The 288,358-nt window shown below is 36.9% G+C and overlaps 2 protein-coding genes across 6 annotated transcripts; both read left to right on the top strand.

Moving 5' to 3' along the window:
- The first annotated feature begins 81,486 nt into the window (after positions 1–81,486).
- On the top strand, positions 81,487–240,405 carry LOC102237426 (semaphorin-6D-like). 5 transcript variants are annotated; one of them, XM_023330702.1, is made up of 22 exons: positions 81,487–81,677; positions 98,877–98,959; positions 121,838–121,957; positions 145,819–145,987; positions 170,472–170,674; positions 174,078–174,192; positions 175,835–175,892; positions 179,062–179,118; positions 179,363–179,464; positions 189,082–189,172; positions 190,847–190,969; positions 192,983–193,071; positions 193,235–193,452; positions 195,140–195,271; positions 195,540–195,695; positions 197,941–198,117; positions 198,415–198,552; positions 208,128–208,205; positions 218,168–218,226; positions 218,921–218,971; positions 222,900–222,977; positions 236,162–240,405. In XM_023330702.1, exons 5-22 carry the CDS (start codon positions 170,533–170,535, stop codon positions 237,478–237,480), a joined length of 3,183 nt encoding a protein of 1,060 aa, XP_023186470.1. In that variant the 5' UTR covers positions 81,487–81,677; positions 98,877–98,959; positions 121,838–121,957; positions 145,819–145,987; positions 170,472–170,532; the 3' UTR covers positions 237,481–240,405. The 5 variants fall into 5 exon arrangements, with proteins under 5 accessions (XP_023186470.1, XP_023186468.1, XP_023186469.1 ...); XM_023330700.1 differs by having other exon boundaries at positions 222,900–223,055; XM_023330701.1 differs by lacking the exon at positions 145,819–145,987 and having other exon boundaries at positions 222,900–223,055.
- A 32,662-nt stretch (positions 240,406–273,067) lies between these two features.
- Positions 273,068–280,425, top strand: LOC102237165 (cortexin-3-like). Its single transcript, XM_005799439.2, has 2 exons — positions 273,068–273,400; positions 277,951–280,425. The coding sequence occupies exon 2, from the start codon at positions 278,029–278,031 to the stop codon at positions 278,278–278,280; it is 252 nt and encodes an 83-aa protein (XP_005799496.1). The 5' UTR covers positions 273,068–273,400; positions 277,951–278,028; the 3' UTR covers positions 278,281–280,425.
- The last annotated feature ends 7,933 nt before the right edge of the window (positions 280,426–288,358 follow it).

Here is a 288,358-nt window from a genome sequence, read left to right as displayed (position 1 = left end):
TCATTACTACAAAAAGAAACTAAAAGACAAGTTGCAAATATTGCTAGAGGAAAAGCATTTAATGCATGGAGCCCTCTGGGTGGCAACATGACAGAAGTACACTATGTAGAAAAACTGACACAACTAATTAGGACATAATCCAACAAATGTGTGGAACAATCTAACTCACAAAACAGACAAAAATGTCTGTTTTGTCTTCTTTTTGTAAATCCTAATTGCAAAGTTGGAGTGGTGTCCAATGGCTGGCGCTACACTCAGAAATTTGTACTGATCACATAAAAAACAGACTTCACAAAGTTGAAATCTGCTTTCTTCTGAGCTGCACTCTTAACCTTCCTGTGCAATTATTACCTTCTAGACTGGTGCTTAGTTTTGATTTGATTTAGTAGCTCATTTGATTACTTGCATAACACAACCCAACCACTCCAGTGTTTTTTTAATTAGGCTATATTTAACAATGTCATTGAGACATCATGAGGTTTTTTTTTGTTTGTTTTTTTTGTAAGTGTAACTGTCTGCTTAATTGAACTTTCTCAGTAATGGCTCAGACTGTAAAAAGTATTTCTGTATTTACCCATCAACAGTAGAGAAAATGTAGCTGAGGCTCCAGCTTTACCTGCATTGTTTTTTGTTTTTGCTTGTTTTTCTTCATGCATATAACAATGTGTACAAGCAGCTCAACATTATTTCTCTTTAGAGGCTCACTCCCAGAAAATAAAAATGACAACCAGACAAAGAGGGCCATCTATCTTTTTTGCATTGCTTGCCTTGTCTCCCACAGACCAGCACAACCTGGACCTTTGTGATAAAACGTGAGCCAGAGAAACTGGGAAGATGTTTGTTCCTCTTTGGATGAATGCAACCTTCATGGAAACACTCTGCACTGTAGCACAGTGAGAAGTGGTTACACAGACCAGACCGAGCATCTGACAGGCAGCGTTTAAATTCACACTTGTTTGGTTTTAGGGTGAGCGATGGTCATTGTTTATCACCCCCATCTGCACAGCTGATTCCTGAGACATAATGAGAAGTGCAAAGACAAAGTGTTGAGAGGCTTTGCTTGGCTGTATCATCGTTCCAACTTTGAAGGGTATTTCTAACATCCGCTACCTCCAGCTGGTGCTTCCATCCCCCTGGCACTGCCTCAGCTGCTGGTAGCGGTCTACGGCACAGGGTTATGGCCCCTGTCACTGGCATCACACAAAGGAAGCAAATGAGCCAAGCGCGCATAAACACGCTCACACAAGCACAGGACCGTACAGGCTTCCATAAATGTATGGAAACAGAGCCACAGACAAAAGGCTTCCTTATTTTCATTTCTGAAGCGTTTCTAATATCTTTGCTTGTGCTCATGCATTTACTTTAACATACATTTCAAGTCAGAAGTTTTGTTTCAGTCATTGTGGAATTTATATTAAGATTTTAATGATTTACCTAAGCTGTTCTTTTCCATCATACAATGATGACTCAGCATACAAAAGTGGAGTGCAAAGCTGCATTAAGGTGAAACCATGTGATCAAAATTGCTCATCTTAAGAAGGCAGGAAATTTGGTTAAGAAAAGAATCTGAAACAAAAACCACCAGAGAAGGACAATTGCACAAAGAGGGTGAAACAAACAATAACAGGATAACTTCTTATCTTTTCCAACTCCCTTCTAATCAACAATTATGGTTTTGATGCTTGTTTGGGATCATTGTCGTGTTGAAAATCCTTCCTGAATCCAACTTTCAGCTAGGTATTTTTAAGGGATCAAGCACGCTTTTATTCTGAAGGCAAAGTTTTTCCCTACTGCTTCCTGGAAACTGTGACCATAAAACAACTCTGCAGATCTACATAGTTGACGACCATGTTGGGAGCTAATCATGCTCCAACAACTAAGGTTAGTTTGAGTTCAACAGAAGTTTTGCCTAAAGAAAGTAACATGTTATTAGGTAAGCTTAGATTTCTTGGAGGACGCACACATGAAATGGAAATTACATTGTTTTGTTTGCAGTTTTGTAGTCCGGCTTTTAGTTTTACTCATACCTTAAAATATAAGATAAATCATAAACATGCATGTTAAGTTGATACAATTTCATCAACATTAGTGACTTACCCAACTAACTGTTGAAGTTTTTTTGTTTGGCAGTTCTTCCTTACCCTTTATTGAGAAATATATCTTTTAAAGATTTTTTTCCTCCTCAGACCATTTAGATATCCAATATATAAAGACTTAATAAATCACTGTTCAGGTAAATTCTCTATTTCATTCGTCATGTATTAGATCAGGAGCCCAGGAACAAATGTGAAGTCAGCACCATTGTCTTGTGTCTGTGATCATGCTTAGGGACATTCTGTGATGCCTGGTGATGCGTAGACAATAAATCTGAAGAGTCAGACAGTGATTGAAGAAGTGTGAACTACGATGACTGATCAGTCAGTCAAATCACATCTACTCTGTCAGCTCCTTTCAGACTGTGCTCTTTTATCTACAGAAAGCACCCAATTGCTGAGTACAGTGTCTCTTCTGTCAAAAGTAGAGCATATATGCTTTTTTTGTGCTCATTTGCAAAAAGTTTTAATCCTTCCTAGATTGGCTGCAATTTAAAGGAGCTTAAATGGAAGATGTTTAAAAAAAAACTCGTCCTTTCTTCCCTGAAACTCTGATGTTCAACATGTGAAGCAGTGGCACCTCTCACAATGAAACAGGTCAAAGCAAAGTGCAGAGCTAACACTTTTTGGAAAGACCAATTATAGCTGCCATAATCTACAGCGGTCTTAAATTAAAGCTTTAGCAGAACGGTGGGATGTTTTCCTGACAGTGGCTGGGGGTTTACGAATCGATGCATTGTACTTTTAATTACAGAGTCACACATTCCCATGAGTCACCACAGCATAATGATGCTTCATGTTCCACTTTTTATTGAAGTCTTTCTTTGTAGGTTATGTTGGGAAGCTTTCTGTTGTACTGTCCACATGGTTGGTGAAGGTTTTGACACTTTTTAAGTAAAACAGATTGTGACAAGTGGATAGAGAGCCATGTGAACAGATTTATCTCATCTCATTTGTATATTTTTGGTGTGATATTGTACAAAGTGCTTTCAAGATCAAACTGAGTACCTGCTCTCTGTTATTCATAAAACAATTGTATTTACCTTCCTTCAATAATTAATGCTTTCATTGCTTCCTGTCATACAAAAGTATGCTAGCAGCATTATGTAACTTTGAGTCCTACTTTTTCAATTCTTTTCAGTAAGCATATGCACATGATAATAACTCATGACATTCAGTGAAGTGAGTTATCCAATTATTTGAATAATGTGATGATAATATGATTTATTACAGGAGGAATGAGGTTATGTAACTCACCCTAGGGCAGCCAGACTGAAGGCCTCTCAGTTTGACATCAGTAAACAACCGATCCTTATATATGAAAATAAGAATTGTGGAGCTTTATAATGGGATTTATGAAGAAAAAAATTATAAGAACCTTGAATGCTATCATTCAAAAGGGTTCAGTCACACTGAAGGTCACATTTGTTGTAAACTTAAAAGCAGTGTATGTATAGAAATTTGGAACCACATTTGGAACAGCAATGTAACAAAAGTAAAAATCTAAACATGTCTAGATGCAAAGAAGTGAATCATATGCATGTGGAACTTTTGTTGCAGTCATGTGTGAATTACCTCACTTTCAATGCACTGTCATGTTGCACATTATGTTTATTTTAGGGTGAAAGGTGTAAAATGTATTGTTCTACATTATCAACAGATAATATCATTTCTGCCATGATGTCACCATGTCATTTATTTCCATAATTCTTACTGATTCAACTGCCTTTAATGGGAAGGCATCAAAGTTCAGAGGTGTATATGGTCTATAATGATGAGATCAGATGAGATGAATCCATATTGGTGCAGGAAAAAATAAGTAGTGTTATTATTGGTTCATTGAGTAGCACTTTCATCAGCTCAGTAGCAGCAGTCCATGTTTGAGTCCTATATGGCGTATAGTATGTCCTAAAATAAAATAAGATGAACTTTATTGTTCTAAGGACAAACACTAGGTGCTGCAATTTCCAAAACTATAGCCGTCATATTACATTCACACTTAAAATCACTTATATTTAAATAAAATCCATAATTACATCATTTTATAACATTATTCCCTCATCAAAACCATACCTGAAGTGTTAATCTCCACGGGAACCATTCAGGGTGCAAAATGCCTGGAAGGACCGAGGCGCAGCTTCTCCTCAGAGCTACAGTGTCCAAGCTACTGAGCTTCTGCCTCAAAGAGCAACCAAGCAAGGAGCTGTGACTCCTCCACACAGCTCCTTGAGACTAGCCAGCCGAAATTAGCAAACACCTGGTGGAATTGCACATCTGCTGAGGTCATTATTATCTACTTTTCAGTGCAACACTGGTTAAAACATTATCAAAGGGATGTTAAAGGGTTAAAAAAGGAGTGATATTATGATAACTTCCAGAAGGCAGAGATTCAGAAAGAGCAGAAGTTTTTAAAGAGACAGAAGCCCACTTTCAAGGTGTTAAAATATAAAGTCAAGTTGCGTTTAAGTCATATTTGATATATACAGCATTTTTATAACAACTGAAGGTAACATAGTAACATGGTTGGGCTATAAAATGCTACTACATGCCTGGAAAATACATAATGTACTGCCCCTTTAAAAATATCAGTAAATCTCAAATGGGTGATTAAGTCTTAAATGGGGTGGAAATGAAATATTTGTCACTACTGCTATTGCTAACTGGTACACAGCTGGATGGCTTCTGTTGAGAGAACATCCTTCTTACTCTGTCATTTTGTATACGCTGAGTAAAATCATTAGCTGAATGTTTGCAGTGTAAATTTATGGCATCTGCTCCCTGTTAGATTAGTAATGAGCCTCTCACTTATGCACTGCATGAGACCTGTGAATTATATCAGGCTGTCAGGCGTCTAACTGAGAAGCAAAACAACAGAAAGAAATTAGAAAAGTTCTTTTTCCTAATATAGTTTTCCAAGTGAGGGTCAAGCAGTACTTAATCAGGAGATTAAATGAGCACCAAGTTTGGGAGACTGTGGAGCAGGTTCCCATTAGATAGACTGACAGCGGTGGGAAATCATCTGCAATAACTGCAACCTCCCCTGCTCCCTGCAGATGTACAGTAATTAGCCCATCCGCTTATAATAGCTTAACGATTAGTGGCATGCCACCATTTGTTATTTGGGAGATTTGCTTTGTTGACTCATTTGGGAGGTAACTGATATGCGTTTTTTGATGCGATTACTCATCATTAAGGATTTTTGTCTGTTATTGTTGTTGACTCTTACTGAATGAAAACCTATTTAATATAGACTAGGGTGGAAATTATTTGAGTTGTTTCTTTTTAACAATATTTATTTTCATGGAGAAACAGGCTGAAGTTTTCACTAGAGGTTTTTTATCAGCTTGCAAAAAAGAATAGTGGAATGTAATATTGCTGTGGAGAGTTCAGTTTAACTGCATATCCATAATCTTACAATTAATAAAATGCAAGTGGCAGGGGAAAAAAGGTTTTTTCAGCATCCTTTGGTCATAAGAAATGTTTTCTGTATACACTAATTTGTTTTCAAAGGCATGTGTCAAACAGCAAACACAACAACTCCAAACATTAAGCTGCTTACACACAGATATGGTAATAATCCCGGAGTTGTTGGAACTGTAAGGTACCAATAGGACACTTCATTGAACTGGCTGTGAAGGTCGACCTTCATAGTGAGCTCAATGGCAATGTGAAAGATAATTCTGCTGGGCAAATCTGAGCCAGTTGTAAAAGTTACCATTAAGTTATACCAAGGTGATGCTTTCTCTCTCCTGCTGTTCTTAATTAATCTGTCTCCCCTCTGCCATTCCATAAAATTGTATCATAAAATTGCATTGAACTTGGCCAAGGTGATATAAATTTACATTTTAAAGGTTTAATGCACAATTTTCAAAGTGAGTACAATATTCTAATTTGATCTGATTTAGCCCTCAAATTTGTAGACAATGGACTGTCACTTGCATTGAGTCTTTAACTCTGCAGCAATCCTTCCCTCATGCTGAGCATGCATCTGTTGATAGCAAAAAGAAAACTCCCCTCTACCAGGAATTGTTTTGACAATTTGTTTTCAGTTTGTTGGATGGAAATATCTTGCCCATCTTAGATATATGCATTAGTTATATGCAAATTCTAGAGCAATATTGTAACATTTTGTCAGCCAGTTTTATGCAGTATGTTAAAGAAAAATCTTCAAACACAGTCGTGTTCTGCACTTTGCAGTAACTCTACCGCTATGTCTGAATAAAATGCTTAGTTTTAGTTAAAGTGTTGAATCATTTCAAGCTGATTTATAATGGACTTTAATTTCTTTATATGATAGCTCCTCTTTTTCTGATTGGTTTTCTCTAAAGGCTTAAAGATAAACCTTATGAAGGAACACTGCAAATGTTGGCCTCTGTGTCATTCACACTGCATGAACACACAATGTGTGCTTTAGTCACACCATGCACCCATTCAAACTCAACGACTGGAAATGAATAATTGTGAATTACAGCCAAAGAGCTGCAGTACTTAAAGGGTTTATGAACTAATTATTTTTCCTTTGGTGCCCATAGAGAACCACTCTGGAAAGAAACTGTGGCAGAGAACAAACTTAAATGACTTTCCCTCAGGACAGTATTTCAACAATCCTCACTCATACTTTTCCCCTGCTGTTCATCTGTGTTCACTGCCTTATACTAAATGAAGTTTCTGACTTTATCCCTCTCTTTGTCTCTCAAATGGCTGTTTGAGTCACCGGCTGTGGCAGTGAGCACACACTGCCACCAGAATGTTAATAAAGCATGTTGAATAATGTCATAAAATCATCGCTCATATTTTTATAACCCGCATTTCAGTGTTGCTGCAAATATTAAAAAGTCAGCCTGCAGGCAGACATATTGCCTGTGCTGCAGAGGAGGGGAATGATTCCTTATACAAATTTACTCTCCCAATGTCACCATCTGTTTGGACAAATAATCCGTTTCCCTGAGGATCATCACCAATGGCTTGAGATGTTGATGGAAGATAGAAACGCCATGCATAGCAATTATTGATTAAGCAGGCATGTGATCAATAAGCAGTGATCAGTGGAAGAAAAAGCTAGGTGAAGCACACAACGCCTTGTCCTCTCACTGACTGAGTAAACACATGCTGGGCTATTTTTACCTTTGCATACAAATAATCTGCAAGCATCCATCGAGGCACGCATGCAGCACTGCCGGCCATGAAAACTGCAAACAAAGGCAATTAATCCCACATAATTTGTCACACGTACTGCAGTCAGGTGGATGAACGAGATAAGAATCAATGTATAAACATAGGTGCAGCCTCTTTGGAGCAACTCTATCTTTCACAATGGAAGGGTGACCTTTAAGAAATGTTCCTCACAAACAGAAGCAAATGATCAATGGCTCCACGGGATGAAGAGGGAATACACGCACAGTACCTACTAATCAAATGAAAGTGCAGAAAAATTGTATTAGGTTGGAAAATAATTGGGTTAGAGCAGTTGAAGGACAGCAGCAACTCCAGCTGTTTCAGCTCAACACTGCATACAATATGACACAGGCCTTCTTCCATTTCAGCACACAAATAAAAATAATAGTACTTTCTCAAAGATGCTGAGGTAATAATTGTGGCCATTCCTCTTCTTCTTTGCAGCAGAATCCAAACAAGTAAACTATATATTTTGGGAATGTTGTGTAGTGGTGTGCACACTGTTGCCTTGCAGAAAAAGGATCCCGGGTTTGAATCCTGGGGTCTTCCTGCTTGAAGTGTGCATGTTTTCCCCATGCGTGAATAGGTTCTCTCCAGGTACTCCAGCTTCCTCCCATAGTCCAAAAATTTGATTGCTTCTCTAAATTGTCCACAGGTGTGTGTGTGGGGGGGGGGTGTTGTGTGTGTGTATGCTTTGTTGTTTTTCCTGTGTGTCTCTGTGTTACCAGTGGTTCATAACAGACCACTGGATATAAGCACCATCTTAACCACTGCACCAGCAGAAAGTTTGGCAGTTTCGATGCAGATCTCATTAATTTAAATTTGTTTCTCGTCTCTCCCCTGCTTGAACTTTCCCTCAGCTACTTCCACTTCTCCCTGATTAGCTCGTCTTATTCCTTGGCCACTTCTATATATCCCTCAGTATTTAAGTTCTACTGTCTGCATTGTTCTTCACTGGGTCCTCCATCCATTTTCCATATTTTCTTGTTTTCCTTGTCATTATTGCTCTGTTTCAAGCTCTATGTTATACCAGTTATCCCTACTGGTATAACAGTAGGGATAACTACTGTTATCCCTACTGTTATACCTCTCTCCTGGTCTTGGAGAGGGACTTACTGGTCCCTCTCCAAGACCAGTAAGTTATCTTTCTGTTCCACTGAAATCCAGCAAGTTTTAAGTCAGCTCTCCACTCTGGTTATTCCTTAAAAACACCAAAAATGACAATACAATATACTATAAGTTGGATTATATGTGCAAATATTTATGCAAAACCAAAATTCAACCTGATTAAAATCTGTGAGATGCTGAGATTGGCCAAGTCATAGAAAAGCTTTTTGTCTTGTTTGCAGTCATCAGTTTATCACTTTGTAACTCTCGTCACCCTGTCCTCTTGCCAACCCCTGTTCCGCCTCTCCTCTCCCTGTCTTTTTCACTCTCCTGTCTCTTTAATCTCTGTCTTGCTCTTCCTGGTGCTTTCGCTCAGCCGTCGTCTCTGGGATTCTAATGGCTTCTGTCATTCAGGAGGATGTGACAAGGGACTAAGAAAGGGTGGCAAAATTTCCTTAGGCAAAGATTTGACAAACATCCTAATTTTTTCTGGACTAAACAGGTGGGTTAATGTTTAGCCAGATCAATAAATGTTTTAAAATGTTAATAATTAAGTGCAGATTTTAAAGCATCTATACTATCTCCAACATGCATTTATTAAATTGTAGGTTTTATAATATATTTGTTTATACTACTCAGCCCAGTCATGGCCATAAATATGTTTTTGGCATTGAATTAATCACAACAGGAACCAGCCACTAACCTCTAACTTTTTATTCTTTAGAATTGGCTAAAGGCTACACAGCAGGAAGGGTATGCAATGAAATAAACAAGATCTTGGTGTAGTACAAAAGTAAATTAAACCTTGGATACTGATACATGATTTGACACTATAACCTCAGAAAATCTGTGCCTGGTTTTTAGTTCCTACAATCAAAACATGTGAGTAAAAGTCATCGTTTATTCAAAATGTAAGCAATGTGTACACTGTATTTTTTTGTGAATTTGACATAGAGTGGCTCTTAAAAGTGTGCATGTCCAGTTAAATTCTAATGTTTCTGATATTTGACAATTGTCCACCTTTAGTGTGATAATTTCTCCACAACCTTTAGAGACAATAATGTAAAAATAATTAAGTAAAGCTTCAACAACCTGGCTGCATAAGTTAAACATCATTAAACTACTTTGTTGAAACAAAGGTGACTTAATTTTAATGATCAGTCATCTTTCTTCACTGCTATCTCACGGTAAATAGGAATTAAGATCTGTAAATCCATCTCTTGTTCACAGTTGGTTTTTGGCTTTGCACAGATTTTTTCTAAGATTTGTTCTGGTCTATGGAAGACCATGTAAATACTTTTGTCATGTAAAGACATTCCTTTATGTATTTGTACTCACGGTGATGCTGAAAGATGAAAATGAGTTTGGTTCTAAACTGACCAGAATTTGGAACTGTTCAAAATGTTCTCCACCTTTCCGCAAACATCAGCTCTACCTCAAACTGCTGAAAAAAATGCGGCCATCACCATGTTGCTGTGGTAGTTAGTGCAACAATGTTTCTGTGCCAATCATATACAGTTTAATTATGTGTCCCCAATAGTGTGGTTCATTGAAAACACATTCTCTCACAAGGTATGAGGAGCCTGACCTCAATGTTTTATTTAGAAGGAAGAATCTTGTCAGCCTCCCCAAATGGTTTTCATTTATTTTCTGTGTAAATTCTGGGAAAACATTGGGTTTTTTTGTCACTGATTTAAAGAGATGTGTACACCTTGTAGAATCTACTTCCTAAATTGTGAATTCTTATGTTAAAAGAGATTGTAACAGTTTATTTAGGAGAACAGCTCTTCAATCACAAGTTGTTAAGGAGTTAAGCTCAGGAGCAGGACCAGGAGCTGTAACACACCTCAATTATCCTCTGTTCTGTTTATATCCGACTCATCCATACGCACTTGGATTTGTGCTCTTGACCCACCTCTACCCATTATCTATTTTTTTCTCAATATTTCTCTTGTATTAAATCTTTCTCTTATCCATTCATCCATTTATTCCATTGAACTAATTTATTTCTCCTTTTCGACCCCTTTCTTGCCCCACTACTTCCAGGGTTGTCAACTTTCACTCTTTGAGTATGACTAAACCTTTTCCAAAATTTTCCTCTCTTACTCAGTCTGCTTGAATCTCACTGAAAAAAAATAGAAAAACAAAATGGAAGAATACAAAACAAAGCACTTCCATCACCCCCACAGTGCTATTTGGGATCGTTCATTCGAAACTCTGGAATTTTTAGTGGCTATTTTTTTCTCCCCTCCAGGGGGTCTTCTTGTGGCTCTAGTGTCCCTTATATGAAAGTAGGCTGACAGGAAAGGGGGAAAGACATGCAGCAAATGTCGCCGGGTCCAGGAATCAAACCCATGACGGCCGCGTCGAGGACTCAAGGCCTCCAAACGTGGGTCGCGCTAACCCCTACGCCACCACAGCACCCCCTTAGTGGCTATTTCTAAAGGAAAAATAGCCACCAACATGAATTCATAGTCAATCACTACATCTGATAAAGAAAAAAAGCAGTTTGAATTTCATTGTGTTTCTGTTTTGATAACTTCTTTTTTGTTTATTTATTACAACGTTTTGTTATGTTAGTTAATTTATTCTCTTATTTCACCTCTTTTGCCGTGGAATTGTCATTCACTGGATATATGCTGTATTATTCCTCTGTCTCTGCTCTTAGTGTTTCATTTTCCTCTGCCGATCAGTTTGCTCGTCTTCCCAGCTGTTTTCCATGCTCTCCTGATTAGTCCTCCTTGTTGCTTTGTCAGTTGAACCTCTCCTTCAACATATAAGCTTGTCTGTTCTCACTGGCTTCTTCCAGTGCATAGCCTGTTTCCAGGTTTTTGTTTCATGTCTTGTATCTTCCCACATTGATGCTGTAAGTCACCCATTGTTTATTCCTATTAAAAGATTCTCCTCTGCAAGTTTCTCTCTGCTTGTGTCCTCTATATGTACAAATTATGACACTTACATGTATGTAGATTACTGCCATCGTGTCATGAATTTTTTTCTTTTTTTAAACTTTCCAGACAGTTTTTAACACTTACCCAAGCTATAATTTGACATGAAGATGAGCAGCGTGCATACTGGGATAATCTAGTCTTTCTTTTGCTTTACACATTTTCTTCCAAAGAGTATTTTATATAGCAAGGTTAACACTTTAAGCTGTCTTTAGCTGCTCCTGTTTTCATTTTAATAAAAAGAGATTCAAAGGCTCTCATGGCATGGTACAGTCAAAAGACCTTCTGAGAGGTTCTTTATTGTAAAGAAAGAAGCAAAAATTTATACTTTGTTGACGCTTCTCCTAAATGTCTTTGTAAAGCTTACCCTGATCTCAGTTAAAAGCAGAGTTTGAAAGCTGAGACACTCATTAAATAACATTATATTACAGAAAACAGTAGTTTTTATGTGGATTAAAAATTTACATTTGGTTATTTCTGGACACAGACTAGCTCCCTAAAAGCCTCTTCCAGTGATCAGAGAGCTGCATTAATGGTAAATGTAAAGCTTTGTGAAAAAGCAAAATACTGTACCGCTATAGCTTTGCATTTGTTAAATAAATGGACAGCTAATGCACAACAGGACCCGGTCTAAAAGGTACTTCAATAATGATGTGCATCAGTATACGCAGAGGGAGAGCTGGCAGTGCAAACTACTGTTAAGCTTGATATAAACACTTTGGGAAGCTTTTAGTTCACAGAATGCTCCATCACTTTCTCTACATGTACATTTGTTCAACAGACGTTTAAATAGTGACTCGAAAAAGTCAGATATTTTTTAGAAACCTTTTTTATTTAATACTTTTAATAGGAAATTGAATTGGTGAGGTGATAAAGTTGGTTTTGTATTTAATGCAACAACCTAACAGAAGTCTCTTCACAGGTAATCTGGTCATAATTTAATGTGCTGAATAATTTTTCACTACCTGATACTTTCAGTGTTTGATTCGTCTTATAGCTGTCATTTTTTAGTCATGTCTAAATCCAATTCATAGAAGTAATGATTCGATGAGGCTGGTATGCAGAGAATTCTTGCTGAAAAGTATTTGCTCTGTGTTCACCACATTCAGTTATGTTGGATATTATCCAAACTTGGGTCAGTGTTTTTAATGTCATTCCTCGATTAAAAATACCACTGGTTCATGTTCTCTCTGCTTGTACACAAAAATTTACTTGTAAATGTATAATGTTTAAACTGTGAGTCAATAAATTAATCTGACTCCTGCTAAAATAATGTAACTTAGTGGGATTACCGTGGCTCAGCTGATGAGTAAGTTGTATTGCAAGCGGAAAATTGTGAATTTGATTTCAATTTTGATTTACTGAGTATAGACTTAACAATTTTAGAACCTTTCATCATTTATATTGTAAAACACAGACTTAAGCAGAAAGTATAGTGAAGACCAAGGTAAAGAATACTGAATCAAAATGACCATGATGAATAACTGACCAGAGAAACTCATCAAATTCATTTTTAAGGGGGTTTTATTATGCAGAAATTACATTTTCCACATTTTTCTTCTTCCATTTGGTTTTCTACTGCTTCTAAAAACAGCTACAGCCCTTAAAAAACACCCATTTGGTTTTTGCCAATAAGTTATTGCTTTTGGTGTCTGGACAATTTAAAATTTCAGGTTTGGTCAGATGATCTATGCTGTAAATGCGCTGTACGGTGGCTGCCGGAAAGGCTTAGGTTTGTTGTTATTCCAACAAAAATACTTGCTGTCTTCTTGTTGGTTGTGCCAGAGGCTCTATTTCTACTTTTCAAAGATGTACGGTTGTTTGCAAATTGCTGTTTGCAGCCATTTTCACCTGCAAGTGTTAAAGGTTGAGTTGGGAGGCCTGGCCAGCAGCAACGTATTTGGATTTAAAGAACAAAAGGTCCTAAACATCTTGCTCTGAATAGACCACAAAATTGCCAGAACTGACTGAAGAATGAGCAAAATCAGTAAGATTAAGTCCTATCCTAACCTATTCTTCTCAAGAAGGCATAATAGGGCACCTTTAATGGTTGATAATGTAATTTGTGAGTCTCAATAGTTCTTCTCTAGGCTATTGTGATTACCAGAGAGCTTCATCGAGCTTTCCAAATGAGGGTGATGTATGAAACAGATTCTTCCAGAACTGTGACAATGAATGAATAGGATGACTTGTAAAAATGCTGAATGTCCATGCAAAACAGTTTTTCATTACATGCATTGAAGGACTCTGCATAACCTCAATGAAGAAAGAAAGATAAAATAAAGCATCCTACCTCATCAAAATCCTTCACAGAGGAACTTAAATCCACTACACACAGAATTAAGCAACATTTGGGAGATTTATTTTATCAAACTTATACATTTCAGATAAAACTGAGTATTATCAAACAATAGGTTATTAATATGCTTTTGATTTGTTAAAAGCAAATAATTCTGAAGTGGTAAGTAATTTATTTCACCTGATAATTGTGCAGCAAAAATACATCATCAAACTGGACAGATGCAAACCATAATGTTTTCATGACTTGGCATTCAAATATCTGTTTATTGCAAAGTGTATTTTTGAATATTCTCTTAGGCAAGGTTCCCTCTGAAGCCAAAGATGAATGCCAGCAGACACCCACTGATGGCATGTGAGACAGTTTGGTGTATATATTTTTATTAAACTTGATGTCTTTTAGCAAGACTTCATCTGCTGTTGTTGACAGGAACACTGACATTCAATTGAAGTAACTCCCAGTATTACATTTAGCAAATATATAAAACTCTGAAAGCAAGGCAAGAAAACTTCCAACTTCTAAGCCTCTGAGATTCTCTATAGGCTTGTTCAGGGTAAGGAAAGCGGATGGATAAATGATGGCACTCTTTGCTATGAGAAGCTATTTTTCCTGATTTGTAGGAACTTGATGAGTTTTCATTACTGGTCTGTCAGCTCTCCTCATCAGAGGTTCTCACAGTCACAAAGCTCCTCAGTCTTACTGCTGTCAGCACTCCGCAAATAGACTCCAACTCTGTTTACAGACCAGAGTCTGCGTTATTGTGGAATTAATCTTTTTTATTCATTCACTCCAAAATAGAACACTCACAAATTCAGCAACACAAACACACACATGTCTCACTCTTGGTGCAGATCATTAAGAGGCAGCTTTGAATTTCTTGTTTATTTCAAAGCTCCTTTACATCATCATTACTTTGTGTGATGGCGTGGGCTTAGGTCCTCGTCACATCCATGCCCATGTTGCCAATAAATGTGTCCAGCCTGGCATGCCATGAAGCTGGATTAGTTATCTTCTTCATTACCTATCTCCAGTCAGACCTTGGGAAATAACCTCCAACACCACACATGAATTTACATGCTTCCAGGTGATTAACTCCACTAATTGAGATGGACTGAGGTGCACCGGCACAGTGCAGTGTCCTTATCACACTCAGTTCAGTGCAGCATTGATTATTTTCCCACATTTCATGCATTTTCATCTGAGCAGGTGTCAGAGGGTTCTTTAGCATTCAGACCCCTGCTGTTTTTGTCATTTTGGCCACTTCATCAGATTAGCACCTGTGGCGTCGGGTGAATGCAACTGAAGAGCAAATTACCGGCTGATAAAACAGAACAACACAGGAAGTCAGTTCATCACTCACAGTTTAGATGAATCAATAATGCACCAAAGATTAATAATCATATTTAACTAGATTGATGTTTTGTATGCGTGGGAAGATGATATTTGCAATATTTGTAGTTAAAATACAGGTGCTCAGTTGTAACAGTCTGATCTGTATTCATTGTTTTATCTTTCTTTGCCCTTGTTTGCTTTGTCCTTGGGTTAGTTTGTGGTTTTATGCCTCAGCTAAATTCAATACCTTTGTTTCTGTTACTGTTACTGTGACTCTGGACTGTGTCTCAATTCTGAGCCCCATTTCTTAATTTAGTGACAAGATCAGAAAATTTCATTATAAAATGATTTGTCCCAGCCTGAAGTCCAGATGTGCTGCACCTTTACACGAACAAATAGAAATGCAACAGTGTTTGAGGTTGAAAAGAATGAGAGTCAGACTGAGCCTGTTGAAGAGAAATGTGCAACTGGGATTGAGGTCTATAAAAAGCCTTTTCCATCAAGGTGGGGTTTAGATTTAGGCCAAGATAATCCCAGATGGTTGGCGCTAAAACAGCAAAAAGTACTATAGCCCGGGATGTTCCGCTGGAGTGGGGGATCGATGCAAGGCTGAGATGAGGATATGAGTGGGCTAAAAGTGAAGAGGGGAACAAAGGCATCCGATCAGAGCAGAATGAGAAGAAGGTCATGCAGTGAGCTGCAGATGATCAACAGGATGTTGTAGCTTATCTCAAATTTACAATATGGCAAGGTGCCGATACAACAGCTGGGATGATATTGGATATCAGCTGCTTAAGTTAAGTTGATATTTGTTTTGAGTTTTTATTATAATCAATTGTTTAAGGATCTTGCTTTTCTAAAAGCTGGGAGAGGTTTTGAACGATGCTTAAAACTAATGGAAAATGTGGCAGAAGGAAGTGAGGCGATCTGGAAATATAAACAGCAGGCCTAAACACCTCCAGCTGCAAGCAGAAGTTTGAATGTAATGCTTAACAATTTTAGTATTAAACCAGAAAAATGTTTCCTGTTTCATAAAGCTAAAGATTAGTAAAATTCATTGCAAAAGTGCACAATAACAAAGTTCTTGTAGTCCTTTTCTCACCTTTAAGCTATACAAGACAATCCTAAAATGAGTTCACAATTTGTTTTCACATAAAAACATGATTATTAAGTTAATATCTCATTCAAAGCCAAATTAAATTAAAAACATTAAACCAGATAATAAAAACAATAATACTCCAAAAATGTAAAACCCAGAAATGTTCCTGAAATGAAATGAAATGAAATGAAATGAACAGAAGAAACTGACATCTTCTGTTGATGAAATTGACATCTTAAACATCTTAAAGAAAAACGATAGAACTATTCTCTGTGTGCGTATTGTGAGATGATAAAATAATGATAAATATTTTTTGTTCAAATTTCTCTGATTTTATATTTACAACTTAGCAGAAGGACAAAAGTAGATAGACATCCATCGAAATACAAAAAGATGTTAGAAAAATATTCTAGATTTCTGCTTCAGACAGATTTGATATATTTTAACAGATTGTTCAACAGATTATTTAAACAATCATTTTGTTACTGCACAGTCCTGTCTGCTCTTTTCTGCGTTCCTGCCTGTCCCCTTTTCTTCCTGCGACCCTACATGTGAGGTCTGATTGACTTAATAGCTCATTCACTTGAAGTGATTGCAGCTTTATCAACCTCCTGCAGGTGTATTACACGGTCATTTTGTGCTACAGTAAAGAGGCACATATTTGTAAAAATAGAATAAATTCTTGTTCAAATGTCTTTTTCTACCAACAGATTGTATATTTTTCTTAGAAGTACTTGGAGAGATGAGATTAATTTATCTCAGTTTTTCCAAAATACCATGAAGTAGGTAAGGACCAATTTAATAAGTTGTGTAAGAAAATATATCTGCTTGGAATTTAGAAACTTAGTAACTTGCAAAGGCTGCAGTTCTGGTAAAGATGCTTAAAAAGCTTTAAAATAAAAAATAAAATCAATCATTTAAGACATAATGTTTGAAAATGTTTTCTACTGTTCTTTGTAGATTGATTTACTGCCCTACCATCCTATTTACTGATTGTTGACAAACGTAGGTACTCGTCCATCCTTCTTGTCACATTTCCTATTCTGTTCAACTTTTAACTGATTACCCTGACTATAGTTTTGTTTTTTACTTGTAAAGTTACTCTTATATTTTCATTTAATAATTTTCTTTTATATCCAACAAGCTGCAGTCAAAGTGACCCAAATCACCACTATGAATACCCTCCTATCTCCAGTTCCAAAAAAATATTGCAAGACAATAACACACTCACTACCTTCCAATCTATATATTCCACATTTCTGAGTGGCTATATCTTTTTCTCCCATGTGTAGCTGCTTCTTCACAATAAATTTAGACAGAAAAAAAAAACATAGAGGATATTCAGAACTTTATCTCTACCTCTGCATAAAATTGCCTTATCACATATATTTATATTGGAAAAAAGCTTTAAGGGTGATGGGGGCAGAAAAATAGGCCACAGTAAAACGACAGGGGTCTTTGAGGAGTTTTATCACTATAAAAAGACGAGGATGTGTTTTCCATTTGACCGTGATTAGAAAGCTCAGAATGAGGATACTTCAAAAATTTGATAAAAAAAAGTTAAGGTGAAGTATATAGCAAATTCAAACTGTGTGGACTGCAGCACCTGTGACTTGTCAGTAAACACAATAAGATTAAAGTCACATTGAAGCACTGATTTGCAATTAACGGGATGCTAGAATACTGATGCTTTGACATAAAAAAACGTTTATGTATAAATAAGGCAAACAAAGAAAAAAACTTGTAACCATGGCAAGGAAAGGTAAAAACTCCCAGAACCTGTGGCCAGTGTGTAAGTTCCCCCTGCTGCGTTGTGCCCCATTTTATATATGATGTCATGCACTCATAAGTATGAGGCCATACTTGCTTTATTTGTTTTTAAACACTTTTCTTGGTCAGTTTTTCTGTTTCTATATTTGTGTATCTTTTATTCTCTTATCTTTAGTTTTGTTTTTTATTTGTTTGTTTTTGTAAATGACTGGTCAGCGTAGCTGTTTTTAAAAGTACTGCATGCATAAAGTATCCTTAATTTGTGAGAAATAAAAAAACATCATTGCACAAATATTGATTGAAATGGTTAGAATTGGAGTTAATAATGAGATACAAAAATGTTTTGGGGGAATTTTCTGGTTTCTGACACTATAGCATGATTAAACACTCCCCAGGTCAAATTGACCCGAGAACATTTTTGCTGTACCTCAGAAACAAACATAACAGGTGAGGGACAGGGATGCATGAAGTGGAGAGAAAAAAGACACCAGCGTACCCGGATATAATTAATGTTTTCTTATTCTAATACAATTAGAAGTTAGAATGGTTTTGCATGAAGCATATATTGTAATTTTACAACATAATATATTTGAACTTTTCTTTCAATTCTGCAGAATCTGTTATTCATTTAGAAATGCAGTTCTAATCCAATATGTCTGGTTAGACATATTGGTTAGTCTATCTTCTCATCTTCTGTTTGTGACTTAGCTGTGAACAGATGGAAAAGTAGGCGCAAATTGTTCATATTGTTGATCATTTGATCAGTTAATTTGTGACTCAATTGCTAAAATAAAGCACATGCAAACAGACCAAATGTGATGTTGTACTGCTTTGTGAATTTCCCCCTTAGGTTTTTATACACATGCTGTAGTTTGTGATGATCAGTTAATCAAGTTGGTTGAATTATGCTCTTGTCGCTTGCAGAAGCTTTAAGGGTATACTTGGTTTTTCATGCTGCTTTTGCTGCCAATCTTATCACCTGGAAGAAACAGTTCCCTCTTTCCGCTTAACAGCTTCTGCCTTCTTTAGTGAAAGCGCCACCTGATAACCTCTGAAGTACAAGAGAACATACAGAAAACCCACACCAGCATTTACTGAATTGATTACTTTGCTGGCAGTTTTATTCTCAAATACTTACATCTCCCTCGTTGGCAGTTCAGACACGGAAAGCTTTCACTGTTCCCTCTTTCAGGCAGAATGCTGAAACCAGTGTTAAATGGAATGGTCAAGGCTGTTAACACACTACCCTGCAAATAGGTATGCTAACACCACCTCCAGATGCTGAATCATAAAACAAGCCAAAAATAACCATGACTCCCCCAAAACATATCAGCTCTGTAAGACGGTAAGATTTTAGAGGCTTATGTTGAGAAGCAGTGCTTGTACTGTATATGGGAAGGATTTTATAGTGGCTGCACAGTGGAGCAATTGGCAACACTGCTGCCTTCCAGTAAGAAGGTTTATGGTTCAAATCCTGGCCTGGGGTCTTTCTCTCTGGGTGTTACAGCATTCCCACAACCCAACAATGTGAGTTTAAAGTTAATTGGTCTCTCTAATTTCCCCTTAGGTATGTGTGGGCATTCATGGTCGTTTGTCTTGTGTTGCCCCGTGATGAACTGGCAACATGTCCAGGGTGTTTCCTGCCTCTTGTACAATGACTGCTGATACAACAACTCTGCTGTGCATTAACTAGTACATAAGTATTTTATATATGACCCTCACAAATGAAAAATTCATAATGTATGCCTCTTAATTTTATGTAAAAAAGATCAAAATCTTGGCAAAAATGTTCAATTTTTGTCTTAAAATAAGTTCTAAAGTTGTATTAGAGAGATCAAAGCTAATAAATCCTCAATTGCAGGCTTGATTTTAACTGGGTTGTTAAAGCACCATCATTGTTTTCTTCTTTAGTTATTCTGTTTCAGGTTTGCAGCTGCATTTGAGATAATTCCTATATTGGTGACCCAGTTTTGGCAGCACTTCAGCTGTCTGATTGGTGGACTTAATTTTGATTCTATAGTTTTATAGTTCTTTAGCTTTAGGATTAGACTCAATGACTCCAAGATCACCTCTCCACACCATGCCTGACAGTTGTGAGGTGTTAGTGCTGATGTACCTCATATTTTATTTCTGGGTCTTGCTCCTGGTGGTGTTGAGGTAAACTTACAGGGAAATTCATGCCTGAGAAACAACTTTTCTAGACGTTCCACTAATGTGAATAACCGTTCTCACTCAACCTTAAATTGCTGCAAATACATTAATTAAATCTTTATTTTAAACATATGAACAACAAATTTCAGCAGAATTTTAAAAATAAAATTAAGAATAATATTACTTAGACTTAGACTGACTTTATTGTCATTTTGCATGCACAGGGTGTATACAGAACGAAATTTCGTTGCATACGGCTTAGGACAGTGTTTTGAGCTTTCAATGTTGTGAGGTTACTCCAGAATAAAATAAAATACAGTATAAAATATGAATATAAATATAAATATAGAATATAAAGTGCAGGACTGACAGTAAAAAGGAAGTTACTTATTAAACATAAAACAAAAGTTTCATATTTGTTTCAGACAGTAGCAGCAAGAAGCTAGTGCTTATTGAATACCCAGCTGACTCATCCAGAATATAAGTTATGCATTTCACACTACAGTATCTAAAACTTTACACATTATGAATGTTTATATTTATGATTTGTTCTCTGTGTCACAATTATCTAGTCTAAACTATCCACAAAAGTAAGTAGGTACATTTTACATTTATTGTTTTGCAGCATCTACTCATATCTTTACCATTTATTTACTAGATCTGTTATAAGGAAATCAATACAAGGACAGTAGGCTGAATAAAGATTATTGGGTGCATAAAATGTGTACTATCTCTCATAGATTATACTCAATCAAAATAAGTCGGATAGGTGTACTTCACAGAACCTTCACAGTTTTGTTTTTGTTGGTATTCTGGTTTTGTACAATTTAATTTAAACAATTTTACCACTTGAAACAACAGACAATTTTTTTATTGTCTTTGTCTATGCAAAACCCTTGAATTGAAAGAAATCTATATTCTAATAATCATAATTTTGACATCTATCTAACATCAAAATGACGCCTCTGAGGACAAGCTGCAATTATTTTGAACATGAAGGTATAATAGACTCCATCTTGTCTTGTCATCACATAAAAGACGATCTTTTCTCTGCTAAACTTCTGAACAAGTTCACTCCCACACTGCTTGTTTTATTTAAGCATTCATCCCTATAGATTTCTGCCTCCCGAAAAGAACAAGCTGAATTTCTATAGCGATGAACCTACTGAGCAGGAACCACCTCTAGGTTCACACACACACGCTTCAAACTGAACCATATGTTCTTCATTAAATCAAACTACTCACTGATGAGCCTGCAGCTATCCAGTAACCTCCTACATCACCTGCTGTTTAATAGGACTCAGTCTGTAGGTGAGAGTAAAAGAGGAGGGTTTTTGGGTTGAGATGAGGTGAGGGAGCTGAGGTAGGGGTAGATTAAGTCTCTCTGGGAGTCAACGCTGAATGTGTTGAGAATGAGCATCCACAGATTCACTACAGTTTTATTTTTATAATTTGCCACCTCATTTGGATTTCAGAGTACCTGCTGGTGAGGAGGAAATGTCGAGCTTTACTCATCTGGAGAAAAGCATACTGTCACGATTTGAGTGTTTGTGCTTTGTTTCTTATCAGGTAATTTAATGTTACTAGTCTCTTGATATTAGTTCCTTCTATTTCACTGAGTTTCTTTGGTTGTTCTTGCATTTTATTCTGTGCTTTTTGGTTTAGTCTCTTAGGTTAAAATTACTCCTTAGCTTTTGGTTAATTAGATCCTCTGTGTTTCCATTCAGTTTCCCCCACACCCATTATTCTGCCTCCCTTCTGTTCCCTGCATAGATTCTCATCCAGCTGCTCTGTGTTCTGTTAAATATACTCACCTGCTCTCCATGCCACATTCACACAGTATATAATCTCCTTGGTTTCTTTGACTCACTGCTGGTGTTCTACGGTTTCCCTGGTTCCTTGTTGTTCCCTCATGCTCTGAGTTCTTAGTTCATCATTAAATATAATCTCCATCATGTGTCTACCTCTGTGCTGCTGCTATTTGGTTCCACTCTCCAAATGTGACAGCATCAACAGTCCTCCTCCGTAAAATTTACTGTTAATTTAAACCTTCATTTAGAAAATCCATAAAGAGTCCTTGCACTGCAGCTTCGTATTCGTTTTTGTTAGTTTTATTGTACGTTTGAAATCTGCAGGTGTGCTTTAGCATTTCAAAACTGGTTCCAGGATTGCCTTAAATGTTCTTCTTGGATACAAATATTTGATGCTTGTACTGCGTGGTAATGTACCAAACATCAAAATTCATTATATGTGAACTCATTGAGCAGGGACAGATCAAATAGATATTGTAGATTATTTTTGTTAAATACAAAAACTAACAGGTTCATGTTGGGATCTGTGAATTAAATTTGTTGAATTGAGGGAAGTGAACTAAACTTTTAACTACTTAATGTGTACAATGAATTTATACAACATGACACATTAATACTGGGTGATATTGCCTAAAATCAGTTTTGCAATATAGTCTAGATTTATCTCAATATGTGATACACAAATCTTCCCAATAATCTTATGCAATGGTAAAAATGGATGCAGACTTTAAACTTTCTTCCAACAGTAGGAAAAAATATGTTTTTCCTTTGCACATATTTTAGCAGACATGATTAACCAGTTCCAAACCAAAAGTTAAGTGGTAATCTACTGTACGTAGCTGCTTACTTCAAAAAAACTACAATGGATTTGTGAACGTATCTATAAAATGAAACCATTACTTATGATTTGAGGCAAAACCAAATCCCTTTGTATACAAAAGTTAGGAAAAAACAGCTGATAATTTGGCATCAGAGGACCCTAGCATTAAAATATCAATTGCTTATTGTGTGACTAATGACTGGAAGAGCATCCTTTCAAACACAGTTGTTAGATACTATATCATGTAACCTTGGTTTATTGATAATTAAGGCATTATGAGGATATTATAAATAAATACTGCTTTCTTTAAAGCAGTATTTACAATAAACACTGTACCTACAGTGTGACCGAGTCTTCTAAATAAGTCATGTAACAAGTCCTTACAGTGAAGTCAAAGACTCGATAACAAACACAAAATGAGAAAAAAATAATTTTTACCCAGCTGAGCAAATTACCAAGTACTAAATTACCCACTCTTCAATGAATGGAGTAGTAATGAAGTTCATTATGCAGTCTGTTTTCCGTTAATAATTCCTTCTCTGTAAAACAAGGAAAAATGCTGTTTAATAACCCAGTTGTCTATTGATTTAACATCTACAATGCTGACAACTTGCAACCCTTGTTGCCTTGTCAATGTTTGTAATGGTGTCCTTATGCTTTTGATAGACATCAGAAGTGTCCAGCAAACCAAATACAAAAGGACAACCTGTGACATTGAAATGTATACTTGATAATCATAAATTGGCTTCATGGTGGAGCAGTATTAGCAGTGTTGTCTTGCAGCAGCAACATTCTGGGTTTGGTCTGAGCCTGGGTTCCTCAGGCATAGGGTTGACATTTTCTCCTTGTCCATCTGGTGGTTCTCTCTCTGTACTCTGGTTGTCTTTCACAGTTCAAAAACTTGAGTGTTTAGATAACTGGACTCTCTGAATTGCTCTTCGGAGTCAGTGTCTAAATGAATGGTTATATGTTCCATATGCCTCTACAGATGGTTGGTTGGTTGGTTTGTGGTAATATTATCATTATAGATCTCACACTTGAAACAAAGCACAATTATGCAGAATGTTGGTGATATATCACCCTGCCCTACTACAATTTATGTAAACTTTTGAGCCCTCTATCCAACCATCATTACTCTTTATTTCTTTCAACCATTGGTCTTGGAGTCTTCATCCTTGTTTAGTTTTCCACATTTTGATTGTGAAGTCAGCGCTCTGTCGGTTGTTAAACACACTTTTGTTTGGCGGGGTATTTTGATGTGTTACCTGCACACTTCCAAACAAACCTCTTTAGATCATCTAGCTTAATTATTTTGTGTAAACTCTATACTGTACATGTCCTTACAAACATTGTAGACCTCTAAGTTAGGCATATTACACCATGCAAAGACCAGATTTTCTTAGACTGGTGCCACAGAGAACATATTGTGTAGACAGCTGCTGTGTATTTATTTTTGCAATCTCACCCGTTTTAAACTGGAATTCCCTACTGGGATTTGAAGGTTGTTACCTCCAGTCAGCTAAGAGGCAAGAGGTCAAGCTGGAGTGTTTTTACTCTGTCAGCTTTGAGCTTAATTACCCCTCTGCCTCACAATCGTATCATCACATTTTGAGGCTGACTCACACGCATGATAAAAGACGTGTCATCTCAACCACTCTCCCTGTTTTTGATAATGATCAGCAGCATAAGGACCGCAAACACAAGTGTTAGGATTTGTTTTAATTATGTCCCCCTGTTTTGTTCTGATCATGTAGTTTAGTTTTGTGTAGGTGTGTAAACAAGTTAGAAGCAATATAGCTCAACAGTAAACTTAACTTATAATCACTTGTGCATGTGATTGGATAATAATGAAGTAAATACCTCTTTAAACCAAAGGACCTTTTCTGATTTAAGTGAAAATTGAACAATGTAAAGATGATCAGAAAAGCAGATGTGTTTTCTTTATTTTACCCTTTTTTTGTTTATTTTTCTTCGATGGTTAGCAGTAGGTATGAGGTTTCTAATCACATATTTATTCTTTGTTTCACACTGGACTCACTTCTCCTGTTTGCTGCCAAAAAGTTTGCTATCTTATTTATCGTACCTTAAACATTTGTGGGTGACCCACTTCCCCTGAGTTTTCTACCTGCATCCGTCAGACTTTTCTTCCTTGTTTTGTGACACTATCATTAAAACAATAGTATTCACAAAACCTTGGTGATGGAGTGAAACCTTTAAACGTTATGGACAGGTATGTTTGTCTGACATCTCTTGCTTGTTAAACAATGACCTTTGCATTATCTCAAGCCATTTTCTGTAAGAAACATGTCATTTCTCTAATAATTTTGGTGTCTCAAGACAAAAATTCTTGTTAACTTTGTTTTGCTTTTGCCATGCTTCCTTTCATCTGGTAATAACGCACTGTGCCTTTTAAGGTTGGAGAAGTTTTAGTAATTGAGTGATGGGATATGACCATGGAGAGAAGCTAAGCTGCTTGCAAATTAGATGCACAAAGGCAATGTAAAATGTAAACTCGGTCATCCACTTGCAGTGTTTTGGAAAGTTTCATTGTTCAGTTGCCAGTTTTAATCACCTCAGACCAGATTTTATGATGCAATAAGGACTGATAGGTTTGGATAAGCTACATAAACTGCATGTATGCAATTATTAAACTGAATTTGTGCTTTCATTGGATGGAAACTTTTCTCTCCTTGTCCATTTGCCAGTAAATAAAAGAAGATGGTGGTACTTTTGGAGTTCTTTCGAGATTTCTTCAAAAGCGGCTGACAAAGGTTTCTCCTTCAGCTGATGACAGCTTCCATTCAGTGACAGAAATGTTGACCACATGTTTTTGTGACCTGGAACTATCGATCACCTGTTGACTTTGTTATCACAGAAAAAATAAATCACTTTGTAATTTGAGTTTTAGATCATATAGCCTGTTGTGTTGTGGAACTACACCAACATCAGAAGCTACTGCCATCTGTTCAGAAAAAAAAAAGAAACGTGTCTATCACCACTGCATAAATCTGTTCTAATGGCTTGCATTGAATAAAATCAGTTGAGGTAATCCATTTAGGAACAGATAAAAAACTTTGCTGAGGTTTTACAGGTGTGGACAAGATGTGCTGTTCCAAACTCAAGGCAACATATTGAACCTCATTCATTTAAAACTGGAAACAATTGTCGTACTCTGTCTTATTTATGCTTTTAATAGAGAATTAGTTAGAGAATTAGTAACGCAGCTAAGTCGGTATATTTTGAAATGACAGCAACATTGCAGAGCATTTATGGAAAAGTAAAAGACACAAACAGAACATTAAATGCAACTTCTTATGCAAATGATGTCTCGACAATTGTTGTGTGTATTTTTGCTATTTCAATAAAATAGATCCAGAAAGTAAGTCAAATTTTAGAAGTTTTGTGTCCATGTGAAAGAAAGACCTTCAACTCATATTAGTTCATAACACTGCAGTGCAGAGCACCAAATTCAGGCTAAATGTACCAGACTGCTTACAGGTTCTGGTGTCCATAAAACTCAAAATGGAAAACACCTAAATAGTTTATGGCCAAGTTAGGAAACAATTTCCTCCTCTGTATAAATATACCCCAGAGATCCACAGTCACAGACATGTTGGCATCTTCTTGTGAAATTTAAGTTCTGAGCAAACAGTCAGCACTTAATCTTACACACAGTCCAGATTCCTACTGTTACTCTGTCTTAGGTACAGCAGCCACTCTCCTGAGAAACTTTAAGCTCAGTCACTGTTGTCTTAAAATACTTTACATTTTAGAAAACGTAAGTTTATTTTTTTCCACCCTACTTTTCTCCATCTTGTCAGATAAGTAGGCAACTGTATAAGTTTAATATTTTCTGTTGAAGCCTCTCATAATATTTAGACTACTGCAATGTCACAACTTTATGCGACCTATGCAACATTTATGCAGCCAGCCTCTCTGATCTACATAACAAATCAGTCAAGTCATTAATAAGAAATGTCCCCCAATAAACATAGCTTTATTTCCTATCTTGCACTGTAAGTCTGCACTTACAAAAATTTGCATTCATTATATGAGAGCTGTCGAGGTCTTTGATTGCACCCTACATTCAGATTCAAGTTAATGCATTCTGAAATGAAAGGGAAAATGACCCATTTTTCTGAAGAATCCCACATTTGATGAATTAGGGTCTTTGTCTTTTCAGAATATTGAAGGCTAATTATTATATCATATATAATGTTTACAAATTTGAGCAAGTTTTACAGTTGCTTACATTGGTTCTATGCTAGTGAATTTAATATGTTAATTGACATTATATACAATTAAATAGTTGTAAATTAATTGTAACATTGTCCTAGAAAGTCTTGCCACCTCCTGCTGTTCTCACATTTTACTTCATTTCCATCAAATTTTTACTGCTGTTTTACAATTTCTCATTTTTGTTTATTGTTTTTTTTTCTTCGGTTTTTCTTTATTTCAGTTTTGTCAGAAAGATGCCTTTCAAATAAAACTGAATCATCAGAGACACTAACAATTCAATGATTATTAGAACTATTCAGGCTCCTGCCTATAAACTTCAGCAATAAATTACTTTCCATTTTCCTGTGCTATCCATTGCTCTGACCCAATTTTAGAGCCAAAGTCTTGAAAGTTTCATGAAATCTGACAGTGTTTCCTAGTTTCTATTCCACATTCATTAATTCATTCCAAAAGTCTCACCACCATCTGCCCACGGCTCTAATTCTCTCAAACTGGGTGGCTCAGTCATGTCGTATATTACAGCATTTTAAGGAATCCTAATACACTTCACATTCCCCTCACAAACATGGCACAACACGGGCAATGGCGGAACAGGGCCAGAAGCAGAGATGCGCCGCTTAAAGAAGCTGTCACGCTGATTTGCCGCTCTGGAATCAAGCCAGCATGCTGCGTCACCACTTCTGTTATTAGAGAGCAGATTCTACAGCTGCCTCCCGGTGGGGAATAAGCTCCTTGAGTGCAATGAGGCGCAGAAACTTTTCGGCAAACTGATCGTGCTGACTGGTGCTTGTATGGACAGCCAAAGGGCAGCAACAGTGTTGATATAACAAAACAGAGGAAAACAGCTTGGACATATACAAGACAAAGTATTTATTTCTAAAATGTTGGCTGAACCACTAATATTAGTTCCTTAATTTAAAAATTTAATTGAAATTGGGCCTCTGTGTCTTTAAAAACTCCTGCTCTTTCTGAAACTTCTCCTCCAGGAAATCATCACAACGCCCTTCTATTACCCTTTTAGCAATGTTTTTAAAACATTGCACTGAGAAATAGTTTATTTAATGAACTCAGCAAATGTGCAGTTCCCCCAAGTGTTTGCTAATCTTTGCTCACTAGTCTGAAGGAGCTGAGTGAGGGAGTTGCAGGGCAAGGCTTCTCTGAGAGGCAGAAACTAGGAAGCTTTTAAAATTCCAGCTCAGATAAGGAGTTTCATCCTGATAGACTAACCTGGGTGTTTAGCACAGCTGAATGTACAAAACATTCAGGGGCTTTATAGAATTTTCAAACATGCATGAAAGAATCAAAGCAACACTCAATGTATGTTTTTGATGAGGGGAGAACATAATAACATGATGTAAAGCTCAGGAAAGTTGATTTTGCATAATGCTGCCCCTTTAAATATTGAGGTGAATGATTGGACAATATTAATTGTATCCAATGAAGCGTTTGTTTTGTTGTCTTTTTCCTAAAATAGAATGCTGATCCAATAGTTTGATAAGTTTGCAACTTGAAGACATCTGTGTGACAATTTGTCTTGTCTTTTCCCACCACTGGTTCAACAGCTCATGAGTTATCAGCTTCATCTACACTTCAGTGGGCAGAAAGGTGATTTATAGAGCTTATCCACCACTATAGGAGGGCATCCTGTTTCCCAAATGTCATTTTAGACACAATAAAAAACAGCTATAATTAACTTTGCTCTCAGATAGTTGTGTACATCAACTGAAAGTCAAGTTCATGGTTTTAATAGCTTTCATGGCAGACAAATTGTTCCAAGTGTTAATTATGAAAATGTTCTGGTTCCTGAGTCATGACATTTTTTACCCAACATAGATTTCAGGTTTTGTTTGCAGTAAATATGGGAGTGGTCATCCAATTGAGACTACATAGATGCATCTAAAAAGCACCCTATTTGTTTTAGTCATTTGAAATCCAAAAGTGCAACTCTTGAATTATGTAGATTTATTACCCAGCATGACAAGTTTTATGTATTTGTTCTAATAACTCTGATGATTGAGGCTTGGAAAAGATGAAACACCCCAAATTCAGTTTCTCAGAAATAGCTGACTTTTCTTTTTAAGTATTTTTAATGCAACAGTTGTCAATGCACTGCAGTACTAATTGAGTCAATACTTAGTTGGGGCTCCTTTTGTATGAATAACTGCATCATTGTGTTATGTCATGAAAGTAAAGCACAAGTCGCTGTGGTGACATCCTTCATCCTGCCTGTGATGTTGGCCTGGGTGGCTCATCTTCCTTTTGACCTTAAAGCAAATGTTCTGTTGTGTGTCTTTAGTTTGCTGGCCAATCAGGCAGTGGTATCATTATCATTTAAAGCAGGGGTGTCAAACTCCAGTCCTCGAGGGCCGCTGTCCTGCAGTTTTTAGATGTGCCACAGGTACGAAATGCTGGAAGGAAATGGCTTAATTACCTCCTCCTTGTGTAGATCAGTTCTCCACAGCCTTGCTAATGACCTAATTATTCTATTCAGGTGTGGTGCAGCAGAGGCACATCTAAAAGTTGCAGGACAGCGGCCCTTGAGGACTGGAGTTTGACACATGTGATTTAAAGCATTACACATCTTATCATTAAGCCTGCATTTATTGGTAAATAAATAAATAAGATGTTTTTTCTTATAGAGCTGATGTAATATTCTAATCGTAAATGCGTTTTCATGAGGTGTAAGCAGAAAACCAGTATAATTAACAAAGTAAGGCATGAAAACATCAGCTTGTGTGTAAACAAGTCACTGAAATGAATTAATTTTTCAATAATATTCCAATTTATTGCATATCACTACATAGCTGTGAGTAATGAATGTACATTATAGAGTGTATATGAGTTCCAGTTCTAGAGCTGAATTATTGAAGCAAATTAACTTGCAGATGTTGTGCAATGCTGCTAATTAAAATGAAACTACTATGCTGTGACTTGTATAAGGTCCAAAACCATAACACTTCAAAAACATTATTACAGAGCACATTTCAGACAGCAGCACTTTGGTGCAGTGGAGGTAAAGTTCAAGACACAATTGAAATGTGTTTGGGTCTGTTTTCTTGAAGAACCGATGCCCTGTCTATAATAAAGTGCACTGCAAGCAAAATCTTACTGGTCTATAAAATCTGGTCTAGTTTATGGTGCAAATATCTTACATTTGAAATAAGACAAAACTGACTTACAAGTAACTTTTCAGCAATATTGGAGCTGGGCTTAGGTAAACATTTCCTTAACATTGATGAAAAAGTACTAGTTCCCCATGGTTGATTTTTAGTTCCCCATGGTTGATTTGTTTCACTTATAACATAGGGCAAATGTCTGAATGTCTTCAGGGTGAGATTGTTTCAAGAGTATCTATGATGTCACGTCTTCGCAGTGCAGTTTGAGATGTGCTCTAAAACATCCAGGTTTAGCTCAATTGTTGTTGGTACCTTTCAGAACCTTATGAAGCTAGTGTCAGCTTTTAACAAATCTGAAAAAAATACTCATTCAGACATTTAGAAAAACAGAAATTTTGGTCATCTGAACAGACCTAATACTGGAAAAATTTTGTCTGACTTAATTGACGACTGAAAATAACGTCTTTATACACTGTAAATGTCAACTTTCAGCTGTATGTTAAATACAGAAGTGAAAATCTATAAGATTTATATTCTGACTTAACTCACTAAATCCATGTCAGCTTCACATTTCCTATGAAAACTGAAAACTGAAACGAGAAAAACTCAGTGTCCCAAAATTTGTTGAAGGTGATGAAATATTTTTGATATTTTTATATCACTTAACCATTAATTCCTGTACAAACCATGTCAGTGGTGCTATTCTGGTTTCCCTTCAATAACTACAGCCAAGGACTTCCAATATAAGAACCACAGGAGGCGATGGCATCGTTAGAAAGCTCCCCTTGCTCCATGGTGGTCCCAGCATGAGTCATTTAAGACCCAAATCAGGATATTTTTAATGCCCTTTTCTACATATAACACTTTATATAATCTAATTAAGAATCAGCAGCAGCACTGTCATAGTCAGCAAGCCTCAGGATAACCAGACGTTGGCTGCTCTTCAGAATGTTACAGAAGCTTTTTAAAAGAGCAGCAAAAGCTATTAAATGGCACAACAAAATGCCATTGTTACTCCTTACTCCTTGTAATTTATCCATGTTCATTTTTTGCATGTTCATTTGTTATTATTGGTGCATTTTGACTGTTTGATGTTGAGTCTTTAATGTTACAAACCATGAGAGGGGTTTAGAGGAATAACACATTTGTGATAAAGGGAGAGTCTAATGGAAGATGCAATGAAGTGACATTATGTAAATGCAGTATTGCTTTTTGAAGCTTTGAATAATGATCTGTAACAACCTTAACCCATTTAGACAGGAGGGTTTGTTTTAAAAGCATTCAGCAATTTAAAGTGTTTGTAAACCTTGCCAAAAAATGAATATAAAATCAGAACTTTTAAAGTTTGTTGCTGTTACAAGACTCCCATGCCATTTTGAAAAGCACACAAACAGTTTAGAAATATACCACTGTGCTTAAAGGAGTTGAATATACTTTCCTAAAGCCAGTAGTCACAATTCTATAAATATTTTATGTTACTAACATTGCCTCCAAGAAATTATTTAAACGTGTTTTCAGTTATCAAAATATTATTTTATTTTATTTTTATTTTTATTGGCAAATTTGAGCAAGATTCTTTGTACATCAATACAAGCATGAGTGAGAGATAAGATATGGAGTCAACAATGCTAGACAAGTTTATTGTAAATACTGGCAATCCTGTCCAGATTGTCAGTATCTGGAATATTTGTTGACAAATATTCCAGAAGGGTCTGGTGAAAAACAAAGGAGAAACAAGTAAAAGTATTCACTAAGTACAGTGAAAGACCCCTGATGCTGTGGTCTTATTTCTCAGTCAGATGCCCAGGGAGCCCTGTTACAGTAGAGTGCATGCTGTCATATACCAGGATATTTTAAATAAAAATCCAAGGGCATTTGCCATATTTGGTCCAAAACAATAGGGCAAATCAACAAAAATATTTCACCAAACACAGACTCAGTCCCTTTCCATCCTCATCTCAGTCCCAAGACTCAAATCTCCAAGATTTAAACATCCATATCACAACACCTGGTAAAATATTGGTTTCTGATTAAAAACTTCACAAAACTTTGAAATAAACTGAAGAATGAGTATTTTTAGAAAAAGCTAAACGTGTATGTCCATTTGAACCCACTTTTGATGATAGAAGATGCTTAGTTAGACTTCTACAACAACCAAATATTGTTCTGAAAAGCAATCAAAGCTCAATCTGAAGAGGTTTATCAATCGTCAACCTGTTGCTTTGAATTTTGTCTTATTTGAGTGGAGGGATATTTATTAGAAACCTTTCATAATCTTTGTTGAGGCCTTGGAAAAGGATCCATGGTAGGACTAGTTTTACTTGTACACCATATTCTGTATGTCAGTTGTTTGCTAAAAGATATTTAAGTGAAAATCCCACCTTGCAGTCTAATTTTATGCATCAGATTTGGGGGAAAAAAGTTTCTTGGGTCAAGAAGCAGTAGTTTTAAATTGTTACCAGGGGTGCATCGAACTGCAGTGAGATTTCACGGGAAGGTTGTCATTTCTTTGGTGCAGTGAGCGGTACGACTTTTAACTAGATAGTGTGGAAGTTTCCCACCAACACTCCACTCCCCTGCAGTGTCTTACATACATAAAGATGTGTTCAGAATGAGTATTTTTAGACTTTCCATCTGGAGGCACAACTCTGTCCTTCTGTATACGGTCATGAAAAGTTCAGTTAGAGAGGAAGAACTGGAGGCATTGCTGCAAAGAATTTGTTGTCCAAAGCAGCCAGGCCCTAACCAATGTGACACACTTCCTTCAAGCATTAGTTTTGGAAATGTTTTTTTTTAACTACATAAAATCAGTTTGTACTCCACTTCCATATCAGCTGATATCTTGTACTAATATTAAATTTCAAAGTAAGACAGGATAACTCAGAAACTTACAGTAAAATCTGCATGAGTTGCTTTATACCGTCACAATGATGTGACGGTATAAAGCATACACTTTACAAAAGCGTTGCTGTGTGTAGTACACTGATGTACCAACAGATTGTGTTATAAAAATTAGACAACTTCTTTTCAAGCCTCTCAAATATTGACCGTTCTTTGGGTTATAGATTAACTCCACAAATGTCCAGCATGTAGACTCGACTGTTTGATAGCAGGCACTTGAAACAAATCAACTTGTTACATTTTTTTCTCTCTTTATGCAATGTTAGTGAGTCAGAATGAAAATCTGCATAAATCAATACATAATCTAGCAGCTGCTGGTTGCTCAGTTTCAACTGAATTAAAATGAACAGAACTGAACACAACTCATTTATTGCCTAAAGAAAAATTGCTTGTTTTTGCAGTATTAACAAAAAATCATTAATGTCATTAACACTAATGATTTTAACAAATTACTCTTTGCTTCTGCATCTAGAGGTCCAGTTTGTGTAAAGTGCAAGGGGCACTTAACCAGCTTTGTAATCTTCCTTTTAAATTTTAAATTTATGAAAATTATGTCAACTACATGATCAACATTGAATAGCTTGGTTCAAAACTATTCATACACCTGGCAACGTTAGTTAAAATAATTGTCATTCAGTCAAGAATTTGTTAAAGAAAAGATGAAATATACAGCACTGATCATAGTTTGATTCATAAAAACTACAAAAGTGAAACATTGAAAAGGTTATAAATAATTTTTAGACTTCCTACCACTTTTAATTCGCTACTCAATTTATTTGTAAACTTTAAGCTTTGGCTCTAATATGATGTTCATCTCCTGTAAACAACCAACCACTAAAATGTTCATCTTGCAAGCTTTCAAATGATCTATGTATAGAAAAGAAGGAAATCTTTTTATGGCTATGCTGCTGTATACTAATTGTCCTTTGACACTGGATCAGGCTGGCTTAGTTCAGGGTCGTAGTTTGGGGAATTACACAGCCTTTACAATAATCTCTTGCTTTAAGCCAAAACACTTTAAATATCCCAGTGAATAAAACCAGCCTGCCTTGAAGTTGGTGATATGTGTGAAAATGTCAAAATATTCCACTCTGGCATTTGGCTTTGTTCTTTTCCCAAAGCCTCTCAGTTCATTTAAATCATAACAAAAACCTCAGGCTACCTCTGCAACCCAACCCTGGACCCACGCGTTACTTTGCATCATCCCACCACGCAACTTATTCCTGACATTTGCTTGAGTATAGTTATGGTTTTTGTTTTCAACACAAAAAGGAGCAATATTGTGGTGCCCATATGATATAGCATGATTACATAACTCTCCGATTGTTTTTTCTCTCATTTGACTTTACCAAGATTTTCCACTTTAATTTACTCTATTCAGACAAAGTCATTGAAAAAATGAAGCAGATGAAAGACTATATTTTTCACAGTAAATGATGCTATCCATCAAAGAAGAATAGGCAAAACAAATAATGAAGACAACTTGTCTTTGAAAGTTTGTTCCCCCTAGACTTTTTCACAATTGGTCTCATTACAATCAAGCATAAATTCAGGATTGTTTATCACAAAAAGGATTGTTGATGACAAAAAAGTATTGCATACAGTAAGTGTGAACCAGAAGAAGAAAAAATAACTATTTCCAAAGTGTTTTATAAATGCAATATCCAAAAGGGGTCTTATGTATCCCCCTTTACTCTTAAAGTCCTGCATAAAATCCATTGCAAAGAAATGCCCTCATACCCCATCTTACTCCATCTTATTTGTAAACTAATACATGCCTTATGAAATAGTAAGTATCCGATGTCTGAATGTGTGTATGAGTGAATGCAATAAATTAGCAAAAATCTTTTTCCACAAAGTCAGAATAGAGCTTTTGTCTTGAACTTTCAGAAAAGAGATTGACGTAGTACAATTACAATAGGGCTGTAACAACAAAATGTGGAAAAAGTGAAGTGGTGTGAATACTTTGAAAATGCACTGAACAACTTATCAGTAAACCAAAGTGAATTTGCAAACAACAGAGTCATAATTGACCACATGACTACATAACAATGTCTGAATCAGTCTGTTAATGCTTTATATTTTCCACCATTTAAAATAAACACACACAAAAAAGATGTGATTTACAGTTTATTGCCACCTAATTGTACGTGTAGACAATCGTGTCTCATGCTCTTTGAGTCTGCTTTTGTCCATTTTGCTTTGCTCACCTAGAAGTAGAAGCACCTGTTTAAATCATAAATAAGCAGAAGATGAAGGATATTTCTCCAACATCATATCCATTGCATTTCAGAGACATGCCATTGATTAGTCTGAGCTACTACAGTCATTTGAGATATTAAGGTAAATTGTGGTTGATGCAACCTTGTTTTCTATTTGTAAAGTAATACCTTTTTTTTATGAAATAGAAACAATGCTTCCAGTTATCGACTGTCACTTTTATGTGTTTACTTGTGATTGCTTTCTTTCCCTATGTTGCCTTAGACCTCTGTCATTGTCTATGTGCATTTCTTCCTGCTACCTCACTCATAAAAATCTATTTACGCCGTCCACATACATTACAACGTGATTTCCTCTGTCTCTTCTGCTTTCCTTCTCTCGTTCTCTTTCATGAGTGCTTGCAACACTATGTGTTCATCATGCTGACATGACATCAAAGCCTGAACAATAAAGGCATAAACACTTGATGCTTTTGAAAACAGCTGACTGTACATTGTTTTCTGCCCATAAAAAGAGACACTTCAGTTTGGCAGAACCTGCAGGTTAGGACATAAACAACACAGTGGAGGCAGAACATCATTTGTGAAATTGCAGCCAGTGTGTGGGTGGGCAAAAGCGACCACATCCATATGACATAAACACAGAAGATGTTTAGTGTATTTCAGAGTTTTATGCAAATCTGGGACAGTTCCTACCAAATGGATTTTTTTACATTTTATGTTGCTATTTGTTGCAAAGTCAACAGGGTGCATTGGATAATGACAAACTTCTTAGTTATTCATCAATTCAACAGTCTAAGTATGACATTAAGTTGGAACACTTGATGTTCTTTTACAAACTTCACAATTTATCATCAGCACTGTTGTGTAGTGAGACAGAGATGTCCCAAAATCTGATTAAAAATTGAAGAATAAATAAGGAACTGGGAAGTTTGATGGGCTTTTTAAATAAATATTTGACAGTAATAAACTAAAAAAAGTTGTTTTAATATATTTTTTGTTATTGAAGTTTTCCTTCTTGGTACAGTTACACTCAGGGGAAGAAAGAAAAATATGCTTGAATAATTAGAAGCATACAATGTCTTATTATTATTTTTTATTATACTATTATTATTAAATTAATTCAAACTGTTCCTGTTTCGGGGCAAAAAAATATTTCTGTTTCCAATGTGTAAAAATATTGGGCCATTTCAACATTTTTAAAATACTTTACGTTTACTGAAATTCTATTCATATTTGGTCAAATTGACATTTAACTTCTTTGAATTGTTAAAAGTTTTGGGTTTTCTTCCACAGAAGTGATTTAACTTAGTGATGTTTGTAAGCTAACTTTCTCACACCATTTTTAGCTCCGCCCCCAAAATTTCTATTGGACTGCAATATGTGGTTTGTAATCTCCACTCCAGAAAAAAAGGGAAAGAAACGGCTTTGTTGTCCTTGAATACCTTTGCATGGCAGTATGCTAAGGATCATTGTCCAAACCTATTTGTGCCTATTGGCTGATTTTACTATTTACTTTATTCTAAGTAAAAATATTTCTTATGTCGTTTACATGAAATTCTCTTCAAATATTAATAAAAACTCATCCAGGCTACTCTGCAAAAAAGAGAAAGGGAGGTATAAAATGCATGGAAAGTCATGACACCAGCTGAAATCTGTCAGTAATTAGGAAGCAATCCCACTACTTAGTCTGAATTGATATCAGCTGGTCCAGAACCAAAGCATTGGGTAACAAAAAGCTCTTTCACTACCAAGGTGTCACACAAAAAGCCTCTCACCAGACCTTTGCAGCATTATTGTTGGAATACACATTTATGACACTGGCTACAGAAGATCTCCCAAACTACTGAAGGCACTGTCAAGGCCATTTGTAGAAAGTGGAAAGAGTGAATAAACAAATGTACGCTCAATAAAAATCTGCTGCCATCTACCAGAAAGATTATGAAACCAGAGTGGAGGTGTGTCAGCAAAACAATGATCCCAAACATATAGCCACTCTTGGTTTCAGAAAAATTAAACAAAGCTGCTGGAATGTCCCAACCATTCCGGCAGCAAAGGAACATTGTAATGGGTTTTTATGTCATGGAAATTTTTTCTACAGTTAAGAACTCAATGTGTCTGCACTTGTTTGCATCCATTTGATATAGTGAAATGTGTGAGCTGCAAGAGCTTCACTTTAGTGTTCATGTGCCTTTTTTAGTTGTTTTGTTATAAGGTTGGATTTGCATGTTAAGGTTTTTACTTTGTTTTTGTTTTAATCAGAATTGCTTTTTATTGATTTAATGTGTTATGTGTTTATTTTGAAAGTTTTTGTTTTTATCTGTGCATGCAAATACACATAAGGTTAAGGAAATGACTTCACAGCTATCCCTCTTCTGGCCATAGCTTATCTAGCAGCGAAAAGGAATTGAACAGCAATGTCCAGGGCCACTTTGTGATTGCTCCCTTAAAGACTCGTGGTGGTCAATGGTAAACTATTTATCTGTTTCTGTACATTCTTACATATTTTTGCTTTAATAAATTGGATTGTTGCTTTTTTAAAAGTTATTTTGGGGTCAAACCTTTGGAGAGCAAATGGAGAGAAAGACATGCAGCAAAGGTCATCAAGCCAGGATTTGAACCTGCAACTTCTGTGTTGAGAATGAAGGCCTCAATACATGGGTTGTGTGCGCCACCACAGCGCACCTGATTTTTAACTTCATTTTCTTTGTTAGTTAAGACTATCCCTCCCAAAAAAAGAGTCCGGGTGAAAGTGGAAAGCCCTTGAGGACCCAAAGCCGGTCCTCAAGGGCCAGCATCCTGCATGTTTTAGTTCTCTCCCTGGTTTAACGCACCTGGATCCAATGATGGCTTGTTAGAAGGCCTAAGAAGTACACTGACATACTGAAAAGGTTGTTACTACCACCAGGGAGCGAACTAAAGCATGCAGGATGCCGGCCCTCGAAGACCGACTTTGGCCACCCCTGCAGCCTAATCTATTACATTTCTAGAGATGGACACGTTTCTGTTAATACACAAACAGAAGCACTGCCAGAACCTTTCTGTTGGAGTTGCCTGGAGTTGTTTTCCCCTGTGAAGGCTGCGTGCCGAAGTCTTTTTTCCACAACTTTAAAGAGAAATTCAAGGGCTAAAACCCAAAACAGCTGGAGTCAAGAGCTACAGCATCTGTCAATTTGTTACTGTGACGAGCACTGTGTTTTCCTAAATTCAACTGAACCATTGAAGTTACTAATTTAACAATGAGATTAATTAAAGGGAGATGAAATGTGTACTACAACTGTGAAAATTTGGTTTGGACTGGTTTTTAATCTAAGGTGAGCTTGATTTAATTCTATTCTATTTACATCTACTTTGAAATGAATAAACAGTACTGCTTTTTTTTTCATTTTGTTGTTGCTTTCTGACTACTAACTGCCAGGGCAATAGCTATTTAGGGCATCTTGTAAATATTTTAAGGATAGCTTTGACAAAGCTTCATTCATCATCTTTTTATGTGCCTGATTTTGAGCTTGTCTTCTCTTTTTTAATGCAAAGATGACAAATGGGAACTTATCGTGCAAAGCTTTAATGCATGTTCTAATGGTGTACGTATTTGTGCGTTCCTTCAAAGAAGGCCATCAGAACCCAGAGCAGATGTTTCTTTATTTACTGCCAAGCTAAAGAATAAATGTCAAGTTCAATATAATATGTCTCTTTTCTCTCTCATTCCTTCTGCAGATGTATTCGTCAGTAACATTTCCTGTCACCAGCTTATAATGGTTACATTTCACTGCTAAATAAATGAACAGCACCATAAAATCCTGGCTCTTGCCTATCACCTTTTGCAGATTTAAGAGGCTTAGCAGACTGTGTAGTGGTCTTTATTGTTGTGTAGCTGTTTTACGCAAGAGCCACGTTGTAGTGGATTAGTCACACAAGGCAAGCTACACACTTGATATATGAAGAACATGGATGGCCACTCATTTGGCAATCAAGAAATTCTAAGTGAAAATGTGGGTGCTAAGCACACCTACCAACTGCATTGGTTGGACTCCAAGTTTTGATTAGCGGTCAAATTGGTAGAGGTAGGGAACTGCATTTTTAAATGCATACAAAAGGGATGAGCATCTTTGAGTTTCCCTTGGGTATTATTCTTGAAACCCGCAGGTATTCATGGATACATTTAATCCATGACTTTCACTCATGGATTGCAATTGAAACACCTTCAACTCTTGAAAAGACTTTTTAAAATGGAGATTTTGACCATTCTTCCAAGAAGCTCATTTGTGAGATCAGACACTAATGTTGGATAGGAAGGCTTGATCACAAAGGTGTTGAGGTCAGGGCTCGGTGCAGATTAGTTAATTTAATTTTCACCAATCCATCATGTCCTTATTGCTCTCATTAAGGAGGCCAGTATGTTGGTGTTATTGACATATGTTGCTGTTAATAACACTAACACCAACATGACTTTTGTGCAGTCCTGTTGGAACATGAAGGGGTCATGTCCAAACTAGTCCCATCCTTTTGGACACAAAATTATCAAAAATATCTCGTTATGTGGAGGGTTTTTCACTTAAACTCAACTGATGAAAAAACAACTCACACTGTTATCCCTTTGCACCAAGGTTTACACTGAACAGTGTAATTGGGCAAGTGTCATTCTCCAGACTAGTGCTGAACTCAGAGGCATGATTTGCTGCACCATTAAACGTGGCATTGCCTTTGACCCAAGTACATCCAACGCTTTGCTTTGCATCAAGATGAAAGCTTGAATGCAGTTGCTCAGCCATGGAAACCCATAATAAGGAGATCTCAACACACTGTTTCTCAGCAAATCAGAGGGCAACTTTAAGCGATTGTAACACCTGAAATCAATTAACCCCATACTTTTGATGATATAGTAGTTTCGATGGAGTTTCTACAAATCTTTGCAAATTAATGTTTGATTCTTTTTGTATTTGAGCCCTGTCTCACTCATTTCAATAAGGCACTTCAAAGATTTTTCACAAGAGCTGAGAACAACTTTATACATTGTTGTTGCCTTGTTGATCAGCTATATTGTAACTTCCCAACGACTATTCAGCAGAATAAATATACAGTTTTCAGCAGTTAGTGTCGGAAATTATTCAAATAAGCTGAGTTCTAACTAATTATTTGGTGCTTCAAGGGCTGTTGTTGCTCTGGTGGCCGTTTGAACTTCCTCTCTCAGCGTTTTTTGGATTTGCTGTGGTTACGCATTAGACTTATCACACAAAAGTTTAACTTGCATTTAAGTTATTTAGTTTTATGAAAACTAAATAAATAACATGCTAAAGTGCATCAATTATGCCAAAACACAACTGCGGTGTGGATGCACGGCTGGACCTGAGCAATTGCATATCTTATGGACTGAGTAATGTGCATTCAATTACTTCTCCCAAGTTGAATAATTTACTGTACACTAGTTTTTTACAAAACTAAAAAAACACCTATGTGGATTAACATTTTGCAGTCAACTGTGTCAGAAACCAGGACAACATAAAACAGATTGCTTTCGGTCTGGGCTTCACCCCTGGAATGTTTGCAGCTGCTGTTTTACTGTCTTATTTATGTAACTGTGTTTGATGGCCAGATGCTCCAGCTCATTCTGCATTGTTTAAATTGAGACTTGCTGTGACTGATGGCAGAAATATTTAATATTTATTATTAAATAATCTACATATAATAACCTGGAATCATTTTTCAGATATTTGAGGATGAAAGACAACATTAAGATTGCAATATTTAGAGAATAAAGACAAAAAAACGATACATACACAGTGCAGTAATTCAGCTATTTTGCAGTAATGGGGCCCTTTTTGTAGAGCTCACAATAAATGGAAATCCTGATTGCTTCATTCTGTAGAAAGACCAATACAGCTAATTGATCTGACAGGATAGCTTTACCTTCAAATTTAAATTTCAAACCAAACAAAAGGTTCTCTGGCAAAGTTCTTGTTAAGTTTCTACTAAATTATTCACCAAAGTGGGCATATGATCTTGTTAGACGCACCAAATAAGCCCAAGAGCTGCAGATTCATTTGTCTTTTAAAAAAGCCAGGATCAGTTGTTCACTAACAGAGCTCATCGCACCCCATCATTCTCTCAACCTTTATGTCCATAGTTTTCAAAGATTAGCTTTTAATGGCAAAATATTGTTGTGAAAAAAAGAATAAAAGGTAAAAACATATATGTTAAATAAACACTATAAGTTGAAGTGAATGTCAAATATCAGTATCATCAAAAGAGAAACCAGTAGTGGATTACCTCTTGTAAAATACAAAACTATCCCAAGCACACATATTTAACATTTACTCGACTTTCTTAAAATGAAAAAGTGCAATTAATAATGTGGCTAATGTGTATATCAAGAAAAAGTGGAGGGAGATCTTTCAAACCTTTTCAGTTTGAAAACATAAAATAAAAAGAAAAAAACATTGATATTGGCTTGTGCTGGTAATAGTAGTTAGCATCACAAACAATTGCATATTTTTCATGTTATCTGTCTTTCAACCTTAACATGTGGAAGGAAAGATAATTTCATTTCAGGTACAAGGCAAATCAAAGTACTTTACGTAATTAGAAGTACAAATAAGCAAACAGATAAAAGCGAGCACATGATGTGGGTATGTTAAGGTCCTCAGTTTGTGCTCTGCTTAGGTATGACATCAAAAGACAAGGATTTGTGTGTACATGTATATTTCTGAATTAGAAAAAGGAGGCACAGTTTTTAATTATAGACTTACAGAAAGTTGGAGGCTTCAAGGTAAAATTGAAACAAAAAGATGCATATAGGTGACTATTGCAATTTAGGGTCAATGCATTCAACTATATTGTTCATTAACTATGTATCAATTTCCAAAAACAATGAACTGGGGACCAGTTTGCATAAGTATTAAAGGACATGTGTCTTTAAAAAAAAACATAATTCTTATATCATCACAAGATGTGTGAGAGTAACTGGAGGAAATACAAGCAGCCACATATTAACACCTGAGCAAATGAATCAGCTGTCACTCAGTGGAATAAATCTAATTATGACTTTTACTCTATTGCAATATATGCATTTACAACATTGAATCTGAGTGTTGTTTTTTCTACACATCGGAAAACTAAGTCAATCCTTGACAATATGAACACCTGAAAAAACTGAAATATCAGTTTTTAGATGTGACAGCATAGAGATGAGATTTTATGGTATGAGATCCTCCAGGGCACAGTAAGGCAGCTCTAACAAGCCAGTCTCAGTACATCTCTTTGACCTCCGCTCAATAAATGCTGGTCGATAGTGAGCAGGTGGCTGTTTTGCAAAAATGTATGCATACGAATATGAATAATGTGTTTAACTCTTTGGATCTGGCTTCAGCTTCATGCTGGACAGAGGAGACTGAGTGAGAGATAAAGGAAGGCAGAGTCTTCTTCCTGTCTACAGAAGGTCATGAAGACAGTCATAATAAATGCAAAGTGTGCCACTTATGCATTCTGTGTGACATGAATGCAGATCTGGAGCTCTGCAGTTTGACAGCATTAAGCCAATCATCACTGAGTCTGTTTTGTGTCAAGATGAGCTGGTTAAGTGGCAATTATTTTGTTAACATTTTACCAGAAATTAGGTTTAAATTTAAGTTCAACCCATCTATTGTATATCAGTCAGTTCCAAGCAAACTCTCTTTAGGTGTTGAACGAGGTTTGAATTTTCACGTCTGCCAAAACCAGCCCTGGAGTGTGAGACAGACAGCTGTATTATTTTGGCCAAGGCCAGCAGGTCATTATCTTGTTCTCAGGTTGTCTGTGGAGGATTTCCGGGCAACAGTGAAGTGCTCACACACAGATAGATACATGCAGACACACACACAAGTAATGAAGAGATGCACATAAAGACTAGAAGAGTCTCACAGCAAATCAGGCCTAGTAGTGAGAAAAACAAGTCTATTAATTGGTGTCCTCAAACGGGGTTAAGGTTTGTCAGAACTCTGTCTTTTCCTTAGGGCTTTTTTTAGTTTTGAAAATAAACCCAGCTTCACTTTAGACTTAAAAGCATCCCCAGCACCTCGTACTCCCACAACACCTTCCAGAAAACACATCAGGAAATACAGGTAAGCCTTCTCCAAATCCACAAAACACATGTGAACTGGCACCCAAACAGGCAAGAAAGACACATTTCTCCTCCTGAAGGAAAGATTCAACAATTACTTACCAACACCCCAGAGGAAGCTCTTCCAATGCAGATGAGAAGAGTGTCTCCTCAATATTTGGAAAACACGCCTAGGTATCCTTACTTTATTGTATTTAAAATGTTTGTCCCAGTCCTCCATGTGTCATTAAAAAGGTGTGTGAAGTCCAACAGTCAAACAACGTCCAGTCCCCATTTTCTCCTTCTAAGTTCACACAGTTTTCCAGAAGTTCCTTGAGACCAAATAAAAGTCCTTCAATTTAGCCTCTTTGGTTTCCTCCTGTCTTCACGTTGAGCCATCGAGTTGACCACCCATTAATATAGGCCAGTTTTTCCAGGATTCCCCAAAGCCAACCAAGTTCTGAAGTGTTTCTTTCCCAGTTCAAATCAGTATATTTTATTTCTAAACCAAGATAATATAAATGTCCATACGTTGGCAAGCTAAGATTTAGTTTCCATGATATGTTTAAAATGCTATTTTCTAAGGTTGAGTAATTATGCAACATACTTTGGTCAGTTTTCAAAAATTAAATTGGGTGTACAAGTTTGAGTATATAAATGGGTTCAAAATGAAAAGCAAACTCAACAAATATATACTCCCTTCACTTTTACCTCACTCCCATCAAGTTGCACCTCAACAAAAACTCTTGTAAAAAAACCCAAAAAAAACATTTACAAGCTTTAGATGGTGTGGAGCCTTGTTTTTTCTAATGAACATTTAACCAATTTCCTTTCTGAGGATGACAGACATGGGTCTTCTTTCAGACTTTGGCAAAGTGGACATACAATGTGAATAACTTCTGCTTCCAGTTGTCTAAAAATGGCTTCAAAACACTTTACCCTCTTCTTAAAAGTTGCCATTGTTCTTGTGGAAATACTAACAAGGAAATCTGGCAAAGCAAAGACTTGTACTTGAAGTCAGAAATGATAGCTAATGAGAAGTTAATAGACCTTTGTTTCATCACACAGGTGTCAAACTCCAGTCCTCAAGGGCTGGTGTCCTGCAGTTTTTAGATGTACCACAGGTACAAAACACTTTAATGAAATGGCTCAATTACCTCCTCCTTGTGTAGATAAGTTCTCCAGAGCCTTGCTAATTATTCTCTTCAGGTGTGGTGCAGCAGAGGCACACCGAAAAGGTGCAGGACACTGACCCTTGAGGACTGGAGTTTGACACCATTGTTTTATCAAGTAAATGACATTCAAGAACTGTTAGCATCCCTGGGTGGAAGAATTAGGAAAATGTATGTTTTTAAATATTCATGTATGATTTGACCAGTGTGAAAGGAAATTCCTTTCAAAATAACTTTAACATATTCAAAACCAATCATTCTGTTGGATGGCATAAAGTTGCCCCACCTAGAGTAAACTAGTTGTTAAAAAGCGCAAAGTTAATATGATACAATGCCCAAACGTTGATCTAAATCCCCCATCAGAACTGTATTGTGGCCAGAGGTGTCAAAGTTAATATTATTATGAAGTTGGCTTGCATGTTACATTAATCGTGATAGAAAATGTAACATGTACCCTTTCAATACAAGCTAATGTAAAATTGACTTTAATAATAATGGACAGTAAAACTAGTGTTCAGTCTCCAGTTTATGCCAAGGTGGTACAAACTGGCCAGGATGCCAGTGTAGAGATCTTTAAAATGATCTCTACATTTTAATGAAAATATAGAGATAATTTCTGATGAATTCATTTTCTTTTCTTTTCTTTTCATTCCGATGAATGCTGCAGGAAAAGGTTGTGAAGACAAAGACATCCCCTCCTGAGTAACGCCACCATTTTGATGTGTGGCTCTCTCACTTTTCTCCACTGCTGCACAAGAGATCCACATTTCAAATGCCAGCAGGCACGCAGGAGCTGTAGGGGGAACTGGCAGAGGGGAGATATTGTGGGAGGGCTGATTCGATCAAGCGGCAGGCAGCCCGACTTCTCCCCACCCCGCTCTTCGCCATCCATCTCTCTTCCATCGAGCGGGGGAATAAAAGTGACAGAGTGCAATCACTGTCTCTTATCTGCCAATGAGGAGAATAGGTAGGGATGAGATTGAGTGACCGGCTGACTGTGGCATGTCGGTTGTATCATCCTTATTGAATTATGACTCGGCAGGATGTGGGATGTCATGAACAGGGCTGGGCCATGGCTAGATATCACAGGCGTGGGTTTAGTATGAGTTGACAGGGCAGAAAAGCAGCTGTAATGAAACCAATCTGTATGGACCTTCATAATGTCTTTTATTAGGTAATAAAATCTGAAAAGTATTGGTCTCTCTATGTTGAAAAAGGTGAGATTCCGCAACAGATTGTACTGTAGAAATATTGAAAAAGTCCACAACTGCAACAACCAGAGCATAAGTTTTAACTTGTGATAATTTAATTGAATTTAAGCAAGACAAGGCAATTTTATTGCAAGGCTATGACACGTTTTCAGCAGCAAAGCAGTTGAAGTGTCTTTAATATACTGTGGTGCAGCAGGTCTGTGATTAATAAACAGAAGTATTTTAATGTCTAATCTCTGGGGGCGTGTTGTGGTGGCGCAGGGGGTTAGCATGCCCCACGTTTGGAGGCCTTAGTCCTCGACGCGGACGTTGTGGGTTCGACTCCTGGTCCCGAAAAAAAAAAAGTCTAATCTCTGAGCTACAGTGTAACGACTTTAGAAATGGGTTGATGTGTTTTATTTTCCTAGTTAAAGAGAGAACATGAGCAGCAGCATTCTGGACCAGGTGCAGCTGTCTGGCTGACTTTATAGCCAGATCTATGAAGACACTGTTGCAATAATCAATTTGACTAAAGAGAAATACACGGAGGAGTTTCTCAAGATGTTGTAGGGAGATCAGTCCTTTAAGCCTGAAAATATTTTTCAGGCGATAAAAAGCTTTCTTTATAATTTTCTTTATGAGTCTTGGAAAGTTTAGGTCTGAGTCCATCTCTACACAGTAAAAAATGCGGTGTTAATATTTCAGTGTTAACCTAATTTAATCTAAATAGAGTATTTATAACTATACAGAGTGTAAATCGGCTCTGACATCGGAGTTAAAAGTCAGAGTAAAATGCTACATTCACGCAGTGAAACTTTTGACTCTGTCAAGTGTCAATAACGCGCCAGGAACGATTTTTGGCAACCGCCAAGAGGAGGAGGAGGAAGAAAGAAGACGAAGCACCAGTTTTCTGAATTCTGAACGGAATAGACCCTTTTCACATGACGTCACACAACTTCCGTTTTGGCTCGAAGCTGTGTATCCTTAGTTCCGGTGTACATAGTAAGTAATGATAAAGTTGTCTATTTCATATATATATATATATATATATATATATATATATATATATATATATATATATATATATATAGAGAGAGAGAGAGAGAGAGAGAGAGAGAGAGAGAGAGATGTATAAATCTGACAGCATATGTTGATCAGACAGATCACCGGAGCATGGAGTTTACACAGTCTCTAAAACATTTGCCTAAAATAAGATTTGAAGATATATCACGATTTGCAAACCAGTTCTCTCTGACAAAAAAATCTAAATTAGACAAAGGCTACAAATTCTTCACCGAACAATACCTGTTTGACTATGAAGGTAGGTATTTTTGTTTTGCGTAACCGTTAGCTTAGCATTAGTGAATTTTGTTAGCTAGCTAACTACGTGACATAACTGTTCCTTAACCAGAACTTTTTACTGTTTTTGAACTATAACGTTTTAGGCTCTAATCTTGATCAGATTATTAAATTATAGACTGGAGTTGCCACTCATCCCATAAAATAGGGATTTGTTTGTTATAAGCAGAGATGTCCGGTGCCGCCGCTGCTTTGTAATGCCTTTAATCGGACCACTTTTTCGGTAACGAATAATCTAACGAGTTCGTATTTCAAATCCAGTAATCAGATTAAAGTTATTTATCCAAATCATTGCACATTAATATTTTCTTGTGTATTTATTTTTATTCCTTCTTTGCGTCTTTGGGAGAGACTCTGTGACAGTTAGCAGTGACAGAAACATGAACAGTGCATGGAGATGCGCATTTTGTTGCTGGAAAAACAGAAATATCGTCAAGCCCAACTGTTATTTGTGGCTTTTGTCTTGTTTTTATTTTCCATTAATACAGAAAATGAACCTCTAAACGTTACATCACTGACAGGCGGCGGTGTATATGTTTCCAAACTGTGGCTAAAGCTGCTGCTAGCTGGTTTACTCATGATCGGAAGCTGGTCCCTTTGAATACAGTTGGAGAATGGTAAATTGACAATGACTTATAACGGTTATCTAGCACGTAAACACTGTTTTATAAAACACAGAAAGTGAACCTCTAACGTTACAGCGCTGACAGAGAGTATATTTTTCCTAAATGTGGCTAAAGCTGCTGCTAGGTGGTTTACTCTCCGATCGGAGGCTGTTTATTTTATACACAGATAGAGAATGGTGAATTTACAATGATTAGTAACAGCTATCTAACACTTAAATGCTGTTATTATTAAACTTACCTTTTATTATATCCTTAAGATTATGAGAATGCGGGAAGTTTTCAGCTTGGTTCCCAAGGCAAAATCACACCGGAAGTAAAGATACCCAGTTTTGAGTTATGGCGGCCATTGTCTGACGTCACTGTGAAAAGGGTCTATTGTGCTACAGAAAAGGCAAGTAACTTTTAACAATCCGGTGTTGGTAACTTATTTTAATATTAATTGTGATGAAGAATTATATTATAGCTTCTGTTGTTATCCGTTAAATATGTTCGCAACTATTATGCGTGAATACTAGCGTAGCAAATGGTTTTGGCACCATGGTTTAGTTTGTTAGTGGTGAAAAAAACAAACCTTCATGTCTCCTCATTTTTGTATCCGTTTTATTCCGTTGTTATTTAGGGCAGCGGGAGAGAGTTGTATTGTGTTAGGGCGAGAACCGAGGGTTAGCCCTATGCTAGACAAGTTGTCCACCTCACAATATTTGCTGTTTTTTTCTGAAGGCTGTCAAGGTAAGAATACGTAACTGTTATAAATTGTAATAGTATTAATCACTGTGCCTTATGCCATAGGCCCAGATCCCGTGGGTACGTCGGGTCGTAGCACCCACCGAGTCACGTTAGCATGGTTAGCACCATGCTAACGTGACGCCATATTGCTTGTACAGATTATGTTCAAGTGTATCGGGAATATAAACTCAGTTTTCAAATGGCATTTACTTTGAAGCACATTTATTAACTATTAAAATGTCATGGTTGTTTATTTTCGTTCTTTTTTTAACAGACCATGCTACTGCGTGTTTTGTTTGGTGGGGAGCAGAAGTATGTGAAACTTTCTGATCTAACATTTGATGCATTCCTGAGAGAAGGTTAGTACGTTAGTAAAATAATCTCACTACTTTTTCTTGCATAAGAAACCCATCGTGCATTAAGTAATTTTTTTCTTTGCTTTAACATGTATTAAAATGTTGTACTGGATTGAACTCATTGGCATTTTATAAAATTAGTTGGGTTACTTACTTATTTCACCCTTTGTTTGTCAGCAGTAAATGTTTTAATTTTCCACTTCTTTAATATTTCTTTCTACTTTAGTGTGCCTGAAATTCAACATTCCAGAAGGCAGACAGCAAGATCTGAAGGTGTATGACCAGTCTGATACAGAAGTTGATGTAGATGTTTTTGAAGAAATAGTGAATCAGTCACCTGGAACCTTTCGAGTTATGTTGAGCAACAAAGATTATCCTGGTAATCACTAACAATTCACTGATGTATTTATAATTATTTTAGAAGCTGGTTTGGGAGCTTTAGAGTTCTCCTAAACAGGCTGTTGTTTTACTTTTTGCAGGTGCTGTTCTATCATCATCATCTTCATCTTCTGTCGCATCTGATGATACTATCATTCTGAATTTCACAATGTGTGACCCATCAGAAGAAGAAACCACTGCTGAAGGAAGTCAACCTAAAAGGCCACGTCACATCAATTATGAGGCGCAAGCGGTAAGTTATTACATTTAATTTAACATTATTTATGTACTTTCTAGGTTTAGTGGTTCAAGAGTTTTAAATTTTTTTTTTCTTTGAAATTGAAGTTGATTGAAAAAATCTTGACAACAAAGCCTGGTGGTGAGTGTATCATGCAAGAGTATGCAAGAACTAAATGCTTGACAGATGCAACCAGAAGACAGATGATAAATATCCTTACAGCTGCAATGACAGAAGCACATGGGTAAGAATCATACACTTAAACTATAAGGAAACATTTTGACTTTGAATTGTTTTTCATTATTTTTTCAAACATCAGTTTAGTGACTCATTGTTTGATCATATATTAGATCATCCCCTCCTAAAAGTGTCAGAGTGATGTATGCTCAGGGGATTGTTGCCCTATTTCCTTATCTGGAGGACCCGTTTTCAAAACATGGATATGTAAGTAAAAGGGTCTTAGCAACATTAAGCATATATATTTACCTTCAAAGATGTTTATGGAATGGTAAGTCTGCTTGTATTTATTGACATAGGAACATTACTATGATCCAGAGAGCGGTTCAGGATACCTTGCATGGCGTTTAAAGACCATTCAAAGAAAAACTGCAGAGGAAAGGGGTGCCTCAGGTAGCAAATCTTCCAAAAGTAAGTTTTCTCAATAGTGAGTATATGTAAAGTAATGTAAAATCTGTGGCTGGGAGTTAGAAACTTTTTTTTTTAAGGTGGTGGACCAGGCTATGGTCAATCCAGGGTTTTCACTGCTGACAAAGTGCTGTCAGATGAGGAAGTGGAAGCAGCTATTGCTGTTTTGAAACACTCTGCTGATGATGACACTGTCCGTGAGAAGATGAAGGCTACCTTCCATTACCGTCATTCAATGGTCAATGATGAAAAGAAAGCAGCAAATGTCTTCTCTGTCTTTCCACGGTTTCTGGACACACCAGGACTGGTAAGACAGCTTTATCTCTTACACTACTAAAATATTCAGTGGCAACAGTCATAGGAGTTTGTCCTGTAACCTGTGTATTACCAGTTTGAACCACAACTCTTTCTAAATTATGTCCTTGGGAAAGACACTTCACCTGCCTTGCCTGCTGGTGGTGTTCAGGAGGCCTGGTTGCACAAGCACCGGGCAGCATTGCTTATGTCAGTCTTCCCTTGTGCAACTGTGGCTACAATGTAGTTCACCAGCATCAGTGTGTGAATGACTAAATGTGGTGTAAATCACTTTGGGGTTCTCTGGACATCATAAAGCACTGTACAAGTACAGGCCATTTACCATCTTATCACTGTGTGAAATGCTTTTATTTATGCATTTTAGATAGAACAAGATTTCAGACTCCTGTTTGGCGAAGGCACTGCCAACAAATTTTTGGAGAAGTGGCCCACCAGTCTCAAATCCAAGGTTATAAAGGAAAGCCAAGGCCTGGTACCCACCACTGAGCTCTTGGATTTATTGCGGAATGCAGAGTTGGCTGCTGAAGCTGAGAATGGTATGTTGGTCCTCTAGATAATTGTGACAAATTCATATGTTAGTGGGATGATGGTAACCTGAAGCTGTTGGTCTGTAGGTTGGGATAGTGACATGTCTGCTATTTTGCTTCTGCTGCATCTGCTACCACCATCTGCACAAGGACGAAAGAGGCCGGGTAAGATGTCTGCATCTCAAGCAGTGGATCACCTCATCAGATTTCTAAAGGTACTGCTAAACAGTTGTTGATAGATAAAACAAAAGCATAATTCAGTCTCTTTATTTTTACATTTGAAAATGTTATTCTGTCTGATCTTCATTCAGAAATTTGTCAGTAAATACTTTTGTCATGTTTTTATTTATTTTTTTAATGTAGGTTGGAACCAGTGTACCGCTGCATCTTGACAAAATCACACAACGTACCCAGCCCTACCTCCTTGCCCAGGGATCCATCCAAAGCAGTATTCACACATTCTTCATTGTGATCAACAACTATGCTATTCCATGTAAGGCAACATGTTCAGTTGGAGCTCTTGATGAGCTCTTTAAGGCCCATTATGTGTTTGGTACGTCGTACAGTGCTCCCTTGACCAACTTCTTCACCTTTCTCCAAACAACTGTTTACAACATAGATGTTGGAGAAACAAAGGAAACTCCCAGAGTTGCAGAGTTGAGAGCAAGAATGCTCCATTAGTGTGACATCAAACAATGAAGTGTTTCATCTGCAAATGTGACAGTGATGCACCAAACAGCCTTGTTAAGCATACAAATGTCATATGGAGCAAATGACACTGCTCTTTTTGTTGTCCCATATTGCTATCTTTGGTGAACATTGTTTTGAAGATGGTTAAACTGACACTGTTACAGTAATTATGTCACTGGATCATAAAGTTGAATAAATGTTGTGACTGTGAACTTAAAACTTTGTGATTATTGTGATTGGTAGATTTTATAAAACCCATATAATGCTAAAATTTAGCATTATATGCTAAACAATGCTAAATTTTTAGCATTATTTAAAAAAAACTGGAGAAAGGAAGAAAAAAACAACACAATAAAGTGTACATTTTTAAGTAAATTCAGTGTAAAATTAACTCCATAAAAATAACAATATTACTCTGAAGAGTGTAAACAAACAATGGTGTTAAATAATTTGACTCATTAACTTGTTGATTTTGACACTAAAATGAGTAAAATTAACTCTGAAAATTTGACACTGGCTATAGAGTACATTTTACACTATTTTCGAGTGGGACCAAATATTATCTGAAACAGAGTTAAATTCAACTCTATAGGTGTTGAAATGACACTTCGTTTTTTACTGTGTACACTCAGATTTTTGGCCTGATAAAGACTTTCTAGCTGAAGCTATGTGCTGACTCTTGATTGTTCCTTGATAGGTCCAAAATAATTACTTCAGTCTTGTTTTTACTTAGCTGGTCAAAATTATAAATAATTTACCATATATTCACCCAAAGAATCCAAGATATAACCAAAGCAAACCAAAACCAAATAATTTTTGCAACCTCATCTAATTGTCAAGGGTAAAGGATCAACATTTTCACAAAGCCCTTATGGACTTAACTTAATAAGCTAAGCAGATGTTCTTTTCCTATTTGAGAACTTCACAATACTCTCAACTAACATCACTCTCTACAGTGGTCTGGTGCTGACTCATTGTTTAAGTTTTATGTCTTCTCTGTTGACTTGAACTATGATGTGCTCTTGTTCCTCAGCCAGGAGTTGTAATTTATCTTGAGCCCAAGACTCAAACGTTTCATCATTTAAGGGCAAAATTATTTTTGAAATAAGCAATGTCAGATGTCAAATCTCCGTCTTCGTCTGTTATATAAAACAAACCATCTTTCCTAGTTCTGCAAAGAAAGTAGGAAGGCATACTATGTCCTTATCTGTTTTGTGGAATAGTGATTATATGAATCCATTCAGCATTTTTATATTCAGAAAAGTATACATTTTAAGAGTCTACAGTTGCTTTCTGAGGCTTCTTATGCAATTCCATTTTAGATAAGGCTCAAAAGGCTGGTTTTGTGTCAAAAAGTTCATTTTAAAATTACTTGTCTGCTTCAAACATCATGGAAGTTGTATTTATATTTTAGTTTCTGTCTCCAAAGTGTCATGATACTTGTCCTTTAAATATTTGCATGTTTACTTTGCAAGTACTATGTATTTATCTATCTTAACCCCCAGTCATGTGCTTTTTTCTCACCTATGATTAGAGCTACACCAAAAGCAGTCACTTTTTTTTGTAGCATAAATGTATCTCTTTTTTTCAAAGTGGGTGACAGCTGTGTGATTCAGCAGCGTAGTCTTTTCATTGTACTGTGGAAAGTTAAGAGACAAGGGAAATGAAAAAAAATGGCTGAAAATCAACCTCAATGCGCCAACACATCAATGGGAAATGTTCTTTCTCCTCTTCCCGCGGCTGCTCCTGTTAAGGGTCACCACAGCGGATTATCCGTTTCCATCGCTTCCTGCCCACTGCATCTACTAACCTGCATGTCCTCCCTCACCACATCTATAAATCTTTTCCCTTTTCTTCCTGCCTGGCAGCTCCATCTTCTCCCAATACACCCAGCCTCTCCGCTCCATGTCTGAGCTCTCTCCCTGTGATATACTCATTCCTAATCCTGTCCATCCTCATCCCTCGCAAAGTAAATCTTAGTATCGTTGACTCAACTGCCTCTAACTCTTTCTCCTGTCTTTTCATCAGTGGCACAGTCTGCAACACACCTAACATAGCTGGCCTCACTCCCGATTTGTAAACCTTCTTTTTTGTCTTTCTGGTACCCTTCTATTTCAAATCACTCCAGGCATTCTCTACTCAGTGTACCAAGAACTTAAACTCATTAATTTTCTACTTCGAAGATCCTAAACATTCCAGTGTCCTTCCTATCTTTTTCAAGTGCAAATAATTCACACCATATCTTACTAAACTTTGAAGCACAAAACCTTGGCTATGAGTCATTTGTTCATCCATACATTATCTCAAAACATTTGTCCTTGAAGGGTCGCAAGATGGACCAGTGCATATCTTCAGCAATCATGGGTTGAGTGGCAGGTTACACCTTGGACAGGTTGCCAGTCCATCACAAGGCAACATAAAGACAGACGGGACAAATAACCATGCACACACACACTCACACATCTAAGGACAATTTAGAGAGATAAATGAACCTAACACTCGTCCTTTTGGACTGTGGGAAGCCGGAGTATGCTGCTTCATCCCACAGTCCAACAGAACTTACCAGGTTCTAAAGCAGATGAGCTCCTATAAATCGGAGTGATAAAAACACATCAACTTATGCATGGCTGCTGGAGATGCATTCCAACCCATTGCCACTAAGTATGTATGTATGGATGGATGGATGGAAAAGGGAAAATATGAATTGCATTTGGATTTGAAACAGATGTTTGTCACTGTTTTTTCCAAAACCAAATTTGGAGTCTTAAACCCCAAGTCGAAGGCTTAGATCTATAATGACTTAAATTAACATTTTCTAATGTCATACATACCTACTAGTATGTATGAGACACATCGGTCTAGGTTATGAACTGATATCATTACTCCTCACCATACAAGATAAAGATGAACATTCATCTTTATCTTAACAACATTCAGTTTAACATGTAAAAAATAGATATCAACCTCTGTGAGCTGTCAACAAAATTTCTAAAGTCTAATATGTACCCCACTAAAAATAGCTATGGCTTCATTATGAAAAAGTTTTATTTAACTAGCTAATACAGTATTACCTAACTAAATCAAATACAAGTTTTGTTTATTTTAAAGAGCCAGAAGTAACTTTGTATTGACACCAGCTCAATAGTGCGATAATAAGATGTCAAAGGTAAGATAAGTATATTTTGTTCTGAAACAACCTGCAATAATTTAATACAGTGCTGGATTTGAAAGATATTTATGTGGACATTATTATGTAGCTTAGACAAATATCAACAGGAAACATTAAAAGCCCACAGTTCGCAAAAGGCACTGACTAGTAAATAATAAACAGCTTTAATAGGAAGATATACACATCTCTGTCGAGGGTTTCAGTCTGTGACTTACTTAATGTAATGAATAAAAGTTTTCAACAAATAAAAATGGATAAACCTGAAAAAGCAGACGTTTACTTATTCCAGTGTAGCATACTTTTAACCATTCTAGAGAAGCTATACATAAGTGATTAAGTATTAAGGTTAACCACAGCATTTTTACAGATAATCCATAATTGAAGAGCAGTAGGAAAAAGTATTAGTGAGAAAGAGTGGTCAATGTATTTTCCTATAGCCAAATACTTTTGCAGCATAACTACAAAGACATGTAAGGATAACATAAGCCACACTATTTATAAACTTTATGGAAAAAAGAACGTTTTTAACATGATCATATAGACTGACAAAAACAAGTTCAACAGTAGAACTTTTTCTTTATTATTCTTGGCCGTTTGTTCATTTTAAGATCAAATTGCATGTTTTTTGTTGATTCTTAGCATGTGCTTTTCCAATGAAATGATTTAACCTTGATAATGTAGCTGCTTCATAAAAATGGCCATTTGGAATCACAGTTTGGTGTAATGCAACTGGTTAGTTTACTACACAAAGACTGTAAAGTCAAATCAGAAAAAGAGGATGAGAAAAAAAAAAGAAAGAAAATCAATAAAGTCAAAAGAAAGGAAAAAAGGACAAGAAATAAAGAAATGACATGCACTAGCTGTAACAAATGCACAATCAGAAGAAAACATTACAGAACAGTGGTTGTACTACACGGACCATAAAGAGGGACGGACAATGACGGAAGAATTACAAGACGCAGACAGAGTAACACAAAGCAAGAGGTTGTTTAGTGTCACATTTGGATAGAGATTCGCTCTTGGTGGTGGACCTGTACGGTGCAAACAAGCAGAGACAGCCGGTAAGGCAGAGACTGTATTATTGTGAGATCGCACTGCTGGATTGCTTTCATTCTGGATTAGCTTTAGCCTAGCCACCGGCTCGTTAACGCTTGTGTTGTCGGCTATAACTGAACTTAAATATTATGTAAAATCTAGCATAGTAATTGGTGATTTTGATGGTTGGAATGACTGTTGTATTGTGATTTTTAACTGATGGATTTTATGAAGTTAACTGTTAAACTATATATTAATTAAACATTAATTTAAACTAGGTAAAATAATAACTTAAAAGTCCCCATTTATATGTTTGTAAATAAACATTCATGATATATATATATATATATATATATATATATATATATATATATACCTATATATTTCAAATGTTTACTTTATTTATATATATATATATAAAAAGTAAACATTTGAAACGTAAATATTAATTTGAACTTTCAAATTAAAGGACTTAGGTTAGGTATGTTGTTCATTTGACTTAAGCACTTTGTGGGTTGTTTCACAGTGGTTTGCTCAGTATTATTTTATTTGCGGTCTGAGTAAAATTCATTTATCTAAGCTTAAATAATACAGGTTAGTAATATTTATTTTTTTTCTTTTTGGGGGCTTATTTAAAGGTTTTTACCTTTTTCTGTAGCAAATGTATGAGAAATGTCCTGACACACTGATAAATAAATGGAGGATAAATTAAGGACATTGGTTTGTCCTTTGAGTGGAATCCAGTTGATAAAAAAAATCTGCATACATGTATCCATCCCTTTTCAAGTGGGGAAACTGCAAAAATTAAAGGAGAACTTGACAAAGACCATTAGGTATATGTTTTTTTCTTAAATTTTTTTTGTGACGTTGGAAGGCCCATATTTAAGTTTCCTCTGAATTTTAGGGTGTCAACAACTCTAGCCTTTGTCATGTGTTCATAATCAAAGTTTTGCACCATTTAGCAATGCAATTTAAGCCGTTTGCTCTCATCTCCCTGAAGCAGTCAGTTTGTCAAAAGGATTACAGTGTCATATCCATCAAACTCAAGTAAACAAATACAGAAACAGCGCATGGGGAAACAACCCTGCATTGCCTGGAGATTCATTAATGACAAATAATGCTGCTCTCCTCTTAAGGTCATGCAGATAAAATGTCCTTGTGAGATTTGAAGCACTGTTTTCTTTTGTAAAATAAGTTAACATGTATGACAGTTGTGTCAGAGAGCTGTTAACTTATTCATTCATACACTGTCATTACTTGTCATTTACAAAAAAGCATTCTGCCGTAAGTATCAGTAGACAGTCATTACATTCATAATGCACCATAAGTGCATGATAGTAACAAACTTATTCTTTTGTGGGAGAATTGATCTGCTTATCTAAAAAGGCATAAGGTAAGACACGGATCCCAAGCCAAGCTGTGTCTCACATTGGACTGACCTTCCATTGCATCCTATCTCTGGAACTCCCCTCACTCAGTGGTCAGTGGTTGGCAGTTAAACAGGGAGGTAATGAGTTTGGTTACATTACTGGAGTCACCACAGTGGTAGCTTACACAGGTCCAATCACACAATTTATAACTTTCCATTGTGTTTGGATGATTAAATCTCTAAGCTTTGAAAGAGAGGCGATAAAATGTTAAACTGGTTGTGCCTGTCATAAATGTGGAAAGACATATGGTCCAAATCATCTTTAATTTATTTATTTAAACCCCAAAAATTACTCTTTATTTCCTTTCAACCTCAGTACATACTCAGTTAATTAATCAATTGCTAATTAACCAATTATTTAAATCGGCCAAAAAGATTTCTGTTTAAAGAAACCCAGATTGCATTGGGTGATTGACTTCCAGCACTACCAGTGTTTTATGAGATCTTAGCTATTTGTTTTAAGTTAAACTATTAAACAGTTTTATATTCTGTTTAAAATTTTATGTAATTTATGCAAATAGTGCTTTAGATAAATGACCATTGATATAAAATAAACCTTCACTGATTTACCGACCCTAATTAGATCAATATTTACCCAAATTGCATATAGTTTGCAAAAGAGCGTAAACGGACTCTGGTTTCACATCAAGGGAAACGGGAGAAGGTCTTTGTTCACTGCAGTGAGAGGTTGATTAGTAGCAAAGAAGATAGTGTTGACCCAGAGAATTTGTAATATCTACCTCTCCTCATTCTGTGTAAAGTCTGCTCCTCATTCTCTTATCTACGTGGGTCTCAAACTCATGCATACATGCATGTTTTAACACATAAAAAGGTGTCCGCAGCTCTAATTAGACTGCCAGGATGAAAGAGTTTGTCCTCTTTGGGTAAAGTGATACCAATTAATGAAACTTGCATGTGACTTTCTCTGCCCACCAACCCCCCCTTGTTTCCCTTCAGCCCACAGTCGCCCACTCACCCCACATTCACCTTGAGGTGACAGCCCCACTGTCACATCATGACAGCTTGACTCTTTCTTCAGGCTCTTGGTGAAGGAATAAAAGCAGCAAATAAACAAAACATCACAGGAAGGGAAGTGGCAGCAGAAGGATGATGTGGGTGAAACATATTACATGTTCTCAACAGGTTTTTTTTTTTTTCTTTTATTCGAGAAGACAGTGGTTGTGATATTAAAACTTATCTCGCTGATGACACTGGATGTGGTGAAAATGAGAATTCTTTATGAAGAGTTAATCTTTGACAGCGTGTTGATTTTTTTTGTCACTTTGTGTCCGTCTTTCTGTTTCCACAGATTAATACTTTTTTCTTTCCCTGCGAGAATCTCTGTCAGTCAAATGGAGTTTGCATCGTGTGCCGGCTTCTCACTTTGATTTGCAATTGACGTCCCTGCAGGTGGCACTCCTTTTTTCATGTAAGCATGGCAACTGTCATATCTAATGACCACACAGAACAGGCAAATATAATCTGAAACTGTTACTTTGTGGACATGAAAGACAAATAAAAAAGAAAACAAAACATGAGGCTGAGTTAGATAGGACTTTTTGTTACTCTTTATGTCTGCTGACTTTTAAACAAGGACATCGACCTCCAATCACGTAGCCCTGACAACAGGAAAACAGAAGTGAAACAAAAACCAAAGTGAGATTAATTCACCATGGTGCACGGAGTCAAAGGCAGAGTTTCCAGGGTCACAAAGGTTTTTTCATTTCTACCTAGAGCAAACACGCGGGCAGATTTTAATGAACAACTTGATCTGGAGAACGTTGATTTTTAGTTTAAACCAAAACAAAATATTTACCCTTTCACATTTTTGTTTTACTTATTATACCCAACATCACCTGCTCAATAGTAAACTAAGGATATGATATTTTATTTAAAAATATATATTTTTTGTTGTTATTTTTTGAAAGAAATTGATTTATAAATGATTGCAGACCAGGCTGCACAGTGGTGCAGTTGGTAGCACTGTTGCCTTGCAGCAAGAAGGTATGCATGGGTTCTCTTCGAGGACTCCGGCTTCCTCCCACAGTCCAAAGACATGACTGTCAGGTTAACTGGTCTCTCTAAATTCTCCTTAGGTGTGAGTGTGTGTGTGTGCGTGTGTGTGTGTGTGTGTGTGTGTGTGTGTGTGTGTGTGTGTGTGTGTGTGTGTGTGTGTGTGTGTGTGTGTGTGTGTGTGTGTGTGTGTGTGTGTGGGTGTGTGTGCGTGTGTGTGTGCATGGTTGTTTGTCCTGTCTGTTTCTGTGTTGCCCTGTGATGGACTGGCGACCCCGCCTAAATGTCTCGCTGGACATAGGCACCACGAGGGACAATGGTGTACAGAAAATGGATGGATGGATGATTGCAGATCCAAAACTTGAAAAGGATCATTCAACTCTGAAAGTTTAAGTTTAGTTGATTGAAAAACAGTCTATTTGCAGCAGTAAGAACAGGATTTCTTTAAATACACTTGCTTTATTTAATGAATAATATAAAAGCAGATTTGGGTGCACCAAAGTTTGCTTTTGAGTAAATGACACCAGATATTTACAAATAATTCCATTATAAGGAAATTTGACTTGTCCATAATAACTTACCGTCTGCATCAAATGTTTGTGCAAGAGGGCAAAATTCGTCATTCAAATATAGCAGGTGGGAGCTGCACAAAATCCATTCAGGGATCAAAAGTGGCACTTTGGACACTTTCTGATTTAGAAGAATCCCAAAATGCTCACTCCCCATATAGTTCTTCCAATATGTTCTGAGTCTGCCACTTGCGTTTCCTCAAGGTGGGAGACTCAGACCACCATAGCTGACTCCTTTTGTTGCAGAATGGCAGCGCTGGTCCATGTTTAGCCTGGATAACAGATCTCCTTATTGGAGATTGTTTGTGCTGTGGAAACTCATCTTAACCAATTGTTCCCTGGATCTTGTTCTTTTTATCATGTCCACTTTCTCACAAGCTTAAGTAGGGTAAAACCAGATACCCCAGTAATTCCAGAGCTACAGCTTCCTGTTTACCTCTTTTCACACCATAAAAGATAAAAAAAAACATCTGCAATGCTCCAGACAAGGTAACAGTTGGAACATCAATTTCCTTTCTGTGTAACCCTCAACCATATACTTGAACTCCACTCAAGGGAAAAGCTCACTTCTAAACCCAGTTGGAGCAGTTCGTCTTTTCCCGGTTCACAAGCGTGACATCAGACGTAGACGACCTGAATCTCATTCAAGCCACTTCTCAATATGCTGAAAACCGTTCATGTGGATGCTGGATGTGTCGGCATGCAAAGTGTTTCTTTTCAAGAACTCACATGTGCAGTCTGCTCTTTTTTCATAATCTATTTTGAAATTCAAAAAAGTGAAGTACCATCCAGACTGGGATCTATGATGCTTCACAGGAAAGGAAACTTAGAAAAGGTCATTGAAATCAGTAATTCTTTTCTTATTTACCAGTAATCATGGCAAAATACTGGATAACTGGAAACAGTGGATTTTTTTCTTTTACTGCAGCTGTTTGTTACTTTTAATCAGTGTGTGTTGTGATTTTGTGGCAGTGTTTTTAGTCATTGAGATGCATTGATAGATACAGAGCAGATTTATTCACATTAATACATGGCTTTAATACTGAAAACATAAAACCAAATGCATAATACAATAATTATAAAAACTATACTACAGAATTGTTTTAGTGTTTGTATTTTTGTCTGCTGGATCTGAACAGGACTGTTGAAAGAAAAAAGGAAAACATCAAGTGGACACACATGAAAAGTGCTTGAGTGGGAGCCGAAGAGTGTGGATAGAATGTTGACAACAAAATATTAAAGATCAAAGTACACTACTTTTTTGAGTAACAATCTCTCCGCAGACATATTTGACTCAAAACTATTCCTTATATCTCATTAGTTGTTGTCAGAACATTTCCTTTTGTTGTTCTCAGACATAATATCAAGATACTGATGGAATAGTGTAGCTTAAAACAATTACTGCTGACATTTTTGCGTGAAAGTGATGGGGGTTCTATATTTATTTGTAATTTATTCATATTTGTGCAGAGTTTTGACAGTTGTGGGAATAAGGTGTGATTTCCAACGGTGACAGCAGCTCCCTCTATGTTGCAGATACTTGTGATGGTTTTAAATGTCTTTATTAGACCAGACAGTAACTATCTGTGATTTGACACAGAGAATGATCAACAGAGAGGAGTGTCTCTTTCTCACTGGCTCCCTGTTATTTTGTTCCCTCGACTGCTGGCCTGTGTGCAGCTCTTGTGTTCAGAGCTCATTTTAAGGCAAGACATGTAGCATAGTTACAGGCCTGATGGTATCTCTTCCCTCATATAATACTTAAGCACTCATAATAAAGCCTTTGCCCTACTCACTGTGTACAACTGCAAAAACTGGGACTATTACATGTTTCTGTATAATTTTCTCCAAATCCCAAGCCTGAGCTGCAGAGCTGGATTCATTGTATTTTTGATAACTGCTGTCCTTGTATGGCACCTTGCTTAAATGAGGGTCAGCTGCTGAGATGGGGAAAATAAAGGGAGCATGAGATGGGAGGAAAAAGCACTTAAAAGGTGGTGAAAGTTTTAATAGAAAAGGGGAATTGATAAGAATGTTAAAAAAATTATAAAGACAAAGGTTAATTGGACTGCTACACACACATCTATAAAATATTAAATCAAGTTAAAGTTAAGGGAATAAAAATTCTGAAATTGGTGATGAAACAAAAAGTATGACGGGTAACACTTAAAAATGTATAGAGTATATTTTTTGATAATAAAAATATACTCTTAAAATAACTTAAGGGAGATGATAGACATGGTAATCTTGGATTAAATTGCATCTGATATTGACAATGATTTATTGAGATGCAATATAAAAAAAATGTACTTGAGATACAATGCTCTTTTAATTGACTAAATAATTTCATTATAATTTCAATAATTTTGTATATGTACAGATTGCAACCAGCTAAATGTAGTCAGATTAAGATTTGAATTTTGAAATTTTCTTTTATCTACCTGGGAATGTGTCAAATACTTGGGGAGAGGAATCCAACAGCAGACTCAGGGGCTAAAATTGGATTATGAAGGTTTAATGGAAGACAGAAGCAAAGTTGAAGTTGTGGGAACAATGGAGATGAAGGTTTGGGAGCTGACACAACCGAGTCTAAAGACAAAAAATTCAACATTTAGAATCACCGCACCAAGACTGAAGTTTTCTTAGCAAATTTAGAGGCCAGGACTAAAGATGTCACTGAATCGGAAAAAAACTGGAAATGAGTGGATGTTGAGCATGGGTATTTATGGAGGGTGGTGATTGGAAGCAGCTGCACCAAGGTCCCACCCCTCAGATGCTTTTGTAGCCAAGGAGGAGAATGCCCAGCGAGTTGGCCTCCTCTTGATACAGTGGGTTGAAACAAATATGAAAAGGTTTTCCTGGTGTGGATGTATTTCTGAAATAGGATGACGATGATGATGATAGAGAATATAGTAATAGATTCAACATACTGGAATTATTAATTGGTATATTTTGGCTATTATAATATTGTCTCTTACTTTGCTTTGTATATTACAAGTATCAAAATAAAAATCAGAAAACCTGGATTGTTCCACTAATTCCTAATAGAGTAAGTTACATTTGCAGAGATGTTTTAGTCTTTTTTTTCTGTTATCATAGAGCATCTGCTTACAACACAATGTTCACACTAGTTTTATCTATATTGAGAAATTAACTCAGTTCAGTTCTGTATTGTCCCACACGGGGGGAAACTAGTATCATTCATTCAATATGTTTTTGTGTTGATAAATAGTTGCAGTATTCAGTTGGGAACTTCGAAACCCGATTGCAAACCATCATCTTTAAATGGAATTTGATTCCATGTTTTTAAAATTACTTATCTCCTTTGAAATGTAATGGTGGATTGTAATGCCTATGTTTCATAATTTCAATATTCATTGTTTCTATGGCTGTAAAATATATTTGCTTCTTAAGGAACACCAGGTTATGTGGAGACAAAGGTTTATTGCTCAACATTTTAGTATTCAGCAAAATGTGCAGATGACACCCCTTGTTAAATGTAACACATTCTACTCATATGATACATGGTCCCATATTTATCATAAAATGCAACAAGAGCCACTTTATCTTAAAATAAAAAAGATTATTAAAATACAGTCAATTCTAAGTAAGGGAAGTGTCCTCATTTACAGCTTAATGAGCTGTTCAGTAGATCTTGACTTCTAATGGTAATTTATTAAACTTCTTAGTTCATTAACTTTGCTCACATTGCATGTATATAAATTATTTATCAGCTGTGAATTTTATTTTTACAAAAAAGAAGCAACATAACAAAAAGACACAATTTTGAGACCAGTTCCCTGAATTTCAACTCTTGAGCAGTGATTAAATTGTGCTTCTAAAGCGATCGCTCCAATCACACAATTTTGACAGGTTTTAATTGACTTTTACCTCACTTTCTGTCATTTGAAATCTTGGAGTGATGAGGACTGAATATTAAAAAAACATATACTTTCCTTCAGGAAATTCACTGAAATGTGGCAACTTTTTGGGGTGGAAAAGGAACTTAGGCTAAAGTTCATTTCCCACCAGTTCAACTTTTTCAAACATTTGCTGTTTTTGAGTGTCAGAATGTTTTTTTTTTTTCTTTGCGACAATAATTCCTCCAAGTAGTAATCCTAGGAGTCATGTAAACCACCAAGCAGATCACATACCTCACAGTATCTGAGGGAATGATTTAAAGACAGATGTCCTTCCATATAACACCTCAGCCTGCATACCAGGTTTCTGCTTAATGTGAATTGATGCTATTTTAGAGGCCATCTTGATAAATCTGCTGTGATAATCTCAGTGTAATCCTCTCCTCTTTAAACTTGGCCTTTCAACAGCCAAGATAATCATTTTCTGAAGTGTTGTTGAGAACATTCATTCATTTCCCATCTCAGCTTCATCTTCTGCCATACTGCTATTTGTTTCAGGTTTTCTTCTGTTTTTTTTTACAGTAACATATTTACTTTTTTGAACAGATTGTTACTGGATGCTGACTTTTCTATGAACTCCATTTCACGTGTTCCCCCCTTCTTTACTGTCTGCTGAAATTGAAGTGCTGCCAACAATTGTCAACAGAGTTTGAAACGCTGCGTGAGGTGACTGTTTGGAAGATTATGATTGCTCATAACAATCAGCATGCCTTCAGGCTGTGCTGTATCAACTGACGCCTCATCAAGTACAGAAGGGTGAGGAAGGCATTGGGAGGCGGATGTATGCTTTATTTTGAAACAATGATAATGATGGGATGGCACTAAGCATGTATCATGGGTGAGCTATAGGAGGCAGCCACTACAGTATATACATTGTATATAGTTTTTATAGCTTCCAGTGTAATAATATGTTAAAATGAAAGCAGTAAAACATACCCTCTGTTGGAGAACTGTTTGACAACAAAGCAGGTTTCCTTAAATAAATACTTGTATTGTATACTTACGTTTAAGACATTCAAAAGTAACATAAAGCTTCTTGAATTATTTAGTGGTTTTGAGCTTTGTCTAGTTTAAGAAAACTATATAGGCTAAAACTAATCCATCTTTTAAGATCAAATCAAAGGTCTAACGTACTTGTACGTACAACTCTTATTTAGAAATATGCTCCCAAATAAATCAACATCCTCTGACATTTTTTATTGGCATGCACCTTCATTCTTTGTCAGAATCAGCTTTAGAATCAAAATCGACTTTATTTGCCAAGTTCGTGCACACAAACAAAGAAGTTGACCTTGGTTACACTTTGCTTGTAATGGATACATTTACATATAAATATATACAGTGTTTTGTTTTTTGTTTTTCTTTTACTAAAGACTGATTTAGAGTCCACCTGCTAACTAACCAAGTTTGATAAAAGAAAAAAATTAAAATGGGCAAGTGATTGGTACCAAAAGAGTGGACATTCTTAAGCTAACAGTTTAAGCACCTTTAATTGGGTCTTCTGTTTACAGAAGGTTTAAATTTTGGTTTCATTAAACCACAAAACATTTTATCACAAGGTTTGGAAAGACTTTAGCGATATCTATGTGTTTGCTTTAGAAGAAAATGTGTGTCTTATACCCTACTTCTTATGCCTGAAGCAGGTAAAGTACAGGAGATTTTTTTTGTCACATATAAAACAAGTATTTGTCAGAAATCCCTGCAGCTCCTCTTCAGGGTTTGCTCTTAGAAACAGGTCAGTGAGCACTCTGAGCAGTTCCCATCTCGTTTGTTGGATCAATTTTAAAAAAAGCTGTCCTGGCTTAGTAATGTCACCATTAGTCTGTATTTTCTCCTGTTACTGGTAGCTGTCATCATTGTGTCATGGTGTGTATCCAATGTTGTATATTTCTGAATTCTTTTAAGACCAATATATTTGCTTAATTAGAGACTTTGTAACCTTTCTGCAAGGTATGACTTAAGCTAAAACATGCAAATGAGCATTGGATTTTGGTATGGATTAGGATGCCTTTCTTAGTTGGTATGTAAAGCGAATGACTTGCTTTGTTATCTCATAACCTTTTCAAAGTCAGAGAAAAATGAAAGAACTCCGTATTTTGTCAATAGTGAATAACAGATCAGACTGTTTGCCAAAAATCAAAGAGGTTGAGAGGAAGGACATGTCTTTATGTAGAGATGGACTCAGAGAGAATCAGAGGGTCTGACTTTTTTATTTTTTTACTGGTTTTACAAAATAAAGAGCCTTGGATGGATGAATCAGTGGATGGTTAATGTTTTGGGAGGTCTTGTACATTAAAAAGACTTTCAAAACAAGATTCATGAAAAAGTTAACATTCATCCAGTCTAAATAAGCTTCAGCTATTTTGAAATTAAAAATGTGCAAAAATGGTGTGTGTTGCAGCTGCCATTGCAGTTTTATGATGAATTGAGTAGAAGAGCATGATGAAGCAAATTCATATATTGTAGATGTGCATGTCATGACTAAATCTAAAAAATGTAATAAATAATTTGCAAGTTGTTTATATATTTGTCTGTTCCTTACACTGCTAAATTTCTACATATGGTTTCTATCTGTGTGTTTTTTGTCCAAATATATCTTGAACATTTGAGCAATTTTATCAACCCTTCAACTCTTCATTTCAAAAGATATTTAACGAACACTCACACTCAGCAGCATACAAACTAAAAGTCAGCTCTGGTACTTGGTCTGACGCAAGAACATAAAAGTGCAGGCAGAAAAAGAGAAATAATGCCTGGAGATCAAACTTGGCACAAATACAAAACATAAACAAAGCCCTAACAGAGAGGGCTTGAAGACTGCATGAAAAAAGTCCAACAGAAAACCATAAAGAGCATAATAAAATGAGAGCAAAGAACCCAAAGCAGGTTAAACACACATCAAATACACATCAGAGGTTATCAAAACAGGGGTAGAGGAAAAAGAGGCAATCACAGGGACAATGGGGAAAAAACAAGAGCTGTAATAAACACAGCGGTGGCTAACTGGGAACAAAATGAAGAACGGAGCTGTTTTCACACATGAACTTCAGTCCTGACACAGCAAGGATCCTCTTTGTCTATTCTCATTGCACTGTTGCAAAAACGTAGTGATTTCCACACTGTATTTTCTGCATAACGCCATGCCTCCTGCATATTCTGAATGTATGTTCTTCTCCTGAAACCTTTCTCTGGCATTTCCAGATTTCTGAGACAAATTAAATCTGTTGCCTATTTGGAAGATGACTACATGTTTACACTGATCTTTTTTGCATTGTCTTTCAGTTGGATTATATGCAAAAGATCCAGATGACAAAAAACATAGTCGCTGAAAGAAACAAACTGCAACTATTTCTTCATATTTCTTGTCAAGTAGAAAAACTTTTTTGTTTACATTTGCATGAAGCAAAATGTCTTCTTCTGTTAGAACACATACTCCTAACTGGAAATGACAGCGAGAGCACAGGAGGAAAAACATGAGGCAGAGTATGAAATGTTACATCTATAGCACACCGAGAAAGTCACGGGAGATTGTTGACTCCTTCAGTTTTACATTTATATCAGTGTTTTGTGTTCTTCAATCAAACTGTGCTGCTTTGAACTCTATAGAAAACAAGAAACAAGGAGAGCAAGCACAAAACAGCCCATCAGCTAGCATACTTGTTAGCAATGAATTAATGAAATGTACTTTGCTCAGTTTACATTTTTCCTTCTAACAATGCTTTAAATTAATATGCTTATATGGGATTATGTACAGAAATTAAACTGTGCAGTTTGGATGAAAAGAAATTAGTTTCTATGAAGACTAAAGCTAACAACATGTGAAGACAGCGCTGATTCCATAACAAATTTCTGGCATTTTGAAATAAGTACACTTTCAAAGATTTTGTTGAAATTCACACGAATGTTACTTATGAACTTTTAAATTACATTTGCATGTTATAGTTATTTACAAGCAAGTCTAATGTCCCTTTGCACTGAGAACCATGTTGGTCTACAAAATTTTAGCAATAATGTTCATCCTGAAACACATGGCTACCAAACTGTTATAAGCATATCTGTTGAATGAACTGCTTGAATGAAAACTATAAGGGAGCATAAAAATCAACGAAGAAGATAAAATGCTTCTTTCTCACACCAACTTACCTAAGAAAGGTATCTTGGCAAGTTGTGCTGAACTTGTACATTTTCCACTGAATGTTTTGAAAGGAAAATTACAGATAAGGCTCCAGTGCCCCAGTGTCCCTGTCTGTCTAATTGACCATTTAATGCAAACTTGACAGCAGTTCAGAGGTTTTTTTAAATGCCGCTTGACTGGAACCAACACTTTTGACCCTGGAGTTGTTTCAAGATGACATGTTTCAACATGGCACAATTAGACTAAGCTCCATTAGGTGTAAACTTGAATCCCTGAGAAAGGCTTCAGGTGCTTTCTGTATGACCTGAAGCCTACAATGGAAATACAATGGGAATAATATTACATCATGTGGGACCTGAAGTCCTACAGAAAGCAATCTTTCTGCAGATACATATACCTTGCGACAAATTGTGTGCCACAAAACAGTAAGTGCGCTTTCCTAGTTTTTTAAGGATTTTGATTGCCATTTGAATTTAATGCTGAAGTCCTGCTGTTTTGGTGCAGTTGAATTTAGCCACAACTTTCAGTGCAGTAGTTCTATTTATGCCGGTGCGTTAGACTGCAGAGTTTTAAAAAAAAAAAAAAGTAAACAGACTTAAATACCTTCAAGTAAAACAAAACAGAAATTATTTTATTTGGACAAATGAATAGATCTTTAATGTCTCATTGGCCCTTTATTTTCTTACTCTGACTTCTCTTTGTGCAATATTTGACAGTGCTTTTGTTCTAAGATCAGATTTAAAAACTACATTCAAGAGCAAAAACTCTACAGCACAGGTGTCAAACTCCAGTCCTCGAGGGCCAGTTTCCTGCAGTTTTTAGATGTGCCACAGGTACAAAACACTGGATAGAAATGGATTAATTACCTCCTACTTGTGTAGATCAGTTCTCCAGAGCCTTTCTAATGACCTAATTATTCTATTCAGGTGTGGTGCAGCAGAGGCACATCTTAAAGTTGCAGGACACCGGTCCTTGAGGACTGGAGTTTGACACCACTGTCCTACAGGGAAATCCCAAAACATTCAAAGGCCAGTCGAGTAAAATAGTTCATCCAGGGTATCCTGGGTCTTCCTCTGGGTCTCTTTCTAATGAAATGTGTCCAGAGCCCCTTTCCAGGAGGTGTCTTAACCTGAGCCCCCACCCCTCCATAGCCTGCCATCTCATTGTGGGGGAGGAGTTTGAGTGTCCCAATGATCTTAGGAGTTAAGTTGTCAGGGACATTATACCTTAAGGCAGTGTTTCTCAATTCCGGTCCTCAGGCCCCTCTGCCCTGCATGTTTTAGGTGTTTCCCTTCTGCCACACACCTGGATTGTATCTGTGGGTGATTATCAGGCCCAGGCTTCAGTTCTTGATGGTCATGCAATCATTTGAATCAGCTGTTTTGGAATAGAGGCACATCTAAAACATGCAGAGCAGGGGGGCCTGAGGACTGGAATCGAGAAGCACTGCCATTAGGTCATCCAGCAAACAGGTACAAGGTGAGGAATCAAACAAAGAGCAGCTTTATGATGAGAAATACCAATGGAAATAGTATTACTTCATGTGGGTCACCGGGTCCCTCCCCCTGGAAGAGGAAGCGTGAGTTGCCTTCACATAGACTCAATACATGTGAGAGGGGCCAAAGTACCTGGTTGCATTGTGGGATGGGCAGTTGCTGAAGGCAGGGTGCTTGGCAGTCTGATCCTCGGCTGCAGAAGCTGGCTCTCAGGACATACAGCTCGATCAATTATCAGCAAGTTGTGCCAAATGCTGGAGCTTAATCTCTGAGAAAAAAGAAACAGTCTTATCTTATCACAACAGTGTTGACCTCCTTGCACAGGTTCAAAGTCCATTTTGAAATTCAGTTTAAAGTTTTACAGCAAGTTTTTTGATAGTTTAAAAAGCATTGCACCAGCTTACCTACCTAAACTTCTACACTCTAACACTCCAATCACAGCACTGAGGTCCACAGATCAATTGCTTTTGGACATTCGTGGATCCAGACTAAAACCAGAAGAGACAGAACCTTTTTGGTGCCAGCCTCTACTTTGTGGAAATTAGAGTTGCTGCAGCACCATTGACATGCGGTGAGATCTGGGTTCAAGCAGGCGGTAGCTAACAGGGAATTCAATAAAATAATCAGGCATAAAATTATACTTTAATAAAATAAAACTTAACTGCATGCAGGACACATTATTTCTTGCTCTTGTTGAGACTCACGCAGTTATTGATTTCAAGAATGTGACACAAACATAACTTCTTTATTTTATTCAAATTATTGCCATCAAACAGAATTAATGTCTTTCCTTGGGTGAATCACCAAACAGTGGTACATCTTCAAATAATGTTTGAAAAAAATAAAATGAAAGAGGTGGAGAAAGCACATGAAAAAAAGCTATTTAACTTTTAGTTTGTTTCAAATTCATATAAATGTGTAACACATATTACTCCCAAGTGATGCTATCTGTGTGAATATGTTTGATTTCAACTTTAATGACCTGAGAACTTAGACCAGTACATAAAGTAACCATTTTCAACATACCCATGGCTTTTGGTTTATACAAAAAAGGAACATGTATTACACTAAATGTGAGAACTTTGTGAGAGTTGCTATGACACTAGAATTTGTCTTACTTTGTTAGAAAATAAAGAAGTTCATGACTCTGTCCTTTCACTCTTTCTCAACAGAACAACTTCCATCTGTGCCATGGTTATCCTCTTGCTGGATAGCTCACTTTTGGACAACTATAACATTAGAAAAGCATTGAAAGAGATGTATTTTAACCCTTGGTGCATACTCAAATTCATACCATTTAACAAAACAGGCAGAACAGAGGTGTGCGTACCAGCACTGTGACGTTAGTAAAAAAAAATGAATAAATAAATAAATAAGGCTTGTTTGGTTCTTCACCCAGCTTTCTGCCTTACCAGCAATGTTGAGTTATTAATCTCTGCTGATAGGGTTTCCCCAATACCTTAAGTGATTTAATTATTGGAATGTGTCCAGAATTAAACATATTCTGAGTTTTAAAAATAATTTTTTCAAACAACCATGCCACTGTTAAGCGATCATTATTAATCTTTGTTGAAAAGTCAATCATTTTTACTTGCTCTTAGTTTGAACAAAAAATACCAATTTTTATTTGGCATTAACTTTTAACCTCAATGTGATTAGATGTTAGTTTAATATTTTATTGACATTGATTTACTGAACATGCATCTTGCAAATGTGAAAAGTAAAGTTTGTTTCTTCACTTGTGAATGTTCCTAACATCTTGACATACTCGCACATCAAAAAATCTAAACTGCGATTTAGTATCTTTTAAAAAGTATTCCCGTCATAACTATCATATTCCTTTTCCATAATCTTCTTGTTTCCTTGTTTTCACATGGTCTCATCAGAAAGCTTTCATTTTGTCCTCTCAGCTTCTCTTTCTGTAATGTTGTAAGAACCTTTCATCATTCTGTCATAGCGGTGTTCCCAGGGCACTCTGCTTGCCACCCCTGACCTTCTTAGTGTTGGTTTCTGGTAATGATGGTGATCTACTGCTGGCAGTGAAGTTCATTTTGCCGTGAGCGTCAATAGAATTCATCAGCTAAAGGTCTGCATTGTTCATGAAAATAGATGACTGGAAAAAATGCATGGAAAAAATTAGGATATCAGACCATGTAATGTTTTGCTTAAAGATGATTACCAGAATATGCCGACAGATTTTTTTAAAGCATATAATAGGTTTTTCTAAGTGGCATTCATAGACATTATCTGTTCATCTAGGCTCATCAGAATGATGACATTTTTTAATTACTTCCTTCCTAAGCACTGAGAAAAACATGAATGTTACCTCAAGAAACAAGCCTCACAATACAATAGAGCAAACCCACTTCCTTCAGTCATGTAAAAACAGGTTGAATCCACAAATCATTTACCACACTTCTGATTTCCCCGTAGGCTGCTTCCCACAGGATCCACTGCCTCTGTCTGTTGAGTCTGGCATTCCTTTCTTTTTCCTCACAAGCATTCTTAGCCTTGAACTTGACTTGAGAAACAAAATGTTTTTTTCCAGTATTCTTGGACTGTCTAAAAATGTTGACATCTTTCCATTTGATAAACAGCTCATGTTATTCTGGAAGAGTTCATAATTTTTTTTTTTACATCATCAATCTTGCTGTACATATTTCTATATGTCAAAATCTGCTCAAATAAAACATGCATATTGCAGTAAAGTAATATCTGATCACTTGTAAGAACATATGTACTATTTTGTTTTACTTTCTTTGCAAGCTTGCTCCATTTTGTTCTAGCTTGAACCCAACATGGTAATCTAATATTCTCCTTAAAGCAGCAGTAATCAGTGTTTACTAATCTCATATTTCATATGCTTAGAATGATCCAGGATAATGCTGCCTTTACACAAAAGTAAGATTATCTTATACCGAAAAGCATATGTGTGATGTTAAAACCCAAGTCACACTGATCTACATTGAAGTTTTTGGCCTCAAATAGAGTACAACCCCCACTGTTGGGTCACTAATCACTCACACAGAAAAACCTACGATGTATCATTACATTTTCCAAAAGTGTTTATTTTCTGTCTTGTGAGAGACAAATGTAGATCAAATTCAAATTTACATATGTTTTATATCCAATCTATGTAAAAAGGTTGTGACATTTGTGTCATATCTATGGGTGTTTGGGTTTTGACTTTTGTTTATGTTCATTTTCTTTGTGGGTGATTTATATTCCACAGTTTCTGCTAGATGGATTCTCTCTTTCATGTCTAGTTTTTTCTTTTGTTCTGCTTCCTTTTATAGCTGGTCCCCAATCCCCAACCAGTGTTGGGGACCACTGCTGTGAGGTACATAGAGCAACCCATTTTGGATGCTCTGGCATAATTATTGTCAAATTATCTGTTAGCATTTCATTGAAAGTACTGAACTTGCATGTTATTTAACTAAGAATGTCCCATTAAGATACCATATCTCTTCTACCAGGGATCCCAGGGGCCTCATTCATAAATGAGTATGTAGCTTTACTGATTGTGGGAAGGAGAAATTCTGATACTTAAAAATCTGATTTATAAGCCCTTGTCACCACACATGTTGCCTTTATAAATCCAGATTTACGGTGAAATGGGCGCAGTTGCATATTTATTCCAAGCCTCTTAATCTCTGCCCCTAAATGCATGTGCAAATTAGTAGAAACACCCAGAAAGCTCCCACCACATGTCTAAAAAATACCTTTAGAAGCAATGGCCACTTCTAGATGTTGCACACCGAATAGTGCATTTTATTTGAAAGGTGTCTTTCGGTGCATTTTTATAATAAATAAAAGCAATAAAATTCAAATCAAAACATTTAAAATAAAACCCCAAAAAGGAACAATTTAAGAGTAAAATATTGGGACATGCTGGTCAAAGTGAAAGTTGAAGTGAGACAGACTGCCAGAGAGTCATGCTCCTCTTTCGCATGTGTTGGTTCTCTCCAGGTACTCTGGCTTCCTTCCACAGTTAAAAAATATGACTGTTAGATTGACTAATCTCTCTAAATTTCTCTTTTGTATGAGTGTGTGCATATATGGCTGTCTGTCCTGTGTGTCTCTGTGCCCTCCTGTGATGGACTGGAAACTTGTTCTTCCTCTTTACCAATGATTTCTGGTATACCCCTGCAATCTAGGACAACAGTCACTAGGTTTAGGCATCAGATGGATACTTTGTTCCACCAGATTAAGTGGTGTAGGCCAGAACATTCCTGTATTTTTGACTGTTTTGTTGTGGTAATAAATCCAATTATCCTTGTTGTTTTTTTGTGGTGCTACATGAAGATGAGACCATGTTGTTTTTCATAAAGGAATTACATAGGTAGATATTACTGCAGAATTTTTTTTTATCCAAAACTATCTATTATTTTTGCAAATGTAGAAATAGATTTTAAAAATACTTCATTTAATGTGACATTATTTGAATGACAGGTGTGAAAACAACTCCACAGAGCGCCTCACATATCCTTTACAATATTTACTTGGATTCACAAAAACAGAAGATCTAAATGACTCGATATATCAATACATTTTGACATACCATCATTCCAAGCTTGCTGATATGACACAGTCCCAGTAGACTTGCTTGAATAAATTTGCATCTAATGATGATAATTGGCAGGAAAGGGACAAGGCCAGTTTATAGACAGACAAAGGTAGTTTCTGTGGTTTACAAGAAATCCTCTGAGAAGCCAAGACTCGAAAGCTTACTGGAGCACTGTCACCATGCTATTCATAGTCAACATGTCTTCCTCCCTATTTCTCAAGCAGCTTTCAGTGAAAGAGACCCATGGGACTAAATATGAAGTATATAGCTTGTGCGTATTTTTCATAATTGCTTCTAAGGTGAGATAAGTCTTGGGAGTCTGTTTGTACAAACTCCAAAACAGGTTGCCAGCCTGGCCTCAGTACTGGCGTCTAGTAAATTACTACAGTTGGGCTGTCAGTCCCAACTTTATTTTTTTACTCTCATGGTTACCAGAACATCTTGTATTTGTTAAAATATTTGCAATTGAAAGCGTAGCCATTGTGATGGTGATGATGCAAACTTTTCAGTTTGGCAGAGCTTTCTGAGGTGACCGAATTCAAAAATATGTCTGTAGAGTCATAAAAATCTGTTTGCATGCTCTATATTTCATTTTGACCCTTCATGAGTTTAATTGGGGAAAGATTATTACCTCATAAGCTTCAGCAAGAACTAAAACAAAGTTGGCACCATCAAATTAACACAGCGCACATTACTACATTACAGTAAAAAGTGATGAATGCTTCCCGGAATTTCAGAAAATTTAAGCTTTTATTCAAAACAACAGATATTTTAATCACAATGAACACAAACATTTACTGTCAATGTTAATTTTCAACTGAATTCAGTTCAATTCAGTTTATTTATAAAGATTTAACAAATGTAACCTCACGGCACTTCATAAGGAACACAGGTCCAACTAAAATGAAATGCATACTAAGTGGATTTCATATGTATGTAATCTTATGCAATCATGTAAACAGATTAGATTCAAGGACTGCAATGAAAGTCTAAGTCAGATTACCATTTTATTCAGATGTGCCAAAGCAAGGATGCATCTAAAAGTTGCAAGACGACAGCTCTCAAGGACAGGACTTTGGTACCACTGCTAAGAAATCACACCAGAGAGATTCAAGTTTCAGAATTAATTATGTATCCATTCGTCTGTCCAGTCCTTCATTCTTAAGTCTAGCTCTTATTGGGAGAGAACAGCTTGGGCAATCAATCACAGTACAATACAGACAAAAACAACCAACAAATCACAAACACAATTTACCTGAAAAATTTATCTTTTTGTTGTTGTTTTGTTTTTTTTGTAGGGGGTTGGGACATTGGACTGTGGGGAAACCCATAGGAACCATACACAGGTAAAAGCTCTTAGTAGAAAGAACCCCAGGACCTTTTTGTGGCAAGGCAGTTCTAACAGCGCTAACACCTGTGTACTCTGCACCTCTTATGACTTCAAATATATATTTCCCAACATGTAAGGTTTAGAATACATTAACACACTTTCATTAGCCCATGTGTCTAATAAGAAAACAAACAAATAAGAAAATTTTGGAAAAACTGATTTCTGTAGCGCTTAATCTCTGTGGTCTTACTGCATTGTAGCTTTCATGATTTTAAATTTAGTTGTAACATTTTAATTAGGTTTTGCTTTTTTCCTTAAAATGCACTTATTATATTTCTATATATCTTCTTTATACCGTTATTTTTCAATTACAGCTAAATAACAAAAGTGTTCTTCAAACACTTGTAAACATAGACTCAATGCCCTCAACAAGTTGTATTCCTGGTGAAGATGTATAAAATGTACAAGCCTTAAAATCAAATGCTGGTATAAATATTTGGTGACAGTAAACACTGCTGCAGTTCAAACGCTGAACTTTGGTGAATTTTTTCACCTCCATGACCAACATCTTTTAATGTGTGTGATGTAGTCATCAAGGTACTTTATCAACAACAATGTTGGATAGGGTTTCCATTTTCAACAGACTTTAGACATAGCATTTGACTTAAAAAAGTAAGGTACTGAAAAATTGCTTAAGATTAATCTAATTTGCTAGACTTGTTACAGTGGTAAATATGTGACATTAGTGATGTACAATTGCGTAGAACTTTTTTTTAATGTTGATTTTTTTCCCCAAAAAACTGTAAATTAATTAAAGATTTCATTTTTTGCAATATTTTCAGCGTGCGATTATACTTCTGTAATAATAACATTTTAATCACAGCCTTGATTACCCTTCAGTTTTCTTTGTGGCTCCTCACAGGTTTTGCGGGATAAGCACATCAGCTCTTTTGTTCCCATGCAAACAGTCGTAAATGATGAAAGCCCAAAACACTGCTGCCCTTTTCAAATCATTCATTGTCTACAAATTTCACAACACATCTGCTGTTTTTGCCTGAAGTATGGTTCTGTGAGATATGAAAAAGCAGCACATCTGCCTTTGTACACTTGAAAGTCAGAAAACAGAAGTGACCTCGTTTAAAAAATAAAGTCTCATCAAATAGCAACGCCTGGTTACAGATAGTAAACAATATCTGCTCCCTGAAAACAATGATGTCTGTGCGAGAAACATAAAATATTCATCACTGATCTGCAGATTTGCTGGAAAGGTTTCCTCACCTTTAGATAATTCCTTGTAAGAAAAGCTTTAGCTTTTGAGCTTTGTGTTCTAAGATAACCGAAATAATTCTGGGCTTCACTTTGCTATTCAGATATATTAGGATTAGAGATAATATTGTAAACAACTTGCCTTGTAGGCCATTATTATCCCTTCTGCTGCCCTGAACAACTGAGACATGAAATCCACGAGACTCTTGAAGGAGTGCCAACAGTAGACCCTTTGTGTCTTATGAGTTTTAAGTTTGGGCCTCCATGGATGAGATTGGTTTGTTCAGCTCATTCAACAGATATCCAGATCTGTGAAATGAGGCATTTGTACCTTAATCTTGTTGTTAGTCTAAATTCTGATGATACATGTAGAACTGCCCAAACCATCACACTCCATCTGGTAACCTTTGTTTACTTTTCTCCTTTCTTTCTTTTTTTTTTTTTTTACCAGAAACAACATAAACTTTTTCAATAACCTGAGCTACTGTGTCTCATCTGTTGAATTGGACCACAAGTGCCAGCCTTTGCTCCCCACTTGAATCAATGAGCGTTGACCACCTGTGACCCTGAGGCAGGTTCATCACTGTTAGACACTAACTTCTGCAGACCAGGAACACCCAGTAAGAGCTGCAGTTTTGGAGATGGTCTGACCCAGTCATGGTGCTGTTTAAGCTCAATCAAGTACCATTTTATCCTGCTTCTGACACAACATTTTAGAGGGACAAAAAGTTCACTTGAAGCCTGAATAACCCACCCATAAAGAGGTGCCATGATGAAGAGATAATCAGTATGATTCACTTCACTTATTAATGGTTATAATGTTATGTCTGAGTGGCGTGAGAGTGCAATCAATGTTTCTTTCCAATATCTTGATCTCCACCTCTCCCAGTCTTTCAACACTGTATTTGTCTTTACTTTTAATCATAGTCATTTGAAAACACATAGCAGCTTAAGTTGCTAAATGGATATTTTCTGGTATATTTGCGCATCTAAATCACATGCAAATTTTTATGTTTTAGAGACTTTAAAAGGTTTTGAAAAATCAAAGTGATTTATTAATGCTTCAGAAAATTAGATTATGGAAAAAATATGACATCATAAACTGCCGAACACCTTACGGTTACAATTAAGTTGTGTGCTTAGAAAATGTAGCCTGGCCTTTGCCTCAAAATACAATTCTGCTTGATTCTCATTTCCCTTCAGTGCTCCGTCTGGGCTTTCTGACATGGAGCTTGATTTCTCTGCATGAATTTCAACCGGGACAATCAGCGAACAGAAAGAGATGTAAAAGATGTTGGTTTTCTGCTAAGCAGAATCATCTTTTGTATTTTGATTAGATTAGTTCACACCGTTTAGTGACCCCTGTGAATACTTTTTTGGAAATTCTTGTACATTTTAAACTTATTGTTAATAAAATTTAAATTAAAGATACACAAGTTAGTGGAGTAAAGATCTTTCTCTACCAAAGATTTATTTATTTTTTTAAATGATTTAGAATTGTGTCTCTTGGTTTGATTCTCTTAATTTAAATGTGCCTCAACATAGCAGGCAGCATTACACTGCCAAAGTGAATAGTACTAACTGATTCTTTTCTCCTCTTTTTGAGCCAAATGAAAAAATTTAATCAGTAAATAAAACACAGTAGTGAAGTTTCTCATCTATCTGGCTCCCAGCAAGGTGTTATTTCATATTCATTGCAGAGGGCACTTGAACTGTTGTGTTGTGGAAGCATTTTGACAGGGAAGACTGACTGCAACTGCAATGCAAAGGATGAAGGCGCAGGATGAATGAGTCAGTGAGGTCGAGTCCATCTATTAGATTATCATCAAACACAGATGCAGTCGGACCAAATGTCTCGGAGCTGCCATATCTGCACAGGTGTCTCATTAATGTTTCTGGCAGTGTCCTACACATCATCATTGCCAACTGATTAACTGCTGTCAGTATACTTTGTCCCTGCCTTTCAAATTTCATTCACCTGTTTCAATTTAGAGGACATGCTGAGTGCAAGCAAGTAGTTTCCCATCAACTTGTAGAAGAGGCGGTTTGCAATTAGATGTACATCATCTTACAAGGCACAAGTCAGGCTGCATGTGCTGTAACAGGACAGACAGAACTTCTTGCAAGTCATTCATTTTGTAAAAAAAAAAAACATAAGATGGTTTGCTCTATCTCTAAAGTTTTGGGGATTTGTAGCTTCAAAATGTTTTATATGAATATCAAGGAGTTTTTCTAATTTTACCATTGACTTTCAGAATGGTTTGTAAGCATCTGGCAGAATATGAAATCAATCAAGAAGCTTGACATGCATAAAATATAGAAGACTATCTAAACCACATGTTTGATCTGAAGTGGTGAGGATCAGCCTGAGCCAAGACAGAAAAAAACTCTTGATTGATTAAATTCAGACATATAGTTATGATCACATGGCCACTTTACATGGTATGGCTTCACTCAGTCAAACCATTGTCATGGAGGAACAATTTATATCCCTTCATCTCAACTTAACTTTATTAAGAGAGGCTGTCCCAATTGAATAAACAGAATAAGAATAAAAATCGTTAGCTTGTTATTGTCATTATTATATTGATCAACGTGAAATAAACCTGTTGATATGTAAAATGAAATACAACAAAATGCTATAAGTAAAAAAAAAAAATCTATATTAAAAAATGTCAATTCCAAAAGTCCAATCCTATTACCTTTTCTGTGTTCTTGCATTAGCAAGAGAGATTGCTGTGGGTAGGAAGGAGTTTCTATATATGTTACATCTAATAAGACGTATCCTCAGCCTGGAGCCAGAGGGCAGAAGCCAAAACTCTGAGTAAAGATGATTGGTTCAGTCATCTTCCCTATGACTCAACTGCTGAACAGCTCAGATGGAGAGTTCTGTTTTTTCATTCCAGTTATTTTATTCCATTTTTTCACAAGAGTTGGTTTCAGGCCTTAATTTTGGCAATTAAAAGGGAAAACAGGCTCAGCATAAGATGTATTCAGTCACATGGAAATCTTTGGCTTACCACCTTATGACAAGATTTTTGATAAGTGGAATACAATAGATTGATTAATGCTTTGAATTTGGTATTTTGCCTATATCAAGTTTGATCAAATGGCAACAATTTGGGTTTTTCTGGCCAGGTGTTCACAAAAAGTCTTTTAAAATACAGAACATATTATTTTGGTGAAAGTTTTCAATTGCTAAAATTATCACATATTTTAGTGTTTGAATAATTCAATAGGCAGAGTTAGAACATTCATAAATTGAACCAAATTTCTTTTAAATTTATCTTGTATTGGCCTGGAAAAAAAATGAAAAGTTGTCAATGTTGAAAAATCACAAGGGAATATTTTTCCATCACCTGAAATCAACATTCTCAAGAAAATATAAACAATGAGTTTAAATTTTTGGACAGTACAGTAGGAAATTTCATGCTACTACTACAAATATCTACAACACCTAAAAGCTTCTCAATTGAATTTCAAAAGCTAATCAATTTGTGAATAAAATACTTATTTACATGTCATGATTAAATTACATTAAGAGAAAATGAATTAATACTGAGATTACATTACATACAATTATATAATTAAATATGTCAATATTTTATTAAATTCATTTTTTTAAATTTTAGAGGCTTAAAGATGCACCATAATTGCTTTCGCACTAAGGAGGACAAAAATAGAGTATTTCCTAATTTCAAATTGTCTGGGATTTTAGTGAATGTCTCAAGTGAAGTAAAATACCTTGGCCATGTGTTGACAGACCGTCTGTCAGATGATGAGGACATTTACCGTCAGGTTCGAATGTTATACACTCAGGCAAACATCCTTGTCCGTAAGTTTGGATTCTGTTCTGATGAAGTGAAACTGAACTTGTTTAGATCATATTGTACATCACTGTATTCTGCACATTTGTGGTGCAGTTTTAAAAAAGCCAGTCTTCAAAGATTGAAGGTGGCCTATAATGATGCATTAAGACTTTTGTTAAATAAACCCAGATGGACCTGTGCCAGTGAACTGTTTGTATCTGCTCGCGTCAGCACTTTGATGGCTGTTTTAAGAAAGCTTATGTATAAATTTATTTGTCGGTTAAACGAGTCTAATAATAGAATTATAATACTGTTGACTAATATCAAATATAGTGCAGTAAAATACTCATCTGTACTCTGGAGACACCGGTATGATTCCCTTCTGAATAGCTAGGAGTCGTTTTTTTATTTTTTATTTTTATTGTACTTTTTTTTAAATTTTTTTATTTTTATTTTTATTTTTTTTTATTATTATTATTTTATTGTCTCTGTTCTCTTTTGTATGTAATCTGGACTCAGAGTCTGTAATAAAATCTATCTTTCAACATGACTTTGTCTGTTTTTGACTCTTATTTTGAAGAACATATGGATCTTTGTTACCTTTCTGTGTTCTAGTTTTTTAGCACTAACATTTTTCTTTTTGATAAGTAACATATCTGGAACAATGTCAAGCTATCGAAATATATGATTTCAAAGGAAATCATAATTTTGTTTTGAAGTTCAACTTCAAAAACATTTAAGATGATCCAGTCTGATTCTTCACTGAACAAAAATTCCTTAACGGAAAGATTACATGAGAGAAATACTGTATCTCTCATAATTAGATATATAATAATATATATATATATATATATATATATATATATATATATATATATATATATATATATATATATATATATATATATATATATATATATGATATTTACTATTGTCATGCATTTTTTATATCTATATTGTTTTAAACTGTGGCATTATTGGACATTCAAATTAGCTGTAGTATGTAATAGAAATAATGGAAGTTCAAGTTTATTGCAATTTATAATATCAATTACAAGAAATGCCTTTGACTTTTCTAGTGCTTTACTCACATCTAATTTCCTCCATGAGGTCAAACTGAGTTTGTTTACCCTCTGCTGCGCTCTGATTGGCTTTTCAAGTTTATAGTACCGATGTTAAGGCATTCAACATCTGGATGAAAAGTGAAGCTGTGCGGGGCGCCACTGGGGTTTTATGTTCGCTCATTCAACCAATCATAGCAGGGAGTCTTTGTCAATACGCTTTTTGATTGGTTGGAGCTCTTGTCTCATTGAAGTTAGGAGGCGTGGCTTCTGCGGCTGTCGAGGTGTTGTGATTTCCAGTCGGACTGGCTCCAGTCCTGTCACAGTAGTGTGGGGCGCCTTTTCTCTACGCTGGCGCTCTGGGAATACTAACTGTTTTCCGAAAACAGCCAGCTTGTACACTAACAACTCTTCGTTTTTTGTTTTTGTCTTGTCCCTGCGACCGAATAGAAAGACTGCTAGATACATTTTGCTACAGTGGAAGTGCCGTGGAAACAATAAGGTAAGAACTGCCTGCTTTTCTAGTTGCGGACTGAGCGGTGCTGTCTCAGCTGTGCTGACTTTGCTCATTAAGACTCTGAGGATGCTCTTAACTTTGCACAGAAGAGATGTTACAGCAGCAGCGTTAACTGCTAATGAACAACATAACAATTCTAAATTGTTTTTGAACTCTCGCCAAGTTATAGCCTTTCTTATTTTATTTTTCCCCCAGCGGTCCAGTCATTCTTTGCGCTCAGACTGAATTACAGAATTGATGCAAGCTTCTCATAACTGGAGTCGGGTGGACTTTTGTAATCTTCTTTAATAATTTTGTAAGAGATGGGTTTTTTTGTGTGTGTGTGTGTATGTGTGTGCATTTATTTTTCTTAGTCCACCATGTTATGGCAGCAGTAGTCTCTGCAAGTTATTGCCACCAGATCTCAGTGATTGACCTTTTGTCTGGGAAACAGTTTTCATCCAAACAGCCGCTTGTTCCCAAGAGAAAGCTTTAACTTGTGCAAACCAGTGCACTGACAATAAAAAAAGGTGAGGTAAACAAATCAGTCTGGCAGGACGCGCTCATTGCATAAGTGTTTTATATTGTATTGTAAGCGAACCTTTCCCTCCCACCTCGTCTATATTTTGCCTCTTAAATCATCCTTACTCCAGCTGCAGTTTAGTCTCGATGCCAGAATCTCTGGGGGAAGCGATGAGCTCATTGTTCTAATCTAACAGGTTTCTGCTTCTGCACGCAGAGTTTAACATCAACCTGTGTTGGATATCGCTAAAATACACACAGATTTAGAATATTTTTTTCACCCCTATTTTTTTTCCACCGCTAAGCGGCTGGTGGTTATTTACCTTGAAATAGATGCCTCGGAGTTGCTTCTCTGCAGAAATACGGGTATTTGTTTTGTCTCAGCCTGTTGTGCATTAGGTGTCTCATCTCCCTCTGTGGGTTTTTAGTTTCAGCTGAGGCTAAGAACAATTGAACAGTAAATATATCTCACCCTGCACAACAGGAACAATCGTCTTGACTACTTCCCCCCCCCTATTTGCCTCATTTTTCTGACTCAAACTAGTCCTCTCCTTGCAAAAGTTTTCCGAGAATAAAAAAAAAAAAGTCAGTTCAGCTTTGCCCTGATTTCGCTGGGTTATTTGCCGATTCTGAATGCTCCTTTGTTTTGATTATCTGGTCAGATGTTTAAGTGCTGTCCATGTGGTCAAATCTTGTGACTTTCTTTGGTTTAGCTTTGTCCCCATCCTCTCAGCTGCTGCAATGACTTTGCAGGATGGGGAAAGGGTGGTGGCACTTATGGCTTGCGGTTTTCTTACCACACTTGTACAATGACTTTGCACTCTTTGCTGCTTCCAGAGTATTGCAGTGTGGTTTCAGGTTATTCTATTTGACATGCAGCTGGTGTGCTGACAAGTAGGAGTGCTGCTTCCGTGCAGGGCGAGTGGGATGCTCCTGTGTGGCCCGATTCTCTACCAGCAGGTCTGTCTGTGCTCCCACTCGCACTATGAATAGTGCAGACACATCTACATTCAGCCCTCGTTTGAGGTAGTTGTCAAGACTCGGCATAAGGCGGCCCCTGTTTGTTTTTTCCGCTGCTTATACACATAATCATTAGGGAAAATTTGTTTCTGCTGACAAATGAGTTGGTCATAAATGTGAGAAAGTGCCAAGTGCCCAGCATTGCATTCATTCCTCATCACTGCTCAGAATTGCTTTCTCTTCATCCAGTCCTCGTTCCCCGAGCCCTGATAGGTTTGTCGCTTAGTTAGCGTGGTTAATGGTGCATTTAGCCCAGTGTGTAATTTTATTTCCGATTTCCATTTTATCGTTTGCTTTGAGTTTGAAATGACGGACCCTATATGTGCGGATGGCATCCTCCTAATGGTCCTCAGGGTAATGATGGTTGAAATAGGCTTCTAACCGGAGGCTGAGAGCTCCGGCCCTTGGGGGACATTCAGTTTGACTATTTTCATGTCAAGATGAAGTGTTCAGTAACCGTGTCTATGGATATAAAGCGAACACTCTAACTTATTTTGCAGCTTTGATCGGTCAAAAAGGAAAAAAAGCTATATTTCAGTGCAATGGATGAAGACACTTTACATTTTCTCCCCAGGCGCTCTTGAAGTTGCCGAATAGCTGCACTCATCCGCCATTTCCCCCATTCTGTGCTCAGAAGAACTTGAGGGCGTTGCATGATAGATTTCAGGCTGTTGTCGTGCCACCTTAACAACAGTGATTTGTCTGAAGTGTCTCATATCTCCGAGCACCATCTGTAACAGCTGATGTCTAAAGAATGGGTTGGTGCAATACCGTGCTTCAGGAAGCAACAGTTAACCCAGCCCCCCTTCCCATCCACAACATATGGGACTTTGTTTGGCCCTGCACCTGAGAGCGGCACTGGTCTGTGACACCTCATATTTCATTTTGATAATGGCTGGTTACCCGTGGCAACTGTGCTGCCAGGGAGAGTCTTGCTTCTTGAAGGGCATGGGAGGAATGAGAGAAAGTGGGTGGGTTATGGGGATGTGCACTTCAAGGTTTTTTTTATTTTTCTCCCTCTCAGCACCTCCACCCTTTCCTGGCTGGTTGTGTTGTAACCAGTGAAGGGTGTGGGACCCCTGGGGAGTGAATTATTACCTGTCAGCCCTGCAAGCTCCCTGCCATCCATAATCCCAGCCTGACACAGCACAGGCCAGTCCGGGCTATCTGCTGAGACCACCGGGCCTTGGCCTCAAGGTCTGGCCCTGTTGTGGCCACAGCTGGTAAGAAATCACATTAACATGTTGCATCAGGTGTAACAAATGCACAGTCTCATACCTTATGCAGCATGGCATGTGGCTCTTCCATCATTGCCCTTTCTGAATGTGTTTTTTTTGTGCTCCTGGATTGGAGAGGAAGAAACTTCTCTTCTTTGCCTTGGAGTTACATTTTCTGTTTCGCTGAGTTGGTGCTCTCAATCTCCCAGGTATATTGGTATGCCTGATTTTTAAAGTTCATTTATAGATTGCCTTTGGCACCGATGTCATAGATTGGTGCCAGTTTTGTTGCATCTGCTTCCCTGTTATTGGTTCAGACTGCTGGAAGTTAAAGTGAAAACAGTGCCAACAGTCATCCCTCCCTTTGGTGCGATCCAAAGCCTTGGCAGAATTGTAATTACACTTGATTCCAAAAACAGGCGTGTAGCTTTATCCCTCCTGTGGTCCTGGTGTGGGTTCCTCCTGCACTGGAAATTACAGTCGAGCTGATGAGCGTGTAAATTACGGTAGGGAAGCTTCAGAGTTCAGTGAAAGGCTAGAGGGGTGAGATAGAAAAAGAGGCGGGACGTGGTGGACCACAAAATGGACAAGTGACAGCCCCCGTCCGTTCATCCAGACTGGCTGTCTTTTTGTGGTTTCTCCAGCCTGTTCTTCTGAAACATTAACCCCTTGTCAAACATGGACTTGGGTTTTTCTTGCCAACCCACCAAGGCCACAAGCAGTGAGCAGAAACACTTCACAACTGTTTGGTTATGTGCTTAATGGAGCACAGTGGATGAAGTCCAGCTATTAGAGGGGAACATATAACCCAAAGCTCGCAAAATCAGCAGATTCCCCAAGATTTATATTTCTATGGCTGAGAGGGGCTCCTGGCCAATAAAATTTAAGAATTAAAAACTGCAATGCTGCATGAATTTTCAAAGTGGCTGTTCTCCTTTGTCTCACGTAAATGTTTAGACATGCCTGGTTTTGGCATGAAGTTAGAGCCAATCTTGACTCATGGCTTTGTCTTTAACACTCCCTAGTCAGTTGTCCCTGTTAAAGAGATTACCCACTCTTTCACACCCCTTGAATCATGTGCTTCAAAAGATGCACATGCTATGCACTAAGTAGCATTGAAAGAATCCACCAACTTGTTTGAACCACTTAATCCTTGCAGGCTTGATGAGGTGCTGTTTCCTATCTCGAGCAGTAAGCAAGAGTCAAGGTATACCCTTACCTACGGCGTGGCATTCTAATTTTGCCAGGTTTTGGAGCAAAAATGGAAATACAACGTGGACAAAAAATCCCCATGCAGAGGAAGAACATGCAAACACCACAAAAGAGTCAACAGCTGGGGCTGAGACCCAAGACTTTGGTTCTGCAAGGCAACCATGCTACAACTGTTCCTCCATACAGCTTGTACTTATTTGTATCTGAAAATCTTCCTCTGTGTAGCATAAATATAATCTTCTCATGTAAGGATAATTAAGAAATCACACCAGATTTAATTGCTCATTTAAAGTGCAAGAACAAAAAATCCCATTCCACTTCTTTGTTTAATGATGGGAAACATCTGAGCTCAGGAAAGGTGTGTTTATTAATAACCTTGATCCATGAATTCCTGCTAATGATCTGTTCTGTAGATATTCTCTGTTAATTAAAAATGCTTTTTGCAACCTGGTTGTGTATAAACAGCCAGTTTGTTCTTAATCACAGGTCATTTACTGTATAGCAAGTTGAATCACTGTTCCCTTCAGCTACTCTTATCAATGAGAATTACTGAGTAGTCTTACTCATGATGGAATCACAGCAGGGTTGTCTGTACACGTTGGAAGTTTAAGACATCTTATCTGCAGCTATTTGAGGAACTTCATGTTGTGTCATACCATATTTGGAAGGTTTTTGTTCATTGCTAAACATTCCATCACTGTTTCTGTAATATCATCTTTATCTGCAGATCAGAGCAAAGAATCCATGTTTTCTTTTTAGCTTGTGAAATCAATAAACAGAGAAAACCCAGATCGGAGCTCACATGTATGTCACATTTCCAATGCAAAAGTGGGATTTTTGCAAAGTGGGATATTTTTACACTTTGCCACATTAAAATAAAAAATGTCCATGTATTTTTGTTGAATTGTTTGTTTCAGAACAACACAAAGTAGCAAACGACATAATGTGTCTAAAGGACAAAACGTTTAGAGAATCGGTACTTTTGCATAACACTGAAGCACATATTTTTAATTACTAATAAATAACAATTAGACACTGTAAAGGCCCACATTGTCAACACTGAACTTTAGTCTTTTCCTATCTTTTGTCTTCTGTTCTGCATGCTATTTCCATCTTTTGTCTAATTTGTGAATTTGCTTTTTATGTACGCAGCACTGTATGAAAAAAAAACAGTATATTTCTAACAACTTTTTTTCACAGCATATTAGTTTCAGTGCATCATACTTTTTTTAGCGCTCATTTCCATCCTTATTGCTGAGTGTTTTTCTGCGCTTCATTTCACTGAGATTGGCTCTCAATCAAACAGTGTGGGCGGCACAGTAACGATCCTTTTTCTTGGATTTTCAATTTGTGAAGTTTTCTTTTCTGTTAGTGAAGTTATTTTCTTTGCCAGTTCAGCTGCTGTGGCTATCACAACTTTGTACTAACAGCCCTGTTACTCTCTTTCTTCCCCCCCCTTTAACAAACTGCTGTTTCTTCTGGAGGAAATGTAACCATCCATCTTTGTGCCAGAGGTTATTTTGCTGCAGAGACCTACCAGTCACCAGCAGGTCTTCACCATCTCTTTTATTAGGTGCATGCACTCTGTGTGAACATTTAGCTTAGCTTTTTTATGCTGCATGTCACAATGATTTGGAACATACTGATTATCGTTGGTGATGCACCAATCAAGCTGAGATTGATTTAAATGGTCAGTTTTTCTTGATCAGATTTATGAGATATTAAAAAAGGAATTTTCTTTCATGTTTATTAAATTGATTACACTGCAAACCAAAATCGCAGTTCAGTACAATTTTGGTTCTGCTTTTATTATTTTGGGATATTACCATTTTGAGGGAGAAGATGGATCTTCTAGTGGTCAGCACAGCTGGATTGAAATTTGATGGATCTTTAAAAGTTAATAAAATGGAACTTTAGGTAGGGAAAATAGAAGTGGACTATAGACGGATCCTTGGGGGTCTCCACACGTGAGAGGAGTAGTTTGTTTTAATATGGAAATCATGAAGTCAAACATCAAATAAAACCAGAAATATTGGCCAGAAATGCCTGATTGATACATCTGTAAGCGTCATCAATATTTTTTTTGTTTTATTTGCTCTCAGTTAGGTGTTAAAACTTTCTAGCCAGACTGTGAGATTTGTAGTTTCAAATTTAGAAGGTGGCTGCATGCCTGAACTGCTGCTTTGTGCAGCTTGGAGATAAGAAAATAGCTTCTATCTAAAGGGTTGTGTTCATGCAGATATTTTGGGAATCTTTGTCAGGAATCTGTTTCTTGGAACCAGGAGCATTAACTTCACCAATCAGGGACAAAATTAGGGCCTCTTCCTCTTTTTCTTCTTTCATCCTCAGCTTTTTAATTCCTGAAATATCAAAACATTATGACAGGAACTCAGTTCTGTCTTTTTGTGAGACAACTCCAAAAATCAAAATATTTCTTTTTCTTTCTATGATGATTGCTGCCTCCTTTGGTTTTATTCAGCTGATGACACAACACAGTTTTAAGGAGAATATTTTGATTCAAATAAAAATAAAAAATAAATAAAAACAACTGATTTTATAAAATCTTCCACTTTTTCTACATATTCTACCCACTGATTAGTGACAAAAGTAACAGTACATACAGACATTGATTACACCCTTTAAGAAAAACTTCATTAATTAGCTGTGTAAACGGAGAACAAAAAACAAATCATACGTGATGATTAGCATTTATTGTATTATGGTTTAAAACAAGTTCATTGTAGATTTTGATGTTGAAGTCGTTCACTGATAAGTAAATAATCCTTATACTTTTAGATACTTTTTAAGTTATTGGTAACTCAAATGAAGACACAACTACTGGAAAAAAATCAGGACTCAAGAATAAGACCATTCTTTTGTAGGTGGAGATAGCTTGTGAATAAAGGTCTAAGTAATTAGTATGACAAATTCCTAAATAATTAAGTTATTATGTATTTTGCTGAATAGCTATAGATTTACTTTGGTATGGAAATGTCATTAGCTGTTTACAGAACAGAGTGAGATGAAAATGTTTTTTTTCTATAGTGATGCTGCAAAATTTAGCAATATTTTCTTGTCAGGTTTCTGGTTTCCGTCTTGTCTAAAGCATTTAGGTTTATTATGCAAAGCAGGGCAGGTCTGCTGATTTGTTACTATAAAAGTAATTCTGAGTTATGGCCATGCATTATTGTTGATTATTGTGAAATGGGAATTTTTACAGCCCTGAAAGGTGAAATGAAGCAGGAAATTAAAAACCTAAGATAAGGACTTCTTTTATTTTGTCATATTTATTCAAAGCTGCTTGGTTCACCTGGTAAGATCCCATTATATCCCACCCTTGCTGCCCACACATTTAGCAGACAGGTATTCATATCTTTAATTTAAGTATGCAGACCCCCCAACCCCCTCAACCCTCCCAAAGAGTTTTCAGATGTCTTTCAAAAATTAAATGCTCCTCTCTAAGCAGTGTAACATGATGCCTGTACTTGATCTCCCAATTCTCAAGACCAGTAGAAATTCAGACATGATTCCCAGCCTTTTTCATTAGATCTATTTGAATTTATTGGCTTTATTGTGGTTAATTTTTCTGAGAGCAATTCTCAAAAGATTTTGATCTCTCCTAGAACATGTTACACTCAGAAATGAAAATTAATCTAGGAAGTTTAATTTTAACCTACCTCAGTCAGGTTTTTTCAGTTTTTTTTTTTTTTTTTTAATTAGTAATTAAAATAAAAAAAAATTGGTGTTCACCATATGTGCAGGGAATATTTGATTTGGATGCTGTCTACTAGATAAGTCTACGCTCCTACACATGCTGTGGTCATTTTCCTTCATTTCCCAGAACTACAGGCTGGTTTCCATCAAACTGAGGCTATTTTTAAAACGGTCTTTAGTGGGGCTATCGGGGGTAGGGATGGGGTTCAGTTAATGTCATTTGAATCCAAACTGGGCAGTGGTCCAATGTGAGTAAAACATACCATCCCCTCCTCTTCTCATGTACTCTGAAACTCTTCCCTTTCCAGTAATGTGTGTGTGGGTGTGGGCGTGTGTGTGCGCGTGGGGGGTGTGTATGTGTGTGTAGGTTTATTAACCAAGTGTTGACTCACCCCTGCAGCTATGCATGAGGATGTGTGTGGGGGGAGATTGCTTTCTTGAAGTCAGTTTAAAATTAGCTCCTCATATTGCACTAGGAGAGTTTTTAAACTGTTCTCCACAGAGGAAGAAAAACAAAACCAACATTTTAAAAATGGAAAACGATCTGCTTTATGGTAAAGATGTTTGAACTGAAATTAAAACTTTGTCAATTTCTTAACTTTCAGCTCACTGGATGACGCACATGTTGATGGATTCACAATTCATACACTTTTTTATTCAATCTATAACCTGGGTAGAATAATTCAGTTCAGTGGGGACATTTCAAGGTACTATCCTAATATCTAAAGTTGCAAATCTTGTGCTAAAGCTAATTCTCAAAATACTAGTGATGGTTGTTTTCATGGATATTTGGTTTCTGGTGAATGTTTTTATGGAATGTAATGGGAAACAATGTTACTAAAGGTTGGATAACAACTGACTGTGACAATGGTCAAGTTGTTTTTCATGAAACTAAATTGGAGTCAAACTGTGAAGCTCCAAACATTTAAACAGGTTCAGAGTAATTGCAGATAATTCAACATAAGTGTGTTTGTCTGTGTGCTCCTGCAGTGATGTGGATGACTGCTTCATGTAACAAAACATGATCATTAATTTACTGTGAGGGTGGAAGCTTGTTTTCATACAGAGAAGATGAATAAACACAACAAAACACATCTTGTTAAGTCATGCAAGATGACTGCATTTTCCAGGGTATGGATTTACTTTTCTTGTTTTTTTCGGTTTGATCTTTCCCTCCTCATTGCCTCCTACATTTTCCCACTTCCCTTAATCTGTCCCTGAGGGGTTAGTTTCTGGTGATTGACAGGAAGAATACCATCTGTGTATACAGAAAAACTCAGACCACACTATTGCCTTAAAGTCACAAGTAAATGATGGGAGAATGTGACAAGAATAAGGGTGCAAACACACATTCACACTCTGGCCATGTCTGAGACTGACAGTAGCCCTCCAGCGAAACCTTGTGCACTAGTGTCGACCTGTGGCTTCAGGTACCAGGAGAATAAAATGTCAAAGTCCAGTTTAAAGACTTGGACAGAAAGACAGTTCACAGGACTTTATAGTTTGAGGCTAATTTTTAAAAACCTTTCTGCAGGATTATTATTATTATTTTTTGTAGTTATTTTCTTGACTGCTGTTTTTTAAAACCCAGTTTTACATCCAAGTCAGTTAAGCTCTAAACATCTTTTTTGGTTCGTTCTTATGTTCTACTTTTTCTTAAGTTTGTCATCAAGATATAGTTTAATATCCTCTTGATGTAAAAACAGCGCCATGTCAGCATACTGCAAATTAAAACCTTGGTTAAACTAAATGTCATAGTTTCCTTTTGCTCCTTGTGTGAGTTGTTTTCAAAGCTCTAAAGTCCTGCCTGATCCAAAGCCTTAAAACAGTTTTTTTTTTTTTTTTTTGGTTGCTGGACAGTTATTTCTTTATATGCTTTCAGAATTTGACCAGAAGTCTTGAACATGATGTACCAGTGAGATCTTTGAAATAGGAAATTTATAAAAGCTCACGTTGTTGCTTGGTCATTTTTCTTAATTCAACATTTTGTTCTGCAGGCATAACTAATATTTTCAAACCACTATCACTCTTCTCAGTTCACCATGGTCTCTGACTGATGTAATTTTCAGTGTGGAATAGGAGATAGAGATCCACTCACAGGGCCTCATGTTAGCTGGCAGAGTGCACTCAGATATGTTCAAAGAGCTGTAGGATTGTCCACATTGTGCACTATGTAGCAGAGATTACAACAATACAGATTTTGACACACACTCCCACTCACACACAGTGCAAAGCTGTAAGTGTGGAGATTTAATTTGATGCACATGAAAGCTGTTTTATTTTTATTTCTTCACCACACCTGTAAATTTAAATCGGGTTCTGGCTAACTGAGTTTTATTAAAAACCAAAACAGTTGATGTAGATAATTAGGTGTCAGAGCTCTTCCGTTTATATCTGTCAGGTTAATTTTTTTGTTAGGAATAAAATTCATAGGCCAAATTTAAACAAAAAAACGAATAAATTAAAGTTGTCAGATCATTGTATAGTGTAGTGCATTAACATAAATACCATAGACCTTCTTTTACAATAAACCTTCTTTGCATAAAACGCAAAGAAATGTAAACAATGTTTTGCACTTTAAGCTTTGAATTATACATCTTAAGTGCCAACGCAGCACAACACAAATAAATAAAAAATAATGCAGATATTATTTATGCATTAAGCTTGAGCATTTGGAATGTAAAATGTGATTGAATTGGAGCTAAACTAAAATAATTGTGTTCATTAACACAGAGGCACAGCACTAGTCAGTAAAATGAGAAAAAGAAGAAAATATAGAAGACTTTGCTAACCTCTGACTTCATTTAGCAGAAAAAAAAATCTTACAGTTGTTATTTATTATTCTGACTCATAACCCCTATGTCTGGGGTCTCAAACTCCAGTCCTCGAGGGCCGCAGGCCTGCAACTTTTAGATGTACCTCTGCTGCACCACACCTGAACAGAATAATTAGGTCATTAAGGCTCTGGAGAACTGATCTACACAAGGAGGAGGTCATTAAGCCATTTCATTCCAGTGTTTTGTACCTGTGGCACATATAAAAACTGCTGGACACGCGGCCCTCGAGGCCTGGAGTTTGAGACCCCTGCCTTATGTAATGCATGGCGCGTGAATTTGCAGTGAAACCTGCATACCATACAGTCCTCTTTATCGTCATCCAAACTGAAGTGCTTTCATTCTTTTAATTTGCTTCAGCCTTTTAAACCCCTAAAAATCTACTTAATTTAGAAGTTCTAGGTTTTCCCTTGAAATTTGCAATTTAAAGTGATTTTTCAGTGCTACTCACTGCCTGCCTTTATGTGGATCTATTCTTACCTCTTGCTATGTAGAGAGCAGCTGAAATACCAGTGATTGTGAAGTAAAAAACAAAGATGCATAGATCATGGAAAAGAAGCGTGTTCTTTCTATTACCTGTAACCTTACTGAAATATTGCCAAATTAAAACTAGGAAAGCAAACTTGCTGATCAGTGGTGCCCAAAGTCGGTCCTTGAGGGCCGGCATCCTGGATGTTTTAATTCTCTCCCTGGTAGTACCGAACAACCTTTTCAGCATGTCAATGTTCTTCTTAGGCCTTCTAACGAGCTATCATTGGATCCAGGTCCTTTAAACCAGGGAGAGAACTAAAACATGCAGGATGCCGGCCCTCGAGGACCGACTTTGGGCACCCCTTGTCTATAACTTCACCAAACTGCTTCAGATGAACACTGGTTCAAGTAGCAAAATGTGAGTTTCTTTAAATCATCTATGTTGAGACAGAGCTATGTTTTAAACAAAATGAAAAAGCGCTGCTAAAATACATAAACTTTTTAACCTTGTTAACCCTATGCTTTTTCTGCCGGAGAGAAAATATTTATTGTTAAGAAAAATGGCTCGGAGATGATACAGTGTCCAAAGTCCCTGGTGAGTGATTTAAGTGGGGCACAATTACAATACTAATGTGGAACATGTGATACTAATGCAGTGTGAGTGGATGTTGTTTTGCTTTTTAGTGAATTTGATGTCATAAAAATGTCATTGACTGTTTTAAAGGAAACTATCAGTCTATGAACTTAAACCAGCACCCCCACAATGATCTGCTGCTCTTCCTGCAACATGATCCACTTTAGTATTTACCGCTTCAGCCCTTCTGATGTGAAAATGAAACATGTCAAAGAGTACAAACAGACTAACTGGTCTGTGCCCGACATGTGCAGGAGACACAGGTCATTTACTGAACTGAGGCGGTCTATTCAGCAGGAAGATCTATTTAATTAGGCTATGTCCTTTTAATTAAGCACCCAGCGTAATGTCTGTGTCCATTTGTCACCTGCTTTGCTCAGGCACAGCTGGTTGAAAATACCCTCTTTTGTGTCCTCAGAGTTTCAGAGGACCTTGCTTCTCATTAAATATCCTCTTTCACAGAAACTTACTTTTTTTCTGGGTTCTTCTTTAGATTACCATGATAATACCCCAAAGAGGGTTGAAAAAGTGGTGGAGAGCTGTTGCTGGACTGCTCATCAGATTGAACATGTTCAAGACCCTGGTTATTATCATTCCAAATGCACCATCGGTTAAACTATCAGCCTGAATTCCGACATTTATCTCCAGTGTCATAGAATGAGTGTCAATTGCATAGGGAGCACAATGGCAAATTACAGGTTATGTCTTGCTCCTTGGAGCCTGGATCTTTCCCCAGTGTAATTATGCTATGCTAATTCTGCCCCCCATCCAGTTTCCATGATGGAAAGAAGGCTTCCCAACAGTTTGGATGGGAATTGAAACTTGAATGAGTAAATGTATTCATTTGCACACTGGCGATGCCCACAAAACCTGAGCACATCCTGCCTTTTTCCCTTGAGCCAAAAAAAAAAAAAAACGGCGGAAAGTCTCCACGTTTTTCCAGAGATGGGGTCAGCTACAGGTCAGCCCACCTTGAACTCCTGAGCTGGATTTATTGTGTCGTAGGTGGACAGGGTCAGGCTGCACTCCTCTCCTCAACACGAGAACTTTGTTAGTGTTGGACACGGAGCAGACACCGGCACAACAGACAAATCCCTATCCCTTCCTCCAAGGAGATCCCCGCTGGGTTCAGAGGTCTTGTGTTAAGGGTGGTGGCATGACCTGAATACTGATTGATTTTTCTGCAGTCTGCACCAGGGTGGGACGGTGGGGGGTGGAGTCAAACCTCTTATGCTCACCCCCTGTGGAGACGTGGAATAAGGGAGTTTTGACAAAGACAGGAAACGCTCCTGGTCGCAACTTGTTTGACTTTTCTGCTCCACTGTAAACCTCAGTGGGTGTGTGTTTTCACTTTGCCTGAAACAAGATACCAGACCACATGTTTTCGCTTAACAGACAGCTGAGTGGAGAGAGGGCATGAGTGGGGTCTGTTTGTCATTTGGCGGGAGACAGAAGAGGCTACACTACAAAGTTCCTCTGGAGGATTTATTACTTGTTTAAACACAAGCCCGGGCTGGCCAATGACTATTATATCAATCATTTCTTTAGCACAGTTCAAAGAAATCAAAATGGGACTCATGGGATAACTAAATAGCAGTCATAATTAAAAATCACAAATATTCAATGAGCATTTTTGTTAGTTATCCCTATAAAGTATCTGAGAAGAAGGAAGTTGGGGTTTTCGTCTAGAAACATGGTTTAGAGAACTGGAAGACGAAGAATGGATGCGTTTCAATATCAGCTGAGTGAATGTGAGAAGCTTTCACATGATCTTTTGGAACAACAGTTATCTATACTTTACACAGAATCCTCAGTTAAATATGCAATAAACTTGGTTTCTTCTGTAGATGTTTATTTTTCTCAAATTTTAATCACTATGGATACGTGTAGTTTAAGCTCATTTGAATACATCATATGCTAGAAATATTACATTTACATTTTTTTTATTTCAGTTACACAACATGCAATTTGTGGTATGTCATACCAAAGAAGATCCAGGCGTTTTGTCTTTGAGCGCAAACATGTTGTAATTGAGTTACTGGACTGACATGATGTCACAATTTCAGTATTGGACAGAGCTTGGTCCAAATTTTCCATCAGCAAAATTCCAACTACTTGATGAGTTTAGATGATCAGTAACCTAAAAGCCTGTAAGTTGTTTTAAGTCTTGTTTCTGCTCTTTAATATATATATTTTTTCCATTCAATTCAAAGCTTGTTTTCTTGTCAGGCTGAATATATAGCATGCAAGAATGGCAAACTGACAGTTATTTACATAGGGTTAAAATAAATCCATTTCTGGTGGGTGTAATGGACAAAGTCAGTGTAATATTTTGGCCTCAAAATCATGAAATATTGAAACAGAAATCTCAGGAAAAATGTTTTAAAAGAATTGTGGAATCATTTGGCTGCTTTTTGTTATGACTATTTAATTTGGGTGAACCCAGTAATTATCTCGGTGAATTCCCATGTGCAGCTGAAGAAGACCGTAGTTTCCACATTCTATCTGTAAACAACATTTATCTTTGGGCATCAGAGACTCTACTAAGCATCATAGATACATTAACAATCTGTTAAAAGAGGCTTCCACATTCCTTTCTTATCCTCTCACCTCAAGCATTTTATTACTTCCCTGAATGAAACACAGAAATCACATTTTAAGTTTGAACACAATCAATAATCAACATAAGTTATTTAATGATTATTTCAAAGCTTTCTGGATTGCAAAATTAGCCAAGCTAAGATTTCACCAATTGAAACCTTTTGCTAAGTTATATTTAAGAGACACTGCATGCCATATTTTGTAAGACTTGTTCATCAGCAATTTTTCTTATTTTGAAATCCTGGCCAGAGATCTATCCATGTCTTTGGCATGGATAGGTGTTCTTTGGCTAAACTTGTTACAAGGCTGTTTTTGAAGTGCCCTACACAAAGACAACTCTTTAGGTTAAAGTTCATGTCTGAGCAGTGTCTGGTTTGTTACACTGACAAACTGAGATCAGTTGTGTAATTAGTTTAGCTTTCTGCTAAAGTAGCCAAAACAGATGCACCGATATTAAAATTTGGGCGGATTTCATTTCTGAATTTATTGCTACTGTTAGGGGCAATAACCAATATTTACTGAAAGCCACCACATCACCTACATTGCTTTGTTTGTTTCTTTTAAACACCCCCACATCCTGCACCACATCACAATCACCGTCACGACTAAACAAATGCCACATAACTAACTCCCCCCTTTCTCTCTCCTGAAACATAAATGACAATAAAATGGAAATAAGCATTGATGATTCACCTTTTTAACATATTGGTATTGGACCAATAAGTGAAACTAGGCTGGTATTAATAAAATTGGCCAATACCGATGTTGCTTTATTGGTATGGCCAATACATTAACAAGCTCCAAACTGTAGTTGAGTGCTTAACAGAAATACCACTTGTACCTTACCAACTGTAGTTCTTTTTTCCTTTTTTTTTTTTTTTTTGAAGGCAGAACCTTTTTAAAAACTGTTCTACACATTTATTCCACTAACTCTTATCCCTTATCATGCACCTTCAAGTCTGTCTGTAGATTACTGGTGTTTAGTCTAGTTCAGTAGGATAAGTAGATGTTGCCAGGCTAAGCAGTATGGGAGGGAGGGTGTGGAAGAAGAGAGTATCTTGACGCTAACCAGGCCCCTCCATCCAGGCTCTTTCAGTTCATTCAAAAGGTCTTCAAAGGTTATCAAAGTAATTATTTCTTCCCTCCATTTGGATGACTGCATGTTGTTTTCTTATGCTTGTTGACCGGAAACAATGAAAACCATTGCCAATAAACTGGGCTTTTAATGACAAACTGTCTGCATCTCCCCACTATTGTCTGACAGTGCTTTAGAAATGTGAGCGGTTTGTGATGTCCAGTATTTCCCAAAAATGTACCAATTACCTTCTCCTTATCTTTTGGATGAATACTTGTGTGAATCTAGCATATGGCCTGATCCACGTCAACAGACCTTCTGAAGTGCGCCACAAAGGACTCATATTAAATCCATCTAGTTGTATTTAAGGGCAATTTTCAGTCTGGAGACTGAAAATGTTTCAGAGATAGTGCAGTCTGGACCTTTTGTCGAGCTGGCACAGGCGTTGTTTTGCACAAGGCCTTATCTGCCTTTTTGATGTTGTTTTTTAAAAAATATATATATATATTGTTTCTTTCCAGCTTGTACTGCTTGTTGCCATAGATGGTGAACAGACACCCTGAACTGTTGAAACAAGAAAATAATGACCGCATGCCTAATAGTATCAAATTACCCAGGATAAACTATTACTGATAAACAAAACACGCTTGTGCTTTCTATCTGGGGCTTTTCTGGGCCTCTTGTAATAAAAAAAAAAAAAAAAAAGAAAAGGAAAAAGAAGTTGAAAGAGAAAGTGAAGAAGGAAAAACAAGCCTTTGAACCGACTTTGCTGTAATCTCAACTGAACCATCACCAGTAAGTGACAGCCAGCTGGACGGTTTAATAGTTGTGAAGTTGCTGCCTCTCTGAAGGTTTCAGGGCTCAAAGGTACTTAAAATGTCCTTTTTGAAAATATTGTATCAAAGTTTGGCTTTGAGAATGCTATTACTTATTACAACATCTGCAGAAAACTATGTTAACATGGCCAACAGTTTTTCTCTTTGAGAATATATGAAGTAGATGCTTAGGTTTATAGACATGTAATTGTGATTGCTTTTGCATTATAAATAGGCGTTTTGGCTTATGAAAAAGCCAAAAAGCATAAAAGCATAAAAACATGCATTTTTACAAACATGCAAAAATGCATGTTTGTATTTCTTTTATTGCAATAACTTAACCCTTTTAAACCTTTTCTGCATTTTTGCTTATTCAGGGTAAACACAAACATTGGTATTGATACTTATTTTTCATGTACTATGTGTGCAATCATGTTTGTAGATATTGTGCTAAAGAATCCGTGGAATATTGGACAGTAAATGTAAACATTATTTTTATGTGTGGAGCAGCGGTCATCCTTACAGCAAACTGCCCACATGTGTGCTAATCTTTCTCATGATGTTGCCAGAAATTCAGCTGAAAACGTATTAGGAGTAGATGCTGGCTGTTTAAGAGTTACCATGTTATTGGTTACATCTTACTGTAGGAGTCTTTGTTTTTTTGTTTTTTTTCTTAGGTTTGAGTTTTGGCAAGGTGAAGACATTTTTCTTGGAGCAGATTGCCAGAGCAGATTGTGAGCTGAGATGCTATCATCACAATTGGCTAGTTTGAGCTGTGGGATTTGTCGAAAGATTTTGTTCACTTATTGCAAATGCATTCTGCATCTCAAAACATGCGTTTTCCACTGGGCTTTAGGCTGGTTGCTTCACGTTAACATGGCTCTTCAAGGCATTTTACTTATAACATGTTCTGATAGATCTTCATAGGTTTTCATTGTTATTCATTGCTGGACTTGGCATCCTTTGATGAAAAATAAAATATGACTGTATTCAGAGTATGAGGTGGCTTCAGTTGCAAGCTGCTCAGTATTATGTCTGTGATACTCGAATGTAATGCTCATCATTTTTTTTTTCTTTTTGTTTCATCCAGATTCAGAGACAGCTGCAGCTGAAGCCTTTTCCAACCCTGTCTGCAGGATCGCTGCAGTCAGCAGACTGTTTTGAAGCTGTAAGGTAAGGACTGTTGCTACTCTGGAAAATGTTGTATAATTAAAAGCTAGAGATTAGATTAAATTGCATATAATACAAAGGAGAGAGAGTCGCTCCCTAAAGACATTACAGAAATGGCTTAATTAATGGATGCTTTACAGAATCGCTGGAGTTGGCAGCTTTTCAAAATAAATCATTGATTTTCCTGTTAATAACATTTTTAATATTTTTATCATCCTATATTGTTTGTCCTCTGTGCAAGGACAAACTTATAGAATAGAATGTACTTGAATTGTTCTTTATTGTTCCTCGGTGGGGAAATTCAGGCATAGCAGCAGACTCATACAAAGGTGAATATACAAAAACAAAAAAAATCATTAGAAACTATACACTAAGTATAGCATTCAAACTTTCAACTCAATGGTGTAGAATAGTTTTAAAAAGTGTACATAAGTAGGAAAGTATTTTACTTCTTGCTCAGCAAAGAGTTTTATAATGTGCATTACCTTCATAAAAAACTTAATTCTAATACTGTGTAGGGGGTCCAACATGAGTTCTAATGCTCATGTATATGAACAGAGTTTGATTTGATGTGGAGTTTCCCGTATTTGTGTTTTTTGATGTGTTGGATTAATTAATTTGCCTTTTCTTGGTATGTTAGAGAATGAATCATGGACGGTTTGTTCATTGCACAGAGTAAGCAGTGTCAGAGTAAGTGCATGACAAGTCCACTGCAACTTAAGACAGAAAAACATTTTCTTTAGAATTGTGTAGTTATTCCAGCTCAACAATCACTTCTGTGGTTGAATAGTATCAATACGTCTATGTATAGATGATACAAATGGGAATTTCTTTACTGCATTCCAACCGGGCCTCATTGGAGTTTCACACAACATAACCTTGAGTAAAAATACTGAGGCCTCACATTAATAAAGATTTAATTTAGAAATGAATAGCAACAATTATTCTTCCTGCTGTATTATAAGACTTCTGTCTATGTTTCAGTTTTGATTTTTATATTTATTTGATTTTGATCAGGTGGAAGAGGGATAGTTCTGTGCTACTCTATGCTCCCTACTGATGGAGAAAACTTTAACTCTGGCTCTGACTCAGCCTTACTTGAGCAGTGATTTGAAAAAGTTGAGCCAGTTCTCATTTTTGCAGTTACATTATAAAAATTACGTCATATTGTTCTCAACCTCATGTCGTCCAGCCCGTTTTGCTACAACACCCTAATGCACTTTTCACCCCCTTTTGCATGATTTGTCAGATTTTTGTGGGTGTATTTGTTTATGTGGAAAATAGCCCCAACTACTGAACTTACAGAAGCTGGTTTTTCAGCCAGAGAGCAGGGGGAATAGTTTTGAAGAGCAATGTCAAAGTCCATGAGGAAGTGCGTACTGTTGGGCCAAAGCACTTAACCTCTTCTGCTCGGTTGTGTGCAGCAGATGGAAAGAGGGAAGTTCTAAGCTACTCTATGCTGGAGAAATGACTGGCACTTTCTGTAGCATCACATTGAAATGGCTTTAAATGGTAAGAATGTAACTGATGGTTTGGTATGTCAGTGTTTTAAAAATCCAATCTTTCCACCATTTTACTTCATATTTGACAATTCAGTTCTTGTTAAAAAAAACTGCTTTGGTCTTCTCTAAGAATTTATATGCTCTAATGGAAGACTGACAGTAATATGAACTTTGTTGTCTCAATACAGAAAGAGCTGCAGAAATGTGTCAGTAACTTGAACAATCACAGAAAAGTCACTTTGTTTGGTTTGTAATTTAACTTCTGAACTTTAGAGTGGACAGCAGAGGACAGGGCCAAGAAGATGACAGTAGATATCATGGGAAGGCTCAAGGCAGGTGGTTAGCCAGACACAGACCTGCTCTGACCTTGATAGAATTTAACACTAGCAGTGAAATATCTTTGAAACAATACAGCATCAGCACTAATTCTGTGTGTTTCTCTTGAGTTGTTTTTCTATTGGACTCATTGAAGTGTTCATAGTCTCGTATCGTTGGGTCATCAGGAGAACAGCTAATTTTATTCAGAAGAGACCTGATTTGTAATCTAATTTGTTTTGTTTTGAATGAAGCAACCACTTGTCAAGAAATAGAACAAAAGCTCCACAAACTCACATGCTGTTGATTATTGTGTAGCTCAAACTGTGTATTTTTCAGCACATTTACCCAAGACTAGTAAAATGAATGTGCAAGAATATTTGTTTTAATTATTTGGTTTAACAAATGTTATGCTTTGCTATAAGTTCTTTGTATTTGTACAAACACTTAAATATATTTCCTATAATTTTCTTTGGAAAAGTATAAGTTTGTTGACACAGAGTGATCAGACTGCCATAAAATATTACACCCCACACATCAACTTGGGTGTGTAAATTATTATTATGCAGAAATGTGTTCATGTAGTCATTATTTCTTGTCTTATGCAAACCAAAGCATCTCATTATAGAAACTAAATTCAAAGCACTTCTCCCTGATCAGTGACTCTTTGTAACCTGATTTAATTTAAAAACATTTTTGGGAAGAACATTTACTTTCCTCAGAAAGCAAATCATCAAAACTTTTAGTTGCTAATTTCACAATCATCCATTATACAGTATTAATTTGGCAGTGGCTGTTTCAAAATCCTTCTGAAAACTTTGCAAGTTTACACAATAAAATTGAGGTAATTTTGAGAATGTCGGTTGAGGTGACATGAAAGGTGAGTGTTTGTGTGACAGACATAATTTTAGTTTTGAGAAAGTCAAATAAGTTTGAAATTTTGATTAAAAGATGTGCCACTAAAACTGTATTTAATTGTGGTAATTTTTAAGACTTAAAAATTGCCAAATAATTTTTAAGTCTTAAAAATGAATTAACTGTTGTCTTAAAAAAACAAAAACACAATTTAGAAGATTTTAAAAATTGTGGTAATTTGTAAAATTAGCATCATATGTGCTTGCATAATAAGATGTATAAGCTAATATGAATCATCTGTAGTAAATTAATATGCCGTTATTTTAGTTATACTTACTGCAGAATGATCTTGGTTTTGTATCTGCAAAGCCACACCCAGAATCACTCCCTGTCTGCAGAAAGCTCTGCACTGGTAGAAACAAAATGGCATAACCTGTTGTTTTTGATGGTTATAGCATGAGAATCCAGTTTAAAGTGAGACGAAAGAAATACATCATTAACAGCTTACCCACACAAAGACTAATGTGTCCTTAACAGTCTGAGCATTGTCTGCATGCAAACACAAGCACACACATGCACAGCAGTCACCAAGCGCTTACCTTAAAGGATTAGCTGTTGGATCATAAAACAACTAAAGTTCAATTCACAGCTTAGATCTGCAGTTAAGTGCTGGTTAGGGTGCAGTTTAATGTTGCAGAGCGAGCTGCCCGAAGTTCAAGCTTTTGTTGTAAAAAGCTAATGTTTGTGCACAACTCTGATCATGGCAACGTTTTAGCCGCTGTGGTAAACTTGGTAGGTGTCAAAAACTGTAGCTTGACTAGGCCCTTTTAATCTTATAATGCTGAAAGTTTCTTGCAAGTTTGGAGGATATCCTTCCTCCAAGCTTGTTCTAATGAATTACACATTTTACTTTTCATTATGCTTGTGCTGAGTTTCTTGTTTCAGATTCAGTTGGCATGTCACAAGTTTCACAAGAAGATTTAAATTCCAAACCAAGAAATACTGATGAAGCATTTCAAAATGTTATCTTCTGACAGTAACTTGCTCACTTGATTCTCTCTGAGGGGTTGTTGGAAGAAATGGAAGTTTGCATAGTTCCTGGCAGTACAGGAATAATCTCATGTCAATACAAGAAGTGATACAACTCAGGCAGCAGACAGGAAAGTATAAACGCCACCTGCAGCATGATATTGTGCAGGCCTCTCGGGCTTTGAGCTCAGTTAAAGGACAACCACGGTCAGAGCTGGGAACTGACTGGTGGGCAACGGGTGTGGGGGGAGTGGAGGGAGGAGGTCGTTGTGAGAAACAAGAGGAGACGGAGGAGGGTAGAGGTGTCAGCCGTATAATTGGGGTGAGGGGATCTCTAGGGTGGATAGAGGGAAGCTTTATTAAGATCGCTCAGGTCTGATGTGCTTGCATGGCCGCCTTGCTCTTCCTCGCACACCCACGCCTGTCCTCCATTTCCAAAAGAGACTTTGCAACAATAAAGTGGTGAAGGTCAAAGTCCCGAAGCTCCTTTCAGTCACAGACAAGACAAAGGACCTCATTATTGAAACAAACCTGTAGAGTATGTATCTTTGGATTCTTTTAATTTAAGGACTTAACATCTTGTATCAATTTCAAGTCATATCTCAGTTTCTCATTGATGAAACCATTAATCTTAGCTTTGTGTCAACAGTTATTTAATGATGTGCCAATGATACTAGAGTATTATTTCAAGACATGAGTCGGAATTACATTAGCTCTTTTCATTTGCAACTAAAATGAGAATCATTTTGTACACTGCTCATTTAGTTTTGTTTTGTGATCTAGTTAATGCCCTACTTGAAATGTATTCAGAGCAGAACATTTATGAAATATTTACAATCCAAAGTTTAGAAAAATTATTGCTTTTCTGCCTTGTTTTGACTCCCAACAGAAAATTAACTTCCCAGGCTATCCTTTTCTTATGACTGATCACAGAGCCTGATGCTGAGATTAGGCGCTTAGCTGCTCCAACAGCATTGGATTGTTACTTTTTGAAGTATCAATATCAATAAATGGATCCTTTTGTAGAAAGATGCCTCCCTGACTTGAGTGTGAAAATGTTTGCCGTCTCACAAAAGCGGATTTTGTGAGTGACACAACAAAGATTTCCTTTAAAAGCAGCAGGCTGTTATGGGGAGAATTAGCAGCTTTCCCCCCCCAAGATCTCTGCTGTAAATTGGTTTCTGTGAAAATCATGGAGAAAAAAAAGTGGGACTGGGGGTCTGTTCACTGCTTTCTTAGTAGCTTGTTAATCCCCCACAGCTTAGGCCGCGGGTAGAGCTGCTTGCACATACAAGGCCCTCGTGGAAAATGGCGCCACTCCTCCTCCAGCCCTCTTTCGTCCTCCTTCCACTCGGTCCTGCAGGGCTTGGCTAATCCTTTGCCTGGACATGACAGGGAGACTGCTGGCTTTTTCAAAGTTGGCTGGACTTCAAAGTTGTGGGGATATTGGGACTTCAGGAGGTGGAAGAAAATTGGGTCTGCTACAAGGAAAGACAGTGAGGGCTTCACCTCATCTTTTCTTTTATGAGTCCTAAGGTGATGCTGAAAAATACCACAATGTGTTCTCATGCAGGCTTTGTTGGTCGGAAAGATGATATGGTAATCTGAAATTCTAAGAAACATTAGTCTTATTTTTTTTAGAAACAAGAATATATAAATCATTTAAATGCACTGTGTTGAAATTACAAGAGTTTAACTTGAACTGCACAAAGTTCCTCATCAAATCTCAATGAACTGACTGCAATTGTCAGTATAGTTTGAGATACAGTGGTTGTGTAGAACCAGGGTTAAAATAATCCAAGGAGCTTGACTACATAAAAAAACCTTTAGGCAAAATCAATGTCTTGTTTATTTAATCAAACTGCATTCGGTTCAGTAGTCAACTGTTTACAGTGGGGATCGTAGGGCACAACATGTTTGTTTACATGAATTATAATAAAGGAAGACAGGATAATGAGAAAGAAATCAAACAAAATTACCAAAGATAATGTAAGTTTTGGATTCAGTCAAACCATAAAGTCAGTGGATGCATTTATGATTCTTGAAGTAGCATTAGCTACAGGTGGACAACAACAAATCAAGATTTACAACTTGATTTCCTTTTAATTAAAATAGTATTTAATTAATCACCATTGGGATTAGTCCTGAATGTCAAAACTCTGACTGTAGAAGTGATTTTATCATGTGAAATTGTCACAAGGGTTTTAAAGGCTACATTCACACAGCAGACCTTCATCCCCTACTTCTTTTTTTTTTGCATGGTCATTGAGAAAACTAATTAAATTCAACCATGACCAGACTTCTGTGTGGATGGTTTATGACCACAAAGTGACCAGCATGAACATAAGCAGGACATAGACGTTTACGGAATAACTGATGCCACTGTCTGTGGTTCAATTTAAAAGTTGTTGAGCTCAAAAAGCTATATCCACAAGATCATAAAGAAAAAAGGAAGCACATCTAATAGCAATGACCTTTTGTGGAACATTTTCTGCAACTTTTGTAGAGGAGTCTGGTTGCATAGAAGTGACAGGATTGTGATATTATGCACTTTAGTGACACAGACTTGCTGCATCTAGCTTCATCTAGTGCAGAATATGACACAGGTCTCACGTCAGTGTTGTAAAAGACTGGTAAAAATATGACAGTACTGTTCAGACTGCAAACACTTACAAAATATTTGGACACATATCTGATTTAGTACTACATATTCGAGTGGCACAAATTGCTTTTTTTTGTGAAAAGATCAAAATTTGGATCATACTTGCCTTCTGTCTGGCTAAAATACCATGATAGTTTATTACTTTATATAATAATTTTAATAAAATATTACCACATTAGTGGTATTCTCTCACCGATAAACTCTTATTAGTTATTCTCAGATTCTCTTCAGCTCATTGGCTGTATGACATCACTCAGGTACCACACCTCTGCTTGTGATTGGCCAGCTCTTCCTGTGGGTCAGTTTTGTGAAAACATTTGTTGTGAATTAGCAATCAGAATTTGACAAAGGAGGAAGAAAGCTCTGCATCAAAGCAAGAAAGTGGGCTAATTTAGAAAGCCGTCCCTGCCCAAGTCATTGGAGCATCAAAAATGTATTTGCTTAAGTTTATTTTTGAGTGAATCTTTGTGAAATGCCATAATTGTATTTTTCTCTCCCATCAGACACATTTATGTCTTCAGAATGTTTTTCAGTGTCTTTATTTGTGTAAATAACTTGGTTCCAAATCCAAAGTGAAAGATCTACAGTCATCTAAAATCTTGCGCAAAAGAGAGCAACACCATTCCTCTATGTGAAAGTGACCTTTGAGCGCAGCTTTCAGCAGGTCTTACTGTGTGTAGATGTGTCTTATCCAAACAGACAGCTGATACAACTGTGGTTCTGTAAGCAATTATTGCTCCTCCCCATGTTGGACCCCAGCAGGAACTTTACTGTTTGTCTTGAGTTGATTGTTGGGATATTCTTTGAATAGGAATTCCTAAGTTTTCCTAAGCAGATGACACCTGTCATCACATCTGACAAATAAATACATACCGTTTTAGGTTTTAATCAGTTTAGTTCTTGCTCTTAAAAATATATTTTGTACTATGTAGGATTTATTTTCTCAATAAATATAATAAGAATTGAAATAAATCTGCTCCTCTTCTTTTTGAGTGCAGTTTAAGACTCATTGTATCTTTAAACTCTGGTTCAACTTTTATCTATATGTTGTTGAAAATCTTACTTATTATATTAAAAAACATTAAATTAACAAGGTTGTTGTATTTAATGCATACTATTTAATTTCTTGATTTATTGTTTTGAACACACTTAAAGTAACAATATTTTCCTTATTGATGTTAATTAAATAGGTGGTAGTTCTCAAAAAATTGGATGTATCTAAAATGTTTCTGTTGCAAAATATATTTGTTTGTGTGCTTTATCTCATAATAACTTTCTTCATTTAAGCAGAATAGTGCTAGCTTACTTTCTGTAGCTAACACCACATGTTGGCATTACCTGCAGAGTAAGACTTCAGTTTCTAAATTAGTCTGTCTGTGGGCCAGACCAGTTAATCCTACAGAAACACTTTCAACATTATGAAATGAAAAATGAAACAAACAAAGTCCTTGACAGCTAGAGCCCTATTTCAATTCATATTCAAAGAATATCTCAAGCTCATATAAATGTGTTTCTGAATTTAAATATAAATGTAGTTAATTCATATATACGTGCTTTAATTGCTCTACAGCACTCATCCTTTTTGTTCTATTTTTTTGTAATGAAAATTATTAGTTATTGAAGTGTCTTAATTGCTATAACAGTTCAGAAGGTTCCCTCACATATAGGACCTTGATTACACTGAAGAATGATTGCAAAGTCTTTACAGCTCTCAAGTTGTCATCTCATTTATTCAAGATTCATTTGCATATGCAACACAATAATTACTTTTAAGTGGACTGCAGAGCTGGTTACAAATAAGTGTGTCGCTCATACAGGAAAATCAGAACAAAATGAACGTTCACACATCATCCAAATCAGTTTGGGAGGTCAATAATCTGTTAGAACTTTTTCCTCCAGGGAGATGCTTCATAATGCTTAGTTAGTTTCAACTCCATATTATATAGTGGTGGAAGAGCTTTGTCTTTTTATCTTGTTGTTGGCACTGTTCTTTAAAAGATCCAAGTAAAATCAGGGATAAATCTGCATTTTGTTCACTTCATTGAATGCTTTCTTCATTATTATTCTTCATTAACTACCTGTGAGCACAATTTTTAATATTTTTCAATATTTCTTTGTCTTCAAGAGTATCTTCTCAATTTAAACCAGAGCTTTAATGCTGTAAAACGATACAAAATAAAGCAAATGACAGCACAATAAAGAAAAAAGCATAATAGAGAAAATAACATTAAGCTTTGTTGGTAGCTAAAACATCTGATGGAATTAAAGTTTCACAAGACTGAACATATGTAAATGATAATTTAATGTTGATAGAAATGTAATCTTTACTTAGAAAAGCCTTCACCATCTGACATAAAAAGTTAATTTAGCTTGTTTTATCTAATAAATTCACTAAGTCTTGTCAGCAAACAAGACCTGCCAGCAGAATCTTTCATTTTCTTGTTAAAATCTATGGCTGGTAAACTATTTGCTGAATTAATCAATAGTGAGAATAATTATAGTTGTAGTCTTTAAATAGATGATTGGATTGTTCCCATCTGTCACTCAACCTGTCTCAACATGCGCAGTGAGGCAGAGACTTCAGTGACAATAAAAGCCACCAGTTTATGACTGCACTTAATGCTTCATGTGGTTATTGACAAGAAGCTGTTGGCATAATGTGGGCGGATCAGTCTGATTAGTCGCATTGATCGCCAAGCAGTGAAGCTTGGCCTTATCCTTTAAACTATTTTAATAAATAGTCTTCATGATAAATCCAGCACAAACATTTAGGTGCTTTTGCCAGCGACTGCCATAATTTCTGTCAATTTAGCACAGATAGTTGGATTTTCAAAATGCAGAATCATCTCAGTCCAGTACAAAAGTGTTTTTACTGGCAAATTTAAATCAGCGATCAGTACAGTGCGCTTACACTTTTCACATTTAATGAAACTAATTACAAAGTTGAAAATCACAGTCTGGCTTAAAATTTCTTGAAATACAAAAATTGATCATTTAATGCTCCTAACTACATTCATGCCTTCTTCACCTCTGGAGTCACTCCAATTTCTGCCAAATTGTGGTGTGAGGAAGCAGGACACTCTCTCCACAGCTGCACCCTGAATTTGTACCTCAGTTCATACTATCTGTGGGGACGATTCACTGAGAGGGGGTTTGAGCGCTCTCCTCATAAGCACCTGTGTGTTCCGGAGATCAGGGCATGAGAGTGGGCGGACGGGAGGAGAACAGGAGGCAAGGACGATGACACTGAGAGGGTGTAGAAGGTGATTACTGAGGGTCGCGTAGAGAAAAAGTGGCACAAGGGAGGAAGAAGATGAGGATTTTTTTGTGCAGCAGAACATTTTCAGACACTCACTTATCAGTCTTCATTCAGTTTGTGGTTATTTTCAATCACTCTGTCAGCCTCTTGAAGCCTGTCTCTCTCCTCCAGTATTTGGCCTATGCGCTTGTATTTCTTTTTTTTTTTTTTTTTTACCTGTCCAGCCTTTCACCTTTATCTTCAGCAGACATGATTGTAGAACACAATGAAATGATCTCATCTGTATTCATAGTCTTCAGAGCATTTCATTTTATTTCCGAACTCTGTGTGTCACTTAGAGCACAGCCTTCTGGTTCTCCTTTCAACATCTTTGTTTAGCATTTTCTGTTTAGCTTCCAAGTCCTTTTTTACTCATCACACTGCCTTGCCTGCTCTGAAAAAATGTACATGGCATCACAAGTAGAAAGGCTGGGTAAGCTTTTTAGAGCCAGTCATGGTGCAATATTCTCCTGTTGTAATTACTGCTGAAACAAGCAGCTCTGGGAAGGTTCATTGTTGGTGAACCAGCCATTACCCACAATCCCTCCTCACCTGCCATAGCTAAGATGCTCACGCACTGCAGGCTGTGATGAATCCTCTTCTGAGGTGGCAGGAGAAGGTGAGGGACATAAAAAGGAGGATGATCAGAGACGAGAAGCACTGCACGTTTGGAAGTTTTAAATAGCTGTTAGAGAAATGGCGGCACAACTAAAACCTGTAGTGTCTCAAAACAAAAATTGCTCGCTCTATCAGCCTTTTTGGTTTCCAGGTGAGTTTAACACTTGATAGCTCAAAGTGGTGAACTTCAAAAATAATACGCCTGCAGAGCCCTTTCAGAGATGCGTTTCCTGTTCTTAGCTTCTTCTCACCAGGTTGGTTTTGCCCTTTAAATCAATACGTAAGCCTTTTCATCTTTCAGCGTCAGAAGTCATTTACTTTATTGAAAGGAGTCTCTGCTCACAAACCTTTTTCCTGCCAAAACTTGTTTTTATTGCCCCACCTGTAAGTTGTTTGCTTTAAACCAGCTCTTGCATTTAGATGAAAACTTGGCACAGCTTTTTACTATCAATCTTCCAAGGTCTCTGAAAGATTTTCCTAGAATAACTTTAAAATTGAACCTTCGCTGTGGAATATACCCTTGTACATCCAGCATTTTGCTCGATTAAACTTGATTTTAGGGTGTATTCATATTAGTAAATAAGACCATTTTTAGCAGTTGGTCTGTACCATGTAGTACCTTTTGTCTAGTTTGCATGAACCACATTGATTTATATTGTGAGTTTGAAGGTGCCTTACTTTGTGTGTTTTCAGAACACTTGTGAGCAAGTATTCTTGTTTTCTTCCTCTTCTACAAAGACCTGCGACTGCGCTAGAAAGGGTTAGGTGAGGCAGCTGCTGGTGTAGAGCAACTTTGTCCCAGCAGGTGGAAACGGGTGTCATTACTTACGGGGTTTTGCTTCAAGCACCTGCCTCGAGGCGGAAACAAGCTGGTTCTTGCAAAAACAAAACCAACAATTCAACAGATGGGAGTGAACCTATTTATTTTTCCATTACTTCATTTTTAGTTGTGTGCTTTACTCCAAAGAAGGTAAAAGTCAGAAATAACTGTTGTATTCTTTTTACTCTGATACTATGGACTGTGCATGGACTAACTGCTAATTAAAATAGCAATTTTATTTTATTTTTATAACATTTTGATAAGAACTCAAATTTTTTGAAATTCTTTTACTCCTGCATTCAGTTTTTGATGTCTTTAACCTTCAGATATCAGAAAGCGCTACGTCTGATGAGGTTTTGATGGAATTTGAGGTCAAGTGGGAGTTGGGAACATACTGCAGCTTGATCGCTACAGTTCCCCACACTTTTACTGACATCCCTGGTGAAGGTGTAAAAACCCTCAAAATAAACTACTCCTATTACAGTGGTGTAAGCCTACAGTGAAAACATTTGTAAAAACATTAGAAAAATCCAAGTTGTCTCCAGCCCCACAGGCTTTCTACAGAATTTAGATCTGGGAACTGAGGCGGTACTTGAAGAAGGTTGATATTCTATTGGATGAACATTTTCTATGTTGTTGACGTAGCCTTTAGACTGAGTCTGACAAATTTTTATTTAAAGTGTTTTAGTGTTTGAAATAATTTGTAGCACCATGCTACAATCTTGTCCTAGGGTTATGAAGTATTAGGAAGACATGCAATGATTTTAGTGAACATTGGTTCCGTCACTTTGTAGTCACAATCACACAGCATCCACATATGACTCAAATCTGATTTTATTTTGGCATAATTCGACCCATGTGCAACTTTATTTATGGCAGTCTGAATTTCCCAGTTTTTTTCCAACCAAAGAATAAAATAAAAATCCTATTTGTGCCACTTCCATAGAAATCTGATGCGTATCTGATTTTATTAACTCTTACATCATTAATTTGAGACATTCTTCATAATTCTGTACCAGAAGAGGCCAGACATAGTAAATCTGGACATAAACGCTGGCTGAAGCCAGCAGTGCTGAAAACGCTTTCTTTATTCTTACCTTGCTTTGTCTTGTGAAGATCTTGTGACAATATTATCGACTCATATTTCTCATCAACTCTAAAATTGATCCCACTTATGTTAGTGACCTCTATGCTCCTCTCCTGCGCATGCGGCACGCTTTAGAGTCATAAACTGTTCACACAGAAATCTGATTATGGTCATTTAATTACGTAGCAGTATGAAAGGCTATGCAAAAGGGGAAAAATAAAACGAAGGGGTTTTATCAGAAAATTGTAATCGGACATCAAGACCTGCTTGGTGAACAGCAAATTAAGGTATTGGAAACCTTAAATTAGCTCAACTGCTTGGTTTTAATATTTGTATGTCGATGCATCACAAAAGACACAAATACTGATGATGGAGACAATTGTCTCTTTTGTTGTTGGAATATTCTACCATAATAAAAGATGTTTTCCGCTGAAAGCTCTTTCCAGTGGTACAAATAAGTGTGAAGGGCACTGAATCATTTCATGTAGTTTCATTTATATAACGTGTGGTTGTGCATGAACTGTTTTTTGTTTTTTTGACTTTATACTCATTTACACTGAAAATAGTTTTTATTCTCCACTATATAAACTGACAAAAGACTAAGAACTTTATCCTCAAACATAGGTCAGATGCATTACAGAGTGTATTTGGTTGAGCATCATGTTAATGGTATAATGGAAACTTGGCTATTTTTTGTTGCATATAAAAAGTAGAATGGAAAATATTTTTTACAAGTCTTATACAATTGGAGGATTATTTCCCCCTATGTTGTTACAAACTTCTAGTAATGCACAATCCTGGCTGTGTCTTCAGGTAAATTCTCAATAGTTCTGTGTTGCTGACGGACAAAGCTCGTCCGTGGGCCAAGTTCAACAAATCAGCAGCTCTTTCCCTGCCATGAACCCCATCAGCCACGGGTCCGTCTTCCCCCCTGCTTTACTTGTCTCCTTTTGAAATGCTAATGGAACTGAACGATGCTGGAGCTCTTCAGTCAGAAGTGAACTTTTCTCTTCTTGAAGAGAATTCATGGATGGTCATGCAGCGCTTTAAAGTTTGACCCAGCGGGTTACGAGAGGTCTTTCTGTTGTAGCCAAGGCATTTTGGGCACAGTCTCAGCAGCTTACTGCAATGCATTATGGACATCAAACTATTATTATGTGTGATGGAACAAAATTCAGCTCCAGTGCCCATTTGGTACTCACCGCCCAGTCTTTGCCCCACAAAAACCACTGATATGTGGAGGCTGTTGGCTGCTTTTTCTGTGCTAAATTAAATTAGGCTCTTGAGAAACATAAACATCTTGCATCTTGGCTCCTCATCTTCTTGTTTCCCATCCCCCTGGCTCAAGTCTTCTTTTTTTCCCAGAAAATGTTATAATCAAAATCTGATCCACAGCAAGTCGTCTTCCTTGATGTTTGATTTATGGGAATGATGGACATGATTACACTTTCTACAGAGTGAAGGAAACGGTGTAACTGTCCCTTTAACTGTCTGCTGTTTTTCATAGTTCTTTACTATTTATCTAATGTCAGAGCACCTGCCAGAATGTAACTAGATACGATTTTTGTTAAGTGAGTTTTTCCTGAAACTGCACCTTAAAGCCAGCTTGCTCAGTTATTGAAAGAAAAGAAATCCAATATTTGACATCACTAATTAAAAAAACTACAATGCATGCATTATAAATATATCTATGGTGGTTTTTTTCTGTTTTTCAGTATTTGTAGAATTCTGCTATAGCTGCTTTTAGCTGGGGATTAAAAAATATCAAATGTGCTGATGTGAGGTGTAGCGGTAGAGCAGAGACCCCATATGCTGGTCCTCCATCCAGTCCATTAGGGAATGTCTCCTGGTCTGAGGACCTTTTGTTGTCTTTCCTCCCCCTTATTTTTTTGCTAATTTCCTGTCTGTCAATACCAGCCATTCATACTGCACAGACCCTGATGACAAACACTGCAGGGAATTTTGTTCTAAAGAAGTCTGCCGAATGTTTATGGCCTTTCATTTTATTAAATAAAGCTATATAAGAATATTTTAAATCTGTCTTTGAAAATTATCCGTTTTTGTTTTAGCTTCTAAAGTCAAATCCCAAAATGGGTAAGAATTTTACAGACAATTCCTGCAAACATTTAGCTCACGTTGAGATCTGAACTTTGATGTGTGCATTTGTGTTCGGTTCTCTGATTACATAACGCGAAGGTTTGAAGGGTTTTTACTTGTGAATAATTTTTCGCAGTCTTTATAATTTAAAAAATGGGTTTCTAATTGTGCCCACAATGATGGACAGCAACAGTTGCTCCTATAAGCTGATGCTGATGTACTGTACTTCAGACCAGCACACTGTGCAGACTTCTTGATGATTGTGCATTTTATTTGGAGCAGCTGGTTTCTACTTTTCCTCTCGAGTCCATCTTAAAACTTACTTTTCCTGATATGACTCTTTCTTCTTGTTTAATAACTACAGTGTTGAATCTGTATTGAGTTTTTGCACCACTGAAGCTGGATATAATTTTAGAACCTTTCTAAGAGCAGATCATTTTTGTTGCATCTTGTGGTGAAACCTCATTTTATTCCTTTGTTAGTGGTTTTACACTCTTGCTCTTCCATCATACGCCTACTGCTGGATTTCTGACAGTGTCTCTTGCACTGCACATAAACAGGACCTTAGGAACACATTGTTGATGTTTGATTAAATTCAGTGAATCTACCTGCTGTCCTTTACTGCACAGAGGTCTTTAAGATACATTACAGTTCCTGAGCAATGCTGGATGTAATGAAACACAAAAATTATTAAAATCATTTTTGCCCAAAGTGACAGCTAAAAGTGTCAAAATATGCTTCAAATGTAAAGCATCGGTTATGCAATTTTAATGGGTTTTTAAATTTTCTTGTTAGTTATTGCTCTTATGTGACTGAGGTATTTAATCACTTTCAGGTGCAGGAAGTTTTCAATAAAGCAGCATCTGTTTGATTAAACCAGAAATGTAAGAGGGTATGTAGAACTCATTTATTAAACCTGTCAGTTATTCTGTATAGTTAAGAATAAGCAGTCTGAGAATCTGTTGAACATCAGACAACAAAGATAAGGTGAAGTAATTAAATGAAAAAAAAGAAAAGAAATGTATTGTTTAATATGGTTATTCTTATTGAGATGGAGATGTGAGGATCTACAAACAGGATGGTTCAGACCAGTGTACCTCATCCGATGGTAAATTTAATAAAACATGACAAATAGATGCTTTTGTGCAAATATTAAAACCTCTAAATATCCTTTAGATTATACATTTATCAGTGAGAATCAGACAGCATCAGTGATCAGGGATGCGGTTAGGAGAGCAAAACTCCAGTGCTTGTCATGATAAATTGGACTCTGTCTATGGTGTGAAATATGCTTCAACAACAGGGGGAAAAAAAAAACAAAAAAACCCCAAAAACTTAAGACTTTGCATAATAAGAGTGTCATTATTTAGAGAAATTGGACTTGACAATCAACTCACTGCATCACCATTTTTTAGGTTTGTCAAAAACATTTGACACTGTTCACCATGGCATTTGAAACCTGTTAGAAAAAGAATATGCTCAAACGATTGCTTCAGTGATTCAATCATATCTTGGTTATTGATGGCCTCACCTTCAAACCACGCATAGAGAACCGTGTAAAAATAGTGTGTTTTTTAAAATAAGTTGTGCTTCTTTTACTACAAAGAAGCATCTTGTTGCTGCAGCATTTTTGCCTGTTATGGATTGTGGAGATATTTTATCAGTATTTATATGCATTTTATATACTTCTGCTTAATATCTTCCAACAGTTGATTCTATGCTTCTCTGAGGTTCATCACTGTGAGTTTTACTTTCCGGTTGGATGACCTGCTCTCACTAGTCAGCAGAACATTCATTTAGCTTTACATATTAGCCAATATTCAGATTGCTATTTTTCTATATATGCTCTCTTGTTGCAAAGAAACAAGAGAGCATGACTTATTCTTTCTGTCTGCAAGATCACTTGTTGCTTTCTATTCCATTTGCACACACGCAACTTGGTAAAAGAGCTTTTGTCCATTCAGTACCCTGATTGGAAAATGACAAAGTTAATTTCATTGAGCACTTTTCAATCAAGACTAATAATCCTTAAGGCCAATACCAGGACATACAATTGTATCACTTAGATTGCTAGTCATTTTAATTTAAATTTAATGGTTTTTTTAAATGTTATATTTACTTATTTTTTGACTTTAAGAAACACTTTTTCGTCAAAGCTTTGAAAAACAGAGAAATCTGACTCTTCCTTTGTAGATGTTGTTTAATTATCAGTACAGTATTTGTTTTTATGTCTGGCACAACGGACGGAATGTGTAAGAAAAATACAATTCACCTGAAAATTCTCAAAACCTTGTCAGCCCAGGTTATTAAAAGTACTCCTTTCATTGTGGTGAAACACACAATGAAACATTGTTTTCTTTATTATTTGTAGACAGGTGAACTACAGTAACAGTTGTTACCTGTACTGATTGTGTGAGTCTGAAACTCCCCAGAGTTTATAATAACTTAATTTAAAAATAGAGAGCTTCTATCTGGAAATCAAACTAAACTAATGGAGCATGAGAGCAAAGGCTAATATGAGAAAACAAGCTGGACTATTTGACCATCTGGTCTTTGCTGTTTCAGTGACTCCAACTGGTATGAGTTCCAGTTTTTTCTTTTTTCTTTTTTTGGGAGTTGCCAGAGTCTATCAGAGAAACTATGCTGCAAGTGACGAGTTCTGTGCTCGAATCCTGATGCTGTGGAATTCTTTTAAAGTTTTCTATGAATATTTACATCTGGGATAAAAGTCTCTCAAAAAAACCCAACACAAACTGAAGGAAACAGAGGAGCACCAGCTCAGACCCTCTCATCAGTAATCTACCCTGCATTGACACCCTTTTTAATTTATCCCTAAGCCTCTCCATTACTTTCCATCAGGCATCTTGGGTTAAACGTAATGTGCATTCTGCATTTTCAGGGCTTCCTCAATAATTAAAAAGCTTGCAGCATTGGCCTGTCTTTCTGTTGTTTATATTTTCCGTTTTGCCATATCTGCTGGGACCAAAGGTTGGTTCAGTGTATGAAGAATGACAGCAGCATGTTCAGACTCCGCCTCACCTCACAGGGCTGCTGCAGCAGTCTGTCAGTTCTGCTGCATTTCAGTGCTAAAACAGAGCTGCTCCTGCGGGCTCCAAGCAGGAGATCAAAAACTTGGCAGGTACACCATGCATGTTTTTTTTTTTCCTATTTCTGTTTTGCTTTTTTTATATTCTCCGTTCATTACTTTTGTATAAGTAAGCATTGCAGGTTTATTCATCTGAAACATGGCCATGGGGGAGACTGTAGGACTTCATAAACGAATCATTTGAATAAGAGGGTGGGTGGCTTTGTTATTTCAGGTTTTATCATAAAACATTCCCACTCAATGTTTCCGGTGGATTTGATTCTTAATTGAAAGCTGCCTTGGAGCAATGTTTTATAAATTGGGAGTGGAAGGGGATGAAGAAAAAATCCCGGCTCTAAGCAGGCAATATTCACACATCTTCATGTTGTCTCCTGAGCCCTCCCCAGCTTTGTTGTTTTTTTTTTTGTTTTGTTTTTTTTCTAGGCCCTTTCTGTCATTTTTCTTCATGAATCTTACTCTTGTTTCCATTGACATCACCTTGGCAAAATCCCTGTTGACAGACCCTGAAACATTTAATTGACTTTTCATTGACACAAGCTGTAATTGCCTTTTAATCACAGCTTTACATCATGTTTTGAAATTCAAATGAGCAGTGTCAGCTCAGAGAAAAGGCCCTCTTCAACGCTTTGCTGTCATTCACAGATGCAACAAGAGGAGAGTTTCAGTTTTGGAGCCTTGTGTAACATTGTCTTGTCCATTCTCGCTGACTGAAAGCAAACAGGAACAAGCTGTTTGATGCAATCTAAACACAAGCTATTGGTAGGGAAACATTCAACAGCTTTTTTGTGACAGCACAGCCTTTATCTGATATCTGCACTCGTTTTGCCTCTGAAACAAGGTCTGGTGGAGGAAAAAAAGAATTCACATCTTGAAATAATAAAGCTGCCTTCAGAAATCATACATCATAACTACGCATTGTGCAAAATTGGAATAACAACTTTAAGTCCTGTGAATTTGCATGAGAGAGCATAGAGTTGTTGATTTACTTGAAGTGACCAAAAGCATCTGGCTGATCCAAAGAAAATGCACAATCTAAAAACTCCAGTTGTTTCTTTTGCTTTAAAAATGCTCCTAAATCAAGATCTATTGAGTAGTCTGTTGTTTTCCTGAAGTGTTCCAATTTTTCTAATGATTTTAGTGATTTAACTATAAGCAGCAAAGAAATATTTATACAAGATTGCATTTTTCTGTAGGCTTTATTTGAGATGGACCATATTTGGCAGGTAGCCACATTAGCCATGAAGATGTGGATTGCGAAGGCCGTCGATAAGTCAGGGTCAGACTTCCACCTCCGCTCAACTCTCTGGAAACAGTTCCCACGCTCCTTTCAGTGGAGGGGAAGATGAGAGGAGGCATCCGCTCAGATAAAATCAGTATTTCTGTGAAAAACCTTTTTTTTTTCTTTTCCTTTTCATTGTCCATTTTAATTCTTTGTCCATCACAAATTATCCCCAGACAGTCAGTGCCTTGAGATCATTCCTATGGATGCATCTGCAGTATAGCTTGTACTATCGCCACTAATCCTGTCAACACCAAAGGAAGGAAGTGAGTGACTGCGTTGGGACTGTACTGACATATTGTATGGTAAAACGAAAATAATATATTTTTCAGCAAATGAAAATCAACCAACCACATTTAAAAAAATCAAAATGTGATAACTTTTAATGGTCTTGAGCTTAACCATCCCTGATTACTGCTGGTAGCTCAGTCAGCAGAGTCAAACGCCAGCTCAAACCCATAAGATTTAACTTACTTTGACACAAATACAATTTGAAATGCTCCAGAGTCTGTTCAAGTATGTCCAGTTACTCATCTTATAGTGATAACTAATAATCGGCTTTCATGTCATTGACCCAAATATGTATGAGAAATGTTTTTTGTTTTTTCACTTTTTCTTTGTATTTTCTGAAATCCTGCTGTGAAAATCCATACTTCATTACCTGGCTCTGTTTGTATTGGCATTGGAAAAAAAAGAAAGAAAAGGGAAAGAAAAAAACACCACAGAATTGTATCTTTAAAAATGTTCATAAACTCATAGACCATATACAGTATGTACTAATATTTGTGCTGCACGGTTGCAACCCTAGAGGCTTTAAACTCAGAGACTTGGTAGCTTTTCTGCAGACTTCAGTGAAAACCTCTAAACATAAGTTTTTCTTTCCTTTGTTTCACCTTCTGCTTTTTGTCCCTTTTCATCTGACTCTGCCTCTGTTGTTCTGTTGTCTTGTTTTTCTGATTCTCCTTCCTCTGGTAGCTCAGTGATTGTTAGTGACGTTTAGCGACTCTTCTTGGGAGAGAGCGCGCTCTCTTTAAAGCATCCCTGATGCTTCACAGCAAACGGTGACAGCAAGAAAATGTAAGCTGGCAGCTCACATGTAAACCATTCAGCTCTGTAGACCTTGAACAGGGTTCTTTCTTCTTTCACATCGGGCTTATTATCCATTCTTTTGTCTTTTTGCTGGTGCAGAGTTTCTCTTGTTTTACTCCTGGAAGAAGAAGTAGAGAAAACATGGGGTTTGTGTCTGATTTCTCCCTCCTGTTCCTTTTCTTGCAATTTTCATTTAAACATATTTGAGTCAGACTCAATTTGATTTTTCACCTGTAAGACAGCCCCCTCCCAAAAATTGAAAGCTTATTAAAAAAGTTTTAGCTTACGTTGTAATTAAACTGTCATGATTAAAACCCAGAATCCCTGTTAAAATCCACAGCTCTATTCTCACCTTCTCACTCCAGCAAAAGGGATTCATTTTCCAATTCACTAGCCTCTGTTTGATTAATTTAGGTTGAATCTTACGGAAGCCAAATATTATTTCAGTAATTTCTGGTTTTCATTAATTAAATATAAGTGAATATATATGGGCAGCAGCCTGAGGATTTCTATAAACCTTGAAAAAGATAAAGGTTCAAACAAACAGTAAGACATTGTTGTTTTTAAAATAAAAATGGAATCGGTGCTTAAAACATGTACAAAGTCATGATCTAATTCTTCATTATTAAATCTTATTTAAGTGAATATTAATCTTTGATAGAAAAAAACAAGCTTATCAGAAAACCAAAAATTAAAAGGGTAATTATTCCTATTTTAGCTGGATTTCCTGCTCTTCCCAACCTAAATGTTCAAGAACCATTGCATTTTACCAAACACAAAAAAATGTGTGCCAAAAAATTATTACATTAAAGTGGAGTTTCAGTTGGAAATCAATCTTGTTTCTGCACAATTGCGCAGATTGCAATCTATTTCAGCTCAAAAGAGAGAGAAAAAAAAGGAAAAAAAAAACAAACACTCAACTTGAAATTGAGCCATTCATCACAGAGTAAACCGCATAACTGAGAGGCTGCACGAGGGAGCAAGGGAAGGTTTGAAGAAATAGCTTGGGGGTAAGGAAGAGAAAAGGTGTTGCTGCAGGAAGAACAAACAGAAGCTGGCCCCTTTCTCCACTCTCCTCACGAGGATGTGACATTTCTAAGGGTGGTGTGTTGTCGCTTCAGGACTAATTAACATTCCACGATATCCCAGCTGGAGGTGGACGCCCTGATAGCGCCTTTCGCTGTGTTTGTCCATCAGGTTGTTGACTTTCTGTAAAAGCATCGGCTCTCAAGTCCACCGTCCCGGATTGTGATGTGTTTTGTGCGACAACAACAATGTTCAAGTATGCTCTGCCTGTTTACCATTGCTGGTGGTGTCAGGCCATGGTAACCATGGTGACAGTGTTGGGCTGAATCACTGAAGGTGTCTTAGCCCTCAGGGGAACACAGATCTAAAAGGAGTGTGGCGTGCGCGATGCACTTTGTTTGCTGGGTCAGTTCTGATCCTTTAACAAATGTCAGTGGGACGTGTCAGCAGTTTGCCATTGGTTTGTTGCATGCAGCACACAATCTGTTATGAAATCTCTATGTTGGAGTGTGAAAACTTTAATTTCTGTACATCAAGTAACTATCATTATGTTTTTAGTTACAATACGTTTGACAGACTTTTGACTGAAGTTTTTGTCATAATTTATTCTCCTTCAGTTATTTAAGTTATAGTCTTGTTTTAGTTTGTTGAAGTCAGAGGAAAATGCATTCTTTGCACAGTTTTGTCATAAAATGAGAAAAAATATTTTGCTTTTTTATTTCAATGCAGATGCTAAGAAAAAAACCCATCTAGCTGCAGGACATGGGGAACAAAATGCAATCTCATGCATCTCATCCTGCCTTTCCAAACAGCTAACATTAACTATAACTGGATTTAAGCTATTATTTTTTGGCACATTTGTATTCATTAATTAAAATGTCAGTCAATTTTGTCATAATTTCAGTTTATTTAAGTGAATTCCATGTACATTTTATTAGTTTTTAAACAAGACGAAAAGCTTTTGACAAAAAGTGTCAAAGCTTTTTCATCAATAAAGTTAACACAGAGATGTCCTAGTTTGGTTTTAATGAGACTCTTGTACAGAAATGCCTATTCGAACATAGGGGGGGGGGAAGCTGGATATTGAGGAGTGATGCGAGTTTGTAATTTTATTCAGTGCAACAAATCATTTTATCAAAGTAACCAAAGTAGGATAATAATGACGGTCATGTTCAGGAAGAACAGAATCGGCTTAATTTGCAGGCCAGGTTTTGCAGTGAGAAATTCTTTATTGATTTTGTTTCTAAGGCAGATTCTGTGTAACCTTATAGATACACAAATGATTGATGAGACATAAAGAGCAAAAGAAACATGAGTAGCTTATTGCCTGTTGTTGCTCATTTTAACAATTCTAGTTAAAGTTTTAATGCACTTATAAAATGGTATGAACTAAAATCCAGATGAATGGAGCAGCATTATCCCTGAAAGTCAAGAGAAACAGTTGTATAGGCACTTGTATTAGTGTTTAATATCTTTATGAAAAGTCTTAAGTAATTTAAAAGAAGAAAATGTATGGAATGTATGCACTTCACTGTGAATCTGCATCATTGGATAAATTGACTTTTTGTGTGTGTGTTTATTTTTTGTCAAGTCCCTTGAGTCAACATTGGTACCATAAGAATAAAGTGGATTGAACTGAATTGCATTGAGTTTAGAATTGGGGTATAAAATCTTTGAATTATCAGAGATTTTATTTGGGATTTCCTTTGACTTGTCAGGCACAGAACTAATGAACTTGAGAGTTTTATCTTTGATGTTTAGAGCTCCTCCTTGTTGTCGGCTCAAATAAAACTCAGAATGTGAACTCTTGAGTGCTTTTTTTTTCTTTACTGTGGGAAGACTTTTCACCTACCTGTGGGAAATTCCACAGACATGTCATCCTCTTTGATATCCATGATTGTGCACTCTACCTCAACTAAACAGTCTCTGAATTTGTGGCTGTGTCTCTGTGGACCGTTTCCACCGATCAATTCCTCAGCCCATCTGTCTGGCAGGCTTATTCACAGTGCTGCATCTTAGGCGAGACGAACCTTCGCTGCAGGAGTCTTCATTAAACCTGTCCTCTCTCTGCCCCTCCTCCTTTTCTATTTCTCTGCAGGCCTGGGGGAAGTTAATGAGAAGATTCGATCAGCTGATACCCCCCACCTCGCTCCTCCACATCCCTTTGTTCCAACTATTATCTTCCTCCAATGTCAGCGTTGACTTGTGCACTTAACTGGTGAGTGGTGAGTCAGTAGTGGCTTAAACTTCACATAATAATGAGATTTATTTTATAACTCATAAAATATATGAGATCTATATTTCATAAAAAATATATATCTCATGAAATATATATTCCATTGCCATTCATACCAGTACCCTAAACATAGGTATTTAAATATTGACTTAAACCAGCAACTTCATATTACTTTCTCTAAAAATATTGCACAGCTCATTTTAGATTAAAGAAGCATCAAACACGTCGAGCAGAAGAGATGACCAGCTTGCTGGAAACTAAAAAGGAATACAGAATTTATTTTCAGTAAAACAACAAATGCAGAATGTTAATACTAGATAACACACATCAGTATGACAGCCATGGCTACCATTCAGACCAAAGTTTAAAGGTCGGGTCAGGAGCTTTTGAGAACAAAAATTAAATAATCTCAGACAAAAAATATATTTTTTTGTGACTTTATCAACCTCTGTTTTGTGGAGAATTTTTGATTTAGTTTTTTTTTTTTTAAAACTGCTTAATGTCTAACAAGAACCAGTTGGGCTGAACTTAAGCCATTGGACATTGTGCATTTAGATTCTTCTTGGAGAGAAGATGCTTTCTCCTTCTTGTTATAATTGTCAATATTTACTGAGACCTACGGATGCTGTGATCTTGGATTTCAGAGTATGTCAGCAGTTTTGTAGCATATGTAAAAACTATCTAAAGAAGAATAGAAGCAATAAAGGTGCAAAAAGCATTCATCGAATACTTTTCCTTTTAAATTAAGAGAACTTATCTTGGTTGTTAAATTTTTTAGACATTGGTTTTTCATTTGAGCTTAATCTTGTATTTAATAAGTAACAATGTGAAATCTGTTGTTGTGTTTTACACTGGAAATAAGATTTAAATAATTTTAGAAACCAGTAAGCACCAGACAATTGCTGTGCCCTCACACGTTAAGTTATAAATGTGACTAAAGATTATAATGTGGATGAGTAAATTTAGACTCAGACATATACATAACATGGGACAATATGTGAAGCCATGTCGTTTGGACCTCTCTCTACCTGCTGTTGTGACATGTGGGAGGTGCAGTGTGATGGTGTGGCTCAGTTGTTATGCCAGAGAAAAGGATTTGCTGTTATGAATGGCAGTGGTAGCATTGTGCAGGTCTCAGCCTTCTGCTGAATCACAGCTTTAAACTAATTTTGAGGGTATAGCAAAGCCGTTGTGCTTTGTGCTCTAGCTCAGGACCTGGCTCATCCAACCCCTCAGCTCAACCTTGCATGCCAATTACCCACAACTCGTCTTTCCACTATTGTCAAGAGGAAAAGAGAGTAATTGAAAATATAGGCTTATTGGATAAATTGCTGGGGTCTAAACTTTTCTTTGGTGTCTCTGTGACACTCTAGAAAAGTCATTTGCATGTCCCATAGGAATTGTTAACATAAATGCATTTTATGTGAATTACTGTACTGAAATGGCATAGCAACAGTTGGTACTCTTGACAGGACTTTATAGACTCTTTATTGAGTTTCTGGTCAGTTGAGTTTGGATTGAGATTGGTACTTTTGGCAGTGTGGGAAGGTGCCAAATCTTGCTGATTACTGAAATCAGCTTCTCCAGAAAGCGTGAAGTGCTCTAAAACATCTTGGTATTCGCTATGTCCAACTTCAAAACACAGTGGACCGACACCACCAGATAACGTGGCATTCCAAATCCTCACTGACTGTGGAAACGTCATAAGGGTCTCAAGCAATTTGGATTCTGTGCCTTTTTGTTTTTCCCAGACTTTTTCTGGGAGCTTGGTAACCAAAGTTAATTTTGATATAAAAGGATGACGTTGCACCAGTAAGTAACAATAGTATATTTAGAGTGCCTTGGCCTAAGTAGGAGTTTAAGGAGCTGCTAAATACAAGGAATGCAACAGTGGTACCAAATATCCAGGCTATGTCTGTGTGTGGTGGCTCTACAACAGAAGGTGACAAACTCGCGGGTTGACTTTGCATTAACCACTACAAATCTCTTAATGCACTTCTGGTGGGTAGGACCCACAGCCCCTCCTTTCTTGAAATTCAGGTGGCTTGAACCAATTTCCACCAAAGTAGATGAATGTAGAAAACTGAACTTTAATGAATGTCATCTTTATGAACTTTTCTTTGTCACTACAAGGCATGAACATGAATGTTTATGGATTATATTTAAGGACATAAAATTTATTAGCATGTGAAAAAAGTTACCATTTAAACCTGAAGTCAGAGGATTTGAAACAAACCTAATTATGGTTATTGTGTTCAACTTTGCTTGTTCTCATAAGATTATTTATGGTGATATTTGATAATATTTTCCATTAATTTATGCAATGGAGGTCAGTCCATGAGTTTGTCAAAGTAGGTTTGACAACATAGGAGCTCCTTCTCCAGCTGTAATTATTGTCTTGTAAATCTCTTATAAACTTTTGAATCTTTTCTCCACAGTTCTCTCAAGGCTGTGGTTTTTCCCGTTTCTTATGAATCTGATACAGCACTCTGTGACCAGCCAGCTCTTTAGTAATAAGCTTTTGTGGCTTCTGGAGGGTGTCAATGAGTGCTGTACAACTGTCAACTCACCAGTCTTGCCCACATTTTTGTAGGTCATAACATATAATTTCTGAAGAAAAAATTGTGGTTTTATTGGTTTTCTGAAATCAAGTTTTCTAATAAAAAGAATTAAGTTTTTTCTGTTTATGTATGAATCTCTAGTAAAACTAATACATGAGTTTGAATTTTGAAATTAAATTAATGAAATGAAATAGCTTTTTGATGATGTCTTGATTTATTGACAGATTCTGCACTTTCCTACTGTTTCATATTTTTGTGATTTAAAAGTTTGGTTTTGGGTTACATAAACTTTCTGAATTCAGGGTTTTTTTTCTCTCCTCTAGTCCTTTCACATACTCCCTGTTCTTTCAGGATTTCAACTTGCACTTTCCCCCTACATTGCACCTCACATGGAACAGATGCAGCAAAAATGATTTAAAGAGTTGGACCTAGATCCACATCAGTAGATGTAGAGAACAGAAAATAAGCAGAATGTAATCCTGTTGGATGTTCTCACTTTGCAAATCTGATTCCTTCGTTTGTTTTCTGCTAGAACGGTGCTTCTGCGTAGCGTGACCAACACCACTGGTGAACATGAATTGATTTTAGTCGGGCTCCTTTTGAGTTATGGTGAGAAAATATAAACAGCTTAAAGGTGTGTTTATGTTATGGGCCAAATACAATCATGATTCTGCTTCTTGTGACTACATTGGATGGTGGTTAGTTAAAATGTCATCAGGAAATCCTGACCTGAGGCCTTTTCAGACTGCAGTAGGAAAACAACAGCTGCTTCTTACTCCAGACATTAGTCTGCTCTGCATCCAGCGACGACACTCACATGATGAGATTTCTGCAGCAGCAAAGACACAGAGTTCAGGTTGCTCTTACCCTCATTGGCTGCTATTTCAGTTCCATTATGTCAAGCTATAAAGATAAGATAGAAATGGGCATTATCTTGGAGTGGTGATCCTGTTGGTTGGAACATTATTTTATATCACAGACATAGAGACTTTCAGATAAATCACTTCTTAAAGTGTAGCAAACCCCCAAATCAACCTTTTTCTGATAAACTGTCTAAATTGTATATTTAGGGTTATATGTTTATGTTTCTATGTAGGTTTTGACATTTGCTTGTAAATTTGTTTTGTTCTGCAATATTTTGTCTGACGCTGTCTCGGTGCTGGCCTCGTTAGATTGAAAGATGACTACTACAGTTGAGTTTTCCTATTGTTCAAAACAGTACAGCTTTTTGTCACTCACTAGCGAGTTTGACAAGCATTTGCAATTTGGATAGATTGGAATGGGTCTCCTGGTCTGACTGCTGGCAACAGTATGGTGCTGGACGGACGAGTGTGTAAGACTGACTGAGATGTTTAGAAAGCTCATTGCAGCATTCATTTCTTGCGCAGGACAAATCACAGCTGGAGAACAGTTGCCTGATAGGGTTAGAGTTACCCTAACCGTAACCCTGTTACTGTCAATAACAGTGGAAAAGTTGGTTGATTTGTCACTAGTTTCTTTTTTAAATAAGTCTCCAAAGGAGTCTGAAAAGACGCTAAAGATAATGACAAGGAGGATAAGTTGGCAACACTGTTTCTGTCATCTTGACCACAGCTCCATGCCATGCCTTTAGCCATGCCCTGGATTGTTTCTTAGCTCCACCCACTTTGGTGGAATTTTTTAAAATTTGTTAGAGGTGGGAATATGCTTTCAAAGGTGGTTAGTTACAGTTTAAATTACTAAATAGTTCAAACAACATAGCAAGACTGATTCCAAAACCAGAAGTTTTAATGCATCATTTCACATTTTATGTGTAAAGATAATGGAGTTCCCCTATTCAATAAAGCTGTCTCAGAGATGCTAGCTCTTCTACAAACTGTTTTCCACAGTGGATTTCTATGTTTTGAGCATTTTATCTTCAGAACTGGATAAACCGTGCAGTCTTTTAGAACATAATTCTGGTACTCTGTCTCCTTGCATGTGGGGTTGGTATGTTAATGGTGAACTGCATTCCGATCCTCATGTCTGCCCGCAGTACTCTCTCTGCACTATCCTGAAGGGATTCACAGTTTCACTGTGCGACTTGCCACTTGTTTGTCTGTGTAATGCATTAAGATGGATGCAACCATCCCACTGTCAGATGATGAATTGTGGGCTGCAGAGAAGACTCTCTGCTATGTAAAAGAGGCACTTGCAGAGCTGGCACTTTCATCAATCAGATGGGGGACCTCTGTAATGTTGTTACACTGCAGAAAAAAGAGAAGTCTCTGTTTATATGCAGCAGACGGTCGTGGACGGAGGGCCTTTTCATTCTGTTCAGATAATGTTTTTCCCCCTTAGTGTAAAACAAAGCGTGACTCGGGTGCATTAATGAAACATTTATGGACTTCAGATCCTTGTTTTGGGCTTCAATCAAATTGATCCCACTGTGTAATCAGCTTTCTTCTTACAAGTGTGGTGCTGTGTCTTCCCTACTACTTTACCATTTTGTTCAGACGACAGTATCAAAGTCTCAATTAAAGTGACACCTGGAATCTCACATTCACACATTCCCATAAAAGCTTGAATGAGCTCCCGGTTGGAGAGCCTGGAGCTGCTTAGTCAACACATTAGAAGCCCTGATGATAATTTTAGGCAAGGTGAGATGCTGCAGCTGAAGCGACTGTGAGTTTCAGATACAGGGGTATTAGTGGAGGTATTTGTGGGGCAAATAAAGGTGAACAAGGATTAATGTCAGATTTGTGTATCAGAAGAAAAAAACAAAATAGTTTTTTTTTTTGTTTTACTGCTTTAACCTTTTTGTTGTAAAACCATTCTAAGCAACAGTAGATATTTAAAATGAATATAGCTGAGGCTCAGTTATTTGTCTATTCTTGCATGCAAAACTTGACCATCTAAAAATTTCAAGATGATTTTAATATGTTCTCACTGGTCTTGTATTGACTGAGACTTTAGTTAATTTAAATGGGATTATGAAAATCCATCTATTCCAACAACACAGTTAGTAGAAATCTTGGGTAAAAACAAGATTTATGGACTTAAAATATACTTAAAATACACATTATGTAGCTGAAGAGTTTTTAAAAATGTTATAAATCAATGAAATTATTGAGGAATTTCTGGCTGGTAATTAGTAATTCAACATTTCCTGTATAAGGCAAAAGAATAGTCCAATAAATAAGAGACTGATGTGTTTTGAGTTTCTTCTCTTGACATAGTTAAATACGGGCATAAACTACTACATACCTATAATTAGAGTGAGAAGATACAATGCTGGAACTATGACAAGTCTGAGCATGACTCAACTTTATCTTACCGCCATGTTCAGTCAGTCAGACGGAGATGCATTAAAAAGTCTGCAAAGAGACCTGATGATCTTTGGGTCATCAGGTCTCAATAACAATTAGTTTTAAGACTTTTGTGGAGCTCTGGGTCAATTTGCCAACATCGTGCCATTGTGTTGTCATTCAGTCTCTTTCTATTTTCAGTTTGCAAGCACACCATTAAATTTCCCTGTACTAAATCATGTATGTATATGTATTTTTTTTTACTAGAACTAGAACGTCAAGTAGTTTCTTGAGTTCTAGTGGATTATAGTCAGAGAAAAGGTTTACAAATCAAATTTGGTCTTATTGCGGCAGCATATTTGCAATAGTTTTGATTCCGATCACATTCTGGGCTTATTGACTGTTTCAAAATATGCTAGATTGTGATATGTGACCAGTACGACTTTGTTCACATAATGATTATGCAAGATGCCATATTTACGGTAGTTCATAACCTTTATAGATATATTTCTGTATATATAGACTTGTATCCTTTAGATCAGTGGTTCTCAAATGGGGGTACGCGTACCCCTGGGGGTACGTGGAGGTACTGCAGGGGGTACGTGAAGCTTTTCAAAATATCTTTAAAAAATCAGTAGGCTCCTCATAATAAGTCTTGGGCAAAATTATTTTGTAAAAAGTTCAATAAAATATAAATGTGTGTTCATGCACTGAATTTTATATTCAGTATTTACAGGGTATTTACAGCACTGTACCTCCTTTTTATTCCAAAAATGTTTTGCCCGTGTCAGGGGGTACTTGACTAAAAATATATTTTTAAGGGGGTACATCACTGAAAAAAGTTTGAGAACCACTGATTTAGATCACAAGTCAAGTAAGTTCTGTTGTTTTTATTTTTTTAGAACCAAGTTCTTAAAATCTGACATAAAAACCCTGCCGTTCGCTTCAGACTCGACAACAGCATAGTTCCTGTTGAATTAAAACTATTCATTCACAGCTCCCAGGATCTCCAGCATTATTTTGTGCCTCTGATCTTCTTGCAGCACCTGCTGCAGCTCTACCGCTCTGTTCTCTTGTCTCCCCCTTCATGTTGCCACCCTCTCATTCTCTCTGCATGTGGTCGTTGAGTCGTAGCCGCTCTTAAGGCAGGAGGTGTGGTGTACCTCTGGCTGCTCCGACAGATAAGCCAGAGCCTGCCCACCTGCATTCCCACTGCTCGTCATCCGAACAGGCTCTCTGTCAGCGGCATTCATTCTGCATCAGGAGGTTGTCACATGGATGAATCCAAAGTAAACGCCTCTCCGCCTTAATTTTCATGTGTGATCGGGGAGAAAATTACATCGAATCTCCTTGAAACAAATGGTAAAAGTCTCAAAAGATGTAAACCAGTGAGTAGTTAGAAATCCTACCTGTGCCAGAAAGAGATGGAGATTTAGTTCATTTTCACTTGACCTTTATTTTCTTCTTGAGAGCCGGCTAAGAACTCTGGGAGAAATAGCAGTTCGTATTACAAAAAAGCTCAAAAGTTAACTTATGGATTTGTTCTCAGAAAAATAATAGTTCTTTTTTTTAATAACTTTTAAACCAGGCCTTTTTCCTGCCTCAGTTTCATTTGAATAATGACTGAAACGGTGCAGAGAGGTGGGGTTGCGTTATATACTATATTAGTTTCTATAAATCCAGATTTTCTTCACTTCTGTTTTTTCATGTCTGTGACTTTTAGCATCTCTGAAGCTGTAATTTGTCTCAGGTGTAGATATGTATTGCAAAAAGACTCTATCCAAAAGGCTGAATTTTGGTTTAGTGTGCTCAATATACTAGCCAACTTTTTGGGAACATATGTTTTTGTGAAAATAAATGTTTTCCTGAGGAGTTGGAACGGGCCTGCCACATTCCAGTGTGTCCATGAATGTGACCATCACATGTTATGGAAACACCACTCCCTGTGAGCGCGCATTTGTCATGCTTCTATGAGCACACAGGCGTTTAGCCTTGCAGTCCACTTTAATTGACTTGTTAGTGCAATAATGATGGCTATAACATCAAGTTGTCATCCTTGATCGTCCAATCTTCTCAGCTGTCAGCGTTTTATTCCCTAAACTGAACATGCTCTCCGCACGTTCAAATGTGTCCTGTACGCTGAGAATATATGAAGAATATAGCATGTTGGCTGATTTACAGCTTGGAGTCATGAAGGAGCTGTATTTCTCTGACTTCAGCCAAAGAATGGGGCTGATGTATGAAAACAAAAAAAATGGTTAAGGTCAGTAATCAGTGGCTGGTTATTGTGCGGCAGATTTGAAAAGGAAATTGCTTTGTGGCGAAGACAGGGAACTGTATGTGTATGGATGGTAATGTTTTTATGTGCGATATAGTGTGTTGATTCTTTTTCCACAGAGGGTTTCTCTTGGCAGAGAGTCTTCCGGCTGACCTGTCAGTGTTATTCAGCCTACGGAGCTGTGAAATGACCAACCACAAGGCTCACCTGGGGCCCCACAACCTCTTTCAGCTGTTCCCCTCACACTGCTGCTCCCTAACTTAGTTTTATTCCTTTTCCCTCTCCACTTTCACTTCCTCTTTGGTGCTTTACATCAACTCTTTACCCGTCATTTCTACACTCCCTTCACTTTGTTATGCAGGCTGAATCTCTTCCTTTTTTCCTGTTTGGAGCCTGTTTTCAAGGGTTGAGGCTGAATTTAGAGAAAACAACCAAAGCTTTTTGGTTGTTTTCTCAGCTGACAGCTTGATGTACTCTGTGTTTTTTTGTTTGTTTTACTAATGCATTATAAAATATTCAGAGATGCACCAATTCAATATTATCTGTATCAGTCCCGATATTGGGGGAAAAAATATATATAACTAGATTTTTGACAATATTCCCGTTCTTTAAGATTTATTCTGTCTAATTCTCTGGTGTCATGCTTTATTATTTATTTTACACTTTATTTAGAATTCCTAATTGCACTTTCTGAGCCATCAGAAAGATGATTTGTTGCAGTTTATTTTTACATGTGTGACCAAGGTAGACAACCTATTGTTTTTGTCAGTTTCTTTATTGTGTATTTTACATCGGCTGCTATACTATTAATTACTCCTAATTGCACTGAGTGAACATATTAAATGTCATTGTTTTTACATGTTTGACCAAGCTTGTGAAACCATTGGTGTATTTAAGTGTGCTGTTCTGGTGCAAAGTTAAATAAATTTGTAATTCAGTAAATATATTTCGGTTTTTAAAATAGAAACACTTGACATCAATTCAGCAGTGCTGTTGTGTATTATATCACTGGCTCCTTGCAGTTTTTCTGGACTATTGCTAAACTATAGTTTCAACAACCTTTACTACCTTATGATTGTTGTGCACACTGTACTTTTTCAGTGAAGTTGAAGAAAAGGATTAGAGAAAGGGAATCATCCTCATGGTGCGGACATCAGCCAAGCTGACAAATGGGAGCCCTGAACTTGGACCGCTATTAGCAAACCGCTTAGGACTGAAACTAAGCCAGGCTGATTTTCATGAACTCCTTTGCCAGACCACGGCATGGCTGTGGTTGTAAACACAACCTCATGCCCTTTCTGGCCTACCCTGCCACCGGACCCCATGTTTACATAGGACTGAGCTTTTGTCACTATTGAAAAAATCCTCCAAAGACACAGTGAGGGGTACAGGTCGTTGCCTCATTTATCTGTCATGACTCATTCAAATGGCACAAGACTCTTTTAGCTATTGAAAACGAGGACTTTGACTGGCACGTAATATTTACTGCTCTAGGTTTAGAGCCAGTTTATATGATTTCAATGGGAATTTGGCCAAAGTCATTTAAAAAAGAAAGAAAGAAAAAAAGCACTATTTCATGCACATGTCCTGAATTACAGCATCCAAGGTTGTTCCGGACTTTCATTAAACATTTTTTCTAGTTAGGTCAACTTGAATTTTTTTCACCCTTAAAAGTTTAACTAATACAAGCAGGTGAAAGGCTAGCTTCATGGCCTTTGACTGGTCCCTTGAGAAGAACACCTCTGCCAGACATCAGCAGTACTGTTTCAGCTACTGCTGTTGTAAAGGAAATATTCTATTTTCCTTTATTCAGATGAAAATAGTAAGATGTGGGGAGGGCAAGTGGGCAGATGGAAAATTATTTTTAAAGCAGAAGAAACGTTCTCTAGAAGTTGTATGTACTGTAAGTCCATGAACACAAATGAGCCTAAGTAATATGACTGTGTGCCAAATTTCAAATAATTTTACCTCCTAGGAGCCTTTTCCAAAGAATCTGATCTTCAATTCTTGTAACAGATTTTAGGGTTTTGGCGTAATGCAGCTTTTTTTTTCTTTCTTTGAAGCGAGGTGTATGTTTGCTAAAAATGTTACCACCATTTCTTTTTCAGCATCCTGATAGATTTTTATCAGACTTTGCTCTAAATGTCTCCACTCATGCTTTCTTCAAATGTATGAAGTCTGCCACTACCATATCTTGAAAAACGTGATGTTCTGTCAACTCTTCATGTGATATTCCTAGGAGGTTGTGCTCCCATTATGGTCTGCACAGTGACATCGAAAGAGCTGTGCATTTCCCGAGTTACCTCACATGGCCAAAATATTTTTTTCCTGGTTCTTTGATATGCTTAACAGGAGATTTTAAAATTCAGCATTTTTTTCCTCAGCAGTTGAGTCTTTTGATTATTCTTTTGTTTCTACTATTGAAAATCTTGTGAGGTGAGGTTCTTCAACTCATTATAGTAAAGTAATGTATCTAACATCATGAGATGTTTCAAAAACCTTTTATAAGCCATAAGTTTGGCTAAAAACAACTTATACCAATTTACACTGATGCAAGAATACTTTCCAAGTATCGATACATTTCAGCTGGTGTCTTGGCTTTCTTTTCCTCTTTCCACCTTCCAATGAAGGTGCAAAGTGAACGTACAGTTGCCTTTGATTTAAGGTTGTTGTAGTACTATTGATATTTAGCACACTGGCAGTTATAGAGCTTATGGATCAAAAGCAGTGTTTTGCAAATCCAATATTACCCATGTTAAAGGTACAATGACAATTTCTATGACAACATGTCATAGATATGTTGTGCAGCATTAATCCTGAACACTTTATAGCAGGATGATTTTGCAGAAATTGCATTTGTGGAAATCCCAAAGCTCAAGTCATTGCAATTTGACTTGCAAGAGTCCAAATCACTTTAGCTGCTGTGATGCAAAGCAAGAGAATGCGACCCTACAGGAAACGTTAAGATGGCATTGCAGATGACAACGAGAAATGTGGTGTGACTGCTTCTTGCACAAACACTCAAGAGCTGCTGACTCTTGAGTATAGGCTACACACTACAACATTGTTATTGAAACTCAGAAGAGGATAGGCCAATGTGGATTAAACTTTGAACAGAATGGGATTTTACATGTTTACCTGCAACCTCGGCAGTGAGTGATTGTTTTTGTTTTTCATTTTTACTGTTTGGAGTATTGTGGTTTGAATAACTTAGTTTGAAAGCATTGGAACAAACCTTAAAAAAATAAGTAAATAACCAAAGTCAGACACCGAAGTCTCATCTGAGATTTTTGTGAAACAGCCTTCAAGAAAAGAGTTTAAACTAGTATTGTTTGTACTTAATTATATGTGAAAATTACCACTCTAATTTTAAGTAAAGTAAAAAAAATCAAATCATCAATTCTATCTATTTTTATAAAAAAACACTGTAAAACTTCTATTTATTTTTGCACAGGCTTTTAGTCTTTACAAGGTTTTATAGCTTGTACTTTTTTGCATAATTAGTCTTAGATTAGATTTTTAAACTTGGAAATCTGAAAGAAAAGTATTTTATTTAACTACGGCTTTCTTCTGTAATGGTTGTATTTCAAAAGGGGACATGTTGTACTTATGGCAGTATTTTAGAATCCCAGCTGAGATTATTAAAAACTTTATGTAAGAGTACAATAGGTAACAATTCAGATCTCTTCCCTTATCTTAAACTGATTTGAAATGTCAAGATAGGTATGAAATAATAGACTCAATTTCTACACCAGTTTTTTAGTTTTACCGACCCGTCAAAGCCCTTCGCTCTTGAGCCAACTCTATCTAGTTGCACACAGAAGTGCACACCCCTACACATTTGGCTTTAAGTGCATTCCTGAGGGACACATTAACATGTAGCAGAAGGAAGCTGAGATCAAACCCTCAACTTTCTGATTCCAAGACAACTACTCCTCCCATTAAGACACAGTCACCCTATTAAGGACCTTCCAAGATTATGATTATTTTAAGAAAGTGTAGAAAACACATTAATTGCTAGAATGCAATATTTAGTAGGATTTAATATTTCAAGAAATAAAGCTAATAGTGTCAGTCATACCAAAAAATCTGTCTGGATTGCTGCATTCTAACTTACATGTGCTTCTAATATGTTGAAGAAAAGTGGGAGGTGACTGTATAATACTTTTAATTGAGCAATGCAAAGTTTTGTAGTTATATTATTACATTAATGTTGCATGTAAACATCTGCCTTTACAGTCCAAAACCATTTTACTCTTTTCCTCACCATATCAAAAATACGTTGGTGGTTGCAGGACTGCTATAGTTCTGTAATTTAATAATATGTTCTAAATTTTATAAAACAATAGAAAATGGAATCCACCACCTAGGTATTTTGTTTACCGAGGATCTCATCACACCGGCAAGCATGCAAACAAAAGCTTAAGTGTGTGGCTGCGGAGGTAAAATAAAGGATGGCGTTGACAAGGCAACAAGAGCTCATTATCTCATTGTCTATGCCGGTCCACGGTGCCTCATCGATGGGTGCCAGAGAGGAGTTTGCAGCAGACAGATGGGGTTGCGCCCCACGTTTCATACAAAAGACGACTGAGCAGGAATAACGCATCCACAAAATGACATGTTGGTGCTGTAATCCTGGATTACCTGTCTGACTCGCTCCCTTTTGTCGTGGTCTTCCGAGTCGCATGTTCTGCATCACAAAAGATGGCATCGGCTCAGTCTCGACTGGCGAGGCTGTGTTTGATCTGAATTCTCAGGATGTTATTGGTGTGATGTGGGAGTTATGTTCGTAATTCTCAATTGATCAAGTTTGGAGCGGATCGGTGCAGGGAAGGGATAGGACATTTTAGCAGGCAGGGGTAGAGTAGTGTGTTTGATTTTTTTCCCCCAGTCATTATGGAGGAGGATGTTGGTAATTTTCTATGTATATTTACTGTAAAGAGAAACAGAAATTATTGATGCAAAATATTATGAATTGTCTTATGTTTTGAACAAAGTCCGTCATTGCCAATTAGAAACAAGATTAGTTGAATTAGTAAGAAAAACTTTATTTTTGTAGCATTTTTCGAGTTACACAATAACAAAGTACTTCCAAGAGCCAACAATGCATAAAAACACAACAGGAGTAAATATAAACAGTGTCTCCTCTTGTTTTCAGCTTGGCAGAGGGAAGCATTAGGAGGTCATTGGTCACAGGAACCGATGGACCTCCCAGGGACATATGGGTGCAGAAGTCAACTGATATAACCTGGTGCTTGTCCAGGAAGAGCTCTCCGAGTCAGTAAAAGGATCTTAAATTGCTCTCTGAAATAATCTCAAAGTCTGTGTAGCTGAATCAAGATTGGAGTCACTGTGAAACCCTGAAGGATTTTATCAAAAGCCTGACAGCAGCATTCTGAACAACTTGCAACTATTCTAGGGAGACAAGTGTATGGGGCATTGCAGTAATCCAACTGTGATAAAACAAAGCCATGAATTATTATTTCTAGTTCATAATGTGAGACGATGGTGCTTAGTGTGGAAGTTTTTCTCAGATGATGAAAAAAAGAATGAACCAGAGACTTGACGAGGTTAAACCAGAATCAAATGTGATGATTTATTTTCTGATATTATGTGTGTTTTTTATTATTATTATTACAATAGCTTAGAGTAGCATACTCATTTTTAAAGAATTTAAATACATTTTTTAAAGTTTGGTTGATTTTGCAGCTTTTACTTAACACCCATACAGCAACTTTGTAGGTGAGGAGTGTTCTCGGAGAAGGTGTCCCTCAGGAGAGAGCAGAAGGCGAAGCCTTTTTTCTATCTCTGGACTATTTCTAGTCTACTATTTCTCGCATTTAATGGCTTCAGTTCTGTCTAGATTTCTGTTTCGCAGCAACAGGATATGTTCTGCAGCAGGTGTTTACCAAGGGATACATCTTGTGTTTGCAAAAAAGTGAGTGGGAGAAGAAGATCTGCTGTTTTTCCCGCTTGCAATTTGCGTTATTTTAGTTGAAAACACACTGGCAGCCTCCAGAATTTTAGAAACCCGTAATTGAGAGCAGGCAGAGAAACTTGAATTCCATAACTGAAGACTTGTTCATCACATGTGTTTATCATATGGTGCTGAAACACATTTTGCAGCCGTCATTTTTGGCTGACGTGAGCAAGAAGGCACTGAGAAACATAGAGTGACTGATAAAACCGCATAATAAATTAATTATTAGGTCTTAAACAGACCACACCGTTTTTTCTGAAACACTTTCCACAGTTGTTCCAACCCCTTCTGAATGATAATCTCAGAACCTAAAAATGTTTGAGTTTTTAAGTAGCACATATGTTAACAGTTGAAATTCTCCTCAGATCTTAAGACAAGATTAGCACGATTTTGTGATTTTTGCCTCAGATTTGAGACTAACATTTTAAACAGAGAAGAAAACAATTAAAATCTTGCTTTTGGAAGCAGATGTGTCTAGTGTGCTGATTAAGTAAACCAAAAATAATCACATGATTCAGTTCTGTAATTAAAATTTAATTTGTGATTAAGCCACAATTTTTTTGACTCTTATTATTTTAATTATTAGTTTCCTCTCTAGTTTATGAGATTAAGCATTTTGTTGACTGAAATCTATGCAAAAGTTTAACCTTATGTAATATCCATCCAAGTGACTATAGAAATTACTAGTGATGAAGATTGAGTCAACGTATTCTTCAACTGTTGTGAGTTGTCGCTCATATTTTTGTGGCATTAAACTAGTCCATTTGCAGTGTTTTAGTTTGCCAAACTTTAACATGAAAAGCTACAATTGTTCTTCAAGAGCATTGCTTATTAATATTTTTTGGGGTTTGTAACTCATCCATGAATGTGTCTTTACGTTCCGTTGTGCCAATGAGGAGCCTTGGCAGTAGGGTAAAGTCCAGAAAATATTATTTTAATGTTAGAGATGCTTCTTCAAAATGTCAGCTTGGTGATGAAAGCTATAAAACTGTTCAATGCCTCCAAAAAATGGCTATTGTTTTGTTTCAAACTGAAGACAAAAATCTGGTGTTTTCAATAAACTCCGATATTGTTCCAGGTTTTGTTTTTTTTTTCCCTGTATGGATGTTTGCTGAATTGTTACCATATTGACTCTCTGTATTTGATATGACTCATTGAGAACATAGCTCATAACATATTTTAATTTTAATATAGTTTCCTAAAGCATTCCTTGGTCAAGAGGGATATATAGGAGTGATTTTCCAGGATCTTCTTCCAATGGGTTGTACCCAAGGGAGGGAAGGAGATTCATGGGGCATTGTGATCATATGCTTTAACAAGTTTACTTACTTACTTAGTCCAGCCACCTCATGGAAGAAGTTCATTTCAGTAACTTCTCTCCAGCATCTTGTTTTAATTAAATGTCATTACTGTAGGTGAGGAGTCTGAACAGAGACAGACCGGTAAATCAAGACCTCAGAATTTTTAGCTCTGTTGTGTTTTTTCCTCATAATGACAGACTGGAGGGCATGCGTTCCTGGATAAAAGTTCACAATCCATCTGTCCGTCTCCTGCTTCATCCTCCCATCACACATTATTAGGACACCTAGATACTTGAACTTCTCTGCTTGGGTAAAGATTGACCCCTGACCTTTTAAGCTGTGCTTGAAGGTGAATCCTACCGTATCTAGTTAGTATTGGTTAACCTCACTCATCAGCTTTGGCTGCCTAACCTCCAGTGAGGTGACATACCATGTCTGCAAAGCCAGATTTTGCCTCCGGTAATTGGCATGTCCAGGCACTCACCATGGCCCCTGATCCAGATGTTCCTGCCTTCAGGAGGGAAAAAAATGCAATAGACACAAAAAAAGCACCTAATACTTTTATATTTTGTAATTTTCTCTGAAATCTACTTTTTGGACTTTCAAATAACTTCCCAAGTGTTGTCAAAAATCTGTCCAATCTAAAATTGTCCAACATCTCAAGGGACATTTGCTCTTTTAAAGCTGTACTCAATGGCTAGTTTGTATTTATTTCAGAACAAAAATGTTTTAAAAACAGGTCACTAAAAGAATGTTTCAGGTATGCGTGTGGATCATGAGAAAAAAAAAATAATTAAAGGGTTTTTCAGTTGGTTTGAGTCAGGGGGAGAGATTTAAGAGCTTTTTAAAGTTATAAATTTACCACTTGACAAACAAAATGAGAGCCTTTTGGCATTCAATAAAATCTCCTAGGATGAATGTTATTTTTCGTCTGGTATATATAGCCCAGTGACGCCTCATCTGACTTTATTACTTTTTTTGTCAGCTCACACGACATTTGCTTTTGACATATTCCAATTTAGCTGTCAAAGTTTATGAAAGCATGAAGTAGGAAAACGCATCAACAAAGCACAATGCACAACACAATCTGCTGTTTATACTTTTTGACCAATAATATCCAGAGATTGACTGCCTGGTTTAATCAGATATAAATAGATATTCGTATATCTTAATTCATGCATAACCGGCAGTGGTAAGCAGACAGTTGACGTAATAGGGAACAAAGAGGGAAAAAATATAAAAATAGTCAACGTCTCTATGCCTCAGTAATCCACATTTACACGGAGCTCAGCTATATGTGCATGAAGGTTTAGAAACATTTATTTGTGACTGCAACAAAGTGTTCATATCTTTATGTTCACATAAATATTAGTGGAGGCGTTTATTGCAGGATGACGGTGGGGGTGAAAAGGAGCCTTTCAGTATAATGCGCTCTTTAATAAAGACACAAGTTGGCAGATTGGGAGTGTCAGCGCATGTGGCACATAGCCTCCTCAGGTGATTTATGAGCACACTGCTAGGCTATTACATTACGGGCCCCAGTTCTATTCTGTGATTGTGATAAAAGCAGCTCAACCTCTGTTGAAACACCACAGGTACAAGCATTTTGTTTTAGTTGAAAATCTCCTTTTTTTAGATAATGGAATTATGCATGAGGAGAATGTAATCGTGTTGTCTGTGTAGCAGATGTAGCTCATTTATTAGGTTAGCTTTTGTGCTTTTTGTCCTTCAGAGTTTGCAGCTCCTATTCAAGGGGGAATGGGTTGAGACTGTTTGCATCTTCATTAAATTTTCAATTGTTGTTTGAGCTGGATTATTAGATGTGCTTGTCTGCAAAAAGGTATTTGTCCAGGGTTCCGTTTGTTTTCCAATATTTCTATACAGTTGTAACCAGAGAGGGATATGGGACATCATTGTGTCTTTATTTAGGCTTTTTATCAACACTTAATGGGCAAATCAACACCAGACAGAAAGGTATGTTTTCTCATCATCATCTTAGTCTCAGCAAACCTGCTGCAGCAGGAACTGAAGAGAATGGAGCATAACAGAGAATCCAGGAAGGTGTTTCAGGTTCACAAGTTTTTCTCTTTTATAGATCAAAGAAATATACAGTAATTTAATACCAGTTAAAAGTGAATAAAAACTTTCAGCAGATTAAACAAAGTCACATATAAACTAAACAACAGCTTCAGTTCCATTTCTTTCAAAGGCAGTGAGGGATATCAACATTTGTGCCTTTTTCTTTTGTATGGATTTTATTCCCTAAAGAATAATTTCACTCAAATTAAATGTTGGGTTTTTCAAAAACATGTAAATAGATGCATTTATTTTAAGTCCTTTTCTAAAACTTTTCAAATAAAATTATCCATGCCTCTATGTTCTTCACTTACAAGGTAAACTTCTACTTCCAAAAGGTGCAAATCTGCAGTTTCTTCTTGCTCTGCTAAGCTTTGGACTTGGCCTTGTGTTTGTGGAGGGAGATGGGTGAGAGGCCAACATGGCGAGGCCAGAGTTTGCACAGCAGAACATCGCAGCTGAAACGCCAGTTGTCAACCTCCGGCAGAGAGAAAACTACAGGGCATCAGCCAGAGTGGTTTGGAAAAAGGACGAGTCAGGGTCGCTTTCAATTAGCACAGCATGTCGTCACTGCAGAGAGCCTCTAGGGCAGAGAGGAGAAGACTGGATGTAGCCTTGGGCTTAAAGAAGGAGAAAGGAAGGAGAAGCGGGCACAGACCAAACAAGTCAAGATAGAAATACAAACTCTTAAAAACTTGCTGTATTCTGATAGAGAAGTCAGAGCTTTTCAGCCCTCCTTCAAGAGTAAAATCGTGCCTTTTGCTGCCTTGAAAATGTGCATCCAAGCACATTCAGGAAATGAAAATTGCTTTTTTAATTTTATTTATAATTTTTTTTCCCTTTTAGTATTTTCCTTCTACAGTAAATCAGTACAGTTGGGAGACAAGAATTCCAGCGATTTCTGATCTTTTATTAATACATAAACACTGCATAATGCCTTGTTTCAGAAAATTCAAGAGCAAAATCAGTGTTTTGCAGAATTTATGAAGGCGTTTAAAGGTCATTGGCAGCTCTTGACGGTTTCTGACAGGGGGATGGCTCTGTTAGCCGTATTGTCCCTTGGGACAGTGTGCCAACAGATTCCAGTCATGGCAGCTCAACAAAGCCTCGTCTTTACACATTTTCTACTAAACTAGTGGAGTTGAATATGAGATGAACTTTGTCAGCTGTGAGGGTCTATCTCAGAAATGCCTCCCCGAAGAATGAGAGAGTGGAATAATTATCGGGTCCAGCAGTCCACTTAACTCTGACAGCCTCTCAAGAAATTATTTATAGGAATAGAAGGTGTAAAGACGATCACCTTGTCAAACTTGCTGGTAAAGAGCAGTCTCTGATTTTTTTATTTGATAATAAGATGACAGATATTTTCTTTACTTGGAGTTTAAAGCAAAAGCAAGTGCTTGTCGTCTGCATGATTGCCACAAATAATCGGTTTTACGTCTTAGATGTCAGAAATGGCTACTAGTTACTGCCCTTAATGCTCTAATACAGGGTGGGACACTTCTCTCCTTAGATCTCTGAAAACCAGCAGAGCAGGATACGACTCATGGTCTGCTGCTGATGTGGCAGTTTGAAACAAATGAAGCTGCTCCCCATTTGAAATTCATTGGCTGTTTGTGAGGCTGTTTATGTTTAGTGTAGGCGTGCAACGAGTTCAGTCATACCACTGTGGCAGTTATTTGGAAACCATCGCACACATGCATGCTTCCCTTCATGCTGTGAATGGAAACATTATTTTGGCATTGTTGAATGTGTTTGACTTGGATGGATAAAGTCTATCAGACATTTTTCAATTATTTTACTGTAAGTACAGCTAAGTAAGTAATTTAAGTATCGCTCCTAATTTGCTCACAGGAAAATCCTGTTGAATAACAATATGAAAGTATTCGTGTTATCATATATTTGCTGATATTTATAACCAGCACTCCTCCCAATAAGCCAAATATATCACACACTTCATTTGTGTGCAATCTTCATCTACACTTACCGGTTATTTATGTGTAATTTGTTTGTGGCTTTTAAACAAATGGTCAAACTTTGATTTTCTGCTTTAAAAGTGACAGCCACCATTCAACCTGACACAAATGTAAATGCGATGCTTTTCATTTAACACTTGTGGAAATAAAAACTGAACACAATTTGTTTCAGACACAATTTTTTTTTCATTTGCTATAAAAAATATCAAGTTAAATGCATGTATTATAGAAACTATATTCATCTGGTGTTTTGGTAATTAAAAACCTTTATAGGAAAGTTATCAAAACACATTTCATGTACTCTTTGTAGCTTTGAAATCCAGTATTTTTTCTGCAGCTTTGATGTGAGCTCTTTATTAGTTTTGTATGAAGGGAAAGTGTGGAGAATAAATTGAGCTCAGGCTCTCTGTATATTTCTGGGCCTTTTTGTTTTCTGGATTGTAATGGCAAACAAGACGCATGTGGGAATAGGAGAAGGAAAATTGTCTCAAATGAAAACACCAGCAAATAACACGACCGTTGGTTTTAGTTAACATTATGGTCAGAGCAGCTGAGCTGTTTGCTTTTAGCAGGTGCATTGTGGGGAAAGGCCTAGAGGGAATTGGGTAATTTGTTAGACATTCTTTTTACTACTGTGTAGTTGTTTGGCCTTTAATTGAATTCTTGTGTTCTGACTGACTCTTGTTTCCTCAATTGTACATTCCTCTGCTTTTCTGTTGTGAAAATTTCTATTTTTAAAAGAGTAAGTGGATATTTTTCCTTTGGTAAGTCTCTTCACCCCTCGTAATTGTCACTGCTCCAATTCCTCCCCTCGTCTAAAAGATGGCAATTAATCTAATTAGTAATCAATCAGCCATTGGGCCTCCCGCCTCTTCTGTGCTAATGGAGGATATGACAGGCCTGAACCTTGCATTATTAATACCTCCATTTCTGGAGCCCAGGGCCCCCTTGACACCTATGGTCAGGGGCCATTGATCACGACCACAACCCAATGAGCTCTGCAAGGACTGTGGGGAAATATCCACAAAGTGGTAGGAGTAATAATAGGGAATGTGGTGAACTTGGCTGTGGTGCTACAAATTTGTTTTGCTAGAATTAGGGCAATTTTTGGAAAGGAATTACTTCGCCAACTTTGCTCAAAGGAGGAGATTAAATTGACACAAACTCCTGAAAGTGAGACCTGGAGTGCAAGGGGATGCTCAAGGTGGGTGTTTGAAGGAGTAAATTGTTTGTTAGTGTGGTGTTAATGGGAATGTAGGGCTCCAAAAAGCTAATTAAGGAAATGTAGCTGGCTTCAAAACTATTATGGCAGGATAAGGGAAACCCTCTGTGGGGCTATTCCTTGAAAATAAGATTAGAAATTATAGAGTCTTACTAACACAAGGGTGCAATGATCATAGTCTGCCAGGGAAAGAGTTTCTGCAACATTATCCTTCATCTCCTATGCATTCCAATCACATTGTCTAATAGCTTCAGCAGCTGAAGTTGCAGCACTTGATAAAAGTCCCACCTGCTGATCTCATTCCGTATAATCAATATTGGTTGCCACTATATTCAGACTGGAGTGGAGAAAGTCTGAGTCAAGCAATAGACATAAGCTGAAGGTCCTCCTTATTCTGTGCCCTCTTTAGCTAAATCTGCCCACCCTCATTTCTCTGACCTCTTTGCCAGTGGCTCTTAATCATGTTGCTTATCCAGTCCACATGTTGTTTTTGACAACACACTTTTTTTTTTTGGAATTGATTGATTGCTACTAAAGAGTAACAGGTTGTAATTAAGAGATGGGGATTCTAGGCCTTGATATCTAAATTTGTTTTGCACATGTGGTGAGTTTAAGCAAATCCTTCCTGTTTTGGAATTAGCAATATTCTGTGTGTTTTGGGGATTCCAGGGCAGCTGCATGTTACATTTGTTCACGTTTGTTTAGGTATAACATGAAGCAATGATTCAGTGGAACTGGTTTGACGCAATCTGGTCTCCATCTAATATGTTGTAGCTTCACTTCATTTTAGGAACTTGTCATCCTGAAGATTGTTGATATGAAAGAAAATACTACAAGAAGAGGTAATGGCTTTTTACCAGAACCCTCCACCAATATATTTTAAAGCAGTTTTAAAATCTTTAATAAAAAATGGAAGTGTGTGGTTTCTTTATTCATTCTTTGTTCTTTATTATCCATTCAGACAAACCTTTGTAACAGATTTGTTGTAAAAAGAGGGATTTATTGTAAGGTTCTGTTTAAATAAACCCTCCTCTCCATGTGTTTTTAGAGATGGTATATGTTACTCCAAGGGGTGCCATTGTATGACTAAGACATTTGGTCATTTGGCACAGTGACCTTAACATTTCCACCAGCCAGCCCCTGGCTCCCTCCAGTTTTTACAGCACGCAGGTTAAGTCACTACAAACCGGCATGTTGAAGCTGTCACACAGCTCTGCTTAATTTACAGAGAGTCTGGGGTTGTTAAGAATTTATAGGCCTTCAGTGACTTTATGGTGCTATGATGGGAGTGAGCGACTGTGTTCAGCTCACACCAGCTGTAGTCAGCTCCCTCATTCAACAGGGATTTAGACAGCAGCTCATCTGCTGCGCTGCGGGAGTTGGTCAGTGGACATGCTTGATCCATGGCTAAGGTTGTAGGGAATTGCTCCAAAGTGAGGATGTCTCTTCCCAATGCTTTGCTTGAGTGGCTTGAAGGGGGGTTGGTGAAAACATGCAGATAAAGTGTCTCCAGGGGTTTCTTTAGTTACTGGAAACCTATAGACCAGTTACTGTTACTCAGCCAGGATCATCATAAACTACTTAAGTATATGTCGGGGTAATGCTGAAATTGCAATAATGGATTCCCAGGAAGTTCATTAGTAACATATGCTCCTATGTATAATGTGGTTTATTTGGGTGGGGAACTAAAGGATGTCAGTGTGAGACAGACTTTGCAGTGCTGCATATGTGAGTGTGAAGAACAAAAAGCAAGCTTAAGGAGAATAGGGATGTTCATAATTATATGGAACTAATAGAAAGCTGTGTAAATAACTACTGAATGAGAAAGGAAAGCTGTGAATAGCCTGCTTGGGAATATGTTTGTACAGGTAACGCTGATGTTTCAATAAACCTAACCACCAAAGAGATACGACCTACATGCTTGAATAAAAAGCCAGCTAAACATTTTTTTTGGTTGTGTTTAAACTTAACAACACAACCACCAGATCCATCCAGATGCCCTTCCCTGATGGATTTGAATTATTTGCCTTAACTTTATTTTAACTTTTCAGTTTTTGCTTCTGTTATTGTGAACACAGTGTTTGCTTAGAAGCAAATATCTGCTGTTCTATCAGCTTCCATATTGTCTGTTGCAAAAACAAGGTTTAAATAGGTACTTAAAATAAGTTATTAGTTGCAAGTCTGAACTGAAAGGAACAACTCATCTTACTTTTATAGCATCCATAGATTAATTTTTATGTTAAAAAAAGTCCACTTGCTTTATGTTGTGCTGTTGTCCTCTCTTGCTGTGAATTCTTTAAAGTATCTTATTTTCACAAAAATCTGATAGTAAATAGTATTATACAAATAATTACTAAACAAGCACATGCAAAACATTATGGCATATATCACATACATTAAAAATATATCACTGTAAGATAAACTCATAGGTTTCATTCCTAGCTACTTACAGCCCTTTTTAACAGACTAGACTAGGAAATCCACTTGCCTTGTTGCTCTTCATGTGTATGACTAAGAATTTGTACGCCAACACATTTCTATAATGCTGTTTTTGTTTTGCAGCAAATGACCTGGAGCATATCTGCTTCCACATCTTCCATAAACAAACCTGCACATTGTCAGTTTCAAAAACAAGGTTTAGATAATGTACCCTGCATTTAACACAAGTGTAGGCATCTTATACCGGGTGCTGCATTTAGTTTATAGAACACTCCTGGCAATCTGTGGAGAGTGGGCGGAGCTTTGTCTTGGGAATTAAACAACTCTGAACTTATGGCCGATTTCATGTAAGGATATTAAGCTGGGCATGTTTTCACAAATGGACCCATTGTTTTCTAGGAAGAAAAGTAAACTACTCAAACATCACCCTACAGTCCTCCTGAACCATAAAAATCCTCAGCTTCTTTATTGTCATCACCAAGTGGTGCCCATAACCCAGCTCAGCCCAGCACATCTGGCTCTCTTTATGACTCCTCTGCTTGTGTTAGCTGTGATGTTATGACAGCACAGTGACTGAGGAGATTACTCTGAGAAGACATAAAACCCCTCTTCATGGGGCCTCTGTGTGTCACCGGCCACCATTTAGGCAAATGTGACAAACCCCTAAGGTTTTTAAAGCAGTGGGTTTGCCGTGCAGCTGTTCGTATTGTGCATTCTTATGTGGTTTTCTGTTTGCTTTCACAGGAAGTTTGTTGAAGACTAAGCATTCTTAGAGGAGGATCCTCGAAGGGAGGGTTTAGCATTTGACGGCCCACCAACCGAGCCACGTTTGTCCTTCACGCAACAAGACAGATTGTTACCTTGGAGGAGTAGGAGGAGCACAGAATACTGGATCATTGAACGTGACAAAACTGTAAGATCACATGACCTTCTTTTCTCCTCTTGTAATGTAACTTAAATGTCAGACATTTTAAGACCTTTTACCCTCTGTTTGCTTCTTTGCACATCCTTAGAACATAAACTTTATAGGCATAGTGTGTGTGACTATTCTTGTACAATTAAATTTTTTTTTATAGACTAGGGCTGGAAATAAATATTGTTTCTGCTGTCTACATCAGCCTAACTTTGCGTGACTCAAATCCGACCACATGATTAGATTAGCACATAGCAACTCTTCTTATGATTAGCCATTCATTCTTTCTGCATATTGAAGATTTATATCAGCCCTTTCTTATACATCTGTCATGTGAAAATTATGTCAGACTAGTGCATAGCTGTGAATTTGAGGAAAAATATTTGCAAAGTTTTAAACAGCTGGAATTGTGAACAGTATTTATTATGAAGGCATATAAAGACCTATAACAATGTCTCCAGTAGCTTCAGAGGAGGTTGTATCTGCTCCAATTCACCAGGTTTCTGACGGAAGATGAATAAAAAAGTTTTGGAGTTTAAATTTAGCAGTGTGTTAGGTAATGCTATTACTGTTTTTCCCAGATCGTGTTGCCTTTGCAGGTTATGATATTGTTTTAGCTTGACCAAAGAATAAAAAGCACAGTGGAGGGTTAACACCAGCTTTGTCCTCATGAGCTCCTGTTTTCACTCATTGAATATTCACATTCTGGTTCTCTCTATTCATGCTTGCTTTTCAAAGCTTCACTGTTCTGTGATCCCCTCTTTTGGCTGGCTGTGCACACGTGCAGCTCGGGACCAAAGTAGAGTATTCTGCATCAATCAAAGTGAATAGAAGCCCACCATGTTGGCAATGCACTCTGCTGACGGCAGGGAAACATCACTACTGATTCCTGGTTGAGTGTATGAGAATGAGGTTTTGTTGCTGAGCTGGATCTCTGGCATCATGGTGGCATGAGGGGCCCCAATGTCATTATTGATGGCACAAAGATGCATCAGCGTAGGTTGAATGGGACAGAATGGCAGTCAGTGCGGGTGCACAAGCATGAAACGCGATCAGGCCGCTGAGTTGAATGGAGGTGTTATTCTGCCAAATGCAGGAGTAAGGGAGAGGGAGGCAAAAAGAATGAAGGGCATTGCTTTCATATCTTGTCACCCACTTGCTTAATAATGCAGGCACTATGTCGCTGCCACTGTGAAAGAAGCATCGTTTTAAATGTATGAACATTTGCTCAAAGCCCACTTGCCAGGAACTTTCTGAAACGGTCTTTGTGTGAATCGTCAAAACACAAAGCAGCCTTTTGAAAACCCAGCTTCTGTTGTGATGAAGGCAGATTTACTGCAAATTAACTGATAAACTTTTAACCCACATGATATTTTTGATCATAGAATTTGTAATCACAATTATTTATAGGTTTCCTATTTATTTATTTTCCTGCAACCTGCACCTGGATGTTGTAGTTGGAGTAAAGAAAGATGTACTTAACTTTGTGCAACAGTTGGACTGCAGATGACTCTCTTATTTCAGGTTAAATTGTGAATATATATATAATTTTTTTTTTTTTTTTTTAAGTTTTGGCCTTAAAGCTTACATGAAGCCTCTCAGCACAAATAGTCAAGCAACTGATGTCCTGATCCAAATTTAAACCCAGATTCTTGCTTGTATCTGTTTCACACTTGAGTCACCAAGATGTCCCATGTGTATGTTTCGTTGTCTTTGCCCTCTTATAAACTCACATTGACCTCTCTCACTCATTACCCAGAGGGCTTGAGTCTTTGCCTCTGCCCTTATTTTCTTCTCTTCTTCATCTGTTTCTCTACATTTTCTTCTCCAAGCCATGCTATCGTTCAGTGTTAAATGAGGGCACTGCCACACTTCGATGTGCTGTGACAAATTGGCACAGAGGAGGCAGATGGTGTTGGGGAGGAGACTGGTTGTCATACCATTTGCTGCAGTGACATGAATTGATCTTTGCGCCGTGGAGCAAACACACAAGCTCCATTTGTGTAATCTTGACTTTGGTTACTTTGTGTGCACCCACACATCACACCCCAGCACACTCTGATCCGCATGCCACCCTACCCTACACCCGTCCCCATTAGTATCAATGATGTGTGCAGTGGAGGCGCACATTTGCTGTCGGAGGGTCTTCGCTTGGATCCGCTCAGAAAGCTGAAAGAATGCTGAGGGATTTCGCACAGGGACAGAGAGCTCAGACTAATGGCTGACTGCTGGGACTCTGGGAGCCCTAATATACAACTTACTATACTGTAGATGCATAGCATTATCTGCATTCTGTATATGACAGCAAGCTGTACATGTTTTCAGGCTGTTCTATTTACAGAACTGCTTTTATTTAACAAAGTTTACCCTTAGGGTTTTGGTGAAGCTTGACTCAAGTCCCCATGGATGTTTTTCACTGCAACATGACTTTTAGTTAGATCATAGTTTGTCTGACAAGGAGTGCCATTGCTCATTAGGCTGAGTCCTGAGGATGTGGAACTGCTCCCCAGTTGGGTTTTCTTTAGAAAAGCAATGGATAGGTTTTTGAAACACTAAATTTATCTAAAATATTTTTAGGCTGCATGAACAATGTTGTCTGTGCAATGCAAAAGTTAGACTTCAAATACAGACAGTGCCCCGCACAATTATTGAAACTACTGCTGTGAGTACTCTTCCAAATAAAGCCAATTCAGAATTGGCTTTGTTTGTGCATATAAACAAGAAATTTGACATTGGTTCCTCTGTGCTCTAAATAGGTTCGAGTTTTTTTAAAGTTGAATAACACTCAGTTTTCCCCTACTTTTTTAAAAGGTTGGAGCATTTATCTGGAATCCTTGCTCTGCCTTTTTGTACTCTAACCAGGTAAACACACGGGTGACTGAGATGCCAATAAAAAAGGTTTACTTTGTCTGATGAACTATTTTATGTCTTAAGTTGGCAAAAACACTTTTATAATTAACCTGTTAAAAGAACCAATGATAATCGTTTTTCAGTTTTCTGGCAAAGTCCACAAGATTCTTGCCTTATTATTGTTTTCTAACAAAATCCTCAGGTTCTGTGGAAGAGAAACAGCCCCATAACATCAGAAATCCTCCACCATGCTTAACAAGACACATAGACATTTCTAATAGTCAGCCAGAAATTGCTAAACAACCCCCCAAAGAACATATTGGCATGGAGATATCGCTTGTAGAAATTTATGAAGAGTTGTTAAACCCCTAGATGCCATTCTTACTGGCAGTTCTTCAACAAACAGCTTTGGAGATAAAATTTTTTATACCCATTACCATCTTCCTCACAATTTTGGTGTAAGATACACATGAGTCCATGTTCAGCCTTGTTCCTCAATGTTTGTGTTATTTTTGAAATTTTAATTTTTGTCCTGACTGTAAGCAATTTAGACTAGTAGTTTTATTTAGCATAATGACCAATCTTGACTCATTCAAATAAATATGTAATTACTTGTACATGTACTCGAAAAGCATATTTTTTAAGAAGTGATAAGTCAATGCATTCCAATGAAGTGTTACTAGACAATTTGATTAATTAAAAAGTAAAATAAATTATAATTGCCAAATTTAGATGTTTTTACAAGTTATTTGGCATAGCATCCACATTGTTGTATATTTATCCGAAAGTCTGCAGACCCAGTGAAAAGATATTGATCCACAAACCTGTAATTCTCTGGGTCTTTGCAGCATGCATCTATAAAGCAAAAGCCTTTTTTTTTCTTTTACCAATTTTTAGGGCACTTTTTTGGAATGCTCTTTAACAGTGATCTGATGAGATTTGTGATTACATTCCCTCTAAAACCCATTTTTTCTGATTTATTTTCTTTTTTATTGATGCACCTTTGGTGAGGAGCTTTAGACTAACCTAACCCACATAAACACTAAATTCAAACTTCAAACAGATTCCACATTTTTAATGAAAAGTCCATGTGCTGTACACCCAAAAATGCTTAGCCGAAGTCAGTTTGATTGAGAAAACACACACAAATGCACTTGCATGTCTTAGTCTGAGCAACAGAAAGCAGTCAAGTTTTGTAATAGCTCTTTGTAAGGATAAACAATCTGCAGGCATTCTGCTCCATGTCCAGCAGTAGCATTTACATTGTTGTGTTCATGCTGAAACAAATAGCTTCCAGACCATAGAGTTTAAACTATATCTGCTAAGTTTAAATAAATCAAGCCTTGTGAAAGGAATGAAGCCCCACCAAAAGATTAAAACGGGCTCTGCAATGTTGACAATCAGGGCTACACACTAAACAGTCCAACATATGTTTCAGGAACGCGTCCCAAGAGCTGTGGATGGATGCTACAGTTTAAAGTCAGCCTTCACATCTCTTAACAATTTTGCTTGGGTCGGAAACATTTAGTCAATTTGGATAATGAGGCAACGATTACTTAATGTTGAGGTGAAAGTCAGGCAGCCCTCCAATACTTGACTCAAGGCTGTTTATAATTACAATTTAAATGAGCAAAGGGTCAACAGTCTTGTATTTATTTTTTTTGGTTTTTAAATAAGTAAAGGTCATAAACAAGCAGATGTGATTTCAGTGTAAGTCTGAAATTTATGTTAATGCTTTTTAAATAATGAAGATGAAAACCTTAATCAATTTTAATGTTGGAAAAATAGCATTTAGTTTGTATGCTGCTGAAGAAAAAAGCCGACCTAAAGCAGACACAGTTGAAAATTTCAAATCCGTAAAAATATTGGAAGGACAAATATCATGTATAAAAAAATGTAGGCCTGTTGAAGAAATTCAGAATGAGCATCTAGAATAGCAGAAGCTGAAATGAATGTAGTTCAAATGGGGTTGCCACAATGAGAAAATCAACTCCAAATTTAACAGTGTTAAAATTAAGTTAAAATTTGAACATTAAAGTTTGGCTGAGATGAAACCATGAACCAATTAGCTAGTTTTGCTACTATCCTAGCATTATAATGTTAGCATCAAAAGTAAATTTCAGGAACTATACTAATAATGGTTTACATGCTAAAGTTAGCTAGTACAGTAGCTTTACCAAGTATGCTAACTTTAGCATACTCAATCCAACATCATGTAAAAATAATTCACGTGGATCCCTAAACTACCTAAACTTGAATTATAGACTCCAGTATGAACTAATTGTTACTTATTCATCATATTGTGCCAACAATAAGTCAATTAATAATAATGGGTCTGTCAATAACATTAAAAATGTATTACTAGGCTATATGTTTACATCTTTCTCTCCTTCTTTGGCTTTGCGACCTTTGTATTCTTCTATCTAAATTCTCAAATTGGCTGCCCTTATGCAGAAATGTTGTTATGCAGAAATGTTGTTTTGTTGCCAAAAAGTAAATAGTTCTGCTGAGGAAGTTCATGTTCATGTTTGCCTATTAATGCAATGTGTTATAAACCTTTATCTAACTCCTGTCCATATTAAAATTGATACATTTGGGTAAAATCCAAAATAGCTGCTTCAGATAGAGGGGGGATTGTTTCTTCAGCTTTTGGCTGTGTGCTCAGCTTGATGGTGCATCAAGCTGTTATGTGAAGGGCAAAAGGAAAACTGCACATTTTTCTTTTCATGCTTATGTCCAACTGGATTGGAAAGACAAGGATTAGACTCAAACTATGATATAAAATCAAAAGCTCTTTGTAATAGTAGCCATTTTTCCATTCCAACTATCCTTGAATAAACACTTTATGCATGCTTATGTGTATTTGTTTTGTTTTTTTGTTTTCTTTATTGGTTCAGCATTTGTGTTCTTTCCCAGAAAACAAGTGTGTGTGTTGTAAAAGGAAACAATTAAAGTTAAGCTCAAAAATTAAATTAATCAATACAATATAGTATACTAACACTATAGTATTAATCAATATAATTATAAGAGTGTTCATAGTGTCCCTATGAACACTCTCATATAGGGAGACTATAAGAGTCCCTGTGACACCTTTTCCTTTTTCAAAGGACAGATCTTTGAAAAAAAAACCAAACTAATTTCTTTACACACAAACTTTAAATGGTGAAGACATCCCTTTTTATCCTCTGAAAAAGTAGAAAAGTATGACTTCAATGGCAGTTTCTGACAAAAACTCTGGATGCAGGTTAAGCAACGAGACAAACAAAAAGAGTAGTGTTGAGGCAAAGTTTTTCCCAAACACGGGGCGTAACTATAAAGTTATAGTGTTCATAGGGAACCTATGAAATAAAGTTCAAAATGTGTAAAATGTGTTTGTGAACAACATTAGGATTGCTACCACCTCGAATAGAGGAGAAAGCCACAAAGTGAAAAACACAATGCACTGAAAGGTGCTGGGGTCTCAGACATAACTTCAGTTGAAATTCTTGGAAGTGAGAGACTCAAACAAGCCTCAAAGCTTTGTGTCTTCTAATGACAGAATGTGCTCCATCATTGAGAAGACTGATTAAAAGCCCTTTGCTTCACAGTCTGTGTAGTTGGAGCATATGGCCGGAGGGCTTAAGCATAGACGGAAGACATCTGCAGTAGCAAATCACTTGGACAGAAGTAAAGAAATTAAATCTCAGAGATTAAAGTGAATCATCTCATTCTGTTCGCCGAGTGATGCATCGTTTTCGAATGCAACCGTTTTTTTTTTCTTTTTCTGTTGTGTAATGGAAAGTGGATGTTAAAGTAGATTGGAAGAGTTCTACTAATTCCTAATGTACTTGGGAGATGGAGGTCATTTCTATTATGCTTACATCTTGTTGGTAATGGTTTCAGAGGAGCATTTCTTTACCTCAAGCTGTAGCTTAAATAGAATTTGGATGTGATTAATTTTGTAAAATGGCCATTTGTTTGGCTTTTGGAAGGCCTCTGGGCCATAGGCTATGAAGTTAAAATATTTCAAGACTCAAACTTATTGGCAATGTAAGGTCAAGGAAGCAAGTATTTATATATATACACTTTTATATGTGCTGTGCTGATTCTTAATGAATTTTGAATCTAAAGACTAACAATATATTGTCAACATTATTCCGACTGTATAAACTGTTTTGTGTGTTGCCTAAATTATATAGCTATAAAAAATACTGTTTTATAATGTGGTCTTCATTTTGATTTTAAAAGATCAGAGCAATTCTAAATTTTCACAAAATTTAACATTAGAATGAATTATCCTGATAAATGTAACATATTAGTGATGAAGATTTTCCTTAAGCTATGGCAATTAAATGATTCTCAATTGGCACTAAGAGGCAAATAGCATGCCAAAAAATTATCTCCTTTATCCTTACCCACCACCAGCTGCCTAAACACTTAGTACAAAGCAGGATAAATCCATGCTTTGTTTACACCAAGTTCTGACCCTACCATTTGAGTTGCAAATCGAGACTAGACAGACAAGGTTATATTTTTTCCAATCTGGTAATTTTTGGTGTACCTGTTGAAATTGTATCCTCAGTTTCCTGTTCTTATCTGATGGGAGTGGCATCCGGTCTAGTCTTCTGCCGTTCATGTGCTTTAAGGTTTCATGTGTCGCGCATTCAGACATGTTGTTCTGAATACCTTGGATATACCAAGTGGTTATTTCAGCTACTTGGCTGTCTGTCATCAAGAACAAGCCTGCCTATTCTCCTCTGATGTCTAACCTTAACAAGACATTTTAATCTGCACCACTGTAAATCTGACAGATGGTTTGCTTAAAAAAAACTCTGTAGATGAACTGTTTCTGATAGTATACCACTTTTTCTCGTACCACCAAACAATAATGCCATGTTCAATGACACCGACACCCTTGTCTTCTCCTCCTCATGCATAGTTTAAACTTCAGCAAGTTATGTATTTGTTTCATGAACAGAATCTGACAGCTGCTGATATGTAACCTTCTAGAGGAAACTTGTAACAATTATTCCTTGTGGCTTGTGCTGGTGATTATGCCAGGAAAAGCCTTTCGCTAAGAGTGTTGTGAATGCTTCCAAGATGTTCACCTTGAACTCCAGAAAGTCGTTCTTTCCATTTACCTGAGAGTTTCCAGTTGCTGTTCAGCTGAGTACTCCCCCTTGCTGTAACCCTAACACTGTTTTGCATTAAGTGATTGTCTCAGTTATTGAGGGATTTTTTTTTTTCAAGCACTGATTTAGCTTCATCAGTACCCAGCACATAGTCTTGCGCTGAGGAGGAACATGGCACCTGCTCATGAAAAATATGCCAAAGTTAAGCATCAAGGTCAGGGTGGTGGAAGATTTCTCAAGAGGGCTGAAAAGTCATTGACAGAGTGAGCAAATACAGCCAGGTGGCTGATGAACTCCATGAATAGTTTGACAAACCCTATCGCTGGTGACAAATTAAAGTGTCAGCGGCCGCTCTATGTGGCTTCACATTTCCTGTGTTGATCACGATAAGCTTCACTGCCGAGCCAACAGCACATAGCTGTCTGCAGAACAGCCTGAAAAGTCAGTGAGGACAGAGGTACAGTTAGGAGACCTGGACAGATGCTTGTCTCTATGAATTGATGAAACCAGACATCCAGACGACTGGCTTAACCACAGATAGAGGCAGGCAGACGCAGTAGGTGTGGCTTCTAGCACGATCTGCTGTCAGATACCACAAACAGGCGATCATGCAGTTAAAGATGAGCTTCTATCATTCTAGTTTTCATCAACAAGTATTCTATTGGCGTCATATAAATAGATGAAATGTGTACTGTGTGTATCTTTTTTGGCAAATTAAATACTCAAAGCATTTTACTGGCTAAAATGCAGTACAACAGCTTCCCTTTATTCTATGCTTATCATTTGTAGCAAAGGATGAATATGCAGCTTAAAAAAATACTTATTGTAACACCAACATGTGAAAAGCTCAGACCCTTCAGATATGATTTAACATTAATACAGCACAAAACAAATGTGTTTATTATATATGTTTTTAATTTACCAGTTAATAATTTCATAACAAAGGTGTTGGCTTTTTTATGTTTTATTATTATTTAGAGAAATTGAATCAGATGAAGCAAAATTTAAATCACTTGAATTTTTGGTAGAACATATTTACAGGCAAATGTGTTTGATTCATCTTAAAAGCTACCATATATAGCTTTTTTTATCACTGCTCTGCAGGTGCTATTTCAGCAAATTATCTTTTTTAGTCTATACTCTAGTTAACGATTACTGAATTATTTGACAATTATTTCAATAATTGATTCATCACGAGTAATCCAATTAATTGCAATCAAATGTCTTGCAATATATAAACACTTGCTTTCAAAAGGTATTTAGACTCCAGATGTTAAGGAGTCTATTTGGTAGCCACTATGATTAAATACATAAAAGGTGTCAAATATTTTAAAAATGTATTATTTTATATACTTTTATTCTATTCATTGTCACTGAAATACTTCTGGTGTATGACCTCTAGTGTAAGCTTTTCTTATAATTTGTTTCAGGAAAATTTGCTGACAATTCAGTTTAAACAGGTCTGCTTTTCAGACAAAAGTCAACAACTCTAAAGATCGTTTATCAAAGCCAGATGTATCAGAAATATGAAGCATGAATGGTATGAAGCAGTAACTCTTACAGGCACGCACACTTGCTCTGCACTGGAATTTCAGCTGCTGCTTTTGCACATTATCAGTTTGTCATCTTCAGTAGATATTAATAGGTTTGTTGCCTCAAAATATATCAAGAAGTTTGGAGTAAATGTCTCAGATACATTCTCATTTCAGGCCCATTTGAAATATGTGTTGTAACTTTAAGGATGGCAATAAATACAAGATTAAACTACAGAGTTGTGTTACAGTTTTACACAAAGTTTAAACCTACAATTTAAGGACAACAAAGGGAAACTATGGGATTAAGAAAAATGTAAGATTTAGGGTGCATTCACACTGGCCCTGCTTAGTCTGCTTTAATCTAATGCTGGTTTGTTTGCCTTGATGATTGTAAAAGAAGTAAACGTTTGAGAGGTTTGAAAGCAAATATTAATGCCAGGATCTGGTTTGCTTGGCACAGTGTTGTGTGAAAGCAAACTGCACCAGCTGAAAACATAATAAATGTTGCAAATTCATAGCTGAATCTACTAGAATATTAGGTGTGGAAACACGCTTAGATTTACACTTGCAGAAGAGAATGTTTGAAATGATAGGTTTCCAGCCACGTCAAAACGTTGAAATTCTAATCAAAGCTTTGAGACCTGAAATCAAAACAGGTCTGTTCTTATCATTTCAACATTAACTGTATTTTTTTTGTTGTTGTTTTTTTGTATAGATTTTCAAGGACTCAGACTATCTTAAGTAATAGGTCTAGAAGTTTCTTAAAGGTTTTAGTACATATTTGTAATTTTTTAGGAATGTTTTTAGTGGTTGTTGATTGACAAGTTGGATAAAAACTGAGCTCCAGTATTGAAGGCAACAACTGAAGCAGTTACCCTTGAAACACTGGACACCCAGGAGCGTCTTTTTCTCACAGCTATTTAAGGTTAGCTGGTGTTTATCTTTATTTAGAATTGAAAATATTGGAGACTTTTTTTGGTCAGATGACCTGTCCATATGCAGTTTAAACAAAAACAGTTCATTTCAGGCACATTTAGGATGGCTTTTTGATCAGTTCTAATAATTTTTCCGCCACATCCCAGCAAAACTCAAGTAAGCTGTATATTTGAAGGATGTTTGATTATAATTGGATTCTAAGTTTGCAAATAATATTCCTTACATTTAATGTCTACATTAACATCTACAGTATATCTACATTTAATGGTGTGTGTGTGTGTGTGTGTGTGTGTGTGTGCGTGTGTGTGTGTGTGTGTGTGCGTGCCTGCCTGCCTGCCTGCCTGCGTGCGTGCGTGCGTGCGTGCGTGCGTGCGTGCGTGCGTGTGTGTGTGTAAATCCTAATAAATTGCACCTAGGTCATCTGGTACCAAAAACCATGTTCAAGATGATTGAACACAATTTTGTTCCCCATCCTAATGAGTTGGCCGATTTCCTATGTGAGTTTACAAGTAGCTAAGTAAAGTGAAGATGTGTCTGGTTTTTGCAAACATTCTAGATGTTATTTTGGTCATATTTATTTAACCAATTTAACCCAATTAAAATTTTGCAAGGAATTATCCTTTGGAAAATGGAAGTTTTAAATTCAGCAGAACAATTGTCTGAACCTGGAAGATGTTTAACAATGGCTCCCAAAAGGTGCAATGCCTTGTTTAAAATGCCTGTCTGCATACAAGTTTTACAATAGAAATCCACTTTATTTTGCTCTTGAAAGCAGACACAATCAGCCTGTTGTCAAGGCAGCTGCAAGAGTAATGGCCCCAGGTCTGCTCCTGAACACAGACTAATGAGAAGCTCAAATCCGACAAGCACAGTGCATTTATCACGCACTCGCACTTAATGACACCACCACCCAGACTCAACAGCATGCTCACGCCAGTGTCTGGCCTCTTTATGGATGGCCTCGTTTGTCCCCTCACTTTCCTATTATTAAAACTGCTTGGTCAAAGCTAGAGGAAGGATGAAGAGGGAGGAGAAAGGGAGGAGAAGTATGAGGGGACTGTTGGAAGGAGACTCTCTGGTAAGTGGGAAAACATCTTCTGTTGAACATTGAGAGATTTGACAGATAAATATAATGTGCAGTTCTTTGATCCTCTAGTATGAAGTGTAGTTTTATTTGAAGCATGACATAAAGCCTTGAAGAAGTACTCCTGATTTGGGGAACTTGAAAGAGCAGTCTGTCAAGGTAGAGTATTTTCAAATGTTACCCATCTTACTGAATATAAATTCAGAAAAGCTGACCCTTTTAGATAAAACTCTTTCTTCTATACTGGTATTATTCATGCTAAGACTAAAATAATGACATTCTTGATCCAATGCCAGTAAAATACATCTTTATTGCACTGATTTCAGCATTTGAGGAAAGTAAGGAAGGCTTGAAAGACGATTTGAGCCCCAATTAGGTGGACTTCTAAGGAAGTTCTGCTGCCTCTAATGACTGTTGGAGGTTTAACAGAGATAAGCCCTTATTCTCTTTAAGCCTAGGAAAGGCAGTGTTATCTATACCAGGATCAAGGCCATGCGTTAACACACAATTCAGTCACAGTAGACTTATGTGGAAAGATAAGCACCCGATTGACGTGTGAAGTGCCACTAGGTTTTCCATGTATCCTGAACAGTGGACAACTTTGATTGTTGATTATTTTCCCGACAATATAATTGGGAAGTTTGGCAGATATAAAATGGACCAATATAAAAAAATATCTCAAAATACTTACTTGAAGTGATGTAAAAAATATATTTCCAGTGAGACTTGCCTCATTTATAAACTGTATTCCTGACAGTGGTGCTAAATGATTGACTGTAGATGCAATATTTGATAAAATTAAGAGGTCTTAGTTGGTCTGAGTTTTTGTCTTTGTCAATAATTACAAGCTTGGACAGGTACCTTTGTAGGACTACTTCTTCTTGTTGCTGCACCCGTAAGCTGATGAAGCTTAAAGGGTTTAAACATGCATCCACTGTAAAATTGGATTTTTTTTCTGTGATCAGCTCAGTCAGTTTCAAAATGAAACTTCATAACATGCAATTTGGTATCTTTTCTTCAGATTTCACCTGTTGAAATTATGACACTAAAAATTCTGGTGTATTTGATTCAAAGTCAAATTTATACCACAGGAGACAACCATGGAGAATGTGATCTTCTCTGAGTGCCTAATTAATCTCAGAGGAAAACTACAGAAAATTTATCCAAAAGGCTGGAGCCCAGGATTTGCACTTTTAAATCACATTCATTTGTGTTTTATGGCTATTGTAGCTGTAGTTTGTTGTTGAAACACAGCCTGTCGATCTGAAAGTTGGGATTGATTGTCTAAATGCTTCCAGATCAGCGAGCTATGAGACACTGTCATTCCTGTCTTCTCTTCCCTCCTCATTGGGATTTCTGTCTTTCTGCTGTCACTGTTCATGTCCTATTTCCTGCTTGATGCCTCGCTCTCACCTTATCTCTTACATGTTCCATGACTCGCTGCAGGCTTTGATGAGGTGCAAGGAGCCTCACTGTTCTTTTGGCGTATGCTTGCCCGTGGCCACTGGCTTTTTTTTTTTTTTGCAGAAGTCAGTTCTTGCAGCCATAAAATGAGATAAACTGAGGTCGGAAGCTGCAGGGGCCTTCAGTATGGGTTTGGATGATATCATCAGTAAAAGACAGCGGTAATAAAAGTGAGGTCAGCTGCCACCGTGGGCTACTACCCCTGAAAGGTAACGCTGTCCTGATAAGACTGCTGTCTCTTTTCATCTTCCCTTTTTAAAGCTTGTTTTGTGTGATGAAGTTGACATGTGGATCTCTGGTTTGAGTAGAAAAAACGACAAATAATTGGATGGATGCTTGCCGTAGAGTATGTTTGTCCGAACGACAATGATAAAGTGTTTAATCTTCCTAGGAACGGAGAACCACGCAGGCATGATGATGCCATTATCTCTGAGAAGCATTCTCACCAAGAAGCCTCACTTTTACTCTTGATTTATATTTCTCCGCATCAGCATCGACCACTCAGGTCGCTAAAACCCTTCGCATATAAAAGCAGGGCTCATTTCTTTTCTTCTCATTTAAAACAAATATTGCCAAATGTTCTTTTGTCCCATGGGCCTGTGCTACCTCTTCTTTCTACTCATGTCCTGAAAGTCCTGTTGGGACAACGTGACAGTGATGGATCTTCACGTTGACGGCTGTGTGATTACCTCCACTAACAAGGAATAAAGGCAGTGGAGGAATCTTCATAGCTCTTTATCATCCTTTGATCAAGTCTCAGCCATCCTGTCTTCCCGTGTCTTATCGTTGGAGTTTAAATCTCAGCTTTGGCAAAGCTAAATCTGTGGCCTCCTCTTTTGTCAAGACTAAGAGATGGAAGCAGGAGGCCCCTTTCTTGAATCACAGTGACATCAAAAGCTTATCATTCAGTATGAAGACATTCTGATCTACACAGGAAAAAAGGTACCAATCTAGTTTTGTTATCACTTGTAGCACATCGTGATCGACTCATCTTTAAAGATGTCATTCATAATTTATTTCTTTTAATAGAAGGCATAAACACTGCAGTGTTTATGCCTGAATGATAACTCATTCAGGATGTAACCTTATTTAGAAAACCATTTGTACCAAAGGGAATATGGAGATCAAAGAAACCCTGACTTGCTCTGTGCATGGCACAAAATAATAACAAATAAAGAAAAAGACAGGAAGGAACGTCTTTACAAGGAGTTATATGTGGGGACATTTGAAAGTATTTTGCAATGATTATATCCTTTTAGTTTACAATTTATGCGCAGATTGCATTTAAAAAAAAATGTAATAGTCTCTAAGTCTTATGTTTGTCTGCATCTGTTGCGATATAAATTGGATTTTGGAGGTTTGCACACCACAGTTTTTTTTAACGTTGCTGACTGTAAAACCATGTCAGAGATAGCAGTCTCATTGGCAGACTAAGCTCCTTACTCTCTCTGTGTTGCCATTTGGACAACAGAAGTGTAATTCCCTCTGCGGTTCTGTCCAACTTGGATGAAATGTTTCTTTTGTTTTCAAGTATTTATTTCAAATGTTTTAGGTTCAAGATGCTGTCAGCATAATCTGCATCTGGCAAGCCAAGCCTCAGTAACAGAGAAATCAAAGTATTTGCTGGTTTACTATAGTAAAGTTGGACAGGCAGCATGCAGATGAATGCAATGGCTCTCATACAAGCTACATTTATAATGCAGGCAAACTCCTGGGCTTCCTGCATTTCTCATGTTCTTTGTTGTTGTTTTTATTTCTATGTTATGGGGCTTTCCCTCACTTGATGTATGAAAATGTTTGCAATATGAATCCTACAATCCTCCATTGTGGAATCATTTCTGTCTCAATAATTCAGGATATCATCAAAAAGTTTATTTACGGTACTTAAGTGAACCAACTCACAAAGTGAAATATAGATCATTTCATTTCATTTTCTCTTTAGCCTTGGTGAAACACTTTTGACGATGTCTGTCATTTAGAAGTTTGATGATTGTCATTGATATATCTATATAAATTGCACTCTGAAATATTTAACTACTCTAAACCTTTTTTGGTGATACGCTAACTTATTTAGTTGCACTGGTAAGTGATTGTAGTTGTATATCAAGTGAAAGTTGTCAAGTAAAATGTGAAGTTAGAAAAATTTCAGCACTGTAACACATTCCCTGTTTTCTTTTGCAAAATGCACCTTGGGAAAGTTAGAATACCTAAACACTTCAGCATCCACTTCTAAGCATTCCCCTGGGGTTTTCTTCAAGCCGATAAGTTGGCTTACTTCAGCTGCTACATCAGACTAAAGTCCCTCAAGTAGAAAGGTAAAAGTGAAAACACGCAAAATACAGAAAACAGAAACACTCAGCTTTTTCTCCACTAGCGCTGAATTTCACATCTAGGGCCTCAGAGGAGTATCCAGTTATGACGTCCTTGAGGGAGTGACAGTTCTCGGAGTTTTGTCAATGTAGGGTTCAGGTTGTGTGTCCCTATAACATTCTGAATTATTGATGCCAAAGAGATTGGATGCCAGTTAACATCCACTTCCATATATGAGATTTGAAAGAGAGATGAGGCTTATTGGTGTGAACAAATGCCACCCAGCATTTTTTAACAGATCTGTTTGATTAGGTGCCTCCAGAGCAAGCCTCATTTTAAATACCATGAGCACCCCAGAAGATTGAAGATGCATCTTGACTGACAGAGGGCACAGAGGGTTAGGGGAGTTATAGGTCTCTCTGAAGATTAATGTAAATAATTAACAGCAGGCAGACAAATGAAAGGGATCTCACTGATGCACGCCCAATCCCTTTTTCTCTGATGGTCCTTTGGGCTTTTTCTTTCCCATTGCAAATAGACATGAAGACGATGGATGATGCCTGCAGCGATTTACCGATCGATCAGAGTACCGCCTCACTGTCTGAATCCTTCTTTAGATCCTTCTGTGTAAAGTCTGGCCAGCTTTTTGTCTGAATAAAGAAGTCCTGAGAGCAAGAGTTACTGGAGGGACTCCTGCTGCTCCCTAAGACTAATACCTAGTGCATTCGGTGTCAGCCAACAACATCCATTTTTATTGAATGTTCAATCTTTATGAGAAGCAAACATCTTTATTCCTATTCTTATAGAACAAGGTGAAAATTGGATCAAAGCAGTCCAGGCACAGTTTCTTGAGCTTTCGTCTCTTTGTATCAGCATGTCTTTACTTTAACACAAACTCTCTTAAGATCTGTCATGGAAGCTCAAGTATAAAACACACTCTAATCTGTAGGGATTATTCATTGAGAACAGAGCAGCCGTATTTTGACTTGGGGTGACAGTCAATGGCCCCTGCGAGGGGACAACCCATCACTTGTCTGAATTTCATAGATGCTAAGGTCAAAGTAGTGCTCCCTTGGGAACTGACTGAGTGGCAGGATGGCAAAGAGGGTCCCAGCCTCTCCTGACAGATGCATCGCAGGCCAGATCCCATGGAGAGTCTTGGGGAATAAAAACAATATCATACTGACACAAGGCAGCTGATATACTAATCCAAGAACTCTAGGCCTAAAGGGACCATTGATTTTCTATTCATTGTAAAATGCAAGAAGCCACCCGTCATTCCTCTTCGACTGTAAAAGCTAATGAACTTAATAAAATGTTTCCCTCGAGCCATTTTGTTTAGGACACTGTGGGATCTCTGAAATATTCAGAAATCCCCAGCTACTTTATCTAACATGTTTTTATTCAGCTGCTTAGACGACTTGTTCAATTGTCTATCTTGTCAGGCAGCTCTGGAGGTCTAGTTCTAGAGTTTCACTATATAAGTAGAGGTACTCAATATAATTTCACGTAACTTTTATACTTTAATTTCAAAGTCTCATTCATTATCACAATTCTGCTGTTGCCAAGGCATTCTTTATTAGGATGGATTGTAACTACCCTGGAATAAAACTCTTGCACATGTCTGACACACACGTGAAAACAAGTCTATAGAATCCACCTCTTTCTCCTGTGGGTGTTGTTCTCTCAATTGTTGTTCAAAGCTCCAGGATCCCAGTTCCAGTTTGCCCTGGCAACGTCTGGATGCTTAACCACCGGAAATCTAATTAGCAAAGGCTTCCTCAGCCTTGCTGCGTTGAGAGCAGAGTTGCAATAACCTGCAGGTACAGAAAGAAATAGCTAAAAATATATATATTATGGTAATATTCAAGTACAATGTTAGATTCATCTGCAGAAAATTCAGTTCCACACACCATCTAATAGTTTTCTAAGTCAGCTGTTGATGGTTTTTGTGGTGTTAACTCCCAACTTAAGAATGATGCAAGTGTTTGAGGAAAAACAACTTGGATCTGATTGGGATGAGCTGTGTGATTTGTGTCATGGGACTGCAATCAGGTCAGTGGTCCAATGAATCTTACCAAAGGAGAACTGGGAGGGACAACGTGGCTCAGGACTCAACAACACAATCTTTGTCTGAAAAACAACCATTTCTGTCATGCGCTGCTTTTCCTCCTGTCACATTTCAACTCGCATGTGGTTGTTTTGATAAGACATTGGAACCATTGGGTGGACCCAGGCCCTGGAAAGCATGGAGAACCAGAAAACTTGACACTCAAAATATACGGTTTGATATGCTTGTTTGAAACTTCACATCTTTGTAAACACAACTATCAAACTTTAAAGGCTTTCCGAAGCAGCTAAGCCTTGGTTGCTAAGGTATTGGTATAAGAGGAGCTTCTGAAACCCTACTGGAAACTCGGTCATACTTTTTCTTGCATACATTTCATAACATCACATATCACATACAAAATTACTATTGTTTCTTCTGATACTCATTAAACCTTCAATTTAATATCTTGCTTTTCTTTATTTGTGAATCCTAATATTTCAGAAAACATGTTTAATTCTTGATGTATTATTTGATCACCTTTTATGTCACAAGTGATGATGTGACTAATAATGTCTAAACATTACAAAAGGTCCAAGTTTGTGCTAACCACAGTGGGACACTGTATAAGTGGGAAATGGGAAGGAGAGCCACCCATCAATGGTTGTAATTTCCAAATACTTGCGACCATTTCTAAAAATGTTTGAATCACTATTGTAGTAGTTCAGACACCTAAAATGTGCTAGTATGCATTAGTACTCACAGTGGAAATCATCTTGGCATTATCACAGAGGTTAACTTTCACAGTCTTCCTTGTTTTGCGATTTGGGTATCCAGCCAATCACCTTCAAGGAAAACAAATGTCGCTCTGGATTCTTTGCAAAGCCCAGCCAAAATTGTGTCTAGTCACATTGCACTGAGGTATTTTAGCATCCCAAGCTGGACCTTTTTTTGAATAATTTAGATGTGCTGTACAGAAAATTCTGCCAATCACCATTTTTTTTATACATAACTGGGGTTTGTGTTTCACAACAAATTCTGCAAAACTAAACCGCAGTTTGGTGGTGGTCCACTCTATGTAACAATATGTCAAAGTGAAAAGTGCTTTGGCATACAGACACAGGAAACCTTGTTTCAAAAAGCTTTAAAATAAATTAATGTTTTACTGCAGTAACATTATGTCCCACTGCAAATTTTACAAACAAACTACTATTTGATTGTAGTACATTTTAGAGCAGAAGAAAAATCACATGTTGAGAAATAAATCCTCCTACTGTGTCACAATTATTGATCTCCCTGTTATCGATGATGTGTTTACTTGATCTTTTTTTAATTTTTGAATCATTATTCTGCTAATCCTGCAATAACCAATTTCCATCTTGCTGGCAATGTTAGTCAGATTCTTGTCTAAAATGTTCTGGCATTTGCCTGAAGCCATCCCATTGCCAAGGTTCCCAGGTTCTGTGGAAGGAAAACTGGCTCATAATATCCCAGATCAGTCACAATGTGTTACAGAGGGCTTTAGGAACCACATATTCATTTTTTGTTGCCCACCAGGCTCATCTGGAGGTTTTGTTGCAGAATAGTCTCATTTTATGAAAGCACACAGTTCCAGGCAAAGTTCTAGTAGCATTTAGCAAACATTCAGTAAGAATGGTGGTAGGACAAAAAATGTTTTTCCTGTCATCCCTCTGAAACAATTGCTTGGCATGTAAATGGCATTTAATGGTTGGAAGGGGGAAATGGTGATGCCTATATCTGTTTCTGGTGAAATTTGGCTTTTTTACCCTCTCCCCTCCTCACAATCCTTGTCATCCTCATCACTGTGAGTGGGTACAAATCCAGGCTGGTTTTCATTAGTTAAGATTAACCGCGGATGCATTCGTGTCATGACTTACTTGTGTTCCAGAGAAACAGAAAGTTATTCATTACAAATTAGAAGTTGCTAGAAAGTCAGGCTAATATAAAATGATTTTAAAACTACTTACATAATGCTTTATTTCCATTTCTTTAAAGATATTGTTGGGGTACTGGCAAATATGCCATCAGGGACTTCAGTTAATAATTAATTGCCAACTTGGGATTTTTATCCTGTCTCACTTAATGTACTCTAATTAATTTGTTTTTAATTTTTCAGTGTGCTGGAATAAAGTGGATTTATTTGAGACTTTTTAAGTAGGACTATGGGTGCCAATAAATTTGTCAGTGTCTGTATTAGTTCCCCATAAGCTCAGGGATATCCATTTGGTGATATACAGATGTATATTATAAAATATTAATTGGCTATTATAGTTTTGCAGATTAGTCTTCATACAACTGGGAAATTGCAGAAAGACAAGAGAGCAGTTCTGGATCAGGTGAATGCTCCACTTTTAATAGTGTGCAGCAGGTGTTTGTTAAAATATATATATATATTAGGATTAGACCAATGCATGGAAAGCAATGGAGCTGATTGAGGACAAAATTTAAGTTTGAATTTTAAATTACATTTTATGAGACTGTAATACCAGAACAAGTGGGGGGCTATAAAGCAATAACATTTTGTCAACTCAGGCTCATTTATCCTGTTAGTCAAATGCCTCATGTCTTTACAACCATTTCATATCAGCCCACAGATACAACGCTTTCTATTCATCAATGTAAATGTTAGATAATCAATAAGGTTCCCCCACATCTCAGAAGCCTTTATCCTCTAAAGCAGTACAACTGTCAATGTCTTCCAGATGGCTTAACAAGTCCAGTTCATTAAAAAGCGAACGATTGGGGCCCTCCCTTCCAAACCCTCGAACACAGAGAGTAAGTATTGGGTGGGAGAAGCGGTGGCTTATTTCCCTTTGACAGCTGTCAGCTCATCAGCCACCCACTCCCTCTTTAGACACGTAGTCATTAACCCATCGACTCTCTGTTAGGTTTAATTAAGAAAGTTAAGACTTCCACTTGGGGTTGTTTCAATGGTGCATTTACATGGCAGGTAAACGAGGGATCTCAGCAGCTGATCTGTTCCTATTGCAACCATTTAGGGTAAATGTGACAAACATACCTCTCTGTTGAATAAACGTATTCATAATCTATTGCCTCAGCAGTTTAGTATCATAGTTGAAATTTGTTTTTCTGTTCCAAATGTAATACAGCAACTCTGTTTTGCTACCTGAAAGAGATGCATCTGACACATGTGAATGTTTGCTAGGTTTTCACCATTTTTGGGTGCCTTTTGAACTCAATGAGCTCTATAAAAAACATGATCAACCTAATTTAATTTGAAAGGTCTGATTTAGGTAATTGAGTTGGAACTACAGTATTTTATTTAGTTTGAAAATGAAATTAGTGATCTGCATTGGACCTGAAAACCGGCTCCACTCTCTACAATGTCAGATCTACAACAGCTCAGACCAACCAGTTTTACAACATGCCCCTGTGGGAAGCTGATTAGTTTGTTTATTACAGACGGTGAGTGATAAAATCTACCATTGTATTTCTTTCTTCTGACTGATGCTTTGTCCTAAACTTGCAATCAAGTCAGTGATTTATAAATCTTGAGTTCAATTTGTCCTTAAGATAAACCCTTGTCTTCAGTTGGTGTTTGTTAGAACATTTGAAACAGAAACGCTTATAAATGAAAGATGTGTAGCACTATCTCCAAACCGTCATGAAGTTTTGAACTAATTACGTGTCTGAGTGTAATAACTTGTGTGTTGCGCAATTTCTTGCGTTCACTGCGTTTGTCTTGTTTTGCATGCATCATCGTCTCCTGGCAGTGTTCCTTGAGTTAAGTAGGTTGTCAATGAGTTCAGACTGATTTTGGTCTTTCTCACGCGGAAATAATGTTCCTCGGATGTGCTGCACACAATGTCTGCTTGAGCATGTCCATAACAGACGTTAGTCATATTCTGTGGATTGCTTTGATGTTTAAACTCATGGTTATCAGAAAAAAAGCATGGAAACCACTGCAGCCTATCAGCTATTGTCCTCATATGCTGCACAAGCTGTTGTAATTTTTTTTTTTTTTTGTATTCTCTCTGGGCTCCCTTTTCTGTTCTCACATAAAAAACATGTTTCTAAAGTTGTATTGCCAAGTGACAAAGTTTGTAAATGTGGGAACACCTTGCAGTGTAGACAGTGTACTGGACAAACTTATGCACTAGTTGAAGTCATCATGGTTTAAAGTTGTATTTTCCAAACCCGTAATTTAAGCGAACCAGCATCAGATACAAAACATTTGGGACAACAGTTCAGACTGACATTTTATTATGCTTTTTAAGTGAACTGAAGTGTATTCTCAACTAACTGTTTCAACTAAATAAAATGAGTTTTATTCTCTGCAAATACAAGAACTTTTACCACCAATATAAACAAATTGGATACAATTTCTTGCCTTGGCATATTTTTCTTAATAAAACTGTCAGTGCATCTTGTATTCCGTTTGGTTCCAAATCTGAGATTGTTATTTTAGATTCTCTGTTTTCGGTTTCTGAATTTCTTATTTCATTTTTCTCTGCTCCTGATGCTGTGAAAAATGAGGATATGTGTATTATTAGTGGTGCAGAAATGTGCCTCTTTGACACCTCAGAGACAAATTAAGTGGAAACATAGTTGTTGTCTTGAGTTGTTTTGATGGAACTTGGAGTTTGATGCAGGGATATTCTGGGGTATTAAAGAGTCTATATGTTGTACTGAGCTTTAAAAATACTACCAACTACCAAATGATTCTTAAAATAATTTTAAATTAGTTTCTGCAAATAATTTCAAAATGTTATAGAACATCTGGATATTAGAAAATGTAAAGAAAGATATATATTTGCTGTCTTTGGTGCATGTGAACTTACCAGTTCCACTTGAAACCAATAGCTCCTCTAATAAACAAACCTAACAACAAATGTGCTTGTTCTCTTTGAGCTTTTGTTTGATTAGTATGTTCAATAATCACCTTTTGTGTCACCTTTAGACCCATGGTTCTCAAACTGTGGCACAAGTGCCTTCATACTCAAAGTTTTGCTAAAACAAACACTGTTCAAAAGGAAGATTACACACAATCATTTGAGAGACCTGAAATGAATGGTGGAGAACCAGAGATAAATGCTGGTGGCATGGATCTGGGAAAAAAGTCACACCCAACTTCACAGTGTTCCAGCTGCAAGTTGAACAGCTGGATTTGCCCATTTTTGTGCTCATTGAACAGGATATCTACTAATAGCAACACTAGCTAATAACATACTTCTCATTTTTTACACTTAAACGTCATATCGTACATTCATTTTAAAGAAATATTAAAAATGCAATGATTAGTGACTAGCTTAAGGAAACAGGAGAGCAAATAAAGAGTTTGTTATTGAAGAGATATTCCTCCACTTTTAAATGTGTGGGTTTCATTTGGGTTTTATTTGGGTTTCATTTGGTTTGGGGAGTAACTACCAATGTTTTCACTTGAAATTACAGCTTCAGAAAGCCTTCATTTTAAATGTTGCAACTTTAAAGCAAAGTAAAACTAGCTGACTTTTTAAAAGTGTTTTTAGGACATTGACTGAAATAGTCAATGTCTTGTTTTAAGGTGCCTGACATTTGCTATCATTTAACACTTTTCTAGATTCCTGATACAACTTCTTATCCAACACAAACAATAAACACACAGCTAAATACAGCAGAATTTATTTTAGAGGGTTGGGAACAATTGAAGAATAGCTTAGAACGGCATTTCCCAATTCCGGTCCTCAGGCCTCCCTGCCCTGCATGTTTTAGGTGTTTCCCTTCTGCTACACACCTGGATTGAATATATGGGTGATCAACAGGTTTCTGCAGCACTTGATGGTCATGCAATCATTTGAATCAGCTGCTCTGGAATAGAGGCACATCTAAAACATGCAGAGCAGGGAGGCCTGAGGACCGGAATTGGGAAACGCTGGCTTAGAACATTCGCTTCAACTTTTTTTAGCATTAGCAGTTAAGATCAATATGTTTGCGATTAGAATTTATTTCCCCCACCTTTGAATAAAGACATCTAAAAGAATAATCTTTGATAGAAACATATGCAAATGCATCAAGTTCTCCAGTTATTTCTGTGTTCTGTAATGAGAGGCAATTTTTGCATTACTTAAATTACTGAAAACTGCTGCTGAGTGTGAACGATTTATTTCTTCTTAACTTAAGATTTTCCATCTTAGAATTATTCCTTTCTCTCATAAGTCATTAGTCTGGTTACACTTTCCCATCTTTATGGTTTATGACCTGGAACTTAAAATAGGTCGACTATATAAACACCATAATTCCTTTGGTGCTCACTCAGTCTTCATAGAACAATGCTGAGCTTTGCATCCTTTCTGCTGCAGGATTTAATTCTCTTTACCTGCTGTCCAAACTCCTCAAGTATTAGTGTGTGGCAGTATGTGAATGATGAATTTTAATTTTGCACATTTAGGTGCTTAATGAAGATAGACCACCAAGAAGAATACCAATTTCTTTGAGTTAATATTTCCTGACTTTGATTCTGACTTTGACACACTTAATGTATATACCTATGGTCACCTAACCTATTTTTTTCTTCATCTTTTCTTTAACCAGGACTAAACTCCTTCATTTTAATGGTCTTTTTTTTATTAAACTGTCCTGACAATTTTAAAGCTAAAACAATTGGTTACAAAAAAATTTAATTAAACTCCTTTTGCTGGCACAATGGTTCTGTCACTTCAGGATATAGTTCACTAGACTCCTGAAGGTGTGCTGTATATTCTCACCGCAATCAGGATGTTATGATGGAAGGCTGTAACAGTGCCGTGTCAGCTCTGAAAGACATTCATGGATGGTGAATGTTGCAGGTGGTCCGATAGCCTGCTTCTTCAAAGCTCGATATTTTGTGCTAGTGCTTTTTTTGACATGTCATCACCTTCTTTTCTTTCTTTTTTTTGCTGTTATCTCAGTAGTTGAGAATATGCTCAATGTTCCCTTTCTGAAATGACTTGAAGTAAATGTAAAAACAGAATAAAAAAAAAACATCTTTTTTTATAGCTTAGTTAATTATTTGCTTTAATTTTCATTGTTTAAATCAAATTTAAACATGGATCAATAAAAAAATGTGACAGTCCAGTTTATTTCCCATTAGTTTAGCATGGATTCTAAACAATTTTAGTTTATTTTGCCATTTTATTTCTCATTTTAGGTGAGTCGGGGGAGCCTACTGTCGACCATGAGTTTCTAGTGAAGTTTCATCTTCTGCCAAAATGAGGCTGACGTCCGGATCGCCTCGACCCATCCTGCCAGCCTTTCTGGCTTTCACCGTAGCCGCCTTTTTACCTCAGTTGTCCTCGGGAGCTGCACCGTTTCCGCAAGACTTGGAACCAATCAGCATCGTGGGCAGAGAAAGTAAGTTCAAAATTGTCTGTGTTGCCATGGTGAACCTTGTTCCAGGAGTAATTGTAAAACAAGGTGAGGGATTATATATCATCAGCAGGGAGCATGCCTTAGTGAAAGTGGACGTGTTTAAGACCATGTTTGTTGAAAGTACCTGTGCAGAGATTTGTTATAGGGCTTGAATTCATTTTAATTTTTTCTCTTCATTTTGGTATGAAAACAGAAAAGACACAATGGAGAATCTGAGCTGCATTTTGAACTGTCCACAAACTCTGTCAAACCAGAGACAGAACTAGCAAGTCCAAGCTCTAAACTTTCAACTGAATTGCTTGTTAGTTACAACTGTTTGCATCTGATATGTTAAATGTGTATAACAACTCTTTTCTGCGTTTGATAAATTTGATAAACTATATATGTTCACTAATATGTATTGTCCGATTTAAAAAAAAAAAAGTGTGAACTTAACTTGTACTATAAGGGAAAATTAACAACATAAAAAATAGTGCAGTTATTGAAAATATGTCCTATTATAAAACCCTAGTGTTGAGAGATGTATTTTTATTTGTTTTCTAATAACTAAATACCTAAAGAATTCACCTCATGAGATGATTTTATTGACCACCCTCAGTTCATTCAAATGCAAAAATAACAAAAAACCGCAAAAAATAACAAAAAAAAAATTGTTAAAACACGTACAAAAAGAAGACGAAAACCACTAAATAACACTGCTAAATGAGAAATCCGCAAAGGGCGCTAAATATTTTAAACACATACAATTAAGCATTGCCAATGTTAACTTTTGGTCAGCTTGTTTCTTATCCCTTGTATACAATACAACATCATCTGTATAGCTCTGATGGGCAACATTCTGGTAAATCAGTTGACAGGCTGAAAAGTAAAGGTCTATCATCAAGCCTTGTTGAATCTTGTTATTTTTTAGTCTTTTTAGTCATATTTCAACTTGCCTGTCACATTGCTGGTACACCTGAATATCCAAACTGAGTGACAATAAAGGACATTTCTTTTTACTACTACAACAACTAGCAGCAGCTCTCTTTCCTCTTTCTTGTGCTTTTTGTACGTCTTTTTTAAAAATTCTTCCTTGTTCTTATTTTGTTGAAAACTGAAGTTTTCAGAGTTGCTCAAATGAAGCTGCTAGCAGCGTGAACTTTGCAGGAGGATCTTGGACAGTCAGGAAATAAAATTGACAATGACTGCTATATATTCATTATATTTCATTCATTTTATTTGAATATCAGTTCAATTTTAGTGATTTCCTATAGAACCTAATGAAAAAAAATGCAACTGAGAACCATAATAAAATGAAAACTTCAGAAAAGGTTACACTGCATAGTTTGACATCTCTGACACACTGTCTTTAACATAATATCCAAGAGAGTAATCTGTAATATCCTGTCATTGAAGAGGTCTACAGAAGAGGCCTTGGCTACCAACCATTATGACCCATAATTGATTTAAGAGGTGGCAGAGATGATGGCCCTCATGCTGTAATTGATCTATCTGGAGGAGAGGAACGCAACCATTAGCAGAAATAGCTGCACTAATAGTACTATATGTGGAGCTGCATCCCAGGTGTAATGAGAGCAATTTGTCACCTCTGGTTCAAGCAGGTGACTGAGCGGGACAAGGTCTCTCACAACTTTGACATGTCCATTATGAATCATAGTACTTTGTCTGAATCAAGTCTATGAAATCACACCTAAGTGACATCTCCATTTGTGAGAAATGGGACTATGTTAGCATCATAATCTTGTTTGTGACAGATTGTGTGGACTGTAAAGTCAGCTAATCTTCTAAAGTGAGTGAAGATGTTTTATCTTGAAACTTCCTTCATAAAAGCCAAAGCTATTTGGGGACTTTTCTTTGGAATTAGTTTCTTAGCTTGATGTTCTGAGTGGTCCAAGCATTTGACTGATCAAAGGGCGTGCCGCAGAAAACCAATGACTGTATCTAATGATTCTTCTTTTATGTGGTCCTTTCCATCAAAACTCCTTCCAGCAAGTTGGCAGAACACATAATGTTCCTGCTCATCTACTTTGCATTACTTCAAAACAGCTTTTTTTTTTTAAATGGTGAGCTAATTCTCTACAGTGGTTAAAGCCATAGAGCGTATAGTATAATCATTCCCTGTGTAAACATGTTTTATAAGTAGCTTTCTGTGTAAATCTGTGTGACCTAAACATGTCTTCAATTATTATTTTTTTAGATCAGATATGAATTCCCAGGGAATGTAATGTACAGAGGACATTGAATAGTTTTAGCAAAGTTAATTTACATTTCTTTACAACAGGATTTTAATCTATAACTATTGACTTCCATATTTGATGTGGATGATGTCTCGGTGTTTGCTTTGAGGTGGGCCAATCTTATTTTAGCCTAAAGCACTTTCTTGTTGTTGGTAGATGTTTTTGTTTAATACGGACTATTTTCAAGGGACGTCAGTCTGCTGACAGGCTGTCATTTTGTCATTTAAACTTCTGGACACCATCACTCATTGTTAAAGCGTCTAGTGAGTTAATGTGCTGCTGAAGAAGAGATGGGGGGAGAGTGGAATTTCCATTCAGTAGAAGAGGAAGGTAAAAATGAAAATCTGCTTTAATGGAACATGGAGCTGATGTATCACTCTTTCTATTTGCTCCAGCTCACTGGCTTCATCTTATCTTGCAATTTTTGTGCAACAGCACACTCAGATTTTTTCTTATGCCTGAACACACCTTATTTCTCTCAAGTTGTATTGTACCTTTTTTTTTCCTCTAGTGTCTGTGGATTCGAAATGTTCTTTTGCAAGGTGAAACTATTTAAATAGCACTCATGACTGCACCAAATTGAACTCCTGTGACCTCCGAAACAGATGATTGCTATTTTAATGCAAGTTGACCCAGACAGACAGTCTCTCCATTGAAATGATTTTGTTTTTGTTCCTTGTCTCTACTTGGCACAGACCCCAGGTGTGTCTGTTCAGAAACTCTTACCAGAAGCTGTTTATTTAAATCAGATTGACTTTGGTGACATGAGTGCCTAATTTGCAACTTAAGATGTCTTTTTTTTTTTTTTTTGCTTCCTTATCCACCTCTACAAGTGCACATTAGCATACACTAAATGCCTTATTTTATGTGCAGAATAATCTAGATTTTCACCTTGAGTAGTAATTTTATGGTGGATGAATATCTAGCTATTGTTACACATCTGCATTACTCTGATACTTAAAAGAAAAATATAGGGGGAAAGGCTTCCTTTTAGTTTTAATGTTGCCTTGTTTATTGTCATTTACATGTCATTCCAACTTTACATTACTACTGTAGGTTTTAATCTGTACTGAGATGTGGCTTTGCTATAATTTAATGTATTACGTCCACTGAAATGTTTCCTTCACTCCATCTTTTGACCCATGCAGCCTCGTACCTCTACCCCAGCTTTCAGGGGCTCATGTCGGACAACGACACTATCCGCTTGGGCCTTGACTTCCAGAGGATGCTGCGGATCAACCACATGCTTTACATCGCTGCTCGGTCAGTCTTGACTCTTGAATAAATCTAATTTAACTCTCTTTTGTTTGAAATTTTATTATTCTGGATCACCTCTATGTTCAGGCAAAGGAAAGCTGGCATTTAGGGTGGCCGCTAAATTGTTGTACCCTCAATCAGTCAGATATTGCTTCTGATTAAATAGCTTTTTATTTCTTTCCTATTAAAAATAGCCTGATAAGTGAGAAATTATAACCATATTACTGTAGGTTAATTCTCATTTTTTTATATACAAAGTTGTGGAATGTGATGTATGTGAACACACAGAGGAGCAAACTTAAAAAAAAAAACATAAAAACATTTTAAAAAGTTGTTCAAATGTTCTAATCTAGATCTATCATCTAAACTTAATTACCCACTGATACTGTAATCTTGTGATCCATGACAATTTAAAAAAAATAATGCTTCTTGTGGTTCTGATATCGTTTAAACTCATATAAAAAACCCACAGAACTACTGCCAATTCCACTACTTCAATATTTGGCAACATCTTCTGTTGTCTTTAAATAACAAATTTTTACAATGGTTCATTTATGGGCATATTCACATTTTGCATAGAGCTGCTAAACCTGAATCACAGACTTGTGAACTCAACAGGGAGTTGGGGGGAACAACATATTTCAGAATATAGCAGTAATTAAATGAAGAAAACAAACTTTAGTTGTTAACTCTGCAGCTTTAGTGAGGGAAAAACGTTAGTATGGCGTCTGAAAAATCATTCCATCCAGAACAACAGCTGTGAACAGCATTAATTAATAATGTTCAGATGTAGCTTTTCACCATATGTGTACAACAGAGATTGAAAAGACTAACACCAAATCCGGTTTATAGAAACAGGAAAATTCAATGCAGTAAGATTTTCTTTCTTTCTTACTGCAAGGCAGCAGGGCCAACAACAAAATGTGACATTTTATGAACAGAGAAGTAAAGTTAACTTTATAAGTTTATCTCTTGGTAGTAATATGTGTACAAATGAGGCTGATGAGGTACTTTTTGAAATAGGAAGAGGATTAAGAAATATGATTAAATATGAAACTGCCTTTAAATTAGCTTAATTTTAACACCTAATCAGGTTTTTGATTTTTAACTAAATTTATTTCTGTTTCTGTGGCACCTCTTGGCCTGCTAGAACCTTCACTAATCCTAATCTTCACCATTAAGGTTTCATTAGGTAATTTTCTAAAAGGCACAAGGTTTTTCCTTCTCCCTTTTGCTAAACAAGTTCTGCTTCAGCGTTTGGCTTCGTTCCAAACTGCAGCACCCCGCCTGCCAAGAAATCCATCTACAAAGGTATAGAGAGCCCTGATCTACGTAAATTGGCTTAATATTTTCCACAGCTGCAACATAGTGTGCCTCACTCCACTTAGTGAATCGTGTGGGTTTTGTCAATAGTTGGGGAAAAAACTTTCGTAAGGTTTTGAAGCCAAACTTTTTTTTTCCACCTTCTAGATGATGTTTGTGTGAAGCTGGGATCAATCTCTTTGAGTGAAATCAAAGCTTGTTTCTTTCCTTGTGGTTGAACTGCTGAGATCAAAATATTATCAAAGTTTGCATTCAAAAAGCTTATAGAATGAATAAAGGCATGCAGAGATGACTGTTTTTTGTCTTAACTCTCTCTCTCTTGCAGGGACCATGTTTTTGCAATCAATCTTGGCACCTCGTCTGAGCAGATAATCCCACAGCAGGTAGGAAAATATTTTCACTGCCATGATTGAAAATCTGCTTCTGCTGGTTTGCCTTATGTGATACAATGTATATGAAATTATTTTTTCAGGTTTTATTGCTGATTCTCTATCCCTCGTATTACACCTTGGGTTAGTTATTTTCCTCTTGCAAATACATTTTTTTTTTTACATAGAGATTGACATTCAGGTGTTTGATTTCATGATCTTTTAGAATAATAATCCTTAACCTACGCTTGGTCACTCTTAGCCATTAGTGGCCAAAATTGGAATTAGCACTGCATGTATTTAGGAATACATGGTCCATTAGTATTTTTGATGTTCCGTTTACTGCAGTATCTACTTTTCTTACAGTGAATTGCTCTGGCTGACCATGTATTCATATGAAGCAATTTGCTTAAGTGCTAGGCTACTGTTTGCATCTTTGCTTCCTGTTTTGATATTACTCATTGATAATTTGTCTTAAAGTGCTGTTCCATTTTAATATGTAAACAAAAAAAGGTGTAGATAGACCTTATGTTTTAAACACTGGCTTAGCTAATTGCAGCTGGACAACTTGTACATCAACTTTTGACCTTGATAATGCTTCAAGTCAAAGCTGTCATTGCTCAATCAAAGTTTGCAATATTGCAACTGCAAAGGATTACTTTAATGCTTTTTTAGTAAGATGATGTATTTTAGATACCATGCATTCAAAATCTACATGTCGACAATGTAATTAGCCAGTTAAAGGGAGGAAGTTAAATAATGGTTGATGCCCACACAAGATCTGATTGATGTGACTGAGATGCTAAAGTCCACAGAAAATGGTGGGGTCATTGTAATGATGGGAAAGAAATAAAAGAGGAAGATGGGGATGTATTGTCATCATAGTATTAATAACAGTATCTCAGTGTTATGCATAACATTAGCAGTATGCATTGTGTGTTGAGAATAACTAGTGTTTTTTTTAAAGGTGGGGAATGGAGCACCCCGAGTTATTTATGCAAGGCATTTCTGACTTTTATTTTCCTTTTTTTCTTTCTGAATCGTACTGTTTACACAAAAAAGCAAGTTCTTGTAATGTTTGAGCCTGATTATTTTCTACCCTTTGCCTTCTTTTTCATTCATGTAGTAAGCAATCTCTCTCCAGACATGCATCTACCACAAATGAAATTGTGTTGTTGTTGCTTTCGCAGTGCCTTGTTCTCCCCTATCTGAATATCATTTGTCAAACATGATTGCACTTAAATAAAGGCTCTCTGAGGTCTGAACTTTTTGTTTGCTTGTATTTAGATTAGCCCCAAACATGAATATTTGTTTCGATAAGGGCACTACTTGATGTCAAGGATGATCTAAGCTGCTGATTTGGGTGAAGGCTGTTGCACAATGAAAATGGGAACTTCTAAGCACTGCAGTGTTCTCCTCTTATGCGAGAAGCTTAGTATTAAATGTTTGAACGTGATGCATTCTTTATTCATTCACTCAAACTTCTCCAGCCTCCAATATAGCGGCAGCAACTGAGTGGAAAATTATAAAGCCTGTTCCCTTATTCTCCTTCTCATTCTCCTTTCTTTCTGTTATCCATCTCCGCTAGATCATTAGTGTGTGACTGACTCATACCACCAGAAAATGGTATGTCCTCATCACAGATCCATTCCCTTTATGCAAGCTCATTTTAAACCGCCTCTTCATTTTTCACACCAGTCGTTCATTCACGTTCTCCCCTTCATTGATCTCCCCTGGTTTGAGTGGCTGTATGTTTTTATTAGTAAACCAAATCGAGCTTAAAGGAGACCAGAAATATTACCATAGTGCTGACTCCAACTGAATTGTATCAGTTCTTTACTAAACTAAATCAGAGTTGTGTTGAGAAAACAATTATGAAATTATAAACTCATTTTTTGCAAATGTTTATCATGTTTTGTGCATCAGCAGGGAGTTAAATAGATATTAACTCAAAGTACAGGAGCCTTGTGGTATCATTTTGTTCTACATCTGGAACCAGAGCTGAACCCTGCATTCCCTGTTTTTTCTTCTGCAGCTTTGTTTTAGTTAAACCAATCTCGAGACAAACAGAAGAAAGAATGAAATCTAAAGGTGTTGACAATAACTCAAGAGTAGGATCTAAAAGTGGCATTCTCTTTATATATTTTTAAATAGCCTTCAGCATTTAATTTGCTGGTTGTGAGATTTCTTTTTTAATAAAAGCATATTTTATCTCTCAGTAAAATCAAAGATGAGGTGAGGTGTTTCCACAGAAAAGACAGATTAATTGAACTGTTTGACTGATTCTTCACAAAAAACAAGTAATTATAAATGTGAAGTTGCATAATAACTGGAGGCTAATTATTTATAACACATTCAAATGGATTCCAGGAAATCAGTTTGTTTTATCCTGAATAAAATTCAGGGATATTTAAAATAAGTGATGGCTGAGCAACAGCGGTTTTAACCTACAGACTGGAAATGGCTTTTCATGGTTGGGGGCTGTTCCAACACACCCTATCATGTCACTGAGGAAGATATCAAACTCTGTCTGATCATATATTGTTATGAGATGTTGGCAGAAATGGAGCTTAATTGACGCAGACATGTTGACAACTGCTTGAATTCTCAGAGGAATGCAGGAGGTTCGGAGAATTTTATCCGTAAATTAGTCGACAGTGAGGAGGAATGCCTTAATTCTTTGGCTGGCAAAGCTTGTTAACAAGTTGCTGGATCTTTTTTGTACCAGCTCAGCATGTATGAGGCTGTGATACAGAAAGTGTGAGTTGTTTTCATGTCTACAGATGGAGGGCAGGATTGTTTTTAATTTGTTTTTGGCCAGAAGGTTAATTGGGATTAATTGACTTCTCTTCATATAGGCTGTAAAGTGATCTGAGCTTCCTTTTTTGCAGTCTTTTGTTTCTCTTGTATTCGCAGCCTCACAGATTCGCTCTTATCTCCGAGTGATTTTTATCTCTGAGGAGCCACAGTGTTTGGCTGCCCACTGATGAGCCGCTCAGGCGCTGCGGGGGTCCCTGATACTTCCCTGTTTGTTTTTCCCCACAACAGTTTTATTGAAATTAATGAGATTTTTATCACAGCGGTCTTGTAATGGCACTTGAACGACTAGGAGCGACGGAAGCTGAGATGGTGAGAAAGAGTCTTGTCTTTTGAGCTGACAGTTGGCTGTCTTGTTGTTTTCCAGAAACTGACTTGGAAGACGAAGGATGTGGCGAAGTGCACTGTGAGAGGGAAGAACAGCGTGAGTATCATCATCTAGAGAAATATATTTTCATCTCTCTACTTGTGCTGTTGGTCTGATTTCTCCTGCAGTCCTCCTTGGCCCATGTCTGTTTTCAGCACAGTGACAGTTTGCACTAAGGAATCTAAAGATTAGAATAATGTGCTGTTAAGCAGTAAAGTTGTTTGTGTCTTGCAGGAAGTTGCTAAAACCTCATTTGATTTTATTGCTTTGCAATAACACTGAGCTTATCCCCTCCTGACAGGATGAATGTTACAACTACATCAAAGTGCTGGTCCCACGCAATGATGAGACTCTGTTTGCCTGTGGCACCAATGCCTTCAATCCCACCTGCCGTAACTATAAGGTAGGTTACTGCACCGCTGTGTGCCGACTGCTGGCCTCAATTACAGATAAGTGATCTTTTTGGGGCCATAATGAGACACTGTGTTTGTGGCAGTGTCCTTGCATGCTCTCAGTTGCACTGTGTTATTTTTTCTCTCTTTAAATGGAAATGACACACTTTTGCCACATTAGTGTTGCCCTGCCTTTATGTGAAAATACCATTATCCATGATATAACTCGTATGTTCAGGTCACAGACAGATGCAACGGGTTCATTTCCTTCGAAATGTGAAGTTACAACAACACACCTGGATAACAGAGTATAAACTTCCTCTAGACAACTCAGTAATATAAACTTTGGTACAAACCTACTATTGACACATTATTTACTGTACATGTGTAAGAATTGACTCGACACAATGAGCACAACTTTTAGCAGCAAGGTTGATGTTGGTAAATTTGTTTTAGTAAATGTTGAAGCAGACAAGCAATTTTTGACAGTTTGGGATGTAGATTCAGAAGCATTTTTATTATATCTGTTTGAACTTTCTGTGTAGAGAATACTACATATTTTGCATATTCATGTTCAGATAGGATTTGGCTCTTAAGTCTTTCACCTCGGGATTCTTCCTCTGTATTGGTCATGTTTTTCTTTTTTTTATGTTTTCTCTTAAAGAATTTTGTTGGCTCTTGTGGCCTTTATTTGATAGTGAAGTGACAGGAAAGATGCTTCACAAAGTAGATAATTAGCCCCTCTATGAAAGCATAACCTTGAATTTCGTGATGTAGACATCAACAAAGCTGTAGCGTTTTAACCAGTAGCAACATTCAATTGCAGTAACCAACATTCAAACCAAAGAAGGCTGCACTGAGACTGCTTTTTGGCAAAATATTGCAGATTTAAGCACAGTCACAGTATGAACAAACATATAAAGGTATCACACTTAAGAACCCATTTAGACAGCTTATCTGCAAAAAAAAGTTGATTTGGATAATATTTACTCTTAAAAAGTGTCTGCTTTGGATGTATGTTGGCTGTTCAAGTGCTTTTAAAGAAGCAGGATTTATTTTGATCATCTCTAGCTTACAGCCTAAAATACAAAAAACGCAGTTTAATCAAAGTGCCCTTTTGCATTCAAATGAGAAGTTAGAAATCACTTGTAAACCTCTAGTTTCTACCCAGCGCTCACTGTGGTTTTCTGTAGACTAGGTAAAAGTAATAACTAATACTGAAATCTGATGATAAAGTCTGTCTAGTAAAGATCTTCATTATAACAAACTCCTTGTTTCTATTTAACCATCACCGCTATTGTTGTGCATCTCTGTGGCCGATGCAATGCAAATCTCAATATGATGCCAGCAACCTGATTACTTTTAGATACATAAACAATAAAAAGCTAGTGGGGTCCTTAAGTCTCTATGAAAATATGGTTTGTTTTCTTATTTTCGGGTAAACTATATTAATTCAGTTTGAGTCAATGACAAAACAAAGCAAAAAGGATATTATTCAGTTGAATATACTTAAGTAATTACCTTACAAATTAAAAAATTGTTTCACAACAATTTTGTGTGAAATTGTTATGATTTCACACAAAATCGTATTTTGTATGTACATTCATACAATTTCACATAAAATTGTATAAATGTATCAATTTACATTCATACCAATTGGTGTGAATGCAAATTGATATATTTGCATTCAAATGCAAATGTATCATTCATACCATACAACTGGTATGAATGCAAATTGCATGAAAGGCATTCATACAATTTGCAATCCAAAGGTCTTCAAAAAGGTCCACCAATTGTAGCCATGTTTGGAAAACCAGAATTGCAAAAGTAAAACACTGAGCTTTAAGCAAAACTATAAATCCACACTGCAGATGTAATTAACATTAATTTACTAACCCAGCAGTAAGTAGCAAAATGCATTTTCTATATCAGGAACATAAAAGTATAAAGTCAGTTTACTTTCTTCCGTGCCTACTTGTTTTATAATCTATTAAAGATTCAATGTTGCTTTAAGTTTGAGGCAGTATCACTTATGAAATTAACTGTAATGACAGTAAGGTTGTTCAGTTGTGCCTAAAAGTTTGTTCCAAGGCTCTTCTGGGACATTGAGGAGGTAATAAAAAATAGAGTAATACATAATTTAAAAAAAACAACATGGTAGACGTATTGAAGGTCTTGTTCTTAATCACTGTATGGCTTTCCAATCTGACATTTTTTATTTGTTATGGAACAGATGTCATGACCTTCTGTAATAAAGGTCATTACATATTTAGCCATCTTGAAATTAGCTGGGAAATAGTTGCTCACCCATTTTGAGCGTCTTTGTCAAGGACAAGTTTGAAACTGAGGCAGGTAAAGCTGACGTAAAGCCAGACCGCCACAAATACATCATACTTTCATCAAACTTGCATTTCTGTATTTCAATGTCATTTTTAATTGGTCCTATGTAACATTTTAATCTAATAAATGAAATGTCTTATTTTTATCATATGTAATTATAAAATAATTCTTATTACAATCTTCACTCTGTGTGTAATTAATCCTGTACAGCTAAAGAGAGCTTGACTGATTTCACCGTAACATACCTGCCTGTCTATCATAGTTTTAAAGGCATTCATACAATTTGCAATCCAAAGGCTACTTAGTGGAAGTCTGTTGACACATTATATTAACATTAGTTTATAGAAAAATCTCTTTATTGCTCAATAAGGATCTAGCAAAGGTTTTTATTGTTATAATTAGATTAGACAACTTGAACATTCTCCCACTTTATTGAGAACATCTTGATAGTTTGGGAGACCTGAGCAACAAAAGCTAATGTTATAATAAATCTCCTGTAAAATGACACCCACAGAAGCTGCTACAAAGTGAGGTCGACCCACGGTCTTTGCAGAATTTGTCATCTTGAAAGAAACTCTTTCAGTCAGCACTTCGGCCTCCAAACAGCTGTGAACTCATACTGACTATGTGCATATAAAACAACTGATTTAATGTATTTACAGGAAGGATTCCAACACAAATTCAGCACTTAAACAGAGAAACTCTTCTCAAGTGTTCGCATCAACAGACTTTCTTGTTGGCATATATGAAGCATCAGATGTTTTTAGCTGAAAAAAGTGATCAAGCGGTTATTTTGATATTAGCAGCAGGTCAGCACTGATCACACAGATGTGGGTGTCATATTTATGTTTTACATGGTAAGCTGACGTTTTGTATTTTATGTTGGTGAAAAATATGTTGGCTCAACAAGACACGGGGAGAAGCAATCTGTTGACAGAACACAGAATACGCTGATGGTTGCTCCTTTTACACCTCTGGCATGATGAAGCTGAGGGTGGAAAAGGAAGAAGGAGAAAAAAGTAGGAGTGGGAAAAGCAAGTTTGCGCCAGTTTCACCTCAGCTTTATTTACCAGTGATCATGCCTGTAATAAATCACAGGCGCTGCTGGTTAAACGAAATAAATTTGCTTTAATTTTGGATCGTCCCTAGATGAGTTCCCTGTGAAAAACTCCTACGGTTTGATTTTTGTTGAATGAAATCCAGCATGACGTGGCCTTGGAGGTGACATCACCCGTCTGGACTATGATTCATGCCGGAGCATTAGAAGAGGGAGTACAACTCATGCAACACAGTAAATCTGATGGTGTAAAGGAGTCTGAAAAACAAAAAAATGCAAAAAAAAAGCCTCCCAGTTCAAAATTTAATTTTCCCACATCCTCAGTGAATTGGCCCAGTTTAAAGTAAGAGGTGATGAGAATCTGTGCTTCCTCCAGCTTTCAGTGGCTTTAGCAGGAAGATGAGAAGTTCACTGGAATGAAAATGTTTTGTTGATAAAATTATCAAAAAATATGGCATTTCACAGTGGATATTAAAGGTAGCAAATGTTTAACATATATATTTTGGGGTTTTTTTAGATGTCAGCAAGGAGCATTTGTGAAAATGTCTCAATTATGGTACCCAAAGTAAGGATGCATTTTTTTGTTTCCCAGCTTGTCATAAGTGAATGAAAGGCACAGGTGAAGAGTTTGTGTAAAACTAATATTCAACCTTATATTGGGTTGAGGAAACGTAGATGTTTTGTTTCTACTTCAACACCTAATGATTTAAAATTATTTCTTTCAAATTGCTCCTAGTTTACCGTAAAAAGAATATAGCTTGTCAGAAAATCATAATCAATTGAAACATAAGTGAGATTTAAGCATTTCTGTATGTACCTAATAATACTGAAGAAAGGTTTGTGTGAAACTAATATGAAATGAATAAAAAAAGAAAGATATGAACTAATGCAATGGTTAAAATACATGCACATGCAACAGTTGCAACTTTCTAAACATACACTGAAAACCCTTTTTGTTACAACTGTTGTGTGAAGAATATAAATCCTGAGACAATCATATTTTACTTTGAATTGAAAGCTTTAATCATGCCAACACTGTCTCAAACAATTACTTACAAACTGAACAGAATCAGGATTTTTGCGTATGATTATGTCCCTACCTAATGTGTGGATTTGTCTCTACTTGAATATTTAATCCTAATGTGTTTGCTGAACCTCTCTTCACTAAATATATCATCTCTACCTACTATTTATATATAAATCACATTCTCCATCAGTACTATAATGCATATGAATTGCAAAAATAAATATTTTAGGATAAATAGTTATATTAAGTTTTCATTCTCAAAATGTTCTCTATATTCATACCTTGGAGATCCATCTGCAGCCCCATATTTCCAGGCGTAACAAAGCTACCTTTGCTTGTCTTTCATCTTCATCTTTTGAAGATTTCTCTCCAAATATTCTCTATTAATCCGAGTATAGCTTGCAGCGGTATTCCATGAGATAGCAAGCCCACAGGCTGTGGAAGAGTAAATAAAAAGACCTTGTGCCTTAAGGTTGGCTCTGAGACAACCCAGCTGTAAATGCTTAAGTCATGGAATAAAGGGAGACTTGTTCAATAAATGCCACAAATTGAATGAAAGCCTAAAGTGAGATGGATTGGAACATTTTCTTGATAAATAGTCACACACTCATATCTCCACAATTCAATGTGGAGTTTTCAGGGTGGCGTTGCACATATTGTTGAAATATTCAAAACTGCACCCATTAACATAATTGTGATATCTTCCTATTCTCTTGTAGGTAATGATTTACAGCTGGTGTGCTGCTACTGTTTCTTTGACGGTTTCTAAGATTCTGTTCTTTGGTTTTCCTTTGCCATAAGTATGTGACTCTGGCAGTGCAAGACCATTTAAATCTTTATACTGTTGCTGGGAACTGGTTCATCAGAGTCTGATGAAAACATATGGACCAAAACCAATAAATATGAGAGATCCATGAAAACTGCCAAGCTAAATTATTTTTAATGGCCTAATTTGAAAGAAAAACACTAAAAACACTTAGCTTCATGATGTTGCATTGGCATCGAAAGAAAACACACTCACTGTTTCATATTCTCCTTCTTTTATCCCTCCAGTCTCCTCCCAGCAAAACTCACACTTACGACCCTTGAGATCGATGAGGACACATAGTGCTAAAAAACTTTTTTTTTTCCACTTGATGTTTACTCTGCTTCAGCCCTGACCTCATTCTTGATATTTTATTAATGTTTGAACAACATATATAAACAATTTGCCATTTAACTTATAACAGAACCACATTTTATGTATATATATATCTATTTTTTCGAAAGTAGTTTGACAGGAAAGAGGGTAATGAGAAAGCCAGAAGACATGCAGCAAATGTCGCCAGGCCGGGAGTCGAACCTGCGACCGCCGGCACGAGGACTAAGGCCTCAATACGTAGATTGTGCGTTGCCCCTGCACCACCACAGCACTCCCCGAACCACATTGTGTATATAAAAAACCAGATATAATAAAGCACAGACAGGTTTTGATAGGTGAGGTTTGTCCAGACTATTATGTCTTCTGTTTATTTCTATGCAGTAACACAGTAACCCTATAGTTTTTAACCTTGGTCTAAACCATTAACCTTTTGGAAAATTCTAAAATTAAAATATAATTAGTAATTGCAAAAATTAAAAAAAATATAAACAAAGAAAAGATTTAGAAAATGTAGTGAAATGACTCAATGAAGTCTAGCGGGGTCACTGGGAAGTTGATGCTATATAATTTCTATTGGTCAATGCACCACACAGACATGCACTCAAAATCACTTTTTACAGCTGGATCTGTATACCATTTGTGAGCTCATTTGTAAACTCTGTGTGTGTAAATAAATCCTTCCTTAAACGTTGTGTACTCTGGACCCGGTTTGTAGTGCTTCAGTGAAACACTGAGGCAGGAGATCAAAGTTTGAGACGTCTAAGTGTGCTCATAAATCCAGAGGTTGCTTAGATCAGCATTTAGAAACTAAGCCGGTGATGTTGAGACATTAGCTTAAAGCGATACTGATATAAACGGTGTGCATAGATAAACAGTTTTCATAACACTACAAAGGATTAAAAGACATTTTTAGTGATGTGATAAAGTAGCTCCAAGCTGACTGTCATGGAAAACCACTTTAGCTTTTTGCAGTGTTTTTAGTACAAGGTAAGAACTGGCTCCAGACCCAGACCTGGTTAGCACCGAGTCTGCTTCAGTGGAAAAAAAACTCTCCCTCAGTTTTAAACAAGGTTGTTTCAACTCTTACACAGCACATCATGTAAATAACGTATATATTCCAAATTAGTCAATATTAACCTTTAAACCTTTTAAACAAGGTCTTTTTTTTAACCTACCACTTTCTCTACATGTTTTTTGAGGTCATAGTGTCAACATAGTTTTGATCCGATTCCCGGAGCAGTCTGGGGGATTATGAAGTAAGCAGAGCTTCTCCACAGGCTGACATTACCTGAATGTTCTCCAAAATCAAACTCTGGCTCAGATGTGCCAGCGGTCCTGCAGAGAAGTTGATGTAAAATGTTTAAAGGGCTGCGTTTCGACCTATATTCACACGTTATCATCTTCCTGCCACAGACTCCCTTTATAAAAAGAGCGGCTGATTTACAGCTTTACCAAAACATCCTCTCGCCTCGCACCCCTCATCTGTTTCCCTCGTCTGAAAAAGGAGGAGGAATGACTGTTCAGACTGCTGGAGAAAGAGGGAAGAAATATAAGTCATAACAAGGAATCTGTTCCTGAAACTGGACAGAAAAAACATGTGCAGGAGAGTGGGGGATTGAATCAGATTTGTGTGGCTGTGAAAGACATGAGTGGATGCCTGTCTATGAATAGGCAGCTTTGCTGCCCAGGCTGCTGAGACAGCTGGTGTGTAGACAGCAGAAAGGCTGTCGTCAGCATGCATTAATGATGAAACAAAATCTTAAAGCGTTACAACCGTCTGTCTTCCTCTGTGCTGTGTCTAATGACCCTGCAGTGTCTTCACAAATATGCAGAACTATCACTTCTAATTTCTGAATTTATTTTTATTTAACGAAACCCTGAGTCGTTGGGAAGTTTGTGTAATACAGTTGATTCATATTTCAATAAAAATGAAAAAACCCTTCAAAAACAGCAGGTTGGAGTCTAAACTGCAAAGCTTTCTGTCGTCTTTATTTCAATATTTCTCCTAACTTTCTTAATATTGTTAGACTTTATTTCAAGGAATGCCTCAATGGTTATAATTAGCTCTGCAGAATGCAGTTGTCCTGAAGAAAGTCTTGACAGTGCACACCACACTTTCTGAACTACTTTGTAACCATATTTTTTTTTACTTTACCATTAAAGCAGTGCTTACATGAATGTACCTTTAGAAGTGTTTCTTATAAAATAAACATGTTTCCACTAGCCCTTAAAGCTGCTAATGCGAGGAGTGGACATATTGAAACACCAAGTCGGCCAAACAAATTGTAACTGGTGGCAATAAGAGTTTCTCCCACTCTCTGAGTTTGATCCCAAGTATCTTGAAATTTGATGTGGGAATGTAGAAGAAATTGGTGAAGTTCAAGATGTATAAATATTTTTGCAAGATTCTGCCTTTGTATTAGCATGAACACTCAAATAGCAGCAGTTTGTTAGATTAAATTTAAAGATTTAGATACCAGCACCTCAACCTTCACCATCTTTGCTAAAGCTTCTCTGCAGAGGACAAACTAGATGTTGCTGCAGTTGTGAGCAATTTCCCTTTAACTGTTGCTACATCCTGAACATTGGAATCAAGCATTAGGAAGTCTGTGGTATATATTTTGTTTCATTTCTGCAACTTTGAAACATGTTTTTGTGAAAACCTCAACAAATCCAATCAAAGTTTGCCTTTGATGCTTCAGTGGAGCGGAGTACAATAAAATTGGAAATAGTGCAGTATGTTTTTTTCATCAAAAGAAGTCAAACTTGCAACGCAGTTGGAATTCTTATAGCTGTACAGAGATGAAGGTGAAGATCTTGTCTTGCATTTCATATATTTTTAAGTCTAATTTACATTGTTCGTGGTGTTTATCCAGCACATGGATGTCAAATGTTTTATTATGAGGTTCTAACAACAGAACTGATTTGTGTTAAACTAATGCTAATTACATATAATGATATAATACCAAAACAGTGACCTGAAATACGTCTTTATCAGATCCAAGTTATGATTTGCGCCAAATTTAAACATCACTATTCGCAATGCCCATCCAGTTTTTATTAGCGTTATTTTATTTTATTTTATTTGCGACACCTCCAGGCGCTGCAACCATCTTCTGATGTCTATTTATTTCTCATTTTGTACTATTCATTTCTTTATCTTTGTATATTACGTATATACACATAACCTGCATCTTAACTCGAGTTGAGCAAATCTCAATCTCGTTGTAATCTGTTGATGACAATGACAAATAAATCTTATCTTATCTTATCTTATCTTATTTTATTTTTTCCACAGTCCTCGTTTTGTTTTATAAATATTGAACGCATAAGCATAACCTTTGTATTCTATAGAACATCAATTAATTATTTTAATCTGCAGTAAGAATAACAATAGACCAGTAATTACGCAAATGTGTCGATCAGATTTACATGGCAAACTAAGCCAACGTGTTAATGGGCTACTAATGTGCAGTATGTGTATATTTCTGTCACCTTACTACCACAAAGGGCATTGAACCTGCTCTGTGTTCCTTTAGCTTTCACAGCCCACAAACATTCACACTGTTGGGTTTCATGCATTGTCGTGTTTGAAGTTTACAACCTTGTTAACAGCAGGTTGGAAAATAGCAGCTTAATATCTGCGGCCGGGAGATAAACTGGCCTGTCTGCCTGAGCAGCGGGACCTCCACACACTGCTTTTATGGAAACGACCCACATATAATGCATCAAATAAAACTAATCTTTATGGTGCATGTTTTGCCTTTTACTACCACAGATTGATTTAGTACTTATCCTTTATATTCAGCTACACATTTTACCACATTTCTTTCAGACTTTTGATATAGAAGACAAATTGATTCTTTGCCATCAGTGCTGCAGCCACAATGCAGAGCTTTGCTGATGTTACTCTTTGTCCCCTAGCTCTAAAACTTTGTATGTGGTCTCATTATAACTTTGCCATTTTTGATTTTTATTATGTACAGCAGCTTGTACTGCCCTGCTATGAAATGTGCTATGCAACTAAACTTGATTGATTGATTAAGCTTTCTCTCTGTTTAAGATGTCGACCCTGGAGCAGGAAGGTGAGGAGGTAGTGGGACAGGCTCGATGTCCCTTCGAATCCCGCCAATCTAATGTCGGCCTTTTCGCAGGTCAGTATTCCAAAGTGGACATTAATTTCAGTGAATTCAAAATAAACCCTTCATAGAATAGACAACCACTGGTCCTGTTTGGTTTTAGTGCATTTTAATTGTACATGTCAGGCTAAGAACCAAACATTTAATGCCACACTGAAGGTATTAAGTTTTCCTACCTATACTTCCTACATATTGGAAATGCAGAAACCTTGGATTTGCTCCCAGAATCTGAGCTTCCATGATGGTGTGTAAAGTTTATAGAACCTTTCAGCTACTATTCTGAAATTTAGCTTGAGGATGTTTTGAGCCTGAACCAAGTTCAGTCGCCCGTCCTGTGAGAAACAGGCTGCTCTCACTCTCAGCCATGCAGTACTGAATGCCTCATAGATTTTTAATGTGAAATAAAGAAAGGAGAGTATTTCTATGACTTGCAACATGTGTTTCTTGAGGCATAAGTCATTTTTAGTGAAGAAAACCCCACAAACACCTAAAAATTATGGCAGTCTAAGAAAACCTTTGACCTAATGTTATGGCTTCTACTACTACTAGTACTAATGTTTTTTCTGCCTTAAAGAAGGTACTTTTTGTTTTGTTTTGTTTTGTTTTTAAATGACCTGAAATCAGTGTTAAATATTTAGTTCCAGGTTTACCATCCTTGTGTACTGCAGTGTTTGAGTAGAGCCAAACCTAAGATGGTTTAAATGCCAAATATAACAGGGAAATAACCAATTTATCTGCTTTTACAAAAAAAAAAAAGCAAACACTTCATAGCTAAACTATGCTTTAATAATTCTCCAATAGGTGTATAATTTTACGATTTAGATTTGATTAGTTTAGATTTTGAAGAGAGCGGAACAAATTCTTCAAAAAAGCATGCAACAGCCTTTTAGTTGAGCTCTGAATTGAATGCTAGAATGATGCTTAATTCTATAGGCTAAAAATGCCTTGAAATGCTTAAATTGGGTGTTAATGAACACAATTTAAAGAAAATATGATGGCTGGTTTTCTGGATGAATTTTACAGTCAACCTGTTATGTTTTTTGTTATTTCACCAATAAATAATCAGTAAATTATGAAAAGGAAGTATTCCCTATTTGACCAGTAACAGTAGAGTTTTTGGATTGTGCAAAGCAAGACAAATTTCTTTTAAGTTACACAAAGTGCAACATTTTTATCTAGAGATCTTGTCACTCCTATTAGATTTAATTTACAAAACAATAAGAAACAAAAGATAAAATTTAATTTAAAGTGGATGTTGACAGAGATGAGTAGAATACATCATTGAAGGCTTGTGTGGTTAAGAGTGTTATTTTAGTTTTAACGTTTGGCTCTTCAGCAGAGATAATTTATAGTTTCCTCTTTACGATTCTTATTTGCGGTTGGATTTACAGTCACTTTGCTAATATTAGCAGTAAAGAAAACTGATACACCCTGAACACGCTTGGGTCAAACTCTGGAAAGAAGTGAGAGCTCTCTAAAGCTGCCAGGTTTCCACTGACATCTGAGCAAAGTTCACACTTGCTGCTCTTCAGACTGGCATGTTCGCCTACATCTGCTCTACTCAGCCTCCTTTTAAAGAACATCAGCAGCCATCTTTGATCAAAATACATATTTAAAGCCAAGCTTTTGTAATTGTGCTTCCCAACAGTGCATCTCAGTCTCTGCTTTTTTTTATTTTCTGTCCTTCAGGTGGTGACTTCTACTCTGCAACAATGACTGACTTCTTGGCGAGCGATGCAGTCATTTACAGAAGTCTGGGAGAAAGTAGTGCTGTTCTGCGTACAGTCAAATATGACTCCAAGTGGCTCCGAGGTAATCATCCACATGTGATTTTAGGCTGCTGTGAAATGACCCAGTCACATTCCATTTGTTCCATTTGTCAACATTATCAGTCCAAATCTGTAAATAATTTCCAGGACTGACAGAGTTTTTTGCTGCTCATTAATCTGTTTTGTGGAACCAGGTTCAAGAAGCTTTGATAAAAATTAGTTGCCTTTGATGAGATGTCTGGATGTTATTTCCTTGATTGCTGGTGGCTGATTAATTCTCTACTTCTTGATTTGTACTTGTGTATTATTTGAAGCACATTCATAGCTCTTAGAAGTTGCCTGTCTGAACATAAAGAAAAGTACAGAATGTAAAGTCCGCTGCCTATTTTATCTAAAAGGAGAACTGATTGTACATCTCACTTATTAAAATGGAATAAGCCTGAATATTGTCATCTTATCTGCATGCTTTATTCCTACCATTTGGTCCTGGTTTCCAAGACAACTCAGTAGGAGACTATGAATAATTTTATCAACTTCTTTTACCATTTTTATTCATAATAGTTATATAAGTAGAGTGGACCCCCAGTATTCACAGGGTTCACAGGCCACTGCCACTAAAATCTGCAATTACCTGAGACAGACTTTAAAACACTTATGTGTATTTTAATAGTTTATGTACCAAATTTACTGTAATATGCATTAATACACACAGTGTAAATAATCTTAGCACTACCACAGAAGCTAACATCCATGGTCTTCCTTGTTTCTACTCTTAGACCACAGCCAATCAGCAAATAGGAAAATGGATCAAAATACCAGTGAATAGCATGTCAAGCAGCATTGTGCTTGTGTAATTCAACTTCCCTAGATGTTTTTTTCTTTTGAATATTTTAAATAATGCTCTATGAAAAAAATCAGCAAATCGGAAGATTTTCTGCAAACAATTTAGAGTTACTTTTGACAGAGAAACCTATAAATAAATCCCTGAGAACTGACCTGCAAGTAGACTGGGTCCACAGTACAATCAACCCTCTAAATAAAACACATTTAATTCATTTAAAAATTCATAATAATTTGTCCATTTTCCACATTAATAGTACTTCAAAACAGTGGCATTACTTCTGTCTAAAAGCACTGGATTGGAAGAACAAAATGGTGGAAGATAAATGAATAACAACTGATAATTAAGACATATTGTACCACTTTTTGCTGCTCTGGCACCTCATGCATTGTTGTCTTTATTGTGGTTAATAAGCACCAGTCCAGGTTTGGTGCCCTGTGTTTACAACATTCACTCTCAAGCTGCTCATGTAGCTGAGCTGTATTTGAAGTAAGTCATAGCTTCTGTTGATGACTGGAAATGTAATGAAAATCTGCCCTAACATTGTTATTGTACAGATTTATGACTGTCAAATGCAACAGTTTGTAGGATAAAGCCACACAGATGCCTTACACAGTGCATCCACTCCTTTGATTGTCCTGATGCAAGTGACTCTACACCACCATCCAAATACATTTATATGTAGGAAAACTAATCTCCACACCTGATTGGATCCAGCAGGTTGACTTTAGTGCAATATTTGTGAGGTTTAACCACACAAATATTGCATCCTCTTTAAAAACCAATGTTCATAAGGAACTATTTAATCTTCTTTTGATTATTGTTTTTGAACTTCCGTTATTTGGCAAAATCTAAACAAAATTTTTACCAAAATTAATTTTTTGGCAGACTTCGGTGAAGCTTGAATCTGAATGAACAGTTTGGAAAACGTCTATGCCAGGTTGATGCTTTTCTAACTCGAGCTGATTATAATGTAATCTGTGTGACCATTGATCCTGGACCATCTGTTCTCTTTTGGTACAATAGTTTTCTGCTGACTGTTTGTTCTTCTGCCTCTTTCCCAATATGCAAATTTGCAATTTCACATTGCTGAAGATTTCTTTGAGCCCTGTGTTTACCACATTCACTCTCAGGCTGCTCACGAAGCTGAGCTGTATTTGAAGTAAGTCATAACTCAAACTGCGTTTTATGATGTGCCTTTTTCTCCGTCTTTAGAACCCCATTTTCTTCACGCCATTGAGTACGGGAACTATGTGTACTTTTTCTTCAGCGAGATTGCAGTGGAGTACACCACCCTAGGCAAGGTGAGCGGAATAAACAACTTTCTTTCTAAGCAGAATAAACGCCAACAACAGCCTCGCTTGTCATGCAAACTATATCCTCTGTTTCTCATTGGCTCTTCCTGGTTGTGTTGGATTATAAATCATCTGGTAGAGGTTGAGGATTTTTCTGCTCCTGTCTCTTCAGGTCGTTTTCTCCAGGGTTGCACGAGTGTGTAAGAATGACAACGGGGGTTCCCCGCGGGTCCTGGAACGGTACTGGACATCTTTCCTGAAAGCCCGGCTGAACTGCTCCGTTCCTGGAGATTCTTTCTTTTACTTTGACGTTCTGCAGTCACTGACCAATGTCCTCCAGATAAACCACCGGCCTGCGGTCCTTGGAGTTTTTACCACACAAGCAAACAGGTGGGGATAAGGAAGATGGGGTGGACGTGACTGCGTTAAGCAAACACCTAAATATTTCTCATGCAAGGTCACAGCATTGATGTACAGATCTTGTACTGTTGTTGTATGACCAGGAGAATGTGAAAGAAATGTACAATACTAAGGGTAAAGTAGATTTTTTTGGTCCACAGCAGCATTCTTTTAATCATAATTATAGTTGCTTAATTATTTAAAGGTTATTTGTGTCCATCTCAATTCACATCCTCAATTTACACACATAACTGCGGCTGTCCTGCATCAGTGACAACCTTATGGTGTGATCAGTCATTCAAACAGTTCTGTTTTCTTTATCTGATTAAATTATCATGTCATTACTTCACATGAACACTGTTCATTCAAACAATTTCTCCAGTTTCTCAGTCAGATTAAGAGTGTTTGTATCATTCACAATTATTTTAGTAAACTACCTTAGTCAGGGGGAAATTTCATACCAGAACTTTTTTTTTTCTTTTTATTCAATCGCCCATGCCACAGTTATTGACCTTCCTTCATTTCATACTTACAACCCAGTTTTGCCAATAACATTCAGCAAAGTTGGAATATACAGAAAGATGGATTTTCTCTTTGCACAACTTTTCTAGATCATCTCTTATGCACCCCAGAGACAAAGGTCACCTCTGGGGTAACCACTACCTCTCGGGCGACCTTCATCTCACCCCAGAAGTGTTTTTGTTTTGTTTTTTTACTCACTTTATATGTGGAGGCTGAAAAAGTCTTGCAATAAAGTTTAATTTTGTCTGATAGAATCAATTGAGACTCAAAATCTAAATAGATTTATTGGCTAAGATTTGTAAACAAGGACTTTGCTTTCTAAGTGCTGCTTTGGTCATATGATTTAAATCATCATACCAATAAAAGAACTATTGATTAGCATTTTTTCAGTTGTCTGACAAAGACCACTATTTTTTTTGTTTAAAATGCGCTGGTGTTTCAGGGAAAATAATATGAGTGTTTTGTATTGTCCACTAAAGTGTAAAACTTACCAACAGTACAGTATAGTTAAGAGGAATTTAAAAAAAATGGACCATTCACACCACAAAAAAGAACAAAAAAGCTAATTTGTATGAAAGTACTTTTGTAATGGTAAAATGACTGTGATTTATTTAAACACTGGTTAAGAGATAATAGAAATTACAACAATGCTTCAGTTGCATTTTTCAAAGTGATTATGAATGTATTATTTGTGCAGACAGTTTGTTAAAAAAATTATTTTTTATTTCCCCTAACATAAGATTTTTCCCTATGAATAATTAATTAATGTAACAATAAGCTACTGCAATAAAAGATGAGTCTATCTTAACAATTTTTGCACATCTTTACTATCCATGCCAGAAAGTGTGAAGGGTGCTTTATTTTGGAATGATGGTTGGGACATCAAATCAGGTTTTAACATTTGAGGTCGTCTCTAAAATTATAGGCCTATGCATAATTATGGATCCTCAGCAAGAAGATGAATGCACTGGTTTAAATGCACAGAATTTCTAAAACCTCAACTTTCTCCCAACATGCATTTGGATTTTTAGCAGCATTTAGATATTGTAAACAGATATATCCAGGTGGCTCTTACTTTGATTAAACCTCAGCTATACATACAGGTGTGGTGAAATTGAATAATTTTAATTAAGAATATCTCCTTCTCCTGGGGCAGCATCACCGGCTCAGCAGTCTGCGGTTTCTACATGGACGACATAGAGAAGGCCTTTAATGGAAAATTCAAGGAGCAGAGAAACAGTGAGTCAGCATGGACACCTGTTCTAGAAGAACAAGTCCCAAAGCCGAGGTGAGTGATGCGTCTTTAAACTGCAAACTGTCACTTTCCTCCAGCTTGTTTTTGTGTGTTTGACAAAAGAGTTTTTGCAGCTGCTGTTATTATTATGCTTAGACATCTTGTGGAAAATATAAAATAATAAAACAAAACACGCACATAAGACACCTGTTCTGCCCGCCTGCTCTTCGCGGAGAAACAAATGGCTTGCAAGTGTTTTTGCATCTGTGTTTGTTGAACGGGATTTATGTCTTGTTCTCTTTTTTTTACTGTTATCGTACAGGCCAGGCAGCTGTGCAGGCGAAGGCTCTGCAGCCACCTACAAGTCCTCCACCACTTTCCCAGATGAAACTCTGACCTTCATCAAGTCGTATCCGCTCATGGATGAGTCTGTCCCCTCAGTCAATGACAGACCCTTCTTCACCCGCACCACCAGCAGGTAGACAATTTGCTCTAATCACCGGACTTATGATAGAAATAAGCAATTGTTTAATTTGGGGGAAAGATGAGCAGACAATTGCTTAATCCCTTAATGCATCAGTCCTATGTTATTAAGGTTCTCAGTTTGTTACAATAGCTCATCATGAACAGAGAGGTTATCATTTTTTTAGTTTCCAGACACGCTAAAGTTGAGCATCAAACTGGCCCTTACTGGCCCACTGGAACTGTAATTTACAGCTGATATTAAAAGTGTACTCACCACTGTATAATAGCAATATTTTTCTGACTAAAATAAAATAAAAAACATGATGAATCATTTAAAAATATTTGGCAACTTCCCTGAAACATATACCCTGCACAAATTAACTGAAACAGAAATAAACTTGCTAGAGGAAAAAATATGCTAATAACGATGTTGCACAAGCATGCTGACTGAAACGCTGATATTTTGTTGAAGTAACTTTTGATTGAATGTTAGCGTTCTGTCAAAAGAACAAAACAAACTATAAATGTTTCACCTAAACTGTTGATTGGTCATAATCATGTGGTACAATATAATTGCAATAAAGTGCAAAAATTGTATTAAAATATCATTTATGTATTGATTGCTTGTAAAATATCGTTTGATCTCAGTCACAACAGCAATTTAATTATAGTTAGATTTATAACACATGCATAGGTCTTCTCTACTGAACACTCAGATAATCATTTCAGAAGTTACTGTAGTTTTCGGGGGCGTACAAACTTTATTTTTCAACAGTTTGCAGCAGCATGTAGTGTCCCTTTTGCTGAATCAAATTAAAAACATCACCTACTAACTTCCATATTGCGGTTCAGTATTTGAGGTTTATGAAGCAGTGGTCAATTCTTTAATGAGCTGTATGCATTTATTCTCTGTAACAACACAATGTCCAACACTAGCAGTGTTTTCACATGCAGGACTCTTGATTGGTATAGACGAGGGAGCTCAGGTGGAACGCTCAACCTTGTACCTCATTAAAACCCATTGAATTTACTCAGCGGTCGATCTCAGCCCACATCAAAGGCAAGCCTCACAGAGAGAGGGTCTTTTTTCGAGTGCAGCCCTGACCTGCAGGCGCTCCACAGCAGCGTGCATTGAAAGGCAGGAAGCCGTCGGTGTATGGGAGAGCGCTTCGCATGTTGTGACATTTGAGAGTCCACTGATGGCAGACGATGATATGGTGGACATGGAATCATGAAGTGCCACAAGTGTTTCATTCACCACAGCATAGGCCTCAGACAGAGGTTGTACACACACATCAGATACACAGATTCAGCCTTCAAACGCACACACGCAGACACAGCATACAGGGGCTGCCTCTGTGCTTCCTGAAGCAGAGCCAGGCTGACAGCCAGCCAGACACTGCTGTGTCTCCACACTGGGGAAACGTGTACCGCTTCACATCTGGCGCCAAAAACATCACATCTGCCGCGCTTTTTCCCCTGGGACCTGCTAGATAAATGAAATCCCACCACAGACGCATCACGCCGTACTGCCGAACCCTTACAGGGATGTGCCAGTCAAGTGTGTGTGGGTAAACACAGCAACCTGTGTGGGACCATCTGGGAGGCGGACACAGGGACAAATGAGGGCGCAGAAACTGCTCCCGGTGTCCGTGGGGAAAGGATCCGGAAGGAATGTCGTGCCAAAAATATTATTAGTCGAAATTTGTTTGTTTAAATCCTCATGCCGTGATGTCAAAGTGCAGTCATAGAAAATGAATGAACAGGCAGTGGACTCAAGGTGCCCTTCAGCAAAGCCTGCAAGTCCCAGCAGCTCCAGTGGAGCCTGCAGTAGACTGTGATACTGGTCAGATCCCTGGTGGAACCACTAGGATCACGGTGAATATGAAGCAGAGTGTTGCTGCACACAAAGCAGCAGCCACCAGACAACCTCATGAATGTCAAACAACGTCATGCAAAGAGAAAGTTGAAATCTGGGACTGAAAACTAGACAGAGTGTGGGAAAGTGGTTGAACAGCATGAAAGATGCATCGATTGAATAGTCGTGGGTGGACAGATAGATGCATTAATAGGATGAAGGGATTAAAGGGAGTAGGCGATGGAAGAAGGGGATGGTGTGTTGGCAGATGAATTGATTGCGCACTGAGGATTTACACAATGAGCCCAGTGGTCGCCCACTCTTTGTTTTGTTTACTGCTGGAACCCAACATTTCCCCAGCAAATAGAATTAATAGTTTTTTCTTTTGTATCCCATTAAGGTTTAAGTTAACCCAGATAGCTGTGGACACATCAGCTGGACCCTATAAGAACTACACGGTGGTGTTCCTGGGCTCAGATAACGGTCATGTTCTGAAGATCCTGGCCAGCTCAGAAGGAGCCAACGCTTCCTTCAACTCCCAACTACTGGAAGACATCGACGTCTACAACCCAAACAAGTTAGAGAACACATCCTTTATATCAGTGTTATCTACCAATGGCTTTATTTCTCTGTTCATTTGCTTTTCTTTTGTTTCTTCCACTTCCTCCTTGTTCTGCCTTGATCAGTCCCTCCCACTTGGTCTTTGGTCTGTTGTAACTCTTTACATCGTTTTATACAGCTGGAGGAATTTTTTTTGTCTCATCTTTTGTCACAGCTTGAAATTCTCATCAACATGAACTTAAATTTACTTATGACATGTTGTATAGTAGAGAAAATGCATGCTAAGCCTTTTTTCTTTGATTCGTGTTCTCAGGTGTAACGTGCGAGGGGAGGACAGGAGGGTTCTGGGTCTGGAGCTGGACCGGGATCATCATGCTCTCTTTGTGGCGTTCTCCAGCTGTGTGATCCGAGTCCCACTCAGCCACTGCCATGACTACACAAACTGCAAGAAGTGAGTAACTTGGAAATATACCTAAAGTATTACTATCATGCAGAGAATTCACAATATTAGAGATGCAAAGATCAGAACTGAGATTTGCTCATACAGATTTGTGTTGATTTGGGGTTCATTCACACCATCCCTGTTTGGTCTGCTGTAATCAAACTCTAGTTTGTTTGTCTATAATGTCCAGCTCATTTGGGAAAATGACTATAGTACATGTATGTATATTACTAAAGAAGGTAGCTCAGTAGTGTCCAAAGTCAGTTCTCAAATATTTTAATGGTTTTCCCTTTTTTTTAACCACACCTGTATTAAATGAATGGGTCATTAATAGAACATGTTGCCATGCTGCAGTGGTAATTCAACCATATTTTTAAAATGAGCTGTGTTGGAGTAAGAACACATGTGGACACAACTCTGAGATTTCCCACAAGCTGTCAATATTTCTAAATCTGACATGTTCCGGGACAGGAAGGGAGTGATAGCTTAAACAGATGAAACAGAACAGCATCTCAATCATCTCTGTGCTTCTTTTGACTTACATTTAAACACCTCACTGGCACTACCCTGCCACCTACCCTGTATTTCCCTCTATGTCGGCACTCTGTTTGTACACTTTAATCATATTAATGATTACTCCTTGAGAAAGTAACTTAGTTAGATTACTGATTACTTGATTTGGAAAGTAACTAAGTTACATTAAAAGTAACTTTTTTAGTTACTTTCAGCAGCTGCTAACAAAAACGCTCCGCCACCTGTGAAAACTACATTGATCTTTGCCAAAACTTAATTGCAAGTTATTTTATAATGGTAACATCAACAATGTGTCTCCACTTATAAGGTTGAACTGAAGGGGAGATTATTAAATGGTTACAGCAGTACAAAAAAAGCTTTAGTAATTTGTGTGTTCCAGTATTGTCAGTATTGTCTGGAAAACCATAAATAGGATTTTACTCCCCCAGCCCCCCAGCGTTCAGGTTCGGCGTTACGGCCCTGCGTTTGGTGTCAGAGCGCAACGCACAACAGCTCTCCTCCTGCAAACTCTGGGGTTTAGGTCTGTTTATTTCCAAGCCCAAAAACCGCTACCCGCAACTCATTAAATCCGCAAGCGACTTTAGAAGAAAACAAGCCGAAAGCTGCTTACAATAATCGGACTTGGTGAGCGAAACTCAAAATACTTCCTGTTTTTCCTGGAACAAAATGCGCATCTCCCTCTTCCCTCCATTGTTTATGTTTCTGTCACTGCTGATACCGTCGCATAGAAACGGCGGTCACTCCCCAAGACACATAGAGGAAATAAAATGTAATTGCAAAAGAAAATAGTAATGCAAAGTAATTTTGATAAGTAACTGTAGTCTGACTACTGGATTTGAAATAGCAACGCGTTAGATTACTCATTACTGAAAAAAAGCGGTCCGACATCGGTCACTAACATCACTGCCTCTGACAGACCCTGATGAGTCTTCTTCCTTGTAAATAGCTTATATTTAGCTCCGACATTAAGTACATTGCTATTAGGGATCTGTGATGCATCAAAAATGTTGTGTCATCGCAGAAATGGCACCGTGGTTACATTCCAACTGATGCTGTTTAATCGTTTATGTTTTTCTATATTTTATAGAATTCAGAAAATAACATTTATATCAAATCTATACAATCAAAACTTTAGATTCCTATTTGTGAAGATACAGAAAGAAAAACATGGAAAGGATGTAAAGAGTCTCAGAATAAATGTTGTAACTCATGAAAGATGTTTCTCTACAAGGAAAATTTCTTCTCAGCAAATCCCCATCCCCAACTCTGATGCTTTCGGTGCTTACTGCTTTACCACAGAACCCCTGCCGGTATGGGAGAGCATGAATAGATACAAAATTCTTTCCTATTTTCTTTGTTTTAAATCTTGCTGCTGCATTTTACACAATGCACTGGAGAGTCACAAAGACCAAGGGAAGTTTCAGAACATTGAGCAAGAATCTTTTAACATATGCAGCTGGTAAAATAACTATTGAACACGTCCATGCTTTTCACAGAAAATATATTTGTATCTCTTTTGACATAAAATTTAAACCAGGTCTCAGAACCAATCCAAATAATCAACACCTGCAAATAAATCATTAGAATCATTTGTTCACAAATTAAGTTATGGTTAAAAAATCAAAATGACATAAAGACTAAGTATTTAACACATTTACAATAAGTTCTTACTATAAAGCCTTTTTGATAGTAACTTCAAAGTGTCTCTGTGCATTGCTCAGGTGGGATTTTGACCAATTCTTTCACACAAGTAAGTCTTCATATCCTGTAGGTTCTGAGTCGATGTTCTCTGATTTTCTTGTCTTTAGACTTTCAATTAGATTTATGTCAGTTGATTAACCAAGCCATTCTTGCAATTTATGCCAGCCTTCAGAGGATATTCAACATGCTTTTTTCTAGTAGTGGAGTCTTATGCAGTGATTGTACACAAAATCATTTGAGTGCATTAATTACTTATTTGATAAGAGAAACTGTACCTGCTTCTCTTTTACAACCTCTCTGCAAGTACTCCATGTCTGTTGGAAACCTCTTTAAATTATTCTTTGAGTCCTCTGTTGAAAATCTTACAAAGGGCACCTGGCTATGGCTGCTTTATGGTGGATTTATGTTCTTTCCACTTCCTGATTATGAACCAAGAAGTACTTACAGGAACGTTAATAGGTTTAGAAAATCAGCTGCAGCCATTGCTGTCCTTGATTTTCCTGTCTTTCCACTCTGCGCAACACTTTGATAATCAACACATTTTTATTGACTGTCATTTGATGCCAAAACAACTGGTAATGATTTCATATAACTGGAGCAGGAATGCTTTAAACACACTGACAAATTTCAGACGGTTTATTGGTACTTACTGTATGTCCTGCACCATAAAACTTCCTTCCACATTAATTTATGGAGCAGCTTGTTGATTATTTCGTTGTATGTTTTTATTATTTGGATTTTTGCCTCCAACTGGCTTGAATTTCATGCTAAAAAATATAATTATTAAGTAAAACATTGATTTCTTATGTACTTATTTTAACCGCTGTATTTAACCTCCTACTTGTGTGCAATAAATTATATTGAATTAAATTTGTTGGTGAAGCAATTCAGAAGATTAGCTTGCATTCTCTAACAAGGTTAGTTGTTTCCATTGGTTGTATGAGCTAAGCTGGACTCACATTTTTTTCTTAAAAAATGTGTTAATGCAAATGAGGTTTATTAGGACCATTGCAGCAAATTCTGTAAAAATCTGGCTATATCTCAAAGTACATTTTTGACTATTTACAAAACCCTTCAGGTAGAAAAGCAACCGTACACTGGCTTAATCTTTAGAGCTGAATAGATTAACTTTTCCCACAAACAACCTGTAGTTAATATGTCATTGTGAAAAATAATGTGGTGTCACAAATTGAATATATGATTAAAAGATGAACACTTAATTAAATTTGTCTTATAAACAATACTTTTCTGAAATATTTTTGAAAAATATTGACAATTTGGACAGAAGTTATGGTTTTAATCATACTTTTTTCCATCTCAGAAACATGATTATTATGTTTTAAGTGTTTTAAACTGTTTAAAATAAAAACATGCACAAAGCATTGACTAAAAAACAGCAGCTGAATCGTAGTGTCTTTCTTTGACTCCAGCTCCTTTGTTTTACCAAAATCTATGTTGCCCCAGCTAATGTAGTTGGTTTCCAGTTTCATGATCTATTTTGGGGGCTGTGAGGAATGTTGGCCTCTTGCAACCCCCACTCTTTACTTTACTCCATCAAAATCAGAGGAGGGGTTTCTTCTTCAGCTTGTTTTGGGAGTGTGTATACCCCCGTAGCATGCAAACCCCACATTGCAAAGGTCTGGAGAAGCTCTCAACATTGTTTAGTCAGAAATTGGTTCCAGCTGATTGGCTGGTAGCCAGCATTGGCTTTTGTAAGATAGAAGAGAGAAGGAAAAGCTGGAATGAGGAGTAGGAAGCTGGGATCTAGCTGTTTTTGTCTGACTGGCTACGTTCCCTGATCCCTTTTAGAGACTAGAACCACAGAATATCTCATGTTTAGATTAGGGGCCCCCAAAAGCCACATCAGCAGCAGCCAGGAGGTCAGATTTCTGCCACCATATCCTCCTGAAACACACCAATGAATCCGTTTCTCTCCAGATCATATGTACGTCATCTCTTTCTCTCGCTCTCTTTCTCTCTCTATTTTCTACCTCCAATTTTTTCTCAATCTTGGCTTGTTTCTCTTTCTCCCCCTCACTGTAGGGAGTATTATCAGGTTTGCTTGTTTTGGTCTTTTTTTATTTTTTTTTTCACCCGGGGTCTTACCGCCAATATTAGGATTCAGAAAAAAAAAGCTTCCATTTCAAGCAGCAGCAGTGAACTGTATGAAATGGGGAATTTTAATAAAAAAAATACAATAAGAGGAGAAGAGGCCCCAAACCCTGGAAGTCTTAAAAGCTCCAGAAGTCCTTTCAGCTACATTTCCTGTTTGATATGAACTCAACGAACTTGCTAAAGTAGAAAATATCTACTGCTTCTCGTTCCATAGGCAGTTGATTGATAATATGGATAAGCGGTCACAACATTTCCTTTCTTAAAAAAATCCTTAAAGGGGCCATTGAAATGAGGTCAAATTTAGAGCACAACTTATCTTTTTTTAAATAGAGTCAGAAAAACATGTACAGTAATCTATTTTTCTTCTAATGCTTCTAATCATTGCCAAATCATGATTCATCCTCCACAAAGACGCTAGACCTATTAGTCTAAACATAGAGTTTTAACTAATACAGCTTACATAGAGTGATGGAAAGCTCTATATTTAAGGAAAGTCAACTTTATTTTTATAGCACATTTCAACAAAAAGCCAGTTCAAAGTGCTTTCCATGAAAAAGCATAAGAAAAAAAAAAACGTTAAATTACTAGATTTAATCTATGTTCTCTAATTATTAATCAAAGACAACTCCAAAGAAATTGGTTTTTAGTCTTGATTTAAAGGCTCTCTGTGTTTGAGCAGTTTTTTTCAGTTTTCTGGAAGTTTGTTCCAGGTGAAACTTATAGATCAGTCAGAACTGCATTATAATAAGGGTTAGAATAAGGGATGAAACATCTAAGAAGGTGTTGTCACAATCAAGGGAAAAATGACAAGAAATGACCCTGTGATGAAATTGAGAAGAAAATATTTTCTTTTTCACAATCCTGGCCTACTCTGTGCCTACAAACTAAAACTTCAAACCAAAGGGACTGCTATAAGATCAAAAAATAAAAACAATATCCACATTTTCTTTTGCAATTTAGTCTATTTTCCTATTTGCTTTTATTGGCCAACATTTTCATGTGGGATAAAATGGTCCCAAAACACTTCATTTAGAGGTAGCAAACAATTTCACTGAGTGGCTGAACAGCTCCTCTATCAGGGAAAATTGCATAATTACTGCCATTAAACATGGGAACATACAAACTGAGGATATTGGAACAAATAGGCCCATTTGGGGTTCTTTTGCAGTGTGGAAAAAATTCATTTAAGGCATGTAAGAGTATTCTTCCTCCTGTCTTCCCTCCTTCCTTCTTTCCTTAGATTCATATTTAACAGATATTGAATAGAAAGCTTGTATATTAATACTAAGTGGGCTACAGAGGAAATTTGATTTGAAAAAAAAATTCTGATACCCTGGCATACTATTCTGTCTTCCTAACAGAAAATAGTATGTCAGATTTTTTTTTTTTTTCTAAACAGATTGGAAAAAGCATCAAATTAAGTTCAGGTTGGAATTAAAATACTTAAATCGTAAAAAAAACACATGCAGGTTTAAAATTATTTCTGTACTGCAATGTTTTTCTTGAGCAGTGTCTATTAGATAATCAGTTTCCAGTAAGTCTGAATTTTGTTATTCCAAAGGTTTTTGGCAACATGATAATGAGCCACAGAGACCCTCAACAGCTGTGTCGATGTTCCTTATAGTTTCAGCCTGCACAAACACACACGCACATTTGTGTGTTCATGATAGTAATGCCCAGAAAGGTGTTTTGTTTTAAGGAGCGACATGGGACAAACATAAATCTGTTGCAGTTCAAGAACTGCACATGCTGTACAACAACTAAGAAAGAAAAACCCCAACAAAAATGATTTCACTGTTCTTTTCCTGAAGTTCCAGCTGGCCTTTTCAGACAGGTTGCTTCAGGGTTGTCGTTTAATTCTGTCAGATTGTTGTAAATGAATGCCTCTGATGGAAGAAAGAGGGGCAGAATGGAGAGAAATCTGCATATATACCTTATGGCGAGCATATGAATAATTTATTGAAGTAGCACTTTAGTATGCGGTGCCACATATTAGCAGTCGCACACAGTGAGGAGAGTCATTTTAGATTTTCAGTAACCAGAGGTCCTTAATCTGTGAACTGTTTGATTCAAAGAAAGCCTCTTCTTTTTGTGTTTAACTTTAAAAAATTCTACTTTGATTCACTTTTGAGAAGTTAACACTCAATTTTGAAAAGTTAAAGTTACATTTACAGAAGTGAGAAAGTCAGTTCTATAAAATATCGGTATTCTTTCTACCTTTGTAACTCTATTAAACACTGAGTTATATGGTAAATATTTCTTTTGATGTCGCCTTACTTGGAGATGATCTATTTTTAAGAACTGTTCAGTTAAAGGTTATGAAATAACTCATGTAGGGTAACTTTATCCTTCAGTCATATATCCAGTTATCCTTGCAGGGTCATGGGGGGGCTTCTGTCTGTCTGCAGTGGTCATTGGGCCAGAGACCCTGGTCACCAGTCCAGCAACACAGAGACACACAGGACAAACAACCATGCACCCACACACACACACACATACAAACCAAAGGGCAATTTAGGTTAACCAATTATTCTGACATCCATTGTATTAGACTGTAAGAGTCTGGAGAGAGAGAGAGAGAGTACCCAGAGAGAACTCAATCATGCATGAGCAGAACATGCAAACTCCATCAGAACGTCCCCAAGTCAGGATTTTACTCCAAATTAGAATATGTCCTCTGATGAAACTCGTTTGTCAGAATGAAGAGTCTTTTGAAAATAACACCCTTTAGGCATGTATTAAACATAGTTTTCATTAAGCCAACATTTTTGAGTTAAAATTATTTTTTTGTTGGTCTGATGTCTAATCTTTGTTGTCGGGTTTCATTAGCTCTAGGAGGAAAATCATCATAATTAACAGAAATGAAGGCTTGAAGATATTATATGTATAATTTAATCACCATAATGTGTTTCACTAGTGAATTGAGTTACTGAAGAAAAGCAATTTTATATGTCATATTCAATAAACTTTCAAAATGTATTGACTCTATAGACATGTTAGTCTACCTCCATCTAATTAAGGATCTGCTTATCATTTCCTATACTTCTTGCTTTAAAATCCATCATGAAAAATTATAAATCAAGTCAAAACAATTCATTTTGATTTGTTTATACCAGTATAGCAGCTGGCAGTCATTCCAAGATCATCCTAATTAGACTGGATGGATGCTCCTTTTTTTAAATAAATGCTCGAAAAATTTTGTTTGGTGCTATACTTTTTGTTTATTTCATTCAAATATCTGGCAGATGAAAAAAAGAGCATTGTCCAAAATCTTCCTGTCTTTAATTCACTTTATTTTTAGCTTCCAGCTCTAGGCGCAGCAGGGGAATAATAGTTCCTCTCTTGATTTCCTCCTGCTCTGAGCTGACACACTGATGTGTTCTCAGTGGGATTCCTCACTAGATTTTACAGTCTGGGGATAAAGATGCACACACAGTGCACCGTCAGTTCAACTGTTCATAAATCATTTCAAATTCTCAAAACGAGCCCCACTCATTAAAACTTATTTAAACTTGACTGCCTCCGAGGTTTGGGTTTGACACTGAAGGAAGCACGTAAGCGTTTTATTGTTTGCCGCCGTTCTTTTGTCACTGTGTACTTTATGCTCATTATGTTGTCGCTGCTGGGTGAATGCCACACTCTTCCAGACAATAACTTGTGCAGCTGTGAAAAATATTTCTCACGCGCTCGCTGTCACCCAGTGTTGTTGTGGCGTATTGTGGTGGTAGGAGGAAGGCCACAGGATCCATGGAGCTCGAGTTGAGAAAAAAATAAAACAATATCTTTAAAAATCAAGCTGGAAAATAAAATTCTACTGATTAGAAGAAAGTTTTAATCAACACAAATTAATTACGGGTCTGAAAGTCGAAGAAAAGCTCTAAATGTCGTGATTCTGCACGAGTCTTTACTGGTGGGGATTGTGACTAATGGCTATTGATTGCGGTTAATGCTGGTGACATTAAGGACAGGATGTAAAGAGGTCCGAGTCTTGATGTTATTCCCTGAATCACAGAGTGGTTAGACAGAACAGCAGACAGGATTATATGATTGAACAATCCTCTGACTGTAGGCTGATGATAAAGCATGTGATCCACTCTAATATGACCATTCAGATTTTGATTAACCATATAACAGTAACATTTATGTTACTGTTAACTGTACTATTGTAACAATAGTACAACTTTTTTATTTTTTAATTGTAATGGAAAGAAAATAAGAATCAATAAAAATGTGAATCATCAGGTTAAATCTGAAACTAGTATTTTTATATAAATATGAAGGAATTATCATCCATATTTACTTAAACTTAGATTTTAAATAGATTTATTACACACAGGATTGCTTATTTACATTTTATTTTGGTTAATTTTGAAAATGGTTTGGTCTTTTATGCAGCACATGGCCAACATAAGTTGTTCTAAACAGATGCAAGGATGAAATGACTTGAGTTGAGCTAATGAAAACTCAAAATTCATCTTAAAAATATTTTAAATGTTAAAAAATATAAAAGCATTTTAAACATTTTTATACAGAAATGCTGGCCCATTGAAAAGTGCATTATGCACTGTAAAGTAGATGCACTATTTGGGTAGAGGTCCTTCTATATGTTGGGGAAGGTTTTCATTCAGAATAGAACAGAAACAGCCTTTATTGTCCTGCACTGGGAAAATTCATGTGAAACAGCAGTAACAGATTTAAAGGTTCACACAAAAAATTCTTAAGTTGTTCCAAAGAAGAATTTAGAAAAGTCACATAATGTTATTAAATGTTGCTAGTTTCAGAAGATTTTTAAAATGCATTTCTGAAACTGCAGAAAGTCCACTCATCCAGTAATAAAAGGATAACTGCACCATAATTATCACATTTCTCAGTGTTCATTAGTTAATAAACAGATCATTTATGATGATCACATCTGCTTGTGTTTTTTTTTTCTATTCATCACTAATTAAAAAAATAACAACACAGCAATTAAAGTGTAGAATTGTTCGGTTGGTTAGAAGGACACTATAATTTTAGGCGCATCGTTTGTGCCAGGCTGCTCAAGGATCCTGTTTTTTTCCAGCCTTTGTTAAGGCAGAGCTGAAGCGGGTGATAGGTGTTGTTTGGTTGGCTTGGTGGCAGGCTAGTGTCTCATTACCAGACTAACATCCAGTGAACTCGGTGTTCTTCACACTTCATGGTCTCCTCATTTCCTTCTACCACTAACAAACCGTCTCCCTGTGTCTGTTATGCAGAAGCTGTTTGTCTTCACGGGACCCTTACTGCATTTGGCTCAAGTCAGACAGCTGTGTCACAGTCTCACCTGGATTCAAGTAAGTCACACACACACACACACAAGCACATTCCTAGTGCTAATAGCTGTTTCATACTTGTAACCTGGGAGGGCAATGCAATCATCAGGTGATGATTGACTTTCTTAGCTGTCATGACTGAATTACTTTAAAGTGCATGTCAAAGCCTGTCAAAGTCATTTACCCGTATGTGGTGCACAGCAGTGCTAATGCAGTATATTATCACAAGAGTCTCTAGCTAATGGAATCTGCTTTTAAAGGGAAAAATAAAGGTCCCTGTGTCTTTTGTTCCAAAGTAGATATATTTTGAAAATTTTACAATTATTTAGATATGTTTTAATTAATCCAATTAGCTTTAATCCTAACAATGTATGGAAAGTGACAGTTTCTTTGCTTATTTTTCAAAATAAAAGTGTTCTGGGGACTGCTTACAACAGCACACAGGCATTGAGATGACACTACATGTTTAGATCCAGGCTCAAATAAAGTGAAAAATTAAATATTTCAAAAGCCAAATGCAATTATTTGTTGCTTAAAAAATTGTTTGTTGTTTAAAAAAATGCTTAAAAAAAGAAAAAAATCCTAACAATGGTTATGAATAAAATTCTGTGAAAAATAGACACATCTGAAGAAAATTTTGAAGGCTTGAAGTGGCAGATTATGTTGGATTGTGGACATAAGACTTGTTGTGGAATAACTGTTTTATTGGAGTATGTTAATGTAATAATTATCAATAATTAGAGTTAATGAATTAATTAATTAGACCCTGGTGCTTTACTTCTCTGGACATTTCAGATTTATGTTTATCTACGCAATGCACAATTATTGTAATCATCGTGATAAAATTTTAATTGTATAATCATGCCAAAAAAAGCATTTGAAAACTTTTTTTTTTTTTTGTCCTGAGGAACACAATCCCACATTAAAGAAACATAAGAAATGATCAGTAGGTTCACATTTATTGGCTACTAAGTTCAACCAGTTTTATTTTTCCTACTTTTCTGTTTTAATAAGATTAGTGTCAAAGAATCTTATTATGTAAAAAACCGCCCAGTACCTATGGCTAATCCATTAATTACTTGTTTTTCTTGGGAAAGATATGATGTAACACCATGGTCCATTCCTCTTATGATCCACTATTTAAGAGAGGGAATACAAAAAAACATGCCATTTGCATAAAGAAGATACTTTTTGATCTCTGAGTCAGTTTTTTTAAGTAAATATTTGATAAATATGTAGAAAACCGCCCAGTGCCAAATGATTGGTAAGGTGAAGGATCAGTGATGCTGTGTCACTGTTTTCTCCCAAAGCATTACCTGAGAACCTCATCAAAGATCATGATGTAATAAACTCTTGCTGTATGTCAGTACATAAAGATAGTATTTATAGAACTTCATTAAAAATTCCAATTAAAACTGGAGAGCAAAAATGAAATCATGCAGACTGTGAATAACAAACACTTTTTGACAGTTCTTCTTTGTCTCCATTCTTTTTTAAGACATTTGAATTAACAGGAGTTTGAAAATGTAACACTCGAGAGTTTATTTTCCTGTTAATGTTGCATCAGTAATTTTCTGCCTGACGTGATTTATTGTCTTTAATAATAAATGTCTGAAGATCAAAAGTTTTCAGATTTGCTCCGAGCAGGATGTTGCAGCTGTTAATTATTTTTGGTCTGAGTGTTAATAAGTGGAGAGATCACTCTCTGAGGTGTTTGCTTGGTCTGATAGCATGAGCGGCCATATAAAGACATTATTAGTTTTGTAACTTGAAGCATCAAAGGGCAGATTTGCAACTTTGTCAATAATGTGCAGCCAAGCAAATGGAGAAGCAATAAATTTCACATCTCTTCTAACTCCTCCAATGAGTTGCGCAGATGCCCATTTAATCTGGTCTGAGGACATCCTCTAAATAATCAATAGCTAATCTAGAATTGGACAAGTGGGCAACATCAACATGATGAATATTTGATCACTGCTTTCTACTCTGATAGTTGGTTGACTCATATTGTGCATTAATCTTGTTTGTTGACAACCGACTGCGGTGTGTGAATTCTGTCCAAGGGAGGATGCAGCGCACATGTTGCTGTTTTTTATAGATGCACTTATAAACAAGCTTCTGAACATCTGAGCAGGTGGCACAGCTGAAGGGCAAAGGTAATGAGTTAGCTCTGATGTTAGATTAGCACAACAAAGTGAAGCATTTCAAATGACATTTGTAGGGAGCTTTTTGTGCTATTTATACCTTTAATGCCAGGTGCATCACATTTTTATTCAGTGTTTTCATATCAAAAATGTCGATGAGTATTAGGAGAGAAAAATACGTTATTTAAAGCCAAGGATTTCTTCATGTAATTACTTTGGTTTCATATCTTATCTGAAAACCAAGCTCTAACTGTTGCTAAGGGGTGCATCCTGGACCTGAGCAGGTCACCAGTCTATCACTGGGCAACACACACCTGCACACAGACACACACCTTTACCTAGAGGCATTTTAGAGACTAATTAACCCAACAAGCATGTTTTGTGGGAGGATAGAATCCATCCATTGAGAGCATGCCAACTCCATTCAGGGAGACCCTAGCTGGGATTTGAACCCATGTCATTGTTGCTGCAAGGCAACAGTGCTAACAAATGCCACTGTGCAGCTCTTTGGAAAAGTGTGAAAATTTGAAATGAAAATTGTGACGTAACATCGGTTTAAGGGTATCTTAGAATGATTTGTATCTGAGAGCTTTAACTATTCTTGTGTTGCATCTGTATGCAGTCTGTGTTGAACATATTGGAGGATATCAGTTGAATTTTCTGTAGCTGATGTTTAACTCTTTCTTCCACTTAGTTAGACCAGACATCATTATCATGGTTGTTTTGTTGTATCTTTCAGGAATGGTGCAGTTTGTTGTTTACATGTAAAGAGTTTAATTAGTCGCATTGTTAGTAATTTTTGAAAGGTACCCACTATGACAAAGCTTACAATTAATTGATTAAAGACAGTCTCATAATTTTTGATTGGCATCCACTTCACACCACTGCTGCATGTCAGAGGACTAGGTTGCTGTAAAATTTTAATTAGACTTCAATGAGCAAGGAACAGGTTAATTACTCCAAACCTCGACTCCTCTCTTTCCGTTGGTTTAAAACCCATCCCATAAAATAAGAAGTGGGTTTTGTCTGCATGTGTTTCAGTTTCACAGCAGTGTGCTGCCCTGTCTAAGAAAATATGGATGGAAGACGGATTGGTCGTTGTGTCGACAGATGGATGCAATAAAGGGCAGAGGAAGGGGGCTGTTAAAAGTGCTATTTTCTTGTCCTGATCATCAAGGACTATGTGTGCCTCTGTGGTTGATGTACAACCTGCTGCTAAATCACCACACTGGGTGTTTTTCCTGTCTTCCCTCCTATGTGTAGTGGTTGTAAACTGTTGCTGCCGTCTGACATGACTCTGCATGCATCACCGTCACACACAGAGTCGGAGAAGGAGAGCGCCACATCCACCGCCAGCCGCTTTCCAATAGATTATCTTGAAGGCTGAAAATGTGCCGACCTGGAATTATTGCATATCTTCTGCTTGGTCACTCAGACATATTACTTTCTCTGCCCTCGCATGGAAAGGGACTCATGGATTTTTTTTTCCACTGCAGGTTTTGTCTGTGCACTCTGGTATTTACCCATTAGAAATCAGCTAATATATTTGGTTTGCTGTTATTAATATTGTCCTACATGAGAGTAAAAAAGAAATACTTGATATAGTATTTGATAACTTTATTGGTCAACTTCTGATGCATGTTTCTTTCATTCATTCACTTGTTAGGTTTTTTTTTATGTACCACATATTGACCTGTAAAACAGTATGTCTGACTTGTTGATTTTCACCCCTGGAAGGCATAAAGTTTATGTGTGGCAGGCGACACAAAAGGCATATTAATGCGATCTTGCAAAACTTGTCTCTCCTAAACATTTTGTTTTCATTTATCAAGCCCCCTTTAGTGCACCAGCCATGATTTGCAGTCTCCCACGTCCAACAAATGTAACACCTATAATTTGTATGTTTTGTGTCATTAATAATGCTGTAATCGAGTTTTTGTGCTGAGCTTCATTCACAGTGAAGCAAATGCCAGTCAAAGACATTAATTTGTCCATAAATAGAAGTGTCTTTTTCAAAGCTGAAAGAAAATGTATGTAGATTTTCCTTTTATCTAAAGCTCTCCATAATAAACTAATGCAAGAAAGGCTGCTAATGATGACATGAAGGAGATTAAAAATCCACCTACTTGTTTTAATCAGCAGAGTGAGGAGCTGAGGCAGATGAGGCAAGTACAAATGGCCATTAAATTGGGGAAAAAAGTCAAACTCCTAACTTATATTTTATATCTTTGATTTTAAATGTAATTTCATTAACTAGTTGCAGCTCAATACACATTAAACATACCTTTCAATCCTTGATAAGTTGATAAATGTTAACAAATATCCCACTAACTCTATTTGATGAGCGCCCCCAGATGTTCAAACTGTGTTAAAGCAGGTGTGAGCTTTAACACATTAACGTATCATATACTATTTATTTAGTGTCACATCTGGGCAACCACAGGCTGAAATAACTGTGATCTCTTAAGATGGGTCATTGAAATTAAATAAACCAAATGTAAAGAAGCATCTTAAACTTTGGGGAAGCTTTTTTTTTTTGATTAGCATTTAAAGACTTTTCTGACTCAAATGAAGACTTCTGTAATTGTTGCTGGATCATTCTCTGAAGTGCAGCAAGATGTGCTCTATAGATGCAGCAATGGAAGTGCCGATGTGGCTTCACGCTAGCGGGGCCCATAGAGTTACTTGCCGAAGTTTGATTTATGAGCCGCTTTTAGTGTACAGGACAAAGCGACGCTGGAAACCAGTGGACCAGAACCTTGGAGAGATCAGCCAAAAAAATCTTGTCCAAACCCAACAGTAATATCAGATTTCTACCAGAAAGCTAGAGAGAGAGAGCGGTATGCACAGAAAGAAAACATCACAATGGGAAAAAAAGCTGAGGTTTGGGTAAAGTAGCTGACCAGAAGAAGTAAAGAATTTATTTTACAGATAATATTTTAGAATAATGAAAGGGGGGGAAAGAAGTCTGCTTTTTTGGGGTTTTTAAATTTGAGAGAAAAAAGAAGAATTGGCTGCAGCTGAATGTGACACTTAGATTTTAGACTTGCATGAAGGAATATAGCTTATTTTTATCAAGGCAACTGACGAATAGCTGGCAAAAGGGGAAAAAAGGAAGGAGCATTATAAAGGATGATAAGAGCAGCAATGGAAGAAGAGAACGATGAGCTGATGTGAATCAGGCAGCAGCAGAGCCCACAGTTGGATTTGAAGAATCTCAAAGTCATCTACCTCCTGGTACTTACTCTTTTCATAGACCATCAGACCTTTTTTTTATTCCTTTCCTCTTTTCCTATCCAGAGGAAGCATACATTTTAATGGCTGATTTGTGGTGGCTCAAAATGATAAAGAAGAAAAAACAGAACGATTTTACATGAAAAGACTGTGGCTGAACCTCTCTGCTTTTTTTCTTTCTCTGGATGTTTAGTCTTGTGTCATCCATAATGCATTCGACAAAGTCCCTGTCACCAAAGCCTTACGCTGAAACTAAAGGCTGCCGAGGCAGAAGGATGGAAACAAATCCAGGAAAGGGGAAGCAAATCATCTGTGGTGTGCAGGTGGAAAAATCTTTTTAAACAAAACGCTGCTTAGATTGGTGCATCTCACATTACATCTATGAAAGTTGATTGATGTAATGTCCTAACTACTTACTAATATTCATATACTAGCTTTAATATTCACCAAATAATATTTGTTTTTGCAAAAATTATATTTTTTAGTCTGTTGCTTGATATTTTGAAAGCTACAAGCAATTATTGTGCCTGCTTTAAAAAAAATCATAGCTTTAATTGAAGTAAATCAACTGAACAGTTCTGTTAAGTGTTTGCATTGCTAAGGCAGTGTGCATGTTCTATGCTAAAAATAGTGCCAAATTATGGAAATAACTAAAAATAGAACATAGTTTTTCTTTTTAAAATGATTATAACCAGTTTTATAATGAAGATAAATATGTAAATACAAAGACAGTACATGTATCCTAATTGTTTGTGTATAATTGAGCACAAAATTCTTCATATCCCTAGAACTTTTATTTTTTATTGTCATTTAATCATAAGGTGTGTTTTTTATAGGAAATGCAATAATCCAATGTAAGAGTGTTATTTTTTCTTTCAATGCAACTGGATATGAGCATGTAATACAACATTACTAGTTAATGAAATCCTAACAACAAACCACTACTTCTCAAGGACAATCTTTGAGTTTTCCTTTTGATACAAACTACAGATAAGAGTTCAGAATAAAAATTTGAGTATCAACAATACTATCAAAATAACTCAACTAGAACAGCTGAGAAAAGGACTTAGAAACGAGGGCTTTTGTCCAGATAACTTTATGTTACTGCTGGGATTAGCTGAGAATGTTGTCATAATATGAACATAAGTGGTTACCTGTGGAACTGGGCACAAGTTGTAAGGAAGTACTTTAATGTACAACATTTAGGATGGGTGATTGAATTAAAGTGGCCATAGATTTATTTTTTTAATCCACCTCAGCACAGATAGAAGGAATGCACAATGCATGCTGTCGATTTCTGTTATCTTTTGATTTCTGCTCTGGATTAATTTTATCCTTGGTCATTTTCACAAAATGAACCAGACTGGTGAAAATTGATAATCATGTGTTAGATGGTTACCTTTTTGTTGCTCAAATAGTCAAATATGAATAAACAGAAAACTGCTGAAAAGTATAAAGGAGGAAATTGACTGGTGCTTGCCAAAGTCTGTTGAAGCAGCTGAATTAAAGAGTTGACATGTTCCCTCTGAAAATACAGCTTCCTCTAAAACAGCTGCTTACAGTTTTGTCATGTTCATGATTCAAGACTATAGGTTGTATGAAATCATATTTTCTGATTGTATTAATCTATTTTTTTTTCCTTCCGACAAACTAAGCAACTCGTTGGGGTATTAATAGTCCATCAGTACAATATATTTACTTTAACTCTTATAATTAAATTGTAAAGTACAGTATTTACTCACTCTTATTTGCTTATGTTTCTACTGTAATGGCATACAGATGTAAGTGTCTATTATAGGATGTTTTTGACATTTTAACAAGTTCTCAGAGACGAGTTATAAGGTAGAATTGCACCAGACTTTAGGACATGACTGAAAGCAGCAGATGCTTCTCCAGATGTTGAGTGCAGCTGTCCCAGAATTTCTCCCTATGTGAGACATATAGTAATATATAATAAAATATGTTCCTACTTTTCCAAATTACAAATGTATTCACTTTGCCAATGATATTTCTAATATTGTAATAAAGACAAGCATGTAGTTCTTGTGACTTTATCACATATGTATTTTTTGATACAGTTGGCTACACGTTGTCTAATATCTTCCGTATGTTACTCCATATACTTTTGAATCCTGTAGTTAATTTGTTTGGCAGAGATCCACCTTATCTGGATGAGAGTTTGGCTTGTTGTGTACGACTGCATTCATTAAAGTTAAAGGCTGCCATCCAACAGCTTATTTTATGTCTGATCTGTCGAGTAAAATCAATAGGGTCTCTCTGAGTGCGACACTATTTTATTGTCAGCCAGAATCCAAATAATGAACCCCCAGGAAAACCAACATGCCATGTGGAAATACTGCCCAATGCTGTTAGATGATGTTGATCTAACAACTCTTTAGCTACCTAGAGAGGACCAGCTAAAGAGTGGGAAAATAAAGGGGAAGTAGCTAGTTTCTTGTTTGGAAAGTTGATTGAATTAAAACAAATTAATCATGTTTGTGTTCAGCTGCTCTCTGCTTATGAAAGCCAATTACTACTATCCAGTCTTGTTTTTCTAAAACATAAAGGGAACATGCTTTTCCACTAGCTATCACAGCTTTTCCTTTACAAACATCAGTACACTACATTTAGTCAAATTAAGTGCCCTGCCTCCTGCTGAGGTCGACATGTTTTTATCTTCATTTAAACAGATTTGAGTTGTGAACTTATTTTTTTATTCTTCTGCAACACTTTACACTTAAATGTATAATTAGCATGGCCTAAACCATGTTCATATTTAGCACAAGGCTAATTTAAAGGATTTGTTATTCATAGTGCATCAAACGACAGAAATGTTTTGTTGTTTGCATTCTGCTTTACGAGGTGTGTTTGTTGTAGTAATGATTAGCTGATCAGAGTGCTCAGATCTCTTCACCTGCCTTTAAGATGCAGCCTGGTGTTTGTTTTTCCTTCTGCATTATTATTTTTTTCTACTTTTTTGGCATTTTGATTGTTCAAGTATTTTAGAAACTTATTTTCTCACATACTGCAATTGGTTTGTTAAAGGAGGAGAGGAGTGCATGAATGCTTATACAAAGTGGATACTGGATCATTACACTTGAGCTTGTGCTGTTTATAGGTCTGTGTTTGTTTTATTTTGGTTCAATGCACTGTGTGGGAGGATAACTGGCATTGGTGGGAAACTCACCATGGTTAAAGGCGCTAAACTCAATCTCATTACTCAACCATCGAGCGGATGAGTCTGGATGAGCCGTCAATTTCTAACGGATGTGAAAAGGGAAAGATCGAGCGTTTATATGAGGAAGAACAGCGTAAAAATTGTAGACTCGTTTTAATCATCACAGCAGAAAGTTGGCTATCAGGCTTTCTGTTCAGTTTGAAACGGTTCAGAAGGTGGATTTGGCTACATCAACATAAAAGTGGCAAGAATTTTTCTGTGAAAGTTATTTTTTTCCATTTGCAGTAGAACACTTCATTGAAGTGTGTCTCAGTTTCTGGGTGTTAAATACGATTTAATCCAAAGAATATGCAGCTAAGATTAATTAGGCAAGCACTCATATTTATTTATTTGATACATTTTATAGCAAAAATGTTAAGCAAATAGATGTCTCTGACAATCACTGAATGCATTTTTGTTTTAATTATTATTTTTTTATGCTTTCTCTAACCAAGTTGACTAAAAACCAGTTATTTTATTTTGCTTTGTTTTGTTTCTATTATTTTATGTATTTTGTAAAAAGATAAACATCCAATAACTATTGAATAAAAGTCTTGTAGAGAAAATATTTATCTTTCCTTTTCTTCAGTCACTGAGAAGTAGTGCATTGTTTTGTCAATAATTTAATGCTTAACACTTGAGTATCCAAATATAATCAATTTCTTCATGTCAAAATCCATGGTAAACAAACTACTAAAGAGGTTGTGACAGTAATTCTCCCATCTCTGCGTGTTTGTTTTCTGTAGATATATATATACAACTCTCTGTATAATCTCTTGATGCCATTAACAGCAGGAGGTTCAGCAGAAGGAAGAATGTCTCCATAAATATCATCGGTAAATGACAGGTTTTTCTGTCAGTAGCTCTGGATCAACACACTTGTCTCTGCACTATTTTTCTCTGACACTCCAGAATCACACACTGAAGCCGTCATTGCAGAGCAGAGAAACTGTAGGTACCAATTTTAACAGTGGTAGCCTTGATGCAGCTACAAAAAGTGCTGCGTACAAGTAAACTGGGAAATAAGTAACCGGGTGCAAGAAAGAAGTCACCCCAGAAAACTACAACTCCTCAAAAATAAACTTTTATAATCTGCTAAATGCTACAGTGGCATTGCAGTCTTGTTGGCAAATTTAATAGCAGATTCTCCCTTCGGTTCTTTGTGCCCCTTTGTCCCAACAACAGAAATGTGCTGACCTTCGCCAGACACAAAACAGATTAAATTGTAGAGTTGTGCACTTACCTTCCGATCTCCAATCAGTCCTCACAGTGAAATCAATTTTGTAAAGAGGTGCTTTGTTTGGGAAGGACATGTCAGTGAAATGGATTGATGTAAATTTACTGACAAGTTTCTTTGTTGCTGTTTGTGTGTGTTTGTTTATGTTCAGAGGCGGGTTTGAACAGGACGTGGAGAACGGCTACCATCAGCATCCTGATACCTGTCACGGTGAGATGGAATCCATTTAAGTGTTAATGTGCAGCATGTTTTTGTCTGATTAGTGTTAAAGTAGTAAAAGGAGTCCTCCACTTTGGAAATCTGGTGCCTTTTATGATGATACCTCAGCGTATTTCAAAGAAATTCCTCAAAATCCCAAGTATCTGTATTTGTGCATTGATCACAGTGAGTTGATCATACCAAGGCTCTGAAGTCTGAAGTTGTGTTTTATGTTTTATGAGTCTCACTGCAACTGTCCCAAACACACCAAAAGGATGTCATATTCTTTTTGGTGTGTTTTCCAGGCGCAGCTGCTTAATTTTGACTTAACTCTCCAAATGATGCTAGTATCCTTCAAACAACTGCTGCTTGCCATCTCCTTCTCATGGATGAATGGAAAACCTACAGCTTGTCATAATACACAGTATATGCCGATTCCCATACAAGGCTGCTTTACAATGGAAGTTCTTCATAGATTTTCTTTAGCTCAACTCAAGTAGCACTTAAGTTCATGTTTAAAAAGCAGTTTTGTCCACTGAACTTTGCCATCTGTGATTTTAGACTTTGTGTCAAACTGTGTTGACCATTTTGTATGTTACATTGTAACATAAACTTGCTTATAAACATGCTGTGGTATATAAGTTGGAACAAAATACAGTCACTTATCATACTTTATTATAATAACTTGTATTTTTTTTCATTACAGATGTCTTGGCGACCACACGCAAGCACAACCCAGCACTAGATTCAGCTTTTGGTCAGTGGACTTATTTTTTCTATTTTTTGTTTACATGCTTCTGCTGATTTAACAGATCCAGATCATCAGAGTTTTATTTAATTTTATTATTTGAATATATTTTGTTGGTTTTTATCTCTGATACTCAGATGCTATTTTTATGACCATTTTGTAAAATATGGAGTGAGACTCTCATAATTCAAGCATTATTTTCCTAAGAACTATTTTTGGAGTGATTACGTACAAAAACCTCAAAGCCAATTAAAATATTTTTTGGGCTTATTAATATTCACCTCTGCCTTACATTTAGTTTCAGAAGCTCCTTGATTTTGATTCAGGAAGCAAAAATACTTGATTCAGGAAAAGATCCTGACAAAACAGCTTTAAAAAAAACAAAGCTTACACACTTTCAGAACTAATGTCAAGGCTTCCCTTTGTGTGAGACTAATTCTGAAATGTGATAACTCACTGCTTTCTTTTAAATTTGGACTTGTTTCCAGATTCTGAGATTAATTCTCAGAGCTCATATGCTCTTGGAAAAACCTCAAACCTACTTCCTCTCTATAAGTGGATGAGCTTTTTCTCTTTCATATCCAGAATGTAAGCATATTTAAAGTTAACAACATGGGAGGTTTCAGAATATTCCAGTGAGGCAGCTAAATGGCTGGAGCCTCTTCTCCTCTCTGCCAGTTTGACAGTTTAAACATTGAAGCCATTGTGTGGGGCATCACTCCTCTGATGGACCAGGAGCTCTGCTGGCCAAGCTGCCTAATGCCCTGTATCAAGAAAGATCATCATCCCTGTCACGTCCCATTACTTCTCCCGCCAGCCAGGCTGAGCAGCTCCTGGCAAAGCCGGAATGGAAAGCAAAATGCAGCGAGGCTGGCGATATCTCATGAGACTGAGTTTGGTGCCATTGGATGCTCTCACAATGCAACATTTGCCTTTATATTTACATCTAAAGCTCCCAAAGCGTCATTTTTCAGGGATTTTTAAGTTTTATTTTCAAATAACATGTAATGCCTCATCCGTGCAGCTGATTAGTTTAGCCTATCGTGTTAGAGGATAACAGACATTATGGCTCAGATGAACCATGTTCATCTCTGTTTCGTTGTCTGAAAAGAGGCCTTGTTCTTGCCAAAGCCTTCGCTCTGGACCACTGCAGCCCCTCAGTAAGCCTCCCAACTGGAGGAATTGCCTCTCACTCGATAGGAAGATTTGATGAGCAACCCTACAGCTTAATCCTGCTGAGTTCTCACCACCAAGCTGCTTCACAGCACTGTTTGAAATGCTCAACATGCACCCTGATCCTCAAATGTTGTCTAATTGTTTTTGTTGTTTTGCTTTTTTTGCACTGTTTCACACAATAAGCCTTTTAAGTCTCGCCACTAAAGATCAATTATTGGCTTTTCAAGACAATGAAATGCTCCATATGTTGAACAAAGCTGTTATCACAAGGGGTTCTGTTTCCTGTAAAGAAAAAAAAAACGCATGCAGGATTCATGTCTTTCTTTTATGCTTCTGCCACCTACACAATCACAGCAGGCAGAGGAGATTGTGTAAATTAACGTTCTGATCTTGTATCTCATGATACTGGGGGAAAAAATAGGACTTATAAGATTTAACTTTTCTAAAAATTTAATTCTGATAGACTATAAACATGATGAGGTAGTGGCGCTGCCGGGGCCAAACACCCTGTGGTGTGAGTTTTTAATTTGCCCAGCACAGATGGTGAAGTGACGGGGCACCTCATTCAGAGTGAACACTGTCAACTGGCTCACAGCGAGGAAGAAAACAATCACTTTCCCTCCAGCCTAAGTGTCAGTGCTGCAGAATGCTAACGTTACTGCTGGCTTATTAGTACTTTAGGGCCAAGCCAAAAGCAGCATGCTGCTCACTGCAGTTTAAAGACAACAGAAAGCTTTTGGTTCTGTCAAGACGTGGAGTGTGTCATTGAAATTAATTTGGTTAATAATACAAGGCCTGTAGCAGATAATGCCCAGCATGTTTCTTGGCATATGTCTTATTCGTGTGCTTGTCTGCTCCAATGTGACAGTTGGGAATAAGCTTGGATGGTAACTCTTAAATGGATTCCTTTTATGCCGAGCTCTTCTCGGTTACGACATTACCTGGGCAACATTATCTTTCTTCTGCTGATGTGATGTCTTTCAACATGCCAGCTCTCAGAGCAGAACCAAGTCCCATCCAGCAGAGAAAAGTGTTTTGCAGTCAGTGCAAGGAAAGGCAAGATTTTATATTGGTGGGCAAGCCATGTAAAGACAGACTGGGTTAATACAATTATGTGAAAGAAGGTGGGTGGTTAAAATTGCAACATATTGTTACAGGTCGGTATCACAGAGCAACAGAGATTATTTGATTTAAAGTAGAAGTAAACCTTATTTAAAACCATAGCTGACAAATTCTGAAAAATTCCACCAAAGTGGGTGGAGCCAAGATACACTAAGGAGGGTGGCGTGTGGATGAGCCGAGGATTTAAGAATGAGGAAAAGCGTAGCGTAATTTGATATATTGAAATATGGAGAGTGACCAGAGCGAAACTGGTAGTTTAGCCACAGATCAGTTTTTTGAAATCTTCTCTTTCATTCGCAAATGTTTTGTTGCATACTTAACCTCCCTTCACGGCAGGTTAAGGGAGGCTTTATGGAGCCCAGAAAACCTTAGTCTCATCAGTCAAAGCTGCTGGTTCAAGACACTAACTCAACAAACCCGGGGCTATGCCAAATAATATGCTAAACTCACGAGTAATAAAATGCTAACTTGAAAAATACTATCGAACAATACTTGCAACTCCAAATTCCAACTCGCCACAGAGGCATGTGACAGAGTGAGGTGGCTTTATACCTGAACGTCAGGCCGCGATGTACACATGATGTACACATGAACCAAGATATTGGAGAATTAAGCTAGTTTACATAAAAATGTCACCATTTCCACAGGAGCATACGCATATTAAACTCTTATTGACCAATTTATACACCTTATCTGGATAAAAACATTGATATTGTTTAGCTACTCTTTAATGCAGACATGCTATTGAAGAAATAAACAAAGAAATTGTATTTTCTGGGTGCATTTTTTGATACTTGTGACCACATGCAATTCATCACATTACCTTGATATACAGATGCCTGGTAGACCAGAATTTGACAACATCTCACATTTCAACCATGTGATCTGAGCTTCTTTAGTGGATCGACAGTAAACTTTGTTTTTCTCTTCTCTTTCATTCGCAAATGTTTTGTTGCATACAAATTTAACAACCTTATTAGATATTTATATCTATAGATTACATATAAAAGCTGGGGACCATTTCCCCAGCTTTCTACATTGCAAAATGTAGAAAAATCAGAATCGGTTTATATAGAAAGTATATCTGTAAGCATAAAGGATGTATACTTGGAAAAGAAAAATCTTTCTGAGTTCCATCTGGAATATTTGCTACTACTACTCCTCTTGAGCCCACATCTAAAATGGTTTATTGGTACTCCTATCAGCTTTTGGGAAGGGACAATTTGCTTTGAATGCTGAACTAATGTCTGCAACAGCTGCTTATTATTTTACTTGAACTAGTCTGAAACTCATGTATATTCCCCAGTACTAATATTAGACCACCTGCAAGAGTGTGTCCTGTATTAAAGAAACAGCTGATCATAGAGGATTTGTTCTTCATGCATCTGCAGAGCTTTATTTGTTCGAAAATATAAAAATATCCCATGAAGGTAAGGAGAAAACTTCTGATCTGATCTCATTAACTTCTGCTCTGTGTGATCATCATGTTGCTCATCATTACAGGGTGAAGGTTTCTTTTCCACTCAGGACTCATCCTCATTTCTCTAAAGTTTATTCTCCACGCTGTGTCACATTTCACTAATCACTCGCTCTGTTGCCCTCCCTTCCTCCTCCTCCTCCCCCTTCGCTACAACCACAGGGAAGACCACACCCACAAGCGCCAGCACCACCCATCATGGGGCGGCATTCCCAAAGGAGGCAGGTGACTCTGAAAGAGGTACAGGTCCTGATCGCCTTCCCCCTGTGGGGGAACAAGGGTCACCTGACTCAGAGCCAATCAGTGTGGAAATGGAGGGTAAGGGGGAGGGACATCCGTCCTCTTTGAACTTTGACCTGCAGGGGATTGCACTGCTGGGCCCTGATCGTCTAATTGCACACTTCTAACCAGACTAACCTAAAAAAAAGAAAACTACATAGTGATTCACTCTGGTGCAACAGTTTCCTGTTTACAGCATGTTTTCCTCCTCTGTATCAAGTGAAATATCCATGTTTTATAAACATAATATGAATTTTATAAATTATTTTTTAATGAGAGGGATGATGTTGAGTACTAGTGCCCAGAAATCAGCTCCAGTTTTGGGGCCGTTCAGGGATACAAGTGCTGGTATGCATGCTAATGAATGAAAATGTTATTCCAGGGTGAACAATCATTTCGATTAGCTCACTAACACTTAACTCTCAATCTCAGTGAATGGCAGAAAGCAATGCTAATTAACTTTTATCACCCATATACTTCATTAGTCTCAGCGTTACATGCTGAGATGCCTCCCTTCCCAGCCAGCCTCACTTCAAGCTCAGTGTGTGGAAATTGAAGAGCATATTGTTCACATGCAGAGTTAAGCATGACCCCAGAGAAGCTGACCATGAGTCCAATGCACTCAAAATTTCCAAAGGGAATCTGGTGCATTTCAGTGTTTTTAACTCTCGTTCAGCAAACTTCATGATGTAAACAGTACTGTGTTGTTTCAAATGAACTCCACTAATCAAGTAGAGGAGACCTCCTTCAAATATTGCAGTAAACTGGAAAACAAAAATACAAAAAAAAAATAAGTTTGCTGCTATAATTTTGCTACAGAACTACCTGAAATAAAATAAAAAAATCATAAATGCCACAGACGATAACAAAGATGGTAGCCTTAATTTTTTATTTAGTTGTTGAACTTTTCCAACAATCGCTGCCAACAAGCTAGGTCTGCACTTCACTACAAGACGTCAGTATTTTCTAACAGCTGGTTTGGCCCACTCTTCCTGTACAAGCTGCTCAAGCTGTCTGAAAGATGTTGCTTCCCCTGTCCTTCTCTATTCTCTATTACGAGATAGTTATACAGAAACATGCTATACTGACTTATGTTATTTTTTCTTATGCTTGGCTTAAATCTCTCCTGACTGAATCTTCTTTCTTCAGGGAGACAGGGAACCTCCAGAGCTCTGTTGTATTATCTGTACCGTAAAGGTTAAACAAGATGCTTCATAAAATCGATTACTAGAAGGCTAGAAAGAAAAAAAAAGAAAGCTTTTAAAAAGAAAATTCTGTAAAAGCTTCCCAACAACCTGACTCGGTTTAAGACTAAATTTGTGTCAAGATGTTGCTGCAGTCCACCATTGCAATAGTCCATTGCATTGAATAATAAAGCACCTTTGCCGATTTGAGGCCTAGCATTTGACTGCTTTGTTATACTAAACATTATACATTTTTGGCCATAACTACTGTGACATTAGCAAGTTTTTTAACCTCAAAAAGCTTAAATTGAGAGATATAAACTTTTTTGGCCTCTTATTCCAAAGTTTACAGGTCTTATTGCTGCTCTGTGGACACAGACCATGTCACAAGACCACAAACCTCAGCAAATAAAAGAAGCTCTCATTCACACAGACAGCCTCTGTGGCTGTAATGTTAGTTTCTAAGACCTAAATAAGAAAAGCCCGTAACAAATAAATAACCAGCAGGAATCTGAACCCAGCAGTCAGAAAACATGAGTGCAGGGAGAATGTGGGATAGGATATAGTGTATGCAGCAGTGCAATCTATTTCTGCCAGAGACTGTGACACTGGCGCTTCAATGAGGAGAGCCGGATGGCTGTGTTGATAATCAGGGAAAGGCGCTGAGCTGGAAGGAACAGCATCCATGTTCTAAGAGGGACTCCTACCCCACTATTTTCTTGTCTGTTTTTGAACCAGATAACATTTCAACAGTGTCACACATCTCAGCTGGACAAGAGAAAAACATTCCTGAAAATAAAAGTTGCACAATACTGCAGTCAAATGTGACTAAAATGACCACTGTGGTAAAACAGAGAAACACTGCGACCCTTTTATCGTAAAAGTTGTAACATAAATTGACTTTCATAATTAGATTTTAGAATCTACTCTTAGTAATGCAAACTGTAAGCAGATTCACAGAGTGATTTGTCAATAAAATAAAAAACTATGAAGTGCAAAGTTTTGCTTATCTGTCCCTTTTTGGTTTAGGATAAACTGTGGCTGAGAAGATAAAGAGATGGTAATTATAAAAATGGAAATGGAACAACTCTTCTCTTCAGTACATAAAGAACTTAATCCTCAGCCTGATTATGTCACTATTATTGAAAATGTCCAAATACGCACAAGACACAAATAAAAAACGAAACATCCTTAAAGATAAAAAGAGGATCAAAATAGATTAAACAAGATAACTTTATCATTGAACTCATATTTTAAGCTCTGGTGTTTTTACTATGCTTAGGCTTTTCCCAAGGAACCGTAATTCTTGAATGAAAAATGTAGTTGTTAAATTGATCATCAACCTATTAGTGACAACCACATTTCCAGTCTGCTAAATTCTCTCTTCACTCTTCAGAGTCAAAAACATCCTGTCATCTCTGAACTTTAAAAAATATTCACTCAAATGTGTGAACTTATTTTATGCCATTTTATCAACTTATACAACATTCAATGAACCAAGATACTAATACAGACCTCTAGGTTTATTGTAAGAGTACCAGTATAAATACATGAAGCAACTTATTTGCTCAAATCCACACAGCTGCATTATATTATGTAAAGAACTGCAAACTTGGAGGAAAGGCCAGGAACCTGCTGACTTGCGGCTATTTAGAAAAAGGCTAGAAGTCAGTTTGCAGTAGAGCTGCTTCTGACTGGGGAATACGCCCACCTGTTCACTTTGTGTGAACGCACAAACCTACGCATTAGGACTTAAAAGTTTTAGAGCTCTCTGGTTTGGTCATTCCCTCTGTCTCCAAACCTCTATTAGGATTTAACGTTTCCCCTCCCTCCCTGTATCTTGAGTTTAGATGAGCTAGCGTCAATTAGACTGGACAAAAAAGGGATTAGCTGCTAATTTATCTAACCAGCATAGAGAGATAATGATGATGATGATGATGATGGAGACAAGTCAACCTTGTGCTTTCTGTCTCATTAAAAGAGTACAGAAGGAAAGCTGGGAGTGAACTCAGTCTGAACCTTTTCATGAGGAGAGTCTGGTTTCCTGAGGGGGGACATTGATGCCAGCCAGTCTTCTAAAGAGTTATTTATACATCTAAAGACCATGGCAACAGACACAGACTGGATCATCAGTCACTTAGCTGAGACTGTGGATCCCCTCTAACCACCCTGAAAATATCTAAAACTTCCAGTCTCATCAGGGAAAAAGGCACAAATTTGTGTGGTTTCCGATATGGTGTCTCCATTTTAAGAACCTGTGGAGCTCACATGAAAAATAAAACAGCCTACTGTGGATTGTTAGCAGTACCTTTACTTAATGTTCAGGTTGGTTTTAAGATTTATCTTATGCAAAAAATAAAAATAAATGTAACAACAAAAACAAGCTTTGATTTTGCTTTAATCATGTGTCTGTGTGCTTTAATCATGTCCCCATGAGAAATAAGCTCACAGCATTACAGGTCTTCCACCATGCTCAACAGTAGGAAGCTTTTTTCTTTTTCTGTCGCTAAACCTGGCTGGGGTTTTTATTGCCAAATAGCCAGATTTTTATCTTACCACACATACAGTTTCAGCAACATTTAACAAATCACACATTTACATTTGTGATGGTAGGACAGAAAATGACGTTTCCTGACATAAATGACAAACAAGTTAAATTTATTTTAAAAAGTGTGTATCTACTTTTGTAACATAAATAAATGAAGATATAAAAATGAATTTATTTTAATATAGAGCTAAAAAATGCTCACCCTAATTACCAAAAGTCCATGTTTTCAGTAGTTTTGCTTTTTGTGTCGTAGTCCCTTTAAGATGAGCTTCTAGCTCAAACTGCTCAAAGTAAAACTGAATGTTAAAATATTTAATACAGTTTTAAATCTTAGAAGCTCATGTTACATATTCTGAGCATGTTCATCTTGGTAGTTAAATGGAGATCAAATCAATTTCACCAAGCTTATCCATCCACACCGACCCACTGGCTGTCTCCTATACATGATTTATCACAAGCCAGCCCTGATGTGCAGACGTACATCTTACTCCTGAAACATCTCTGCTAATGTGAGCCACCCAAATCATTGTCCGCAGTATTATGGTGCCCATTAAAGGCCAGGCAGCACTGGAGCATTTTCCATCTGTCCAGCTTAGCCTCAGCAATTTACATTTTATTATAAATGACATCTGCAAAAGCATAACTCAAGACATGCAGTAAAAACTAACCTAAAAAGCATTGCACATATCAAGCTCTTCATTTTCCATAATCGCCACTAAAATATCTTTTTATGTCAGCCATTTAAACCCAGGTCTGAGTGTCGCTGAAGTCCGCAGGGCCCACAGTGATCAAATCAACCTCTGCAGAAGTCCTGACCCTTCGCTTTGACCCCCTTACTCTTCAATCAGTCTCACTGACCTCTGGGGAGTGTCACTCCCACTTCATCTGCCTGTTTTCCGTTTTCCTGTTTTTAGTTGGACTAACCCTTTTAAGTGTACCTGCCTCCTTTGTTGAATTGACTGTCACTGAACCTCTGCATCATCTTTTTTATAATCTGCCTCACTGAGTTTATAGCCGGTGGTTGAAACTGTGCAGCTGCTTTCTGCAAGTTTCTCCATCTCTTAAAGCTGCAGTTCACGCTGAAGCAAACACTGTACTGCAAAATTTAGATTCTTTTTTATTACTTTTCTCATTTTTGCGTGATACTTATCGGTGCTCAAGTTTAATGACGGTGGCTTTGGCATGAAATGCCTCTTTAAGTTGGTTGGTGCAGCCGCAGTTTTTCCAGTGCCACTTTTTGCTCTTTAAATACAAATAATGACAATCATAGTTGCACTGGAAGCAGTTTGTTTGGCCAACCACTGAATGGCTAAATAAACAGCCTATCCTTTTATTTATGGTTTCAGCTGCATGTAATAATAATATTAAAGGACTTTGCATGTGTTTCTGTTAAGTTATTGCTTTATAAATGATAATCCAAGTTTTACTGTACATTACCAAAATGTAATGGTGCACACAATCTAAAAAAAAAAAAAAGTTTTATCAAAGTAATGACAGCTTAATGAAATTTAGTGTGCAGTCTGTCCAAGCAGTTTTCAGAGGTTTACTTTTCCTTTCAATCACTGAAAACCATAATACATTGGAGGTTGGTGTCAACGTGAATTGAATAATCAATATCTCAAATGTTGAATGAATAAAACCTGAAAGGTCTGAGATTTTTCTAATTTTGGGGATGAACAAAAATTACCAAACCCATCTGGACACTGCTTCTTTGAAAGTGATGTCCTACTTAAAGTAAAGATATGAGGCCTTGCAAAAAGATATTGACACTACTTTTGTCTAATTTTTAACATGATTGCAGACGTTAATGTATCTTTGAAAGATTGTAAGAGGTAGTTGAACCTTCATCCCAGTCAAAATTGTTTTGCAACTGCAAACTGGTTTTCTTCCAACAGTGCATTTTATTTAGCACCATTCAACAGTTTCCCAGTCCCTATTAAAGAGGCCCTTCTCCACAGCATGATGCAGTCACCACTATGCCATTAATGACAATAGGCCATAATTTCTGTAAATTTGCCAAAGTAGACAAGTTATCTGAATGGATGTAGATGATGAAAAACCAAAGACAAACCAACAACAGATATCAGATCTTTATGATGCTGTTTGTAATGTTCTCTAACAAATGTCTGCAACTTTCAACACAGCAGCTGCATTCGTAATAACATTAAATTACTCAGTAATTTGTTGCACTGAATTGTAGTCAGCGGTTTTAGAGAGAAGAGGGCTACATAAGAGATGTTCCACACTTCTCAGATTTGTATTTGTAAGACCTTTAAAATCAATTTTCCCTTTTCCTACTTTACAAGTTGGCACTAACTTGCACTGGTCTATCACTTAAATTAGCAGTAAAATACATTGAGTTTTGTGGCTGTAGGGTTACTAAATGTGAAGAAGTTGAAGAGGTGTGAATCCCTTAGCAAGGCATGCCATACATACAGAAACATTTTATTTACTATAGTTTGGATCATCAGATCCTTTAGCATGGCTAATTTACCAGTATTTAATCAAATATGTAATGAAATATTTACTGTGTATGCATGAGCACACACCAGAATTAAATGAGGTGTTGATTACAACAATTTTTCAATCGGAATGGATGTGTTCAATTTCACCATATCACCCTTACTTGCGTTCTTATTTTTTAGAACTGCATCTAAATGGCTGATTACTGAGGTGGAATATTATGCAAATTCCTAATAACAAGTGTACATGATTGAATTTACTAAGTCAACAGCCAGAATCCTGTACAAGTGCAGCATATACACTCTGTGTAAGTGAGAGTATTTTCACACTGCCACACAGCTTTTTTCTGCATAGACTCAAGTTTGTTAAAACTTTTGCCTTTAATATGTTGCTGGAAGTTTAGCAAACTTTTTTGTTTTTTAAACTGGGGTTTAGAATAGGAAACATGCGCATTTGTTAGAATCTTCAACCTCAGGGTCTCCTTCAACAATTAGATTGTTTTTTTCCATGTGTGGGACAAATAAATCTTCAGCATTAGCAGGCGGAGGGGGAAGAAACACTTATATGCAAAGCCTGGGGCTATATTGTTTCTTTGGCTTCTCGTTGGGATGGAGTACCCATTAATGGAACAATCACTTCTCTGGTAAGCTTGCAGAAGCAGAATCTAATTAGAGCTCATTTTGGAACATCCTCACTTCAGTTGTAAAAATAGAACACAAATTGCTCTGCAGGTTTCACATCATTTAAACACACCCCTGGGACAAGACAGGAACAATCTAAGAGTTGTGTGTGAACCAGAATGTTGTCTTTTTTTCTGGGAATTTCTGGGAATCTTTACTGTGCTCAATATTCAGAACTAAGCAATATTTTAAATTCCAGTTTGATAGACATGTGAAGCTTTATTGTCCTTCAAAATGCAAAAAGTGTCCCCACTATTAAGCAAGCATGACACTTCAAACTTTCCTAATTAGCTTTAATTGGTGTCACAGATGAAAGAGCTTCTGGCTGCTGTATTGTTAATGAAGTCAATTAGGGAGCTTGCAAAGACAGCAGTCATTTATTTTATCACACATTTTGGCAATTCCATTGTACTTTGTTTTTAGATTTTGTCACCTGCAGATTTCCATTTAGAGAAACCTACACCAATTAGTGAAGCGTGGCACAACGTTCCACTGCTGTGGAAACCCTTCCTCTTTACATAGCCTACCGCGCAGCCTATTTTTATCGGTGTGGATGCAGCCATAGAGTGCATGTTGTCCTATGGCGCTATGGAAATTTTTGTTTTTTTTCCTGATGGTGGATCACAGTTGCCGCAGAGCACCCGGGTTCAAACCCCAGCTGAGTGACTGTCTGTCATTCACCTCATCAAGTCTCTCTGCTTCTCACGCTGCCTCAGCCCTTAACCGCTTCTGCTTTTAAAACCTCCTCCTTGCCCTCCTTTGTTCTCTGTTCTTTATTTTGTCATCTTCACTATTTTTTCATTATTTTTGCTTCTGCTCCTCTGTTTCTTGGCTCTATGAGTCCGCTCACATCCGCGTCGCTCTTAAACCAAAGTTGAATTTCATCCCTTCATCTCTTCCTTCTGGCTGTTTCTCTCAAACCTTCCCTGCTTTGCTTCAACTCACGCAGCCCATCTGTCTTTTTTACCTTTTGGCAGGCTTGGATATTGCTATTTTAAACCTTCACTGAGCAGAGACCATGTTGAGTTGACACTGAAATATCATAATGATAGAGTAGAGAACTGACTCACAAGCTGTGTAAACACTGATTGAACCTTGTGAAATTAGTGTAAGAAATGGCATTGAATATGGCTTCTAGAGAAAGTGATCATTTAAGGGAATAAACAGATTTAGAAAATTATATACAGTGGCAGTGACTTTTATGGAACTAACCTTTAAGTGCATTTATTTCGTGGGGGAAAAATACTATCGTAGCAAATAATCTTTTTTTCATAAAATAACTGTATTGGCCTGTTTCTGCAAGTCACTGGCCACAAAGCCAGTGAGGATCTATACTCATCCTTCCACCATCTTCAGTTTGCAGAATGGTGAGGAAGGTTAAAAAAAATCAATTAAAAAATACTTAATTTATTCTAAAGGGAAAATTAATGCCATCATAACTCATGTAATGCAGTATCTTCAAGGATTTGCTGTGGTTGGGGATGCTTTGGGCAGGAAGGATTTCTGTTAGCAGTTTCTCTCAATTTTTATCGGTGTGGATAAAAACACAGATTTGTCTTGCAACAAATCTGAAGGGGCCTCTGACTGAAGACTGTTGCTGTATGATACTCTTATGACATGCTAACAGCTCAGTATCCAGGCAACAGATATATTTCACAGTAACAGATCCTGGATGACACCAGCAGTTGTTGGCAAGCACTGCTTATCCACCTCATTTGCTTTTGTTGGTCCTCTTTAAATCTCTGGTTTTAGAAAACCGGGCAGAGAGATGTTGTAGTCAGGGTTATGATCCGTGCCTAAAAAAACATGTAAAGCCCACCATTCAGAGAACTGAGGGACTTTTTACGGTCACAAGATCTCCATAATAACCACTTGATGTCAGGGGAGGCATGAAAGTTTTGTTGTTGTTGTTGTTGTTTTGCTTTTTTTTGTCCTAACATAACAAATATAGATGGTTGGGAGTTTGCTAAAGACTACAGTCCAGTAAGCACTTCAGTTCAGTTCAAAATGTTATTGATCCTCAGGGATATCGTTGGTTTACAGCAGTGATTAATATGAGACTGAGATTGAACTTTTCAATAACACTGCAGGGGTTTTGGATATGAAAAAATAATGAATTTATTGGAAATCAATTCATATCTGCAGTTCAGCATAAGGAATGATCTGTCATACTGTGGGCCAGTTTCTCATTCAAAGGTCCTGAAAACTTCTGATTGGAATGTATGGCCATATCAACAGGTAGTAATAACCTTACCTGACATTTGTTTAAAAAAAAAAGTCATTTCTTGGGATGTTTCTTCTTCACTACTACACTCAGTTTAAAAGTTGGACTTTTTTCTATATGTTCCAGCATATAAAAACTGACTGCAGTGAAAGATGAATATATCTTAAACAAGGGTGCCAAAATATGTGACCAGAGCCGTATGTGTACTGGTGTGAAAACATAGGAGGCAGCTCAGAGAATGCAATGTTGGTAGATAAACATGGCTATTACTTCCATTGCGCCAGTTAGCTGCTTTCCTCGCTCTCAGGGTATTAATTTCACTGTGACTGGTGGCACCATATGTCCCACATAGCCCTTGATGGAGTCATCCAGCCTGCTCATGAAACATGTTGTGACAGGCTGTTCATAAGCTTGGGTTTTGTTTACCTCTGCTGCGTGTTTCACCCCCTCCTGTTGTGCCACTTGAGTCATAGCCTTCAACCAGGAGGAACACCTCAACAGGCCTGTAGCTACAGTTTAAGGAGGTGGTGCTGAGGTCCAGTGGGAGCAGATGACTCACAGAGCCCAGGGAGACGTCAGGGTGACTAAAGCCAGGCGCACACTGAGATGAGAGCAGACTTTCACCATCTCATGCGGTCAGCATCACCACCGGCACCCTGATCAGTTAGATCTAAGATCTTTGAAGCTCAGAGAGGCTTCAGAGCTGATTGGTTGCTATTGTAATGAGGCAAAAATCATGCAAGATTAAAATTTGATGTATTAATAGGCTCATCATCAGCATCACTCTTGATGGCACTTCACTCCTTTCAGTAGAATTATGATTTATGACTTCTTAATGTGGGGCAGTCTTAGGAATACATGACCCAAGAATTCAAAACTTTTAATTAAACTTTCTGTTTAAATCATTCATTCAAAGGTGACAGTGCATGGCAACATCTTAGCTGGAAAGCACCTGATGATTAGATTTCCATCACATCTTAACACCACGTCATCAGCCAAATTAAACCCTTCTTGTCTTGCCATATTGATTATTTCCAGGGTGTCAGATGCTGTTTGTTGGAAAAAATGAGATTAGATTTTATCTGTTTGTACTTTTGTGAGCTTGAGAGGGTAGTTAAAGGAGTTACATCAAGTCGAATGAGTGAAACATTCTCTGTTCAGCATCACAGATGCATGCAAATATTTGGGCACCTGTCAGACAAAATTTCACCACAATTTGGAGTAGTAAAATAAAAAGAATTGACATACAAAGTATATACAACCCACAAAATGTGGGTTCTTTTAGAAGTTCATGCAGATGCATATGGATTCAATTTTCTGTGGTGAAATGAAGTTTTGTTTCGATCTTTTTTCAATTCATACAACTGACCATTTAAAGTAGTTTTCTATTTTACACATAGGCAACTTTCAGAAAAAGTGGTTATCTGACTCCAATAAATAAGCAGGAAGTAGTCTATGGCCTCTTTGCTTTTTTTTCAGAGATCATAAGCAGTCATATTTCATTAACAGGCCCACTCATGCATCAAAAGCAAAGGAGATACAAACAGGGTGAAAATCAATGTCAAATTTAGCAGTACATACTTTATAATTTTCCACAGAAATGCAAATCTCAAACTGAATCAAGACCACGCAAAAAACAACCCTAACCTCTCTACTGTAAAGATGTAAAAGTCTAGGCAAATATGACCTTCATTGGCCGGCCATCAGCAGTAATTATGACTTTTATCCCCATAGCAAAAATCAAACATGTATTAGGAAGAGAGGAGCTCAAAACTGTATGCAGAAAAAAGACTGGATTTTTATTAGAGCAACACTTTTGAAACTGTAAATCATAAATGTTATGCCTTGGAATGGTTTTTCAGCCAGTGGGACTAGAGCAGTTCTTTTTGAGAAGAAAGAATTGATTAATATAAAAACAATCTGGCATATATTCTACATGCAAATGTCAAATATCTAGCAAATGAATGGGGGAAAAAAGGAAGCATGACATAATCAGTTAGGTTAACTTTAGTAAATTTGTGAAAAGGGTAATGATCTCTAAATCCTCTAATACTCCCTACCAGGTTACTGCAGAGGCAGAAAAGTGAGTGTGTTTACAATGATCCACAGTGTATCATTGTAAGAAAAACCGAAAGAGATCAATGGTAGAAAGTAAGTGCAAGAATTTCACAGAACTCAAAGAGTTTCACTAAAATCGTGTTTGAAAATCCTCCAAACAAGAGTTTGAAGATTCTTTGTTGGCTGAAGGACGGTGTTTAGATGCTGTGGTCTTTGCCAAAGGGACTGTTTGTGAAATCACAAATCTTATTGGCAAAACAAAATCTCTCAACCCTTGTTCTGAACCTTTTGGTTTTAGAATATTACACATTTAAGTGAAAATATGCAAGTATTTGTTTTTAATATCATGAAAAGCTCTTAATAAAATATAACTTATATCATGTATTTCATGCTCATTTATATATAATGTGAGGCTAGGACTTTGACACATTACTTTTGATTAATTACATTTTAATGCATTAAAAGTTTTAACATATTTCATTTACAAAGATTGTAAAAGCAATTTCTAGTACGCCCATAAATCTGACGATGGATGACAAAGTAGCTTCTCTTGGCCCCCAGGGGGATAATTTTTGCTTCAAAAAATTGATTTGATAGGATGTTGGAAAAACCTATTATGTGCAAGTTGTGCAAAGAGGAGTTGGTACCTTTAAACTTTTTTAATGTGTTCCATCATTAATATCAAGTTATCATTGAGGGTAATTTTGACTAGTCCAAAATTTTCCATCCTTTTAAGTCTTTTATAAGTCAGTGTTGTCGCAGCTTAACATTTTAAATGAATTTGTATTTGATTGTTACATATCCAACAAACAAATTCATTATAATTCATAAAATTGATTTGGATAAAGACTAATTTGCTCTTCATTGGCACATTAAATCAACCAGTTTGCCAAAAACAGATATGCAATCAGATGATTAACTCTTCATTTTTTCTTACGTGTGTGTGTTCAAATAAGATTTCCAAATAAATTACATTTATTTAACGGAAAGTTAAATAAATGTCACTTATTGAAACAAACAGATTAAAATCTAATGCAGACCAAATTATTGAACTACCCCCATCATCATCATTTTATGCATCTCATACGGTATCATTAGACTTAATTGTTTTCTGTTTTCTTCTGCAAAGCTTTCATTAACTGTATAATTTTTTTGTTTGCAACACCTGCATCCCTCCTCCCCGCCACCTGACTGCTTCTCTGCCAGCCTCCTACTGCAGACTAATCAGTTTCACAGAAACTGTCATTAAGGGTGGAAAGGAGGGCCTGACACCACAGATGGCAGCAGCCTTTTGCAAATGAGCTCTGATTATGAGAGGTGGCAGGTTTCACTCTTCTCAATCATCTCTGCCTTTCACGCCATTAGGCAAACACAGTGTGAGGGTCACAACAGCCCAACACATTTCCATGGTAGATTTACTTCATCTCAGTAGCCTTGAGATTTTAGTGCAATGCTCCACAAATGCCCCAGTGACTTTAAGAAAAGTATAACAACCTCATTTTAGTCCATGTTGGCAAAGTCACCACACTTTGTGAACTATTGGACAAAGCTGTTATTTTTGGCTTGTTCATCATAACCAGGTGCTCTCGGTCCTGATCCTCGCATTGGAAATCAGTCTGTGAAAATGACATGAGGTTCCTGCTGCTGTGCTTTCATCAATATTTAAAGCTCTAACTCATCTCAGAGCTGACTCTCCAACTGAGGAGCTCTTAGCCTCTGCCAGTCTGAAGGGAAGCACTGTTCCTAGAAAAGCAGGTTGTATTGATCTGTTAACAGTTGAAGGAGAAGAGGCCAGAAGCTTAGTTCAAACACCTGTCCCATGCTGTTTCTCACATACAGAAGCCTAATTACAAATACAACCGATCTGTCCCACTTGATACCTGATATACTAAATCTTCAGAGTTTTTTTTTATTTTTTATTGTATTTCATCTCAATCTGAAATACTCTAACTAAAATGTCTTTTTCTTAATTGTTTTTCATTTTAAAGGTGTGAGACGACCCCCAGAGCTGGACCGAACCAATCACAGTGTCCATTACACTCTTCTGATCGCTTGTGTTTTGGTGGCCTTTGTCCTTGGAGCTTTTGTCTCTGGGTTTCTCGTCTCCTGTTACTGTAACCACACAAGTCACAAGTCCAAAAAGTTATCAAAGGATCCAGAAGCCCCAATCCCACATGCTCTGTCTCTTCGGAGTCTGGCAAAGCTCAATGGTCTCCTGGACAGCCAGAGTAAAGAAGACAAGTTGGAGGTATCATCTCCAAAGATCTACAACTCCTTATTTACCAATGGTAAGGAGCATCACCCAGCAAGGAGATTTGGTCATCATGGAATGACAATGGGGGACCTGGTTCATCCTCACCATCATCACCTCCATCCTTCCTCAGAGTTATCTGGTTTGCCTACACCAGACTCAACCCCAGAACTCCCCATTAAAAGCATGAAAGCCTTTAAGAACCAGTGGGAGAAGAACCAGAACTGCAACAATGCAAAGGAACCAAAGTCTCACAACATAAGCTCCAGGCCCAGTTCAGCCCTGCTTCCCCAGCAGGTTTTCCCTTACTCCCATGGCCTCTCCAATGGACATCCAGTAGTTGGTCACCTGCATCCCGAGGAACGCAAAATCCACAATGTTGAACGTGTTTTAGCTCAGCCTTACCCCAGCTACCCTCAGAAGGTGATGGAGGTTACGTCTCTGGATGAGCTGCTCAAACACATTCATGATCCAAACGGCAGCAAGACCTCTCAGTTAATGAGTCCATCAGGCCTGATGGCCTGCGGAGGTGGTGGACAGCTCGTCTTTGCCAACCGAATTCAACCTCAGATTCCTGAGACAGAATCGGCGCCGTACTACAGCTCATCCACTCTACCACGGGACAGTCTCACCCGTCGCATGGATGTTCCTCCTGACATCCCCTCACACCATCAGTCCACTTTGGAGCGGAGGCACTCCTCCCAGCGGCACTCGCTGATTTCTGCAGCTACCAAAATGCCCAGTGCAGGTGCAGTAGGCGGCGGAGGAATGATTCCCCGCCAGCACAGCTTCAGCCAACGAAGCGGCGGACCTCACCAGCCGCCACCACTTTTGGCACGAATGAACTCTACAGGCAGCGCTTGCGAGGTTCACTATCCCCTCATCCCAAATGGGTACCTCGCACGCCAGCATAGCTATACTGGTGAACAGCACGACATTCAGCACCGAGGCGCAATCGTCCGCCGGTCATCCTCTCTCAAACCAGATGTCCCTCCAAAACCCCTGTTCATACCTGCCACATCCCCAGTTAACGAACAGGGCAAGTACAACTACTGAGAAAAGAACCTCCTGGACTAGAAGTAGTTGCTCTCATTGTGTCATCCGTGAGGAACTTCTCTTTGTTGAAATGCTCTGGGTTTGAGGTTGCAGACCCTGATCAGACAATACAACAAATTGCGTGGTAGCACGTCTCACTGTGGACAAAAGCCTCAACCAAACTTATTTCTGCTTTTTTCGTTTTGTTTTGTCCAACAAATATCTTTGTACCATATTGGTATTGTTCAGCTTCTTGCTAATTATAGAACTGCCGACCTTGGTGACGTGATGCCACCTTGTTATAATAGGCTGCCAATGTCCTCAATGTGGATTTACAATGCAACTCAGCTTTTGGACAAGTTGATGACGGACAAAACTTGACTCATCACTCATCCTGAAGACTTAAAAGCCAGAGGCTCCTGCAATGCTTCAGTTCATGCTTTTGCTTAACCTTTTTTGATGTAGTGTTTGTATCCAGTCCCCTCCCACCCCACCCTCGAATGTGTTTATATTATGCATGTGTGTGTATATACAGTATATGTGTGTTTATATCCACACTGTATATGTATACATATACATATGCAGTATTTGTAACCTGTGGTGAAAATTCAACAAATTCCCCTGAAAGTATGTTTGTCTTTGCCTTACTGTACACTCTGTTTGGCCATAAGAAACCTTCTCGCCTAGAAATAAATGGGAGACACCAAACCTTGCAGAAACAAAATTTGACAGCTGGCTTAAGATACTTTAGCCATACACATACAACAAAAATACATCTCCATACCAGATTCCCTTGACTTATTTCCCCTCGTTTTCTTTTCTCAGCTGATGTCATGTCAAAAGTGACAAACTTGGGTCCATTAACGTTCCTAAGAATGTTTCTCTAAAATTGGTGCTTAAAAAAAGGAATATAAACAAGACTATATACTTTTGGACCTAGAAAACATGACAAACATGACACAGCGCAAAACAATGGACTCCAGTTATTCTAGGTATTAACTTTGTGGCTATTGGTTGTAAATAAAGAAATAATTACTAGCCAAATTTTAACTGTATGTGTAAATGTGTGCCTTATTTAATAATAGTGTGTTAACTGGGGTTGCGGGAGGGTTAACGCAAGGGGCTCAAATGGCTACTATGCTACAGTATATTGTAGGTGTTTGATTTTCTACCGTTGTCACTATTGTTTATGTGAAGAGTTTCATTCCAGAATGAAAGATCCAGAATATATTCTTGTCACCTAATTGGACAAAACCTAAAGGTAGTGATACATTCTTAGTAACTGTCTTATGTTTTGCATATTTAGAGTAATATTTTTTTTACCCAAGACTTATTTTGGAAACGTGCCATTTTTAATTCGAAGATGTGTAAACAAAAGACAATATTTTTGCAGACTCATGCAGTGTTTTGGAATGAAACGGCTTCATTTTTTCCTGATTTTCCTCTCTTAAATTGTTGGACTGGAGGCTTGTTTTTGAGGAGTGTTGGGCAGAGATAATGCACAGCCTGAGACTGAAGACATTCATGTTTGACTGTCTATGTATTGGGTCATCTTTCCTGTAAGTGCCATTGCTTTAAGCGTTTGTTTTTTGTGTGTTTTCTTAAGTTTAAAAAGGTGAAGTTCAAAGTTCCACATGTAAGCTCATGAATATCAATTTCTGTGGCATATGTAGGTTTAATGTAATGTTTTATTTTCCCAAACATATTTATTCTGATTGAACGTAATAATTTTGGATTTGCCCAGTCATAGTCCTAGCAAATGTGTGGAGGGGCCTAAAAATTATGGTGATGATAAGGAGTCTTTCCAACCTCAAAGACTTTGAGCTCATCACCAAAGATAATTTACCAAAACAACGCAGCAATCTTGCTGTAATCCCAATAAGGATTCAACATTCCTTTTGAGAATGTTGGAAATATCTGGTTTCAACAGTTAAGTTTAATTGTCTTCTTCATGAAAGAAAACTTCTTGGTTGAATCCAAATAATTCTGAATCTACATCTGCCAGGTGTATGAATAATTCTGAGCCATAATAGGGCAACGATAGAAGTCACAGGTATCTCATTTAGTTAAACATAAAGTTGAGGCTTTCTCATTCTGTTAAACATTTAGCTTTTATTTGTGAAACAGCCGTTTTCCAATGTCCTGTTACTGTTTTTTTTTATGAAAAGGAGAAAACAGAGAATGCTCCCCTGCTTCAGATTTTATGTCATCTTTAAAAATACAGAGAAGAATCCCACAGAAGTGCAACACTCTGTCATCCGACAAGCAGATTGTTCCTTGTTTATACTGCTGGGAATTGTTTGGGATACATGCTGCCAAAAGTCTTTCTTGTTTTAAGGATTTACATCAGAAAGAGTGATGCAGTTCGACTCTGCCTCTGACATATCGACCCTTCCAAACCCACCAGTGATAGACTTTTCTGAAAAGTCCCTACACTCAAGGTTGACTGAAACCATGATCAGTTCCATAAAAACCATCTGTGTGCCATTTGACACCTCAAAGATAAATGTTTTCTGACTGAGTTAAGTTTGCATATGTCAAACCAGAGAGGCAGAGTTTAATATTTGTACCAATTATTCTGTAAGATGAAAGGAAAACAGGGCTCATTTGGATATCAACAAGCACCAGTGCATTCAACATCCTTTCAGACAACATATGATAGAATAATAACATGAATTGCGGCAGCTACACTGTTGAAGTGGAACTGTTATGTTTTTTTTAAAACCTGCTGGTCATAGGTTGAATGAAAAGTGGAAGTCTCACCTCTAAAAGCTCTGTCAGTATTTGATTTTGTGTAAATACATTATCTCTGGGCGGGATCTCATTTCAGTATTATGTTTTTCTCTTTGATTTCCTGGCTATGCCTCTTGACTTCTTAAAAATTTGGTCTCACAAAATACCATTATATGTCTCTTATAATAGGAATAAATAAAATGCTAAATATGACTAATCTCTTCAGTGTGAATGTGTCAAAATAATGCTTGTAAGATCCCTCTAGGTGATGACTACACAGTCTGCAATGTCACGCAATGGACCCTTTTAGTCACAGAGTATCATGTCATCTGCGCTCTAAAGGGACAATGCTCATAAGCACAACACTGGGAATCATGATTATCATTGAAATGGTAAGTTTTGTCCTCTTGAGATTTATTCTATTCTGTCTGGATTGAACTTTTGGTAAATATAACAGAAACATTCTGCAGATGAAAGCAGAGATGACAATACCATGGCATTGAAGATGGATCCAATACATTTCCCTTCTAGCTCCAAAATAGCTTTATCAAGTTTACATTGAAGTGAAGCATTTGTCTTAGTGTTTCTTATCTTGTCATCAATGTTGAACACATTTTATCTTTGTCGAAAGCAGGGATCTCAAACTGCAGTCCTCGAGGGATGATTTCTTGCAACTTTTAGATGTGTTGCTCAAAGAAATCCAAATCAAATGGTTGGATTACCTCTTCAGGATGTCATTAACAGAGTCCTGCTAATGATCTAATTCATTCGGGTGTGCTAAAGCATTAAACAAATCTGAAAGTCGCAGGACACTGGGACTCAAAATTTGGTTCTAACACAAGCAAATGAAGCATCTTTTGTGACACATCAAGTCCAGTTACATCTATCGAGTATGTGTTTCACTACTGACATGCCCTAGCATTGGATTGTCTGTATAAGGATGGAGAGAGTAAAATTTAGTTGTGTTCTGTTTAACAACATTGCAATTTATTTTTGATTTTGACATATCATTTGTTTCAATGCTTGATAATTGGTTAACCATCTTGTACTAAAAGTTCAGTGCTTCTATAGACAGTATGAATGTCACCCAGTGGACAAATTTGTTTCAAATGATGATATATTAACATTGTTTTATTTGATGACAGATTTTTTGGCTTTTTACATTTGTTGTTCATTTTCTTCCAAATAAATATTTGATTCTTTCACAACACAGGTTTGAAAGCATGCATTTATATAAAACTGTAGACATGTCAAAATGGGAACAATAAATGGATTAACACTTTGACTTTAAAATTTTGCAATTTGTTGGATGATAAAAGTAGTTATTTTGCAATTTTTGAGAGCTTCATTGTACAAGTGCTCCATTTTGATGAAACTTTAGTGCAATCTCCATTGTGACTGTATTATCTGAAAAGTTAGTGTTTAAATAGAAAGATTACAGTCAGAAAATTGCAGGAATGTTTGATGAACAGGCATTAGGAGCTTTGGTGGAGATGCACTGAGAGTGTGTACAGGTGTATCGTTCTTTACCCACCTTCTGTGCAGCTACAGCTTCCAGCTATTCGTAGAAGATAGACACATTAGGCAGTAATTAGCTGGCACATTGTCAGCACAGTATAGCACCATACGGGGAATAACAATGCCTGGTGGATGGTCTACTAGCAACATTTGGCTGTGTAAACGGCTAATATTATTGAACAAATCAGTCAGTGTTAAATTTCAACAGGGTATTTTAACATTTGTTTTTTCTGGGAGACAGATTGCATTAAATAGATAAAGGATTTATTTAATACTTCACTCCCATTCTTCCTTTTGGGAGAGCTTGTAAAACTCTTCAATTAGCGTCAGCTTTACTTGGATCTTTTGGATAGTTTATTACGACAACTGTGGATTTAATGAGAAAGAAAATATATAAATTAAATTTAGATTTGAATTAGGCAATAACCAAAATACATGCTATTTCAACTAGATAAAATGACCTCTTTAAAATCAATATCCTCCTGTGTAAATACTAAAACCTTTAAGACTGCATAAAAAGGTTTCCACAGATTTGACCTCCCAATTTTAAACAAATTAACTCCTAAGATAAACTTAAAACTAACTCTGAAGGTTGTAGAACCACGTTTTAGATTATTTTTTTAATATAAGAAAATGAAGCCCTAAACCTTTTTACAGTAAAATTCCAGCTCACATGCTTACTCAGGCTGACTAATGGTGTCCCTGCAGGCGTTAAGACTCATGGTGTGATGGCAAGAAAACAACCAAGAGGTTCAGAGTCTTGTTGAAAGACTTTATTTTTGCATTGTTTCTTTTGCTATGAGGGCTGCATATGGAGGATTGTTTGCTATTATTCAAAAAAGAATCTGATTACATAAAAGTTCACTTGAATACCACCAAAAGGGATCTATGACCACAGTAGTTATGTTGCTATTTATGTGAATAAAATAGTTTTGAGTTTAAGACTAATTCTCACCTCAGGACTGCAAAGCTGCAAAAAAGGAATAATATTCAGGAATATTCAGATTTCTGATTTCTTTTTTCTTTTTTTTTTTGCAACTCCTAAACGGTTTTGATCAAACAAATGTAAGAATTAGACAGAAATAAGCTGAATAAATACAAAAAGCAGATTTGAAATGATGATTTAATTTGTGAATATCTTTACATCAACCCAGCCATATCCTCCATATGGAATCTGCTTTTTTTTTTTTACAATTGGCCTGCTTGGTTTGGATAGCATTTTTGGTTTTATCATAAATAAAATCATCAATTAGGAACTTTATTTAGCACTCTCATATTATAATATGTTTGATCTGAAACATAAAAGTGTAACAAAAAATCAAAACAGAAGAAATGTTTGAGGGGACAAGTGCTTTTTTTCATAGCACAGTAGATGATTTAAAAGTCTGTTTTAAAAGCATTTTACCAGAAGCAGCCTAACTGAGGAAACAGATGAGAAATACATTACAGCACAGACTATGTTTGACACATTTGATCTGTGTCACTTTCCGTTTATTGCTGAATTCTTTGCCGGTGTGAAAGCAGGTTTTTTGCTTGCTAAAGTGTCAGTGAAGAGCACTCCACTGTTGCTGCAGCTGAGATGTTCCCGGATAAGCCTGTGTCTTTGTGTGAGTAAAACGATGTGTTCCAGTGAAAGGATTGACCTTTCAGCTGAAACAGTCCTCCTAATGAGGTGATATTGATCCGTTTATGCAATTATACTCCCTGGAGTCTATTAGATAATCATCTCTCTGTTTGTGTGAGTTCCTGGCTGTGTCCTGGTGAAAAGCGTTGCTGGGAGATGACTTATGTTGGTTAAAATAAAGACAGAAACCACCCTGGATGATGGATGGTCATTATCTATGGTGTATTTATTGGGTTCCAACAGGCCACATGTCGATCTCCCATGGCATCTGGGAAATTAGAATTTTTTTCAACCTGTTTCCATATTTCTAGTCAGAAAACTGGTGGGGAAGTCACTCCACTGGAGCAACTGATTTAAACATACTAAAAAGCCTTTTTTCTTTCTTTAAAACCATTAGCATATCAACATCTTATATGTTTGACATATGTGCCACTACTCTGAATGTTGCAAACTATTTTATTCTAGGCCATGCAACCATAGTCTCTTTGCATTTATGTAGATTCAGTGTTCTTGTTTTGCTGAATGTTTGGAGTGGTAGAAACAGCAGGGGAGTTTGACCTATTTTCTCAATATTTCAGCTAACAATTATTTGAAAGAGCTCTTAAAATATGTATTGCTTATTGAACTCTCGGCACAAATGCTTGATGTAATTATTTAGTATGAAAAAAGAAAGCACTGCTCTGGATGTTGCCTCTCCAGAAGGTTTGTTCCTTGTTTACATGACATTTTGGAATTAGTCACAAAGATAAATGTGAGAACTGTGAAAGACCAAAGAAATCCAAGAGCAACATCACAGGTAAAGTAAAGCAGACTAACATTCCCCTTACCTATGTTGGAACAGCAGTTTAAAATCTGAGAGGAAACATATGGATAAGCTCATCAGGAAGGCCAGCTTTGTCATAGGATGCCCCCTCGATCTAGTACAGGTGGTGGGAAACATTAGCAACTTTAGCAGAAATATCACTGATAGATTTTTGTATCCTAGATGAACAAACAGAAGATATGACAGGTCTTTCTTTCCAGCATTTGTTGCAACTCTAATGGGTCCCAACAAACCCAATAAGACACTTAAATTCCTGTTATTCTTCTCACATATTTACATGTTATTACAAGTTAAGAACTATTGATTTAATCTATTGTATACTAAGTCTTTGAGTCATTGGTTTGACTGTAAATAGAGAGAAGCTTAGGCTAGCACTTATTTTCTTGTTGCTTGTTCTTTGACTCTTGAAGATCAACACTTTTGTTTTCTTATGGTTGATTTAGTTAAAAACAGAATTTAATGCAGTATTGTATTACCACACTAATGATCTACCACAGTAAAATACTGAATTAAAATAAAATCTGCAGTGACACATTATTGCATTAAAAAATACATTGTCATTTTTTTTCCTAACATCCTTGATGGGACACTAATCTCTGCTCAGAACAATACATAGAATAAAACATAGTTCAAAAATTTTCTAGCTGTGAGAAATGCAAAAACAGAAGTGTATGCAGATAGAAATGAGACAAAAAGTATTGTGATGACTGTTAAAACTAAAATATGTGCAGCTGTTATATTATTAGAGCTAAATAACAAATGTACTCAAATGGAGCACAATCTGACAAGAAGAAAACTGCTTCTCATCTGGCAGTTTTTAATTAATTGTTATGTAGAAAAATATATTGTTTGTTTGATATTGCTCTTATGAAGAATTTTCAAATCTTAATTGTGATTTCTTGTGTTCTCAGGAGCATCTAACATTGTGGTCTAAAAGCAGAAATCCAGCCTCTCTGTGGCCTTGAGCAGCATCCACATCACTCATTTCCTCTCAAAATTGTACATGTTTAAAGCGGTGAGTTTGTTTCTGTGTTCTCTTGTTGTCAACTCACCCCGTAGACCTCCAGGGAAATATGTTGATCTCTAATCCAGTTACCGGATGTGACTGCCTCTACACTTCAGCAGCAAAAGAAAAGAACACAAAAAAACAGAAAAACTATATGAAAAAACAGCCGTGTGATTGATGGGGAAAAAACTATTTTCATTAACAGTGCATGCACGGTCGCTTTCCTTCTCAAATCTGTCTGACCGGTGATTCGTTGGATTTCTAAATGGGTTTTTGTTTTGTCAGCTATTCCATCGTGACCCTTCACACCTTCCCTGCAACCCTCTGGCATCCCTCCCCCCGAAAATATTATTTTGCACCAATAATGACTTTGAATTCCCCATGTCTGCGTTTTGACAGCAGCTCCCTGACAGCTGGCATCACAATTCATTATGTCTCTGCCGGAAGAGGCTTCAAAAGGCCACAGAGAGGCTCTCACCATGTCAGTGTCTGTGATTATTTCACCGACATTGACAGGTTACCAGTGTGTTCTTTTTTTATATATATTTTTTCTTCTCCAGAAAAGCAGACAGATGTTTGCAGAACATGAATTCTGGTTTCAGGACACGCGTAGGCTTCCTTGTTCCCTACTTGAAGTCACGCTCCTGCTCTGCATCAGCATTGCATGAGTTTTTCCAAGATCCCTCCCTTACATTTTCTCATTCATCACTGTCACCAGCTTCTAAAGAAGGAAAAATATATTGCAATGTCTTGTGCAATGAAGTAAACAGCGATGCAAAAATCGCACCAAGCCAGTAAAGAAGTTCTGGTGAGTCATTTTAAATAGCTCCAGTTCAATTAAAGATTTCTCCCTATGATATGAAGTTTGATTTTAACTTGTGCATTATTAAAAGTGTAATATGAAAGACAAACAAATATGAAAAAATAACAATAAGTCTAGAGTGTACGCTGTTGGATTTTGGGAGGAAGCTGATGAGAGAACTCATGCATTTTTGGACAGAACAGGTAAACCCCGTGTAGAAAGTGAACCCACAACCTTCTTGTGGCAGGGCAACAGTGATAAAGCAAAGCTAGGCTAAAAGCAATGCAAGAGTAACAGTTAACATGTTTGTGGTAGGAGTCTAAGCCATTGTTTCTAACAACCTCTGGATACTGAGTTCATGAGTCTTGTGAAAACGTTAAGACTCTATAAAGGCCTGTGTGTTTTCTAACATAATTGGACATAGGAATATTTATTTCCTATTGTAGCAATACTGGAGAGTTCGAGGTATTAAATGTAACCGTTTAAACTGAAATACCTTGTTATATGTTCTTTAAAATTAAGAATAAATTAGGATATACCCACATTTATTGAACCGTAAAATGGCTAATATCACACACAAGGATTGCATGATTTTAAATATACTCTCGCTCTCTCTCTCTCTCTCTCTCTCTCTATATATATATATATATATATATATATATATATATAGACATCTATATCCATATATATATCTATAGATATATAGATATATATATATGGATATAGATGTCTATAGATATATAGACATTATATATCTATCTATAGACATCTATATCCATATATATATGGATATAGATGTCGATATTGATATCTATAGATATCTACTGTATATATCTATACATATATACTGTATATATATCTTTATATACTTGGTAAGTCATTACTTTTTTAAGGAGCTTTGATCCTTCAAATCTCAAACATTTGTAATTATGATCCTTTTACTCTTCAAGAAAGAGTTCAAAAAAGCCATTATTGAAAGAAAGCCAAAAAGATTCTTTTAACAGTTGCCACAAGCCAAGTTGGGTCACAGCAAAGATGTGTACAACAGTACTCCAGTCAGATGAGACTAAAAATGCTGTTAGCATCATGCTGTGGGGGTCGCTTTTTTTGTCAGGCTCATGTTCTGAGATGGCGTGAAGATGGGTGGCTCCGAACACAAAGCAGTTTTGGAAGAACACATGTTACAGGACTCAAAACACTTGAACCTGGTTTGGTTGCTGTCCAGTAAGACAGTAGCCTTGAACACAGAGCCAAAGCTACAGAGCAATTTGTTTGTTCAAAGCATTTCCATTCATTAGAATGGTCCAAAGTCCAGAAAATCTAAATAAAATTCTGTTGCAAGACTTGAAAGATGATGTTCACGAAAACTCTCCATCCAATCTGGCTGAGTTTGAAGTATTTTGTAAAGACAAAATAGGAATAATCTCATTCTATGCAATATTGGTACAAACCTGGGAGTTTAGTTGCAACTAAAGGTATTTCTGCTAATACTGTCACAGGCAATGCATGTGCACTTTTGGATTAATTCCTGAAAAAAAGTTAAACAATCTTTTTCCTTCTTACAAATTAATGTCATACAATGTATGTCCCACAAATGAAATTAATTGCCTTTGTGGTTAGTATGCAATAGCTCAATGCATAGATGGTGAATATGATAGCATGTATCAGTGCAGCTGCTCAGGTTAGTTAGGTGAAGAGTTATTCATTCTTTTCATCATAACAGATGGAACCAAACTAAAAGGTCATTTTTTGTTGCGCAGCAGCACTGACAGCCCATATGAGTCTACTGTCTTGATGTCAAAGGCACTAAAGAATTAAAAATGTACTAAGAATTTGTAAAAGTCCTAATGAAAAATAGACTGAAGGTTTGGATTTTTGTTCATTAAGTACAAATACTTCTACTTGCGGTGAAGAAATTCTGTTAAAAGAAAAAAACATCCACTGCTTATGGATGTTTAAAATTCTAGCCCTGAACTTTGCTTCTGGTCAGTGTCCTCTGTTTGTTTGTTTTTTTACCGATATACTGATATCGTTCCAATTAGGCTATTTTCCAGAGTTTAAAGTGAAAAGCGTCGATTCAGTGGATTCACGTCTTTCAATTAGAGAAGCAGCTGCTGTCAGAGTTGAGTAAAATCCGTGCTTTCAGGTTCATCCAATAATAGCGCTTTTAATTAGGCTACATTTGCACCAAGAACTTTTTTCTTTACCTTACTGATATATATGTAATTTATATGAAAATTTGTTATTTTAAACCTTTCATCACAGTATACAACAGTTATTTTTATTACTGTTATGCAGCTTTGTTCGCTTTGGAGATTTCTAAGTTATCTCCTGGGGAATTCTTTCAAGATGTTTTGTAAAAGTTTTCTGATTAGCAAATGCTAACTGAATAACTGAATATATGAGAGCTTGACATATAAACCTTAAATTTGAACCATTTAACTCAATTCAAGAGAATTCTCAATTGCATTTCCCTGATGATGTTTTAACAATCTATTTGTTTTGATGAGCTCCAATTGTTAAGATTCAGTCCTTTTGTTTTATTCTATACCTCAGTTGCAATGAGCCTCTTCAGTGAAGCAACTTAAAGTGATTCTTTAGTATTTATTTTTTTTAAATAAAAAAACTGTAGTGTATGGCAAGGTCATCATTCCAAGATTAGGGTCACCACACTGAATATATTCTCCGGACCCAGAAGGGAATAGAGTGAGCCGAGTTTAACCACCAAGTCGCCACATTTATACAACTCTTTAAATGTTTCCAGATTCCCTTTTTAGGTGTAATTCTCATTCTGCAATGTTGAAGCAGTGAACTCTGTAACATTGAACCTGGTCAACTTCAGACAAGATTTAGGAAACTGATGTGAATACAAAAGTTGCTCTCTAACTAAGTTGTAAAAAAGTTTGGTTTTTTTCCCCCTTTTTCTTTTGACAGACTCAAGGCAAACATGCATGAGCGTTTCTCCCAGTTGTATGCTGAACTCCAATAATTCAGGCATTTTTTTAACAGCAAGTTTCATGAAGTCATTTTTCTTGTTTTGTCCAGAAGTGGTTTTTAGAAGGTTCTATCTAGGCTGATTTCTGATGCTGGTCTCTTTTTATATGTCTGGGGAAAAAGCAACAAGATGTGGACAGCTCTAATCATCGTCTGAAGCTGTAAAAAGTCTCTTTAAAGCCTGAATGTGTCCACAGACGGTACAGAACACGTACCTCAAAGATAAACAGTTTCAGCTCTTTTGATAGCCTCAGTAAGTGGACACAAAATGCCAATGCTTACACTCTGAAACATTCTAAAGATGCATTAATGTTAAAATGGAAATAAAAGCAAACAAAACTGCTTACACTGTCGACATTCGAAGCATAGAGGAAGCTTAGTTAAGACAAAAGTCAGCAGCTCCCCCCCTCTCCTGCTAAAACTCCAAGCTCTCACTCCACTGTGTCCCATTTGAACTGTAAGCCTGTGTTGGCAGCTCGCCCGGGGCTTTGGGAAGGACTTGTGGGCTGCAAACCGCGGCACATTTGGAGGCTTTTAAATGTCCCATAAACACTGAAGAAGAAACACATGGAGCTCCAGAACACATACTGTTAAGATGTCTATCCACTACTTCCCCTTACTCAGCCAAACGCTTACTCTTTTTCCCCGAAAAAGGCTTCAGTGAAAATGATTGCATTTTTCAATCTGATGTACCTCTGCTGGTTTTTCTTATAAGCACTTCCATGAAAAAAAGCCTTTTATGCTCAGGCGAATGAGAGGAGAAATTATAGCTTTCATACGGACTCTTGGCTGCCAGGAACATCACACGGCTTAGTGCATCACAAAGAATCCTTCCTAACTGATCAAATAGGACACACCAAGCGGATAACAAAAAACCTTTTGGCTACTGTGGGGCAGGAGTCTCAGAAAGAGCTTATTTTTCCATGTTAGTTCACACATTGTCATTTGTCTCACTGAAAACGTGGCTCAGCTCTGACTTGGAAGGGCTTACATCTCAGTTCAGAGCTCTGTGCCATGTACTGTATCTTACCTCAGCCTAGCAGTTGGTGATTGCAATTTCACAAACATTGGGTTTACAGTCTCCTTTTCTGAACATTTAGAGGTTCTCGAGGCTGGCTCGGGGAAACAGGGGGAAAAAAGAATTCAATGCTCTTGTGCTGCCTAGAAATTGAGGTCTGATTTTATTAGGTTTGTTTGTTTTTTTTCTTGCTCAGTTTTGTGAATTTTGATGATAATTTAGTTATGGTTCTTGCTGGTCTCACCTCAGAGACAATCACCATCTTTACTTATTGATATCTAAATGAAGCTGCTGTTCTAACTAATGGCACTACAGCTTTGCACAAAAAACAACCTCTATCTTTGTGTTGCTCTGATAACTCATATTCAGTTGCAGTTATGCTTTCTGAACAAAAGCCTCAATGCAAGTTTAAGCTTGCGTCGCAAATATAAAAAAGATTAGTCCCTTCATGTGCAAAGCTGGTGGAAACATACTTCAAAGATTGGCAGCAATGGGTGTTTCTGAAATATTCAGTCAGGGGTTCTCAGGTTTTTATTTTGTAAAATATTTTGAAAATAATATTTCCTTTCTTTCACCTCACTATGATGTTCTTCTGTGTTTTGAACTATCCTATAAAAACCTGAATAAATTACACAATTTTATGGATGTACACTGTGTAAGATCCAAGGGGTTTTAATACTCTTCCAAAATGCTGCATTTAACTGTTCCATTTTAACCTGCAGAACCCAAAGTGAAGTGATACTTTCTGTGTCATTTCTCATAATTTTTTCAGCTTCTATTTGCCAAAACAAGTGCTGCAGCCAGTTGGGAGGTGTGTGGAATGCCTGACATGCCTGGCGTCCATGGCCTGGTGCAGAGCCCACCCCCAACGCTACAGTAGTGTGTCTGTATCAGTGTAACCAGTTCAATCCAGTACAGTCTGGCTAGACAAGTCAGGACCCAGCAGTTCTAACATTTTCACCCGGAGACACCGACCCACCTGTGCTTGTCCGTTTCACCCAGGATCTGATTTCACATGAAGGCTCATCTTGTACTCACTTTCTCTGCCTGGCATAACTTGCTCTCGCTGCTCCTGTCAGCAAGATATTCCATATTTTACTCAACCTTACCTCTCCGCCAGCACTCCCCTGCAGGTCTGGACTCATTCGTTGTTCCAGCAAAGCCAACTGGAAATTCTGTACACCGTCTTCCGGAACACAGCTCCTCTATCCAGAACATGTTTTCCATATTCAGGTTGGAGAAAACAGAGCAAACTTAACCTCTTCGATGATGACACCAATGTCCTCATGGCTTAAAGTCAGAATTCTGAGAAAAAAAACCTGAATTCTTCTTTTTTCCTAATCATCTCCCGTAAAGAAGAAGTATTTCTCCTCTTACAAAAGTCTTTTGCTTTTTTTCATTGGTATAAACCATCAAACTGATTTTAACATTTAGAGAATCTAAGTAATGTTTTTTTTGTTTTAAAGGTATTACTCATTGAGGGAGAAAGGCTATCCAAATCATCCTGGGTATGTGTGAAAACATAATTTCTCCCCTGGTCAAATCATGAATTAACTGACATCAACCAGACCTGGTCAGTGTGACACCTGTAGACTACTTAAGTTGAACCTGCCTGACTGCATGAACTGGGCTAAAAGATCCCAAAATGCAACACAGAATGTCCCTTATTTGAAGAAAGTCAAGAACACATGAGAAGCAGCCGCTGATTTTATCAGCCTGGAAAGAGTCACACAGTCATTTGGGACTCTAGCAAACCAATTAAACATTGTCCACACATGGAGAAAACATTAAACAGTAGTGAGCCTTCCAAGGAATGGTGGCCAACATTACTTCAATAGCACAACAATAGCTCATCCAGAAAGTCATAAAAGAGCCCGGAACAACAATTATATCCGCTTAGACCTCAACTGAGTTTTGATCATTGTTAAACAACAAATTCTATCAACTGAAGAGTTCCAAATTGAAACCATTATTGACTAAAATAAGTCTAAGATCCATTTCAAATTAGTCAAATAACGTCTTGAAAATCCTTAAAATGTTTTTGAAAATATTCTGTGGACTGAGACAAAAGTGCTACATTTTGAAAAGTGTGTCCACTTGCATCTGGTGTAAAATGAAAATAGCTTTTCAGAAAAAGAGCTTGCTTTCTACCAGAAAATCCTGAAAGAGAATCTCCGGCTTTCCGTTTGTGACCATAAACTGAAACACACTTTGGTTATACAGCAGCACAATGAACCAAAGCACACAAGCAAATCCACGTCTGATTAATTCAAAGAGAAAGCAAAAAATAAATAAATAAATAAATTTTAAGTGGCCTAATTAAGGTCTTGAATTAAATCAGATTGAGATGCTGTGGCATGACCATAAACATACTATTCATTCATAAAACCTCTCCTATGTGGCCGAATTACTATAATTTTGCAAAGAGTGAGCCAAAATCCCTCCACTGTTATGTACAAGACTTGTTGCCATTTATTGCAGATGCTTGATAACAGTTGTTTCTTCCAAAAATGGAAGAAACAGTTTTTAAGTTTAGAGGTGAGCTATTTTTCATACCGGACTGGGTTGGTTTGAACAGCATTTTTACTTTAAAATACATGTAATCATCAGTTGAAATCTGCACTAAGTAAGTGAGGTTATGTTTGTCTGCTATACTTTTTGCTGAACTGAATACAGAAGACGTCTGTAAGGCAGCAAATGCATTTCCACAGCGTTGTATTTCAAAGCTCCTTCTTAGAGTGCAAACAAGTCCTTACTGTGGTGTGTGCCTTTTCAGTGTACCATGATATTTAGCTTTCAAAGTTTGCTGTAAAGGTGCAGGGAAGCCCTTAAAAGTGTATTCTCGCATCGCCTCCCCTGGCAAACTGAAAGCTCTTCTGTTTCCTTCTCTGTGGGTACAGCAGCCAGAATCAATAACCAGACACTGATACTGGCGCATTAGATTTCCTCAGCTGGAAATCTCAGCCTGTTTATGCCGAGTTATAAACAGATTTTACTCATGTGGCGGTAGTTTGGATTTGGAAAAATGCTGCGAATATTTAGAGAGAAAAACATTATGGTAGGCAGAAATTTTCAGTGATTCTTGGTACCATAAACCACCAGGGTTAAGATACCAATATTCAAATTCATACAAAAAAATACAGAAAAGACTCACTTACCTTGATAAAAACACAACATCTAATCTCTCAGCTGTCAGCTACAGCGTTGAATAGCATAGTTTACTAGTTGTGGAGATATGTGTTGCAGTAAACCTGTTCAAAACAGCACAGCCAATGTGAGCCTTATTTACCCTATACCTGTATGCAATTGTTTGAATGTATGCATTTTCCAACACATTAAACTAATATTTCTGATGTGTAAAGAGTGGTTTCATTGTTTTCTGTACGTTTAATGAGAAGTTGATTCTTTTGAAGAGAAGTTTTGTTTAAAAGTCATGTAGAGTTGTTTTCAAAGAAATCGCTGTTCAACATCACAGTCCAGATCAGTTGTTATTTTTTGTCAATGTTTTTCCTACATCACAATAGCATTAATAATGTAATAGAAAACAATCAAAGTCGTGGCACACATACTACTAATTATGTGTAATTGATTCATTAATTGAAAAGGCATCAATTGAAAATGATTCCTTTTTTGTCCAATGCTATTCCTTCATCAAAAACATACCTGTGGTGTTGTTTTGATTCTTTCATGCATTTTTGGGAAATCTTTGAATCTCCCATGGCAAACATTCAGCTATGCAAAACATCTGGGTGGGTTGAGCTGTGCCCTCGAAGACGAAGCTCCTCCTCTGAGGTGGAGTTTCCAAGCTTCTGAGCTTCTGCCTCACAGAGTTGCCCTCCCACATGACTCCCCTACTCAGTTCCTGCAAACTAGCCAGCAGCAATTAGCAAATATCTGGTGGAACTTTGCATCAGCTGAGCTCATTATACAAGCTAATTCTCAGTGCAAAACTAGTAAAAATATTGTTAATGGGTTAAAAAAGGATTGATGTAGTAATGAGTTCTTGAAGTTTCAAAAAGAGCAGGAAATTTTAAAGCGATAGAGGCCCAATAGATAGAGGTGTTAAATCACAAAGTTAAATTTAATTTAAGTCATTGTTGATCCATCTAGCATTGTTGTAACAACTGAAGGAAACATAGTTACAAGATTGTACCATTAAATCATAATACAGCCCATTTAAAAAGAGTACAAAATATACATATTTGTGCATAAAAAACAACAGACTCCACAAAGTAAAAAAAATGAACATAACAACAGAAATGTTATTTGCAATTTTAAAAAAGTATAAAGAAAAGAGGAAAACATGCAGCAAAGGTTTTGTGGTCAGGAGTCAAACCCAGGACGGCTGCGTTGAGGACCACCGTTTCTACGTGTGGGGCGCCCGCTCCACCACTATAACTGCTACAACAAGCTTAATAAATGGGAATAATCTAGAACTAGATTACTAGAACTATCAAACCATTCAATCTAACAATGTGTCTGACAAATAGACATGTAGCTACCCTGTTTTCACAAAAGTAGGTGTTTTACTTTATATGACTTAATTTGAAAATCCTGGCCAATTTAGTTGAATTGAATTTTTGGAACAACAGGAGAAAAGAAACCAGTCAGCATCATATTTTGGTGGTTAATGACTTCCCTCCAGTATCTGCTGAGGTTGCAGAGATGATTCGCTAAAATTTGCTGTAACAGTTGGTGCTTTTATTACCCTGAACTGCACTCCCGTGGCAAGATAATTTATCCATTGGTGGTCATATTGTTTTAGCTCAACATCGTAGATTCCAAATAACATAAACACTGAACATTTCACATATTTAAACACACAATCAATACTTCAAAAATTGTAGCCGTAGGCTTATAAATAATAAGATTGATTTGTTTTGCTTTCTGATCCTTTTTCCCCACAACATTATAAAGACAACCCTGACCTTAAAGCTGCTATAATATAGTTCTTTAGCATCAGTAAGTAACTCCCTGGGGCCAAGCTGGCAGACACTCAGACTTGATGTAACATTTTCAGTCATTGTGCTTTGTTTTACTTTATATTTACTCATCATTCACCATGCTGGAATTCTGGCACCTACAAAGCTCTTTGATTTTCAACAGCTATGTGTTTGTGTTGAAAATTGAGCTTCAACAAAATAGTTGTCTTTGCTAAGAAGAACCTTGTGGGCAAGCCTGAGTAATTAATCAAACTCTATTTGTTGAAAATGTTTGCTTTGAAGTGATTTTGTGTGTTCACCAAAGATAAATTATCAATAAATGCAGAACCCCACAAAGTACAGCCAAAATTTTGTTTAATCCCAGGTTCTCTCCAAATGAAACAACTTTCCACCGTGTGCCAATTCTAAATCAAGTAAATGTGGAAAAAAAGTTCACTTTAGGTTATGTTTACAAAACATCAATTATCCACAATTAGTGACTCTCTTGGAAAGTCATAATGCAGCCAAAGTGGAATGAGAAACCACATTAACTGGTATGTCTTTTGGTACAAATGAGACTTCCTCTATAAGATTTTACAAGGTTGGAACAAACAGAGGGAGAGAAAATTATCTTTGCTTTGAAGATCCTTTTTGTTCAATCTCTCTAGATTTTAAAGGGGCGTGTTTTATGCTCTTTCTTTTCAACTTACTTAATGCATAGGTTTGTGTATTGAGATGGTTAAAGAACAAGGCTGATCTACGTCTGGTGAATGTGTTGATTTGGCCATTTGTTTTATACTTTATTCTCAATAGTGGCCATGAGGAGCTTTTCTATTTATAAATAATTTGTTTCATGCTAAGACTCATCTGTTTTGGTGTTTTTCGGAGCAAAAAAGCCCTATCCCACTCCATCCATTCAAGATATTGCTGTTGTTATCTTAGCTTTTGAAGGAAAACTTGATATCCCTCTCATGAACAACACTTTCTGGCTCATTCTGAGAAATTACAAGGTGTTCCCAGGCCAGAAAAATAATCTAGTCATTCCAGTGGGTTCTTGGTCTGCTTCAGGGGTATGTATCTGTGGGTCTGCACAGACACCTTCAAACTGAACCATCCTGGTCCCATTAGAATACTTCAGTCAATAAACTCTTCAACTAGGCTGGAAACATTCAACTAATCTACTAAGTAAAGGAAAAGAACAATGAGAAATCTAATAAACTCACAAATATAAAGAACAATAATAGTAAAAAATGTACAGGGTAATAAATTAGCGATAAAGCTGAGGGGGGAAAAAGCTGCTGGAATGTTTGCTAACAACCATTCCACAATGTATAGATGAAGGGAAAATGAAGCATTCATAGGCAATTGAGTTTTAATATGTCATAGTCAGCCATCACAGTAATCATTTAAGGGGGTTAGGGACTGTTAAGATGGTAGCCTGGGAAAAAGCAGCCCTTTGTTCTACATTTGATTCCATACCCTCATAAAGAGGACATGGTGGTGTGAGATTGCATCTGTGTTATGAGCAAAACTTCAACGTTAGCAGCTAGGATAAACAACAACCCTCTCACCCATCTCTAAAGAAGAGCCATCTTTTTGTGTAGGATCAATACTCAGATTTGTTCTGCGGAAGCTCAAACTCCCAGATTCAGGTAGCTAGTTTTCCTTTTGGTTCTTATGGTTACCAGAGACAGCAACTAACTTGGGGTCCAAGGTTCTCCTTAAAAGATATAACTTTTTACTCTGACAGTAAGAGCAAAACAAGCATGGTTGCCAGGAAAGAGAAAGAAAGCTTCTTTGTGCAGGCCATTATTCTTCTAGAACAGGGTTCTGTAACCTTTACAATCTTAGGAACCATGTGAAGTACTGCTTACTTCTAAAATGTTAGAAGGTAGAGTTTTAAAACAACAAACCTGTGATTTATTTTTTCCATTTATTAGAATGGAAAAATGTTTTGATAGGGATTCTTTTCTTTCTTTTGCTGGGACCATTTTCGAGTGTTATTCTCATGACAGTGTAAAAATACGCCATTGCTGAACAAAAAGTACTTCACAACTCCACATTTTCTATACATTTTTACATCAAAGGAGATTCAACCACGCAAGCTAACAACAGTCTGTTTGAACTGCTTCAGATCTACTATTTTCACTGACAACAAAGAGTCACGTTGAAGGGTGCATCAAATAGCTGGGGTGATAAAATAGTTGTACTCTAAAGACTATATAACAGCTTTGCTTAAAGTGAGAATATTTTTGTAATAAAATGACCCAAAATCAAGGCTTTGTGGGTATGAGGAGTGTGTTCGTGTGTTATATCCATTCATCCCTCATGCCTTGAAAGCTAAACATAACAAAATTGAGTGAAATGCAAGCACTGAGCCAAGGTCAAATTCCTACATTAATGCCAAAGAGCACATTTTCTTAACACCTGAAGAGATTCAGTGAAAAACAGCAAGTTTGGATAATGTTTAGGAGTCCATCATTCTTATGTAAGCCAGCAGACCTGCTAATGGGATTTTGTTTGACTTGCTTTACCTTAATGTAAATCCTACTTTAAAACAGTCCTAGGCCAGTTAAGAAGTTTTGTAAAAAGAAGTTATTTTTTGTAATGATTATTATGATGTTGAATGTGTGCAAAATGATTTATTTTCCTCATATTTTTTTCAACCTAAATAAGTTGATTGCATCATTTATTTCTGTAAATATGCTCATTAGCAAACCGATCCAAAGCCATCCCAGGTTTTCAGGGTTGTGTGTTAAGCCCAACTATCATCACCACTCAAACTTAATGAGGAAATTGAACATTTTTTACCAAAACATGAGAAAGGAAAAGAAGCGAAAACCTCACGCTTGAATTATGTAATCTCTCAACAGTAACCAGTTTTCTTTTAGGCATTTTGACAAAAAAAGAGAAAAAAAATAATAGGTCTATTATTAGAAAGACCATATTAGAAAGACCTAATATGGTCTTTCTAAGAAAAAAATTATTTCCTGGTCTAAAATGGCCTGTAGAAACCAAACAGGTTGAATGTAGTAAGACACATTCAGAGGGCAAGGTTTTGAGGAAAGGCAAGATTACAGATTAAAGTAATTTTTACTCTTACGATTTAACACGTAAAAATTCAAATTTCCCTTTATGAAATAATAAAGTTAAAGCACAAATCTATGTCTGAGATTTATTTGTTTGGATTAAATAGAGATTAGACAGTAGTCTCTATAAACTCACCAATCCACTCACAGTTCTGTCTTAAACCAAAGTATGGATATGTGAGGTCAGTCTCACCTACTTCTCCTGAGTGTCGGCAGCAGAACTGATTACTCTGCAGGTCATAAGTTAATTGTTTATACGACTCAAACACTGGCGGGGAATATCTCATATGCTTCACTGGGAGAGGAATAAAATCCTTGACAAGGGATTAACTTCATAGGTTAAAGATAGAAAATATGGAAAATATTTCAGCCTTTTGTTGTTTTTTCCTGCAGAGATTAAACCACAGTAATGGGGACAGAAAGCAGCATACTTTCCTTTTCCCCTCTGCTGGGTCAGAAATATGCCTAAAGATTACATGGAGTGCTTTGCAGAAGTATTTATACATCTTGACCTTTATTCCACATTTTTTCATGTAACAGTTACAAACTTTTGTTCATTTTCTTGGGACGTTATGTGAAATACTCAGACAAAGTAATGCAGAAGTGTGAAGTGGAAAAAAATGAAATGAATTTTCAAACTAATATAGTCTATATATGGTATTTCAAATAAAAAGACATTTTCTGAAGTTAAATCAGACCAAACTTACTACTAACACATTTAAAATCACTTAAAATATTAAAATGTTTCTATTTGATTAAAAAAAAACACTATAATGAGGGAACACGTTTGAAATGTATCTATGAATGTCTTCAAAATCAGAAGAATGCACACATTTCCTCATTATTTGGTGGCTTTAGCTTTTAACTGCATGACTTGGATCAAATGTTTTTGGTTTCCTTCCATGAGCTTCTCATAGTAGTTTTCAATAATTCTGGTCCATTCCTCCTAACAGAACTGCTGTAACTGGGTCAGGTTTGTAGTCCACACCAGAACATTAACTTTGTTATTCTTAAACCACTTTGTAACCGCTATGGCTTCATGCTTTGGGTCATCGTCCATTTGGAAGACCTATTTGTGCCCAAGCTTTGACTTTCTGTCTTGAGATGTTATTTTAATATTTCCATCTAGTGTACATTCCTCATAATGCCACTTATTTTATGAATTGCCCAGTTCCTCTTCCTGGTTCTATGAGACAAAATGTGAGATGGCTTTAAGAGTAAGATTACTTTTGTAAGGCACTCCATGACTACGATATGTACTCAAGTATATTGTGAGGTAAGGTAATTTCATTTATGTAGCACATTTTCAGCAACAAAGCAATTCAAAGTCATGCAAAAGAATTCATACACCTCAACCCTTTTCCACTTTGTAGTGGAAATCAACAAGATGATTAATCTTGAAAGCAAATGCATGTATTGAACCCTTTGCATAGGCTCACCTGGATGCTTTATGTCTCCGTTTCATTAAATATCCATGATAACCCTGCGGCTCAGCTTTGCTAACTTCACCTTTCACAGCCGCCTTCTTGTTTGTGCTGACGGCAGCATCTTCGAGGCTAGTCGCTGGTGGTTCACGCTGATACTCAATTAGCCCTGGAACAGCAGCGGCCCCATTGAGCTAATGATTCACACACAAAAAAACACCACCCCACTCGCTCTCTCCCCTTTCTTTATTTTCATCTCTCTCCTCTCTTCACTGTAAGACATTTCTTCTCCTTACTTAAGCTAATTTTTTCTTCAAATTACATGTCTTAAAAAGCGTCATCCCAGGATCATTACTGTCAGCATGAGATTGAAGACATGATGGTTTCAAAGCATGTAGATTTCTCTGTGCAGGCAGCAACATTTTTAGTCGTTGTCATTATAAATGAACTCAGGCTTGTGTGCAGTATGTGTGAGAAGAAAATGGAAACCATGGGAGCAACCACAGGATTGATCTAAAAGACTCACCTCATTGATTTCTTTCTCTTTTTTTCCTTCCACCTATTTATTTTCTTGTTCTATGTATCAACAGATATGCTTACATTAGTAATGGCCCTTTTACACAGAGAGGAGGTGCTGTTGACAAACTGGTTATGAACACTGATAGCATGTATTCCATGCCGGCAGCTTTGTTTCTGCATCTATCTTTCTGCCTAATTCTCTCTATCAAAGCTCTTGCAGAAAACACCCTCTTCTTGGCTAAAACATTTTAATAACATTAGAACATTTTTGAAACAAAATTTGGCTTCAAAAAGCAATTCAATTGCAATAAATTTTAGTGGGTTTGGTCCAGTGATGAGTCTCATGGTAGCCATGGTGAATTTGGTCTTCAATTTGGCAGATTGGTAATTTTATCTATACATCCATGTATCAATGACTCTATGCTTTACGTTCACCACCTCCAGATGCTGCAGGTGGTGAAAGTCAATCTTAGAGGGACGAGTGGCCGGGCGGCATTACAGGGTACCATACTGTGCTTTTTTGCATGAATAAAGAAAAAAGGGTAAACTGTCTAACGTTTTGATCTAATAGATTTGGAAAATCAACAACAATCCTTTCCACTTTCTGCATGCTTCCGTTGGGCATAAACGTCAGGAGAGAGTATGAATCTCCATTGTTATGCAGATGACACCTTGCTATATTTGTCTATGAAGCCAGGTGAAATAAATGAGCTGATAATTACATGCATGCCTCAAAGACAGAAGGACTTGGGGCCAGTTGCATAAATTCTGCAGTTTCATAATAAGCACGAAGGTAAAATGTGCATACTCATTCCTGTTTTTCAGATTTTTAGCATGCGTTTGCTATAATTAGCTATGCATGCCTTGACCGACACCTGCGCTATACTCTGATCTTAAGCATAAATAGGTGTTAAATCTTCTCCAGTTAATTATCTGTATAAAGATGGACCATGTACAAGAGCACAAATTAAGTGTCTCCAATCATATGTGAAAGGAGATGCTAAAACAATTTACATGATGTTATAGTAATTTACATAATGAATGATACAATGTGTTTTTAGCATTTATGCATGTAAATTTATTCTGGTAAAAACTTAAATGAATTTGAAAAGAAGCATATTTCATTTTAAAGGTTTCTTCAGATATAAAGTGATGCAAAAAATCAACTGTCATAACCAAAATAACAGCAGGACTCCTATTGTGTCTTAAAAAGGGCATAAAGATGTACTTTTTGGCTACATCTGTCACTGGTCATGATGCAAAATGAAAACAGAAGTGCAGCTTTACAGTCCAGCTCTCCTGCTACACAACAATGCAGTGATCTCCTGCTGTGAGGAAGATGTGTGTATGCATGTGATCACATAACTGCACATGGAACAGCATTATTTAAGATTCAACAAATGCTTTCTACGCCACTGCCAACTAAAAAGGGACCAAGCCCGTTTAGTATTTAATGTATGTTTGCATTTCAAGCAGCAAATCTGAAATATTTGAGCCACTTCCAGGCCTTGATGCAGTAAGTGAAGCTTAATAAACCAAGCACTCCAATAATATGATGTTGTTTCTGAAATTATTGCAAACCACTAAACTAATGGTTTCTTTTTAGTTACAGCAAACCTTTTTGGTAATGTCAGGATTTATTGGCTCATTTTCTTGTCTACTTGCCTGAAGAATCTTTGAGTGGTACTTCATTTTTACATTTTGATCATGCACTTCTCTAACAGCATAGAATCAATTATGTTTAGCACATTTTCAGAGTGAAAGATTTGGTCTGACTGACAGGAATGCAGAGTGCCATTAAATATTGCTCTAATTTCATGAGTACCAAAAAATCTTGCTAATTTATCATCAATGAAGGCCTTCTAAAAAGCCTCTAAAACTAAATTAAAATGTGGCCCTTCAGCAGATATTAAGCACTGAGAAGAAGTGAATAATGTTCATCACAGTGCAGTGAGAGAAGTAACAGTTTTTCCCCTCTATTTCTGTCACTTTAGGTTTCTAATAAACTTGCCTCATTAATTCAAATGATACGACACAACAGAACCTTGTTGTGGCAATCAGAAAGTTAGTTAATCCGACCAATTAGCTTCCAAGTGGCCATGGACTGATCAATCTCTTTGAAAGGGCTTCTGATGCCCTCCATTTGCACGGTAAACAATAAATGAAGACAAAGCCACTGAGCCATTTTATGAGGCAAACAAAGAACGAGAGGAGAAGCTGAATGTTGATTTCCTCTCACCCAGGCAGAAGCAGGAAATTAGCTAATTTCCCATAAACAAAGAAGTGCATTTATGTTTATGCATGTTTAGATCTTTGGTCTTGATTCACAGTTAAGTGTTTATGTCCAATCTCAAAACGTATTTGCGATACAACTCTGATGGATTGAAATCAATCCTACAATTAAGATACCTTCTCTAGATATCCATTTTTGCAGAGCAAAACTGGCGTGGGACACAAAGGCAACCAGCTTCTTTATATGATGCTTGAAATGCCAAGAATGACAAAAAAATATTGGGATTTTCACATAGAAGCTCATGCATGCAAAGGATGTTAAATGTGTGTACACAGGCCATAATAACTGCAGATTTTGTGGTATAAAAAAAAAATTTAGATGATCACGTGGGGAAATATGACAAATAAAATTGCTCTTTCTAATTATCATCAAAACTTTTGCTACAGCATTTTGGATCAACCGAAGGCTTTTGCCTCCATTTTAATGACTGCATGACAATTAAAAAATACAGTAGTTGAAGTAACAAATACATTGACAAGTTTTCCAGCCACTCCTAGACAGGTTAGGTCTAATTTTGGCAATATTCCAGAGGTGAAATGAGGGAATTCTAGAAACCTAGGTTGTAAATAAATCCTAGATTTATTTACTTAAGAAATGCTCTGACATAAGCACATTTGAAATACATTTTCAATAAAACACAATTAATCATATGTATTATTTTACATATCCTAACAAAGCTAGACACAAAAAGTGTCCAGAATGTAGTTTTGACAGCTGATTATATAAAGTATGTTAGACTTTATGTAGTTTTGAGTGAAGAAGCCTCTATTACTGCAGCTTCTTCAGAAGATTAAAAACTTGGAAAGCAAAAACTCATCAGGGTTTTAACTGACTGTCCTCTGAGTCCCATCTAAGCAGTATTCAACCTTAGTTGTTTTTCTTTAACATACTAAGAGTCTCAGCATAAACAGCCATAGTTGCATAAGGACACCTTGTGGCGACAGAGTGGAAATACACTTCAATCCAATAACAAAGGTCAATGCTGGAAAACCACATCTCATCTAATGTTGATGCAGAACATTACAGAGATAAGTTCTAAAAGCTTAAATAGTTGATTAAAAATGACAAATGCCTAAAAAGGGTAATGCATGCTGTAGCTTTGTTTATTTATTTACTGTTACTGACTGGAGGGGAAAGTGGGAAGAGAGGAAAACCTGGATGTATTTCACAACAAACAGAGTAAATATTCTGCACTTAGTTATTGCAGTCTATGACTCCTCGGCTCTGTTGTCATCAAGACCAAGTTTACAAGTAATTGCTGCTCAGTGTGAGCAAATAAGTTATTTTGTTATTCTATGTATCTATCTTGCAACATCAAACCACCGCAGCACAGTAGAAGGTTAACTTTTGTACCAGTTTCTCATTATTGCCTTTTTCAAGCTACAGTTAAATTCTAGTAGTTTTTTTGTTTGTTTGTTTGTTTTTTTATTGTACCTCAGCTCAGGTATAAAAGACTTCATAGAACAAATAACCAGAGGGCAGGACTGAGCACACTTAGTGGTTTTAATGATTTTTTTTTTTCTTAACATAAAACAAAAAATGTTTGGTCATCAAAGGTCACTTAGGTTCCCCGTTATTAACAAAATCAAATAAAAATGGTGCCAATTGGTTGTGCAATTAAATATTGCAGAACCAAAATATTTGAAAGACATTAAAGTATGAAGGAAAAATCCAAAGTTGTGATGAGCCTAATGTTTGTCTCCACCACCGGGGGAGCTGGAGGCTGTTTGACCTTTGGATGACCTTTATACTTCAATATTTTTAAACTTAGGCTGGCACAAACAAAGGTTTTAGCAGTACAAATACAGCACTAACCTTTGATGCCAGTTTTTTCTGAGATTGGTAAAGTGAGACAGCCTGACCTTTGGCGACCTGTCCTTGTTTCCTCAAACGTTTATAAATATTAATAAATGTATATATCGATATCTTTGTTAAAACAAGTGACACAAACTATATCTAATCATACAAGCAGAATCTACTTTGAAAAAGAAAGCATGGTTGCAACAACTCAGGGTTGTGACAACTGCTAATTTTAAAGGTCTAATGCAAACATTCAGGTTTCTACATTGAAGCTCGGGAACACTTACCTGTCAGCAGTATTTATCTTAATTTATAGCAGAAATGCTTCTCAATCTTTCTACAAGATTCCTCCAGATCAGAAATTGTTTTTTCATCTGCATTGTTCTTTTGTGTCCTTGCCAAATATTTAGGTCATTCTGTGATTGTCAGATAAGCTGTTCTGAATTTAAACATGTTTTTCTTAATCACACTCCTGCAGTAGAAGATATATTTTCAACTGTCTTAGCAACTGTTGGTTATTTAACTGAATCAAATTCTCACTGTGCAGCTATATTATTGTGTCTGTAGGATACAGACAGGGTATGACTCTTGGTATTATTTGGAAAATGTTTTTATTTCCTAAAGTTTTTGGCCTTTTCATTTTGTCAAACTACTGTATCTTTTCACAAAACAAACATGTTGCTTAAATGATTTCAATCTCAACACTAACATCAAATGCCCTATTTTTTCTTTATAAAATGCCCCAGGTGTAGCACCACTGGCATGTCCTCTTTGATGCATCACACCAATCAGCTGGAATAATTACACAACATCAAGACAAACAAGCATGTCTCTTTTTTTAATGCAACCAATTTGGACTCATACTATATAAACACACATCCTTTCAAAATGTGCATAATAATGAAAAGATAAGAAAAGCATTTTGTGCAGGTAGTGTGAATTGATTGGTGAATTTTCACTTGTCCTAAAAAATAAAAATATTTCAAGCTAAAAATTTGCTAAATCTTCCTAATGGTTTAGTTATGAGATTCTCTGACTGGAATTAACTTACTAGCTGTTAAATACTTAATCAAAAAATATACACATACTAATAAAAAATTTCACAGGTCTCTCATGAGCAGGTTTGTTTACTCAGCCCTGCATTGCAAAGAAACTTGTATGGCTAGAATAAGCAACCTCAAAAGAGAAGATATCGGTCTGCAAGATCCAATAAATAAAATGCAAGTGCAGTGGCCATTAGGCCTGCAGGTTCCCACAAATTCCCGATAATGCCTGAGACGCTCCTGGAGATTATTCAGGGCTCCAAATTGGATTAGCAAAGATGCTTCTGTTGGCAATTAGTCAATGGGAGTAGATGAGCCGAAGGAAGCACAAAGCTATTAATTAATGCTGAGGGGAAGATGGGGCCACTCATTTAATGCAGTAGCAATGAACCACTGTAAGAGAAAAGATGTCAAGCAAAGAAGCCCATCAGAGGAAAATCCAGGAGAAAGGAAGGAAATCAATACCACCCTGAGCTTCTCTTTTTGTACTGTCAATGGCAGATGTGAACAGAAGTTTTCCTGCAGGCGGGTTTCAAGAAACTCTAACAGAAAGTTTGAAAAGTTGGATAGCTGACACGTCTTTCTCACATACGCCAGTTTTATTAGAAAATGTTTTTGAAAACTTTGTAGCCTAGAAAAGCTGTCAAAGCAAACAACAGGCAAAAAAGTGATCTTTTTAGTTCACACATCAATCTTCCAAGGTTTCTCAAAGTCAATCGTTAGTGAGATGTTTTGAATGAATAATTATTAGAAATATGGTCTAATATGCTCCAACATGATTATGCAGTAAATTGTAGTAGGTGTTTTTAATGGGGGAAAGTCAAGTAATGTGAATATCCAAGCTCCCAGCCAAAGCAGCTGTTAAAACAGGAACCCAGAGCTGTTTTTAAACGATTGCTGAGTCTGACACATTCATCGAAAGTCTGACTAATGCAGCTATGTTTAACATGAGAGTAGCATTGAGTCCAGCAGAGCTGTGGCTGAGAACATTCAGAACAGACCCAACCCCATTAGTATCCATGAGTCATTGTTATAACACTGTTATTAGTATACTACTTTAGAAGCATAAGCACAAATGATTGCTTTGCTAGTATTTTGAGTCCCACGCTCCCTTGGTAAAAAGTGTTTTTACGAATGTATTTAAACTTAAATGTCCACTTGTGTGTAATTTATCCTTTGTATAAAGGACTCACACGTTTATCAGTGAACATCTGTGAAGAATCAGCATCAAAAGGACCTAGGAGCATATTGGTCAGGTCAGGGATGAAGCCGTAGAGAAGCAGGTTGGTTAGATAAAATGTCATAAATGTTGGAAAGAGTGAGATACAACTCAGATGTACATGACTGTCCACCAAAATCGTCAGGCCTGAGCCTCCCATAGATTATGGATGTAAAATGTTTATATTTAAGTATTGAGAATGATCTTGCGACCCTATTAGGCATAAGCTTGTAAAGATAATGGATGGAGAATGAGAATAATATCAAGTTTGAATTCATGTTACAGCATATATACATGAAATTATTTAAAGTTTAAATTTAAAATGTATTTGAATTGGCAGGTTTTCTTTGTGAGAGTTTGAAGGGTTAGAGTTAGTCTTCATTGTTTGATTATGTTACCATAGTTACAATCTGATGCTACAAGTTTAATCTGTGTTTGAACTTGCTCTGTTCACGCATACATCTCAGCAAACTAATTAGCTATGATTGCTTTGAAGCTTAAATTAAGATTTGACCTTCTCTCCCAGATTACAACAAATTGTATCAAGCTACTGTTTATGGTTGGGGTGGTCTTAAGAAGAAGAGGAGCTCCAAATCGAATTCTGCTTCAAGCCCCGTACAATCATGATTTAACCCTGTGAGGATTCAAATGTGAGGGGCCAAGTTTGTGAAACTGTTGAAAAAATCCTTAGGAAATCAGTTCACCACAAACCATGGGGAAGAGACTTCTCCGGTCAGATGAGACTAAATTAAAAATGTTGACCTACATACAAAACTCTATACATATCCTCTACCACAAAACATTAATATTTTGTTGTTGTGAATAATAAGCAAGTTCATGAGTAAGTGAACTCCAGCTTGAAAATGTCAGAATAACAAATTAATTAATTTTTCAGCCATGGAGAATGAGAATCACTGACTTGACACTCCAATTAATCAAAAGTAAGTATGCATTTTTAGCACGGAGTGCAAGCTTATACTTTAATTTAACTGGGATTAATTACATTGGAAATCTTGAATGGGTTGTTCATTTGAAAGATAAATTTTTGTGCATAAGGTCATGTATAATAGTTACTTTTTTCTGTTTTAAGATATTTGCCCAGAAAAAGGGGAGGGAAAATAAATTAAATATTTTTTCTACCAAAGTTCTCATTCATATTTCATTATCCAGCAATAAACGAGTTAGAGCATTAATAATAATTGTGTGTTTTTAATAAACTAGACAGGAACACATCTTGCAGGACTCAGACTTCCTGGTCAAGTGTTTGTCTCCCAGTAGGTTTTCTCATTAGTTTGCCTCTGTAGCTATACTCACTTTTCTTCCTTCCAGAGTCTCTGCAGCATTATTTCCTGCCTATTAACCTGCCAAACTAGCCTCCCTCCGCCACCTCACTGTTAAACCTTCCTCTGACTCCCAATTTGAGCATTGTCACTAAGCCTTGTTACAGTATAGTTTCTGGTAGGCTCCATGCCTTCAGGTTCACTCATCTGTGTTGCAGCCACACTGTTTGAGCTGTTTGACTGCATTCTGTTTTTAGACTGAAGCTGTCGAAGTTTATTCGCCAGATGGTTTGTCACTGTAGGACGTAGTCGTCTATGGAAGCTCTCTGGATAAAGACAGACACTTTAAAAATCTCCTTGGCAGGTTATTGAATTGGCCATCTGTCTATCTCTGTATGTTGCTAACTAAATTGAAACAGTTGGTAAAATCATATTCTCTGGAGAGCAAAGTCAAATGTGAGTAAAAGCCTTCAGTGTCATTTGCAGTACTTTCAAGCAACAAATGAGCTGCTGTTCTTAAGTAGCATAGACACCATTTCTGACCTCATACTTTGAAACTAATCCTGGAGCCAGCATTGGATGTTGATTAGCTTCATCTGTTGTGTTTCGACCACAATAAGAAGCTCTAAGCCTGAGAAGATGGATTCTGTCAGGATTCAAATCCGCTAAATCTCACGGGAATCCAGCTTCCCTGCAACACAAGAGGGAGTCTGTCAAAACCGTCCGTCTGCCTCATTCTGAGCCTGAAAGCTTGCTTATGGTTGCATGTAAGTATCCATCTGTGTCACTCCTTCCCCTGCAAAACATGTAGATTGGCTGATGTGGAGCCTTGGTGAATCAAACAAGATTTGCATGCAATGTTGTAAAATTCTTGGTTCAAGAAAGACTAAAAGAAAAGCTCTTAATTTCTTGATCTATCAATTCACATCAAAAGTCAGTTGGAGTTTATTAAGGGAATTGTAATAAAATGTATTTATGCAGAAGATAAGATACAAGCATGCAAACAAAGTCAATAAAAATAAATGGGATGATAGTAATTGACAAATAGAATGAAATGAAATGAAATGCAACCATGTACAAATGTAGAAACTGAATTGATTCATATTTAACATCAATATATTTTTATTTATTGTTTGCCTATAGATGATTCTAATCAATCAATCAATCAGCTTTATTGTCAATTCCTCTTACATGTCCAGACATACAAGGGAATCGAAATGACGTTTCTCACTATCCCACAGTGATACAAGACAGGGCGTTACTAACATTGAGTAACAATAAAAAACACAGTCTAACGAAAACTATCCTAAACAATTAATAAATAGATGTACAATAACTAGACATATAGCGTAAAAAGTTTTACAACTGAGAATGTATATGTTTATATATAAGTATATGGAGATATACAGATAAAAAAAGTGGCAGAAGTGCAGAGTTTAAATTTATATTTTATTCTCCTGTTAATAAGCAAAAAAATAAAATCTAAAAAATATGAAAATACATCTAATTTTTACTTTAGTTCAAAACAGTGCTGAAATTTATATTAAAATAAAATAAGCCATGTATGTAAAACAAATGGAAGAAATGAAATATCTTATAGCACATAATGTGTAGAGCAAGGATTGAGCTTTTCACTGCAATCCCAACCTAAGTTGATACTGCTACAATATTTGTCTGCTATAAAACTAACAAGCCCAGTTTTGGCAAAGTTAAGTTTTTTAATATGGAGATGATTAAATGCACTCAAGATTTATTAAAGAAAACTGTCAAACAGTCTTTTAATTTGATACCAAATGTGAAAGTTTGAATCAGATAATTTATTGTTATTGGTCGCCTGTGTAGTAAGACCACATTTTATTACAGTACAAACACAGACAATGTGTTCTCCTCTCTGATATACATGCACATAAATAAATGCCTATGGGGGAGCTGATCAATATTTCTGTTTGAGTAGTCATGCCTTCCCTAGAAAATGATTCATATCGTCCATGTCATGAACTACTGATTTTTTGAGTCACGTATCCAAAGTTTTAAGACTTAAGTAATATCAATCAACCGTTAACAGAAAGTTTGAAGTTTTAGCCCTGACAACAGAATCTGAAACTGAAACTGCAGGTGTATGCAACAGATAAAACGTATTTTATTTTCTAGTTGCTCTGAGTCAGTGCCGCAGCATCAGATGTGGTTTGGGTTGACATTTGGCAGCCCCAGGCAGAGCGGATCAGTACCTGTGTCAAAATGATCCTCAGCCAGGTAGACACAAGCCAGGTACAATTTACAAAATAAAAGGATAACTGAGCTTCTGGGAGGGATTGAGTGAGCAGGTTCCAACTGAAGGCTCCACAGTGTTTTGCCTGAAAGTTTTGGCGCTTTACTCACTGTTTCTTTTTTTTTTTTTGTATGATGTTTTTCTGATGTTTTCTGATGGGATGGAAGTTGCTCTGTAACCTGAACAACTTCTCGTTATTGTTTCAACATGATGAGGAGTAGTATATTACATGCACCATACAGGCATACACAGTGTATCAAAGTTCAATGCCTTGGAGGTTGGATAGCCCCAGATCAGTCATGGAAACCCTGTTCATGGCTGTAAGTAACAACAATGGCTGTCCAAGCATCAGAATTGGAGCATGGACCTGTGGAAAAAGATGACCTGATCTAAGAAACCATGTTTTCCTTTACATCATATGGATGATCCGTCACTTAGAAACAGATGACTGTAGAATGCAGTATATGAAGAAAGTGAAGGGGAGGCAGTGTAATACCTTGGGCAATGTTCTTCTTGGAAACATTCATGTATGTGTCCCTTTGACATGTACCACCTACCTAATTATTGCTGAAGATCATGTTAATCCTTTCACACAAATCTTATTTCCCCCATTTCAACATAGTAGCACAACCTGCCACAAACCAGAAAGATAAAGAGTTACTTTAGAAGCACAGAAATGGATCTGAGATGCTAACTTGGCCTCTAAATCTCAGAAAATTGGGATCCAACAGACCATTAAGTGAGTGATCGTATTCTTATGCCTAATCCTAATTAGTATACATATGCATATATATGATTTATTTCTAACTCAGACTTTTAAAAATCAAACAGCAAATGTTCTTATCAACAAAGTGAGAGAAATTGTCAATAGACAGAGAAAAAAGGCAGCAACCACAATTAGTAGCATTCCTGCCAAGCCAACAATTATTTTTTTAACATTTAACATAATTAATTCCTTTGTGATAGGGCTTGGAGGTCATTGAATTAAAGATAAAACATCCCACATCTAAAAGGTTTTGAGCTTGCCAAGGCACAAAGGCAAAGTTAAAGTGAAATAAGCTTCCTTAGACACAAAGTTTTATCTAAATTATCACTCAAGAAAAATGACTTGTTTTAGTAACGAAATTGACAAAATTTAACTTTGAGCAGCTAAAACATTTAAGGTCACCTTTGAAGGTGTGGAGTAAATTACTAGATATTTTGATATAATAATAGATATAATAACCTCATAGTTAAAATTCAAAGCACAAGTCTTTGCATTTGCAATTGAGATGGCATTGTTTGTTTGGAAAGAACACTGAATAGATTAATACATTTTGATCAATCAGTTTGCATTTTGGACTCCCATAGTGATGAAGAATAATTAGCATATCGCTGCAACCTTTCAAAGAACAAAAGTGACTATGGTAAGGAAACAAGACAACATTCAAGTTTAGCATTTGAATTGAATTAGGAGATCTGACATTTTTACAATTATCATTATTTCAACTTTGATATTAATCTGACATCTACACGACAAGCTAAATATTCACGAAGCTTAATAAATCATCTGTAAAAAAAAAAAAAGTAGTTAGCCAAACAAAGAAAGATAGATGTGTTTCACTTAGTGAGTTTCAGATGAGCCTATGAATAACGGTAATCACTGTGTAAAGTGATTAATGTGGAGTTTAAAGGTTTATTGAAGTATATTTAAATCTTATTTATCATCAACTTCTGGTTAAAGTATTCCCCATTAAATTACTCCTTAAAAATATGAATTATTATTAATACTAGCCAGTCAGTTGCAATAAATGCCAAGGTGATCTTAGTTTAAACATTAAGTGTGCCCACATGTAGTTCTCCATTAAGTCCACCAGATGGAGACGCAGTGCTACTGCTGAACACTCACAGTGGATTCCTAAATATTATAACCTCAAACCTTTTTCCAAACTCCTCATCACGGTTAATCTGCACTTCATGAACCAACGCTTCCTCCAAGGTCTCAGCTGTTTCTGTGCCTGCCAGTGGGATGCAGCTGAGTTACATGAAACAAAATACTTTCTTATCTTTCCTTTCTTTTCTTTGTTCTTGTAAGCAAGACACAGACTAACTGCATCCAACCCCACAACCCCAAACCTCCAAAATGTATGTAGAGGCTAATTTTATGTAGCAATAGATGCGAAATGTACACAGAAACATCTTGACATTTCAGGGATATTGCTAGGTCTTCTGTGTTTTGTTTTGTTTTTTGGTGGGGGCAATTCATTCAACTTGACAAAGAGCTCCCCAAGTCTGTTATGAATACACAGAACATATGTAGTGTGTACTGTATTGTTGTGATAGAAGAACCTTAGGGTGCTTGGTGGATTTTTAAAATGAGCATTCAAAATGTTATCCCTGTGCAGGGATAACATTTTGTAATGTTCTTCAACATTTTCCCCTTATTTACACTGCAGGGAAACATAAAGTCATAGAGAAATAATTATAGTTCCTATACACTCTAGCCTGCTAAAAAAAAAATATTGGAAGAATGTCATAGGGAGCTGAATATTAGGATGATGGCAAGGAGGCCTTCTGACCTTAAATACTTAGTGCTCATCACCAAAATAACAGTGAAAACATGTAAAACCTTGGTCAGCAATTCCAAACGTGCCTTGATATTGTAGACCAATCAATATGTTTCCATTGGCTATTGAGAAGGGTAATGAAAACAATTAAGTAGGTCTGGAGAGGATCATTTTATTGCCACCAAATAAATGAAATCAAAATGTTGGTTGGAAATGTTTAGGCACAGTGATGTAGTTGGTAGCACTGTTGCCTTGCAGCAAAAAAGTCCAGGGTTCAGATCCTGGCCTGTTTTTTTTTTTCTGTTCAGAGTTTGCATGTTTTCCTTGTGAATTCATGGGTTCTCTCCTCCGGGTACTTCAGCTTTCTCTCATAGTCCAAAAACATGACTGCTACGTGTGTATGTCCAGGGTGTAACCTGCCTCTCAGCCAATGATCGCTGGATATGAGCCCCCTTATGCTCCAAGAGTTAAGTATAGATAATACAAGGATGAAACTGTATCATTTCTTGTGTGAGATTTTACTACTGTAGTAACATGGTAATGCATCTACTGTATTTTTACACACCTGTGTTAATGTATGTGTGTGGAACTGTACATTATCATACATCTCCCACTCAGTTTAACCATGACCACACCTCTAACTTATCCACTTGCAGCATCCATACCCTACCTGGAGGATTGCTATGGCAACAGGTTGCCAGTAGCGACAGGGTACTTCCGTGACCATGTTACTGTGGCGATGAGCGGCGCGCCAGGAGAGAGAGGGGCGTGAAAAAACCTCCATCGCGGAGCAGTGAAGGGTGAGGTCTGCCGGGCTCAGTCAGCATAGACAGAAAAAAAAAATACCCAGAGTCAGGCTTTGTTTTCTGCCATGAACTGAGGAGCCCCGCGGTCTGCCGGGACGCATCTGTTTGCTACTGCCTCTTGTTTCGGTGAAGGAAGCTGAAGGATACCGTCGCATCCACCGGAATGGAGACCTGCCGCTGACGGAGACTGTGGAGCTCCCCTGATAACAACAGGTTAGTGTTTGGACTCGGTCACTTTCTCCTGCATCTTCTATGGCTTCTACTGATACTGGAGGCATTTTAACGCGGTTTATCACCAAGAAATAGTAGATTTAAAGTGTGGAAGGTTTACCGGTTGCAGGAAAAGAAACGGAATTTGGACACGTTTCTAATTGCATGCACGTGCACAGCGAGGAGCCCCGCTGTGTTGAACCCAAAGGTGGATTTTTATATTTTACAGCTAGATTATTACAACATGCTCGTAGCTAAATAAAGAGCATTTGGCAATATTGAAATGGCGACATCACTGTGCTGAGACTCAATCAGTAAATCGGTGGGTGTGTCTACCTATTATCACACTTATGTTCCTTATATTTAGATGTATTAACAACAAATTAGACCCCATTAGTATGAAAACACACAGCCATTTGATTGAAAATAGCCCATTCTCTTATTCACTAATGTAAAACAATATGCATAAATGCTTTATATCAGCAGTGTAGAAATGCAAAGTCTGAGAATAAAATTGTAATTTTGGTAATATGTATTATTAAAAATGAATATACCATGTCTGTTCATTTTTTCAGTAGATTAATGATAAAAGACAAACAGAAATGATTTTTCTCAAAGCTTAGTGATTCTATTACCCTTTTCGTTTCCCTCTACACAAACACCTTTTGAATTCTTTATAACCTTATTTATGGCAAACACAGACAGTGCCTGCAGCTTACATCAACATTCCAAAAATAACCTGCTTGTTTTTCTAAATTTAGCTCAGTATTTTTGTCACATTGAGTCTAGACTGACATCTTTACCAGGCAATTGATTTGCTATTGAACTAAAATAACTCATTCTGGTGAATTGTTTCTAAAACCTGACATACCGTAGTGTATTTGAGTCTTTTTCATCCTGTGACTATTTTTGGAAATAGTCACAGAAAGCATTTGCTGATGAGCAGAGACAGATGATATACCCTTTTTCAGATGGTTTCTCTCTTTTTTGAATCGTCACTGGGAGCTTAACCATTTTTTCTCCAGAAAAATGCTGTCAAGAAATGATCCCAAACTCGAAGTACTTAGTCATGGAGTCACTGATCAAATAAATGCTGCAAGGCTTTGAAGTGAATTACATAACCTTGTAACAAATAGCTGACTGGTTTCTGGCCTATAGTGATAATACTCTGTAACCTGGCTGCGTCATTGGAGGACAAACCGATGATAATATGACAGTAAACACTGGTGGAATATCAATTGGCCAATGAAAAACTATCTTGTTGCTCACCATTTTTTCCTCAGTAAAAGCAATGAATCTCTGTAGTCCAATATCATTTTTGAGCTTTAAGTGTGATGGATTACAGGCTGCTGATCAATGAGGCAGGGCTGGGATTTTCTCAATCTGTGTCTCTCTTGTGAGTTGCAGAAAGACCCCACCACCATCACCACTCCTCCTCTAAGGCAGGAGGAGACAGCTCCTCTTGTCACTTTGAGTTGTCTCATAACACATTCAGCGTTTCTCCCAAGTGATTGTCAGTGTCTGAGACGGCTCTCCATGCTTACTGAAGCATATCCAAAGGACACAACCCAAAACAAAAAAAAGGGAAAAAAGGATGGGAATTTTGGTTATGTAAACGTTACCCAGAAACATTTGCACTGCCGTGACAAATCTCAAAATGACATGGAGGAGAAAAAGATCTAAGCATGTCACGCTATATATTAAATGCAACCAAAAAAAAAAATATTGTTATTTTATTCTTACAATCCTGAAGCACCTCAACTGAATCCTCTTAAATCTCTGCTTTGACCTCTGCCGACTTCACAATCTGAAGCCTTGACATTAGCCTGTGTCCCTTGAAGAGACTCCTGTTCTTTCCGACACCCTGCCTTCATACGTCTTCACAACATTGCCTTTCCATTATGCCATTTACAATCATTCTTACAGAGTTGAACTGAGAAATAGTTTCTAATTGAGTTCAGCAGATGCGCAGTTTCAGCAACTGTTTGCTAATTGCTGCTGCCACTAGTCTGGAGGAGCTTTGTGTAATTAGGTAGTATGACAAGTGTTTAGGCTCCCCTAAATTACAGATTCAAAAATTTCTCAAACATGCATGAAAGAATCAAAGTTTAGGTAATAAAATGTTATCATGACATACAGGTAAGAAAAATGATTTTACATAATACCTCCTCCTATAAAGAACTACCTAATTTCTAAGCAAATTATACACAAACAAAAAAGTCTATCATTATCATAATTTACCAGTCAGATACTTCATAATAAGCAATAAATAATAACAAAAAAACATATATATTTGGGTATTGTCTTACAAGGTTTTAATAGACAGTATTTACAGATTCTCTTGCTTTTCAGATGAATTCTGTTTTCAGCAACATTTTCTCTCTCCGGCCATTTTCTCAGCTAGAGAAACAGCCTTAAATGGATCCACTTACTGTTGTGAAATTGATTGAACTACCCTGCCTCGCCTATAGAAAAGGAAAACAGCTGTTTTCTTGTCAAAGTTTTTGTTTGACCCCATGCTGTTTGAACAAATGATGCACCCAGCTGCCTGCCAAAATCACTAGGAGAAAAGAAATGTTGCGCTTGCCGTTATACTCATACGAACACCCACTTCTAGGCTTCAAGATCAGTAGCAGTCTGCATATTTTAACCACATAAAAAGTGATTCTACATTATTATTCACATTGGCTAAATATGAAAAATCTATGTAACCTCCAGGTGTAAAGTTAAACTAATGTTAAAATGACTCGCATTACTTGTAATAGTAAGTAGAAATCATCATCTGTGGTCTTCAAAAATAAAAATACAAGCAACCTTACATCTGCTATATTAATTCATATCTAATTTAAAGTTGTAGTACGGTGAAATCAGTATTTTTTCTTTACCCGTGGCTATCTTCTGATTAACAGTCAAATACAGTACTGGGTTGGTGGTTATGTAATAATATAAATGATGGATGTACCCCTTCATTTAAATCTGTAACTGATGCAGATGAGCCTTAAAGGGATAATCTATTTTTTTCATTGGAGTTGTTTGAAGTACTTGTGATTGGGCGTATGAGCCGTAGGAGCAGTCAGAGCAGTCAGAGCAGTCTCAGTTTGGATAAGAACAGAGGATTTGCAGTGATGAAACCAAGGGAGCAGTTCCTCGGAGTGAAAAACAGCTGGAACTTCTAAAATGTCACGACTGTAAGAGAGAAAGGATAACACTGTCATGTAATGCAAAAACTGATTTCTTTCTATAACTATGATAAAGAACTGGAGTTTTAACATGGCAAATATAGGGCTAACCACAAATAAAATTGTTGAAGTTTTCACTTCACTTCAGTTTTTCTCCTTTACATATGTCTGTCATTCTTTAAACTAATCAAGCTTACTAGGATATATAATTCAATTAAACATTTCCTTTAACTATCAACACTATCACATATGTCTACAAAATAAATCTAAAGTTAAAGCGAAATATAAAAATATATTATTTGATCAGTAAAGCCAGTTTTAACAAGCATAATTTAATTAACTAAATGCCTAGTTTTGAGGCTTAGTAAAGATAATATTCATTTGGTAAACCAGACATTGGGAAAGCATTCACTCAGTTTGCGCCCTCTGCAATTTTGCAACCACATGTTGGAATTTATTACCATAAATCATAGTTTCAATCATAGTTTGATTCATAATTTCCCAAAGTAAGTACAAAATGACGAACCCCCACTTTACGGTGACAGTTTGGTCTAATGGTTAAATCCCAATCAAATTATTGTTTAAGGTTTTTAAGTAATATGGAGAAAATTTACAACAAACCCAAATATTAAGTCAATGTTTCTCAGTATTTTGATTTGTTCTGTGAAGGAGAAACAAAATAACATAAAGAGGCACTGTCACTAAACAAAAGTTAGTATGACAGTCCAAAGTCAACTTTTGTGATAAAAATTGTAGTTAATGAGCCACAACCCATTAAAGATTTATATATCTATATTAGGTTTGCAATATTTGACTCTGCAACTGTTCACTGCATCTGCTTGATAATCTGTCCTTCATCCTCCTGCTGTAAACCTACCTGGAATCATGCTTCATTGATGCAACCTTGTCTGGGGAGAAATTCATTTTTCCTCATACCTGCCTGTGCTCAAAAATAAATGTTTCTCCCGAATTTAAATTGCTGCCGCAGATATGCTGCCTATCAGAGTAACTCACAGAGGACAGGGCGGAAAACGTTCACAATATCAGGCTGCATAATGATGCCAGTGACTTATCTACCTCCAGACCACATTGCCTCCAATAAATGTTGCATAACAAAAACTCCACATTGACAATTCAAACCCCCAGAGCTATTTCGATTTTTATGCTGAGTTGTTGTTATTCACTGATTAAGCTTTGTGGCTGGAGTTCCAAAAATAGACTCATCCATAAGCAAATTCATTCTGGCCTGAGACTCTTTATGTCCATTTGTGAAGTCTAAAAAAGTATTTTTACTTTTTTTTTTGGTTTCACTCTTTCAGCTGTCAAATCTCAGCGGACATAATCTCTAACCTATCTGTTTGCGTTTTCTCACAGGTCTTAACCCGTTGAACTCAAATTTCACTCAGAAATCTTTCAACAAACGACAAAGCGCTGGAGCCGAGACGGTCAAGCATGGATGTGCCCAGGATGGCCGAGGGCCTCTTCAGCAGCACGCTGTCCTCGTCGGGAGGTGGCCACCATGTCCCCTCCTACCTGACGTTGGAGCAGAAGGCTGCCTTTGTCTTTGTGCTGCTGCTCTTCATCTTCCTGGCCCTGCTAATCGTGCGTTGCTTCCGCATCCTGCTCGATCCTTACCGCAGCATGCCCTCATCCAACTGGACAGACCACACTGAAAAGGACACCTTTGATTACCGCATTGTCTGAGGAGCCCAAACAAAATTAGACTGGATTGATACTTACAAAGCACTGCTGCCCTACGTTCGAATGACTGCTGATTCACTTGAAAAATTTTAATTTTTCTGAAAAATTCTCCAAAGGTTCCAGTTGATTATGATTGGTTGTGAAAAGAGTTTAACAGCTTCTCTCTGCCAAATAAGAAAGTTCTGTCAGTTATCACAGGATCCATAGTTTGAAGCGAATCTGTCAACCCGCACACTAAGATGATGAATAAGAACTCGTAAAGGTTCACTAGAAATAGGAACTCAAGTCTGAAACTAAGAGGCAAGTTGCCCTTAAATCGCTAAAACAAAGACTTTGGATTTCAGTTAAACTTGTACTCTAAAGACTTGACTCAGACTTGGACTAGGACTTACCTGAAACAACGTTTATCTCATGTGATCAGGATGAAAGTAGCCTATCAAGTGTAGATCAGCTGAATGTTCTACACATGTTGTCCTTGAAATTAAATATGAATTTATAGTTTTAATGTGGAAAAAATTCTACCCTATGAATTTTCAAAATAAAATTTTTTAACATGTTGAATTGAATATTGCGTAAAAATGTGAAATGCTCAAGGATAATGATTTGAATTCACAACCTAAAGAAGTTCTGTGTTTTAGGCAGATGGTTGCTATGGATCCGGTCAGAAAATTGTACTTTTAGTCATCATAAAATTAAGACATGGCTCAGACTTGACCCTCAAAGACATGACTCGGACCTAGAAAAAATAACTCGTGAACATCTCCAAGGTTCACAATCATGTTTCCCCGCCATCCGTTGTTTTGTGGACTACCTCACTCCTCCGTCTCATGTCTGAAGGTGTTTCCTCACAGTTCACACAGGGTCCAGTGTTTTTTGATATATAAGCCAGATAAATAGTGGCAGTGTTTACATCTGATCACATCCTAAAATTTTTATGGATAATGTAGACAATCAGTGTTTAATATAGCTTAGAGAAATGCAGTGTGACTAGTTTGGGTTGTTGAGGTCATTTTTTAAGAGTATTTTTTAATTTGCAAAGAGGTCCAGAAGACTTTGTGTGATATGATCCATTCAGAAAGGAATTTGATTGCCTTATGTCTTTATTAGAAATAGAAAAGTTCTAAAAAAAATTATAGAGTCATAAAGCAGGTGTCACAATCAGAAAGAAGACATTTTTGGTTGAAAAGTTCCCTTTAATGCTTCGGAACGAATTGAACAGACAGACGCCAGCAATGAGTTATTTACTGTTATGTGTGTGTGTGATAGGAAGAAAAAACTAACCTGTATGTGTCCCTTCAGTTACTGAGGGGTTTTGGTTTCATCGGGTTTAGATGTAAACAACCAAAAGAGGCGTTGAAGTAAAAAAAAATTAAAAAATGACTGTGCTGTAATGTGTGCCTAACTTAAAATATGTTCTAGGTAAAAGAGAGAAAATGGGTTAATATTTTTAATTTTTAATTTTTATTATGTATGTCTGTGTATATGAGTGAGTGCATTTGTGTGTGACGGCCATTAAAAAAAATCTAAACAGCATTTTACTGCCTGCAGTTGGTATATTGACAGTTGGTATGCCAGATCTGCAGAGTGTTGATGTTGAAGATGATGAAGCATTTTCACATCCAACCCTTTACAAACTAATGTTGTGGCTCTTTCTTTGGGCAACTTTTCAACTGTGCGCCTTATAGTGTAGATTGTTTACATTATCGTAGGTAGCAAACACACTGGAGACTCTATTGCAACAGTGTCTTTGCTCTTCACAGATGTCATATAACTTGCTAAAAAAATGACTGGAAAAAAACTTTTAAAAAACTCTTGTCCCTGGTTGGACACAAAGTGAGCTGTGATCCTTTTGAGGAAATGTGATGTTCTTGTGGTCTGATGTGGCCTTTTACTGCAAAACGCAGATGTCGCAATGTTGTGCTGAGGTGAGTTTCTCTGACTCTCTCTCTCTTTTATTTTTCCTTTGCACGTATATTCTGCAGAGTATCCTGTCCATGCATGATAAATGGTGAAGTGCTTTAATCCTGACGTTGTAGTTGTGGGTCAGTTGCTCAAGTAGGCTTTTTTCTGTCTGTTCTGGAGCCTTTTGTTTCGATCTGTTTCTTTGCCTTGAGCTGCTCTTCTTTTTGTAATAAAAATGATCAGAGTCCACAACGAGCTGTTTTATGTCTTTTATTTGATCATGTTAATAAACCAGGGTGTAAAAGTTGGTTTTGTTAAGAACAAACACGTGGAATGGGGCGACGAAATGGTTCTTTGAATCCTTCCTGACCTTTACAAGGCAGTATCTGCCCAAGGCTCACACCTTTTTTTCCATATTATCAGGGTTTGGCAGGGGTAGCCGGCAGGTGTCTCGATTGTTTTGCTATGAGACCAGACACTTTGTGTGGATACAAACACAAACACAGAGCGGTCTTCAGGCTCCAGATCCAGGAACTCTCCTTTGAGCAAAAACTCTTCAGAAAAATGTGCAGAATAATAATTTCCTCTCTAACAATCTGCATATGCTGATGTGCACACCTGCAAAGGCCCCTGCATCATTTCTTATCTTATGTAGAACATAGTTTTCCTCTGCAAGAGAATTTGTGAATCTTTTAGATTGCTTCGTAATGCTGCAGATATCACGCTTCCACCACTTCTTATTTATTTATTTTTTCAAGGCAGAGCAGAGGAACAGATGTGGATCAGAATTTTAAGTAATGCGCAGTCTGTGCTTTTTGGATTGTTAAGTAAGAGACAATATCTTTACTAAAGCCTCGGTGTTTTTAAAAGTCAGAATAGTGAAAGAAACATCATCAATAATTGATAATTGATTGTACTGTGACGTTAAAATTAAACATTTATTGTATAGTTACAAACACACCTTCTTTGACCTGTTTTTATCTGGCAGGAGGGGATAGTTTGTTTTAAATAAGGAGTCATTTAAGTGCAGTTTATTTTGTGATTCCAGTTCACAAAAAAAATAAACTAAAGGCGGTTTATGAGACGAACTGGTTCTAATCGTATTTATCAATTAGTCAGATTGAATCCAGGTTACAGCACCATATATAATCCAGTTGACAATTTAATATAATTTTTGAACAATTATTTAAAACAGAGTTGCTTGGGTGTAGAACAGCTGGCTGCGTTCCCACTTTGAATCCAATTCCTTTCTGGGGATAATCAGGAGGGTTGCGCCAGAAAGGGCATCCGACGCAAAACATCTGCTAATTCTGTGTGCACACAGCTGTGAAAAGTGAGATGCTGCTGAAAGGATAACAACAACCTCAGGAAGATTTCAGTAACATTGAGTCATGCTGATCAGAAAACCATGCTGGGCAAGCAACAGGCGACAGTAGAAAGTAAACACTTAACTTAACAGGAAGAAGTCTCCACCAGAACCAGGCTTGAGAGAATTTATCTGTCGTAGGGATAGCAGAAAATAAACACACCTGGAGTACTTTCTATGCAGAAACTACCAGAGTACACAAATAACACAATGCAGAAATACTTTCTATGGAACGAAAAAGTAAATATAGCATGAAAGTAGTGGAAGCTATAGCTGTGTTATTGGCTTAACCAGGGAATAAAATAAAACTAAACACAAATGCATTGAGCTAAGGAGATATTCTATAGACAGAGCTGAAGAAGATAAAGTTGATGCCTCAAATCATTCAAGGAAAGACATGCAGCTTAATGTAAAAGTTCAGGGCAAGGAGTACCTTCAATAGAAATAAAAACGGAACACAAAGTTTAAAGCTGCATCATTTCCTTAATAATAAAGGATTTTTGACTGCTCAGATGTTTAATTATGAGAAGAAAATATATAAAATTTACCCTGGATTTAATATTAAATGGTTATGTTATCATTTACTTAGCTAAGACGTTGAAATAATCTGGCAATAAACAAAATGCTATCAGTTTTCATCAAATCTCTGCGCAATCAAACATAGGTTTTGTTTTTAGCATCCTCCACAGGGGGTTTGAAATTCTGATCATTTCAGCTGATACCCAAAATAGAGGCTTATCTTTCGGGAATGAAAGCGCTCATTTGTCGTCCCTAAAATCTCATTAGCTCGTGCCAAATAAACATTCTAATCCCTTCTAAACACACCCTTAACCAGCAAGTGGAAGCAGCAGGAGGGAACACGAGCCATTATGGATCAATAGCACAGTCATGCTTTCTGCAACATGACTCACAATAAAGAAAGCGAATGGTAATTAAATTATTTTTTTTGTCTTCGCTGTGCACGCTCAGATGCCTTATGCCAAATTTATTCCCTCCCAAACTCCTCATTTCACTATTCAGCCTTCATTCAATTTAATGCTGTCTGAACAGGTTGGAAGGGATTGTTCCCCTGTGAATGTTGAGTTGCTGTACAGGATGACATAAGGGAGGGAGTATTGATATTGGATAATGGATTTCTGCAAGGATTCCTTTATATTCTCGTGTGTTGATGACTTTTCTGTCACATCCTTCTTTGACAAATAGTGTGAAAACTTATAGGACATTCGTAGAAAAAATAAGGACCCTGCAGGGTTTTCAGAGGAAGGTCTTAGTATTGCGGATGTCAAAGACAAAGAGAGTCACTTTGCATTCACAAAGACAAGCTTTAACTCAAATACTTTAAAACATAATATCCAAGTTAATGCCACTTAGTATGTTTTGACAACACATTTTGGATATTTTTCTCATTTAGAGTGCCATTTTTTTAAGAGATAACCACAAATTCTCATCTCAGTCTGGTATTGCTGATGTAACTGCTATCTGCAGCAGCAGATTGTGGAAATATATGACATTCTGTGGTCACACTGAGGGCTCTTTATATCAACTTAATGACTTAATAAAGGGAACTGCGTAGATGATCTCTGGGGAATATTTTAACATTTGCCTTCACAGATGTAGCCTCTCTGGAATAATGTTCAGAAGCTGGAAGACGGAACTGAGTGTGAAGTGGTGAGGATGACAGTCAGATCCTTTAAGACCATCGATCTGAACTGGGAAAAGAGAGACCGCTCCCTCTGTGCTGGTTTCAGATGGATTTCTGTGTATTCTGTGTTTAAGCATCACGGGCCCCTCTTCAGTTACTGATGTTAGGGTGAGACATGAGATAGAGAGAGGATTACTATGTGAAGTAATACAACATCTGCTCCAGTTTCTCATATTGAAGAATGATCCAAGCTGAAACATGAATGTATCTTTCAGATACAAAAAAGCAGCATAAAATAACTAGCTGCTGTATTTGATCAGAATGACTGCAGACTTTAGTTGTTTTTATGCACGTCCTGCTGGAAGGAGACCCTGAGGCAGACCCAGTACCTGCTGGAGAAGCTGTAATCTATATTCCGTCTGTACTGGAAATTCACTGTGATTCCTCGGAATGGTTTGGAAAATGTTGCTGATGGGAAGGAGTGATGGGGGTTACCATATTGCAGATCCTTGTTTCCTGGAGATTTTAGACTTTATAACCAGCACTGCTTCCAAACAAAAGTGCTTATTCTCCTGCTTGCCTTTACACAAATACTTGTACTGCTTTTTGCTCATTTTAAATAACATTTATGCACTGATACTCTGTATTTTAGATAGTCTGTTATACACATGTACATGTAAGAGACACACCTTGTGATTTCAAATGAGCAGCTAAGTGGTGGGGTTATCAAAATATGACATTTGGACTATTTTTGCTTTTGAGATGATTCTAAAGACTACAGATATCATTTGATCTCCTCCGGCAGGTCGTTTTGTGCCTCTGGGTTCTGATGAACGTGTCGTTTCTCCTGGTCTTTCTTGAACAGCCTGAGGGCCCCCGTCAGGTGACGACAGGCTGTATGTGAGCGCCCACACACGCTTCAGAGCTCTATGACATAGAAAACTGCCATGACATGAACCGCTGTGAAGACTAAAACTCTGACATCAAGTGAGGAAAGCTTGAACAGTTTATCCGGAGCAGATGAAACAGCAGAACTGCAATCCTGTCGCCGTTGAGCTGTTGGAATTCTGGAGCTGGCCTGTCAGATTCATGTCAGCTACAGTGTTCTCTAATGCTTAAAAACATCTGAGGGAGACAGCTGCTCAGGAACACAGAGCACGTCAGACACCAGCACCGGCTACAACTGAGCCGGTTTTTGCTCACATTTCAAGTCCTCTAATAGAGAGCGGTGGTCTTTAAAGGGTTTGCTTGCAAGAAGATGCTCATTGTTACGAGAGTCATTATTGGTGATCACTTTTTTATGAAGGAAGCTGAAAAAAAGATGCCTTCACTGGCAAGGAAATAGTTATGAGGATATTAAGCATCCATAATAGAGTGTATTGCTGATGAAGGCAATAATTAGCTTTTTAAATCAATCCGACAATGGCACTTCATCTTTTAATTTTGTTCATTCATTTTTAGTCTCTCTAACAATCTCTAACATCTCTTTTTATGCAACTTAGCCACTTTCATAAAGCTTGGAGGAGTCTGAGAAGACAGTATAAAGCAGAGAAGCTGAACCATTTGAGATAATATCAAAAGTTAAATAACAAGTGGCTTATTTCAAGTTTTTAATTATGTCATTATAAGGGAGAATTCCTTAAAAAAATAAATGGAGAAAACAGAAAGATGAAAGCTTAGCAAGAGAAACAACAAAAAGGAATGTTCGAAATCACAATTGTAAAAAAAATACAATTGTGAATACAATTTTATATGTATAGCAGCTATTGTTGTTATACATTGGCTGCTTGAAAATAGCAGATTTTTCCTATGCTATAATTAATATTCTTCATGAAATTAGTCATACTGTAAGTTCACCTATGATAACTTTGGAAAGTATTAATAAGTACTTTGTTGGTGTTTTATGTGATAGCACAGAAACTGGCTGAAATGATGAGCATTTACTTGCATTCACCCTTATAAAAGTAGAATGGTTCCACCAGCTTTTCACATATCAAAACGTTAATTTTTGCCCACTGAAACCTTTAAGTGTGTGAATGACTGAATGTAGTTTAAATCACTTTGGACTGCTCAGACTTGATTAAGCAATAAATAAATGCAGGGCATATGCACACCATTTTTACCATTTATTTTTCTTTGCAAAACAGTTCAATCTTATCCTGATGGTTTGGACAGTATCTGTTAACATCAATATTTCGTTTCTGTTTCGGATTCTGAACTGGACTCAGATCTGGACTTTGACTGGGTCATTCTAACACATGAATATAGCTCTGGCTGTATATTTAGGGTTAGTGTCATGCTGGATTGCGAACCCCTGATTTTGCAGCTATCTGCTTTGCTTCTGGGATTACCATCCATCTTATCAGAAAGATCCCATGAACATGATACTGCCAGGTTCATGGAGACCATGAGTTCAAGGTTTTGTGTGGTGCTAGATTTCCATCATATGCAGTGTTTTGCATGTTGGCCATAACCTTTATATAACTTTCTTTTAAAATAGCTTTCTGCCTGCCATTGTTCTGCAAAGTCTATATTTATATAGTGCAAGACTAATGGCAGCCCTGCCATCAGATTCTTCCTCCTGAGATGTGGATCTTCTCTGATTTATCTTCTTTTCTTCCTCCTGTTTGTGGGCAATTTCCACACATTTTCAGTTGTGCCCGAAGCTTGAAGTGTACATTTTGAAAACAATGTCCCTTTTCTTTTACATAACATTAATATGATTTCTGTGTTGTTATATCAGTTAAAATGTCAATAAGATACACTGAATTTGGTGGTTATTATAAAAAAAATGTTCAAGGGATATGAATAATTGTCCTTCTTTGCATTGCTTAAGATCCAGAAATATTGCACGTTTCATTTTTCAACTTCATATTTCATTAGACAGCTTGTAAGACAGGCTTTCACTTACATTGCTAATGTTTATGCAGTCTAAGCAGAGCTCATCTCACTGCCATAAGTAAAACGCTCCTAAGATAAATTTATTTTAGAGATTGCTCATTGTAATTCATGAAGCCTCAAGTAAAAATATGTGAAATGCTCTGAAAACCTTTTGGCATCTACAGAAAAGGTATGACTGAAAGATTTGTAGAGTGGCTAGAGTGTAGATTTGTAAAATGCCATTTTCCATAATTAGGCAAATACAATATGGGCTTCTGTGAAGAAAGGGTAATGCAATAGATGAATCAATTCATAGTCACGTCATAATAATGTAGATGTTTGTAACAGTCACGAACTGGGATTTTCCAGCCAACTTCCCGGTAAAACAGCCGTGACATCACTAATTGAGATAATATGTAAATATGATAATATTCCTTTGGAGCGAATAATGAGAGTAAATGAGAGTCCATTCTGGTGAGGGTTTTCATTCTTCAAACTGTGTCTTCATTTCATGCTTTCAACTAACTTTTCCCCATTAGTCATAATATTACTGAAGTAAAAGTTAAATGTACGACGTGGTAAAACGACTGCCAAAAGAGTTTTTTTCCAAAAACGTTTCTCGTTTTTCAAGTAAATGTAGCTGAGGAAATTCAGTTACCACCACTGTTGGTTGTGCTAAAAAAACGTGTGTATAGTTTTCAACCATGTTGTTGCACCATTTTTATTTTTTACTTTTTTTCAATCAGATTTAGTTAAAACACACAGTCACAATAAAGATAGAAAAGATTTTAAATTATTTATCATGACGTTGACATTAAGCATAGCAGTGCATAACACTTTTTTCTACTGGTAGTAATGTATGAAATATCAATTCAGAAGTTGCTAACACCAAACTATTGTATGTGGCCTGTTGGCAAAAGCTGTCATCAGTAAGCCTTAATTACTTCTTCTGCATATATACTGTTACAGAGAAGCAAAATTTTAATCTGGTTTGTTATCAAGTTTTGTCTCTTCCTGCATTTCCAACAAAGTCCATTTCCAGTTAATAATGCCTCACTGTAGGGTAACAATAGAAACTGCAGATAAAATATGACAACCAAAATGTGTACATACAATTTGCTTAGTTCATGTGAAATCAGTTTGGGGCAAAAATCACAATTCATAAGACATGTTTTCTATGCTTCCAAAACAAAACCAAAATATCTGGATAGAACATTAAAAAAAACACTAAACATGATGGAAACATATTTTGTTTTCAGCACCTCAAGGCAATTGCCAGGTCTATAATAATCTTGAATTTGTTGTGATTTCAATCTCACATTGTCTGGCACATTAGAATTTAGACTTAATTCCAATAAAAATGTCACTTTTTCCATGTTACAAACGATGTGCTCAAATCATGGAACTTTGGTAGATGAAAGTTAAAGTATTTTGCACTTCTCACAATGATTCCTTCCTTCATTTCACCTTTTCTCTCCCTAAACTAAGTCTCTCATTCAAATTTTTGCATTGTGAAACTCTAGTGTGTGAATTGACCAAGCAGATGGGGAAAGAGGAAACAAAGGTCACAAGTTTGATTCCAAGAAAAGATAAGGTGTGTCAGTGAACTGACGTGACGTCTGTTGAAGTGTCCTTGAGCCCAACACACAGCTCCTATCTTCACAATATGGGTCACCCTGGATAAGAAAGGATGAAGTGCTCTTACAGTAATTGCTTCGTGATTATCTTTGGTGGGACAATTCACCGCTACTGTGTAATCAGAGGGCCATCTTCACACATCCTGGCAGTAATATGGTGAGGACAAAGAAGAATTGAAAGTAAAGTTTCATTGCACTATCTGTAATATCTGTACTGCATGATACTTTCATACAGTGTATGAAGAGACACAGAACATTTCTTTACTGTCAGATTTTTCCTGCTTAAAGGAAGCCTGGATTACAAAAATATTTCTATTTACCAGGATAATTAGCAAGATAATTTATTGCTTACTGGAGATGTTTGACATTGGATAATGAGACTACCTTACCTGCTTCATTCAATGTCTAAACAACATATTTTACTTTTTTGCTAGGGTTGCAAAGCATGTCTGTCTTTGCTACTGCTGTAAAAATACATTGATTTGATTTGATTTTTTTTTTAAAGAGACAGTGCAGTTTAATACAACACATGAAAATTCGCTAGTTTAAAAAGCCAGAAAAGGCAAAAATAATTTTTTTCATAGATCATCTTTACAAAGGTTAACTAGAATTTGGATTGGGAATGAGTCTAGTTACAATAAATTACTGCATTTT

Source organism: Xiphophorus maculatus, chromosome 3 (genome assembly GCF_002775205.1).
Source record: "Xiphophorus maculatus strain JP 163 A chromosome 3, X_maculatus-5.0-male, whole genome shotgun sequence".
NCBI classification, from domain to species: Eukaryota; Metazoa; Chordata; class Actinopteri; order Cyprinodontiformes; family Poeciliidae; genus Xiphophorus; species Xiphophorus maculatus.
This window is presented reverse-complemented; position numbering and strand designations above follow the sequence as displayed.

Excerpts from the sequence above, each read along its gene's own strand:
- LOC102237426 (XM_023330701.1), top strand. The coding sequence starts at position 170,533 with ATGAGGCTGACGTCCGGATCGCCTCGACCCATCCTGCCAGCCTTTCTG. Across the intron at positions 189,173-190,846 it reads TAATGTCGGCCTTTTCGCAG|GTGGTGACTTCTACTCTGCA; the intron begins GTCAGTATTCCA and ends TCTGTCCTTCAG. Across the intron at positions 208,206-218,167 it reads ACAGTCTCACCTGGATTCAA|AGGCGGGTTTGAACAGGACG; the intron begins GTAAGTCACACA and ends GTTTATGTTCAG.
- LOC102237165 (XM_005799439.2), top strand. The coding sequence starts at position 278,029 with ATGGATGTGCCCAGGATGGCCGAGGGCCTCTTCAGCAGCACGCTGTCC.